At 47.3% G+C, this 288,358-nt stretch overlaps 1 protein-coding gene and 2 non-coding genes across 7 annotated transcripts; all 3 read left to right on the top strand.

The window, feature by feature from the left end:
* The first annotated feature begins 123,203 nt into the window (after positions 1–123,203).
* LOC134933421 (matrin-3-like) lies at positions 123,204–234,502 on the top strand. Of its 5 annotated transcripts, none has more exons than XM_063928619.1 (16): positions 123,204–123,356; positions 137,784–137,799; positions 146,139–146,988; positions 153,730–153,791; positions 162,507–162,533; positions 169,896–169,996; positions 171,013–171,062; positions 183,168–183,208; positions 183,567–183,720; positions 200,172–200,333; positions 200,454–200,585; positions 214,682–214,716; positions 222,026–222,083; positions 224,212–224,407; positions 225,259–225,371; positions 233,962–234,502. In XM_063928619.1, the coding sequence occupies exons 3-16, from the start codon at positions 146,185–146,187 to the stop codon at positions 234,013–234,015; spliced, it is 1,989 nt and encodes a 662-aa protein (XP_063784689.1). In that variant the 5' UTR covers positions 123,204–123,356; positions 137,784–137,799; positions 146,139–146,184; the 3' UTR covers positions 234,016–234,502. The 5 variants fall into 5 exon arrangements, with proteins under 5 accessions (XP_063784689.1, XP_063784690.1, XP_063784691.1 ...); XM_063928617.1 differs by having other exon boundaries at positions 123,205–123,356; positions 137,784–137,886; XM_063928618.1 differs by having other exon boundaries at positions 123,205–123,361; positions 137,784–137,886.
* Positions 179,069–179,189, top strand: LOC134938750 (U5 spliceosomal RNA). The gene has a single exon (XR_010181240.1). It is a non-coding gene; the product is annotated as a U5 spliceosomal RNA (small nuclear RNA).
* LOC134938749 (U5 spliceosomal RNA) lies at positions 206,693–206,813 on the top strand. The gene has a single exon (XR_010181239.1). It is a non-coding gene; the product is annotated as a U5 spliceosomal RNA (small nuclear RNA).
* Positions 234,503–288,358: the final 53,856 nt, after the last annotated feature.

The following is a 288,358-nucleotide window of genomic DNA, read 5'->3' as shown; positions in this document are numbered from 1 at the left end:
GTCAAACTAAAAGAAAGCTAAAAATCCGTTTAGCAGAGCACATCTATAATATTAAAAAAGGACTGCAAACTCATAGTGTGTCAAAACACTTTGCAGACAAACACAAGAAAGATCCCACACATCTATCATTTCTGGGGATACAACGAATAACCCCTAATTGGAGAGGAAGAGACATAGTGGAGAAACTCAAAAGAGCAGAAGCAAAATGGATTTTTATTTTACAAACTGTGGAACCCACCGGTCTCAATATAGATTTTGATCTAAATTCCTTTTTATAATTGTTTCACTAAAAATATATTTTTATAACAGACTATCCATTTTATATATTCACTTTTATTTTTATTTTTTGCAAACACCTGTGTTTAATGAGTAAGAGACAAGAATCCGCAAATTTTATTCAGTTGTTTTTAATTTAACGAGCCCTCTCCAATCAAGCCAATTAAGTAATAAAGCTATATAAAGGGAACCCATTGGGAAGTGCCTCCATCAGCCAGGATTAAGGACCAGCAAGTACGAAATGCGTTGGGTAAGAATAAACGAGTGAAGCCCTGACGTCATCCCGCCTGCGCCAAACGGGTGTGAAGACGGGAGTGCGTGCATCAGCATCGGGACCAGCCGGCAGGACGCGATCCACAAGAAAGAACCGAAGTCTAGACGTGACTAAAGGTAGGCAGCACTAGGGAAAGAGAGATAGATAGATTTCCCCACTGTAGCCGCAGTACGGACCGCAGTTACGGCATCTATAAAGGGACTCCCGCACAGGACTTTTTCACACCAGCACGAAAGTGCTGTAAACATTACTCACTAACCATTCTTTTTTTCACAGGTGTTTGCAATTTTATTTATTATTATTTGATACATTTTAAGCGCTCCTATTTTTCCGCTTTACTGTTAATAATTCTTAAAGGAGCAGCTCCACAAAACCCATAAAGCGCGGGTTATTCATTATACGGACATTCCTTCGTATCAGGTAAAGGCAAAAACTCTTTGTTTGGTGGTAGTCTCTCCTGGACACAGGAGTGGTAGTACCGGTGCTTCTGGCTCAGAGGGACAGGGGGTTCTGTTCAATGCTGTTCCTAGTTCTGAAACCGAATGGTTCCTCCCGGGCCATTCTCAACCTCAAGTCTTTGAACAAGTTTGTGAGGGTCTCCAAGTTTCGTATGGAAACTCTTCGCTCTATTCTGGCCTTGGAGCCAGGGGGACTATATGGTATCACTGGATATACAGGATGCTTACCTGCATATTCCTATTGCCATGTCACATCAGCAATACCTGCGGTTTGCTATTGGCAACCTCCATTACCAATTACGGGCCTCACCGTTTGGACTGACCACGACTCCACAAATCTTCACCAAGGTCATGGTGGTGATGACTGCTCTGCTCCGCCGTCAGGGTATAAGGATCCTACCGTATCTGGACGACTTGCTGATCCTGGCGAATTCCCCAGAAGTTCTCCTCAATCATCTGGATCTGACTGTCCAGTTTCTGCTAGCCCACGGGTGGCTCATCAACTGGAAGAAATCATCCCTGGTCCCTGCCCAAAGCATGGTGCACCTGGGGGAGCTGTTGAACACGCACAACCAGAGGTTGTTCTTGTCACAGGAGAAGGTCCTGACCCTTCAGGACAGGATACGTCGCTTCCTATCTCATCCGCGAGTGTCGATACACTCGGCGATGAAAGTACTAGACCTCATGGTGTCGGCTTTCGAAATGGTGGAGTACACTCAATTTCATTCCCACCCGCTGCAGAAACTGATTCTTGCCAAGTAGCACGGCCTGCCTCACCGGATCAGGTCTCAAATGATCTCCTTGTCTCCGGAGGTCCATCTGTTACTGAGCTGGTGGTTACTGGACCAATGTTTGAGCAGGGGTCGTCCCTTCTGGATCTCCAACTGGGTCCTCCTGACGACGGATGCCAGTCTGAGGGGTTGGGGCGCGGTGTTGGAGCAACACTCTCTTCAGGGTCTGTGGACCCGGGAGGAGTCTCTCCTCCCGATAAACATTCTGGAATTGCGGGCGGTGTTGAATGCTCTGAATCTGGCCCAGCATCTGATACAGAACAGGCCTGTCAAGGACAGTCAGACAACGCCACTATGGTGGCATACATAGATCATCAAGGCGGCACTCGAAGTGTCAAAAATTCTTTGATGGGCGGAACGCCATCTGCCAGCCTTATCAGCAGTGTTCATTCTGGGGGTCCTCAACTAAGAAGCGGACTTTCTCAGTCGTCAGGACGTACACGCTGGAGAGTGGAGCCTTCATCCAGAAAATTTCAACTCCTAGTGGACAAGTGGGGCCTACCAGACGTAGACCTGATGGCGTCTCGACACAATCACAAGGTTCCGGCCTTCGGAGCACGGACAAGGGATCCTCAAGCAGCGTTCGTGGATTCACTGGCAATTCTGTGGAACTTTCGACTGCTGTACGTGTTCCCTCCGGTGTCACTCCTGCCCAGGGTAATAAGGAAGTTCAAGCAAGAAGGAGGAATCCTACTTCTGAACGCTCCAGCGTGGCCCAGACGGCATTGGTTCTCAGACCTACAGGGTCTCTCGTTAGAGCGTCCTCTTCTGCTTCTGCAACGCCCAGACCTCCTCATTCAGGGCCCTTGTGTCTACCAGGATTTGGCCCGGTGTGGCTCTTCAAGCTTCAGTTCTGAGGGCCAAAGGATTTTCTGAGGAGGTCATTCAAACTATGTTGAAGGCCCGTACACCGGCTTCTGTTCAGAGTTATCATAGGGTCTGGAATTCTTACTTTGCGTGCTGCGCTTCTAACAATCATGATGTTTACAAGTTTAGTACAGCTAAACTTTTAGCTTTCCTGCAACAGTACCTGGACTTGGGCCTTCGTCTGGCCTCCCTGAAGGTTCATATTTCTTCCTTGTCTGTATGGTTTCAGATAAAAATTGCGACTCTGCCTGATGTTCATACATTTACTCAGGGTGTTTTACGGATTCAACCTCCCTATGTCCCACCTGTGGCTACTTGGGATTTGTCTGTGGTTCTGGAGCCCTTGCAAGAGTCTCCGTTTGAACCTCTTGAATCTGTGGACTTTAAGTGGCTTACTCTTAAGGTCTTGTTTCTGCTGGCTATTGCCTTTGCTAGACGTGTTTCAGACTTGGGTGCCTTATCCTGTAGGTCTCCCTTTCTGAAATTTCACCGTGACTGGGCGGTTCTTAGGACGCGCCCTTGTTATCTACCTATGGTGGTGTCTTTTTTCCACTTTAACCAAGAGATTGTGGTTCCGGCCTTTATCTCTCCTAATTTGTCCTCCAAAGAGCGGTCTTTGAATGTAGTATGGGCTCTCCGTATCTATGTGAAGAGGACAGCCTCCATTAGGAAGTCTGATTCTCTCTCTGTACTTTTTGGTTTTCACAAACGTGGCTGGCCTGCGATTAAGCAGACCCTGGCCAGATGGATTAGAATGGTGATTGCACAAGCTTATGTACAGGCTGATCTTCCAGCTCCTGCTACCATCAAAGCCCATTCTACTCGGTCTGTTGGACCTTCTTGGGCAGTCCGCCATGGTGTGACCCTTGAGCAATTGTGCAAGGCGGCTACGTGGTCCTCAGTGAACACGTTCATTAGGTTCTATGCCTTCAATACTTCCACCTCCCAGGATGCTTTATTGGATGCCAGGTTCTTGTGCCCACTACAGTGCATCCCCTCCCATGAGGAACTGCTTTAGGCTATCCCCGATGTTATTCCCTGTGGAATACAGTGTACCCTGCTGCAGAAAAGGAGATTTATGGTAAGAACTTACGTTTGTTAAATCTTTCTGCGAGGTACACTGTATTCCACAGGGCGCCCACCCTGATGCACTTAGCTTCTTTGGGTTGGTATGGCTACTAACTGTTGTCGTCTTTTACCTGCTACTGCATTGGACTGGTTAACAAAACTGCGCTCCAGTGCCTAGAGGCGGGGATATAGAGGAGGCGGCGCTATGCATCCTGGGAGCAGTTGAAGCTTTTAGCCTGTTGGTGCCTCGGATCAAGATCCTACTCTACACCCCGATGTTATTTCCTATGGAATCCAGTGTAGCTTGCAGAAAGATTTAACAAAGGTAAGTTCTTACCATAAATCTCCTTATATTAAACCCTGACAGCCTCGCTGGGGCCGGTTACCATTGGGTGCGCCGGAGTCTTCTCTTCTCTGTCTCCTCACATGCAATAGTGTGTGTGTGTGTGTGTGTGTGTGTGTGTGTGTGTGTGTGTGTGTGTGTGTGTATTATACCTGTTTTTCTAATCACTATGGTAAAACAGAAGTCTTGCAGTGTATGTAATGCCAGGTTCTCTCCTAGTACATCCAGCTCAATATCATGTGGGCAGTGTAGTCAGACATCTCAGCATGCTGATACTAATGTGGGGGAGAATAGAGCCCCCCTGATTGGGGGCTATAAAAACTATGATGTCTGATATGTCATCTCAGCTCACTGCAAATGCCAATAAGACTCAAGAACTGCAACAAGCAGTGGCTAGCCTTACTGCTAAGCGTCCCTCCCTTCAGGTGCACAAAAACGTACTCTACCTGAACATGATGCTGGGGATGATGTGGACCCCATAAGTGGGGATCCCACCCTGATTCAGGGTATTGATCCCCTAAGCTGTTGTGTTGAGAGTGTAACCATGAAACAGAGTTTTAGGGTCTATGCCAATAAGCAACCCTGGCTGAATGCTGAGGTGCGCTCTTTAGTCAGGGCTAGAGACAAGGCCTTTAGAACGAAGCATAGAGTGATGTATACAGCAGCTGAGGAAAGGAATCAGGCTAAAATTGATTTCTCCAGAAGAATGGAGGCCAAGGTTAGTCAAAGTAACAATACTAGAAGTATGTGGCAGAGTCTGCAGGAAATCACTGATTATAAACCAAAAAATATAGAGCAAAGGGTAGAGAATAGTTCCTTAGTAGAAGAGTTAAATACTTTTTACTCCAGATTTGACAAGAAAAATAATATCATTGTTGAAGCTGTGGAGACTAGACTAGGCGAGGTCCCCATATTGCTTGACGAACAAGAAGTCTTCAGATGTTTGCATGGTGTCACCAGTGCCAGATTAAGATCCACATGGGCCTGGAGCTGAAATTTATGAAAGGCCTATTTTATGCCGCAGCAGGGGATGCGAAAACTCTGAGGGAGTGTGACTAGTAATGTGGGGTGTGTGGTTGGTGTGAGGGTGTGGTCTGCACAGGGGATGTGTGACTAGCGCCTACATTGAAGAACCTCAATATCCCTCCCTTTTTTCGCTTATATCAATAGTGTAATGTGAGAATCTACAAATGAACAAAGGGAAACATCTCTTGTTAACATGACCATAATATGAATAATGGTGCTTAGTGATGACGTAAACAGGGGCGTATCTAGCCATTGGCCAGGATGGCACTCGCCAGGGGCGCCAGCTGAGGAGGGGCGCCGCCTGGTGGTGCCACCCGTGGCCAAGGGGCAGATTCACTATGCCCCTGTGTCGCCCACCTGCAGGGATGCCCGGCAAAGACCACAGAAGGCAGCAGCGGCAGACACCGTTCTTCTCCCCAGAGTCCGGCACCGCTCCGCAGTCTGCACTACAATCAAGTAACACTTTAAAACTACAGCTCCCAGCAGCCATTGCTGCTGTGTGAGCTCCCGGCAGCAATGGCTGCTGGGAGCTGTAGTTTTGCAGAGTTACTTGATTGTAGCATGGACTGCGGAGCGGTGCCGGACTCTGGGGAGAAGAACGGTGTCTGCCGCTGCTGCCTTCTGTAATTTTTGTCGGGCATCGGACAACGACAACACAGGTCAGCAGCAGCGTATTGGGATGACCCCCTCCCCTCCCGTTGACTTCAATGGCCGTGCTCCGCCCGACTTTGGCCGATTCCTATATCCGCGGCTTCGGCGATATGAGCTTCTGCGCATGCGCAGAACAGAAGCTCATTCAAACTTGAGCCGCGGCGGCAGTGAAACTAGTGTGTGCTGAGGCAAGTGAGCTATGAGATTGTGTCTGACTGCAATGCGCCCTCCCAAGTTCCCTTCCCCTTATCTATATTTTTCAGCTGCATGGTCAAGTGCTGTGATAGGAGGTCGGGGGTTGGATGCCTAGGAGAGCTACAGTATCAGGAAAGTTATTCCTGAATCAGTCAGCTTCCAGCCTTGGGCAGGTCACACAGACAGAGTGTGGGGGGTGTTAAAAGTTCAGTTTAAGGAGCTGTTCAGCTGCAGTTAGCAGAGATGGGCATTTAATAGCAGCAGCAGCATGTGGAATCCTCGCTCTCCTCACGGCCACACTACATACAACCTCTCTCCCCAATCTCTAGCAGTGACTCTCAGGTCTACCTCATCTCTAGCAGTGACTCTCAGGTCTACCTCATCTCTAGCAGTGACTCTCAGGTCTACCGTGTCCCCCTTTCACCCGGCGGCAGTGGCTTACACTTTGCCCCCCCAACTCCCACCTGGCGGCTGTGGCTTGCACTGTATCCTCCCCCTCCCACTTGGCAGATGCATGCGTGGAGGCAAGGGACACACATCATGGGAAGGTGAAATAGCTTGTGTGTCAACATCTGTTTGTGTGTCAGTGTCAGTTTCTGTATGTCAGTAAGTCAGGGTCTGTGTTAACATCTGTCAGTGTGTCAGCATCTACAAGTGTATCAGCATCTGTCTGTGTCAGCATCAGTGTGTCAGCATGTTTCTGTGTGTCAGTGTCAGCATCTGTCTGTGTGTCAGTGTCTGTCTGTGTGTCTGTGTCAGCATAAGTTAGCCAGCATCTGTCAGTGTGTCATTGTCTGTTTGCATGTCAGAGTCTGTGTGTCAACATCTGTGTCAGTGTGTAAGCATCAGCGTGTCAGCATCTTTCTGTGTGTCTTTGTCAGCATCAGTGTGTCAGCATCTACAAGTGTATCAGCATCTGTCTGTGTCAGCATCAGTGTGTCAGCATGTTTCTGTGTGTCAGTGTCAGCATCTGTCTGTGTGTCAGTGTGTCATTGTCTGTTTGCATGTCAGGGTCTGTGTGTCAACATCTGTGTCAGTGTGTAAGCATCAGCATGTCAGCATCTCTCTGTGTGTCTCTGTCAGCATCAGTGTGTTAGCATCTTTTTGTGTCTCAGTATGTCAGCTGTGTGCGTCAGCCCCCTAGACAGAGTACCCCCCCCCCCCCCGAATGCAAGAACATACACAGTCCACCCCATTTTATATTTATTTTTGTAGGCCAATGTGTTTTAATATTTTAAATGTGGGAGACAATTTTTTATTTATTTTTTCTGTGGGGGATAAGTTTTTATTATTCCTGTTTGGGGTCATATTGTTTTTTTTCCTGTGGGGGCCAATGTGTTTGATTGTTTTTTGTAGAAGCCAATGTGTGTGTTTGTTTTCTGTGGGTGCCAATATATGGGGGTTTGTTATGTGGGGGCCAATGTGTTTATTTTTTCTGTGGATGCCAATATGTTTTTTTTATGTTGGGGCCAATGTCTTTTTTTTTATTTCCTACGGGGGTCAGTATGTTCATTTTTTTTCATGTCGGTGGTCAATTTGTTTGTTTGTTTGTTTTCTTGTGAAAGCCAGTGTTTTTATTTAATTTTTTTCTGTGTTGTTTGATGTTTTCTTTTCTGTAGGACCAATGGTGTGTGTGTTTTTTTTTCTGTGGGGGTCAAATATTTTTTTTCTTTGGAGGCATAGCATAATGTGAATAACGGACATTATTGTGCGTTGTAATGTGAGTAAGGGACACTACTGTGTGGTGTAATATGAAATAAGGGTACAATTGTGTGGCCATGCACCTTCTTTGGCACACGCGACTTCCATATTTTAACTATGAGGGGGGGGGGGGCGCCAGTCCCTTACTTTGCCAGGGGTGCTCGGACCCCTAGATACACCCCTGGACGTAATTATGAAATCTCTCAGCGAAAGGGGTTACAGGTCGCTTAGTGATGTCATGAATGTGAAATCTTTCTATATGTTAAAAAAAACAACGACTTTACATTTTTCATAATAGCTATAATGAAAAGGTATATCAGGAATGGTGGATAGAGGGGGTGGGGTTGAAGAGAGAGTGTCGCCTGGACAGGGCAGAACAGGGGGAAGACCTAGGTGACCCAGCATATAGTAGTATGTGTGTGTGTGTATATAAGACACACAGATACATACACAAACATAGATAGATAAGAGATACAAACCCGAATTGCTCATCTCTAATACATAGCTAAGGTATAATGTATTGGGGGTTCCTGGGCAGTGACTGAAGGATGGAATCAGATGCACGGAGATGCACCCTCTTATGGAGATGTTATGGGAATGTCACTGAAGTGGTAGCGGAATCAGATGATTAATCGCTAATATTGGAGGCCGTAGTCTGATAGAGGTCTGCACCTAGCATGGGGCAGTTGCAGGTTGTAAAAGATGCACCAAGAGGAATTGCAATGTCTAAAGAAGCTGAAAGTGGACATGTCACTGATTGCGTATTTACACGCATGGCTTTACACCAGGGAAGGGCTTGTACCAATATTAGCATAAAGTCGCACATGCTACAGCAGCAAAAGATGCACACACGGACGTGCCTGAGTCCAACTTGGAAGCACTTTGTCTTTTATTGAGGGGGGTTGGCAATCTCCTTTTTGGAATATAGGATTGGTTTAAGTATTCTACTTAGGAAACTAAGAAGTTAATATATATAGAATATATAAGGCAAATATGGTTTCGTATTTTGGTACTCCCTTATTATATGTGAATTCACTTGGAAGAACTGAAATATCATACACCCATCATATTACTAAAGAAATCATATCTATTGCAACATATACTACATCTATCACGAAGATTTAATTGTATCTATCATTACACTTATCTACTATTATGAAAATTTACCCATGAAATACTTACCAATACCCATTATTAATACTTACCATACTTACCCATTATAGTTACCATCGAAACTTACCTATGAAATACTTATTTTTAATACTTACTATTAAATTCTTACTACTTGTTGAATTTTCATCCCCCCCTTTTTTTTTTTAACCTTGGGCTGCAGAGGTACATAAGTCTTTATACAATATAATTGATGTATAAATTAAAGGTCACATTGATGTGGAATTGTGTGTCACACAGTGTATATACAATTATGAACATAAATATATACAATACAACTGACGTATATATTGGAGATCACATTGATGTGTCACATAGTGCGTATACAACTCTGAACATTAATATTCATTCCTTGATATCTAGTAGGTACATGAAGGGCATTTAGGACAGTAGTTTTTATAATATAGATTTTAATGAATATCAGTATTGATTTTTGTCAGGTGGTATAGACCAAGAAGTTTAAATGTTGAACATCTACCTACATGGTCTTATCAACTATGGTCACCCTATTTGGACATTATTTTGTTCAATTTCAGAACCTTTATAATTGATATGACATTTAAAATACATTATCAAAAAATTATATGTATAAAAAATTATTACACCATATGAAAATCTTCATATAGGTTTGAACCCTCCACAGTATGATCATTGATCATTGATATGATATGATCATTGGAATCTTTTATAAAATACTCTTAGAGAACCTTCAAACGAACTTAGTAGAAAATCTCCATGAATTTCATGATTATCCTATCTGTATCCAATATGGGCACAAAATTCATAATATTGGATAAACAACTTAGTCACTACACACAGTTAATAATATATATATATGGCTTAAACGGGATAGTGGCAATGTTGGTCATGTAATATATGATAGCCAATAAGGATGAACTAATAATTGAGATTTATAATATCTAAGTGAGATATTTCGTATGGATTGCATAATATTTACCAATCACTAATGTAAATTTAAAAATATTTTTTTGTTTGTTTTGTTTTTTAATTGTTTTTCCTTTTTTTCTTATTCACCTGTCATCACAAAGGGACACACAACATGCACGATATCAATTTTTTCATTTTTTCAATTTATCATTGATGATAGGGTTATATATCCCTCTAAACACTTTTCACTATATTAGTTGGTAAGCATCACTTTCATACTCATATAATATATGAGTAGATAAAGACAACCTTTCTGTCAAACTGACAGGTGGCACACCCCCTTTCTCCTAGGCTCCACCCCCTTTAATATTAAATGATAGTGTTTGATATCGCTTTAATATAAAATGTAATATAAAATTTTATATTAAATTTATAGTGTTCGATATTAAACCGTATTAAAAATTGTCGCGTAACACCAGTCGCAGAGTGTCACGTAACACCAGTCGCAGAATGTCATGCAACGCAGCGCGTCAAATCAAGCGGATGAAAGATGCATATTACACAGTGTTAAAACCAGGTAGTTTTAGCGGCATTGATAAATATTATGGGTCGGTTAAAAATAAATTTAAAAGATCCGACGTAAGAAAGTGGTTACAAGAACAAGATGCCTACACGCTGCACAAGCCAGCAAGAAAAAACTATAAAAGGAACATGATTTGTGTATCGGGTATAAACCAACAGTGGCAATGCGATTTGGTCTCGCTGATAGATTTGTCAAAATACAACGATGGCGTTAAATACATATTAACAATCATCGATATATTCAGTAAGAGGGTGTGGGGTGAAAGTCTGACCGCTAAGAATGCAGCAACAGTTGCTAATGCTTTTGAAAAAATATTCCAGTGCGGTGATGTGCCGATGAAGCTACAAACCGATAATGGTAAAGAGTTTCTAAACAGAAACCTAAAAAAGGTGTTAGAAAAATACGGTATAAATCATTTCACGACCAATAACGATGTGAAAGCGGCTGTTATAGAGCGCTTCAATAGGACTTTAAAAACACGCATGTGGCGCTATTTCACGGCAAAGAATACCTACAGATATATAGACTTTTACAAGACTTCATACGCAGCTATAATAACACATACCATAGAACGATTAAGTGAGCTCCAAACGATGTGAATGACTCTAACGCATTGAGTGTCTTCAAAACGACCTACGGTGATTACTTTAGAAGTAAGAAAGCCCCCGTTTGTTTAGGAATCGGTGACCACGTCCGTATTTCTAAATATTAGGACATATTTCAGAAAGGTTACGAACAGAGCTTTTCTGAGGAGATTTTTGTTGTACATAGTGTGAACACTAAAGGGCTTAAACCGCTTTATAAGTTGGCAGATCTGTACGGTGAAGTTATAACAGGTAGTTTTTACCCCGAAGAGCTTCAAAGCATACCAAAAAACTATAACAGAGTTTACAAAGTGGAAAAGATTTTAAAAAATAAGACGGTCAGAGGCCGTAAATACGCGTTAGTCAAGTGGCGCGGGTACCCCGCAAAATTTAACAGTTGGGTCGCAGCATCGGTGATAAAAGACATATAAAGATCATCAGTATCTAAACAAGACGAGCGATGGATGACAAGGCGTTCTACATAACCTTACCCAGCAACGCATCGGCTGTTACCTTCCCGCAAAATAAGATTTCTAACTATACGACAAAGTTGGCTAAACCGATAGACTTAAATGGCGAATGGGAAGTGGCACTTACTAAGATACAATACCCGCATATGTGGAATACATTGGATTTACAAGATTGTAGACTGCAATTATCATGGGATGGAACGGCGGACCAGCCGGTGGCGAGAGTCGCGAGTTTGTGCATTAAACCCGGTTTTTATGAAACAATCGAGGCGTTACTGAACATAATCAACGCTGAAATTGTACAACTGAAACTGGACGTTGGATTAAGACTAACGTATGATCCATTTGCACGCGTTGTAACATGCGACAGTAAACTGTTGTATCAAATCCACGCCGGTTCTAAGCTGACATGGATACTGGGTTTACAGCCTAAAACTAATATTTCTAAACCATGCGCCGACATCAAAGGCGGCCAATATACGATGTACGTGTACACAGACATTATCGAACACCAACGGGTCGGGGATAGTTATGTGCCGCTACTTCGCACTGTTGAAATGAAGGGTTATAACAATGAGGTTGTCACAATACGATACGAGAAACCCGATTACGTACCATTGTGCAAAACACATTTTGACACGATAGCCATAGAGATAAAGAACGACCAAAACGAGAACATGGCATTTAAGTTTGGGAAAGCGATCGTGAAGCTACACTTCAGACGCCGCAAAACTGAATTTTATTAACTAAGCAGAATGGTCGCTGTTGAAAATTATGGCGATCTGGGCCTCTATGCGCAATATTATAAATCTCAAGCCGGTAATGGATTACCAGGTTTTCACGGCAGCGCATACATGTACGGCTGCGGTTTAGGCGGTATTTTTCGAAGTCTTTTCAGAAAAGCTGTTCCTCTTTTCCGGAGAGGTTTAGAGTTGGCTAAACCGCATATGAAGACAGCTGTTCGTAATATAGCGAAAGATGTTATCGGGCAAGCCACAACGGCCGTGGTGAATAAGATACACGAGGCGAACCAAGCAAAGCAAGACGGTTCAGGACTAATATATACAAGAAAAGGCGTGTCTAAAAGAAAACGGAGGCGTATGAAAACGCTTCCGCCTTGGGACATACCCTTTTTTAATAAAAAACAGAGACGACGCAACTCAAAGAAGAAGAGAAAGCCGAAGAGCGCCGTTGGTGATATTTTTTAAACATGTCTTTCATACACCACGAATCCGTTGAATGTGCAAAAACAGAGCTGGATCTTTTTGACGTGCCCCCGACACAAACTAGCATAGAGAAAAGTCTATACGTCGAAGTTCAACCTTTAGCGGCGTTATCCGACACAGCTCCGCTTGAATTTTATATAGCAGCCAGCGGTGAACACTACTACGATCTGAACAACACGCTGTTGTACGTGACATGCAAGATCGTACGAACCGATAACACGCCGATACCGCAAGGTGCGCGGGTCGCACTTATTAATTACCCAATAGCGACTTTATTCAACCAAGTGGATGTAACTTTGGGCGACAGGCTCATATCACAATCCAACAATCTTTACGCATACCGCGCGTACATTGAGACTATATTGAATTACAGCTCGGATGCATTGTCAACAAAACACACAACAGGATTATTTTACAAAGATGCGGATGGTGAATTTAACAACACGGCGCTGGACGGGCCGAATACGGGTTTCAAAAAACGAGCAGGAGCAACAGCGCAGAGTCGCACTGTTGAACTGCTAGGCCCGCTTCACTGCGACCTTTTCCATCAACATAAACTAATTTTAAACGCCGTTGATCTGAAGATTAAACTAACCAGAAACAAAGACGCATTCTGCTTAATGTCGTCTGAGGCGGATGCCTTTAAAATACAGATCACAGCTGCATCCCTGTTCGTGAAAAGAGTTCAGGTCTCACCGGCAGTGCGGATTGGGCACGCGCAGGCCCTGTTAAACGGTAATGCGAAATACGCGATTGACCGCGCTGGGATGAAAATCTACAGCGTACCAACAGGCAGTAGAGTATTTAATCTAGAAAATTTATTTTTAGGACAAGTGCCGAAAACAGTTATAGCCGGTTTTGTGGATAACAAATCATTTTCAGGAATCCATAACCGGAACCCCCTTTGCTTTGAACATAAAAATGTAAGTTTTGCGTCCCTTTATCTGGATGGAACGCCGCACCCCGCCAAGTCATTTCAACCCGACTTTGAAAGCGGTAATGCTGTAAGAGAGTATATGTCACTCATACAGATCACAAATAAGCAGAAATCTGACAATGGTATACTGATTGACCGCGAAGAGTACCTCAGGGGCTACACGCTATTTGCTTTTGACCTTTCACCAGAACAGGAGTGTGGAGAACACCTTTCCCTGATAAGAACAGGCAATCTACGTGCCGAATTCCGCTTTGCAGAAGCGTTGGACCGGACAGTCAATGTGATAATATACGCTCTATTTGATAACATCATCGAGATTAATCAAAGGCGCGATGTGCTGTACGATTATCTATAAATGAAATAAACTAACACTACGCTGCTGAAAAAATGAACACATTACAGATAAACTGTATTCTGTGCGCCGTGCAAAGCACATGGCATATTTTTAAAGGAACGTATCCGTGCGATATGTTACCGGTCAGTAAACTGTCGCAATATCCCTCCGCGTTTGTAATCAATACGCATAGCAGCGGGCTGCCGGGTGAGCACTGGTTGGCCGCTTATTTTAACGAACAGCGTGAATGTTACTTTTTTGATTCTTACGGGTTAGCCCCTGACAGCCCCCTATTCCCAAAAGCAATAATAAATTTTTTAAACTTGAATTCAAAAAGTGTTTATCACCAAAATAAGCAGTTGCAAAATTTTAACAGCACCGTTTGCGGTCAATATTGCATATACTTTATATTTTACATGTGTAAAAAATACAAATATGTGGATGTACTGGCCCGTTTTAGTGATGACACAAAACGTAATGATTGTTTTGTTTCAAATTTTGTAAGACGACTCCCAAGTAGCCATTGTCTGAGTCATTATGCATATAGATATATACAGAATTGTGTAACTTGTAACCAACGCTGTGCGTGAAGCGTTTTATGTACAACGCGTCATAACTATGGCACGTTGTACATAAACGTTTCACGCACAACGTTGTATTGTTTGTGTAACTTGTAATCAACATTCTGTTTGATACGTTTTATGTACAACGCATCATATCTATGATGTTTTTCTAATAAACAACGTTGTTTATTAAACTTTATATCGCGTGCTTGAAATTTCTTCCGTTTACAGCAATAGAAACAAAGAACAAAACGTTGTTTTATAAAGCATAAACATATTTTATTGATATATATATATATATATATAACACGGTAAAGAAGCATTTAAAACATTACATAAAATATTATTGACATAAGTTAAACATTGTGGCGCAAAATACCAACACAAAATACAGTGTATAAAAATATTATAAATTAGTTATATGTTATAGTTTCAGCCACTGTGAATCCTGAAATAGATTTACGGATCTTTTCCTAGGCAGTAAGTAACCGTGCGGTGTTGTTAAACCTGGGGGACTTAAAACATTTATTCGACCTTTGTTAAGGGTTTGTAACGACATGGGCGATGTCACAGCGCCATCAGAGCCATCCTGCTTCTCAGCTTTTAAGTGTTCTAAACACATTCTATTTGCCGCATTGGCTATGACGGTTGAGGGAATATTCAATTCAGACATTGCCCGCATAAATTCAGGCCACCCGTTCGGTATATTACGGATCGACACACCGTTACTTTGCGCGATGCTTCTTATTAAATCTAACATGTTGGAACCAGGCACAGTGACGCCTTTGTACAGAAACTCCCCTTTACTGTTCCAGTCTGTGATGTGTTTAGAGCGTGTCATTTTACTCAATAGTATTTCACAGTTTTTCTTATACCGGTCATTAACACCGCTCAAAAGCTCATGATAAACAGCATCGGGTGCAATAGGCTGTGTCGTATTATTTGATTCATCGACAGATTTTGCAACGGGTGATAAAAGAGCTAAAGTTGACATTTCACTATCAGCCTGTTTACTCAACACCAGGTATCTCTGCAACAACATTGTATATCGCTTTGCTTTTTCATATTCTGATAAATCATTATTCTGTAGTATTTTCACGATCTCTACATCTAGACCATGCGTTGCTGTTTTACGTATGTCGTCGCTGTTCGGTTTATTATGTAAACGGTCTATCTGATTCTGAGGTACCAGATACATTTTCTCAGCGTACTCCATCAGCGATTAGACAATAGTCCTGTAATTAGCGGTATAGCAAAACCAAGCAGCGAACCGATAAAACCACCCGACTGTTTAACCAACCTCTTCTTTTTTCCAATGGCACATTTCTTATTACAAAGTGATTTTATAAGCGCTCGCTTCTTTTTAAGGTAGTTCAACTGTCGTTGAGACAGCGGTATTTTACCTTTAAGCGTGTTGAGCGCTATCTCACAAATAGCCGTGACTAAATCGTTTGAAGCGTTGGATAAAATAGCATTTCTTTGGATTGGTGTTGCTTTAATTAACGTTTTTAAAAGCACCCAATTACGTCTTATCCGCCCCGACATGTTCACCGTTGTTAGAATGACAACAAATGACTAAAGGTTGTACGGTTATAGCTTTATAGAACCACACTTCTTAATGACAAAAGCGACAGGCGTGTCTGGTGGGAATAAGCCGCTTCGTAAACGATAATCGTCAAGAGCGTTGTTTCTTAAATCAACCAGTAAATAACCATAAGGGGCAGCCGTCGCGGATTCATAGGATTCGAGAAAAAAACGATGTTTCGATGGGTACATTTGTCTAGCCAGAATGCCCACCTGCATTTTATCCCTGGGGTTTTTGAACAGGACCATATATTTTGTGTTTAAATGTATAGTTCTGCTCTTTTTACCTTGACAAAATATGTTTTGGACAAGGTACAGGATACTGAGATTACGATGGTGTACATACTTTGTGAAAGCTTTCTCAACCTCAGAATTATTACTTGCCGCGTCCATCAAATCATCAATCGCTGTTAAATTAATCTTATCAGGGGGAAAAAGTTGATCATCGCTAAAAGACTCTGGTAAGCCCTCTATAAAACGCATACGGGGTAATCACACAGAAGTTGGTCGTATATAGGTTGCCAACAGGTGTAAAACCAAACAACATTATCAGGTACATGAGTCATATGTGTTGCAGCGTGTTGCAACAGCGTTTTCACAAAATAACTTTTACCCGAATTGGACGGACCCGCTAAAATACATGAGAAAGGGTGCTGAAATCTGGTGTCCATCTTAATAGCCGAACGGCAGTGTTGTGAAGTTGTCCGTAAGAGACCGTTTAGTATAAACACACCTTTGCGTCTTCTGAAAAGTACGCGTCTCTATCTGCCAGCACTTTTTCACACGTACTATACCGGGTTGACGGATCACAACCTTTTTCTGGTCATCGCCTTCGGGATTTAAAGGATAATCTAAGACCAGTTCTTTCAGGCTGTCAAAGTTAACGTGCTGCGCATTATCAACATTGAGCGTTATACCTTTAACTTTTAAACAGGTCTTTCCGTTGTTTAGTCGATAGCCGTATGACTTGGGACCGGCTGAGACAAATTCTGTTATATGGGTGCCTGTGGGTAGTTCGCTGGTCAACTCGCCTAAATAATCACCCAATGGCGGGCACCAGTCACCGGGTCTACTGACAAAAATTACAGAATCTGTGTCGTGATAAAGACATCTATCTTGTAATCTATACAGTAGTTTGTACAGTTCAACACGTGCATAAGCCGTTGTAAAGATGGCTATAGTTACATTTGAAATTGCGCCCCTGGTGTAATGATCTTTGGCATACTTCCAATTTACCATAACTGTATCATCGTCAACAAAGTCCAAAGCGGACACGTCATAGTACGGTAAGAACGCGTATTCAAAAAGTTTGTCGGGATCGGTCACTAGACACGTATTGGGCATGTTGCTACGTTGACCAAATTTACCCCATAAGGAATTTAAAAACAATTTTGAAATTTGTCTTTTAGCGGGATTGATTTCTATGTGATCGGGTCGTAAAGACACGCCTTCATTTTTTTGATAGGCATCTATATACTCTTGGCGTTTCTCGGCGTCTGTACACCATTCGGGATAACCAGAGGCCTCTTGTTTATCCCTGAGGTGCGTTTTAATGTAGCCTGAAAACAATTTGTCAGAGCTCTCATCAAAATGCCACACCTCATAGATTTTACACACCATGTACCCCATTTCTACAGCCAAGTTTAGTTCCACGGTACACCATGTACCGATGAGTGCACGTTTTTCTGAATCATGAACGCACGGCTCAGTCTGTCCAGACTCAGCGCATGTGCGACATAATGGAAACATTAACTTGCCACCCATTTTAACCGGCAGAACCGGAAAGAATAGGCCACGAGGCGGGTAAACTTTAACCCTGGCAAAACCGAAATACTTTGTGACATCACCAAAGTCCTTATAAATAATGCGTGGGTGCTGTATGTATAGGATACGTTTTGGTTTTGTTAACATATGGGTACAGGCTGGTGAAATCAAAATAGTGAATTTTTTCATCACAGCCTGTTTTGTGATACAGCTTTATGGCGTTTGTGCGCCCGCCATAAAGAGCATCACGCGGCTCCAAGGGTTCGGGTAATTCTTTACCCTTCAGAAAAGCCTGTAGATCCGCATCAGAATCTAGCATAGACTTCCATTCACAACCCCAGATTTCACATATCTGAAATCCACAACGTTTAAGGTAGTGCAACTTTACCTGTGTCTTGTGGTGTAATTGACCGTAGGTCGTTTTAGTCAGTTTGTTTTTATCATCGGCGTTGTAACAAGCACCACAGCCGTGATAAAAACAACCTTGGAATTCAAATGCAGTGGGTGTTCCGTTAATCACGGCGTAACCATCCTGGCTGTATTTACCAACTTTCTTCTCGCCCCCTTGTAAAGCGTGTCTTATACTCACACCTTCTTTGTGCTCTATGTACATTAACCACTGTATGGCTGGCGTTGAGTAACGCTTCTGAGTCTTGTGATAGTTATCACCGGTACAAGGGCCAGTGTCTTTTCCTGTAAAAATTTACAACGGTACATGGCCATGCATACGGAAGCCAACGTGACTAATTGAAAAGCTTCGATGTGACGTTTAACCACAACCTTTTTTTTTTTCTTTGTTATTAGAAATTCCTGTTCTGTCATGGCTATAACAGCCGATCTGAAAGCATCACAAGCTTTTTGTAATATTTTCACATCTTCTTTACAATATCGTACGAGCTCTTTTTGAAAGTTAAACGGTTTGTGTACATGCTGTTTATACCAGGCTGTAAACTCAGATAATTCATCAGGCATCATGTATTGTGGACCAAAATACTCTATTGACGGCATAGCGCCTATGTAATTTTGGTTATCAGCTGTGTTAAAAAAATGTGGGAAATAACCTTTGGTACCGTCAAACCCCATCGCCTTTGGTAACTTGCTAAGCCGCATGGGTAAAAAATTTAAAGAGTCGATAAATCTTATCTTCAAATCTTTTACCGTGATGCACATTATGTTGCCGCCTCTAGATAATAATTCCATCTTTAATTTCTCCTTAATCAGCTGGCGCAGCACAAAATACGCATCATAGCGCCCTGCATTATGGGCTATGAATGTGTAATGCTCAAATTTTGGTTTCATGAACGTCTTTACAAAATCTTCGATACACGCAACACCCTTAAACTCCCAGTCTTTCTCCCCCGTTAATGTTAAAGCGTAACAGTAGTTTGGTATGTGCACACCAGTCTCCTGCATACACTCAAAATCATAAAAGATGTATTTCTTTGTGGGGTCTTCCGGCTTGATGGTTTGTATATAGCACAAATGGTTCGAAAACCCATCAACGAACACCTTACAAATGGGGCACTTTAGGCCTCGGCAGTTATGATCTGTTCGCCTGTAGAGACAACACTTGTCACAATATACATGTTCAAGACAGGATATTTTGTGATCAAGAGCTAAAGCTTTGTGTAGCTCTAAACACTCGTTTGATCGACAAAATACCCTACACACCGAACACCTTAACGCAGTCACACCGTCGTCAATACAATCCGGCCTGTGACAAGCCTTACAAAAGAAAAGACAATCGTGATTATTTCTATGATGGTAAGCGCTATGACAACGAATGCAATAATACCGGGCACCAAGAAACGCTTTGATATCGAGTATCCCATAAAAGTGACAATCGTGATATAGCACAAACAGCGTGTCTTTGTAACGGCTGTCCGTACAGTAGTATTTCCAATCTCCTTGATTGTAATAGAGGAGATTGATCAAAACATTTAAATAATTTTCAAAAATTGCAACATCGCTAAAGCTGACCGCTTTATCAAGTGGCAGATTCAAAGCTTTATGTAGTTGGATCGCTCTCTCCTGTATTACATGATCATTGGCATTGTTACCTTTATCCAGAAGTTTACAGACGCTAGCGGCCAAACACAGGTTATTACCTATGCGTCTGAAGTCATAGAGATATCTCTTTCTTTTATTTATTATTAAACTTTGGGGCAAGCGGTGTAAACTTCTACCAGTCAAACCAGATCCTGACCTGTTCATAAAAATACTGATCACAAATCTTAAGCCTGTGGATAATAAGAATTTACTTACCGATAATTCTATTTCTCGTAGTCCGTAGTGGATGCTGGGGACTCCGTAAGGACCATGGGGAATAGCGGCTCCGCAGGAGACTGGGCACAAAAGTAAAAGCTTTAGGACTACCTGGTGTGCACTGGCTCCTCCCCCTATGACCCTCCTCCAAGCCTCAGTTAGGATACTGTGCCCGGACGAGCGTACACAATAAGGAAGGATTTGAATCCCGGGTAAGACTCATACCAGCCACACCAATCACACCGTATAACTTGTGATCTAAACCCAGTTAACAGCATGATAACAGAGGAGCCTCTAGAAAAGATGGCTCACTACAGCAATAACCCGATTTTTGGTAACAATAACTATGTACCAGTATTGCAGACAATCCGCACTTGGGATGGGCGCCCAGCATCCACTACGGACTACGAGAAATAGAATTATCGGTAAGTAAATTCTTATTTTCTCTGACGTCCTAGTGGATGCTGGGGACTCCGTAAGGACCATGGGGATTATACCAAAGCTCCCAAACGGGCGGGAGAGTGCGGATGACTCTGCAGCACCAAATGAGAGAACTCCAGGTCCTCCTCAGCCAGGGTATCAAATTTGTAGAATTTTACAAACGTATTTGCTCCTGACCAAGTAGCTGCTCGGCAAAGTTGTAAAGCCGAGACCCCTCGGGCAGCCGCCCAAGATGAGCCCACCTTCCTTGTGGAGTGGGCATTTACAGATTTTTGGCTATGGCAGGCCTGCCACAGAATGTGCAAGCTGAATTGTACTACAAATCCAACGAGCAATAGTCTGCTTAGAAGCAGGAGCACCCAGCTTGTTGGGTGCATACAGGATAAACAGCGAGTCAGATTTTCTGACTCCAGCCGTCCTGGAAACATATATTTTCAGGGCCCTGACAACGTCTAGCAACTTGGAGTCCTCCAAGTCCCTAGTAGCCGCAGGCACCACAATAGGTTGGTTCAGGTGAAACGCTGAAACCCCCTTAGGGAGAAACTGAGGACGAGTCCTCAATTCCACCCTGTCCGAATGGAAAATCAGATAAGGGCTTTACAGGATAAAGCCGCCAATTCTGACACGCGCCTGGCCCAGGCCCGGGCCAACAGCATGACCACTTTCCATGTGAGATATTTTAACTCCACAGATTTAAGTGGTTCAAACCAATGTGACTTTTGGAACCCCAAAACTACATTGAGATCCCAAGGTGCCACTGGAGGCACAAAAGGAGGCTGTATATACAGTACCCCTTTTACAAACGTCTGAACTTCAGGTACTGAAGCTAGTTCTTTTTGGAAGAAAATTGACAGGGCCGAAATTTGAAACTTAATGGACCCAAATTTCAGGCCCCTAGACACTCCTGCTTGCAGGAAATGTAGGAATCGACCCAGTTGAAATTCCTCCGTCGGGCCTTACTGGCCTCGCACCACGCAACATATTTTTGCCAAATGCGGTGATAATGTTTTGCTGTTACATCCTTCCTGGCTTTGATCAGGATAGGGATGACTTCATCCGGAATGCCTTTTTCCTTCAGGATCCGGCGTTCAACCGCCATGCCGTCAAACGCAGCCACGGTAAGTCTTGGAACAGACAGGGTCCTTGCTGGAGCAGGTCCCTTCTTAGAGGTAGAGGCCACGGATCCTCCGTGAGTATCTCTTGAAGTTTCGGTTACCAAGTCCTTCTTGGCCAATCCGGAGCCACGAATATAGTGCTTACTCCTCTCCATCTTATAATTCTCAGTACCTTGGGTATGAGAGGCAGAGGAGGGAACACATACACTGACCGGTACACCCACGGTGTTACCAGAGCGTCTACAGCTATTGCCTGAGGGTCCCTTGACCTGGCGCAATACCTGCCGAGTTTTTCCCAACGGTTTATAATCATGTGGAAGACTTCTGGGTGAAGTCCCCACTCTCCCGGGTGGAGGTCGTGTCTGCTGAGGAAGTCTGCTTCCCAGTTGTCCACTCCCGGAATGACTACTGCTGACAGTGCTATCACATGATTTTCCGCCCAGCGAAGAATCCTTGCAGCTTCTGCCATTGCCCTCCTGCTTCTTGTGCCACCCTGTCTGTTTACGTGGGTGACTGCCGTGATGTTGTCCGACTGGATCAACACCGGCTGACCTTGAAGCAGAGGTCTTGCTAAGCTTAGAGCATTGTAAATGGCCCTTAGCTTCAGGATATTTATGTGAAGTGATGTCTCCAGGCTTGACCATAAGCCCTGGAAATTCCTTCTCTGTGTGACTGCTCCCCAGCCGCGCAGGCTGGCATCCGTGGTCACCAGGACCCAGTCCTGAATGCCGAATCTGCGGCCCTCTAGAAGATGAGCACTCTGCAACCACCACAGGAGGGACACCCTTGTCCTTGGTGACAGGGTTATCCGCTGATGCATCTGAAGATGCGACCCGGACAATTTGTCCAGCAGGTCCCACTGGAAAGTTCTTGCGTGGAAACTGCCGAATGGGATCGCTTCGTAGGAAGCCACCATTTTTCCCAGAACCCTTTCATTGATGTACTGAGACTTGGCTCGGTTATAGGAGGTTCCCGACTAGCTCGGATAACTCCCTGACTTTCTCCTCCGGGAGAAACACCTTTTTCTGGACTGTGTCCAGGATCATCCCTAGGAACAGAAGACGAGTCGTCGGACTCAGCTGCGATTTTGGAATATTGAGAAACCAAACGTGTTGCCGCAACACTACCTGAGATAGTGCTACACCGACCTCCAACTGTTCCCTGGATCATACCCTTCAGGGGAACGTCCAAGTAAGGGATAACTAAAATTCCCTTCCTTCGAAGGAGTATCATCATTTCGGCCATTACCTTGGTAAAGACCCGGGGTGCCGTGGACCAGCCCTACGGCAGCGTCTGAAACTGATAGTGACAGTTCTGTACCACAAACCTGAGGTACCCTTGGTGAGAAGGGTAATTTTGGGCATGAAGGTAAGCATCCTTGATGTCACGAGACATCATGTAGTCCCCTTCTTCCAGGTTCACAATCACTGCTCTGAGTGACTCAATCTTGAATTTGAACCTCCGTATGTAAGTGTTCAAGATTTTAGATTTAGAATCGGTCTCACCGAGCCGTCCGGCTTCGGTACCACACAATGTGGAATAATACCCCATTCCCTGTTGCAGGAGGGGTACCTTGATTATCACCTGCTGGGAATACAGCTTGTGAATGGCTTCCAAAACTGCCTCCCTGTCAGAGGGAGACGTCGGTAAAGTCGACTTTAGGAAACGGCGAGGGGGAGACGTCTCGAATTCCAATTTGTACCCCTGAGATATCACCTGAAGGATCCAGGGGTCTACTTGCGAGTGAGCCCACTGCGCGCTGAAATTCATTGAGACGGGCCCCCACCGTGCCTGAGCTTGTAAAGCCCTAGCGTCATACTGAGGGCTTGGCAGAGGCGGGAGAGGGCTTCTGTTCCTGGGAACTGGCTGATTTCTGCAGCCTTTTTCCTCTCCTTCTGTCACGGGGCAGAAATGAGGAATCCTTTGCCCGCTTGCCAACGAAGGACTGCGCCTGATAATACGGCGTCTTCTTATTTTGAGAGGCGACCTGGGGTACAAACGTGGATTTCCCAGCTGTTGCCGTGGCCACCAGGTCTGAAAGACCGACCCCAAATGACTCCTCCCCTTTATAAGGCAATACTTCCAAATGCCGTTTGGAATCCGCATTACCTGACCACTGTCGTGTCCATAACCCTCTACTGGCAGAAATGGACAACGCACTTATACTTAATGCCAGTCGGCAAATATTCCGCTGTGCATCATGCATATATAGAAATGCATCTTTTAAATGCTCTATAGGCAATAATATACTGTCCCTATCTAGGATATCAATATTTTCAGTCAGGGAATCCGACCACGCCAACCCAGCACTGCACATCCAGGCTGAGGCGATTGCTGGTCGCAGTATAACACCAGTATGTGTGTAAATACATTTTAGGATACCCTCCTGCTTTCTATCAGCAGGATCCTTAAGGGCGGCCATCTCAGGAGAGGGTAGAGCCCTTGTTCTTACAAGCGTGTGAGCGCCTTATCCCCCCTAGGGGGTGTCTCCCAACGCACCCTAACCTCTGGCGGGAAAGGATATACTGCCAATAACTTTTTAGAAATTATCAATTGTTATCGGGGGAAACCCACGCATCATCACACACCTCATTTAATTTCTCAGATTCAGGAAAACTACAGGTAGTTTTTCCTCACCGAACATAATACCCCTTTTTGGTGGTACTCGTATTATCAGACATGTGTAAAACATTTTTCATTGCCTCAATCATGTAACGTGTGGCCCTACTGGAAATCACGTTTGTCTCTTCACCATCGACACAGGAGTCAGTATCCGTGTCGGCGTCTGTATCTGCCATCTGAGGTAACGGGCGCTTTAGAGCCCCTGACGGCCCATGAGACGTCTGGACAGGCACAAGCTGAGTAGCCGGCTGTCTCATGTCAACCACTGTCTTTATACAGAGCTGACACTGTCACGTAATTTTCAACAGTTCCTCCACTCAGGTGTCGACCCCCTAGGGGGTGACATCACTATTACAGACACTCTGCTCCGTCTCCACATCATTTTTCTCCTCATACATGTCGACACAAACGTACCGACACACAGCACACATACAGGGAATGCTCTGATAGAGGACAGGACCCCACTAGCCCTTTGGGGAGACAGAGGGAGAGTTTGCCAGCACACACCAGAGCGCTATATATATATATAGGGATAACCTTATATAAGTGTTTTTCCCCTTATAGCTGCTGTATTTTTAATACTGCGCCTAATTAGGGCCCCCTCTCTTTTTTAACCCTTTCTGTAGTGTAGTGACTGCAGGGGAGAGCCAGGGAGCTTCCCTCCAACGGAGCTGTGAGGGAAAATGGCGCCAGTGTGCTGAGGAGATAGGCTCCGCCCCCTTCTCGGCGGCCTTTCTCCCGCTTTTTTAAGGAAAACTGGCAGGTGTTAAATGCATCCATATAGCCCAGGAGCTATATGTGATGTATTTTTTGCCATCTAAGGTGTTTTTATTGCGTCTCAGGGCGCCCCCCCCAAGCGCCCTGCACCCTCAGTGACCGGAGTGTGAAGTGTGCTGAGAGCAATGGCGCACAGCTGCGGTGCTGTGCGCTACCTTATTGAAGACAGGACGTCTTCTGCCGCCGATTTCCCGGACCTCTTCAGTCTTCTGGCTCTGTAAGGGGGCCGGCGGCGCGGCTCTGGGACCCATCCATGGCTGGGCCTGTGATCGTCCCTCTGGAGCTAATGTCCAGTAGCCAAGAAGCCCAATCCACTCTGCACGCAGGTGAGTTCGCTTCTTCTCCCCTTAGTCCCTCGATGCAGTGAGCCTGTTGCCAGCAGGACTCACTGAAAATAAAAAACCTAACTTAAACTTTTACCCTAAGCAGCTCAGGAGAGCTACCTAGTATGCACCCTTCTCGTTCGGGCACAAAAATCTAACAGAGGCTTGGAGGAGGGTCATAGGGGGAGGAGCCAGTGCACACCAGGTAGTCCTAAAGCTTTTACTTTTGTGCCCAGTCTCCTGCGGAGCCGCTATTCCCCATGGTCCTTACGGAGTCCCCAGCATCCACTAGGACGTCAGAGAAAATAAGAATTCAGCGTTACTTTGAAGCGTGTTTGTAATCTGGTTAAAAAAACTGGCAGCGTCTAATGTTTCTTGCGGCTTACGATGCGAATAGATGGCGTTGTGTAACCCACCCCCCTCCAATCTAAGCTGAACGTGGTCGGCAGGATCCACGCCCGCAAGGACACCATCGAGCATGGCCTGTATAGCAGTATGAATGGCTCGAACCCCCTCTACAAATGATGTAACCCAGTCCAAATTAACAAACCGATAGTGATTGTGGTACTCAACGGCTCTGAAATACGGTCGTTGTCGTTCATAACAGTTAATTGCCTCCAAGTATACATGTTGCCGACCTTCGTCATTACCGGGTGACTCAACACTGCCTGCATCATCATATATGGGGCTTGCAATGCGCTCAATATTGTCAGTCTGTGATTCGTCATTCGGTAATGCTTGGGGTGGCGATTGATCTAAATCTACATACATCGCACTCTGCTTCCCGTCTACCACATGTACCCTGTGCCGCTTGCGCTTTCTCAATCTGGTTAATGTTGTTACAGCCTGTTTCACCTTTGCACGTCGGAATAACTGTGAGATCTTGTATGTTAAACAAGGTTTAATTCGTGTTTTTTTTTTACAGGCATATAAATTTAAAACACGTTTCAAACCATTGCCTAACATGCCTAGTCACGGCTCAGTTTCATTTATTTCTGCAAAATGATGTATGTTGGCTTTAATAAATTCTGTTGTCTTAACTGACCGATCTATGTATTTTGACATGACATTCATATACGTCTCAACAACTTCTTTAACAATGTCTTGTTTACATTTACTACCGTGGCTCACACCTTTAATGTGTTTTAACAAATATCCGGCTTTTACGCCCATGTTCTCAACATCTTCCCGTATCTTACCCAACAACGCGTAAAATTGTATTTCAGCGTCTTGGCCTAATTGTTCTGAATTTTGACATTCATCAACTATGTCGGGCGCTATCCCTCGCGCCGGTGCACAAGCATCAGCCGATGCGTGTACCATGGCTGTCGTTGTAAAAATATTGGGCATTGATGTTACACAATCAACCGTTGTAGTATTACCAGGTATTCCTGCAATGGCTGATAATACTTCATCAGAACTATTCTGCGGATCTTGTGTCGTTGACTCTACACAGTTTGTAATAAGCTCTTGCCCATTTATGTCATCAATATCTGATATCACAGGATTATCAGCTATGTGTCTTGTTTCTGTTTCAGAGCAATCCTGTGTATCGGGAATAGTGATGACATCGGATTGCGACAATTGCTTAACATTACTTCTTGAGTCAACATTTGATAACAAACCAATGCCTGCTATGTGCCTTGTTTCTGTTTCAGAACAAACTTGTGTATCTGGAATTGTGATTACAGCTGATTGCGGCAATTGCTTAACATTACTTCTTGAGAGACGCGATGCCCTCTTAACCTTTACAGTCTTTGTATTACCAGCGACATCCCGGTCTGCAGTGTTAAACGCTGTGTGTTTTGATGTTACAGCAACATCGTTACTTACGCTTGATACAGTTTGTAACGCGATCCTTCTCCGTTGCGGCTTATCATTTTCGGAATAGGACAATTTTCTTTTAAGATCTGTAAATGCTGAATTATGACTTCTCTCATTCGTTCTTGGTCGAGCCGGCCTTCGTTTGTTCGGGTTGATACAACCGTTATGCACCACCATAACCGATGACCTAGCAACATCCTTTAGGCTGTTATGTACAATTGACGGCGTTACGAATTGATGGTTCTCCGTTTCAGCGGCGGCTGTGCGTTTTGATGTTTTCCCGCTTGTACTAGGCCTGTGTATTTGCGCGACGGTATCACGGCCTGTTGGTATCGTAGGATCATATTGTCTTGCTACAGCATCATCTGTAATACATATATTATAAAATAAATATAAACGCTGATGCACGTAAATCAACATTTAAATCACAGCATAACAATATACCATATAACAGTGCTTGATTACACACCTGCTGTTGTGAAATGATGGTTCACCGTTTCAGCGGCGGTTGTGCGTTTTGATGTTTTCCCGCTTGTACTAGGCCTGTGTATTTGCGCGACTGTATCACGGCCTGTTGGTATCGTAGGATCATATCGCCTTGCTACCGCATCATCTGTAATACATATATTATAAAATAAATATAAACGCCGATGCACTTAAATCAGTATTTAAATCACAGCATAACAATATAACATATAACAGTGTTTGATTACACACCTGCTTTATATTCGAATGTTTTAGCCCGACCCCCTGTCGCGTGGGGGGAAAACGGTCGCTCATCAACAACATTGCTGGTCTGTATAGCGGCGTTGTGACAATATTCAGGTTTGTTCAATATGTCCCGTAGAATACCGTCAGCCGTCGCATCATCCATTTTTGTGGAATCTTTAGCCGGTGAAAAAATGAAAAAATAAATATTACATACGGTATAAAATTAGAATAACATGAAAAAGAGATGTATTATTGAGAATATAAAGTGTGTACAGTTGACAACAAATCAGCACAACTGTACAAGGTTTATTTTTAATTCTTTAGCCGTGGAAAAATAAATAAATAAATAAATAAAAATAATAATAAAAAATAAATAAATAAAAAATAAATAAAAATATCATGTTACTCACAGGCTGGAGCCAATTCCAAAATATTAGTAAAATCGGGTATAATTTATTTTTAATTCTTTAGCCGTGGAAAAATAAATAAATAAATAAATAAAAATAATAATAAAAAAATAAATAAAAATATCATGTTACTCACAGGCTAGAGCCAATTCCAAAATATTAGTAAAATCGGGTATAATGCTGAAATCTAAACCAAATGGGCTATCTTCAACCGAATCGAAATTCTCTATTAAATTGGGAGAAATAAAAATGAGAAAATAATAATTATTTAATTACTTATCAATGTATCCAGACTGTTGTATGTTCATACTATTTAAACTTTTAAAAATAAGTAAAAATGAACAAATTGTAGACCTTGACTATAATTTCATACTTATTAAACTTTAAATATAAATAAAATCGTGTCAATGGTATTTATAGACATAGCTTACCATGGGTCGTTTGATAACTTGGCAAATCATCATCATCAGAACCGGATCTACACATGAAATCATCTTTGCTGTTGATGTTCTGCATTGTCTGTCTCTGAACCAATAATGAAAATGAGATACAATTAATATCTGTCAAACGATTTACATGAAATACTGTGTCGGTGCATTCCCAAAATGAACCACTAGATGGCACTATTACCACATATAATGTCACATTAATTAAAAACCAAAAGAAATGCCTGGTGCACGTATGATCAACTAGCCTGCGCGTTTTATCATACACAAAATTAATTCATTTAATCAATACTAAGCGGCTCCCAATGGTACTTACTAACAATACTAAGCGGCTCCCAATGGTACTTACTAAATACCAATTGTAGATTAAAGTGCAAAAATGGAATATGAAATGTTAGGAAGCGCTTCCTAACATTTTATACAACTTGTTTGCACTTTACTCACATTAATTCACAGCTATATTTGTAAAATAAAAATGTCGGTGCATTCCCAAAATGAACCACTAGATGGCGCTATTACCACATATTTAAACAACCTTCAGTGAGTGACAATTATACTTATTTCACAGCCATATTTGTAAAATAAAAAAAAATAAAAATATAACATGCTAGATCCATAATGATAATAATAATAATAAATAATAATAATAACAATAATAACACTTACCATAATGTCTTCACGTGTGTATAGTGATGCAAGTTCGTTTGAAATTCCTTCTCAGTGCTCTGTCCCACCTCAGTGCTGTGTCCTATTCTTATAGCCATGGCTGTGAGCCATATGGCCCCCACCAACCTGTGGTATGCCGTCCCACATTTCCAAGATGCTGGGGCGGGGTTTTTAAACATATAATCTTTGGTTTATACATTAGTAAATGTAATCATGCTTTTCAGTTACAATAAAGATATAATCTGTTAGCGGTACCTTACATGTCATACTCAGCGCTTCAAAAACATACCAAATACTTATATATACATATATATATATACAGAAAAAACAATTCCTGAGTGCTCTAAAGTTCTTGTATAGATTGAATGGCTGTCCTTCCAAATTTAGAATAAAATTATTTAATAACAAAAATAATTCATAAAAACCCCATAAAATTATTTAATAACAAAATTAATTCATAAAAAGCATTATACAGAAGTACTTATGAACTAATGTACATGAAAACAAATTATTTATATTTAATAACAAAATTAATTCATAAAAAGCATTATACAGAAGTACTTATGAACTAATGTACATGAAAACAAATTATTTTATGATTCCATAAATACCCACTGGCTTACTGATTTGTAGCTAAAATTACTTTCAGGCTGTGTGTATAATGTGTACATGTAACATAAATGCAATAACAAAATCATAAAAAGCCCATAAAATTATTTAATAACAAAATTAATTCATAAAAAGCATTATACAGAAGTTCTTATGAACTAATGTACATGAATACAAATTATTTTATGATTCCATAAATATCCATGTGTGTATAATGTGTACATGTAACATAAATGCATTCTGTGCTTAGATTTAGGACTCATCACCATGATATCTCATTATGATATCTAATTAATCCAAAATACGGAAAAAAACGATTTGAGTCAACACATAAACCTGTAGGTGGCGCTAATGTTCTTCTACAGAGATAACAAGCTGCTTTAATAAACAGGTGTCATCATTACAAGCTTTGTATTCTGTAGTACTAAGACTTTTGAATTTGTTTTGTCATGGTAGTCCGTAGATCTGTGGATTTTTAAAATGTGCTGTCATCATTTATCACTCATGGCCATTAAAATCAATATGTTTTTAAATTAGTGCCATGTGTGATGCTTCCGTACATCTAAGAAAATGGACATGGTCAGATTGTAGTCCGTAGATCTGTGGATTTTTAAAATGTGTTGTCATCATTTATCACTCATGGCCATTAAAATCAATATGTTTTTAAATTAGTGCCATGTGTGATGCTTCCGTACATCTAAGAAAATGGACATGGTCATTAGTCATTATGCCTTTTAAAACTGCACCATGTGTACCAAGCGTGATGTTTAAATTGTTGGAATGTGTGAACTATAACAAAGTAATGCTTGAAAGTGTACAGACTAGTCAAAATAGTGAATTTTTTCATCACAAGCTGGTTGTTTGTGATCTTTATTGCGCATTCTGCGACTGGTGTTACGTGACACTCTGCGACTGGTGTTACGCGACAATTTTTAATACGGTTTAATATCGAACACTATAAATTTATATAAAATTTAATATAAAATGTTATATTAAAGCAATATAAAACACTATCATTTAATATTAAAGGGGGTGGAGCCTAGGAGCAAGGGGGTGTTACCACCTGTCAGTTTGACAGAAAGGTTGTCTTTATCTACTTATATGAGTAGGTATTAATCATTGTTCTTTATTTTTTTAGATTTTTTTCAAGTTTTGATTTGTTATTTTGCACGATCACTTATTTTAGCACCTACACTTTTCTTTTTTTAGCATTATTATAATGTTTATCCCATCTGGATTTAATATTCAGATTCCACTTATTTGTTCATGATTTTTTAGGCACTTTGTGACATAGATTTAATGTCATTATTGTATTTATTATATTTATTTGACTTAGGTTCTAATTATTTTGTATATATATATTTACATACTCCTTATATTAATTTAATTTTTTTTTATTTTTTTTTTACTGAATGCACTTTATATCACGGAAATACAGTTTTGATAAACTTCATACATCTATTAATAAACACATACCAATGAGAATATGAAATCCTTTTAATTGACACTTTACATTGTTCACATAAGAATTTATCAGTATTGAGCGGTACATTACAGAAATATAAATCAGTTATCAATAGGGATCCATGTATAAATGTGAACATGGTGACTGTTTTTTATTAGACATCAAAATAAACTATAATATATGGATACATGAAGTAAAGGGATATCAATTCATTACCAAACTCATCACATTACATTACAGCCCTTTCTCAGCGGTAGAATCAATACCGCGGCTATGTGATACAGCTGACAGCACTCATTAGCGCTCGCTCCAGCGGGACGAGCGAGCATGAATGGACAACTGTCGGACTGTTTGAAAGATACCTACCGAGTCAGCATACACACATCACTTAACTGCCTTCTCCTCCCTATAAAATTGTCAAGTCCGTCGGGAGCCGATTACTATAGTGCCCTGAGGAAGCTCTATTAGGAGTGAAATGCGCATAGGCTGTTGCTATGTGTCCCCTTATTATTATATAAAAAAATATTCCAATATGTTAATGATACATGAATGTATTTGAGACTTTAGAGATTCTATTAGGAGCCGAATATGCCCCAATTATAGAGAGACAATTGAATGCATGTTTTTCACAAGCATTAGCACTCTGTACATGTGTGGTGGATTACGATCCTTCAAAGCTTTTATATGAGAGATAGCTAGAGAATGTATTAAATCTAAATGAGAACTAAGGGGGTAATTCCAAGTTGATCGCAGCAGGAAATTTTTTAGCAGTTGGGCAAAACCATGTGCACTGCAGGTGGGGCAGATGTAACATGTGCAGAGAGAGTTAGATTTGGGTGGGGTGTGTTCAATCTACAATCTAAATTGCAGTGTAAAAATAAAGCAGCCAGTATTTACCCTGCACAGAAACAAAATAACCCACCCAAATCTAACTCTCTCTGCACATGTTATATCTGCCCCCCCCCCCCAGTGCACATGGTTTTACCCAACTGCTAAAATATTTCCTGCTGCGATCAACTTGGAATTACCCCCTAAGTGATTTCCATTTTGGTAATTTTTTGTGCAGCCACGCTATTAAAATAGGATTTTGATAACCTACCGGTAAATCCTTTTCTCCTACTCCGTAGAGGATGCTGGGGACGACATCAAGACCATGGGGTATAGACCGGATACGCAGGAGACATGGGCACTCTAAAGACTTTTAATTGGGTGTGAACTGGCCCCTCCCTCTATGCCCCTCCTCCAGACCTCAGTTGTAGGAACTGTGCTCAGGGAGACTGAGATTTCGAGGAAAGGAATTACTTAATTAGTGGTGAGATATCTACCAACTCACACCCTCAACCATGCGGCACACATGGCATTCGACATAACACACGCCAACAGGCATGAACTAATTGCAGCAACATGCTGAAACCAAGATAACACAACTTGTGTAACTGTAATAACTAAACTGCAGGTAAAGTACGCACTGGGACGGATCCAGCATCCGCTACGGACTAGGAGAAAAGGATTTACCGGTAGGTTATCAAAATCCTATTTTCTCATACGTCCTAGAGGATGCTGGGGACGACATCAAGACCATGGGGGTCTATACCAAAGCTCCAGTACGGACGGGAGAGTGCGGATGACCCTGCAGCACCGATTGACCAAACTTTAGGTCCTCATCGGCCAAGGTGTCAAACTTGTAGAATTTTGCAAATGTGTTTGACCCTGACCAAGTAGTTGCTCGGCAAAGTTGTAATGCCGAGACCCCCTGGGCAGCCGCCCAGGAGGATCCCACCTTCCTAGTAGAATGGGTCTTCACCAACATCGGTAACGGCAATCCAGTCGTAGAATGATTTTGCTGAATCGTACCTCTGATCCAGCGCGCAATAGTCTGCTTGGAAGCAAGACACCCAATCTTGTTGGGAGCATACAGGACAAAGAAAACCTCTGTTTTCCGTATTCGAGCTGTTCTAGCGACATAAATCTTCAAAGCTCTAACCACATCTAGAGCAGGGACGTGCAGTCAGGGGAGGCAGTGCCTCCCCTGTCATAATCATTAAAATAATATAAAGAAAATACTTATGACACATATTTTGTGTCATAAGTATATGCGTTAGGCTTTATATTATTTTAATGATTTCTAGTGTCTAAAATATTAGTTTAAAGAGATAAGGAGGCACCGCTGTCGGTGCCTCCCGCTATCAGTGCAAAAGGGCAGGAAGCGGGGAGGTGGGACTAAGAATTGGGCAGTAAAAGCCCATTAAAAAATGAAGCTGAAGCGGCACTTAGTGGAAGTGCCGCTTTGACAGGGGAGTGACAGGGGCGTGCTTTCAACCCATAGCACGCCTCTGTCGCCAAGACTGACCAGCAGCAGCGGCCGGAATCCACAGAGTAGGAGGGGAGCTGCAAGTCCCGGTCTCTGTCCCGCCGCTGTAACAAGTGTGAGGTGCGCCTTCCCCTTGTCCCGCCGCCGCTGTCGTACCTGAGTCCCGCCGCCGCCATCACTACTCTGCCCCTAAGACCTGCTTCTTCGTTACTGCCGCCGGCTGTCCGCTCCGGAGCGTCGCCAAGGAGAGTGTGTCTGGATTGTGCCCCCCCCCAAGGCGAGTACCACACACACACTCACTCTCTCTCTCTCTCTCCACTCGAGTCTGCTGATATAATGTGTAAAAAAAAAAATGCCGTAATGTGTAACCAAGGGGGACGCTGTCTGCTGCAATGTGTAAAAAAGGGGGACTGGCTGCCGCAATGTGTTAAAAGGGGGACGCTGTCTGCCGTAATGAGTAAAAGAGGGGGTCTGTCTGCCGTAATGTGTAAAAAGGGGACGCTGTCTGCAGTAATGTATAAAAAAGGGGACGCTGTCTGCCGTAATGTGTAACAGGGGGACGCTGTCTGCCGTAATGTGTAACAGGGGGACGCTGTCTGCCGTAATGTGTAAAAAAAGGTGGACGCTGTCTGCCGCAATGTGTAACAGGGGGACGCTGTCTGCCGTAATGAGTAAAAGAGGGGGTCTTTCTGCCGTAATGTGTAAAAAGGGGACGCTGTCTACCGTAATGTGAAAAAGATGGGGACTGTCTGCCGTAATGTGTAAAAAAGGGACGCTGTCTACCGTAATCTGTAAAAAAGGGGGACGCTGTCTGCCGTAATGTATAAAAGATGGGGACTGTCTGCCGTAATGTGTAAAAAGGGGGACACTGTCTGCCGTAATGTGTAAAACAGGGGATGCTGTCTGCCGTAATGTGTAAAAAAGGAGTACCTAATTCTGATCCCAATGCCTCAACTATTTCAACTCAAGGGCTACCTAAAACACATATTTGCAAAAAATAAATAAATGTTTAAATAAAAAAATAGAAGTAGGCAGGCACTGTCAGCCTACTTCCATGACATCACAAGTGGCGGTAAGGTTCATCGCCGGACTTTGCGAATCATTATGGCTGCAGTGCCTCAGCAGCCAATGACCTCACCGCACGCCACTGATCTAGAGACTTTGACTCAGCGAACGTGTCAGCAGCAACTGGCACCACAATAGGTTGGTTTATGTGAAAAGAGGAAACCACCTTTGGAAGAAAATGTTGACGAGTTCTCAACTCTGCCCTATCTTCATGGAGGATCAGGTAAGGGCTCTTGTGGGACAAGGCCCCCAATTCAGACACCCGCTTTGGGGATGCCAACGCCAAAAGCATCACCACTTTCCAAGTGAGAAACTTCAACTCTATTTCTTGTAGAGGCTCAAACCAACCCGATTGAAAGAACTGTAACACCACATTAAGGTCCCATGGTGCCACTGGAGGCACAAATGGAGGCTAGATGTGCAGAACCCCTTTCACGAACGCCTGAACTTCTGGAAAGGAGGCCAATTGTTTTTGAAAGAAAACTTAGAAGGCCGAAATCTGGATCTTGATTGACCCCAATCTAAGGCCCGCATCCACACCAGCCTGCAGAAAATGGAGAAAACGTCCCAACTCAAACTCTTCCGTAGGAGCCTTCTTGGATTCACACCAAGACACATATTTTCTCCAAATACGGTGGTAATGTTTAGACGTTACTCCTTTCCTGGCCTGAATAAGAGTGGGGATGACTTTCTTGGGAATACCCTTTCGGGCTAGGATCCGACACTCAACAGCCATGTCGTCAAACGTAGCCGCGGTAAGTCTTGATACACACACGGCCCCTGCTGTAGTAGGTCCTCTCGAGGAGGAAGAGGCCGAGGATCTTCTATGAGCAACTCCTGAAGATCTAGATGCCAAGCCCTAATTGGTCAGTCTGGGGCAATGGAGATTGCTCAAACTCTTGTTCTTATTATTATTTTGAGAGCTTTTGGAATCCGTGGAAGTGGAGGGAAAACATATACCGACCGAAACACCCACTGTGTCACCAGTGTATCTCTAAAGCTTCTTGTTTAGACGAGATGCCATCATGTCTACTTGAGGAACTCCCCAAAGACTTGTCACCTCTGCGAAGACTTATTGGTGGAGGTCCACTTCTCCTGGATGGAGATCGTGTCTGCTGAGGAAGTCTTCTTCCCAGTTGTCCACTCCCAGAATGAAAATTGCTGACAGAGCTCTAACATGTCTTTCTGCCCAGAGGAGAATCCTTGTCACCTCTGCCATTGCCGCTCTGCTTTTCGTTCCGCCTTGCCTGTTTATGTACGCGACTGCTGTTCAATTGTTCGACTGGATCTGCACGGGATCTTGAAGATGATATACCGCTTGTAGAAGGCCGTTGTAAATGGCTCTCAATTCCAGAACGTTTATGTGAAGGCAGGCTTCCTGACTTGACCATTTTCCTTGGAAGCTTTCCCCCTGTGTGACAGCTCTCCAGCCTCGGAGACTTGCATCTGTGGTTATTAGGACCCAGTCGTGAATCCCAAACCTGCGTCCCTCTAGTAGGCGAGAACTGTGTAGCCACTACAGGAGTGAAATCCTGGCATTGGGGCACAGGATTATATTCCGGTGTATGTGTAGGTGGCATCCGGACCACTTGTCCAACAGGTCCCACTGGAATACTCTGGCATGAAATCGGCCAAACTGTATGGCCTCGTAGGCCGCTACCATTTTTCCCAACAACCGAATGCATTGATGGATCAACACGTTTGTTGGTTTCAATATTTGTTTGACCATTTTCTGGATTTCCAGAGCCTTTTCCACTGGAAGAAATACTCTCCGTACTTCTGTGTCCAGAATCATCCCTAAAAAGGACAATCTTGTCGTCGGTTCGAACTGCGACTTTGGAAAATTCATGATCCAACCATGTTGTTGGAGTATTGACAGGGAGAGTGCGATGTTCTGCACCAACTGTTCCCTGGATCTCGCTTTTATCAGAAGATCGTCCAGATAAGGAATTATATTGACTCCTTTTTAACGAAGGAGGACCATCATCTCCGCCATCACTTTGGTAAATACCCTCGGTGCCGTGGAGAGTCCGAACGGCAACATCTGAAACTGGTAATGGCAATCCTGTACTGCGAATCTCAGATAAGCTTGGCGAGGAGGATAAATGGGAACATGCAAGTAAGCATCTTTTATATCTACTGACACCATGAAGTCCCCCTCTTCCAGACTGGAAATCACTACCTTCAGGGATCCCATCTTGAACTTGAACCTTTTCAGGTAGAGATTCAGATTTTCAGGTTTAAAATCGGTCTGACCGAGCTGTCCGGCTTCGGAACTACGAAGAGGCTTGAATAAATAAACCTTCTCCTTACTGTGCCAAGGGTACCAGGACAATGACCTGATCCTGACATAATTTTTGAATTGCCGTTGTTACTGCCTCTCTGGCAAGGTTGATTTTAAAAATCGGCATGAGTGGACGTCTTGAAACTCTAGTTTGTACCCATGGGGACACTATTTGTAAGACCCATTGGTTCAGGCCAGATTGAATCCAGATTTGGCTGAAAAGTTTCAGACGTGCTCCCACCCGAGGATACTCCTGCAAGGGAGCCCCAGCGTTATGCTGCAGATTTGGCAGAAGCAGGGGTGGACTTCTGCTGCTGCGATCCGGGAGACGCTGCGGATTTCTTTCCTTTTCCCCTTCCACTACCTGCAAAAAAAAAGGGGAGACCTTTGGCCTTTTTGTATTTGTTGGGCCGAAAGGACTGTATGTGAGAGTGATGTGTCTTTTTCGCCGGTGTAGGCGCATAAGGCAAGAATATCGACTTACCTGCGGTAGCCGCCGAGACTAACGCATCCAGCCCATCACCAAACAAGGCCTCACCTTTATACGGGAGAGCCTCCGTATTTTGTTTTGGAATCTACATCAGCATTCCACTGGCGAATCCACAACGCCCTCCGAGCCGATACTGCCATGGTAGCGGTTCTTGATCCCAAGAAACCAATATATTTCATGGATTCTAGTACGTACGCAGCAGCGTCTTTGATATGACCTAACGTTAGGAGTATCTCATCTCCATCTATTGTGTCAATGTCTAATGACAAGTTTTCTGACCACTTTTCAATAGCACTACTCACCCACTCACAGACAATGGTAGGCCTGAGTAGTGTCCCATTGGCCACATCAATAAATCACCTCACTCACTTGCGGTCTGTCGGCTCCTTAAGTGAAGCCATTCCAGGCGCAGGGAGAAAAACCTTTTCTCTTTTATGACAGGGCCCTGTCTAAAATGCGTGGTGACTCCCACCTTTTTTGGAAAAAGGTAAGCTGCCTGAATTCCTTTTGGGAATATGAAATTTATTTTCAGGTTAAATCAGACCTGAGGTGGAGGGAAAAATAAGATTTTAAACCTACCGGTAAATCTTTTTCTCCTAGTCCGTAAGGACCATGGGGGTATAGGCATGCTCCGTAGGAGACATGGGCACTACAAAGAACTTTAGAATGGGTGTGCACTGGCTACTCCCTCTATGCCCCTCCTCTAGACCTCAGTTAGAGAAACTGTGCCCAGAGGAGATGGACAATATAAGGAAAGGATTTTGTTAATCTAAGGGCAAGATTCATACCAGCCCACACCATCCACACCGTATAACCTGGAACATACGCAACCAGTTAACAGTATGAACAAAACAGCATCATCCAAAGACTGATCACAACTGTAACATAACCCTTATGTAAGCAACAACTATATACAAGCCTTGTAGATTTTGTCCGCACTGGGACGGGCACCCAGCATCCTCTACGGACTAGGAGAAAAAGATTTACCGGTAGGTTTAAAATCTTATTTTCTCTTACGTCCTAGAAGATGCTGGGGACTCCATAAGAACCATGGGGTTTATACCAAAGCTCCAGACCGGGCGGGAGAGTGCGGACGACTCTGCAGCACCGACTGAGCAAACGCAAGGTCCTCATCAGCCAGGGTATCAAACTTATAGAACTTTGCAAAAGTGTTTGAACCTGACCAGGTAGCTGCTCAACAAAGCTGTAAAGCCGAGACGCCTCGGGCAGCCGCCCAAGGAGAGGCCACCTTCCTAGTGGAATGGGCCTTTACTGAATTTGCTAACGGCAATCCCGCCGTAAAATGAGCCTGCTGAATCGTGTTACAGATCCAGCGAGCAATAGTCTGCTTCGAAGCAGGAGCGCCAACTTTGTTGGCTGCATACAGGACAAACAGTGCTTCTGTTTTCCTAACTCGAGCCGTCCTGGCTACATAGATTTTTAAGGCCCTGACTACATCTAGGGACTTGGAATCCTCCAAGTCACCCGTAGCCACAGGCACCACAATAGGTTGGTTCATATGAAATGAAGAAACCACCTTAGGCGAAAATTGAGGACGAGTTCTCAACTCTGCTCTATCCACATGGAAGGTCACATAGGGGCTCTTGTGAGACAAGGCCACCAATTTGGACACCCGCCTTGCAGATGCCAAGGCCAACAACATGACCACCTTCCAAGTGAGAAATTTCAATTCAATCATTTCACTGGTTTGAACCTCTTCAGACTTCAGGAACCGTAACACCACGTTAAGGTCCCAGGGTGCCACTGGGGGCACAAAAGGAGGCTGGATGTGCAGCACTCCCTTTGCAAAAGTCTGGACTTCTGGGAGAGAAGCCAATTCCTTCTGAAAGAAGATAGATAGGGCCGAAATCTGTACCTTAATGGAGCCTAATTTTAGGCCCATATCCACTCCTGTCTGTAGAAAGTGGAGAAAACGGCCCAGATGGAAATCTTCCGTAGGAGCATTCTTGGCTTCACACCAAGAAACATATTTCCTCCAGATACGGTAATAATGTTTTGCCGTCACCTCCTTCCTAGCCTTTATCAGAGTAGGGATGACCTCCTCCGGAATACCTTTCCCAGCTAGGATTCGGTGTTCAACCGCCATGCCGTCAAACGTAACCGCGGTAAGTCTTGGAACACACAGGGCCCCTGTTGTAACAGGTCCTCCCTGAGAGGAAGAGGCCATGGATCTTCTGTGAGCATCTCCTGAAGATCTGAATACCAGGCCCTTCGAGGCCAATCTGGAACAATGAGGATTGTTCTCACTCTTTTTTGTCTTATGATTCTCAATATTTTTGAGATGAGAGGAAGAGGGGGGAACACATAGACCGACTGAAACACCCAAGGTGTCACCAGGGCGTCCACCGCTACTGCCTGAGGGTCCCTTGACCTGGCACAGTACCTCCGAAGCTTCTTGTTGAGGCGTGACGCCATCATGACTATGTGAGGAATTCCCCAAAGACTTGTTATCTCTGTAAAAACATCTTGATGAAGTCCCCACTTTCCTGGATGGAGATCGTGTCTGCTGAGGAAGTCTGCTTGCAAGTTGTCCACTCCCGGAATGAAGACCGCTGACAGAGCGCTTGCGTGATTTTCCGCCCAGCGAAGAATCCTGGTGGCTTCCGCCATTGCTACTCTGCTCCTTGTCCCGCCTTGGCAGTTTACATGAGCCACGGCTGTGACGTTGTCTGATTGAATCAGCACCGGTAGGTCGCGAAGATTCTCCGCTTGTTGTAGGCCGTTGTATATGGCCCTCAATTCCAATACGTTAATGTGTAGACAAGCCTCCTGGCTTGACCATAGGCCCTGAAAACTTCTTCCCTGTGTGACTGCTCCCCAACCTTGGAGGCTCGCGTCCGTGGTCACCAGAACCCAGTCTTGAATCCGAACCTGCGACCCTCTAGAAGGTGAGCACTTTGCAGCTATCACAGGAGAGACACCCTGGCCCGAGGGGACAGGCTTATCTTCTGATGTATTAGTAGATGGGACCCTGACCACTTATCCAGGAGGTCCCACTGAAACGTCCTTGCATGAAACCTGCCGAAGGGGATGGCCTCGTAGGCTGCCACCGTTTTCCCCAGAACTCGAGTGCATTGATGAACCAACACTGGGGTATATTTACTAAGCTCCCGATTTTGACCGAGATGCCGTTTTTTCTTCAAAGTGTCATCTCGGTTAATCTCGGTCATTTACTAAACACTAATCACGGCAGTGATGAGGGCATTCGTAATTTTTTGCAAGTTCAGGTAAAAAATTACGAATGAATACACCATCGGTCAAAACGCGGCTGTTTAAGTATGAATCTCGGTCATTTACTAAGAAGTGCAAAGCCAAAAAAGAACAAACACTGCCGTGAAAAATTTCAACTCGTAAAAAAGTGCTAAAAAAAAACAGAACTTTTTTTTTAATTCGTGATTGGATAGGCATGCACGGATCCATGAGATCCGTGCATGTATATCAGTGGGAAGGGGTGGGAAAGTGCTTATTTTTTTAAAAAAAATTGCGTGGGGTCCCCCCTCCTAAGCATAACCAGCCTCGGGCTCTTTGAGCCGATCCTGGTTGCAGAAATATGGTGAAAAAAATGACAGGGGTTCCCCCATATTTAAGCAACCAGCATCGGGCTCTGCGCCTGGTCCTGGTCCCAAAAATACGGGGGACAAAAAGAGTAGGGGTCCCCCGTATTTTTAAAACCAGCACCGGGCTCCACTAGCTGGACAGATAATGCCACAGCCGGGGGTCACTTTTATACAGCGCCCTGCGGCCGTGGCATCAAAAATCCAACTAGTCACCCCTGGCCGGGGTACCCTGGGGGAGTGGGAACCCCTTCAATCAAGGGGTCCCCCCCCCCCAGCCACCCAAGGGCCAGGGGTGAAGCCCGAGGCTGTCCCCCCCCATCCAATGGGCTGCGGATGGGAGGGCTGATAGCCTTTGTTGTAAAATAAAAGATATTGTTTTTAGTAGCAGTACTACAAGTCCCAGCAAGCCTCCCCCGCATGCTGGTACTTGGAGAACCACAAGTACCAGCATGCGGCGGAAAAACGGGCCCGCTGGTACCTGTAGTGCTACCACTAAAAAAATACCCAAAAAAACACAAGACACACACACCGTGAAAGTATAATTTTATTACATACATACACACATACATACATACTTACCTTAAGTTCCCACGCAGGTCGGTCCTCTTCTCCAGTAGAATCCAAGGGGTACCTGTTGAATAAATTCTACTCACGAGATCCAGGGGTCCAGGCTCCTCGGCAAATCCAGGGATAATCCACGTACTTGAATAAAACAAAAAAACGGTTGCCCGACCACGAACTGAAAGGTGACCCATGTTTGCACATGGGTCACCTTTCCACGAATGCCAGAAACCCACTTTGCCTTCTGGCTAAGTGGGTTTCTTCAGCCAATCAGGGAGTGCCACGTTGTAGCACTCTCCTGATCAGCTGTGTGCTCCTGTCCTCACTGACAGGCGGCACACGGCAGTGTTACAATGTAGCGCCTATGCGCTACATTGTAACCAATGATGGGAACTTTCTGCCCTGCGGTTGACCTAAAGTGACGTCACCGCTGAGCAGAAAGTTCCCATCATTGGTTACAATGTAGCGCATAGGCGCTACATTGTAACACTGCCGCGTGCTGCCTGTCAGTGAGGACAGCAGCACACAGCTGATCAGGAGAGTGCTACAACGTGGCACTCCCTGATTGGCTGAAGAAACCCACTTAGCCAGAAGGCAAAGTGGGTTTCTGGCATTCGTGGGAAGGTGACCCATGTGCAAACATGGGTCACCTTTCAGTTCGTGGTCGGGCAACCGTTTTTTTGTTTTATTCAAGTACGTGGATTATCCCTGGATTTGCCGAGGAGCCTGGACCCCTGGATCTCGTGAGTAGAATTTATTCAACAGGTACCCCTTGGATTCTACTGGAGAAGAGGACCGACCTGCGTGGGAACATAAGGTAAGTATGTATGTATGTGTGTATGTATGTAATAAAATTATACTTTCACGGTGTGTGTGTCTTGTGTTTTTTTGGGTATTTTTTTAGTGGTAGTACTACAGGTACCAGCGGGCCCGTTTTTCCGCCGCATGCTGGTACTTGTGGTTCTCCAAGTACCAGCATGCGGGGGAGGCTTGCTGGGACTTGTAGTACTGCTACTAAAAACAATATCTTTTATTTTACAACAAAGGCTATCAGCCCTCCCATCCGCAGCCCATTGGATGGGGGGGGACAGCCTCGGGCTTCACCCCTGGCCCTTGGGTGGCTGGGGGGGGGGACCCCTTGATTGAAGGGGTTCCCACTCCCCCAGGGTACCCCGGCCAGGGGTGACTAGTTGGATTTTTGATGCCACGGCCGCAGGGCACTATATAAAAGTGACCCCCGGCTGTGGCATTATCTGTCCAGCTAGTGGAGCCCGGTGCTGGTTTTAAAAATACGGGGGACCCCTACTCTTTTTGTCCCCCGTATTTTTGGGACCAGGACCAGGCGCAGAGCCCGATGCTGGTTGCTTAAATATGGGGGAACCCCTGTCATTTTTTTCCCCATATTTCTGCAACCAGGATCGGCTCAAAGAGCCCGAGGCTGGTTATGCTTAGGAGGGGGGACCCCACGCATTTTTTTTGGGGATTTTACATTGTTTAATTAAAAAAAAAAAAAAAAAAGAACCCCAGCACGGATCACACAGATCCGGCCGAGATTGATTGTAAAAAAAAACGGCAGTGTTTTGCTAATCACTGCCGTAAAATTAGGTAAAAAAAAACGAATGACATCGACATCGGAAGAAAAGAAAAACACGAATACGACAGCTTAGTAAATCCATCGTAATAAATTCAAAAAGTTGCAGTTTTACACTGTCGATGTCATTCGTGATTGAACTTTGACCTATTTTCGGAAATTACGAATGTTAGTAAATGTACCCCACTCTTTTTGGTTTTAGCAAGTTTCTGACCATGTTCTGGATGTCCTGGGCTTTTTCCATCAGGAGAAAAACCCTCTTCTGTTCCGTGTCCAGAATCATGCCTAGGAATGACCGTCGAGTCGTTGGAATCAATTGTGACTTTGGCAGATTGAGAATCCAACCGTGCTGTTGTAGCACTCTCAGGGAGAGCGACACGCTCTTCTGTAATTGATCTCTCGATCTTGCTTTTATCAGGAGATCATCCAAGTATGGGATAATTGTGACTCCCTGCCTGCGCAGGAGCACCATCATCTCCGCCATCACCTTGGTGAAAATCCTCGGGGCCGTGGAAAGCCCAAACGGCAACGTCTGAAACTGGTAATGACAGTCCTGTACAGCGAATCTCAGGTACGCTTGATGAGGAGGATATATGGGGACATGAAGGTATGCATCCTTTATGTCGATTGATACCATAAAATCCCCCACTTCCAGACTGGAGATCACAGCCCGGAGCGATTCCATCTTGAATTTGAACTTTTTCAAGTACAGGTTTAGGGATTTTAGATTTAAAATGGATCTGACTGAACCATCCGGCTTAGGGACCACGAACAGGGTCGAATAGTACCCTTTTCCCTGTTGAACTAGGGGAACCTTGACAGTCACTTGCTGTTGATACAGCTTTTGAATTGCAGCTAACACTACTTCCCTCTCTGGGGGAGAAGCTGGTAAGGCCGACTTGAAAAATCGGCGAGGGGGCACTTCTTCGAATTCCAGTTTGTAGCCTTGGGATACAATATCCATCGCCCAAGGATCCACGTCTGACAGAACCCAGACCTGGCTGAAGAGTCAAAGACGTGCCCCCACCGGTGTGGACTCCCTCAGTGGAGCCCCAGCGTCATGCGGTGGATATAGCAGAAGCCGGGGAGGACTTCTGCTCCTGGGAACTTGCCGGAGCAGGTGCTCTCTTTCCTCTACCCTTACCTCGAGGAAAGATGAGCCCCGACCTCTTCTGGACTTATGCGACCGAAAGGACTGCATCTGATATTGCGGAGTTTTCTTTTGCTGCGGGGGAACAAAAGGCAAAAAGGTAGATTTACCCACGGTAGCTGTGGCAACCAGGCCCGCGAGACCTTCCCCAAATAAAACTTCACCTTTGTATAGTAAAACCGCCATATGCTTCTTCGAGTCGGCATCACCCATCCATCGCCATGGCGTTGGCTCTCAAACCCAGCAACCCAACGTCTCTTTGAACGTCCCTCATATATAAGACTGCGTCTTTAATGTGGCCTAAGGTCAATAAAATGGTATCCCTATCTAGGGTATCAAGGTCAGCTGACAAGGTATCTGTCCAAGCTGCAACTGCACTACACACCCATGCCGATGCTGTTGCCGGTCTGAGCAAAGCACCTGTATGCGCATAAATAGACTTTAAAGTAGTTTCCTGTCTGCGATCAGCAGGATCCTTGAGGGCTGCCGTGTCTGGAGACGGTAGCGCCACCTTCTTGGACAAGCGTGTTAAAGCCTTGTCCACCCTGGGTGAGGATTCCCAACGTACCCTCTCCTGTGCAGGGAAATGATCCGCCATAAGAATTCTCTTGGGAATCTGCAGTTTTTTATCTGGAGTTTCCCAAGCTTTTTCAAATAACTCGTTAAGTTCATGGGATGGGGGAAAGGTTACCTCAGGTTTCTTTTCCTTATACATACGCACCCTCGTGTCAGGGACCGAGGGGTCATCTGTGATATGCAAAACATCTTTTATTGCAACAATCATATAATGAATACTTTTTGCCACCCTTGGGTGTAACCTCGCTTCATCGTAGTCGACACTGGAGTCAGAGTCCGTGTCGGTATCAGTGTCTGCTAATTGGGATAGGGGAAGTTTTTGAGACCCAGAAGGGCCCGGTGACCCAGCCGAAGCCGTGGATTGACTTCCTGCTTTTTCCTGGACTCTGCTTTGTCCAATCTCTTATGTAATAAGGTTACATTTGCATTTAAAACATTCCACATGTCCATCCAATCATGAGTCGGCGTTGCCGACGGAGACACCACAATCATCTGCTCCACCTCCTCCTTAGATGAGCCTTCTGCTTCAGACATGCCTACACACACATACCGACACACCCACACACTCAGGGATATATCTATATGGAGACAGTTCCCCAATAAGGCCCTTTGGAGAGACAGAGAGAGAGTATGCCAGCACACACCCAGCGCCAACTGACACTGGAAAATAAACTCCCAGATAATAGCACTTTTATATTAATCAGTGTGTTAATACACCCACTACTGCTTACAAGTGCCCCCCCTCTTTTCAGCCCTGTGTCACAGTGTTCAGCAGGGGAGAGATCGGGGAGCCAGCTTCTCTGCAGATCTCTGTGGAGAAAATGGCACTGGTTAGTGCTGAGGGACCAAGCTCCGCTTCGGTCCCGCTCAAAGTAACTCAAAACTGGCGGGGGATTCAAAGAATTACCGCCTCCGCAGTGTCCAACCTTATACTGCCAGATAGAGAGGTTTTATTGCCTCCCAGGGCGCACCCCCTGCACCCATCAGTGCCCGCTAGTGTGTGTAGGAGCAATGGCGCGCAGCATTACCGCTGCGCGCTTACCTCAGTGAAGGTCTGAAGTCTTCTGCCGCCTTGAAGTCTTCTTTTCTTCTTATACTTACCCGGCTTCTATCTTCCGGCTCTGCGAGGAGGACGGCGGCACGGCTCTGGGACGAACAGCGAGGGGAGACCTGCGTTCCGACTCCCTCTGGAGCTAATGGTGTCCAGTAGCCTAAGAAGCAGAGCCTATCAGTTAAGTAGGTCTGCTTCTCTCTCCTCAGTCCCACGATGTAGGGAGCCTGTTGCCAGCAGTGCTCCCTGAAAATAAAAAACCTAACAAAATTCTTTATCAGAGAAACTCAGGAGAGCTCCCCTGTAATGCACCCAATCTCCTCTGGGCACAGGGTATAACGGAGGTCTAGAGGAGGGGCATAGAGGGAGGAGCCAGTGCACACCCATTCTAAAGTTCTTTGTAGTGCCCATGTCTCCTGCGGAGCCCGTCTATACCCCCATGGTCCTTGCGGAGTCCCCAGCATCCTCTAGGACGTAAGAGAAATTACATTACTTCTTTACAAAAGTAAACCCTCTCCTTGTGGTAAAAGAGGGGGGTTCGTAACTTCTAACACCTCCTTTATAGGTAAAACATGTTTTGAATGCTTTTTTTGCTAACTTAGGACTTATTCCCCTGGAATAACTAGTGTCGATACAGGAATCAGAGTCCGTGTCGGTATCAGTTTGTACTATTTGTGCAACTTTGTATGTGACCCAGAAAGGTCCCTGTGGCTGAAAGGAAGAACTATTAAAAATCACATCTTCAACAGATTATTTTCATTTTCTGTATGAGATTCAGTCCAACCTCTTACTGATATGATTCACACTATCATGTAACCTTTCACCCAGTCAGGATCTTGGTGTCATATTACACCTCTGTGTCCCTAACATGTCTCCACAGAGTTCCCTGCCACAGACTTGTCACACACGTCCAGAACCACACCACAGACACTCCGGGACTTACAGGGTGACAGATCCACAGTAAAATCTGTTAGAGGGACACAGATGGGATTTGCCAGTTCACAACCCAGCGCCAGTAATACAATGTCTGTGAACACAAAATGCCAACTGACATTCAGCGCTTTTATAATGTTAATTACACAATTATATAGCACCAAATTCACTGTGGCCCCCCCCTGTTTTGCAGCCTGATACTTGTTCAGTAGTGGAGGAGGACCAGCCTTGTCTCTGCAGCCTGAGGAGAGAGAGAAAATGGCGCTGAGCAGTGTGCTGGCTGACTGAGGAGGAAGCTCCACTCTTCAATGGTGTGTTTCTCCTCAGCTTTTATGAGGTAATTTGTTATACTGGTGGGGGTAGGACTGTGCCTCAGCAACTTATGCCCCTTATTTATGCCAGGTTTCATGCTGCCCAGGGCGCCCCCCCGCGCCCTGCAGTGCCTGTGTATGTGTGGGCAACATGGCGCGCTGCGCTCCCGCCAGCCGCGCGGTACCTTTAGCCGTCACTTTCTTGACTGAAGATCTGTCTTCTAACACTCACCTGTCTTCTGACTTCTGGCTCTGTGAGGGGGGTGACGGCGTGCTGTGGGAGTGAGCATCTAGGCACGGCTAGCGTTCAGTTCCCTTCAGGAGCTAATGGTGTCCTGTCAGCCAGAAGCAGAGCCATGAAACTCTTTAGGAAGTTGGTTCCTACTTCTGCCCCCTCAGTCCCACGAAGCAAGGAGTCTGATGCCAGCAGATCTCCCGGAAAATAAAAAAACTAACAAGTCTTTTCAGAGAAACTCAGTAGAGCTCCTCAGAGTGCATCCAGTCGACTTGGGCACATTTCTAAAACTGAGGTCTGGAGGAGGGGCATAGAGGGAGGAGCCAGTTCACATCCAATGAAAAGTCTTTAGAGTGCACATGTCTCCCGCGGATCCCGTCTTTACCCTATGGTCTTCACGTCGTCCCCAGCATCCTCTAGGACGTATGAGAAAAGAGAATTACGTAATCTCTATTCCAAACACTGTGTGTATGTCTTGCCACCTTTATGCCTAGCAATCATTTAGTGTGATTGTCTATGTGTTTTGTCAAAGTCGAAAAATATCATAATGCATATGTCTTGTACTAACCCCATGCACATGCCCGCTGCTCGTGCACACAGTCCGCCGTACGTGCACATATCCGCAAGTTGCGAAAGATCGATCCGGCGATCGTGCGCATGTGTATTTACGGCGGAGTTTGTGAGCGTGAAGCGTGTTATTAGAACATAGCATATTCAACCCAAATAGTGCATTTTGTAGATATAGTTCCCCTAGACCATGACAGCGAGTATTATTAGTTTAAACAGTTCCTGGACAGAGAGATTCGCCTTTGCATGATAGGAAGGGTCAGATAAAGGTTGGAAGGTGATGTCTAGTATCCAGCTGTAGGGTATTTTGAGGGTAACATTCCGGTGTTAGTTAGAGAAAGATCGCTTGCTCCTGCGTATAGTTATGTGCAAAAGTAGATTATGAACATTAACTGTATTTACTGTAAATTACATATGCGGTGGGAATCCAAAGGATACCACCCACAAGAGCAGTTGAGAATGACATCGTCCACCTTTTCAAATCCACCTATGACCTTTGCTGTAATGTGGAGACATATCTCTGTGTCCAATGAACAATGAGATTACAGTGACCATTGTATTGTGTATGCATGTTGTGTATAGAAGGACCATTGTTGCCTGGCCGGTCAGATGACTCTAAACGCTATCTGCATGACGAGCGGAGGACCGAGTTCGGGTTGCGCTTGCGAATATTCTCACGTACGTACATTCTCTGTAGCCATTATTCTCTAGTTATTCTGTTTAGATTTCCTTGTTCGTCTGTAGTGTATAACTTGTATCTGTTTACTCCTTTTCTCTGAATAATCCACTGCAGTGTTAGAGCCCAGTGGTTTACCACAAACCGGTGTTGTGTTTTCACTTTCCTGCAAAGAGCTTTATAGCATAGTAAGCGGTATAAGGTGTATAACCATTGTTAAGGTGTACGAACTGCGGGTACTTCGTATCGCCAGCGCTACTTAAGGTTCAAAGGTATATCATTGTTGCAGTACTTTACTGCCAAAGGTTTAAAGTATAAGCATATCATTACATTATATCACTAACAAGGTTTATAGGTTATCAACTGTGTGTGCGCTTGCTGTGTGTACTCCGTACACTCAGCGCAGCGTGTGTACGCCAAGTGCGTACCACGTGCAGGACTCTGTACGCAAATAGCGTACAAAGTGCGTAGCACGTGCACCTGGTCTAGCAGCCATAGCGGCTCAACGGTAACAGTGTACAAAGGGGTGTAGCTTTGCGGTCTAAGATAATAATTAACATTATCAATTGGGGGCATCGTCCAGTTCTTCCTCATACCCGCAGCCTAGCAGAGTTTTTGCAGACTTTATCTATCAGCAAAGGGCGGAGTATCCCCTGTAGCGTTTTCTTGGTCGGGGATATATGAGTGCTGATTAGATAAGCGTCTGCCCTGCATGGTTTGAAGGGATGCTGGAGGGATCCGTAAGGTAAGAACGCAAAAGCTACTTTTCTTTTTAAAATCTGTAAATTTTTGTTTTGGCGACAAATGCGCACGCATCACACGCACACACCTGTATTTTGTACTTTGCATATCTGCTCACACTGTTGCCATAATTAGTGATTACTAGGTTTATTTTGACCTGTACTGGAAAATTTGTTGCTATTTAGTTAACATATAGAGTTAATATTTAAGGGAGTAAGTGTAAAACGCACACACAGCCTGGCCTAGTTGTAAAGATTGATACAGTGGAAACTGTGTGTAGCGTTAAGTGAGCGATTATAGTTCAATATCGCTTACATTTATAGAAGTGTGGGATTTGTAGTACTGTGGACGTACGGCCTTTGTACACGTGTCTCGGACAGCGTTCGGGACTGTGTACGCAACATAAAGGCGTACACACGTGGCGTGTTTACGCAACGTACGTACAGATACGCCCACTAAATACAAATCACACAATAGCATTGTTTCAGTTTAGGCGATACGGTAGCCACGCGATAATAGCACAAATTTGTTCAGTTTCCAATATTTAGTTTAAAAGAATCTTCTCTTACTGTGACACCTCTGGGACTAGACTGTTTTATCTGAATGAAAGTTCATTTTCTGTACAGAAAAACCAAAAGGTATATATGATTGAACGAGTGTGAGTGTGCAAACAATGAAGGTTTTGGACCCAAGGGAATTCGGGATCCCGTAGGAGAGTACACCGGTGGAGTGAACACTTGGTGGCGTGAGATTGGCTTGCTCACGTTAACATTGACAAGAGTACAAAGGAGCAAGGTAGCAAGTTTACCACAGACCAGCAGGTCAGTAAAGCTCTGAATACTGCGGCATGAGAGGTCAGCAGAGAGATATCGCAGCCTCGGGGGTTGGCGAGATACCCATATAGGCCCGTTTTGAGGATACGCTCCGGCTGAGGTTTCGCAGCCTAAACAATCGATTCCGTTGGTCGTACGGCGGATAAGTAACAGTTACTTATACGCAGTGCGATTGTACCGCGCGTTAGTGTGTGCAATAGTTAGTTCAACTTGATACCCATTACGCCATTTGCGTACAATCGCGGGATCATAGACGCTAATTGTACACGCAGACGTGATTTGTGTAACAGTTTTTTTATTTTAAGGGAGTTTCGCTGGTCACTCAGGAAATCTCCAACAACTAATATTTACTGGTTAGGGTAAGTCACTCCCAGATATTTCCAGTAAATAGAGGTTACGCAGGGCCCTAGGTTGGGTACGACTAGCGCTGCGGACAGTGTGTAGGTGTACTGGCCAACGTGGGCGAGAGTGGGTGAGAGCACTCGTTGAACTTTCACCGTTGCCTTATATTGAGTATTTTGGTTTTTGCAGTAATAGCCAAGAGAGTAATACCTGCAAATATGGGGGCCAGTTGCTCAAGTAAGGGACGATCAACCAGGGTTCAGGTTGAAATTCCGCGGCCTAAAGGGTCAGCGAGGTACATAATGTGTGAGAAATATGGATCTCACACAGAGGTTTTATGCAATGAATGGGAACGTATGACTGTGGAAGATAGGGAATCGTTCCCTAAGGTAGGCAGTTTTAGTCCTGAGGTGTATCAAAATTTAAGGAAAAGGATATGTCTGATAAAATCCGGGAAACAAAGGATTAGACATTATGATTGTTTACATTTATGGCAACAGGAGGGTGATATACAATGGGGATTAGCTCAAACAGCTGGTTCCAACCCTAGCAGGAAACTGATTGCAACTGCACCACCACCACCGTACATTACAGGGGAGAAAGTGGCTACAGAGAATGGCATACTGGTATATGATAAGAGTAAAGTAGATAAATGTATTAATGCTAATGCTAACCCGTGCAAGTTGTATCCCATCTTAAACTTCCCTCAGGACTGCGACCAAGAAGATGAGCCCAGCACGATATCGGCACTCTCTCTAGCAGCCACCATACAAGATACTCAAGTGGGCACGGCCCAACCTGTAAGAGCAGTAGCAAAGGCCCCTAGTGGAGGGACAGGTGAGGTCGTTTCCACAGGTAGGTATGGTACTGTACATTATGCAGAAACAAAGGCACCTCACATTGTAGAGTCAACACAAAACGATGTAATTGAACTAAATCCTGTCAGGGTGATCGCAGTCCCCAATGGGAAGACTGACGCACAGGGAGTCACTCCCATCAGAAACATTGCTATACATTGTCCCTGGTCCCGGGCAGAATTGAGAACAATTATGTCTGAATTTCCCGATCCCAGGAAGGATCTAGTCGGATGCCAGAGGTTTATTAAAGAATTAGGTAACGCCACCGAACCTACAAACAAAGATTGGCGGACAGTGCTAAGGGCATGTTTACCCTCCAATATTGACCCTGTGAAATTCATTGCTGACTGTAAATTAGATGCAGAAGTACTTCTCACTGATGAATACAATCAGGAGAATGTAAAACAGATCAATCTGCAACTAGGAATATATTTCCCTACTGTTGTCAAATGGAATAAAATCTTTTCTATTAGACAAAAAGAAGGTGAAACTGCATCTGAATATTTCCATAGAGCACTGCAGGAAATGGCTAGATATACTGGGATCGAAGACATTAAGGATAATGTACATCATAGGGAGGTAGCTGTGTCCGTATTAATTGACGGGTTAAAGGAAGTGTTGAGAACCAGGGTACAAACCATTCAACCTAACTGGAGAGGTATCTCGGTGGCTGCCTTAAGAGAGTCCGCTATTGAGCACGATCGGAACATCATTAAACACAGGGAGTCACAGGGGGATAAGCTGATGACAGTAAGTATACAGGCCCTTACAACAAGGCCACATCAGCTGAAACCCCAGACCCCTGATGGTAAGTCGTATGTAGTAAAATGTTATAACTGCCATAAGGAAGGACATATTGCACGGAATTGCAGATCTAAAAGCACACATAAGATATATCGACCCCCTAGACCAGAACATGACCCACAAAATAACACACAGAATTGGGATCAGGGACCGCAGAGGAGAAGTTATGAACCGCATGCAGGGGAAGCAAAGAGATACCCACCAAAGAGAGACTGGCAGGTCTCTGAAAATTCTCAGTTACCCCCCTCACATATTGTAGCTGCCAGAGCGCTGTGGGGGGGGGGGGGGTCACCACACACAATAGGGGTGGGGCCACACCTGTAGTCTTCAACCAGTGAAATTAATTGCGAGCCTTGGAAGTGAACCTGAGGTCACAATTGATGTAGCTGGTAGATCACTACCTTTCCTTGTAGATGTGGGGGCGGCCAAATCAGTTTTAAATTCAACGGTAGGTATGAAAACCACGGGTAAAACAATCCCAGCAATGGGAGTAACAGGAATAGTACAACACTACCCTTTAAGTAAACCTGCAGAGATTACGATAGGGCCTTTGCAGACCAAGCACTCCTTTTTGCTAGCTGCATCGGCTCCGACTAATCTACTTGGGAGAGATTTACTGTGTAAAATGGGGTGTGTCATATATTGTACTCCTGAAGGTGTTTTCTTAGATATACCCGAGAATCACGTTCAGGAAGTGCAGGATATGTTAGACTCCCCATAAAGGTTAATGTCACACACTGCTGTTATAGACAGGTGTCCATCCAAGGTAGAGGAAATATCTCCCAGATACCGGAGTCCCTCTGGACCAAAGATGGACAAGACACTGGATTGATGGCAAATGTAGCTCCTGTAGTAGTTCAAGTAAAAGATGGTAGGATAGCTCCAAAAATCTCACAGTATCCTCTGAAGCCAGAGGTGGAGTTAGGAGTGTACCCAGTCATAGAGCGCTTGCTACAACAGCGCATCCTAGTTAGGACGTCCAGCACTGCCAATAGTCCCATCTTCCCTGTGAAAAAGAGTGGGGGGAGGGGTTACAGGCTAGTGCAGGATCTAAGGGGGATAAACAAAATAGTTGAGAGCCAATTCCCCGTAGTGCCAAATCCAGCTGTCATCCTTATGCAAATCCCTCCTACTGCGAAATTTTTCACTGTTATTGACCTCTGCTCCGCCTTCTTCTCGGTTCCTCTGCACCCTGACAGCCAATACTTGTTTGCATTTACATACAGAGGAGTACAGTACACCTGGACTCGCTTACCACAAGGTTTCATTGACAGCCCAAGTATTTTCTATCAGGCTTTGCATGATTGTTTACAATCCTTTCAACCTGAGAGCGGATCAGTATTAATACAGTATGTAGATGACTTACTGCTGTGTTCTGAGTCACTCGAATCGTCCTTGAGAGACACGAAACAGCTTCTGTTTCACTTTTCTGACACGGGACACAAGGTTTCAAAGGATAAGTTGCAGTTATGCCAGACCAAGGTAAAATATTTGGGACATTGCTTAACACAAGGACTGAGACACCTCACCGCTGATAGAATACAGGCGATTCGCGACATGACTCTGCCACAAACCCAGCAACAGATCCGCACTTTCCTAGGAATGTGTGGGTATTGCCGAAACTGGATCCCAGGGTTCTCCATACTAGCTTTACCTTTACAAGAGATGGTCTCGTCAAACAAACCAGATCGGATTTCGCACACAGATGAGTCCGAACTGGCATTTGAGAGACTCAAACAGTGCCTATCACAGGCGCCTGCATTAGGTATGCCAGATTATGGGAAAACCTTTGAATTGTACGGTACGGAGAGTGCTGGGTGTGCGGCAGGTGTTCTAACCCAGAGACATGGTGATGCCAGCAGGCCCGTAGCTTACTACAGTGCACAATTGGACACCGTAGCACGGTCTCTCCCCACATGCTTGCGAAGTGTTGCAGCGATAGCATTGCTAGTGAGTAAAAGCGAAGATGTAGTGTTAGGACACAACCTGACCATCCATACACCTCATGCAGTGTCAGCCTTACTGAATTCTGCCCAAACCAGACACGTCTCATCAGCACGGTTTACAAGGTGGGAATTAGCACTAATGGCCCCTGTAAACATCACCATAAGGAGATGCAGCCCACTAAATCCTGCAACGTATCTCACAGGTGTGCCTGGACAGACACAAAGGGTGGGGGATGAGAGTGATGGTGAAGGAGGATTTAGTATAGACACTGACACACATGATTGTATGGAATATTTGAACCAAACTTTCACTGCAAGGCCCAACATTAGTGACAACCCACTGGAAGGCGTAGATTTTACTTTTTACACTGACGGTAGTTGCCACAGACAGACGGACTCGGGAGACTTGTGTACTTGGATACGCAGTCATAGATGACAAAGGTACCATAGAAGCGGAACCCCTGGGCCCACCTCACTCAGCACAAGTTGCTGAGCTGGTCGCCCTAACCAGAGCGTGTGAATTGGCTAAGGGTAAGTCAGCCAATATCTACACGGATTCTAGGTATGCCTTTGGAGTAGTGCATGATTTCGGGGCCCTATGGCGCCTCAGAAATTTCATGACGGCAGCTGGAACACCCGTAGCGCATGCGACCCACATCAAAAGACTTCTAGCAGCGATACAGGAACCTGACAGAGTGGCTGTTATCAAGTGTAAAGCCCACACGTACAGCCAAGACCCATTGTCACTTGGTAACAGCCGGGCAGACGAAGCTGCTAAATCAGCAGCCAGCACCCCCATACAGACAGACATCACACAACTGATGGTATTCAATACCGTCAACACACAAAAATTAAGTGAAATGCAAAATTTGTGTTCCCCACAGGAAAAGGCAGTCTGGAGGTCAAAAGGGTATGGCCAGGAGTCCTCAGGACATATGGACAGGGTAAGCCAGTAGCTCCCAGAGCATACCTTCCAAGTTTAGCTGAGGCGGCACATGGTCTGACTCATCTGGGCAAAGAGGGTATGTGCAAGTTGGTAAGAGCCTACTGGTGCGCGCCAGGATTCTCTTCTCATGCGGGTAAGAGAGCAATGACATGCCTATCCTGCTTGAGGAAGAATATTGGAAAGTCAATACCAACAGAACCATCCCATATCCCGCCAACAGACGGCCCTTTTCAGGTAATACAAATTGATTTCATACAATTGCCACCCTGTAGAAATTTAAAGTATGTGTTGGTTTGTATTGATGTGTTTTCAAATTGGGTAGAAGCGTTCCCCGCTGCCACAAATACTGCTGTGTTTACTGCAAAGAAAATTGTGCAGGAATTTGTGTGCAGATATGGTATCCCTAGGATAATTGAAAGTGATAGGGGTACCCATTTTACAGGTGAAGTCTTTCAGGTAATGTGCAAATTAATGGGAATTAATAGTAAGCTGCATACTCCGTACTGCCCACAGGCGAGTGTGAAAGTGGAAAGAGTAAACAGCACTATTAAGAACAAGCTGAGCAAAGTGATGGCTGAAACTGGATTGTTGTGGCCAGAAGCTTTGCCACTTGTATTGTACAGCATCAGAACCACTCCCGGTCCCCTCTTAACCTATCACCCTTTGAGATTCTTTTTGGTCGACAACCCCCATGTAATGATTGACCCCCAGGATGATTTGAAATGCAATAATGAAGTGACTGTAAAGTATTTGGTTAAGATGAGCAAGCAGTTGAGGAATCAAAACAGCAATCTAAAACTGGTGATTCCTGACCTGCCAGACAGTAATTGTCATGACATTGAACCTGGGGATTATGTAATGATTCAAAATTTTCTACGCTCAGGTTGCCTTATTGACCGGTGGGAAGGACCGTACCAAGTCTTACTAACCAGCACGACAGCATTGAAGGTGGCCGAAAGAGAGACTTGGGTCCACTCGTTCCACTGTAAAAAGGTCGCTGACCCAGAGAAAGCCCGTGACAAAGAGCAGAGTGTAGAGGAAACCGTATCACTGGAGTGCGTGTTTTCGGGAAGGTTGAGAGGCAGGACTGTTGTCACGGCATCTGAGCACAGAGAACTACTAAACCAGAGGCGGTTGCCGCACCAGTTTTCTTTCCCTTCTATTATTTTCTTTACCTCCCATTACCACTCTTTCTTTCTCCTCCTGCAAATGGACTTACCCCAAGAGACTGCGTTCCGGGTTTTCCTGTTGACCCTGTTGTTGACCAGAGCAGTCTATTTTGGGGAGAGTACCAGAGAGGTCGAGAAAGGATCTGGAATGGGTTCTGATGACAAGGACGGATTAGTAGAATTCCAAGAGCAACACATTCACCGAGCAAAGGCGAGTATCAGAAAACGATCTGGTAGTCATAACACTAGGAGACATTGTGAAGGGTTATTGGCTGAAGAAAATTATATCTGTAGAAATTGTGAAAACATAGTTGAGGACGGGTGCATCCAGAGATGTCAGTCCAACCTTAATATCAACATAGACAGTCATCCATTGAGTGACTATCACTCATTAGTGGGTAAGGTTTTAAACCAAACGGAATGCTGGGTGTGCTCACAAGTACCTCAAGGTCAGAGCAAGTCAGGATTAGTACCGTACCCTTTAACACTAGATGAGGTACTTGAATTAAGGGGTGGGAGACCGGTGGACAAGAAATTTAATATTTCTAGGCCTCCTAGTTTGAAGCTCCACCAATATCATGTGGATAGGTCCTTAGTATGTTTCAACATTTCCAATCCCCGAAAGCCGGGAAATTGGGAAGTGACATGGAATAACCAAACCATGGCATTTTCACACAGAGCCGACAGAATGCCCGTAGACCCAGAACTTATACGCCAAATAGCCGACGGTGAGAGGTATTTTTGGTATAGGTATACTCTAGGAGGTAGGACCATGCGGGTTGGAGAAGTATCTCCACGGTACTGTGCGCATATCATACAGCCTGATACGTGTACCGAACAGATGAGAGAGTTAGGGATAGGATTTTTCACCTGGAAGGTTTGCAATATGGTAATGTCATATTCTGTCCCATATGTTCTCCCCGATGATGCATATTTCATATGCGGGAGGAAGGCGTATAAGTGGCTTGCCCCAAACTCAGAGGGATTGTGTTACATTGGAAGAGTGTTGCCAGAAGTAATGACCATTACCCATAATAAGATGAAAGACGTTCACTGCAATGCTCAAGCTCCTTACACTCACACTCATTATGAACACATCGTTAAGAGACACCTTATAGATAGGACAGAGCACCCAGCCTCTGATTTGATCCACGAATCCACCGGGATTCAATTCCTACTCACGTTAGATATCACCCATACCGCCAGAGGAATTATAAATTTTAGGTATATTCATGCGCTAGCGAACCTGATAGACAATATCACCGAGATGTATAATGACACCTTCAGGTATACTGGGAGGGAATTGCAAGCTTACAAAACGGAACTGATCCAGCACAGGATGGTTCTCAATTACATCACAGCGGTGACAGGCGGGTACTGTGTCACCCTAGCAACTCAGTATGGTGTGAAGTGCTGCACGTATATTACAAACAGCACTGATGACCCAACCGAGGTCATAGATCAAAAGATGGATGATATCTTGCAGTTAAAATGGGAGTTCCGAAGGAGACACGACCTTACCCTTACTGCTGTGAGTAATGAACTGACCGGCTGGGTTTCATGGTCGAACCCACGCAATTGGTTCTCAGGTTTAGGAGAATGGGCTCAAAATTTTATGAGAACGTAGGAAAGTTTCTCCTTTGTATCCTGGGAGTTGTCATAATGATTGGTTTGATATTTAGATGTATTCGGATTTTAATGCAGTGCAAGCGCAGTACCAAAGTGATGAGTTTGAGGAGCGGGGGCATTGTTACACAAACTGGTTTAATTTATGACCCATCAATTGAGACAATGTTGTGATAAAACATGATTCCACGGTCCGTTTCTTTCACCCGTTTCTCCTTTGTTTTTCTCCCAAGCAAAAATACATCCATTCGGAAGAAGACTACAGACTTTGATGGACATTTCTACAGACTTTGAAAGACACTTTAAAGACTTTTTATGGACACTTGAAAGACTTTGATTACCACCCACAGCAAGGATACACCCATCCGGACAAGACTTCAACCAACACCCAAGGATGATTGCACACATTATTATGTGAATGTATTTGTGACACATGTCTTATCTTCATCTCTACAACCTTCAGGTAGTGACACACATAGTCGACAGGTGATATAGATACATATATTAGCACTCACATGTTTTTTCCCCCGCATGTATCATCAACTAAATGTGCACCCCATTTGTTGGAATAAGAAGCCGAAAAGAGCTCGGTAGTGTTTGTTGGCCCACTTACAGACCCTTAATATGGGATAAGAAGGATTTAATGTATACTTCACAATACCTTGAAGCTTATCTAGAACATGAACGGCACGATGATACATGCCCCTCAGACATGAATTTCATACATACATGCTTTTACTATCCCACTAGGTCATACATTTCCCTCCTACTCCTCTTCTCTTACCACCCAATCAGTTATAGATATTGTAGTGTATATTTTTCTGTTTAAATGTTCAGATAGTGGCAGTTATTGTTGACTGCCAAAGGGTGGACTGTCAAACTAAAAAAAAATCATAATGCATATGTCTTGTACTAACCCCATGCACATGCCCGCTGCTCGTGCACACAGTCCGCCGTACGTGCACATATCTGCAAGTTGCATAAGATCGCTCCGGCGATCGTGCGCATAATATGTGTATTTACGGCGGAGTTTGTGAGCGTGTAGCGTGCTATTAGAACATAGCATATTTAACCCAAATAGTACATTTTGTAGATATAGTTCCCCTAGACCATGACAGCAAGTATTATTAGTTTAAACAGTTCCTGGACAGAGAGATTCGCTTTTGCATGATAGGAAGGGTCAGATAAAGGTTGGAAGGTGATGTCTAGTATCCAGCTGTAGGGTATTTTGAGGGTAACATTCCGGTGTTAGTTAGAGAAAGATTGCTTGCTCCTGCATATAGTTATGTGCAAAAGTAGATTATGAACATTAACTGTATTTACTGTAAATTACATATGCGGCGGGAATCCAAAGGATACCACCCACAAGAGCAGTTGAGAATGACATCGCCCACCTTTTCAAATCCACCTATGACCTTTGCTGTAATGTGGAGACATATCTCTGTGTCCAATGAACAATGAGATTACAGTGACCATTGTATTGTGTATGCATGTTGTGTATAGAAGGACCATTGTTGCCTGGCCGGTCAGATGACTCTAAACGCTATCTGCATGACGAGCGGAGGACCGAGTTCGGGTTGCGCTTGCGAATATTCTCACGTACGTACATTCTCTGTAGCCATTATTCTCTAGTTATTCTGTTTAGATTTCCTTGTTCGTCTGTAGTGTATAACTTGTATCTGTTTACCCCTTTTCTCTGAATAATCCACTGCGGTGTTAGAGCCCAGTGGTTTACCACAAACCGGTGTTGTGATTTCACTTTCCTGTAAAGGGCTTTATAGCATATTAAGCGCTATAAGGTGTATAACCATTGTTAAGGTGTACACAATGCGGGTACTTCGTATCGCCAGCACTACTTAAGGTTCAAAGGTATATCATTGTTGCAGTACTTTACTGCCAAAGGTTTAAAGTATAAGCATATCATTACATTATATCATTAACAAGGTTTATAGGTTATCAACTGTGTGTGCGCTCGCTGTGTGTACTCCGTACACTCAGCGCAGCGTGTGTACGCCAAGTGCGTACCACGTGCAGGACTCTGTACGCAAATAGCGTACAAAGTGCGTAGCACGTGCACGTGGTCTAGCAGCCATAGCGGCTCAACGGTAACAGTGTACAAAGGGGTGTAGCTTTGCGGTCTAAGATAATAATTGACATTATCAGTTTATAATTGCATACCTGTAATAGATAGTGCTGTATACATATACAAACCTTCCCTGTTTATTAATCTACATAAAGGGATATTGTTCTCTTGTAGCCACAATTAGTGTTACATGTGTACATACATTCAAGTACGGTCAGTGATCCTGACGGGCTCTTTATATGCCTTGTTTAAAATAGGATTTTAATACCTGCCGGTAAATCCTTTTCTCCTAGTCCGTAGAGGATGCTGGGGACTCCAAAAGGACCATGGGGTATAGACGGGATCCGCAGGAGACATGGGCACACTATAAGACTTTGAATGGGTGTGAACTGGCTCCTCCCTCTATGCCCCTCCTCCAGACCCCAGTCATAGGAACTGTGCCCAGGGAGACGGACATTTCGAGGAAAAGGATTTTTGTTACACAAGAGTGAGATACATACCAGCTCACACCACAAACACACCGTACAACTGGATTAGCAGGAATACCAGATAACAGTATGAACGAAAAACAGCAACAAGCTAAACATAACCGATACACAACCTTCGTGTAACCGAAAACAACCACTAACAATACAACTGTAAGTAACAGTCCGCACTGGGATGGGCGCCCAGCATCCTCTACGGACTAGGAGAAAAGTATTTACCGGTAGGTATTAAAATCCTATTTTCTCTTACGTCCTAGAGGATGCTGGGGACTCCAAAAGAACCATGGGGTCTATACCAAAGCTCCAGACCGGTCGGGAGAGTGCGGACGACTCTGCAGCACCGATTGAGCAAACATGAGGTCCTCATCAGCCAGGGTATCAAACTTGTAGAACTTAGCAAAAGTGTTTGAACCCGACCATGTAGCTGCTCGGCAAAGTTGAAGAGCCGAGACCCCACGGGCAGCCGCCCAAGATGAGCCCGCCTTCCTGGTAGAATGGGCCTTCACTGACTTCGGCAACGGCAGTCCAGCCGTAGAATGAGCGTGCCAATCGTATTACAAATCCAGCGTGCAATAGTCTGCTTGGAAGCAGGATTTCCAATCTTGTTGGAAGCATACAGGACAAACAGAGCCTCCGTTTTCCTAACAAGAGCCGTTCTGGCGACATAAATTTTCAAAGCTCTTACAACGTCAAGAGACTTTGGCACCGTCACGGCATCCGTAGCCACAGGCACAATAGGTTGATTTATGTGAAACGAAGAAACCACCTTCGTCAGAAATTGTTGCAGAGTCCTCAATTCCGCTCTATCCACATGGAAAATCAAATATGGGCTCTTGTGAGACAGAGCCGACAATTCCGACACCCGCCTAGCAGACGCCAAGGCCAAAAGCATGAACACTTTCCAAGTGAGAAATTTAAATTCCACCTTCCGCAAAGGTTCAAACCAGTGAGACATAAGAAATTGTAACACTAAGTCAAGATCCCACGGTGCCACAAACGGAGGATGGATATGCAGCACTCCCTTCACAAAAGTCTGAACTTCAGGAAGGGCGGCCAATTCTTTTTGAAAGAAAATAGATAAAGCCGAAATCTGCACTTTGATGGAACCCAATTTCAGGCCTGCATCCACGCCTGCCTGCAAAAAATGGAGGAAACGACCCAGCTGAAACTCCTCCATAGGAGCTTTCTTGGCTTCACACCACAACACATTATTTTCTCCAAATACGGTGATAATGCTTCGCCATGACCTCCTTTCTTGCCTTAAGGAGAGTGGGTATGACTTCCCCGGGAATACCCTTTCGAGCTAGGATTTGGCATTTAACCTCCACGCCGTCAAACGCAGCCACGGAAAGTCTTGAAATATGCACGGCCCCTGCAGTAACAGGTCCTCTCTGAGAGGAAGCTGCCAAGGATCTTCTATGAGCAATTCCTGAAGATCCGGATACCAGGCCCTCCGTGGCCAATCTGAAACGACGAGTACTGAATTCCATTATTATGTGGAATTTATATCTGGTTATGGTTATCATTCAGGGTGCTGGGGGAAACAAATGCTTTTTTTCTTGCTTAGAAATACCTCTCCCTTTCGAGCACCTGAATGATATCACTAAGCTAATTGAACATCTACCAATATATCTATATGTTTGTTGTGAGAGGCAGAGAGGTCCCTGCATTAGGAGGAGGTGCAGGCCCTGACATGCCACATGGAGCATTATGGGGTTGTTCCAAGGTAGGTAGCTCTTAGCTTAGACATATTGTAGTAAGGAGCCATTATCATGTGGCTCCATGCTGGTTAATCTTAGACCCAGATTGGGGTAATGGAGGTGTGAGGTGTGGTGCCTCTGGACTGGCTGAGCTGGATGGCCTTAGTGTGGCATACCTTTACATTCTATTAACACTTTTCACTTATTCATTTTTTTAACACTATTTCTCTATTTTAATTGCATTTCATTTTTGTATCACTTTCTCTATAGCTTTGGCTTCCTAAATACTAATTTATTTATTAACACGCTGGGCTTTCTGGCTTATGCTGGTGTTTTGGGGTGCCACACCCTGCACCTAGATATAGCGCTAGAGACCCCAAATATACAGAGATGCCTTGATGCAGCTTTGGGGCTTATTCACACATTTGTGCAAATATGTGTAACGAAGATCTCTGAATTCTATTATTATGTGGAATTTATATCAGGTTACGGTTATCATTCAGGGTGCTGGGGGACACAAATGCCTTTTTTTCTTACTGGAATAGAAACTGACAAGGCTGACTTGAAAAATCGGTGGGGGGGGGGCATCTCCTGAAACTCCAGTTTGTACCCTTGGGACACTATGTCTAAGATTGAAACCAGACCTGACTGAAGATTCGGAGACGGGTCTGAGGAGTGAACCCGTAGTGACATAAATGGCTTTTAATGTCGTTTCCTGCTTACGATCCGCAGGATCCTTGAGGGCAGCAGTGTCAGGAGACGGAAGTGCCACTTTCTTGGACAGCCAGGACAGAGCCTTGTCCACATTGGGAGATGACTTCCACTTTTCCCTGTCGTCAGAGGGGAAAGGATATGCCATAAAAATTATCTTGGGAATCGGCCACCTTTTGTCAGGTGACTCCCAAGCCTTTTCACAAAGAGTGTTCAGTTCATGAGAGGGGGAAAACTTCACCTCAGGCTTTTTCCCTTTAAATAATAAGATTTTACTCACCGGTAAATCTATTTCTCGTAGTCCGTAGTGGATGCTGGGGACTCCGTAAGGACCATGGGGGATAGCGGCTCCGCAGGAGACTGGGCACAGCTAAGAAAGATTTAGGACTACCTGGTGTGCACGGCTCCTCCCACTATGACCGTCCGCCAGACTTCAGTAAGGATACTGTGCCCGGAAGAGCTGACACAATAAGGAAGGATTTTGAATCCCGGGTAAGACTCATACCAGCCACACCAATCACACCGTATAACTCGTGATAATATACCCAGTTAACAGTATGAACACAACAGAGCCTCTCAAAAGATGGCTCAACAATAACCCTTGTAGTTAACAATAACTATATACAAGTATTGCAGACAGTCCGCACTTGGGACGGGCGCCCAGCATCCACTACGGACTACGAGAAATAGATTTACCGGTGAGTAAAATCTTATTTTCTCTGACGTCCTAGTGGATGCTGGGGACTCCGTAAGGACCATGGGGATTATACCAAAGCTCCCAAACGGGCGGGAAAGTGCGGATGACTCTGTAGCACCGAATGAGAGAACTCAAGGTCCTCCTCAGCCAGGGTATCAAATTTGTAGAATTTTTCAAACGTGTTTGCCCCTGACCAGGAAGCAGCTCGGCAAAGTTGTAAAGCCGAGACCCCTCGGGCAGTCGCCCAAGAAGAGCCCACTTTCCTCGTGGAGTGGGCTTTTACAGATTTAAGCTGCGGCAGGCCAGCCACAGAATGCGCAAGCTGAATTGTGCTACAAATCCAGCGAGCAATAGTCTGCTTTGAAGCAGGAGCACCCATCTTGTTTGGTGCATACAGGATAAATAGCGAGTCAGTCTTCCTGACTCCAGCCGTCCTGGAAACATAAATTTTCAAGGCCCTGACTACGTCCAGTAACTTGGAGTCCTCCAAGTCCCTAGTAGCCGCAGGCACCACGATAGGTTGGTTCAAGTGAAAAGCTGATATCACCTTAGGAAGAAACTGGGGACGAGTCCTCAATTCTGCCCTATCCATATGGAAAATCAAATAGGGGCTTTTACATGACAAAGCCGCCAATTCTGACACACGCCTTGCCGAAGCCAAGGCCAAAAGCATGACCACTTTCCACGTGAGATATTTTAAATCCACGGTTTTGAGTGGCTCAAAACAATGTGACTTTAGGAAACCCAACACCACGTTGAGGTCCCACGGTGCCACTGGAGGCACAAAAGGAGGCTGAATATGCAGCACTCCCTTGACAAATGTCTGAACTTCAGGCAGTGAAGCCAGTTATTTTTGGAAGAAAATCGACAGAGCCGAAATCTGGACCTTAATGGAACCCAGTTTTAGGCCCATAGTCACCCCTGACTGTAGGAAGTGCAGAAATCGACCTAGCTGGAATTCCTCCGTTGGGGCCTTCCTGGCCTCACACCATGCAACATATTTTCGCCATATGCGGTGATAATGTTGTACGGTTACATCTTTTCTAGCTTTAATAAGCGTAGGAATGACTTCCTCCGGAATACCCTTTTCTTTTAGGATCCGGTGTTCAACCGCCACGCCGTTAAACGCAGCCGCGGTAAGTCTTGGAACAGACAGGGCCCCTGCAGCAGCAGGTCCTGTCTGAGCGGCAGAGGCCATGGGTCCTCTGAGATAAATTCTTGAAGTTCCGGGTACCAAGACCTTCTTGGCCAATCTGGAACAATGAGAATAGTTCTTACTCCTCTTTTCTTTATTATCCTCAGTACCTTGGGTATGAGAGGAAGAGGAGGGAACACATAAACCGACCGGTACACCCACGGTGTCACTAGTGCGTCCACAGCTATCGCCTGAGGGTCTCTTGACCTGGCGCAATATTTTTCTAGCTTTTTGTTTAAGCGGGACGCCATCATGTCCACCTGTGGCTTTTCTCAATGGTTTACAATCAGTTGGAAGACTTCTGGATGAAGTCCCCACTCTCCCGGGTGGAGGTCGTGCCTGCTGAGGAAGTCTGCTTCCCAGTTGTCCACTCCCGGAATGAACACTGCTGACAGTGCTAACACGTGATTTTCCGCCCATCGGAGAATCCTTGTGGCTTCTGCCATCGCCGTCCTGCTTCTTGTGCCGCCCTGTCGATTTACATGGGCGACTGCCGTGATGTTGTCTGACTGGATCAGAACCGGCTGGTTTTGAAGCAGGGGCTTTGCTTGACTTAGGGCATTGTAAATGGCCCTCAGTTCCAGAACATTTATGTGTAGGGAAGTCTCATGACTTGACCAAAGTCCTTGGAAGTTTCTTCCCCGTGTGACTGCACCCCAGCCCCGAAGGCTGGCATCCGTGGTCACCAGGACCCAGTCCTGTATGCCGAATCTGCGGCCCTCTCTGAGATGAGCACTCTGCAGCCACCACAGCAGAGACACCCTGGTCCTTGGAGACAGGGTTATCAACCGATGCATTTGAAGATGCGATCCGGACCATTGGTCCAACAGGTCCCACTGAAAGGTTCTGGCATGGAACCTGCCAAATGAATCGCTTCGTAGGAAGCTACCATCTTTCCCAGGACTCGCGTGCAATGATGCACCGACACCTGTTTTGGTTTCAGGAGGCCTCTCACTAGAGATGACAGCTCCTTGGCTTTCTCCTCTGGGAGAAACACTTTTTTCTGGACTGTGTCCAGAATCATCCCCAGGAACAGTAGACGTGTCGCCGGAACCAGCTGAGACTTTGGAATATTCAGAATCCAACCGTGCTGGTGTAGCACCTCCTGAGATAATGCTACGCCGACCAACAACTGCTCTCTGGACCTCGCCCTTATCAGGAGATCGTCCAAGTATGGGATAATTAAAACTCCCTTTTTCCGAAGGAGTATCATCATTTCGGCCATTACCTTGGTAAATACCCTCGGTGCCGTGGACAGGCCGAACGGCAACGTCTGGAATTGGTAATGACAATCCTGTACCACAAATCTGAGGTACTCCTGGTGAGGATGGTAAATGGGGACATGCAGGTAAGCATCCTTGATGTCCAGAGATACCATGTAATCTCCCTCTTCCAGGCTTGCAATAACCGCCCTGAGCGATTCCATCTTGAACTTGAATTTTCTGAAATATGTGTTCAAGGATTTCAAATTTAAAATGGGTCTCACCGAACCGTCCGGTTTCGGTACCACAAACATTGTGGAATAGTAACCCCGTCCTTGTTGAAGTAGGGGCACCTTGACTATCACCTGCTGGGAATACAGCTTGTGAATTGCCTCTAACACAGCCTCCCTTTCTGAAGGAGTCGTTGGTAAGGCAGATTTGAGGAAACGGCGGGGGGGGGGGGATGTCTCAAATTCCAGCCTGTACCCCTTAGATACCACTTGAAGGATCCAGGGATCTACCTGTGAGCGAGCCCACTGATTGCTGAAGTTTTTGAGACGGCCCCCCACCGTACCTGGCTCCGCCTGCTGAGCCCCAGCGTCATGCGGCGGACTTAGCAGAAGAAGGGGGGGAGGTCTTTTGTTCCTGGGAAGTGGCTGTATGCTGCAGCTTTTTTCCCCTACCTCTGCCTCTGGGCAGAAAGGACGTGCCTCTACCCCGTCTGCTCTTTCTGGCACAAATGGACAGTGCACTTATTTTTGATGCCAGCCGGCAAATATCCCTCTGTGCATCTCTTATGTAAAAGACAGCGTCTTTAATATGCTCTACGTTTAGCAAAATAGTGTCCCTGTCTAGAGTGTCAATGTTTTCTGACAGGGAGTCTGACCATGCAGCTGCAGCACTGCACATCCATGCTGAGGCAATAGCTGGTCTCAGTATAATACCAGTGTGTGTATATATAGCTTTCTGGAGAGCCTCCTGCTTTCTGTCAGCAGGTTCCTTTAGGGCGGCCGTATCCTGGGACGGCAGTGCCACCTTTTTTGATAAGCTCGTAAGTGCTTTATCCACCCTAGGGGGTGTTTCCCAACGTGACCTATCCTCTGGCGGGAAAGGGTACGCCATTAGTATTTTTTTTGAAATTACCAATTTTTTATCGGGGGAAGCCCACGCTAGTTCACGCACTTCATTCAATTCTTCAGAAGGGGGAAAACTACTGGTAGTTTTTTCTCCCCAAACATAATACCCTTTTTTGTGGTACCTGGGGTCACCTCAGAAATGTGTAAAACATTTTTCATTGCCTCAATCATATAACGAGTGGCCCTATTGGACATTACATTAGTCTCTTCGTCGTCGACACTGGTATCAGTATCCGTGTCGACATCTGTGTCTGCCATCTGAGGTAGCGGGCATTTTAGAGCCCCTGATGACTTTTGAGACGTCTGGGCAGGCACGGGCTGAGAAGCCGGCTGCCCCGCATTTGGCATGTCGTCAAATTTTTTATGTAAGGAGTCGACACTTTCGCGTAATTCCTTCCACAAGTCCATCCACTCCGGTGTCTGCCCCGCAGGGGGAGACAACACATTTATAGGCACCTGCTCCTCCTCCACATAAGTCTCCTCATCAAACATGTCGACACAGCCGTACCGACACACCGCACACACACAGGGAATGCTCTGACAGAAGACAGGACCCCACCAAGCCCTTTGGGTTGACAGAGAGAGTATGCCAGCACACACCAGAGCGCTATATAAATCAGGGATTAACTAAATTATATACCCTTATAGCTGCTATATGTATATTGCGCCTAAATTTAGTGCCCCCCTCTCTTTTTTACCCTTTTCTGTAGTGTAGACTGCAGGGGAGAGCCAGGGAGCTTCCTTCCAGCGGAGCTGTGAGGGAGAAATGGCGCCAGTGTGCTGAGGGAGATAGCTCCGCCCCTTTTTCGGCTGACTTTTCTCCCGCTTTTTTATGGATTCTGACAGGGGTATTTATCACATATATAGCCTCTGGGGCTATATATTGTGATATATTTGCCAGCCAAGGTGTATTTATTGCTTCTCAGGGCACCCCCCCCCAGCGCCCTGCACCCTCAGTGACCGGAGTGTGAAGTGTGTATGAGGAGCAATGGCGCACAGCTGCAGTGCTGTGCGCTACCTTGGTGAAGACTGATGTCTTCTGCCGCCGATTTTCCGGATTCTTGCTTCTGGCTCTGTAAGGGGGCCGGCGGCGCGGCTCCGGGACCGAACATCAATGGCCGGTTCCATGCGGTCGATCCCTCTGGAGCTAATGGTGTCCAGTAGCCTAAGAAGCCCAAGCTACCACCAGTTAGGTAGGTTCGCTTCTTCTCACCTTAGTCCCTCGCTGCAGTGAGTCTGTTGCCAGCAGATCTCACTGTAAAATAAAAAACCTAAAATATACTTTCTCTCTAGGAGCTCAGGAGAGCCCCTAGTGTGCATCCAGCTCAGCCGGGCACAGGATTCTAACTGAAGTCTGGAGGGGGGTCATAGTGGGAGGAGCCAGTGCACACCAGGTAGTCCTAAATCTTTCTTAGCTGTGCCCAGTCTCCTGCGGAGCCGCTATCCCCCATGGTCCTTACGGAGTCCCCAGCATCCACTAGGACGTCAGAGAAAAACAAACCCTTGTATCTGGAACAGGAGGCACCTCAGAAATATGTCAAACATCTTTAATTGCCACAATCATGTACTGAATACTCTTAACCAATTTTGGATGTAAACTGGCCTCACTAAAGTCGACACTGGAATCAGAGTTCATGTCGGTATCCGTATCTGCCATCTGGGTAAATGAACGTTTCTGTACCTGAGACAAGGCGTCCTCCATGGATTTTCTCCACGTTTGTGTCTGAGAATCAGATTTCTCCAGCCTCTTAGACAATAACGCCACATTTGCATTCAATGTACTCAACATATTCACCCAATCAGCTGTCGGCGGTGCCGACAGAGTCACTGCCAAATGCTTCTCTGCACCCCCAGTAACTTCCTCCGGGGAGGAGCACTCAGCCTCAGACATGTCGACACACTGTACCGACACACACACACTGGCAATAGGGGACAGACCCACAGGGAAGCCTGTTAGAGAGAACACAGAGGGAGTATACCAGCTCACACCCCAGCACCCATATACTACTAAAAAATAATATATGATCACTGCGCTGTTTTATATACATATATGTAGCACCAATTGACTGTGCCCCCCGTTTTGCTCCCTGTACTTGTTAAGGAGAGTGGAGGTCCGGGCCAGCGTCTCTGCATGCTCTGTGAAGAGAGAAAATGGCGCTGGTAAGCTGTGCGGGCTAAGCCACGCACCCACCCGGCACGCTGTAGTCCCGCTCAAATGCAAAAAATTATACTGGCGGGGGTCTTATATTTAATGCCTAGGCACCGATAATATGCTCTTTGCCAGTTAAAAAACTCCGATAACCTGCTGCCCAGGGCGCCCCCCCTGCGCCCAGTGAGTGCTGTTGGTGTGTGGGAGCATGGAGCGTAGTGCAACTGCTGCGCTGTACCTCCGTTACTGAAGTCTTCTGTATACTCACCTGGCTTCTTTCTTCAGGCTCTGTGAGGGGGTTGACGGCGCGGCTCTGGGAACAAGCAGCTAGGCGCACCAAGTGATCGAACCCTCTGGAGCTAATGGTGTCCAGTAGCCTAAGAAGCAGAGCCCTTAACTCAGAAGAAGTAGGTTTGACTTCTCTCCCCTCACTCCCATGAAGCAGAGAGCCTGTAGCCAGCAGGTCTCTCTGAAAATAAAAAACCTAACAAAGTCTTTTCAGAGAAACTCAGGAGAGCTCCCCTAGTGAGTATCCAGTCTCTCTGGGCACAGAATCTAACTGTGGTCTGGAGGAGGGGCATAGAGGGAGGAGCCAGTTCACATCCATTCAAAGTCTTATAGGGGTATATGCAATTGCAGTCGAATTGCCGCAAATGTCGAAAAACGGGGCATTTTCGACACAAATTTTTTTTTTGACAATGCAATACAGTACTTTTCGACAAAAAAACCTGACGTTTCAGATTCGACTATTTGAAATTCGACAGTTGTCAAATTCAACATGTCTGCAATGGTAAAAATGCGGCTTTTCGACAAAAGTATATTCAATTGAAGAATGTCGATTTGACAACAGTGCTTTTCGACAGTAATTTCGTCAATTTCATTCCGCCTCACTTTGCTGGCGGAATCTGATAAAAAAATTAAAAACATGTTTTTTTGTGTTTTTTTTAAATTGCTAATAGCATATCTATTTATATTAGAAGGGATTATGTACTTGGTTTGTCTATTAGGAGACACAAGTATTATTTATATATTTTTTAAAAGAATATTTTTTTTTAACTGACTAAAATTAATAGAGAGAGCATGGTTTTCAGTGGGAAGTTGTGGGAATGGGTTAAAATAAAGAAAAAAAAATGCGTGGGGTCCCCCCTCCTAAGCATAACCAGCCTCGGGCTCTTTGAGCCGGTCCTGGTTGTAAAAATACGGGGGAAAAATTGACAGGGGATCCCCCGTATTTTTAGAACCAGCACCGGGCTCTGCGTCCGGTCCTGGTGCAAAAAAATAAGATTTTAAACCTGCCGGTAAATCTTTTTCTCGTAGTCCATAGAGGATGCTGGGGACTCCGTAAGGACCATGGGGATAGACGGGCTCCGCAGGAGACATGGGCACTTTAAGAAAGACTTTAGATCTGGTGTGCACTGGCTCCTCCCTCTATGCCCCTCCTCCAGACCTCAGTTAGAGAAACTGTGCCCAGTTAGAGAAACTGTGACATTACGAGAAAAGGATTTTTGTTAATCCAGGGCAAGACTCATACCAGCCACACCAATCACACCGTATAACTTGTGATATAAAATCCAGTTAACAGTATGAAAACGACATAGCATCAGTCCAAGACCGATGAGACTATAACATAACCCTTATTTAAGCAATAACTATATACAAGTCTTGCAGAAGTAGTCCGCACATGGGACGGGCGCCCAACATCCTCCACGGACTGCGAGAAAAAGATTTACCGGTAGGTTTAAAATCTTATTTTCTCTAACGTCCTAGAGGATGCTGGGGACTCCGTAAGGACCATGGGGATTATACCAAAGCTCCCAAATAGGGCGGGAGAGTGCGGATGACTCGTCAGCACCGATTGAGCAAACAGGAGGTCCTCCTCAGCCAGGATATCAAACTTATAGACCTTTGCAAAGGAGTTTGAACCCGACCAAGTAGTAGCTCGGCACAGCTGTAGTGCCGAAACCCCTCTGGCAGCCGCCCAAGAAGAGCCCACCTTCCTAGTGGAATGGACCTTGACCGATTTAGGTAACGGCAATCCCGCCGTAGAATGCGCCTGCTGAATCGTGTTACAGATCCAGCGAGCAATAGTCTACTTTGAAGCAGGGGCACCAATCTTGTTGGTTGCATACATGACAAACAGTGCTTCTGTTTTTCTGACTGTAGCCGATCTGGCCACGTAAATTTTCAAAGACCTGACCACATCAAGGGACTCGGGATCCTCCAAGTCACGCGTAGCCACAGGCACCACAATAGTTCATATGGAAGGATGAAACCACTTTTGGCAGGAATTGAGGACAGGTCCGCTATTCCGCTCTATCCATATGGAAAACCAGATAGGGGCTTTTATGTGATAAAGCCGCTAATTCCGACACTCGCCTAGTCGAAGCCAAGGCTAATAACATGACCACCTTCCAAGTGAGATTTTTCAACTCCACCGTTTTAAGTGGTTCAAACCAGTGTGACTTAATGAAACTTAACACCACGTTAAGGTCCCAAGGCGTCACCGGAGGTACAAAAGGAGGCTGAATATGCAGTACTCCCTTCACAAAAGTTTGTACTTCAGGGAGAGAGGCCAATTCCTTTTGAAAGAAAATGGATAAGGCCGAAATCTGAACCTTAACAGATCCTAATTTTAGGCCGAAGTTCACTCCAGTTTGTAGGAAGTGAAGGAAACGGCCCAGATGGAATTCTTCCGTAGGAGCATTCCTGGCCTCACACCAATACCCCTTTTCCACTTACGAGCACGGGTCGCAGCCGGGAGCCTGACACGGGAGCTGCCCCCAGCTGCGACCCGTGCATATGCCGGGTTGGTGACGCTTCTAGTGACGCGGCAGGGGCGGCGCAGGGAGATCACATGATCTCCCAGCGCCGCCCTTCCATACAGTGTAAATGGGAGCCGTGTCGCATCGACACGGCTCCCGTTTACACTACAACCCTACCCGGATCAGTCCCGTGTCCTACCCAGGTAAATAGCCGGGTAGGATTCACGGGTCACTTGATCCGGGTTTACCCTTTTCCACTTGCAAAAAACACGGGTAAATGCGCGCCCCCGTGCATTAACCCGTGTTTTTTGAGCTAGTGGAAAAGGGGTACAAGAAACATATTTTCGCCATATACGGTGATAATGTTTAGATGTCATGTCCTTCCTAGCCTTTATTAGTGTAGGAATGACCTCATCCGGAATACCCTTATCCGCTAGGATCCGGCGTTCAACCGCCATGCCGTCCAACGTAGCCGCGGTAAGTCTTGGAATAGACATGGCCCCTGTTGCAACAGGTCCTGTCTTAGGGGAAGAGGCCACGGATCTTCTGTGAGCATTTCCTGCAGATCCGGATACCAGGTCCTTCGTGGCCATTCTGGAACAAAGAGGATTGTTCTCACTCCTCTCCCTCCTACCATTCTCAACACCTTGGGTATGAGAAGAAGAGGGGGAAATACATAGACCGACTGGAACACCCACGGTGTCACTAGGGCATCTACAGCTACTGCCTGAGGGTCTCTTGACCTGGTGCAATACCTCTGTAGCTTCTTGTTCAGGCGGGACTTGCAATCTGTGCGAAGGCTTCCTAAAGAAGTCCTCTCTTGGATGCAGGTTGTGTTTGCTGAGGAAGTCTGCTTCTCAGTTGTCCACTCCTGGAATGAACTGCTGAAAATGCGCTTACATGATTTTCCGCCCAGCGGAGAATCCTGGTGGCTTCTGCCATTTCCACTCTGCTCTTTGTGCCGCCTTGGCGGTTTACATGAGCCACTGCGGTGATGTTGTCTGACTGGATCAGAACCGGTAGGTCACGAAACAATGTTTCCGCTTGCCGAAGGGCGTTGTATATGGCCCTCAGCTCCAGGATGTTGATTTGAATACAAGTTTTTTGACTTGACCCAAAGACCTTGGAAGTTTCTTCCCTGTGTGACTGCTCCCCCACCTCGGAGGCTCGCGTCCGTGGCTACCAGAATCCAGTCCTGGATGGCGAACCTGCGACCCTTCAGAAGGTGAGCACTCTGCAGCCACCATAGGAGAGACACCCTGGCCCTAGGGGACAGGGTGATTAACCGATGCCTCTGTAGATGTGATCCGGACCACTTGTCCCGTAGATCCCATTGGAAAGTCCTCGCATGGAACCTGCCGAAGGGAATGGCCCCGTAAGATGCCACCATCTTCCCAGGACCCGACTGCAGTGATGCACTGACACCTGTTATGGCTTTAATAGGTTTTTTACCAGAGTCATTAGTTCCTGGGCCTTCCCTATCGGAAGATAAACCTATTTCTGGTCCGTATTCAGAATCATACCCAAGAAGGCCAGACGAGTCATAGGAACCAACTGTGACTTCGGGATATTGAGAATCCAGCCGAGTTGCTGTGACACCTTCAGCGAAATTGACACGCTGTTCAACAACTGCTCTTTTGATCTCGCCTTTATTAGAAGATCGTCCAAGTATGGGATAATTGTGACTCTTTGCTTGCGTAGGAGCACCATCATTTCCGCCAATTACCCTGAAAATGGTAATGACAATACTGTACCGTAATTCTCAGGTACGCCTGATGGGGTGAATAAATGGGAACATGAAGGTATGCAGCCTTTATGTCTAGATACATTATAAAATCCCCCCCTTCGAGGCTGGCGATGATCGCTCTGAGCGATTCCACCTTGAATTCGAACCTTTTCAAGTATAGGTTCAGAGATTTTAATTTTAAAATAGGTCTGACCGAACCGTCCGGTATCGGGACTACAGCCAAGGTTGAGTAATATCCCCTCCCTTGTTGAAGGAGGGGAACCTTGAGCACCAATTGTTGGAGATACAATGTGTGAATTGTATTTAATATTATCTCCCTTTCTGGGGGAGAAGCCGGTAGGGCCGATAAGGAAACCGGCGAGGAGGCACCTCTTCGAATTCCAGCTTGTAACCCTGAGAAACAATTTCTATTGCCCAGGGATCCACCTGTGAGTGAACTCAGATGTGGCTGAAGAGTCGAAGACGTGCTCCCACTGGGGCGGACTCCCTTAGCGGAGCCCCAGCGTCATGCGGTGGATTTAGTAGAGGCCGGGGAGGACTTCAGTTCCTGGGAACTAGCTCTGGTAAGAAAGGACGCTCCTCGTACTTTCTTGTTTTTCTGCGACCTAAAAGGACTGCATTTGATAATGTCGTGCTTTCTTAGACTGTGAGGGAATATAAGGCAAAAGATCATATTTACCAGCTATAGCTGTGGAGACCAGGTCCGAGAGCCCTTCTCCACACAATTCCTCACCCTTGTAAGGTAAAACCTCCATATGCCTCCTTTAGTCGGCATCACCTGTCCAATGCATGTTCCACAGGACACGTCTAGCAGAAATCGACATAGCGTTGACTCTAGAACCCAGTAGACCAATGTGTCTTTGAGCATTTCTTATATATAAGACAGCATCTTTTATATCCAAGGGTCAATAACATGGTATCCTTATCTAGGGTTTCAATCTCCGCTGATAAGGTATCTGTCCACGCTGCTACAGCGCTATAAACCCATGCCGACACAATCGCCGGTCTGAGTAGTGTCCCAGAATGTGTGTAAATGGACTTCAAAGTACTTTTCTGCATGCTATCTGCAGGGGCATCCGTTCAGATGGTCGACCATGTTATGGTCGACAGTCATTAGGTCGACCACTATTGGTCAACATGGACACATGGTCGACACACGGAAATGGTCGACACATGAAAAGGTCGACATGAGTTTAACTTTTTTTTCTTTTGGGGAACTTTTCCATACTTTACGATCCACGTGGACTACGATTGGAACGGTAATCTGTGCCGAGCGAAGGCACCATGCCCGAAGCATGGTGATCGAAGCGGTGCACTAATTGGGGTTCCCAGTCACTTTACACAAAAAAGTAAAAAAAAACTCATGTCGACCTTTTCACGTGTCGACCATTTTCACGCGTCGACCATGTCAATGTCGACCAATATTGGTCGACCTAATGACTGTCGACCATAACATGGTCGACATAGCCAGATTAAGGGTGGGATGCAGGGCATACTGGACCCTGGGCCCCCCTCTGTCAGGGGGCCCCCTGGCCAGAGCACACTGACACCACTAGCTTTCCCTCTTATGCAGCAGTAGAACCAGTCAGTCAGAATGCAAGCAGGACAGTATGCAGTGCAGGCACAGACACAGGAGTATCAGGTGTCATGAGCTACCGACAGAGCTTCCCAACAAGAGGATAGGAGGGTGGAGAGAGCTGTAAGTGACACAGGGTGGGAGACCTATGTAATTTATCTAATGAGGGTCTAGAGAGAGAGAGAGACATACATACAGAGTCCTCCTGAGTCCTGTCCCAGTGTGCAAGTAGTACAGAGGCTGCTGCTGTTCTTGCATGTGACAAGATAAACATGCTCTCTACCTGGACTTACTGCTAAAGTTATGATTGCAATCACCTGTGTTGAAACACCTTTCTTATCACAGGTGTCTACAATCCTATATTACGAGGGAAGTCCGTGTACAGAGCACGTTGTCCCTCCAGGAATGGGACATATTGGGAGGTATGCTCAATCTTATATACAAACTCCCCCCCCCTTCTCTGGGCCCCCCTGTTTAAAGTGCCCCGGGCACCCCCAAGGATTAATCCGGCCCTGATGGTCGACCATTCATACCGGAACCATCTGCAGGATCCCTGAGGGTAGCTGTATCTTGGAATGTCAGCCCTACCTTTTGGGTAAACATGTCAACGCCTTGTCCACCCTAGGGGAGGATTCCCATCGTATCCTGGCCCTAGCAGGGAAAGGATACACCATGAGAATTCTTTTGGGAAACTGCAGTTTCTTGTCTGTAGATTCCCGCTCTTTTTCACAATTCATTTGTTCATGAGAGGGGGGAAATGTTATCTCAGCTTTCTTCCCCTTAAACATGTGTCCCCTCGTGTCAGAGCATCTTTTATTACAATAATCATATATTGAATACTTTTCTGCCAGTTTTGGCTGTAACTTTGCATCATCGTAGTCGACACTGGAGTCAGACTCCGTGTCGGTATCAGTGTCTATTATTTTAGATAGTGGGCGTTTTAAAACTCTGAAGGTCCCTGCGACATAGGGACAGACATGGGTAGATTCCCTGTCTGTTCTCTAATCTTTTGTGCAATAAATTCACCTTAGCATATCCAAACAGGTGTCGGCGTTGTCGACGGAGACACCACACACACACGTTTGCACCATCTCTTCCTTAGAAGAGCCTTTTACCTCAGACATGTTGACACACACGTACCGACACCACACACTCAGGGAATCCTCTTATCTGAAGACAGTTCCCCCACAAGGCCCTTTGGAGAGACAGAGAGTATGCCAGCACACACCCAGCGCCAATACCCCAGGAAAAAACACACAATGTGTTTACCCAGTAGCGCTGTAATACTATTATTTGCTGCCAATTATGTGCCACCTCCCTCTTCTCTGAAACCCCCTTTCACCGTGGATAAGCAGGGGAGAGTCCGGGGAGCTTCCTCTCAGCTGTGCTGTGGAGAAAATGGCGCTGGTGAGAGCTGAGGGAGAAGCCAGAAATGAGATTTATATTGCTGCCCAGGGCGCCCCCCCTGCGCCCTGCACCCTTACAGTGACTGCCGTGTGTGAGGTGTGTGGGAGCAATGGCGCACAGCTGCACTGCTGTGCGTTACCTCAGTGAAGATCATGAAGTCTTCTGCCGCCTCTGAAGTCTTCTTTTCTTCTCATACTCACCCGGCTTCTATCTTCCGGCTCTGTGAGGAGGACGGCGGCGCGGCTCCGGGACGAACTCCAGGGTGAGACCTGTGTTCTGACTACCTCTGGAGCTAATGGTGTCCAGTAGCCTAAGAAGCAGAGCCTTGAAACTCACAGAAGTAGGACTGCTTTTCTCCCCTCAGTCCCTCGATGCAGGGAGTCTGTTGCCAGCAGGCTTCCTGAAAATAAAAAACCTAACAAATATACTTTGTCAGAAAGCTCAGGAGAGCTCTCTGAAAAGCACCCAGTCTCCACTGGGCACAGTATCAAACTGAGGTCTGGAGGAGGGGCATAGAGGGAGGAGCCAGTGCACACCAGATCTAAAGTCTTTCTTAAAGTGCCCATGTCTCCTGCGGAGCCCGTCTATCCCCATGGTCCTTACGGAGTCCCCAGCATCCTCTAGGACAGAGGTTCTCAAACTTGGTCCTCGTGGGCCCACACAGTGCATGTTTTGCAGGTAACCCAGCAGGTGCACAGGTGTATTAATTACTCACTGACACATTTTAAAAGGTCCACAGGTGGAGCTAATTATTTCACTTGTGATTCTGTGAGGAGACCTGCAAAACATGCACTGTGTGGGCCCACGAGGACCAAGTTTGAGAACCTCTGCTCTAGGACGCTAGAGAAATACGGGGGACAAAAGACGTAGGGGTCCCCCGTATTTTTAACACCAGCACCGGGCTCCACTAGCTGGACAGAAAATGCCACAGCCGGGGGGACACTTTTATATCGGTCCCTGCGGCCGTGGCATTAAATCCCCAACTAGTCACCACTGGCATGTGGAGCTCAGACGCACACAGCCAATCAGGAGAGTGCCACAACGTGGCGCTCCCTGATTGGCTGAAGGGACCCTCTGTGACAGGAGTCACGGGGGTCTCAGCAGTCGGGAAAAGGGGTCCCATGTGTAAACATGGGACCCCTTTCAGTGCGTGGTCCGGGTAATGCGTTTTCTTTTTTTGCCAAGTACGTGGATTACAAAAAAGAACAGGACACAGCTACACTGGATTTTGGTGAGTATAATTTTATTTTCAGGTACACCGTGGATTCTACTTGGAGAAGTGGACCGAACCTCGTGTCAACATAGGTAAGTATGTGTGTGTCGGCATGTATGTAATCAAGTTATACAATGACGGTGTGCGTGTACTGTTTTTATTTGGGTATTTTTTTTGTAGCAGAACTACAGGTACCAGCGGGCCCGTTTCCCGCCCGCATGCTGGTACTTGTGGTTCTCCAAGTACCAGCTTGCGGGGGAGGCTTGCTGGGACTTGTAGTTCTGATACAAAAAACAATACTCTTATTTGACACAAGGCTATCAGCCCCCCATCCGCAGCCCTTGATTGTGGGGGTGGGAGACAGCATTGGGCTTCACCCCTGGCCCTTGGGTGGCTGGAGGGGGGGACACCTTGATTTAAGGGGTCCCCACTCCTCCAGGGTACCCCGGCCAGGGGTGACTAGTTGGGGATTTAATGCCACGGCCGCAGGGACCAGTATAAAAGTGTCCCCCGGCTGTGGCATTATCTCTCCAGCTAGTGCAGCCCGGTGCTGGTGTTAAAAATACGGGGGACCCCTATGCTTTTTGTCCCCCGTATTTTTTGCACCAAGACCGGAAGCAGACCCCGGTGCTAGTTGTAAAAAATAAGAATTTACTTACCGATAATTCTATTTCTCATAGTCCGTAGTGGATGCTGGGAACTCCGTAAGGACCATGGGGAATAGCGGCTCCGCAGGAGACTGGGCACAAAAAGTAAAAGCTTTAAACTAGCTGGTGTGCACTGGCTCCTCCCCCTATGACCCTCCTCCAAGCCTCAGTTAAGATACTGTGCCCGGACGAGCGTACATAATAAGGAAGGATCTTGAATCCCGGGTAAGACTCATACCAGCCACACCAATCACACCGTACAACTCGTGATCTGAACCCAGTTAACAGTATGATAACCGTAGGAGCCTCTGAAAAGATGGCTTCCAACAATAAACAACCCGATTTGTTTGTAACAATAACTATATACAAGTATTGCAGACAATCCGCACTTGGGATGGGCGCCCAGCATCCACTACGGACTATGAGAAATAGAATTATCGGTAAGTAAATTCTTATTTTCTCTGACGTCCTAGTGGATGCTGGGAACTCCGTAAGGACCATGGGGATTATACCAAAGCTCCCAAACGGGCGGGAGAGTGCGGATGACTCTGCAGCACCGAATGAGAGAACTCCAGGTCCTCCTCAGCCAGGGTATCAAATTTGTAGAATTTAGCAAACGTGTTTGCCCCTGACCAAGTAGCTGCTCGGCAAAGTTGTAAAGCCGAGACCCCTCGGGCAGCCGCCCAAGATGAGCCCACCTTCCTTGTGGAATGGGCTTTTACAGATTTTGGCTGTGGCAGGCCTGCCACAGAATGTACAAGTTGAATTGTACTACAAATCCAACGAGCAATCGTCTGCTTAGAAGCAGGAGCACCCAGCTTGTTGGGTGCATACAGTATAAACAGCGAGTCAGATTTTCTGACTCCAGCCGTCCTGGAAACATATATTTTCAGGGCCCTGACTACGTCCTCAATTCCGCCCTATCCGAATGAAATATCAGGTAAGGGCTTTTATAGGATAAAGCCGCCAATTCTGATACGCGCCTGGCTGAAGCCAGGGCCAACAGCATTACCACTTTCCATGTGAGATATTTCAAATCCACTGTGGCAAGTGCTTCAAACCAATGTGATTTTAGGAACCCTAAAACTACATTGAGATCCCAAGGTGCCACTGGAGGCACAAAAGGAGGCTGTATATGCAGTACCCCTTTGACAAACGTCTGAACTTCAGGCACTGAAGCCAGTTCTTTCTGGAAGAAGATCGACAGGGCCGAAATTTGAACCTTAATGGATCCTAATTTTAGGCCCATAGACAATCCTGCTTGCAGGAAATGTAGGAAACGACCCAGTTGAAATTCCTCCGTAGGGGCCTTCTTGGCCTCACACCACGCAACATATTTTCGCCAAATGCGATGATAATGTTTTGCAGTTACATCCTTCCTGGCCTTGATCAGGGTAGGGATGACTTCATCTGGAATGCCTTTTTCCTTCAGGATCCGGCGTTCAACCGCCATGCCGTCAAACGCAGCCGCGGTAAGTCTTGGAACAGACAAGGTCCCTGCTGGAGCAGGTCCTTCCTTAGAGGTAGAGGCCACGGGTCCTCCGTGAGCATCTCTTGCAGCTCCGGGTACCAAGTTCTTCTTGGCCAATCCGGAGCCACGAGTATCGTTCTTACTCCTCTCCTTCTTATGATTCTCAGTACTTTTGGTATGAGAGGAAGAGGAGGGAACACATATACCGACTGGAACACCCACGGAGTTACCAGAGCGTCCACCGCTATTGCCTGAGGGTCCCTTGACCTGGCGCAATATCTGTCCAGTTTCTTGTTGAGACGGGACGCCATCATGTCCACCTTTGGTTTTTCCCAACGGTTTACAATCACTTGGAAGACTTCTGGATGAAGTCCCCACTCCCCCGGGTGGAGGTCGTGTCTGCTGAGGAAGTCTGCTTCCCAGTTGTCCACTCCCGGAATGAACACTGCTGACAGTACTATCACATGATTTTCCGCCCAGCGGAGAATCCTTGCAGCTTCTGCCATTGCCCTCCTGCTTCTTGTGCCACCCTGTCTGTTTACGTGGGCGACAGCCGTGATGTTGTCCGACTGGATCAATACCGGTTGACCCTGAAGCAGAGGCCTTGCTTGACTTAGGGCATTGTAAATGGCCCTTAGCTCTAGGATATTTATGTGAAGAGACGTTTCCATGCTTGACCACAAGCCCTGGAAATTTCTTCCCTGTGTGACTGCTCCCCAGCCTCTCAGGCTGGCATCCGTGGTTACCAGCATCTAATCCTGAATGCCAAATCTGCGGCCCTCTAGAAGATGAGCCTTCTGTAACCACCACAGGAGAGATACCCTTGTCCTTGGAGATAGGGTTATCCGCTGATGCATCTGAAGATGCGATCCGGACCATTTGTCCAGCAGATCCCACTGAAAAGTTCTTGCATGGAATCTTCCGAATGGAATCGCTTCGTAAGAAGCCACCATTTTTCCCAGGACTCTCGTGCACTGATGCACTGACACTTGTCCTGGTTTTAGGAGGTTCCTGACTAGCTCGGATAACTCCCTGGCCTTCTCCTCCGGGAGAAACACCTTTTTCTGGACTGTGTCCAGAATCATCCCTAGGAACAGTAGACGTGTTGTTGGAATCAGCTGTGATTTTGGGATATTTAGAATCCACCCGTGCTGACGTAGCACTACCTGAGATAGTGCTACTCCGACCTCTAACTGTTCCCTGGACCTTGCCCTTATCAGGAGATCGTCCAAGTAAGGGATAATTAATACGCCTTTTCTTCGAAGAAGAATCATCATTTCGGCCATTACCTTGGTAAAGACCCGTGGTGCCGTGGACAATCCAAACGGCAGCGTCTGAAACTGATGACAGTTTTGTATCACAAAACTGAGGTACCCTTGGTGAGAAGGGTAGATTGGGACATGGAGATAAGCATCCTTGATGTCTAGAGATACCATATAGTCCCCTTCTTCCAGGTTCGCTATCACTGCTCTGAGTGACTCCATCTTGAATTTGAACCTTTTTATGTAAGTGTTCAAAGATTTTAGATTTAAAATTGGTCTCACCGAGCCGTCCGGCTTCGGTACCACAAACAGCGTGGAATAATACCCCTTTCCCTGTTGTAGGAGGGGTACCTTGATTATCACCTGCTGGGAATACAGCTTGTGAATAGCTTCCAATACTGCCTCCCTGTCGGAGGGAGACGTTGGTAGAGCAGACTTCAGGAACCGGCGAGGGGGAGACGTCTCGAATTCCAATTTGTACCCCTGTGATACTACCTGCAGGATCCAGGGGTCCACTTGCGAGTGAGCCCACTGCGCGCTGAAATTCTTGAGACGGCCCCCCACCGTGCCAGAGTCTGCTTGCAGAGCCCCAGCGTCATGCTGAGGACTTGGCAGAAGCGGGGGAGGGCTTCTGCTCCTGGGAAGAGGCTGCATGGTGCAGTCTTTTTCCCCTTCCTCTGCCCCGGGGCAGGAACGAGCGGCCTTTTTCCCTCTTGCCCTTATGGGGACGAAAGGACTGGGTTTGAAAAGACGGTGTCTTTTTCTGCTGAGAGGTGACCTGGGGTAAAAAGGTGGATTTTCCAGCCGTTGCTGTGGCCACCAGGTCCGATAGACCGACCCCAAATAACTCCTCCCCTTTATACGGCAATACTTCCATATGTCGTTTGGAATCCGCATCACCTGACCACTGTCGCGTCCATAACGTTCTTCTGGCAGAAATGAACATCGCACTTACTCTAGATGCCAGGGTGCAAATATCCCTCTGTGCATCTCGCATATATAGTAATGCATCCTTTAAATGCTCTATAGTTAATAATATACTGTCCCTATCCAGGGTATCAATATTTTCAGTCAGGGAATCCGACCAAGCCACTCCAGCGCTGCACATCCAGGCTGAGGCGATCGCTGGTCGCAGTATAACACCGGTATGTGTGTATATACCTTTTAAGATATTTTCCAGCCTTCTATCAGCTGGTTCCTTGAGAGCGGCCGTATCAGGAGACGGTAACGCCACTTGTTTTGATAAGCGTGTGAGCGCCTTATCTACCCTAGGGGGTGTTTCCCAACGTGCCCTAACCTCTGGCGGGAAAGGGTATAGTGCCAATAATTTATTAGAAATCAGCAGTTTTTTATCGGGGGAAACCCACGCTTTATCACACACCTCATTTAATTCATCTGACTCAGGAAAAACCACTGGTAGTTTTTTCACACCCCACATAATACCCTTTTTTGTGGTACTTGTAGTGTCAGAAATGTTCAATGCCTCCTTCATTGCCGTGATCATGTAACGTGTGGCCCTACTGGACATTACGTTTGTCTCGTCACCGTCGACACTGGATTCAGTATCCGTGTCAGGGTCTGTGTCGACCATCTGAGGTAACGGGCGTTTTAGCGCCCCTGACGGTGTCTGAGACGCCTGAACAGGCACTAATTGATTTGTCGGCTGTCTCATGTCGTTTTTTGCAAAGTGCTGACATTGTCACGTAATTCTTTAATTACTACCATCCAGTCAGGTGTCGACTCCCTAGGGGGTGACATCACTAACACAGGCAATTTCTCTGCTTCCACATCATTTTCCTCCTCATACATGTCGACACAATCGTACCGACACCCAGCACACACACACAGGGAATGCTCTGATAGAGGACAGGACCCCACTAGCCCTTTGGGGAGACAGAGGGAGAGTTTGCCAGCACACACCAGAGCGCTATATATATACAGGGATAACCTTATATAAGTGTTACTCCCTGTTATAGCTGCTGTATTTATATACTGTATTTATATATTAGCTGCCAATAGTGCCCCCCTCTCTGTTTTACCCTGTTTCTGTAGTGCAGGACTGCAGGGGAGTCAGGGAGCCGTCCTTCCAGCGGAGCTGTGAAAAAAAATGGCGCTTGTGTGCTGAGGAGAAAGGCTCCGCCCCCTTCACGGCGGCCTTTTCTCCCGCTTTTTTCAGGAAACTGGCAGGGGATAAATGCATCCATATAGCCCAGGAGCTATATGTGATGCATTTTTTTTTAGCCATATAAGGTTTTTATATCGTTTTTATTGCGTCTCAGGGCGCTCCCCCCCCAGCGCCCTGCACCCTCAGTGACCGGAGTGTGAAGTGTGCTGAGAGCAATGGCGCACAGCTGCAGTGCTGTGCGCTACCTTATTTGAAGACAGGAACGTCTTCTGCCGCCGCTTTCTCCGGACCTCTTCGCTCTTCTGGCTCTGTAAGGGGGCCGGCGGCGCGGCTCCGGGACCCATCCAGGCTGAACCTGTGATCGTCCCTCTGGAGCTAATGTCCAGTAGCCAAGAAGCCCAATCCACTCTGCAGTGCAGGTGAGTTCGCTTCTTCTCCCCTTAGTCCCACGATGCAGTGAGCCTGTTGCCAGCAGGACTCACTGAAAATAAAAAACCTATTTAAACTTTTACTTCTAAGCAGCTCAGGAGAGCCACCTAGCTTGCACCCTTCTCGTTCGGGCACAAAAATCTAACTGAGGCTTGGAGGAGGGTCATAGGGGGAGGAGCCAGTGCACACCAGCTAGTTTAAAGCTTTTACTTTTTGTGCCCAGTCTCCTGCGGAGCCGCTATTCCCCATGGTCCTTACGGAGTTCCCAGCATCCACTAGGACGTCAGAGAAATACGGGGGATCCCATGTCAATTTCCCCCCCGTATTTTTACAACCAGGACCGGCTCAAAGAGCCCGAGGCTGGTTATGCTTAGGAGGGGGGACCCCACGCATTTTTTTTTTTTTAAACACTTTTGTGCCGTGCAAAAAGTTGAATCCAGAACGCACATATCAGTCAATTGGTCCGTTTTTCGACAACGGGACTGTCGAATCCGTTTATTGAATATATCGAATTCCGGTCCCGGCGGCCAGTATTCGATTGTCGAATTGTGTCGAATTTAAAAACGGTCGAATTCCACCGCAATTGCATATACTCCATAGTGTGCCCATGTCTCCTGCGGATCCCGTCTATACCCCCATGGTCCTTTTGGAGTCCCCAGCATCCTCTAGGATGTAAGAGATGATAGAGTCAAATATCTACCTTTTAACTTAAGCTATATACTAATACCGTGTAGCCTTAATGGCCGCTAAACCAAAACCACGTGCTGCGTACTTTATGCGCAGTTTGCGTATAAAGAACCGTACGTGGTACGCACGTTGCGTACACACGCTGCGCTGAGTGTATGGAATACACGCAGCGAGCGTACACACAGTTGTTAACCTTTAAACCTTTTTCAATGAACACTGAAAGGGTATGCTTATACTTTAAACCTTAGTACTGTAATATTACCACAATGTAACGCTGATTAACCTTTGTTATATGAAAGCTGTTTGAACGATTGAGACGCTCAGAAACCCTCTATAATGTCTAGTGAAACACACACTACTTGCTAAGGTTCCAACACCTTTATAGACGATATTTTGTATGTAAAAAGGGGAAAAACAGTTACAGCTCATACACTACAGACCTAACATTAATACCTAAACAGAATAACTAAACAGAAATATAAACAATAGCGAACGATCGCAAATACAGGTAAACAGAAAGAGAACAAATGGCAAACACTTAAAGGATAACAAAAAGAGAACAATTGCATACAGAGTAACGAAATGGCCACAGAGAAACTTACACACGTGGGAATGACTCGCAGGCACTATCTGGAAACCAGCCCTCAGCTTTTCACCATGAAAACCCTTGTAGAGAGAAGTGAGTGCTGGTCTAGCTGGGTATGGTTCGTTTTATCGACAGTGTCTAGGTCTAGCTATGGGGGTCCTTATATACACAACATACAGTACACTACAATGGGCCCTACAATCTCACTGTTCATTGGACACAGGAATGTGTCTCTGCATTATAACAAAAGGTCATAGGTGGATTCGAACAGGTGGGCTGTGACTATTTCAAACTGCTCAGGTAGGAGGTATCCTCAGGATTCCCGCCGCATGGATAATGAAGTGCAAATATAGTAAATGTCCATAAACTTCTCAGACATAACTATACGCAGGAGCGATTAATCTCTTCCTAACCAACACCGGAATGTTTCTAATAAAATACTCTTCAGTTAGGTACTAGACACCACTGTTCAACCTTTGTCAGACCCTTCGTATCATGCAAAGCGGGATTCCCATGTACATGAACTATTTACACTAAACATACTTGCAGATGTTATTAAGGGGAATAATATCTACAAAACACGCTATATGGGTTAACTATGCTATAAACGAGTCGCCCGCTACAAGCTCATAAACTCTACCGTAAATACGCATATACCGCACGTAATCGCCGGAGCGAGTGTACGCAATTTGCGGACATGTGCACGTACGGCAGACTGAATGCACGAGCAGCGGGCATGTGCATTGGGGTTAGTATAAGGCATTGTGAACTACAATATTTTTCGACTTTGACAGAGATACATAATTTAATACCGCAGGGTATGAGAAACAACCACTGCTGATTCGTGCTGTATATTAAATGCTCACGTACACAGGCAATATTTAAATAAATGGTTTATATCTACCTTGCATACTTACAAGCCATTGTTGCATATTATTAGAAGTGTGGTAAACACATATACAGTGCTGCTGTGAGACACTGATTAGATACAATATAATTCAGTGTAATTTAACTATCAATCACTGTGGATCTACAAGATATAGGAAACATCAATTCATCCTTTCTATATATTAATTACTAACAAGATCCATAGATATTTAACGTTGCGGTGATTCACAGAGCAGATATAATCTAATACTGTGTAACAAGGCAGCCAATTATCTAGTATTGATATTACATACAGGATATTTATTCACGTACTTGCACATGATTTGACAAATTCTGTCTTAATCAGACACATCTCTTATTAGCTCTCTCTGTCATACTATCCTCTGAACTCAGTGCATGAGTCATATATTTAGAAAGTGTTTCATTTATTCTAAAATATAACACTAATACCCCTTTCACATCGCACAAATAACCCGGTATCGACACGGCATATTTGGCGTGTCGAAACGGGTCAGTGTGCGATGTGAAAGCACTTTCGGCGAATTAGCGGGTCGCCTGACCTGGTAATTCAACCCGGTATAAAAGAAGGATTATGCCTGGGTTGAATACTGGGTCAGGCAGTGAGAATGGTAGCTGCATCGATGCTACACGGCTCCCATTCACAGAATAGGGAGAGGCGGCGCAGGAGATGAGCTCATCTCCCAGCGCCGCCTCCACCCCCGCTGCTTTGGCAACCGACCCGGTATATTGCTGGGTCAGAAAGCCACCATAGCAGAGCAAATGCCGGCTCCCACCCGGTAAGGACACGTTTCTCTTACCGGGTGGGATCCGGCATTTGCGATCTGAAAGCGGTTAAGTATCATCTCGCTATATTTGCTGCCACTCATTGCAGTAGCTTGTGATTTAAAAAGCAAGATAACATATCTCCCTCTGTGGCATATGATATAAGCTCCAATAATACGGAAAATATAGATCTCTATTAAATCTAGCACTGTTACAGTGCATTATAAATATACATACGTTCATATACATTTAGAACAATTCCCAAGGGAATATACACTGCTCAAAAAAATAAAGGGAACACTAAAATAACACATCCTAGATCTGAATGAATGAAATTTTCTTATTAAATACTTTGTTCTTTACATAGTTGAATGTGCCGACAACAAAATCACACAAAAATGATCAATGGAAATCAAATTTATTAACCCATGGAGGGCTGGATTTGGAGTCACACTCAAAATTAAAGTGGAAAAACACACTACAGGCTGATCCAACTTTGATGTAATGTCCTTAAAACAAGTCAAAATGAGGCTCAGTAGTGTGTGTGGCCTCCACGTGCCTGTATGACCTCCCTACAACGCCTGGGCATGATCCTGATGAGGTGGCGGATGGTCTCCTGAGGAATCTCCTCCCAGACCTGGACTAAAGCATCCGCCAACTCCTGGACAGTCTGTGGTGCAACGTGGCATTGGTGGATGGAGCGAGACATGATGTCCCAGATGTGCCTCAATTGGATTCAGGTCTGGGGAACGTGCGGGCCAGTCCATAGCATCAATGCCTTCATCTTGCAGGAACTGCTGACACACTCCAGCCACATGAGGTCTAGCATTGTCTTGCATTAGGAGAAACCCAGGGCCAACCACACAAGCATATGGTCTCACAAGGGGTCTGAGGATCTCATCTCGGTACCTAATGGCAGTCAGGCTACCTCTGGTGAGCACATGGAGGGCTGTGCAGCCCCCCAAAGAAATGCCACCCCACACCATTACTGACCCACTGCCAAACCGGTCATGCTGGAGGATGTTGCAGGCAGCATAATGTTCTTCTTGGCGTCTCCAGACTCTGTCACGTGCTCAGTGAGAACCTGCTTTCATCTGTGAAGAGCACAGGGCGCCAGTGGCGAATTTGCCAATCTTGGTGTTCTCTGGCAAATGCCAAACACCCTGCATGGTGTTGGGCTGTAAGTACAACCCCCACCTGTGGACGTCGGGCCCTCATACCACCCTCATGGAGTCTGTTTCTGATCGTTTAAGTAGACACATGCACATTTGTGGCTTGCTGGAGGTCATTTTGCAGGGCTCTGGCAGTGCTCCTCCTTGCACAAAGGCGGAGGTAGCAGTCCTGCTGCTGGGTTGTTGCCCTCCTACGGCCTCCTCCACGTCTCCTGATGTACTGGCCTGTCTCCTGGTAGCGCCTCCAGGCTCTGGACACTACGCTGACAGACACAGCAAACCTTCTTGCCACAGCTCGCATTGATGTGCCATCCTGGATGAGCTGCACTACCTGAGCCACTTGTGTGGGTTGTAGGGAGGTCATACAGGCACGTGGAGGCCACACACACTACTGAGCCTCATTTTGACTTGTTTTAAGGACATTACATCAAAGTTGGATCAGCCTGTAGTGTGTTTTTCCACTTTAATTTTGAGTGTGACTCCAAATCCAGACCTCCGTGGGTTAATAAATTTGATTTTCATTGATAATTTTTGTGTGATTTTGTTGTCAGCACATTCAACTATGTAAAGAACAAAGTATTTAATATGAATACTTCATTCATTCAGATCTAGGATGTGTTATTTTAGTGTTCCCTTTATTCTTTTGAGCAGTGTATAAAGGACACAACACATTAGCATTGTTTTTAAATCTTTATTCACATTTGTTGTATTTCTGTTACATCTAATTTTTCTCCCTTTTTTTGGGGGGGGGGGGGGGGGTTAATATTTCGCTCTGTTATTGATAAAGGACATTTCTTAGTCCCATGAATAAAAATAATCTTCAGTATTAATTTAGGTAATGGGCATTTGAGCCTTTATTTGATACTACAATGTGGATATACATCTTTGAGAATAAATACATTGAAATTTGTTAAGTTGGGTTGAGTGCACCTTAAATTGTACCTGGTTTCTCCTTCCTTTCCCCTCTCTATAGGGATTTGATTCTATATGATTGGAAATTTGCCGCTATTTAACCTCAAATACTATGTATCCTTGATATCCAGGGATACCAGAAACTCTCCCTCCTCCTGACCTGAGATCACCTCTCTCAGAGACTCCATTTTGAATTTGAACTCCCTCAGATAAGGGTTTGACGATTTCAAGTTCAAAATTGGTCTGACCAAACCATCCGCTTTCGGTACCACAAAAAGGTTTGAATAACCACCCCTGGTTTGCATATGAGGCGGAACCGGGACAATGACCTGTGACTTTTCCTATTTTTGAATGGCTTCCTGTAGGATAGCCATGTCTGCCAGCAAAGCTGGCAAACCTGATCTGAAGAATTGGTGAGGAGGGAAGTTCTTGAAACTCCAGTCTGTACCCCAGGAACACAATATCCTGTGCCCAAGGATCCAGGCCGGAAGACACCCAGACATGGCTGAAACGCCTGAGCCTCACACCCACCAGGCTGTCTTCCAGGCTTCGCAGTCCACCGTCATGCTGAGGATTTTGAGTAACCAGAAGCAGTTCTCTGGTCCAGGGAGCATGTGGGAGCAGGCTTTTTGGATTTTGCACGACCATCTCTGAAGAAGGTGGTAGGAGGCTTGGACTGTTTTGTCTTAGCGGTCCAAAAGGACTGCGATGCAGTTGAAGAAAATGGCTTCTTCGTAGAAGCAGCCGTGGAAATCCATGCATCCAATGCTTCCCCAAATAGAGCCTGACCTGTGTAGGGTAGGTTCTCCATACTACTCCTGGTTTCCGCAGACCATTGGCGTAGCCAGAGTCCCCTGCCAGATGAGACCGGCATGGAAGAAATCCGTGCAGTCAGCGTACCCAGGTCCTTCATGGTGGAATCCTGTATGTTACGCAAAACCAGTTCAATGTCACTTCTATCCATAGAATCTAAGGGGATCCGGTCTGGAGATCGACACTGTCTAGGTCAACAATGTTTAGGTCGACAGGGTTTCTAGGTCGACATGAGTTTTTCATTTTTTTTTCTTTTTTGGAACTTTTTCATACTTAAAGATCCACGTGGACTACGATTGGAACAGTAATCAGTGCCGAGGGAAGTGGTAGCGGAGCGAGGCACCTTGCCCGAAGCACGGAGAGCAAAGCGAGCCATGCGAGGGGACACGGTGCACTAATTCGGCTTCCCGGCCACTGTACACAAAAAACGCCACCAAAAAACAAACAAACTCATGTCGACCTAGCACATGTCAACCTAGAAATCCTGTTGACCTATAGTGGTCGACTTAAACATTGTCGACCTAGACACTGTCGATCTAATGATCCACACCCTAATCTAAATCTTCAAGTAACGTGTCTGACCACTTTACTATAGCTTTAGAAATCCATGCACAGGCAATAGTGAGCCTTAACGCCACTCCTGAAGCAGTGTATATGAATTTGAGCGTAGTGTCAATTTTATGATCAGCCGGTTCTTTCAACGTGGTAGATCCAGGGACAGGTAAAACCACCCTTTTTGACAGTCTGGAAACAGATGCGTCAACTATGGGTGGGTTTTTCAATTTTTTTTCTATCCTCCTCAGGGAAGGGAAAAGTAACCAGAACCCTTTTTGGGATCTGGAATTTTTTCTCCGGGTTCTCCCAGGATTTTTCAAATAATAGGATTTTGGTACTTACCAGGTAAATCATTTTCTTTGAATCCATAGGGGGCACTAGAGTACTCTTGGGATATGGATGGCTTTAGCAGAACAGGCACTGAATATTTAAATTTAGTAACTCTCCTCCCCTCCATATTCCCAGAGTACCTCAGTGTTTTTTTACTGAGCCGAACAGGAGCGATAGAGAGGATGAACAATGGAGAATTACATATAACATTATAACATAATGGACATCTAAACAGTTGACACCATAACCGATAGAACTTGAAAATTTGAACAAATCGGTGAGAATGTGTTACCAGAAGATCCACTGAACTTACCACAAACCAGGTAAAACTGCTCTGGGTGGGCGTCCAGTGCCCCCTATGGATTCAAAGAAAAGGATTTACCTGGTAAGTACCAAAATCCTATTTTCTTTTTCATCCACTCGGGGTCACTGGAGTACTCTTGGGACGTACCAAAGCTTCCCCCGTGGGCGGGAGAGCTGTTTGGCACCTGTAACACTAGGCGGCCAAAGCTAGATGCTGATGCCGCAAACGTATCAAACTTGTAAAAGCGCACAAACGTGTGCACTGATGACCATGTAGCCGCACGGCAAAGCTTCGTCGTAGAAGCCCCACGACCAGCTGCCCATGAAGTTCCCACAGAATGTGTGGAATGAGCTGTTACTGATGTAGGCAGCTATAACCTAGTATGAAGGTAAGCCTGACATATGGTCAGTTTAATCCATCAGGATAAGGTCTGCTTAGAAGCTGCCCGACCCATCTCGGCAGCATCATATAGAACAAACAACGTATCCGTCTTACGAACTGTAGACGTTCGGGATACATAAACGCGTAGTGCATGTACCACATCCAAAGTTCCAGAATCTCCTGTTAACACAGGAACTACTATTGGTTGATTGATGTGAAAAGATGACACTACCTTTGGTAAGAAAGCGGGATTCGTCCGAAGTTCCGCTCTGTCATCATGAAACACCAAATACGGTGGCTTGCATGACAAGGCACCCAAATCTGAAACACGCCTTGCCGAAGCCAAGGCTAGGAGAAATTTTTTTCCAAGTGAGAAACTTAATATCCACTTGTTGTAAGGGTTCAAAATATGAAGACTGTAAAACATCTAAAACCAGATTCAAGTCCCATGGTGCTGTAGGTGAAATGAATGGAGGCTGTACTCTGAGGACACCTTGCAGAAAGGTGTGTACAGACGGCAATAGAGCCAAACGTCTTTGAAAGTAAATTGACAAAGCAGAGACCTGCACCTTTAGTGTAGATAAACGCAGTCCTCCATCTAACCCCGTCTGGAGAAATAACAAAAGACGGGATAACTTGAAAGATGATGTCGGAAACTTCCGAGCTTCACACCAACCTATATAGGGCACGCCAAATTCTGTAATAATGAGCTGCCGTAACTGGCTTCCTAGCACGTAACATGGTTGGTATAACCGATTCTGGAATGCCCTCTCTTCTTAAGAGTGCGGTCTCAACAGCCACCCCGTAAAACCCAGCCGCGCTAAATCGGGGTAAAGGAATGGACCCTGTTGTAATAGGTCCGGACGTAGCGGGAGTGGCCAAGGATAGTCTGCGAGTAGCCCGCGAAGATCCGAGAACCAAGCTCTCCGAGGCCAATGAGGCGCCACTAGTATGACTGTGGCGGACTCTCGTTTGATCCGTTTTAGCAACAGAGGGAGCAGCGGAAACGGTGGAAACAGATACACGAGACTGTACGGCCACGCGATTGTGAGAGCATCCTCCGCCACTGCCTTTAGATCTCGCGTTCTGAACACATACTGGGGCGTTTGATGATTGTGGCAAGATGCCATCAGATCCACTTGTGGGTAACCCCACCTCTGGACCAACATGTGAAACACTTTTGGATTTAATGCCCAATCTCCTGGATGAAAATCCCGACGGCTGAGATAATCCGCCTCCCAGTTGTCCACTCCCGGAATGAACACTGCCGACTATATCACTTGGTGATGCTCGGCCCAATTGAGGATTCAAGCTACTTCCCGCATGGCCATGCGGCTTCTTGTTCCTCCTTGTTTGTTGATGTATGCGACCGCCGTCGCGTTGTCTGACTGCACCTGGACAGTCTGAGACCGAAGCATGTGCATTGCTTGTCGTAGCGCATTGTAAATTGCCCGGAGTTCCAGGACATTTATAGACCGCAATCTTTCGAGATTCACCCAGAGACCCTGGAGATGACAATTTTGAACCACAGCTCCCAAACCTCTGAGACTCGCGTCCGTCATTAGATTTATCCAATTCCAGACTCCGAACCGTTTCCCTGCGGTTAGATTGTGTACTCTGAGCCACCAGAGTAGAGATACTCTGGCGCGTGGAGACAACCTCACCCTCTGGTGAATCTGCAGATGCGAGCCTGACCACTGTGCGAGTACATCCAGTTGAAAAGGACGGGAGTGAAATATTCCGAACTGAAGCGCTTCGAAAGCCGCCACCATTGTGCCTAACAGGTGAATGCACAAATGTACCGAGACTGTGCGTGGCTTGAGCACTAATTGTACCAGATGACGAATACTCCGTACTTTCTGTTCTGGTAGGAAAATTCTTTGATCTACCGTATCGAAAATCATTCCTAGGAATTGAAGTCGTTGAGACAGAATCAGATGTGATTTCTTGAAGTTGACAATCCAACCGTGCTGAACTAGTACATTGTACGTCAGCAACGCATGTTGTAGGAGCATCTGTTGAGACGGAGCTTTGATGAGCAGATCGCACAAGTACGGAACTATTATCACTCCCAGGGATCTGAGATGAGCTATCATCACAGACATCACTTTGGTGAATACCCGAGGCGCTGACGAGAGGCCAAACAGTAGAGCCTGAAACTGGTAATGGTTTTGCCGTATCGCAAAACACAAGAATCTCTGATGAGGTGGCCAAATCGGAATGTGTAAGTACGCATCCTTGAGATCCAGCGCAATCATGAATTCCTGTGGCTCTAAACCTGCAATTACTGACAGCAGAGACTCCATCTTGAATCTGTAGTGACGTACTGATTGAGCCCCTTTAAGTTCAATATTGGCCTGACCGAGCCATCCGGCTTTGGTACTACAAACAGACTGGAATAATAACCCTGACCTTGTTGGTGTACAGGGACCAGAATCAAAACTGCTGAATCCAGCAGAGACTGAATGGCAATTTGCAGAACCGCCCTCTTGTCGTCCGACACAGGCAGTCCTGTCTTGAAAAACCGCAGTGGCGGAAGACAGTCGAACTCTATTTTGTAACCTTTTAACACTAAATTGCGGATCCACCCATCTGTAGATGTCTGGAACCACGCCAAATGGAACGTCTGAAGGTGTGCTCCCACAATTGGAGATCCGAGATGGGCTGGGAGCCCGTCATGCCACTGGCTTGTCGGTGTCCTTAGCGTCCCGACGACTGGCGGGTGTGTTGAAAACCACATCCTCGACCTCATCTACCAGGCGTGGTTGTTCCTCTACCACGGTCTCGAAACGGCTGAGGTCTAAAGGATTTGAACGCCGGGCCAGAGTATTTCCGTCTAGGCACCATTGGAGGCAATGGAAGGAAAACAGACTTCCCTCCCGTTGCTTTGTCCAATTCAGGACCAAACAACTTCTCGCCACCATAAGGTAACGCCTCTATACCTCTCTTAACCTCTGCCTCCGCTTGCCAAGACCGCAGCCAGAGTGCTCGTCGTGCCGTAACTAGCGACGATGAAAGGCGAGAAGAGAGCTGACAGACGTCAGTAGAAGCTGTACATAGATACTCAGCAGCTTCACAGATTTGATCAGCGAGAAGTATAAGGTGATCATCATGTAGGCCAGACTTGAGTTCTGTTATCCATACAATTAGCGCTTTAGTTAACCAAATGCCAACCAACCCAGGTCTAAGCAACACTCCTGCTGCTATATACATGGACTTTAGCATAGCTTCTATTTTACGGTCTGAAGGGTCTTTAAGCGTAGTAGCAGTTGGTACTGGTATGGTTAATTTTTTTGTACGTTTTGACACAGACGAATCCACCATTGGCAGATTCTCCCATGTAGATGTCACAGACTCTGGAAACTGGTAACTAGACTTAAATCGGCGAGGTATAGAAAACAGTTTATCCGGATTCTTCCGTGTTTCTACTAACATCTTATTAAGAGATTCCGAAACAGGAAAACACATTGGAGATCTCTGTCGTTTAGTAAATACGACTTCATCATTTGTCAGAGGCTCCTCAGTCTCTGTAAACTTCAGAGACTGACGCACTGCCCTGATGAGATTATCAATGCCTGGGCTGTCAAAATCTTCACTATCTGACTGCTGGTCTAATTCACCCTCCTCACCCTCATCTTGCGCAGTGAGGTCTGGCATAGAATCGTCAGAATGCAACATAGCAGAAACTGGTAAATCATAAGACAAATTAAATTTATCCCTTCTACCCAAAGTGGACTTGGACCTTTGGCAAGGCTGAAACCTTCGGTAGTTCTGGCGGTCTCACCCGAGACTCAGATCTTGACGCTTCCCGCTCGTGTAGAGCGGCGGCCAATTCTGATTGCAACCCAGCCATTACATCTGCTAGCATTGCCCATGGAGGATCCGGGGATGAAACCGGCTTCAAGACCGAAGCGGAAATTGTATTTGTAACTGAATTCACAAAACATACTGTACATGTGGTATATCCATCCAGTAACACACTCTTACAGACATTGCAGTGAAACGGCTTTTTTGTTTTTGCTGTTGCCTTACTCATTATGCAGACAGACAATACAACAGACAAAGACAGACCACTTGCACGACTCAGTAAAATAGTACTAAGGTGTGTGTAATATATATATATCTGGCCAAGTGCAGTACACGTGGCCAGTCCTATGAAATGTGATTACAAATTCCCACTAACACCCCTCGCCTCCGGTGGAGTAGAGATGTCGGACAGGAACGTTCTGGAATCACAACAGGAAGAACAGGAAGCATGGTTAAAATGGCCCCCATGCCATGCTTACAGTATAATCACAGTACAGGTTATAAACTTGTGAAACAGATATATAACCTGGGATAGTGTAACAAAAGCCTAATTAGCCTATGCTTTCTATATCATCTATGCAGCCTAGCATACTGCTGCTGCTTTCCCCCCCGTGCAGCTGCGTGCTCCTGCTACTATATACATCGTGCTGTGAGCTTCTGCCCCCCACCCCTGTATGCTCCGTGTACTGGAACACCAGGAGCATGTAAAAGAGCCGGGGAACGGCCAGCGGGAACCGGGTAGCGGGACGGCCAGCGGGCGCCGGTGAACAGACAGCAGGAGCCGGGGAGCGTGCTCCCTCTATGCGGCTCTGAGCAGCGGCGGCGGGCGGCTTACTATGTGGCTCTGAGCAGCGGGAGGGGGCGGTGCAGCGGGCGGTTTACATTGTCTCAGAAACAGTGTCCCCACACAGCGGGGCGGCAGCGTAAGCTGACAGCCCCGTCCTCCAACATACCTGGACTCCTGTGGTGAGGCTACAACAGGGCTTCTCTGTAAGCACCGGCCAGCCTTTTCTGCAGGATGTCTGCTCTGGCTGTGAGGGTGCTCTTTTAGAGAGGACCGACATGCCACAGCTGCTTGTAGCAGCTTCCACTATCCCGGACCCTGGCCTTTTGGAAGGGGCAAAGGGATGTGGTAAAGTGAAAAAGGAAAAATCTGAAATAAAAATATATTAAAAATAAGTATGGACTGAGCCACACAAGCCTGTTGCTATGATGAGCACAGAAAAAACACTGAGGTACTCTGGGATATGGAGGGGTGGAATGTTCTAAATTTAAATATTCATTGCCCTGTTCCTGCGGAACCCGTCCATATCCCAAGAGTACTCCAGTGACCCCTAGTGGATGAAAAAGAAATACCTTTACTAGGTTCATATATAATTAGATGACAATTTAATAGTAACAATCATCTGTGCAATATACTAAAATAAAATTAGAATAAATAAGAACACAGAGCTGGATATCTAAAGTCCGATCTGGACCAGAGCCAGGATTTAAGTATATTCAGTGTCTCTGGTATTTGAAGCAACAATGTTATTCTTTGCAATAAAGGTAGCCAAGTGTTAAATAAGAATTTACTTACCGATAATTCTATTTCTCATAGTCCGTAGTGGATGCTGGGGACTCCGAAAGGACCATGGGGAATAGCGGCTCCGCAGGAGACTGGGCACAAAGTAAAAGCTTTAGGACTAGCTGGTGTGCACTGGCTCCTCCCCCTATGACCCTCCTCCAAGCCTCAGTTAGGATACTGTGCCCGGACAAGCGTACACAATAAGGAAGGATTTTGAATCCCGGGTAAGACTCATACCAGCCACACCAATCACACCGTACAACTTGTGATCTGAACCCAGTTAACAGCATGATAACAGAAGGAGCCTCTGAAAAGATGGCTCACAACAACAATAACCCGATTTTTGTAACAATAACTATGTACAAGTAATGCAGACAATCCGCACTTGGGATGGGCGCCCAGCATCCACTACGGACTATGAGAAATAGAATTATCGGTAAGTAAATTCTTATTTTTTCTAACGTCCTAGTGGATGCTGGGGACTCCGAAAGGACCATGGGGATTATACCAAAGCTCCCAAACGGGCGGGAGAGTGCGGATGACTCTGCAGCACCGAATGAGAGAACTCCAGGTCCTCCTCAGCCAGAGTATCAAATTTGTAGAATTTAGCAAACGTGTTTGCCCCTGACCAAGTAGCTGCTCGGCAAAGTTGTAAAGCCGAGACCCCTCGGGCAGCCGCCCAAGATGAGCCCACTTTCCGTGTGGAATGGGCTTTTACAGATTTTGGCTGTGGCAGGCCTGCCACAGAATGTGCAAGCTGAATTGTACTACAAATCCAACGAGCAATCGTCTGCTTAGAAGCAGGAGCACCCAGCTTGTTGGGTGCATACAGGATAAACAGCGAATCAGATTTTCTGACTCCAGCCGTCCTGGAAACATATATTTTCAGGGCCCTGACTACGTCCAGCAACTTGGAATCCTCCAAGTCCCTAGTAGCCGCAGGCACCACCATAGGCTGGTTTAAGTGAAATGCTGAAACCACCTTAGGGAGAAATTGAGGACGAGTCCTCAATTCTGCCCTGTCCGTATGAAAAATTAGGTAAGGGCTTTTATAGGATAAAGCCGCCAATTCTGAGACACGCCTGGCTGAAGCCAGGGCTAACAGCATTACCACTTTCCATGTGAGATATTTTAAGTCCACAGTGGTGAGTGGTTCAAACCAATGTGATTTTAGGAATCCCAAAACTACATTGAGATCCCAAGGTGCCACTGGAGGCACAAAAGGAGGCTGTATATGCAGTACTCCCTTAACAAACGTCTGAACTTCAGGAACAGAAGCCAGTTCTTTTTGGAAGAATATTGACAGGGCCGAAATTTGAACCTTAATGGACCCTAATTTGAGGCCCATAGACAGTCCTGTTTGCAGGAAATGCAGGAAACGACCCAGTTGAAATTCCTCTGTAGGGGCCTTCCTGGCCTCGCACCACGCAACATATTTACGCCAAATACGGTGATAATGTTGTATGGTTACATCCTTCCTGGCTTTGATCAGGGTAGGGATGACTTCATCCGGAATGCCTTTTTCCTTCAGGATCCGGCGTTCAACCGCCATGCCGTCAAACGCAGCCGCGGTAAGTCTTGGAACAGACATGGTCCCTGCTGGAGCAGGTCCTTTCTTAGAGGTAGAGGCCACGGGTCTTCCGTGAGCATCTCTGGGTACAAAGTCCTTCTTGGCCAATCCGGAGCCACGAGTATAGTCTTTACTCCTCTCCTTCTTATGATTCTCAGTACTTTTGGTATGAGAGGAAGAGGAGGGAACACATACACTGACTGGTACACCCACGGTGTTACCAGAGCGTCCACAGCTATTGCCTGAGGGTCCCTTGACCTGGCGCAATATCTGTCCAGTTTTTTGTTGAGGCGGGATGCCATCATGTCCACCTTTGGTTTTTCCCAACGGTTCACAATCATGTGGAAGACTTCTGGGTGAAGTCCCCACTCCCCCGGGTGAAGATCGTGTCTGCTGAGGAAGTCTGCTTCCCAGTTGTCCACTCCCGGAATGAACACTGCTGACAGTGCTATCACATGATTCTCCGCCCAGCGAAGAATCCTTGCCACTTCCATCATTGCCCTCCTGCTTCTTGTGCCACCCTGTCTGTTTACGTGGGCGACTGCCGTGATGTTGTCCGACTGGATCAACACCGGCTGACCCTGAAGCAGAGGTCTTGCCTGACTTAGGGCATTGTAAATGGCCCTTAGTTCCAGGATATTTATGTGAAGTGACGTTTCCATGCTTGACCACAAGCCCTGGAAATTTCTTCCCTGTGTGACTGCTCCCCAGCCTCTCAGGCTGGCATCCGTGGTCACCAGGACCCAATCCTGAATGCCGAATCTGCGGCCCTCTAGGAGATGAGCACTCTGTAACCACCACAGGAGAGACACCCTTGTCCTTGGAGACAGGGTTATCCGCTGATGCATTTGAAGATGCGATCCGGACCATTTGTCCAGCAGATCCCACTGAAAAGTTCTTGCGTGGAATCTGCCGAATGGAATCGCTTCGTAAGAAGCCACCATCTTTCCCAGGACCCTTGTGCATTGATGTACTGACACTTGGCCTGGTCTTAGGAGGTTCCTGACTAGGTCGGATAACTCCTTGGCTTTCTCCTCCGGGAGAAACACCTTTTTCTGTACTGTGTCCAGAATCATCCCTAGGAACAGCAGACGTGTCGTCGGAATCAGCTGCGATTTTGGAATATTTAGAATCCATCCGTGCTGTCGTAGTACTACTTGAGATAGTGCTACTCCGACCTCTAACTGTTCTCTGGACCTTGCCCTTATCAGGAGATCGTCCAAGTAAGGGATAATTAAGACACCTTTTCTTCGAAGAAGAATCATCATTTCGGCCATTACCTTGGTAAAGACCCGGGGTGCCGTGGACACTCCAAACGGCAGCGTCTGAAACTGATAGTGACAGTTCTGTACCACAAACCTGAGGTACCCTTGGTGAGAAGGGCAAATTGGGACATGGAGGTAAGCATCCTTGATGTCCAGAGACACCATATAGTCCCCTTCTTCCAGGTTCGCTATCACTGCTCTGAGTGACTCCATCTTGAACTTGAACCTTTTTATGTAAGTGTTCAAGGATTTCAGATTTAAAATGGGTCTCACCGAGCCGTCCGGCTTCGGTACCACAAACAGCGTGGAATAATACCCCTTTCCCTGTTGTAGGAGGGGTACCTTGATTATCACCTGCTGGGAATACAGCTTGTGAATGGCTTCCAATACCGCCTCCCTGTCGGGGGGAGACGTTGGTAAAGCAGACTTCAGGAACCGGCGAGGGGGAGACGTCTCGAATTCCAATTTGTACCCCTGAGATACTACCTGCAGGGGTCCACTTGCGAGTGAGCCCACTGCGCGCTGAAATTCTTGAGACGGGCCCCCACCGTGCCTGAGTCAGCTTGTAAGGCCCCAGCGTCATGCTGAGGACTTGGCAGAAGCGGGGGAGGGCTTCTGTTCGTGGGAAGAGGCTGTCTGCTGCAGTCTTTTTCCCCTTCCTCTGCCCCGGGGCAGATATGAGTGGCCTTTTGCCCGCTTGCCCTTATGGGGACGAAAGGACTGAGCCTGAAAAGACGGTATCTTTCTGCTGCGAGGTGACTTGGGGTAAAAAGGTGGATTTCCCAGCCGTTGCCGTGGCCACCAGGTCCGATAGACCGACCCCAAATAACTCCTCCCCTTTATACGGCAATACTTCCATATGCCGTTTGGAATCCGCATCCCCTGACCACTGTCGCGTCCATAATCCTCTTCTGGCAGAAATGGACATCGCATTTACTCTTGATGCCAGAGTGCAAATATCCCTCTGTGCATCTCGCATATATAGAAATGCATCCTTTAAATGCTCTATAGTCAATAATATATTGTCCCTGTCCAGGGTATCAATATTTTCAGTCAGGGAATCCGACCAAGCCACCCCAGCACTGCACATCCAGGCTGAGGCAATTGCTGGTCGCAGTATAATACCAGTATGTGTGTATATACTTTTAAGGATATTTTCCAGCTTCCTATCAGCTGGTTCCTTGAGGGCGGCCGTATCAGGGGACGGTAACGCCACTTGTTTTGATAAGCGTGTGAGCGCCTTATCTACGCTAGGGGGTGTTTCCCAACGCGCCCTAACCTCTGGCGGGAAAGGGTATAATGCCAATAATTTTTTAGAAATTAGCAGTTTTTTATCGGGGGAAACCCACGCTTCATCACACACCTCATTTAATTCATCTGATTCAGGAAAAACTACGGGTAGTTTTTTCACACCCCACATAATACCCTTTTTTGTGGTACTTGTAGTATCAAATGTTCAAAACCTCCTTCATTGCCGTGATCATGTAACGTGTGGCCCTACTGGAAAATACGTTTGTTTCCTCACCGTCGACACTGGAGTCAGTGTCCGTGTCAGTATCGACCTGAGGTAACGGGCGTTTTATAGCCCCTGACGGTGTTTGAGACGCCTGTACAGGTATTAACTGATTTGCCGGCTGTCTCATGTCGTCAACAGTCTTTTGTAAAGTGCCGACACTATCACGTAATTCTTTCCATAAGACCATCCAGTCAGGTGTCGACTCCCTAGGGGGTGACATCACTAACACAGGCAATTGCTCCGCCTCCACACCATTTTCCTCCTCATACTTGTCGACACAGCGTACCGACACAGCACACACACAGGGAATGCTCTGATAGAGGACAGGACCCCACTAGCCCTTTGGGGAGACAGAGGGAGAGTTTGCCAGCACACACCAGAGCGCTATATATATACAGGGATAACCTTATATAAGTGTTTTTCCCTAATATAGCTGCTGTATATATTAATATGCCAATTTAGTGCCCCCCCCTCTCTTGTTTTACCCTGTTTCTGTAGTGCAGGACTGCAGGGGAGAGTCAGGGAGCCTTCCTCCAACGGAGCTGTGAGGAAAAAATGGCGCTTGTGTGCTGAGGAGATAGGCTCCGCCCCCTTCTCGGCGGCCTTTCTCCCGCTTTTTTGTGGAAAACTGGCAGGGGTTAAATACATCCATATAGCCCAGGAGCTATATGTGATGTATTTTTAGCCATTTAAGGTATTTTCATTGCGTCCCAGGGCGCCCCCCCCCCCAGCGCCCTGCACCCTCAGTGACCGGAGTGTGAAGTGTGCTGAGAGCAATGGCGCACAGCTGCGGTGCTGTGCGCTACCTTATTGAAGACAGGACGTCTTCTGCCGCCGATTTTCCGGACCTCTTCAGTCTTCTGGCTCTGTAAGGGGGCCGGCGGCGCGGCTCCGGGACCCATCCATGGCTGGGCCTGTGATCGTCCCTCTGGAGCTAATGTCCAGTAGCCTAAGAAGCCCAATCCACTCTGCACGCAGGTGAGTTCGCTTCTTCTCCCCTTAGTCCCTCGATGCAGTGAGCCTGTTGCCAGCAGGTCTCACTGAAAATAAAAAAAACCTATTTAAACTTTTACTCTAAGCAGCTCAGGAGAGCCACCTAGATTGCACCCTTCTCGTTCGGGCACAAAATCCTAACTGAGGCTTGGAGGAGGGTCATAGGGGGAGGAGCCAGTGCACACCAGCTAGTCCTAAAGCTTTTACTTTGTGCCCAGTCTCCTGCGGAGCCGCTATTCCCCATGGTCCTTTCGGAGTCCCCAGCATCCACTAGGACGTTAGAGAAATATATATATATATATATATATAGACAGACACACCTTAGTAACAATTTTACTGAGTAGTGCAAGTTTGTCATCTTACTGTGTGTGCTTACAAATTGTAGCACTCCTTGCTATTTAATATATATATATATATATATATATATATATATATATATATATGGGCGAAGTGCAGTGCACGTGGCCAGACTGTATGAACCCTGATCCCAAATTCCCACTAACACCCCTGCGCCATCCGGTGGAGTAGTGTTGTAGGACAGGAATGTTCTGGAATCAGAAAGAACAGGAAGCATGGTTAAATATGGCCCCCATGCCATGCTTACAGTTAGAATCATAGTCTAGGTTATTTACACTGATAGCCTGTAACGAACTCCCTGTTTAAAAAGCTGAGCAGCCTATTACTTATTAACCCTTGCAGCCTTGCTATATGGTGCTGCTGTTATGGGCATTTACTCCCCCTCACCCCCCCTGCAGCTGCGCTGCTTGTGAGGTAGCTTCTCCGCCCTACTGCTCCCCTCTCGTCCAGCGGACGGGAGCGGGTGCAGGGACCGGAGAGCGGGTGCAGGGAGCGCTGTGCATAGCGCCGGGGAGCTGCAGTCCGGAAGAGCGGCCGGCGACGCTTAGTGACGTGCGGCCGCTCCGAGCGGTGTCCCCGTAGACGGCGGCAGTGTAGAGCGGCTGGATCAGGCGGCCTCGTAAGAGCGGCGGGAGCTTGTAATCAGCGGCGGAAACGGCCGGCAGTAAAGGAGCACTTACCCCACACAGCGGGGCGGCAGCGTGAGCTGACTGCCCTGACCCCCCCAGCATACCTTGCTCGTCCTGCCGTATGTAGTGAGGGGCTATGACGGAGCTTCTTCTGTCAGCTCCGTCCAGCCTTTCCAGCAGGTGTGAGCTGCGTGTGGCTGTGAAGGTGCTCTTTGTGAGGACCGACACGCCAGGCGCTGCTTCTGTGCAGCGGGCACTTTCCCGGACCCAAGTTTCTTGATAAACTGGGAAGGGATGTGCCTAAGTTGTAAAAATTAAAATATTCAAAGTAAGTGTGGGAGGTCCACACAAGCGTGTCACTGCTGCGAGCACAGAAAAAACACTGAGGTACTCTGGGAATACGGAGGGGAGGAGAGTTACTAAATTTAAATATTCAGTGCCTGTTCTGCTAAAGCCATCCATATCCCAAGAGTACTCCAGTGACCCCTAGTGGATGAAAAAGAAAGAGCATTTCATTCTTTAGACGAGGGAAGGTTAGCCAGGCTTTCTTATTGTCATCTGTGAAGTAAGCCTCCTCAACCTGCTCAGATGGTATGTCAGTAATGTTTAACACATCTCTAATGGCCTCAATCATGAGCTGCACCCCCTTTGCAAGGGATGCCGGCCCCCTCACCGTCTGCTGTATCAGAGTCGGTATCCGTGTCATCTTGCATAATCTGGGCAAGTGCACGTTTCTGTGGGAACATGCTAGGGGATTTTGCAGGAATAGGGACAGAACCTGACCAAACTGCCATAGTTTTTTTTTTTTAGAGTTTCAGTCTCAGTATGAGCTATCCTAGTAGAGATCGGAGATATAATTCCCTTAACAGAGGTCAACCACGCAGGCTCAGTAATAGGGATCTGAGACAAGACATTACATTCCTGTGTACATGGAATGGATTCCTCCTGAGAGGAATTGTCCTCTGCAGCATATGACACAGAGTCCTAGACATAGTAATGTGAGAATACAGACACCCACACACACAGGAAAAAGTATGCCACAGAGAAGCACAGAGCTTGGAGCCAGCACACACACAGCGCTTCCCTAGGTAGATGCAGTACAACTACCTAGCGTTGATTGTGTACCTTAATAGACTACACAGTAAATTTACAGCCTCTCCCCCCTTCTACAACCCCCTGGTACCACACAGGATAGCTGGAGTTGCGTGGAGGGACAGCTCTACCTGTCAGCATCTCTCTGCAGGCAGGAAAATGGCGCTGAACGCTGCTTGGTCCGCTCTGAGAAGCTCTGCCCCCTGAACATGGCGCTGCTTCCCGCACTTTGCTTCTTTATACTGGCCTGAAGTATGTTGCTGGCAGCGTAACCGAGGTCCATGACAGCCTTGGTGCCAGTGTAGGGTATAGGTGCTGGCTCAGGGCGCCCCTATGTACCGCTGAGCCTCCGGAGTGCAGTTAGTACTGCGCTCCCACCCTGTTGCCGCCATCTTCCCACCGGCTCCCCGCTTGCTGGGGGGGGGGGGGGGGGGGCGGTGACTAACTCGCCACAGGAATCTTCTGGCTGTTAGGGGATGGCGGCATGCTGCGGGCGTGTGCAGTCGCCTAGGGGTGGCTAACAATCATCATCCTCAGGAGCTAATGCCCTGTCAACGGAGATAGTGGCTCAAAACCCCTCAGGACGGACACTACTCCCCGCCCCCCCTAAGTCCCACAAAGCAGGGAGGCTGTTGCCAGCAGCCTCCCTGTGCCTAACTCTAAGAAAAACAATAAAACCAGAAAAACTCCTATGGAGCTCCCCTAGCTGTGACCGGCTCCTCCGGGCATATTTTCTAAACGAAGTCTGGTAGGAGGGGCATAGAGGAGCCAGCCTACAGTATTAAACTCTTAAAGTGCCAATGGCTCCTGATGGACTGTCTATACCCCATGGTACTAATATGGACCCCAGCATCCTATAGGACATAAATGAAATAATAAGAATTTACTCACCGGTAATTCTATTTCTCGTAGTCTGTAGTGGATGCTGGGTACTCCGTAAGGACCATGGGGAATAGACGGGCTCCGCAGGAGACTGGGCACTCTAAAGAAAAGATTAGGTACTATCTGGTGTGCACTGGCTCCTCCCTCTATGCCCCTCCTCCAGACCTCAGTTAGGGAAACTGTGCCCGGAAGAGCTGACATTACAAGGAAAGGATTTTAGAATCCAGGGTAAAACTCGTACCAGCCACACCAATCACACCGTACAACTTGTGATAACCTTACCCAGTTAACAGTATGAACAACAACTGAGCCTCACTCACGGGATGGCTCATAACAATAACCCTTATTTAGCAATAACTATATACACGTATTGCAGAGAGTCCGCACTTGGGACGGGCGCCCAGCATCCACTACGGACTACGAGAAAATAAGATTTTACTCACCGGTAAATCTATTTCTCGTAGTCCGTAGTGGATGCTGGGACTCCGTAAGGACCATGGGGATTATACCAAAGCTCCCAAACGGGCGGGAGAGTGCGGATGATTCTGCAGCACCGAATGAGCAAACACAAGGTCCTCCTCAGCCAGGGTATCAAACTTGTAGAACTTTGCAAAAGTGTTTGAACCCGACCAAGTAACCGCTCAGCAAAGCTGTAAAGCCGAGAACCCTCGGGCAGCCTCCAAAAAAGAAGAGCCCACCTTCCTTGTGGAATGGGCTTTTACTGATTTTGGATGCGGCAGTCCAGCCGCAGAATGCGCCAGCTGAATCGTGCTACAGATCCAGCGAGCAATAGTTTGCTTTGAAGCAGGAGCACCCAGCTTGTTGGGTGCATGCAGGAAAAACAGCGAGTCAGTTTTTCTGACTCCAGCCGTCCTGGCTACATAGATTTTCAAAGCCCTGACTACATCAAGTAACTTGGAGTCCTCCAAGTCCCGAGTAGCCGCAGGCACCACATTAGGTTGGTTCAAATGAAACGCTGATACCACCTTTGGGAGAAATTGGGGACGAGTCCTCAATTCTGCCCTGTCCATATGGAAGATCAGATATGGGCTTTTACATGACAAAGCCGCCAATTCTGACACACGCCTAGCTGAAGCTAAGGCCAACAGTATGACCACCTTCCACGTGAGATACTTCAGCTCCACGGTCTTAAGTGGCTCAAACCAGTGGGTTTTTAGGAAATCCAACACAACGTTAAGATCCCAAGGTGCCACTGGTGGCACAAAAGGGGGCTGAATATGCAGCACTCCCTTAACAAACGTCTGAACCTCAGGCAGTGAAGCCAGTTCTTTTTGAAAGAAAATGGATAGGGCCGAAATCTGGACCTTTATGGACCCCAATTTTAGGCCCATAGTCACCCCTGACTGTAGGAAGTGCAGAAATCGACCCAGCTGGAATTCCTCTGTTGGGGCCTTCCTGGCCTCACACCAAGCAACATATTTTCGCCATATACGGTGATAATGCTTTGCGGTCACATCCTTCCTAACTCTTATCAGCGTAGGAATCACTTCATCCGGAATGCCCTTTTCCGTTAGGATCCGGCGTTCAACCGCCATGCCGTCAAACGCAGCCACGGTAAGTCTTGGAACAGACAGGGCCCCTGCTGCAACAGGTCCTGTCTGAGAGGCAGATGCCATGGGTCCTCTGAGATCATTTCTTGTAGTTCCGGGTACCAAGTCCTTCTTGGCCAATCCGGAACGATGAGTATTGTTCTTACTCCTCTCTTTCTTACTATCCTCAGTATCTTGGGTATGAGAGGAAGAGGAGGAAACACAAACCGACTGGTACACCCACGGTGTCACTAGGGCGTCCACAGCTATCGCCTGAGGGTCCCTTGACCTGGCGCAATATCTTTTTAGCTTTTTGTTGAGGCGGGACGCCATCATGTCCACCTGTGGCAGTTCCCAGCGATTTGCAATCTGTGTGAAGACTTCTTGATGAAGAGCCCACTCTCCTGGGTTGAGATCGTGTCTGCTGAGGAAGTCTGCTTCCCAGTTGTCCACTCTCGGAATGAACACTGCTGACAGTGCTTGCACGTGATTCTCCGTCCAACGAAGAATCCTTGTGGCTTCCGCCATTGCCATCCTGCTTCTCGTGCCGCCCTGGCGGTTTACATGGGCGACCGCCGTGATGTTGTCTGACTGAATCAGCACTGGTTGGTTTTGAAGCAGGGGCTCTGCTTGACTCAGGGCGTTGTAAATGGCCCTTAGTTCCAGTATATTTATGTGTAGAGAAGTCTCCAGAGTTGACCACAGCCCTTGGAAGTTTCTTCCCTTAGTGACTGCCCCCCATCCTCGGAGGCTTGCATCCGTGGTCACCAGGACCCAGTCCTGTATGCCGAAACTGCGGCCCTCGAGAAGGCGAGCACTCTGCAGCCACCACAGAAGAGACACCCTGGCCCTTGGGGACAGGGTGATCAGCCGATGCATCTGAAGATGCGATCCGGACCACTTGTCCAACAGATCCCACTGAAAGATCCTTGCATGGAACCTGCCGAAGGGAATTGCTTCGTATGAAGCCACCATCTTTCCCAGGACTCGCGTGCAGTGATGCACCGACACCTGTTTTGGTTTCAGGAGGTCCCTGACCAGAGATGACAATTCCTGGGCCTTCTCCACCGGGAGAAACACCTTCTTCTGTTCTGTGTCCAGAATCATGCCCAGGAAAAACAGACGCGTCGTAGGAATCAGCTGCGACTTTGGGATATTCAGAATCCAGCCGTGCTGTTGCAACACTTCCTGAGAGAGTGCTACGCTGATCAACAACTGCTCTCTGGACCTCAACTTTATGAGGAGATCGTCCAAGTACGGGATAACTATAACTCCCTTCTTCTGAAGGAGTATCATCATTTCGGCCATTACCTTGGTAAATATCCTCGGTGCCGTGGACAGGCCAAACGGCAACGTCTGGAACTGGTAATGACAGTCCTGTACCACAAACCTGAGGTACTCCTGGTGAGGTGGATAAATGGGGACATGCAAGTAAGCATCCTTGATGTCCAGAGACACCATAAAATCCCCCTCTTCCAGGCTTGCAATAACTGCTCTGAGCGATTCCATTTTGAACTTGAATTTCTTTATATAAGTGTTCAAGGATTTTAAATTCAGAATGGGTCTCACCGAACCGTCCGGTTTCGGTACCACAAACATTGTGGAATAATAACCCCTTCCCTGTTGAAGGAGGGGGACCCTGATTATCACCTGCTGGAGGTACAGCTTGTGAATTGCCGTCATTACTACCTCCCTTTCCATGGGGGAAGCTGGCAAGGCTGATTTGAGGTAACGGCGGGGGGGAGTCGCTTCGAACTCCAGCTTGTATCCCTGAGATACAATTTGTACAGCCCAGAGATCCACCTGTGAGCGAACCCACTGGTTGCTGAAGTATCGGAGACGCGCCCCCACCGCGCCTTGCTCCGCCTGTGGAGCCCCAACGTCATGCGGTGGACTTAGTGGAAGCAGGGGAGGATTTTTGTTCCTGGGAACTGGCTGCATGGTGCAGCTTCTTTCCTCTACCCTTGCCTCTAGCCAGAAAGGATGCGCCTCTGACCCTCTTGCCTTTCTGAGAACGAAAGGACTGCATTTGATAATACGGTGCTTTCTTAGGCTGTGAGGAAACCTGAGGCAAGAAAGTCGACTTACCAGCTGTCGCTGTGGACACGAGGTCCGAGAGACCGTCCCCAAACAATTCCTCACCCTTATAAGGCAAAACCTCCATGTGTTTTTTAGAATCAGCATCTCCTGTCCATTGCCGAGTCCATAAGACCCTCCTGGCAGAAATGGACATTGCATTAATTCTAGAGCCCAGCAGGCAAATGTCCCTCTGGGCATCCCGCATATATAAGACGACGTCTTTTATATGGCCCAGGGTTAGCAAAACAGTATCCCTGTCGAGGGAATCAATGTCGTCTGACAGAGTATCTGTCCATGCTGCTACAGCACTACACATCCAGGCTGAAGCAATAGCAGGTCTCAGCAGAGTACCAGAGTGTGTATACACTGACTTCAGGATAGCTTCCTGCTTTCTATCAGCAGGCTCCTTTAGGGCGGCCGTATCCTGAGACGGCAGGGCCACCTTTTTAGATAAGCGTGTCAGCGCCTTGTCCACCCTAGGGGATGTTTCCCAACGTAACCTGTCCGTTGGCGGGAAAGGGTACACCATCAGTAACCTCTTAGAAATCACAAATTTCTTATCAGGGGAACTCCACGCTTCTTCACACAATTCATTTAATTCATCAGATGGGGGAAAAGTCACTGGCTGCTTTTTCTCCCCAAACATATAAACCCTCTTGGTAGTAACCGGGTTAACGTCAGAGATGTGTAATACATCTTTCATGGCAATAATCATGTATCGGATGGCCTTGGTCATTTTAGACTGTAAATGTGCCTCATCATCGTCTACACTGGAGTCGGACTCCGTGTCGACATCTGTGACAACCATCTGAGATAGAGGGCGTTTATGAGCCCCTGACGGCTTCTGAGTCGCCTGGGCAGGCGCGGGCTGAGACCCTGGCTGTCCCAAGGCTGCAGCGTCATCAAACCTTTTAAGGAGTTTACATTGTCGTTTAAGACCTTCCACATATCCATCCAATCCGGTGTCGGCCCCGACGGGGGCGACACCACACTTATCTGCCCTTGCTCCGCCTCCACGTAACCCTCATCAAACATGTCGACACAGCCGTACCGACACACCACACACACACACAGGGAATGCTCAGACTGAGGACAGGACACCACAAAGTCCTTTGGGGAGACAGAGAGTATGCCAGCACACACCACAGCGCTATATAACATAGGGATTTTCACTTATAATAAGTGATTTCCCAATAGCTGCCTTATATGTCTTATTTGCGCCTAAATTTATGTGCCCCCCCTCTCTTTTTCACCCTTCTTGTACCTGGATACTGCAGGGGAGAGCCTGGGGAGCTGCTTCCAGCGGAGCTGTGAAGGGAAAATGGCGCTGGTGTGCTGAGGAAGAAGGACCCGCCCCCTCAGTGGCGGGCTTCTGTCCCGCTTTCTGTGTAAAAATAATGGCGGGGTTTTTTACATATATACAGTGCCAGACTGTATATATGTATTTTTATTGCCAAAAGGTACTTCAATTGCTGCCCAGGGCGCCCCCCCCCCCCCCCCTCATGGCCTGCACCCTATAGTGACCGGAGTGTGTAAGTGTGCTGGGAGCAATGGCGCACCGCTACGGTGCTGTGCGCTACCTTAAATGAAGACAGGAGTCTTCTGCCGCCGATTTCATCGTCTTCAAACTTCTGTTCTTCTGGCTCTGCAAGGGGGACGGCGGCGCGGCTCCGGGAGCGGACGATCGAGGACAGGTGCCTGTGTTCGAACCCTCTGGAGCTAATGGTGTCCAGTGGCCTAAGAAGCACAAGCTAGCTGCAAGCAGGTAGGTTTGCTTCTCTCCCCTCTGTCCCACGTAGCAGTGAGTCTGTTGCCAGCAGAAGCTCACTGAAAATAAAAAACCAAATAAATACTTTCTTTACTAGCAAGCTCGGGAGAGCCCACTAGGAGCACCCAGCTCTGGCCGGGCACAGATTCTGAGGTCTGGAGGAGGGGCATAGAGGGAGGAGCCAGTGCACACCAGATAGTACCTAATCTTTTCTTTAGAGTGCCCAGTCTCCTGCGGAGCCCGTCTATTCCCCATGGTCCTTACGGAGTTCCCAGCATCCACTAGGACGTCAGAGAAAATAAGATTTTACTTACCGATAAATCTATTTCTCGGAGTCCGTAGTGGATGCTGGGGTTCCTGAAAGGACCATGGGGAATAGCGGCTCCGCAGGAGACAGGGCACAAAAAGTAAAGCTTTTCCAGATCAGGTGGTGTGCACTGGCTCCTCCCCCTATGACCCTCCTCCAGACTCCAGTTAGGTACTGTGCCCGGACGAGCGTACACAATAAGGGAGGATTTTGAATCCCGGGTAAGACTCATACCAGCCACACCAATCACACCGTACAACTTGTGATCTAAACCCAGTTAACAGTATGATAACAGCGGAGCCTCTGAAAGATGGCTTCCTTCAACAATAACCCGAATTAGTTAACAATAACTATGTACAATTATTGCAGATAATCCGCACTTGGGATGGGCGCCCAGCATCCACTACGGACTCCGAGAAATAGATTTATCGGTAAGTAAAATCTTATTTTCTCTATCGTCCTAGTGGATGCTGGGGTTCCTGAAAGGACCATGGGGATTATACCAAAGCTCCCAAACGGGCGGGAGAGTGCGGATGACTCTGCAGCACCGAATGAGAGAACTCCAGGTCCTCCTTAGCCAGAGTATCAAATTTGTAAAATTTTACAAACGTGTTCTCCCCTGACCACGTAGCTGCTCGGCAGAGTTGTAATGCCGAGACCCCTCGGGCAGCCGCCCAAGATGAGCCCACCTTCCTTGTGGAGTGGGCCTTTACAGATTTAGGCTGTGGCAGGCCTGCCACAGAATGTGCAAGTTGGATTGTGCTACAGATCCAACGAGCAATCGTCTGCTTAGACGCAGGAGCACCCATCTTGTTGGGTGCATACAATATAAACAACGAGTCAGATTTTCTGACTCCAGCTGTCCTTGCAATATATATTTTTAATGCTCTGACAACGTCCAGTAACTTGGAGTCCTCCAAGTCACTTGTAGCCGCAGGCACTACAATAGGCTGGTTCAGATGAAATGCTGACACCACCTTAGGGAGAAAATGCGGACGAGTCCGCAGTTCTGCCCTGTCCGAATGGAAAATCAGATATGGGCTTTTGTAAGATAAAGCTGCCAGTTCTGACACTCTCCTGGCCGAAGCCAGGGCTAGAAGCATGGTCACTTTCCATGTGAGATATTTCAAATCCACCTTTTTTAGTGGTTCAAACCAATGAGATTTTAGAAATTCCAAAACCACATTGAGATCCCACGGTGCCACTGGAGGCACCACAGGAGGCTGTATATGCAGCACTCCCTTAACAAAGGTCTGGACTTCAGGGACTGAAGCCAATTCTTTTTGGAAAAAAAATCGACAGGGCCGAAATTTGAACCTTAATAGATCCCAATTTGAGACCCATAGACAATCCTGATTGCAGGAAATGTAGGAATCGACCCAGTTGAAATTCCTCCGTCAGAGCACTCCGATCTTCGCACCACGCAACATATTTTCGCCAAATTCGGTGATAATGTTGCACGGTTACTTCCTTCCTTGCTTTAATCAAAGTAGGAATGACTTCTTCCGGCATGCCTTTTTCCTTTAGGATCCGGCGTTCAACCGCCATGCCGTCAAACGCAGCCGCGGTAAGTCTTGAAACAGACAGGGACCCTGCTGAAGCAAGTCCCTCCTTAGAGGTAGAGGCCACGGATCTTCCGTGATCATCTCTTGAAGTTCCGGGTACCAAGTCCTTCTTGGCCAATCCGGAACCACTAGTATCGTTCTCACGCCTCTTTGCCGTATAATTCTCAATACTTTTGGTATGAGAGGCAGAGGAGGAAACACATACACCGACTGGTACACCCAAGGCGTTACCAGCGCGTCCACAGCTATTGCCTGCGGATCTCTTGACCTGGCGCAATACCTGTCCAGTTTTTTGTTGAGGCGAGACGCCATCATGTCCACCATTGGTCTTTCCCAACGGGTTACCAGCATGTGGAAGACTTCTGGATGAAGTCCCCACTCTCCCGGGTGAAGATCGTGTCTGCTGAGGAAGTCTGCTTCCCAGTTGTCCACTCCCGGGATGAACACTGCTGACAGTGCTATCACATGATTCTCTGCCCAGCGAAGAATCCTTGCAGCTTCTGCCATTGCACTCCTGCTTCTTGTGCCGCCCTGTCTGTTCACATGGGCGACTGCCGTGATGTTGTCCGACTGGATCAACACCGGTTTTCCTTGAAGCAGAGGTTCTGCCTGGCTTAGAGCATTGTATATTGCTCTTAGTTCCAGAATGTTTATGTGAAGAGACGTTTCCAGGCTCGTCCATACTCCCTGGAAGTTTCTTCCTTGTGTGACTGCTCCCCAGCCTCTCAGGCTGGCGTCCGTGGTCACCAGGATCCAATCCTGTATGCCGAATCTGCGGCCCTCCAATAGATGAGGACTCTGCAACCACCACAGAAGAGACACCCTTGTCCTTGGAGACAGGGTTATCCGTAGGTGCATCTGAAGATGCGACCCTGACCATTTGTCCAACAGATCCCTTTGGAAAATTCTTGCGTGGAATCTGCCGAATGGAATTGCTTCGTAAGAAGCCACCATTTTTCCCAGGACTCTTGTGCATTGATGTACAGACACCTTTCCTGGTTTTAGGAGGCTCCTGACAAGCTCGGATAACTCCTTGGCTTTTTCCTCCGGGAGAAAAACCTTTTTCTGAACCGTGTCCAGAATCATCCCTAGGAACAGCAGACGAGTTGTCGGCATTAACTGGGATTTTGGAATATTCAGAATCCACCCGTGCTGTTTTAGCACTTCTTGAGACAGTGCTAATCCCATCTCTAGCTGTTCTCTGGACCTTGCCCTTATTAGGAGATCGTCCAAGTATGGGATAATTAATACGCCTTTTCTTCGAAGAAGAATCATCATCTCGGCCATTACCTTTGTAAAGACCCGAGGTGCCGTGGACAATCCGAACGGCAGCGTCTGAAACTGATAGTGACAGTTTTGTACAACGAACCTGAGGTACCCCTGGTGTGAGGGGTAAATTGGAACGTGGAGATACGCATCCTTGATGTCCAAGGATACCATAAAGTCCCCCTCTTCCAGGTTCGCTATCACTGCTCTGAGTGACTCCATCTTGAACTTGAACTTCTTTATGTACAGGTTCAAGGACTTCAGATTTAGAATAGGCCTTACCGAGCCATCCGGCTTCGGTACCACAAAAAGAGTGGAATAATATCCCTTCCCTTGTTGCAGAAGAGGTACCTTGACTATCACCTGCTGAGAGTACAGCTTGTGAATGGCTTCCAAAACCGTCTCCCTTTCGGAGGGGGACGTTGGTAAAGCAGACTTCAGGAAACGGCGAGGTGGATCTGTCTCTAATTCCAACCTGTACCCCTGAGATATTATCTGCAGGATCCAGGGATCTACTTGCGAGTGAGCCCACTGCGTGCTGTAATTTTTGAGACGACCCCCCACCGTCCCCGAGTCCGCTTGAGAAGCCCCAGCGTCATGCTGAGGCTTTTGTAGAAGCCGGGGAGGGCTTCTGATCCTGGGAAGGAGCTGCCTGTTGCTGTCTCTTCCCTCGACCTCTGCCTCGTGGCAGATATGAATAGCCCTTTGCTCTCTTATTTTTAAAGGAACGAAAGGGCTGCGGTTGAAAGGTCGGTGCCTTTTTCTGTTGGGGAGTGACTTGAGGTAGAAAGGTGGATTTCCCGGCTGTAGCCGTGGCCACCAAATCTGATAGACCGACTCCAAATAACTCCTCCCCTTTATACTGCAAAACTTCCATATGCCGTTTTGAATCCGCATCGCCTGTCCACTGTCGCGTCCATAAAGCTCTTCTGGCCGAAATGGACATAGCACTTACCCGTGATGCCAGTGTGCAGATATCCCTCTGTGCATCACGCATATAAAGAAATGCATCCTTTATTTGTTCTAACGACAGTAAAATATTGTCCCTGTCCAGGGTATCAATATTTTCAATCAGGGACTCTGACCAAACTACCCCAGCACTGCACATCCAGGCAGTCGCTATAGCTGGTCGTAGTATAACACCTGCATGTGTGTATATACTTTTTTGGATATTTTCCATCCTCCTATCTGATGGATCTTTAAGTGCGGCCGTCTCAGGAGAGGGTAACGCCACTTGTTTAGATAAGCGTGTTAGCGCCTTGTCCACCCTAGGAGGTGTTTCCCAGCGCTCCCTAACCTCTGGCGGGAAAGGGTATAATGCCAGTAATTTCTTTGAAATTATCAGCTTTTTATCAGGGGCAACCCACGCTTCATTACACACGTCATTTAGTTCTTCTGATTCAAGAAAAACTATAGGTAGTTTTTTCACACCCCACATAATACCCTGTTTAGTGGTACCTGTAGTATCAGCTAAATGTAACGCCTCCTTCATTGCCAAAATCATATAACGTGTGGCCCTACTGGAAAATACGGTTGATTCGTCACCGTCACCACTGGAGTCATCGCCTGTGTCTGGGTCTGTGTCGACCGACTGAGGCAAAGGGCGTTTCACAGCCCCTGACGGTGTTTGAGTCGCCTGGACAGGCACTAATTGATTGTCCGGCCGTCTCATGTCGTCAAACGACTGCTTTAGCGTGTTGACACTATCCCGTAGTTCCATAAATAAAGGCATCCATTCTGGTGTCGACTCCCTAGGGGGTGACATCCTCATATTTGGCAATTGCTCCGCCTCCACGCCAATATCGTCCTCATACATGTCGACACACGTACCGACACACAGCAGACACACAGGGAATGCTCCTAACGAAGACAGGACCCACTAGCCCTTTGGGGAGACAGAGGGAGAGTTTGCCAGCACACACCAAAAGCGCTATATATATATATATCAGGGATAGCCTTATAATAAGTGCTCCCTTATAGCTGCTTTGTTATATCAAAATATCGCCATAAATTTGCCCCCCCTCTCTGTTTTACCCTGTTTCTGTAGTGCAGTGCAGGGGAGAGACTTGGGAGCCGTCCTGACCAGCGGAGCTGTGAGAGGAAATGGCGCCGTGTGCTGAGGAGATAGGCCCCGCCCCTTTTCTGGCGGGCTCGTCTCCCGCTATTTAGAGAAATCAGGCAGGGGTTAAATATCTCCATATAGCCTGTGGGGGCTATATGTGAGGTATTTTTAGCCTTTATATAGGTTACATTTGCCTCCCAGGGCGCCCCCCTCCCAGCGCCCTGCACCCTCAGTGACTGCCGTGTGAAGTGTGCTGAGAGGAAAATGGCGCACAGCTGCAGTGCTGTGCGCTACCTTTAGAAGACTGCAGGAGTCTTCAGCCGCCGATTCTGGACCTCTTCTGACTTCAGCATCTGCAAGGGGGCCGGCGGCGCGGCTCCGGTGACTATCCAGGCTGTACCTGTGATCGTCCCTCTGGAGCTTGATGTCCAGTAGCCAAGAAGCCAATCCATCCTGCACGCAGGTGAGTTGACTCCTTCTCCCCTCAGTCCCTCGCTGCAGTGATCCTGTTGCCAGCAGGAATCACTGTAAAATAATAAGATTTTACTTACCGATAAATCTATTTCTCGGAGTCCGTAGTGGATGCTGGGGTTCCTGAAAGGACCATGGGGAATAGCGGCTCCGCAGGAGACAGGGCACAAAAAGTAAAGCTTTTTCCGATCAGGTGGTGTGCACTGGCTCCTCCCCCCATGACCCTCCTCCAGACTCCAGTTAGGTACTGTGCCCGGACGAGCGTACACAATAAGGGAGGATTTTGAATCCCGGGTAAGACTCATACCAGCCACACCAATCACACCGTACAACTTGTGATCTAAACCCAGTTAACAGTATGATAACAGCGGAGCCTCTGAAAGATGGCTTCCTTCAACAATAACCCGAATTAGTTAACAATAACTATGTACAATTTATGCAGATAATCCGCACTTGGGATGGGCGCCCAGCATCCACTACGGACTCCGAGAAATAGATTTATCGGTAAGTAAAATCTTATTTTCTCTATCGTCCTAGTGGATGCTGGGGTTCCTGAAAGGACCATGGGGATTATACCAAAGCTCCCAAACGGGCGGGAGAGTGCGGATGACTCTGCAGCACCGAATGAGAGAACTCCAGGTCCTCCTTAGCCAGAGTATCAAATTTGTAAAATTTTACAAACGTGTTCTCCCCTGACCACGTAGCTGCTCGGCAAAGTTGTAATGCCGAGACCCCTCGGGCAGCCGCCCAAGATGAGCCCACCTTCCTTGTGGAGTGGGCCTTTACAGATTTAGGCTGTGGCAGGCCTGCCACAGAATGTGCAAGTTGGATTGTGCTACAGATCCAACGAGCAATCGTCTGCTTAGACGCAGGAGCACCCATCTTGTTGGGTGCATACAATATAAACAACGAGTCAGATTTTCTGACTCCAGCTGTCCTTGCAATATATATTTTTAATGCTCTGACAACGTCCAGTAACTTGGAGTCCTCCAAGTCACTTGTAGCCGCAGGCACTACAATAGGTTGGTTCAGATGAAATGCTGATACCACCTTAGGGAGAAAATGCGGACGAGTCCGCAGTTCTGCCCTGTCCGAATGGAAAATCAGATATGGGCTTTTGTAAGATAAAGCTGCCAATTCTGACACTCTCCTGGCAGAAGCCAGGGCTAGAAGCATGGTCACTTTCCATGTGAGATATTTCAAATCCACCTTTTTTAGTGGTTCAAACCAATGAGATTTTAGGAAGTCCAAAACCACATTGAGATCCCACGGTGCCACTGGAGGCACCACAGGAGGCTGTATATGCAGCACTCCCTTAACAAAGGTCTGGACTTCAGGGACTGAAGCCAATTCTTTTTGAAAGAAAATCGACAGGGCCGAAATTTGAACCTTAATAGATCCCAATTTGAGACCCATTGACAATCCTGATTGCAGGAAATGTAGGAATCGACCCAGTTGAAATTCCTCCGTCGGAGCACTCCGATCTTCGCACCACGCAACATATTTTCGCCAAATTCGGTGATAATGTTGCACGGTTACTTCCTTCCTTGCTTTAATCAAAGTAGGAATGACTTCTTCCGGCATGCCTTTTTCCTTTAGGATCCGGCGTTCAACCGCCATGCCGTCAAACGCAGCCGCGGTAAGTCTTGAAACAGACAGGGACCCTGCTGAAGCAAGTCCCTCCTTAGAGGTAGAGGCCACGGATCTTCCGTGATCATCTCTTGAAGTTCCGGGTACCAAGTCCTTCTTGGCCAATCCGGAACCACTAGTATCGTTCTTACGCCTCTTTGCCGTATAATTCTCAATACTTTTGGTATGAGAGGCAGAGGAGGAAACACATACACCGACTGGTACACCCAAGGCGTTACCAGCGCGTCCACAGCTATTGCCTGCGGATCTCTTGACCTGGCGCAATACCTGTCCAGTTTTTTGTTGAGGCGAGACGCCATCATGTCCACCATTGGTCTTTCCCAACGGGTTACCAGCATGTGGAAGACTTCTGGATGAAGTCCCCACTCTCCCGGGTGAAGATCGTGTCTGCTGAGGAAGTCTGCTTCCCAGTTGTCCACTCCCGGGATGAACACTGCTGACAGTGCTATCACATGATTCTCTGCCCAGCGAAGAATCCTTGCAGCTTCTGCCATTGCACTCCTGCTTCTTGTGCCGCCCTGTCTGTTCACATGGGCGACTGCCGTGATGTTGTCCGACTGGATCAACACCGGTTTTCCCTGAAGCAGAGGTTCTGCCTGGCTTAGAGCATTGTATATTGCTCTTAGTTCCAGAATGTTTATGTGAAGAGACGTTTCCAGGCTCGTCCATACTCCCTGGAAGTTTCTTCCTTGTGTGACTGCTCCCCAGCCTCTCAGGCTGGCGTCCGTGGTCACCAGGATCCAATCCTGTATGCCGAATCTGCGGCCCTCCAATAGATGAGCACTCTGCAACCACCACAGAAGAGACACCCTTGTCCTTGGAGACAGGGTTATCCGCAGGTGCATCTGAAGATGCGACCCTGACCATTTGTCCAACAGATCCCTTTGGAAAATTCTTGCGTGGAATCTGCCGAATGGAATTGCTTCGTAAGAAGCCACCATTTTTCCCAGGACTCTTGTGCATTGATGTACAGACACCTTTCCTGGTTTTAGGAGGTTCCTGACAAGCTCGGATAACTCCTTGGCTTTTTCCTCCGGGAGAAAAACCTTTTTCTGAACCGTGTCCAGAATCATCCCTAGGAACAGCAGACGAGTTGTCGGCATTAACTGGGATTTTGGAATATTCAGAATCCACCCGTGCTGTTTTAGCACTTCTTGAGACAGTGCTAATCCCATCTCTAGCTGTTCTCTGGACCTCGCCCTTATTAGGAGATCGTCCAAGTATGGGATAATTAATACGCCTTTTCTTCGAAGAAGAATCATCATCTCGGCCATTACCTTTGTAAAGATCCGAGGTGCCGTGGACAATCCGAACGGCAGCGTCTGAAACTGATAGTGACAGTTTTGTACAACGAACCTGAGGTACCCCTGGTGTGAGGGGTAAATTGGAACGTGGAGATACGCATCCTTGATGTCCAAGGATACCATAAAGTCCCCCTCTTCCAGGTTCGCTATCACTGCTCTGAGTGACTCCATTTTGAACTTGAACTTCTTTATGTACAGGTTCAAGGACTTCAGATTTAGAATAGGCCTTACCGAGCCATCCGGCTTCGGTACCACAAAAAGAGTGGAATAATACCCCTTCCCTTGTTGCAGAAGAGGTACCTTGACTATCACCTGCTGAGAGTACAGCTTGTGAATGGCTTCCAACACCGTCTCCCTTTCGGAGGGGGACGTTGGTAAAGCAGACTTCAGGAAACGGCGAGGTGGATCTGTCTCTAATTCCAACCTGTATCCCTGAGATATTATCTGCAGGATCCAAGGATCTACTTGCGAGTGAGCCCACTGCGCGCTGTAATTTTTGAGACGACCCCCCACCGTCCCCGAGTCCGCTTGAGAAGCCCCAGCGTCATGCTGAGGCTTTTGTAGAAGCCGGGGAGGGCTTCTGATCCTGGGAAGGAGCTGCGTGTTGCTGTCTCTTCCCTCGACCTTTGCCTCGTGGCAGATATGAATAGCCCTTTGCTCTCTTATTTTTAAAGGAACGAAAGGGCTGCGGTTGAAAAGTCGGTGCCTTTTTCTGTTGGGGAGTGACTTGAGGTAGAAAGGTGGATTTCCCGGCTGTAGCCGTGGCCACCAAATCTGATAGACCGACTCCAAATAACTCCTCCCCTTTATACGGCAAAACTTCCATATGCCGTTTTGAATCCGCATCGCCTGTCCACTGTCGCGTCCATAAAGCTCTTCTGGCCGAAATGGACATAGCACTTACCCGTGATGCCAGTGTGCATATATCCCTCTGTGCATCACGCATATAAAGAAATGCATCCTTTATTTGTTCTAACGACAGTAAAATATTGTCCCTGTCCAGGGTATCAATATTTTCAATCAGGGACTCTGACCAAACTACCCCCGCACTGCCCATCCAGGCAGTCGCTACAGCTGGTCGTAGTATAACACCTGCATGTGTGTATATACTTTTTTGGATATTTTCCATCCTCCTATCTGATGGATCTTTAAGTGCGGCCGTCTCAGGAGAGGGTAACGCCACTTGTTTAGATAAGCGTGTTAGCGCCTTGTCCACCCTAGGAGGTGTTTCCCAGCGCTCCCTAACCTCTGGCGGGAAAGGGTATAATGCCAATAATTTCTTTGAAATTATCAGCTTTTTATCAGGGGCAACCCACGCTTCATTACACACGTCATTTAGTTCTTCTGATTCAGGAAAAACTATAGGTAGTTTTTTCATACCCCACATAATACCCTGTTTAGTGGTACCTGTAGTATCAGCTAAATGTAACGCCTCCTTCATTGCCAAAATCATATAACGTGTGGCCCTACTGGAAAATACGGTTGATTCGTCACCGTCACCACTGGAGTCATCGCCTGTGTCTGGGTCTGTGTCGACCGACTGAGGCAAAGGGCGTTTCACAGCCCCTGACGGTGTTTGAGTCGCCTGGACAGGCACTAATTGATTGTCCGGCCGTCTCATGTCGTCAAACGACTGCTTTAGCGTGTTGACACTATCCCGTAGTTCCATAAATAAAGGCATCCATTCTGGTGTCGACTCCCTAGGGGGTGACATCCTCATATTTGGCAATTGCTCCGCCTCCACACCAATATCGTCCTCATACATGTCGACACACACGTACCGACACACAGCAGACACACAGGGAATGCTCCTAATGAAGACAGGACCCACTAGCCCTTTGGGGAGACAGAGGGAGAGTTTGCCAGCACACACCAAAAGCGCTATATATATATATCAGGGATAGCCTTATAATAAGTGCTCCCTTATAGCTGCTTTGTTATATCAAAATATCGCCATAAATGTGCCCCCCCCCTCTCTGTTTTACCCTGTTTCTGTAGTGCAGTGCAGGGGAGACTTGGGAGCCGTCCTGACCAGCGGAGCTGTGAGAGGAAATGGCGCCGTGTGCTGAGGAGATAGGCCCCGCCCCTTTTCCGGCGGGCTCGTCTCCCGCTATTTAGACAAATTAGGCAGGGGTTAAATATCTCCATATAGCCTCTAGGGCTATATGTGAGGTATTTTTAGCCTTTATAGGTACTCATTTGCCTCCCAGGGCGCCCCCCTCCCAGCGCCCTGCACCCTCAGTGACTGCCGTGTGAAGTGTGCCGAGAGGAAAATGGCGCACAGCTGCAGTGCTGTGCGCTACCTTTAGAAGACTGCAGGAGTCTTCAGCCGCCGATTCTGGACCTCTTCTGACTTCAGCATCTGCAAGGGGGCCGGCGGCGCGGCTCCGGTGACCATCCAGGCTGTACCTGTGATCGTCCCTCTGGAGCTTGATGTCCAGTAGCCAAGAAGCCAATCCATCCTGCACGCAGGTGAGTTGACTCCTTCTCCCCTCAGTCCCTCGCTGCAGTGATCCTGTTGCCAGCAGGAATCACTGTAAAATAAAAAACCTAGCTAAACTTTTTCTAAGCAGCTCTTTAGGAGAGCCACCTAGATTGCACCCTTCTCGGCCGGGCACAAAAATCTAACTGGAGTCTGGAGGAGGGTCATGGGGGGAGGAGCCAGTGCACACCACCTGATCGGAAAAAGCTTTACTTTTTGTGCCCTGTCTCCTGCGGAGCCGCTATTCCCCATGGTCCTTTCAGGAACCCCAGCATCCACTAGGACGATAGAGAAAAAAAACCTAGCTAAACTTTTTCTAAGCAGCTCTTTAGGAGAGCCACCTAGATTGCACCCTTCTCGGCCGGGCACAAAAATCTAACTGGAGTCTGGAGGAGGGTCATAGGGGGAGGAGCCAGTGCACACCACCTGATCTGGAAAAGCTTTACTTTTTGTGCCCTGTCTCCTGCGGAGCCGCTATTCCCCATGGTCCTTTCAGGAACCCCAGCATCCACTAGGACGATAGAGAAAAAGGTAATAAGAGGTGTTCATGGAAAGCCGAGTGCCCCAAACTTTAAGGGGGCACTTTGAATTTTTGGGGGGATACCCAAAGGGGTTTTACCCCAAATGTCACAATGGGGGGAATAACCCCAAAGTTGTAACTCCCATGTGACTATCTCCAAGCTTGTAGACCATCACCCTGAACAGCAAATAGTTTCATGCTACCACTTTGAGTTGTTTTAACTCTCCAGCGTGTTACCCCACATGACCACCTGTGTACTCTAATTGTCCACAGCATCTACCAACTCCACAAAGCCCCCTGTGTGTCCCAAATGCCCCTACTGTTACTCCACATGGTACCCTGTTCACATTAATTGCCCCCAGCATCTTCCTGCTCTGTCACCCCCAATGCATGTTACCCCACATGGCCTTTTGTGTCCAAAATTCTTCCAGTGTTTGTCTGACCTCCCCCCACCTTGTTACACTCACAAAGCACCCGGTACACCCCAATTGCCCCCTCACAGCATGTTAACCCACATTACCTTCAAATGTATGTGTCCCAAATGTATCCAGTGTTTGAGATATCTGCCCCCTCAGCATCATGTGTGCCTCAAATGCCCCTGGTGTTTCCCTGCCCCATATGCCTCCAATGTGTCCCTAATGCCTTCACCGTGTGCATCAATTGCCCCCAGTGTTTACCTGCCCTGACAGCCTCACAGTCTGTTAACCTACTTTGCCTCCCATGTGACCCAAATGCCCCCAGCATTTGCTTGACCTGCCTCCCCACGTGGTATCCTGCTCTCACCAAAAGAACCCAGCGTCTCCTCGTTCTGCCACATGATGTTACCCCACATGGCCTCCTATGTGTCCCAACTGCTCCCCCTTTCCCCCAGCATGGCAGCAAGGTCGAAAACCAAGCTGTTGCTGGGCCCGGGAAAGGACTTGTGACATCACACTGATGCCAGCGTAATTGCGCGCGCGCTACAGTCGCGCGAGAAGTTGAAACCCGGGAGTTTCCAGTTCCACGCGATCACGTGTCTTCTGATCACATGGCCTGATGACGTCAACTGGCACGCTAACCTCGTAGTACTTTAGCTGAAGGCGGGGGTTTTTAGTTTTTTCCCTCTACGTCAGAGCAGACTGTGCGTGGTTGTTTCTACGCGGCGGAGGCTGCTGTTGCTGCGTGTGTGAGCGGGAACAGGTAAGGTGTGTGTTTCTGCGTTGGCGATCCCACCCCGGGGCCGCGGCCTCGGCCTCCTTTCTGCTGCGATCGCTGTAATGGAGGCCCCGGCGTACTACGGCCTGCTGCTGTCCCCGCTTCCTCTCACCTCCTCTGTGTCGTACACTGGTCCCCAGTGCGAGTGCTGGAAGGCGGAGTTGGGCCCTGTATAGATCTCCGGCATGTTAGCCTGTATCTTAAAGAAACTTCGCATAATTGAACATCGGGTATAGGGTGTGCGAGTAGCGGAGGTGCAGTCACATTTTTGCTCATATTTATAAGGGCGAGTATCTAGTTCCCTGCACACATTGTGATCGCAGTTATGGCCGACTTGCACGCTTCCCTGGCCCAGCCCGGTAGCGTCTAGTTTATCTTCGTGCAGAGGACTTTTCCCATAACCCCCTGGGTCCATGTCACAATCCATTTGGAATAGAAAAGTGTGGCGAGCGAAGTGAGCCCGCGAGGGTCCAATGCTGCATAGAAAAAACAAATACCCCAAACGATCGGAGAACGAAGAAAACATTTAGGAGCTGAAAGGGAGGAAGTTCTCTCCTGCCCACTCGTTTTGTCACGTCCAGGTCCTTTGCACGAAGGCAACATAGACGCAACCGGCCCAGCCCCGCCATGTGCGCCACGTTTCTGCACGGTTTGTCTATTGTGCATTAAGGGTCCATGTTTCAGAAGAGATGTTGATCCCTCTGCTTGGACTAGTTGCCCCTCTGTTCCATGCTGAGGGTAATCTTGTTCACATTTTGTTTCCTCCAGCACAAATATATTGTTTAGGTTCCATTTGAAATGTATACTGACATTTTGTAGGGCTGTTCATTAATGTGGATCAGGGCCGATGCTAGGGTGTTCGGCGCCCTCCCCCTGCAAACGATAAATTTGCATCCTCCCATATTCTACAAAGGGTCAGCGCGTGCCGGTAAAGGGTGTGTGGTCTCACAAGTAAGGGGCATGGCCACACAATAGTACCCCCATTTAAAATTACGCCAGATAGCCCAATCTTATTCATCTTATACATAATGCCCCCCCCAGTAGTAGTTGCGTCCTTATACATAATGCCCCCCCCAGTAGTAGTTGCGTCCTTATACATAATGCCCCCCCCAGTAGTAGTTGCGTCCTTATACATAATGCTCACCCCAGTAGTAGCATCCTTATACATTAATGCTCCCCCAAGTAGTAGTGGAAGTGGCATCCTTATACATAATGCCTCCCCCAGTAGTAGTTGCGTCCTTATACATAATTCTCACCCCAGTAGTAGTAGTAGTGGCAACCTTATATATAATGCCCCCCCATAGTAGTAACATCCTTATACATAATGGCCCCCCCAGTAGTAGTAGCATCCTTATACATAATGCCCCCCCCCCCCAGTAGTAGTAGCATCCTTATACATAATGCCCCCCCCCCCAGTAGTAGTAGCATCCTTATACATAGTGGCCCCCCCAGTAGTAGTAGCATCCTTATACATAGTGCCCCCCCCCCCCCCAGTAGTAGTGGCATCCTTATACATAGTGCCCCCCCCAGTAGTAGTGGCATCCTTATACATAGTGCCCCCCCCCCCCCCAGTAGTAGTAGCATCCTTATACATAATGCCCCCCCCAGTAGTAGTAGCATCCTTATACATAATGCCCCCCCCCCAGTAGTAGTAGCATCCTTATACATAATGCCCCCCCCAGTAGTAGTAGCATCCTTATACATAATGCCCCCCCCCCAGTAGTAGTAGCATCCTTATACATAATGCCCCCCCCCCCAGTAGTAGTAGCATCCTTATACATAATGCCCCCCCCCCCAGTAGTAGTAGCATCCTTATACATAATGCCCCCCCCCCAGTAGTAGTAGCATCCTTATACATAATGCCCCCCCCAGTAGTAGTAGCATCCTTATACATAATGCCCCCCCCCCAGTAGTAGTAGCATCCTTATACATAATGCCCCCCCCCCAGTAGTAGTAGCATCCTTATACATAGTGGCCCCCCCAGTAGTAGTAGCATCCTTATACATAGTGCCCCCCCCCCCCAGTAGTAGTGGCATCCTTATACATAGTGCCCCCCCCAGTAGTAGTGGCATCCTTATACATAGTGCCCCCCCCCCCAGTAGTAGTAGCATCCTTATACATAATGCCCCCCCCAGTAGTAGTAGCATCCTTATACATAATGCCCCCCCCCCCAGTAGTAGTAGCATCCTTATACATAATGCCCCCCCCAGTAGTAGTAGCATCCTTATACATAATGCCCCCCCCCAGTAGTAGTAGCATCCTTATACATAATGCCCCCCCCCCAGTAGTAGTAGCATCCTTATACATAATGCCCCCCCCCCCAGTAGTAGTAGCATCCTTATACATAATGCCCCCCCAGTAGTAGTAGCATCCTTATACATAATGCCCCCCCCAGTAGCAGTAGCATCCTTATACATAATGCCCCCCCCCCCAGTAGTAGTAGCATCCTTATACATAATGCCCCCCCCCCCCCCCCGTAGTAGTAGCATCCTTATACATAATGCCCCCCCCCCCCGTAGTAGTAGCATCCTTATACATAATGCCCCCCCCAGTAGTAGTAGCATCCTTATACGTAATGCCCCCCCCCCGTAGTAGAAGCGTCCTTATAAGTAATGCTCCCCCAGTAGTAGAAGCGTCCTTATAAGTAATGCTCCCCAGTAGTAGAAGCGTCCTGAAAAGTAATCCACCCCCCAGTAGTAGAAGCGTCCTTATACGTAATGCTCCCCCAGTAGTAGTGGCGTCCTTATACGTAATGCGCCCCCTCCCAGTAGTAGTAGTAGTAGCGTCCTTATACATAATGCCCCCCATCCCCAGTAGTAGTGTCCTTATACATAATGCGCCCCCCCCCCAGTAGTAGTAGCATCTCCAATGCCAGATCCCACCCGAGAATTGGAAACTGGTCCTTCCCGAGTGGGATCCAGCATTGGAGAGTTTGCGCTGTCTTTCTGACCAGGCAGTATGCTGGGTTGGTTGCCATAGTGCTAGGGGGTGGAGGTGTCGCTGGGAGATGAGCTTATCTCCGCGCCGCCTCTCCGTATGTTGTGAATGGTTAGCGGGTTGCATCGACTCGGCAACCCATTCACACTGCGCCTGACCCGGTATTCAACCCGGGAATAACCCTTCTTATTACCGGGTCCGGCGACCCGGGAATTCTCCAAGGCCTCTTTCACATTGCACACTGACCCGTCTCGATCCGGCGATACCGGGTTATTTTTGTGATGTGAAAGGGGTATTTATTTTGCTGCTGGTTTTAGTGTAGCGTGTTCAGTACTAGTTTGATCTGGTAATTAGGCCCTGCTGTAGCAGTGTTGTCTGTATGCTTATTTCCAAACCACCACGGTAATGCCATAAATGGTTATGGGATCTGGTCTCTAGGTCAACAGTGTTTAGGTCTACCACTATTGGTTGACATGTTCTAGGTCGACAGGTCAAAAGGTTGACATGAGTTTTTCACATTATTTCTCTTACGTCCTAGAGGATGCTGGGGACTCTGTAAGGACCATGGGGTATAGACGGGCTCCGCAGGAGACATGGGCACCTAAAAGAACTTTCTAGTATGGTGTGCACTGGCTCCTCCGTCTATGCCCCTCCTCCAGACCTCAGTTAGGTCTTGTGCCCAGAGGAGATAGGGTGCATTAGAGGGAGCTCTCCTGAGTTTTCTGTAAAAAGAATTTTGTTAGGTTTTTTATTTTCAGGGAGCTCTGCTGTCAACAGACTCCCTGCATCGTGGGACTGAGGGGAGAGAAGCAGACCCACTTAAGAGTTTAAGGGCTCTGTTTCTTAGGCTACCGGAACACAGGTCTCACACTGGGGTTCGTCCCGGAGCCGCGCCGCCATCCTCCTCACAGATGCCGGAAAAAAGAAGCCGGGTGAGTATGAAAGACATGAAGACGTCAGGCGGCAGAAGACTTCAGATCTTCATGAGGTAAGCGCGCAGCAGGAAGCTGTGCGCCATTGCCCCCACACTTACACACACACTGGGCACTGATGGGTGCAGGGCGCAGGGGGGGCGTCCTAGGCAGCAAAAAACCTCGTTTTGGGTATTAAAGCATGTAGTTAGGCTGCGGAGGCAGTAAACTACAGATCCCTGCCATTTTTTCAAATTTAGGAGCGGACCGAAGCCTGCCGCGTGAGGGGGCGGAGCTTGATTATTCTCCACAGAGGCTGCAGAGAATGCTGGCTCCCCGGACTCTCCCCTGCTGAGCATCAGAGGGCTGAAAAAGAGAGGGGGGCACATATTTGGCGCAGTGAGTGGGGGATTATAGATATAGATAGATATAAATCAATAAATAAATTCCGGTAGGTCGGCACTCCGTGTTATCAGTCAACTGCCCCGGTGCCCTCCTATGTAAATAATATAGCCACTGTGGTTCCTAGGGAGAAATGGCACTCTCCCAAACTGTAAAAGAACCAGGCGGCACTCAGGGGACTTAATGCAAAAAGTATCCAAATTTAGTGAAAAAAATCACATCTCAAAATGGCATAGCTTTGCCAACGTTTCAGCGCCGCGCAGGACGCTTTTGTCAAGGCTGTATGCTGTGCAAAGAAGCATACAGCCTTGACAAAAGCGTCCTGCGCGCTGCTGAAACGTTTGCAACGCAATGCCATTTTGAGATGTGATTTTTCTTTTTCATCCACTAGGGGTCACTGGAGTACTCTTGGGATATGGACGGTGTTAGCAAGGACTGGGCACTGAATATTCAAATTTCAGTAACTCTCCTCCCCTCCATACTCCCCGAATACCTCAGTGTTTTTTCGGTGCTCACATGGACAGGAAGCACAAGTGTGGAACTCCAGAGGGGGACATACATTTTTTTACTTTTAAACATTTTTGTTTTTCTTTTTTTACATTACAATCCCTTCCCAGCTTCCACAAAAGCTCTGGGTACGGGATTATAGAAGCTGCTGCGTGCAGCTCTTGGCGTGTCGGGCCTCACAAAGGAGCCCCCTCACAGCCACAAGCAGCTCAGCTAACAACAGCTGAGACTGCAGAAAGGACTGGACGGCGCTTGCTGGAAGAAGCCCCGTCAGAGCCCAAGTACATCAGCTACCTTCAGCTGAGGCTACCGAACGGAGCTTGCTGTAGAAGCCCCGTCAGAGCACAGGAACCCAGGTATTTATGACAGGGGCGGTCAGCTCACGCTGCCGCCCCGCTGTGGGACTGCTATGTGCGTCGCCCCAGGCATCCCGCTGCTCCGTCCCCGCCACCGCTGTTATCAGGCCCCACCGCCGCTCCCCTATTCCCGGCCGCCGCTCAGAGGGACGCGCTGGAAGGCCGCTGCAAGTGCCGTTCTCAGCGCTCCCTGCCTGTAATGCAATCAGACCGCAGACAGCGTTCAGGGCTGCCGCGGTCTGTCCCTGTAACGGCCGGAGGCTCCGTCGCTTAGGGGAAGGTAACTGCTCCATCAGACCGCGGACAGCGTTCACTGCTGCCGCGGTCTGTCTCAATAACGGCCGGCAGCTCAGCACTGCCAGCGCTCCCTGCACACACTGGTACAGAACTGCCATTACCAATTCCAGACGTTGCCGTTTGGTCTGTCCACGGCACCGAGGGTGTGTTCCAAGGTAATGGCCAAAATGATGATATTCCTTCGAAAGAAGGGAGTTATAATTATCCCGTACTTGGACGATCGCCTTATAAAGGTGAGGTCCAAGGAGCAGTCGTTGATCGGAGTAGCACTATCTCAGGAAGTGCTACAACAGCACGGCTGGATTCTGAATATCCCAAAGTCGCAGCTGGTTCCTACGACGCGTCTGCTGATATTGGGCATGTTTCTGGACACAGAACAGAAGAAGGTGTTTCTCCTCGGGTCAGAGACCTCCTAAAACCAAAACAGGTGTCGGTGCATCATTGCACGCTAGTCCTGGAAAAGGTGGTAGCTTCTTGCGAAGCAATTCCCTTCGGCAGGTTCCATGTAAGGAACTTTCAGTGGGACCTGTTAGACAAGTGAGGATCGCATCTTCAGATGCATCAGCTGATCACCCTGTCCCCGGGGCCAGGGTGTCTTTACTGTGGTGGCTGCAGAGTGCTCATCTTCTCGAGGGCCGCAGATTCGGCATTCAGGACTGGGTCCTGGTGACCGCGGATGCAAGCCTCCTAGGTTGGGGAGCAGTCACTCAGGGAAGAAATTTCCAAGGACAATGGTCGAGTCAGGAGACTTTCCTACATAAATATTTGGACCTAAGGGCCAGTTACAATGCCCTAAGGCAAGCAGAACCCGTGCTTCAAAACTAGCCGGTGCTGATTCAGTCAGACAACACCACGGCTGTCGCCCATGTAAACCGACAAGGCGGCACAAGAAGCAGGATGGCGTTGGCAGAAGCCACAAGGATTCTCCGATGGGCAAAGTATCACGTGCTAACACTGTCAGCAGTGTTCATTCCGGGTGTGGAAAACTAGGAAGCAGACTTCCTCAGCAGGCACGACCTCCACCCGGGAGAGTGGGGACTTCATCTAGAAGTTTTCACGCAGATGGTGAACTGTTGGGAACGGCCACAGGTGGACATGATGGCGTCCCGCCTCAACAAAAAGCTACAAAAGTATTGCGCCAGGTCAAGAGACCCTCAGGCGATAGCTGTGGACGCACTAGTGACACCGTGGGTGTACCAGTAGGTTTGTGTTCCCTCCTCTTCCTCTCATAACCAAGGTACTGAGGATAGTAAGAGAGGAGAAAGAACTATACTTAGTTCCGGATTGGCCAGGAAGAACTTGGTACCCAGAACTACAAGAAATGATCTCGGAGGACCCATGGCCTCTGTGTCTCAGACGGACCTGTTACTGCAGGGGCCCTGTCTGTTCCAAGACTTACCGCGGCTGCGTTTGAAGGCTTGGTGGTTGAACGCAGGATCCTAACAGAAAAGGGCGTTCCAGATTAAGTGATTCCTACGCTGTTAAAGACTAGGAAAGACGCTGCCTGAAGTTCAGACGACGTTAAGGGAGTACTGCATGTTCAGCCCCCTTTTGTGGCACCTTGGGATCTCAACGTAGTGTTGGTTTTCCTAAAATCACATTGTTTTGAGCCACTTCAGTACGTGGAGTTGAAGTATCTCACGTGGAACGTGGCTATATATATATCTATCTCTATCTATCTAGCTTCGGCTAGGCGTGTGTCAGAATTGGCGGCTTTGTCATGTGAAAGCCCTTATCTGATCTTCCATAGGGACAGGGCAGAATTGAGGATTCGTACCCAACTTCTCCCTAAGGTGATATCAGCGTTTCATTGAACCAACCTATTGTGGTGCCTGCGGCTACTCAGGACTTGGAGGCCTCCAAGTTGCTAGATGTAGTCCGGGCCCTGAAAATTTATGTTTCCAGGACGGCTAGAGTCAAAAAATACTGACTCGCTGTTATCCTGCATGCACCCAACAAGCTGGGTGCTACTGCTTCTAAGCAGACTATTGCTCGCTGGATCTGTGGCGCGATTCAACTTGCACATTCTGCGGCTGGACTGCCGCATCCTAAATCAGTAAAAGCCCATTCCACGAGGAAGGGGGCTTTTCTTGGGCACCTGCCCAAGGGGTCTCGGCATTACAACTTTGCCGAGCTGCTACCTGGTCGGGGTCAAACACGTTTGCAAAATGATAAGTTTGATACCCTGGCTGAGGAGGACCTTGAGTTTGCTCATGCGGTGCTGCAGAGTCATCCGCACTCTCGCCTGTTTGGGAGCTTTGGTATAATCCCCATGGTCCTTACGGAGTTCCCAGCATCCACTAGGACGTCAGAGAAAATAAGAATTTACTCACCGGTAATTCTATTTCTCGTAGTCCGTAGTGGATGCTGGGCGCCCGTCCCAAGTGCGGACTTTCTGCAATACGCGTATATAGTTATTGCTTAATAAGGGTTATTGTTATGAGCCATCCGTTGAGTGAGGCTCAGTTGTTGTTCATACTGTTAACTGGGTAAGGTTATCACAATTGGTGTGGCTGGTATGAGTCTTACCCGGGATTCCAAATCCTTTCCTTGTGTCAGCTCTTCCGGGCACAGTTTCCCTAACTGAGGTCTGGAGGAGGGGCATAGAGGGAGGAGCCAGTGCACACCAGATAGTACCTAATCTTCTTTTAGAGTGCCCAGTCTCCTGCGGAGCCCGTCTATTCCCCATGGTTCTTACGGAGTACCCAGCATCCACTACGGACTACGAGAAATAGAATTACCGGTGAGTAAATTCTTATTTTCACTGTCATGACTAGCTGCCACATCGGTGCCCTCTTGTTTGGTAGATTTGTATGCTTTATGCGCTTTTTTTTTTTTTTTTTTTTTTTTTTTTTTACGCTGGATTATTTATTCGTTGATGTATCCAGGGTTAACCATTCAGATTAGAAGAGCTTAGTGTGATGAGATGTGAGTGATATTTCTGCATTCTACTGTGCAGTTGAGTGTTAGCAGTAACACATCCACAGGATGGTTTATGACATTTTTTCTTGTGTCCTAGAGGATGCTGGGGACTCCGTAAGGACCATGGGGGTATAGACGGGCTCCGCAGGAGACATGGGCACTTTAAGACCTTTTAATGGGCGTGAGCTGGCTCCTCCCTCTGTGCCCCTCCTCCAGACCTCAGTTAGATCCTGTGCCCAGAGGAGACTGGTTGCACACTAGGGGAGCTCAACTGAGTTTCTCTAGAAAAGACTCTTAAGTTTTTTATTTTCAGGGAGCACTGCTGGCAACAGGTTCCCTGCTTTGGGGGACTGAGGAGACAGCAGACCCACTTTCCTGGACTGATGGGCTCTGCTTCTTAGGGTACTGGACACCATTAGCTCCAGAGGGTCGGAACACAGGTGTCATCCTTGCTGTTCGTCCCGGAGCCGCGCCGCCGTCCTCACAGCGCCGGAAGATAGAAGCCGGGTAAGCATAGGAAACAAGAAGAATTCAGATCTTCATGAGGTACCGCGCAGCGGTCGCGCTGCACGCCATTGCTCCCACACACTCAAGGCACAGCAAGGGCGCAGGGGGGGGCGCCCTGGGCAGCAATTATGGCCTCAGACTGGCACAGATATATAGACACTGCGGAGGATATATATATATATATATATATATATATATATATATATATATATATATATATATATATATATATATATATATATATATATTCATATATATATATTCTATCTATCTATCCAGCCAATACAAACAAATAGCGGGACCGAAGCCTGCCATCGAGGGGGCGGAACTTGATCCCTCAGCACTAACCAGCGCCATTTTCTCCACAGCTTGCTGCAGAGAAGCTGCTCCCGGACTCTTCCCCTGCTGTACAAGTAACGGGGCAAAAACGAGGGAAGGGTGGGGGCACATTGATTTGGTGTTAAATTTGTTATAAAAAGCGCTTACAGGTCTGGGACTTTGTTTCAGAACGAAGTGGTGCTGGGTGTGTGCTGGCATACTCTCTCTCTGTCTCTCCAAAGGGCCTTATTGTGGGTCTGTCCCCATATCCATATATCCCAGTGTGTGTGGGAGTCTCAGTACGTGTGTCGACATGTCTGAAGCGGAAGGCTCGTCTAGGGAGGAAGCAGAGCAGATGGTGGTAGTGTCTCCGTCGGCACAGCCGATGGCGGATTGGGTGGACATGTGGAATGTTTTGAATGCTAGTGTGGCTTTATTACCTAAGAGATTGGACAGGGCAGAGTACAAAGACCAATCGGGGAGTCAATCCATGGCTCTTACGGTGTCACAAGACCCTTCAGGGTCCCATAAACATCCCTTTACCCAGATAGCAGTCACCGACACGGATTCTGACTCCAGTGTCAACTATGATGATGCACGGTTACACCCAAGGGTGGCCAAGAGTGTTCAATACATGATTATTGCAATAAAAGATGTATTCCATATCACAGAGGACCCCTCTGGCCCTGACACAAGGGTCTGCATGTTTAAGGAAAAGAAACCTGAGGTAACGTTTCCCCCATCTCATGAGCTGAATGCTTTATTTGAAAAAGCTTGGGAAACTCCAGACAAGAGACTGCAGGTTCCCAAGAGAATTATGGCGTAGACTTTCCCCTCAAAGGACAGGTTACAGTGGGAATCCTCACCCACGGTGGACAAGACCTTGACGCGCCTGTCCAAGAAGGTGGCCCTACCGTCCCTAGACACAGCGACCCGAAAGGATCCTGCAGATCGCAGGCAAGAAACTACCTTAAAAGCAATTTATGCTACTACGGGAGCCCTGCTCAGACCGGCAGTAGTGTCTGCATGGGTGGGTAGCGCAATTGCAGCTTGGGCAGATAACTTGTCACCTGACATGGACACCCTAGATAAAGATAGTATTATAGTGACCTTAGGTCACATCAAGGACGCAGCGTTCTATATGAGGGAGGCTGCGAGAGATATTGGTCTTTTGGGTTCAAGAGCCAATGCCATGGCAATTCCTGCTAGAAGGTCCCTATGGACCCGTCAATGGACTGGTGATGCTGATTCAAAGAGACATATGGAGGCTTTACCTTTCACGGGTGAAGTTTTATTTGGGGAGGGCCACGCGGACCTAGTTTCCACAGCTACCGCGGGTAAGTCTTTTTTGCCTTGCGTTCCCCCACAGCAAAAGAAAACGCCTCAAAATCAGATGCAGTCCTTTTCGGTCTCATAAGTTCAGAAAGGGGCGTGGCTCATCCTTCCTCGGTAGAGGGAAAAGAACACCAGCTACGGCTAGTTCCCAGGAGCAAAAGTCCTCCCCGGCCTCTACCAAATCCACCACATGACGCTGGGGTTCCGCTGCGGGAGTCCGCACCACTAGGGGCACGTCTTCAACTCTTCAGCCAGGTCTGGGTTTGGTCAGACTTGGATCCTTGGGTGGTCAAAATTGTATCCCAAGGCTACAAACTGGAGTTTGAAGATGTGCCTCCTCACCTATTTTTCAAATCGGCCTTGCCAGCTTCTCCCCCAGAGAGAGCAATAGTTTCAGCTGCCATACAAAAGCTGTCAACAGAAAGTGATTATCAAGGTTCCCCTATTGCAACAGGGGAAGGAGTTTTATTCAACCCTATTTGTGGTCACGAAGCCGGATGGCTGTCAGACCAATTCTGAATCTAAAATCCCTAAACCTATATTTGAAGAGGTTCAAATTCAAGATAGAATCTCTCCGGGCAGTGATCTCCAGCCTGGAAGGGGGGGATTTTATGGTGTCACTAGACATAAAGGATTCATATCTTCATGTCCCCATATAGCCTCATCGGGCGTACCTGAGATTCGCTGTACAGGATTGTCATTACCAGTTTCAGACGTTGCCGTTTGGTCTTTCCACGGCCCCGAGAATTTTCACCAAGGTAATGGCGGAAATGATGGTGCTCCTGCGCAAGCAGGGGGTCACAATTATCCCATACTTGGACTATCTCTGGATTAAAAGCAAGATCAAGAGAACATTTTCTAAAAAGCGTGTCTCTTTCTCTCCCTGAGAGTACTACAACCCAGCAGGATTTTAAATCTGCCAAAGTCGCAGTTGGTTCCGACAACTCGGCTGTCGTTTTTGGGCATGATTCTGGACACGGAGAAACAGTGTTTTTCTTCCAATGGAAAAGGCCCAGGAACTCAAGAACATGGCCCAGGACCTGCTGAAACCAAAGAGTGTCAGTTCATCAATGCACTCGAGTATTGGGAAAGATGGTGGCGGCCTATGAGGCCGTTCCGTTTGGCAGGTTCCATGGGACCTTCTGGACAAGTGGTCAGGGTCCCATCTCCAGATGCATCGGAGGATACGCCTGTCTCCCAGGGCCAGGGTCTCTCTCCTGTGGTGGCTCCGGAGTGCTCACCTTCTAGAGGGTCGCAGGTTCAGAATTCAAGATTGGGTTCTCGTGACCACGGACGCGAGCCTCAGAGGATGGGGAGCGGTCACCCAAGGAGGCTTGTCTACACATCAATGTGCTGGAATTAAGGGCCATATACAACGGCCTGAAGCAGGCGGAGAATCTTCTTCGCAACCTACCCGTTCTGATACAGTCAGACAACATCACAGCCGTGGCACATGTAAACCACCAGGGCGGGACAAGGAGCAGAGCAGCAATGGCGGAAGCCACCAGGTTCTTCGCTGGGCAGAAAATCATGTAAGCGCTCTATCGGCAGTTTTCATTCTGGGAGTAGACAACTGGGAAGCAGACCTCCTCAGCAGGCACGATCTCCATCCAGGGGAGTGGGGACTACATCAAGAAGTCTTTGCAGAGGTAACAAGTTGTTGGGGACTCCCTCAAATAGACATGATGGTGTCACACCTCAACAGGAAACTTCGGACGTATTGTTCCAGGTCGAGGGACCCTCAGGCGGTGGCAGTGGACGCCCTAGTGACACCGTGGCTGTTTCAGTCGGTCTATGTGTTCCCTCTACTTCCACTCATCTCAAATATTGAGACTCGTAAGACGAACGAGTGCAGACAATACTCATTGTCCCAGATTGGCCTCGAAGGGCCTGGTATCCAGATCTTCTGGAAATTATCACAGAAAATCCTTGGCCTCTTCCTCTCAGAGAGGACCTGTTACAACAGGGGCCGTGTGTGTTCCAAGACTTACTGCGGTTATGTTTGACGGCATGGCGGTTGAACGCCAGATCCTAGCTAGGAAAGGTATTCCGGGGGAAGTCATCCCTATTCTATTAAAAGCTAGGAAGGAGGTAACGGCGAAGCACTCACCGTATCTGGAGGAAATATGTGTCTTGGTGTGAAACCAAGAATGCTCCTACGGAAGATTTTCAGCTGGGTCGTTTTCTGCATTTTCTACAAACAGGAGTGGATATGGGCCTAAAGTTAGGCTCCATTAAGGTGCAGATTTCGGCCTTATCTATATTCTTTCAGAAGGAATTGGCTTCTCTCCCAGAAGTCCAGACTTTTGTAAAAGGAGTGCTGCACATCCAACCTCCTTTTGTGCCCCCAGTGGGATCTTAACGTGGTGTTACAGTTCCTTAAATCGCACTGGTTTGAACCTCTTCAAACAGTTGAATTGAATTTTCTCACTTGGAAAGTGGTCATGTTGTTGGCCTTGGTGTCTGCAAGGCGGGTGTCCGAATTGGTGGCTTTGTCTCACAAGAGCCCCTATCTGATTTTCCATGTGGGTCCAGCAGAGTTGAGGACTCATCCTCAATTTCTGCCTAAGGTGGTTTCGTCTTTTCACATGAACCAACCTATTGTGGTACCTGTGGCTACGGATGCCTTGGAGGATTCCAAGTCCCTTGATGTAGTCAGGACCTTGAAAACTTTTATAGCCAGAATGGCTCGGGTTAGGAAAACAGAGGCACGGTTTGTCCTGTATGCAGCCAACAAGGTTGGCGCTCCTGCTTCTAAGCAGGCTATTGCTCGCTGGATCTGTAACACGATTCATCAGGCTCATTCTACGGCTGGATTGCCGTTACCAAAATCAGTAAAGGCCCATTCCACTGGGAAGGTGGGCTCTTCTTGGGCGGCTGCCCGAGGCGTCTCGGCTTTGCCGAGCAGCTATGTGGTCGGGTTCAAACACTTTTGCTAAATTTTACAAGTCTGATACCCTGGCTAATGAGGACCTCATGTTTGCTCAATCGGTGCTGCAGAGTCATCCGCACTCTCCCGCCCGGTCTGGAGCTTTGGTATAAACCCCATGGTTCTTACGGAGTCCCCAGCATCCTCTAGGACAGTGGTTCTCAAACTCTGTCCTCAGGATCCCACACAGTGCATGTTTTGCAGGTAACCCAGCAGGTGCACAGGTGTATTAATTACTCACATATTTTAAAAGGTCTACAGGTGGAGTTTATTATGTCACTTGTGATTCTGTGAGGAGACCTGCAAAACATGCACCGTGTGAAGTCCTGAGGACCGAGTTTGAGAACCTGTGCTCGAGGACGTAAGAGAATAAGATTTTAAACCTACTGGTAAATCTTTTTCTCCTAGTCCGTAGAGGATGCTGGGCGCCCGTCCCAGTGCGGACTAAATCTGCAAGGCTTGTATATAGTTGTTGCTTACATAAGGGTTATGTTACAGTTGAGATCAGTCTCTGACTGATACTGTTTGTTCATACTGTTAATTGGTTTAGTATATACCATGTTGTACGGTGTGGGCTGGTATGTATCTCGCCCTTAGATTAACAAAATTCCTTTCCTCGTAGTGCCTGTCTCCTCTGGGCACAGCTCTATAACTGAGGTCTGGATGAGGGGCATTGAGGGAGGAGCCAGCTCACGCCCATTAAAAGGTCTTAAAGTGCCAATGTCTCCTGCGGAGCCCGTCTATACCCCCATGGTCCTTAAGGAGTCCCCAGCATCCTCTACGGACTAGGAGAAACAGATTTACCGGTAGGCTTAAAATCTTATTGAATTCTATAATTACGAGAGCAGATGACTTTGTATGGGCTGGTGGAAACCGATCCCCTTGAATATTACATATACCCTTAGAGACTGTATATTCTAATGGCTTGTTTTGTTAGAGAATGCTATTTGACTTGCATATATCTTGTGCAAATTCTGTTTTATCTTTTCAGGTACTTGAACGAACAGGTAATTGGACGTTTCTCATTCAGATCCTTTGTTTCCAGCCTCACGTGCTCCTTATTAGTTTTGGATTCAGACACAATCTTCTCTTCGGTAACTTTTCACTCACTCTATAAAACATGCTTTGCTGTGTCCATTAGATAACTGGTCCATTTGGGCAGCTCCCAGATTATCGCTGGTTTTTATTTTTCTCCCATCATCCACATGGGAACACTGGAGCATTGCACTGTGCATTTGGAGTGATGGAGGACACTGGCACTTTAAGAATTGACAAGCATGAAATGGCTCCTGTACTGCCATACCCCAGTATGCCTAGTGAGCTCCGTTTGGTTAAAGTGCCCTTCAGAGCCGGGTGTCTTTCTTTCAGGCTGCTGTTCATCCTGTTCATTTTGATTTTTACATTATTCTTTTCCTGGGGCAGACTATGTGCTACCGGAGTACGTCTGCTATGTGGGTGACCTCCGGGGGACCTGCCATAGGGTTGTCTGGGTGTTTCGAGCGCACTGTCAGCTGATGCTGCCCCATGCACCGGAGGTCAAGTAGCAGTAAGTAGGATCCACTTTTGGACGAATCACCAAAGCCGTGGTTAACCTCTGTCCAGGGGGTGGGACCAGCAACTGCTGCTACAGCCTGCCTCACCACTTTGGAGAACAAGTTACAGCAGCCCAGTCCTCTCTCTGAGCACGCAACTGCATGCAGGTAGAAGCTGCCAATAGTACTCGCCTCAGCGGGAGCCGCCATTTTACACTGCTGCAGCAGGACTACCTGCAGTGCAGAAGCCGGCTAAGGAGGCCAACTACAAACTGTAGCCACCTTTTGTAGTGCCCTACTGGTTCTGGACTCGGGCTTGTATATGCATTCCACAGCGATTAATTGCGATGTATTAAGGGTGGCTGCATGTGTGCTCTTTCGGTGTTTGGCAGTAGTATTACACCTGGCAAAACTCTGTATAACATAGTTCTGTTTGGTAGTGGCAATCAGTCCCTGCCAACCATCTTTATATATCTGTACGCATCTGAGTTACTGTATAAAAACTGCTGCTGGGTGACTGCAACTAGACCATTGAGGTCTTGGGTGCACTGACCACCACGGCCCTGCTGGTGTGAACATTTTATGGCCATTTAATTTGCCTCCTCAGTTCTCTGAGACATTTTGTGTGTCACACAGCAGCATGCAGTAGCAACCATTCCAAAGTCTGTACAGCCAGATACTGTATCCAGGCAGAGGAGAACTATGTAGGTAGCGCATCACTGTTGCCTAGGACTGTCTGTTTCACGGGTCTGCCTGTGAATATATGGTTATACATGACCATGAGAATGTCTCTGCTGCAATTGCAGCCTGGCATCTGCTATGTCAGGGTTGCTCTCCTTCTTTATTTGGCATTGTTGTGTCTATTCCTGTGCGGATGGTACACCCTCTGTCTATAATATGCTTAGAACCCTCTCTTTGGGGCTCTGCTAGAATGGGTGAGAAGTTTAAAGGATCCCTCATTTTCCCTCTAGGTCAGGAAGAATGAATCTAGAAGGGGGATGTGGTTAAATTACCGGTTGTCTGGATCCTGGCAGTCAGGATGCCAATGCTGGAATCCCGACAGCCAGGAGAATGCCAGCGATATCCTGGTCCACGCCACCATCCGAGGGGGAATATAGTGTGGCGAGTGGACACTGCGCTGGCTGTCAGGTTCCCGGCGTCTGTCTCCTGACCGCTGGGTTGCCATACTGATTCCATCTAGAAGAGCTACTCATACCCTAATGTTGATCTGTTATTCTACCTTGTTTCACTAAGAATTAATCTTCCTTTAAGTATGGCTGGCACCAAAAGATTAGTCGCCATTTTTCCTTTAGATGCTTCCATGCTAAACAGCTATCTGTGCTGCCTCTGGGTCACCAGGTCCATTTTATCAAGTTTGTACCCATCAGAGTGGCAGCACAGCCTTAAGATAGAAAAAAGGGTAAGGGAGAGTGTCTTTGTTGCACGCAAGTATAATTAAAATATAACATTTATTACATTAATTTAAAACGTGTCCAACCACAAAATGAAGACAAAATTTTTTAGATTTGGTAATTCATAAAGTGCAAGACTCCACTGCCAATACCCAGCATAATACTCCAGTGTCCCCCTGTGGCAGGGATGGGGAACCTTCGGCCCAACAGCTGTTGAACTACACATCCCAGCATGCCCTGCAACAGATTTAGCATGGCCAAATAGCAAAACTGTAGCAAGGCATGCTGGTATGTGTAGTTCAACAGCTGGATGGCCAAAGGTTCCCCACCCCTGCCCTATGGATTCTGATAAATGGATTTCTCTATCGTCCTAGTGGATGCTGGGGTTCCTGAAAGGACCATGGGGAATAGCGGCTCCGCAGGAGACAGGGCACAAAAAGTAAAGCTTTAGGATCAGGTGGTGTGCACTGGCTCCTCCCCCCATGACCCTCCTCCAAGCCAGTTAGATTTTTGTGCCCGGCCGAGAAGGGTGCAATCTAGGTGGCTCTCCTAAAGAGCTGCTTAGGAAAGTTTAGCTTAGGTTTTTTATTTTACAGTGAGTCCTGCTGGCAACAGGATCACTGCAACGAGGGACTTAGGGGAGAAGAAGTGAACTCACCTGCGTGCAGGATGGATTGGCTTCTTGGCTACTGGACATCAGCTCCAGAGGGACGATCACAGGTACAGCCTGGATGGTCACCGGAGCCTTGCCGCCGGCCCCCTTGCAGATGCTGAAGTAAGAAGAGGTCCAGAATCGGCGGCAGAAGACTCCTCAGTCTTCTAAAGGTAGCGCACAGCACTGCAGCTGTGCGCCATTTTCCTCTCAGCACACTTCACACGGCAGTCACTGAGGGTGCAGGGCGCTGGGAGGGGGGCGCCCTGGGAGGCAAATGAATACCTATTTTGGCTAAAAATACCTCACATATAGCCTCCGGAGGCTATATGGAGATATTTAACCCCTGCCAGAATCCGTTAAGAGCGGGAGACGAGGCCGCCGAAAAAGGGGCGGGGCCTATCTCCTCAGCACACAGCGCCATTTTCCCTCACAGAAAGGCTGGAGGGAAGGCTCCCAGGCTCTCCCCTGCACTGCACTACAGAAACAGGGTTAAAACAGAGAGGGGGGGCACTAATTTGGCGATATGCATATATATATATATATATATATATATATATATATTAAGATGCTATAAGGGAAAACACTTATATAAGGTTGTCCCTATATAATTATAGCGTTTTTGGTGTGTGCTGGCAAACTCTCCCTCTGTCTCTCCAAAGGGCTAGTGGGTCCTGTCCTCTATCAGAGCATTCCCTGTGTGTGTGCTGTGTGTCGGTACGTGTGTGTCGACAGGTAGGAGGACGATGTTGGTGAGGAGGCGGAGCAATTGCCTGTAATGGTGATGTCACTCTCTAGGGAGTCGACACCGGAATGGATGGCTTATTTAGGAAATTACGTGATAATGTCAACACGCTGCAAAGTCGGTTGACGACATGAGACGGCCGACAAACAATTAGTACGGTCCAGACGTCTCAAAAACACCGTCAAGGGTTTTAAAACGCCCGTTTACTTTAGTCGGTCGACACAGACACAGACAGGGACACTGAATCCAGTGTCGACGGTGAATAAACAAACGTATTCCTTATTAGGGCCACACGTTAAAGGCAATGAAGGAGGTGTTACGTATTTCTGATACTACAAGTACCACAAAAGAGGGTATTATGTGGGATGTGAAAAAACTACCATAGTTTTTCCTGAATCAGATAAATTAAATAAAGTGTGTGATGATGCGTGGGTTCCCCCCGATAGAAAATTATGGGCGGTATACCCTTTCCCGCCAGAAGTTAGGGCGCGTTGGGAAACACCCCTTAAGGTGGATAAGGCGCTCACACGCTTATCAAAACAAGTGGCGGTACCGTCTATAGATAGGGCCGTCCTCAAGGACCAGCTGACAAGGCTGGAAAATATAATAAAAAGTATATACACACATACTGGTGTTATACTGCGGCCAGCGATCGCCTCAGCCTGGATGTGCAGAGCTAGGGTGGCTTGGTCGGATTCCCTGACTAAAAATATTGATACCCTTGACAGGGACAGTATTTTATTGACTATAGAGCATTTCTATATATGCGAGATGCACAGAGGGATATTTGCACTCTGGCATCATGAATAAACGCGATGTCCATAACTGCCAGAAGATGTTATGGACACGACAGTGGTCAGGTGATGCAGATTCCAAACGGCACAGTATGGCCGTATAAAGGAAGAGGACTTGTTTGGGGTCGGTCCATCGGACCTGGTGGTCACGGCAACTGCTGGAAAATCCACCGTTTTTTACCCTAAGTCACATCTCTGCAGAAAAAGACACCGTCTTTTCAGCCTCAGTCCTCTCGTCCCTATAAGATCATATCTGCCCAGGGATAGAGGAAAGGGAAGAAGACTGCAGCAGGCAGCCCATTCCCAGGAACAGAAGCGTTCCACCGCGTCTGACAAGTTCTCAGCATGGCGCTGAGACCGTACAGGACCCCTGGATCCTACAAGTAGTATCCCGGGGGTACAGATGGGAATGTCGAGACGTTTCCCCTTCGCAGGCTCCTGAAGTCTGCTTTACCAAGTCTCCCTCCGACAAGGAGGTAGTATGGAAAAAAAAAAAATTCACAAGCTGTATTCCCAGCAGGTGATAATTAAATTACCCCTCCTACTACAGAAAAGGGGTATTATTCCACACTATATTGTGGTACTGAAGCCAGAAGGCTAGGTGAGACTTATTCTAAAAAATTTTTTTTGAACACTTACAAAGGTTCAAATTAAGATGAAGTCACTCAGAGCAGTGATAACGAACCAGGAAGAAGGGGACTATATAGTGTCCCGGGACATCAGGGATGCTTACCTCTATGTCCCAAATTTGCCCTTCTCACTAAGGGTACCTCAGGTTCGTGGTGCAGAACTGTCACTATCAGTTTCAGACGCTGCCGTTTGGATTGTCCACGGCACCCCGGGGTCTTTACCAAGGTAATGGCCGAATTGATGATTCTTCTTCGAAGAAAAGGCGTCTTAATTATCCCTTACTTGGACGATCTCCTGATAGGGGCATAGTCCAGGGAACAGTTGGAGGTCGGAGTAGCACTATCTCGGATACTGCTACAATCGGCACGGGTGGATTCTAAATATTCCAAAATCGCAGCTGATCCCGACGACACGTCTGCTGTGCCTAGGGATGATTCTGGACACAGTCCAGAAAAAGGTGTTTCTCCCGGAAGAGAAAGCCAGGGAGTTATCCGAGCAAGTCAGGAACCTCCTAAAAACAGTGCATCATTGCACAAGGGTCCTGGTAAAAATGGTGGCTTCCTACGAAGCAATTCCATTCGGCAGATTTCACGTAAGAACTTTTCAGTGGGATCTGCTGGACAAATGGTCCGGATCGCATCTTCAGATGCATCAGCGGATAACCCAATATCCAAGGACAAGGGTGTCTCTCCTGTGGTGGTTATAGAGTGCTCATCTTCTAGAGGGCCGCAGATTCGGCATTCAGGATTGGATGCTGGTAACCACGGAGCCCAGCCTGAGAGGCTGGGGAGCAGTCACACAAGGGAAAAATTTCCAGGGAGTGTGATCAAGTATGGAGACTTTTCTCCACATAAATATACTGGAGCTAAGGGTAAATTTATAATGCTCTAAGCTTAGCAAGACCTCTGCTTCAAGGTCAGCCGGTATTGATCCAGTGGGAAAAACATCACGGCAGTCGCCCACGTAAACAGACAGGGCGACACAAGAAGCAGGAGGGCAATGGCAGAAACTGCAAGGACTTTTCGCTGGGCGGAAAATCATGTGATAACACTGTCAGCAGTTTTTCATCCCGGGAATGGAAACTGGGAAGCAGACTTCCTCAGCACGACCTCCACCCGGGAGAGTGGAAACTTCATTGAGAAGTTTTTTCCACATGATTGTAAACCGTTGGGAAATACCAAAGGTGGACATGATGGCGTCCCGTCTGAACAAAAAACGGGACAGGTATTGCGCCAGGTCAAGAGACCCTCAGGCAATAGATGTGGACGTTCTGGTAACACCGTGGGTGTACCAGTCGGTGTATGTGTTCCCTCCTCTGCTTCTCATACCTAAGGTGCTGAGAATTATAAGACGTAGAGGAGTAAGAACTATACTCATGGCTCCGGATTGGCCAAGAAGGACTTGGTACCCGGAACTTCAAGAGATGCTTACAGAGGTCTTATGGCCTCTGCCGCTAAGAAGGGACTTGCTTCAGCAAGTACCATGTCTGTTCCAAGACTTACCGCAGCTGCGTTTGTCGGCATGGCGATGGAAAGCCGGATCCTAAGGGAAAAAAGGCATTCCGGAAGAGGTCATTCCTACCCTGGTCAAAGCCAGAAAGGAGGTGACCGCACAACATTATCACCACGTGTGGCGAAAATATGTTGCGTGGTGTGAGGCCAGGAAGGCCCCACAAAGAAATTTCAACTCGGTCATTTCCTGCAAACAAGAGTGTCTATGGGCCTCAAATTGGGGTCCATTAAGGTTCAAATTCGGCCCTGTAAATTTTCTTCCAGAAAGAATTGGCTTCAGTTCCTGAAGTCCAGAAGTTTGTCAAGGGAGTATTGCATATACAAACCCCTTTTTGTGCCTCCAGTGGCACTGTGGGATCTCAACGTAGTTCTGGGATTCCTCAAATCACATTGGTTTAAAACCAGTCAAATATGTGGATTTGAAGCATCTCACATAAAAAGTGACCATGCTCTTGGCCCTGGCCTGGACCAGGCGAGTGTCAAATTGGTGGTTTTTTCTCAAAAAAGCCCATATCTGTTTGTCCATTCGGACAGGGCAGAGCTGCGGACTCGTCCCCAGTTCTCTCCCTAAGGTGGTGTCAGTGTTTCACCTGAACCAGCTTATTGTGGTGCCTTGCACCTACTAGGGACTTGGAGGACTCCAAGTTGCTAGAAGTTGTCAGGGCCCTGAAAATATGTTCCAGGACAGCTGGAGTCAGAAAATCTGACTCGCTGTTTATACTGTATGCACCCAACAAGTTGGGTGCGCCTGCTTCTAAGCAGTCGATTGCTCGTTGGATTTGTAACACAATTCAACTTGCACATTCTGAGGCAGGCCTGCCACAGTCTAAATCGGTTAAGGCCCATTCCACAAGGAAGGTGGGCTCATCTTGGGCGGCTGCCCGAGAGGTCTCGGCATTACAACTCTGCCGAGCAGCTACGTGGTCAGGGGAGAACACGTTTGTAAAATTCTACAAATTTGATATCCTGGCAAAAGAGGACCTGGAGTTCTCTCATTCGGGGCTGCAGAGTCATCCGCACTCTCCCGCCCGTTTGGGAGCTTTGGTATAATCCCCATGGTCCTTTCAGGAACCCCAGCATCCACTAGGACGATAGAGAAAATAAGAATTTACTTACCGATAATTCTATTTCTCGGAGTCCGTAGTGGATGCTGGGCGCCCATCCCAAGTGCGGATTATCTGCAATACTTGTACATAGTTACAAAAATCGGGTTATTATTGTTGTGAGCCATCTTTTCAGAGGCTCCGCTGTTATCATACTGTTAACTGGGTTTAGATCACAAGTTGTACGGTGTGATTGGTGTGGCTGGTATGAGTCTTACCCGGGATTCAAAATTCCTCCCTTATTGTGTATGCTCGTCCGGGCACAGTACCTAACTGGCTTGGAGGAGGGTCATGGGGGGAGGAGCCAGTGCACACCACCTGATCCTAAAGCTTTACTTTTTGTGCCCTGTCTCCTGCGGAGCCGCTATTCCCCATGGTCCTTTCAGGAACCCCAGCATCCACTACGGACTCCGAGAAATAGAATTATCGGTAAGTAAATTCTTATTTTTACTGGTAAGTACAGAAATGCTATTTTCACCTTCTATGAATTACCTGATGATGGGCACCTCTTATAAATGCTAAAAGTTGTGTAAATTTGAAATGCACACTACCTCTTAGAAAAGTAAAACGAAAAAAGAAAAAAAAAATTGGTTATAAGCAAGAAATTCCAGTTTCATGTTAAATGTCATGTTTAGTATTTCAGTATATCTTATCTTTGCCTTCCATCTTCCACTCTCATCTAGTCAGCAACTCTTCAGTTACTAGAAAGTTTCGGGAACTGGTGTGTGTTTTTAGTAATTGTTAACCCTTTTTTTTTTTTTTTTTTTTTTTTTTTTTTTTGTTACAATGTTATCCCAACTTGTTTGACTAAAATCATTTGTTTTTCTACAGAATTGTTTGGTGTCTTTCTGATTTAAAGAATCTCTCACACCATCTTTAAAGTTGCCACAAGTGTGTATATACTTGTTGTGGGACATTCTCATTTTTTTATTTGCCTTGTGTTTTTTGTTTTGTTTTTCCGAACCAGACACAAGTCGTTTTCGCATCCATCCTTAAGCCGAGATTTAAGAGAGATGACTTCCCATCACAGACATGACTCTTCAGGAATGGGTCTTCTCTCAGCCAATCCGTCCTTAAACCTACCGTCCAGTCTTGGACGGATGAGCCAAGGTTCAGGTCGCCGTTCCGCCTTTAAGTTTAGTCATCAAGGCTCTCGTGGCATGCGGCCTTCCAACTCTTCTCGAGGCTTGCCGCCTATATTTGGCCATGGTAACAGACCTGCTCCCCCTTCATCTTCTCAGCCCAGGGTCGACACTGATGAGACCAGTAAGGTTTTGGCCAGCTTTGGTTTTTCCCCCAGGGATTTGGATGAATGGGGTCTCTACCCTGTGGAAAAGATCACTCCTAAAAATTTGCCGCAGATCATTCTGGATCTTAAGAGGAGGAGGTCAGAAAATATGGCGCTACAAAATTTGAGAGAGGGGCCTTCTCGCGAGCCATTGAGAGTTTCTAGTGATGACACAAGACCCTTCAGAAGAGATCATTTTAATGATCGCTCATCAGGTCTTGACACTGTGGTAGACTACGGCCGTGGGAGCCGTTCTGAAGATCATGATTATCGCGATAGACTCGCGTTTGAGGGCCGGTTAAGAGAACGGGAGAGGCTTAGAGAAGAGCGTTTCCGACCTGATGCGTCTTATCATAAGGTTGATAATGTCTATAAACGCATGGGCTTCAGCCGGTCGCAAGAAAGATCTATGTATGGAAAGACCAGAGGAATGCCTTCAAATAGAAATATTGATGATTTCCATGGAGTGCCACCCAAAGGCTTTCCTTATCTCTGTTCTCTCTGTGATAAAAAAATTACTTCGCAGCAGGTGAGTTATTCCTAGCTCCATTATCTGTTTGAATTCTCAAGTCTCATGATGTTTGTATTTCACAAAACACTTAAAGTGGTTATTTCTGCCTTTTTAAGAAAATCAAATTACTAATTTTCTGCAGTCAAGCTTGGTGTGTACAAAAAATGTATACTTTTTCACATGCTTGCGATCATCTGCCAGGTAACAGTTCTTTGTCACAAACCTCTATCCCCAGACTGTTCCCTTTTTGACATAAGCAATTTTGAAGCCTTCACGCTATACTGACTTTACCATGGTTGATTTCCTTTATTGGGCAGTGTGATTTCATTTTGGAATGTGTTTTAGCCTAGCAAAGTGCACGGTTTGACCTATGGCAGAAGCACAAGACTTATTACCTGAAATAGTTTCTCAAAGGAAATCTGCCATGAATAGGTTTGGAGGCCTGGACTATTGGCCCCTGGCTTACTTGTTGGAAAGTGTACTCATGAGTGACACGTATTACAGGTTGAGTATCCCATATCCAAATATTCCGAAATACGGAATTTCTGCAGCAGGGTACACTGGTATTCCACAGGGAATAACATTGGGGTGTAGAGTTGGGTCTTGATCCGAGGCACCAACAGGCTAAAGCTTTGACTGTTCCCAGGATGTCTTGCAGCACCTCCTCTATAACCCCGTGCGCAGGAGCTCTGTTTGTAAGTTGGTGCCTGCAGTTCAGGCTGCTAACAGGGAGGGCTGCGCTAGGCAGCCCTGAAAAGAGCTTTTCTAGAAGAGAGAAGACTTCAAGGGCTGCAGCACAGGCACTTCATAGTGCTATGTGTTATTCTGACAAAGCGTGCTGTGGCTCCCTCACCTCCCCGCAGTGGCGCCCAGGTTGCCGGATACTTACACGAAGGGCTCTGGCTTCATCCAGGCACACCCACCGCTGCTCTCCAGGATCGCGTGGCCGCAGATGCAGTTAGGAGGTAAGAGGGTCCCCCAGGGGGGGACCTGCCGAAATCGCAATCTGGCGCGGCTTCCAGAGACTGACCGCGCCGCTGGTGTGGACACTGTTGCCAGGCAGGGACCCCACTATATCCACCAGGGCATGGGGCGCAGGTTGAATTTACTAAAATCCGTTTCAAATAGGCCCCCGCAGTACCCGGTGGTGAAGTCCAGCAGAGGGGATAAGACTCTGACCTGTAACCCCTCCCCCAGGTGCCATATACTGCAAACGTTCCCACCTTGGAGCTGCATCTCTCTCCATGTCAGCGTTTGGGCACCATTACACACAGCTACGCTGATCTGGGACATGCTGGGCTAGTCTCCTCTGTAAAGCAGCTTGCCTTGACAGCGCTGTGCATTTACAGGACACTTAAGTGTTCTACATGTCGTTTAGACGGTTAAGAACAAGTGCATAAATACAGGGATATTTAGTACAAGTACCGTGTGATATACATCCAGTGTTTACAGTGCATTATCATCTGTATACATACATAGCTTTACATTGTATTGCTAGTCCAGTGCAGTCTTATGGTTTTTGATCTCTGCATTGTACATGTGACTGTGTGCGCCAATAGCTGCTGTGTGGTTCTTATTCTGTGTATCTCGCGCATATTTGATATACTACATTGGTATTTTTCTCTGTTAGTTGCCATAAACCACTTAATTCTACTGTTTGTGTATTGCATCTGCAGTCACACTACATGGGGTTTCTGTCGGGTATTGTCTGACTATATTGTACTGTTACGCCCTATGGCTACGTTCCTATGTCTGCTAAACAGGGCAAGAAATCTGTGGCAGAGACTGTCTTGCAGTGCTGACGCCTAGGATTTATCTGTGGACAATTCTCCAGCTGAGGGTTCAAGTGCCGGGGGTTACATACCCCTCAGTCAGCCTGTTGCACCGGTGGCACACCAAGACACACCTTGGTCTGCTTTTACCAATCTGCTGACTACGTGATTAGCAACACTTACGCCCCCTGTGAGACTTCTTGTGCCATTACAGACACATACTGTCCCTGCTGTTAATCCGCCATGGGCAGATACTCCGTCAACTCCGTTACAGCAACTAAATCGGTCTTTGGTTAAAAACCTAACCCTCGCCCCCCGAAGACCAAACAGTCATCTAAGCAGGCTATTACCTCCTCACAATCCACGCATGTTACAGATACATCATCAGATGAGGATGGTGTGGTTGCTGACCCCACAGATACTGATGCAGAGAATTCTGATGGGGAATCTGTTTTGCAGGTGGATGTTCCTGACCTTTTGGATGCCATCCGGCTGATTCTTCAGATTGAGGATGACACCGTACCTCCCAGATACGTCTAAGAAACCTGATAAATTCAAACGTCAGTAGGTCACTAAGTTTTACCACATTCTAAACTTTTGGTTGACATACGTCAGGAATCCTGGGAGTCTCCAGGAAAGATTCGCCCTTTCTAAAAATTTGCTAGCTCGTTATCCCCTCGCTGCAGAGATTAGTAAAAATTGGGAGACATCGCCACCGGTGGACTCGCGTCGTCTGCTCTGCCTGTCACTACCTTTACCCCTCTGATGGAACTGACTTATAAGCGTGTGGAGGGTTGTTTGAAGTCTATTTATACTCTCGCAGGTGCTGTACATAGACCCACTATAGCGGCTTCTTGGGCAGCAAAGGCTATTGAAGCCTGGGTTCAAGAAGTCGAAGCGGAGCTACCTTCTAACTTTTCTAATAATGCTAGACCGTATCTTTCCTATATTATCATAGCCTCTCATTATATTCATGAGGCGGCCTCTGATGCTGGCGGCCGAAGCGTCTACTACGTCCATTGTGGCTCACCGTATTCTGTGGTTGCGGTCCTGGCCTGTGGATCTGGACTCTAAAAAGACCTTGGCAGTCATCCCTTTTAAGGGAGACATCCTTTTTGGGGAAGATTTTAACAAGATTGTTGTTGACTTAGCGTCTGCTAAAACTGCATGTCTGCTAAGTACTAATCCTTTCGAACTCCAGGAAAGGCCAAAGGACAGGTGTACCCAAACAAGACACGCACTTTCAAAGCCTCTAAAACAAAACCTAAATGCGCTTGGGCAGCCCGTCAGCCCACTTCCAAATCCGAAAAGGCTGCTGCATGACGGGGCGGCCCTCCCCTTGGGGGATCCCAGGATGGTAGGCCGACTTCTACAGTTCGCCTAGGTATGGTTTCAGACGCCTGGGTAAGGAAAGTCGTCACTCACGGATACGCTATCTTTCAGGAACCGTCCCCCTCACCGGTTTTGTTTAACAAACGTCCCTTCGGAATCGGTAAAAGCAAAAACTCTTCAATTGGTGGTAGTCTCCTCTGGACACAGGAGTGATAGTGCCAGTGCCTCTGGATCAGAGAGGCAGGGGGTTACTATTCATTGTTCCTAGTTTCGAAACCGAATGGTTCCTCCCGACCCTCAAGTCTTTGAACAAATTTGTGAAGGTTTCCAAGTTCTGTATGGGAACTCTTCGTTCTATCGTTCTGGCTTTGGAGCCCATGGACTATATGGTATCCCTGGACATACTGGATGCTTGCTTACATATCCCTATTGCCATCTTGTATCAGCAATACCTGAAGTTTGCTATTGGCAACCTACATTATCAATTCCAGGCCATGCCTTTTAGCCTTACCACAGCTCCACAAATCTTCACCAAGGTCATGGCTGTTATGACAGCCCTACTCCGCCGTCAAGGTATCGGGATCCTCCCTTATCTGGAAGACTTGTTGATCCTGGCGAACTCCCCAGAGGTTTTCCTCCATCAACTGAAACTGATGGTCCAATTCCTGCAAGGCCACGGGTGGCTAGTCAACTGGAAGAAGTCCTCCCTGGTCCCTGCTCAGAGCATGGTGCGCCTGGGGGCATTGTTGGACACTCACAACCAACTGTTTTTGTCCCAGGAGAAGGTCCTGATGCTTCCTTTCTCGACCACGAGTGTCGATATACTCTGCAATGTAAGTACTAGGCCTCATGGTGTCTGCTTTCGACATGGAGTATACTCAGTTTCACTCACCCTCTGCAGAAACTAATCCTTGCCAAGTGGGATGGCCTGCATCACCGTATCGGGTCTCGCATTATCTCCTTGACTCCGGAGGTTCACCTGTCGCTGACATGGTGGCTACAGGACCAACGATTGAGCAGGGGCCGTCCCTTCTGGATCTCCAACTGGGTCCTGATGATGGACGACAGTCTGCGGGGCTGGGGTGCGGTGTTGGAGCAACACTCTCTTCAGGATTGGACCCGGGAGGAACCTTTTCTCCCAATAAACATTCTGGAGTTGCGGGCAGTGTTAAATGCTCTGAAGCTTGCCCTACCTCTGGTAAAGAACAGGCCTGTTCAAGTACAGTCTGACAACGCCACCACTGTGGCTTACATAAATCATCAGGGTTGCACGCGAAGCCGCATGGCAATGATGGAAGTGTCTAAGATTCTTCAGTGGGCGGAATGCCATCTTCTAGCCATACTGGCAGTGTTCATTCCTGGGGTCCTCAACTGGGAAGCGGACTTCCTCAGTCGTCAGGACGTACACGCCAGAGAGTGGAGCCTTCATCCAGAAGTATTTCAACTCCTAGTGGACAAGTGGGGCCTACAGGATGCAGACCTAATGGCGTCTCGACACAATCACAAGGTTACGGTCTTAAGAGCAAGGACAAGGGATAATCAAGCAGCGTTCGTGGACACACTGGCAATTCCATGGAACTTTTGGCTACAGTACATGTTCCCTCCGGTGTTATTCCTGCCCAGGGTAATAAAAAAGTTCAAGGAAAAAGGTGGAATCCTACTTCTACTCGCTCCAGCGTGGCCCAGGCGGCATTGGTTCTCAGACCTTCAGGGTCTCGATAGAGAGTCCTCTTCTGCTTCCACAACGCCCAGACCTCCTCGTTCAGGGCCCCTGAACTGGCTTCGACGACGTGGCTCTTGAAGCTTCCGTCCTGAGGGCCATAGGTTTTTCTGTGGCGCTTATTCAAACAATGTTGAAAGCCCGTAAACCGGCTTCTGTTCTGATTTATTATAGAGTCTGTAATTCTTACTTCACCTGGTGTGTGGCTAAGAATTATGATGCTTATAAGTTCAGTACTGCCAAACTTTTGGCGTTCCTGCAACAGGGCCTGGACTTAGCCTTCGTCAACCCTCAAGGTTCATATTTCATCCTTGTCGATATGGTTTCAGAGAATTGCGTCTCTGCCTGACATTCATACTTTAACTCGGGGTGTGCTACGTATTCAACCTCCCTATACTCCTCCGGTGGCTCCTTGGGATTTGTTGGTGGTTCTGGATGCCCTGCAAGAGGCTCCGTTTGAACCTCTTGAGTCTGTGGACCTTAAATGGCTTACGCTTAAGGTCTTATTTTTGCTGTCTATTGCCTCTGCTGGACTGTTTTCAGACTTGGGTGCCTTGTCATGTCTGTCACCCTTTCTGATTTTTCACAGTGACTGTGCGGTTCTTAGAACTCACCCTGGTTATTTACCTAAGGTGGTGTCGTTTTACCACTTCAACCAAGAGTGTGGTTCAGTCCTTCATCTCTCCTGATTTGTCCTCCAAAGAGCGGTCTTTGGATGTGGTATGGGCTCTCTGTATATATGTGAAGAGAACCGCCTCCCTTGGGAGATCTGATTCTTAGTTCTTTTTGGTTTTCACAAACGTGGCTGGCCTGCTAATAAGCAGACCTTGGCCAGATGGATTAGAATGGTGACTGCACAAGTTTATGTACAGGCTGGTCTTCCAGCTCCTGCTACTATCAAGGCCCATTCTACTTGGTCTGTTGGACCTTCTTGGGCGGCCCGCCATGGTGGGACCCTAGAACAATTGTGCAAGGTGGCTACGTGGTCCTCCGTGAACACGTTCATAAGATTCTAGGTCTTCAATACTTCCGCCTACCAGGATGCTTCCTTTGGACGTCTGGTTCTTGTGCCCGCTACAGTGCGTCCCCTCCCATAGGAATTGCTTTAGGATATCCGCGATGTTGTTCCCTGTGGAATACCAGTGTACCCCGCTGCAGAAAAGGAGATTTATGGTAAGAACTTACCTTTGTTAAATCTTTCTGCAAGGTACACAGGATTCCACAGGGCGCCTGCCCTGACGCACTTAGCTTCTTTGGGTTGGTATGGCATTAGTCGCTGACACCTTCTCCTGTCGTGAGAATCTGATGTCTGTGGCTACTAACTGTTGTCTCTTTTTGCCTGCTACTGCAGTGGACTGGTTAAATAAACTGAGCTCCTGTGCACGGGAGCAGGGTAATAGAGGCGGTGCAAGGCATCCTGGAACAGTCAAAGCTTTAGCCTGTTGGTGCCTCTGATCAACATCCAACTCTACACCCCGATGTTATTCACTGTGGAATCCAGTGTACTTCGCAGAAAGATTTAGCAAAGGGAAGTTCTTACCATAGATCTCGTTATTTTAAGTGAGTGTGAAATCTTTGTTTTCTGATGGCTCAATGTACACAAACTGTTTAATACAAAAGTTATTAAAAATATTGTATTAAATGACCTTCAGGTTGTGTATATGAAACAAATTGTGTGATTGTACACTTTATTGCACAAAGTTATTAAAAAAATATTGTCTAAAATGACCTTAAAGCTGTGTGTATATGAAACATAAATGCATTCTTTGCTTAGAGTTGGTTCCCATCGCCATGATATCTCATTATGGTATGCCATTATTCCAAAATATGGAAAAATCCGATATCCAAAATACTACTTGTCCCAAGCTTTTTGGATAAGGGATTCTCAACCTGTAGTTCAGTAATCTGTGATGCTGATTTTTGCTGTTCTTGCAGATTTGGAATGACCATGTTCAGGGTCGGGCACATTGTAACCAACAACTCCAGCTGATTGAAATGTATGTCAAGTATTTTTGTTTTTCTTTAATATATCTCATTTTAAAATGTATTAAGTGTGTTTTTATGTGAATGCAAGCACTCCCAAGTTGTGGGGGTGGGGGGGATTTTCCATGCAGTGTGCTGCAGCTATGGCCTGCTGGGTATACTGCAACAGAAGTGTAGAGAACTGCTGCTCCCTGAGTAGCTGCAGTCTGGAAGTATGGAATGCTTCTCGACTCCCAAAGTGATGGGGAAACGTGTACAACCATTAACTTGTGGTTCTGTGAGGAGACCTGGAAAAACGTTAAGTAATTAGCTCTGTTTGTGGATCTTTTAAAATGTGTCTGTGAGTAATGACTACACCTGTGCACCTGCTAGGTGAGCTGGAAAACGTGAACTGTTGGTAGGTCTCGAGCCAGGGTTTGCTACCACTGAACTATATTCTCATCCTTAGACCTTTAGTGCATGATTTGCAATTCAGCACAGACATTGCATCCACTGTTACAGTAGTGACAACAAAAACTTGTGGTAAGGGACCAGAATACACAGCAACAAGAAAGTGTGCAACCAACTTCTGTGCCATCCCTATGTTCCCCCTAAAAGATCATAAGTAAATTAGGAATGCAATAAGCAAGAGTAAATCTATGGATAAACTGTAATAAGGAATTTGTTTAAAAAACCAATGTAATGTCCATGTAGGAATGATGGGTAATTAGTCCTGTGTTGCAGTTGTTTGCTCTATTTGCCTTTGGGAGATACCGGATGTTTAACCACCATTCAGCAGAGGACTACCCACGCATTTTTTTTTTTTTATTTTATTTTTTTTTTTTTTTAAAGAATCGCTTAGGAGGATTGGATACGAGAAAGCTACTCCCACCAGTGATCGATTCATATCATCTGCAACACAGGACTACATCAGTCCTACATGGACAATACATTGGTTTTACAAACAATTTTTTTCTTATTTGATCCATACATTTACTCTTGCTTATTGTTTTCCCGATTTACTTATGATCTTTTAAGGGGAACATAGGGATGGCACAGAAGTTTGTTGTACACTTTCTTGTTGCTGTGTATTCTTGTCCCTTACAGTAGTGACAACAAAAACGTCTAATAGTTGACGCAATGTCTGTGCTGAATTGCAAATCATGCCCTAAAGGTCTAAGGATGAGAATATAGTTCAGTGGTAGCAAACCCTGGTTCTCGAGAGCTACCAATAGTTCACGTTTTTCAGCTCACTTAGCAGGTGCACAGGTGTAGTCATTACTCACAGACACATTTTAAAAGGTCCACAAACGGAGCTAATTACTTAACGTTTTTCCAGGTCTCCTCACAGAACCACAAGTTAATGGTTGTACTCGTTTCCCCATCACTTTGGGAGTCGAGAAGCATTCCATACTTCCAGACTGCAGCTACTCAGGGAGCAGCAGATTACAGTTTATCCATAGATTTACTCTTGCTTATTGCATTCCTAATTTACTTATGATCTTTTAGGGGGAACATAGGGATGGCACAGAAGTTGGTTGCACACTTTCTTGTTGCTGTGTATTCTGGTCCCTTACCACAAGTTTTTATTGTCACTACTGTAACAGTGGATGCGATGTCTGTGCTGAATTGCAAATCATGCACTAAAGGTCTAAGGATGAGAATATAGTTCAGTGGTAGCCTGCGTGTGGCCAAATAAAGCTATTGTGTTATCGATCCAGATGTCACAGACAGTAGGCAAGCTAGTAGTCATGGTAGCTGTGTATAAACCTGGTACCATTCTAGTACGGTGATGGGTGGGTGCCGGTGTGTACGCTGATTCTTCTCTGGCATGCTGTACTCGAACACCATCTTCCTTTCTATATAATCTCTCACTGACCAAATGTATTTCTCTGATGTCCTAGTGGATGCTGGGAACTCCGTAAGGACCATGGGGAATAGCGGCTCCGCAGGAGACTGGGCACAACTAAAGAAAGCTTTAGGACTATCTGGTGTGCACTGGCTCCTCCCTCTATGACCCTCCTCCAGACCTCCATTAGACTTTTGTGCCCGGCCGAGCTGGATGCACACTAGGGGCTCTCCTGAGCTCTTAGAAAAGAAAGTTTTATATTTAGGTTTTTTATTTTCAGTGAGATCTGCTGGCAACAGACTCACTGCTACGAGGGACTTAGGGGAGAGAAGCGGACCTACCTGCTTGCAGCTAGCTTGGGCTTCTTAGGCTACTGGACACCATTAGCTCCAAAGGGATCGAACACAGGCCCAGCCTCGGTCGCCCGGTCCCGGAGCCGCGCCGCCGTCCCCCTTGCAAACCAAGAAGAAGTTCCCGAAAATCGGCGGCAGAAGACTTCGGTCTTCATTAAGGTAGCGCACAGCACTGCAGCTGTGCGCCATTGCTCCCCATGCACACCACACACTCCGGTCACTGATGGGTGCAGGGCGCTGGGGGGGGGTTCCCTGGGGCTGCAATAAGAGTACCTTACTGGCAAAATAACACATAATATAGTAATTAAGACTATATATATATATATATATATATATATATATATATATATATATATATATATATATATATATATATATATATATATATATATATATATATATACATATATATATATATTGACACATATATATATATATATATATATACACATACATACAGAATCTGAGGGCGCTAGTGACTTATTGCAGACAATCAATATAGTTTAAAATTTATTCTTAAAATACAATGTATGTCTCTACTTCATCTTTTCAAATAACATTGTTATCATACAGGATGGATACAACATCAACAGATTTCGATATACACCAATCAAGTTTTGGCTCAATTACAGTACCCAATTCGAATATATAACAATCAGGTTTTAATCAGATGTAGAACCCAACGCGTTTCGTCCCTTAGGACTTCTTCAGGGGTATTAGATCAACATAAGTCTGAAACTAATAACTCCAGACGGTATCCATAATAGCGAGATCAAAAAAACGCCTAATGGACTCATAGATTGAAACCAGAGAGACAATTCCTTTGACTATTATTTATAAAAACAGTCAAATATTGGTGAAGTAGCTCTATAAAATTAAAACAGACCCATATAATAGGTGTTTTGTACACCACTGGATAGATAAAAGATTTTAGTTGGCCTCAAATCATGTGGTTTGAGTGCTTCAATACTGCCACCTCTCACAAAGTCCAGTGATTGTTATATATTCGAATTGGGTACTGTAATTGAGCCAAAACTTGATTGGTGTATATCGAAATCTGTTGATGTTGTATCCATCCTGTATGATAACAATGTTATTTGAAAAGATGAAGTAGAGACATACATTGTATTTTAAGAATAAATTTTAAACTATATTGATTGTCTGCAATAAGTCACTAGCGCCCTCAGATTCTGTATGTATTTATCATTTGTGAATCCTTGCTGACGAGGGATTCTTCTAGAGGTGCTGCTTTTTCATATCCCGAGCGCAACTTGATACCATTCTTGTGTGTGCATATATATATATATATATATATATATATATATATATATATATATATATATATATATATATATATATATATATATATATATATATATATATATATATATATATATATATATATATATATATATATATATATATATAAGCAGATGGAGCACTCACCAGTCTTTTCATAGATTTGAATATCAGAACGAAATTTTATTTCTCCAGACAGCACAACGTGACTGTTTACTACAGTCCAATATCATTGTAGAAAGCCCTAACGTTTTCGGCCATATCCAGACCGTCATCAGGGGACACAAAGAGCATCAGAGAGCTGTCACATCATCATAAGAACATCAGCAGCCGGCTATATATTATAAAATCCCCTGCCATATATTCCATAAAAAAGCGTGAGAAGCCCGCGGGGCTATCTCCCTCAGCACACTGGCGCCATTTCCTCTCACAGCTCCGCTGGAAGGACGCTCCCAAGGCTCTCCCCTGCAGTTTCCAGACTTCATAGGGTAAAAAAGAGAGGGGGGGGCACTAAATTTAGGCGCAGTATCTGTATATTAATAGCAGCTATAAGGGAAAAATCACTATGTATAGTGTGAATCCCTACATTATATATAGCGCTCTGGTGTGTGCTGGCATACTCTCTCTCTGTCTCCCCAAAGGACTTTGTGGGGTCCTGTCCTCAGTCAGAGCATTCCCTGGGTGTGTGCGGGGTGTCGGTACGGCTGTGTCGACATGTTTGAGGAGGCTTATGTGGAGGCGGAGCAGGTGCCGATAAATGTGATGTCAACCCCTGCGGGGTTGACACCTGAGTGGATGGATATGTGGAAGGAATTATGCGACAGTGTCAACTCCTTACATAAAAGGTTTGACGACATAGCAGATGTGGGACAGCCGGCTTCTCAGCCCGTGCCTGCCCAGACGTCTCAAAAGCCATCAGGGGCTCAAAAACGCCCGCTACCTCAGATGGCAGACACAGATGTCGACACGGATACTGACTCCAGTGTCGACGATGATGAGACTAGTGTACATTCCAATAGAGCCACCCGTTACATGATTACGGCAATGAAAAATGTGTTGCATATTTCTGATATTACCCCAGGTACCACAAAAAAGGGTATTATGTTTGGGGAGAAAAAACTACCAGTGGTTTTTCCCCCTTCTAATGAATTAAATGAAGTGTGTGAAGAAGCGTGGGCTTCCCCCGATAAACTGGTAATTTCTAAAAAGTTACTAATGGCGTACCCTTTCCCGCCAGAGGACAGGTCACGTTGGGAGACATCCCCTAGGGTGGATAAAGCGCTCACACGTCTGTCAAAGAAGGCACTACCGTCTCCGGACACGGCCGCCTTAAAGGAACCTGCAGATAGAAAGCAGGAGGCTATCCTGAAGTCTGTATATCCACACTCAGGCATTCTACTGAGACCAGCTATTGCTTCAGCATGGATGTGCAGTGCTGCAGCTGCGTGGTCAGATTCCCTGTCAGAAAACATTGATACCTTAGACAGGGACACTATATTGCTAACCATAGAGCACATTAAAGACGCAGTCTTATACATGAGAGATGCACAGAGGGATATTTGCTGGCTGGCATCTAAAATAAATGCAATGTCCATCTCTGCCAGGAGAGGATTGTGGACTCTGCAGTGGACAGGTGATGCTAATTCTAAAAGGCACATGGAAGTTTTGCCTTACAAGGGTGAGGAGTTGTTTGGGGATGGTCTCTCAGACCTCGTTTCCACAGCTACAGCTGGGAAATCAGCATTTTTACCCCATGTTCCCTCACAGCCAAAGAAAGCACCGTATTATCAGGTACAGTCCTTTCGGCCCCAGAAAGGTAAGCGGGTTAAGGGCGCGTCCTTTCTGCCCAGAGGCAGAGGTAGGGGGAAAAAGCTGCAGCATACAGCCAGTTCCCAGGAACAAAAGTCCTCCCCCGCTTCCTCTAAGTCCACCGCATAACGCTGGGGCTCCACGGGCGGAGCCAGGTACGGTGGGGGCCCGTCTCAAGAACTTCAGCGACTAGTGGGCTCGCTCACGGGTGTGCTGGAGGCAATTCACAAGCTGTATTCGCAGCAGGTGATAGTCAAGGTACCCCTCCAACAGGGACATGGTTAATATTCCACAATGTTTGTGGTACCGAAACCGGACGGTTCGGTGAGACCCATCTTAAATTTGAAATCCTTGAACACTTATATATGAAGGTTCAAGTTCAAAATGGAATCGCTCAGGGCGGTTTTTGCAAGCCTGGACGAAGGGGATTTCATGGTATCACTGGACATCAAGGATGCTTACCTGCATGTCCCCATTTACCCCCCTCACCAGGAGTACCTCAGATTTGTGGTACAGGACTGTCACTACCAATTCCAGACATTGCCGTTTGGTCTGTCCACGGCACCGAGGGTATTTACCAAGGTAATGGCAGAGATGATGATACTCCTTCGAAAAAAAGGAGTTATAATTATCCCGTACTTGGACGATCTCCTTAAAGGCGAGGTCCAGGGAACTTTTACTGATCGGAGTAGCACTAGCTCGGGCAGTGCTACAACAGCACGGCTGGATCCTGAACATTCCGAAGTCGCAGTTGGTTCCTACAACGCGTCTACTGTTCCTGGGGATGGTTCTCGACACAGAACAGAAAGTTTCTCCCGGAGGAGAAGGCTAAAGAGTTGTCATCTCTAGTCAGAGACCTCCTAAAACCAAAACAGGTGTCTGTGCACCACTCCACGCGAGTCCTGAGAAAGATGGTGGCTTCTTACGAAGCAATTCCATTCGGAAGGTTCCATGCAAGGATCTTTCAGTGGGATCTGTTGGACAAGTGGTCCGGATCGCATCTTCAGATGAATCGGCTGATAACCCCGTCTCCGAGGGCCAGGGTGTCGCTGCTGTGGTGGCTGCAAAGTGCTCATCTTCTAGAGGGCCGCAGATTCGGCATACAGGACTGGGTCCTGGTGACCACGGATGCCAGCCTTCGAGGTTGGGGGGCAGTCACGCAGGGAAGAAATTTACAAGGACAATGGTCAAGTCAGGAGATTTCCCTACACATAAATATTCTGGAACTAAAGGCCATTTACAATGCCCTAAGTCAGGCAAGACCCCTGCTTCAACACCAGCCGGTGCTGATCCAGTCAGACAACATCACGGCGATCGCCCATGTAAACCGACAGGGCGGCACAAGAAGCAGGATGGCGATGGCAGAAGCCACAAGGATTCTCCGATGGGCGGAAAATCATGTGTTAGCACTGTCAGCAGTGTTCATTCCCGGAGTGGACAACTGGGAAGCAGACACGACCTCCACCCGGGAGAGTGGGGACTTCATCCAGAAGTCTTCCAAATGATTGTACAACATTGGGAAAGGCCACAGGTGGACATGATGGCGTCCCGCCTCAACAAAAAGCTAAAAAGATATTGCGCCAGGTCAAGGGACCCTCAGGCGATAGCTATGGACGCTCTGGTAACACCGTGGGTGTACCAGTCGGTGTATGTGTTCCCTCCTCTGCCTCTCATACCCAAGGTACTGAGAATAATAAGGAGAGGAGTAAGAACTATACTCATTGCTCCGGATTGGCCAAGAAGAGCTTGGTACCCAGAACTTCAAGAAATTATCTCAGAGGACCCATGGCCTCTGCCGCTCAGACAGGACCTGCTGCAGCAGGGGCCCTGTCTGTTCCAAGACTTACCGCGGCTGCGTTTGACGGCATGGCGGTTGAACGCCGGATCCTGAAGGAAAAGGGCATTCCGGAGGAAGTTATCCCTACGCTAATTAAAGCTAGGAAAGAAGTGACCGCAAACCATTATCACCGCATATGGCGGAAATATGTTGCATGGTGTGAGGCCAGGAAGGCCCCAACGGAGGAATTTCAGCTAGGTCGATTTCTGCACTTCCTACAGTCAGGGGTGACTATATGGGCCTGAAATTGGGTTCCATTAAGGTCCAGATTTCGGCTCTTATCGATTTTCTTCCAAAAAGAACTGGCTTCACTACCTGAAGTTCAGACATTTGTTAAGGGAGTGCTGCATATTCAGCCCCCTTTTGTGCCCCCAGTGGCACCTTGGGATCTCAACGTGGTGTTGGATTTCCTAAAGTCGCATTCGTTTGAACCACTTAAAACCGTGGAACTAAAATATCTCACGTGGAAAGTGGTCATGCTGTTGGCCTTGGCTTCGGCCAGGTGTGTGTCAGAATTGGCGGCTTTGTCATGTAAAAGCCCTTATCTGATTTTCCATATGGATAGGGCGGAATTGAGGACTCGTCCCCAATTTCTCCCAAAGGTGGTTTCAGCGTTTCATTTGAACCAGCCTATTGTGGTGCCTGCGGCTACTCGTGACTTGGAGGACTCCAAGTTGCTGGACGTAGTCCGGGCCCTAAAAATCTGTTTCCAGGACAGCTGGAGTCGGAAAGACTGACTCGCTATTTATCCTGCATGCGCCCAACAAGTTGGGTGCGCCTGCTTCAAAGCAGACTATTGCTCGCTGGATCTGTAGCACGATTCAATTTGTACATTCTGCGGCTGGACTGCCGCATCCTAAATCTGTAAAAGCCCATTCCACGAGGAAGGTGGGCTCTTCTTGGGCGGCTGCCCGAGGGGTCTCGGCTTTACAACTTTGCCGAGCTGCTACTTGGTCGGGTTCAAACACTTTTGCTAAATTCTACAAGTTTGATACCCTGGCTGAGGAGGACCTAGAGTTCGCTCATTCGGTGCTGCAGAGTCATACGCACTCTCCCGCCTGTTTGGGAGCTTTGGTATAATCCCCATGGTCCTTACGAAGTTCCCAGCATCCACTAGGACATCAGAGAAAATAAGATTTTACTCACCGGTAAATCTATTTCTCGTAGTCCGTAGTGGATGCTGGGCGCCCGTCCCAAGTGCGGATTGTCTGCAATACTTGTATATAGTTATTGTTTAACTAAAGGGTTATTGTTGAGCCATCTGTTGAGAGGCTCAGTTATATTTCATACTGTTAACTGGGTATAGTATCACGAGTTATACGGTGTGGCTGGTATGAGTCTTACTCGGGATTCAAAATCCTTTCCTTATTGTGTCAGCTCTTCCGGGCACAGTATCCTAACTGAGGTCTGGAGGAGGGTCATAGAGGGAGGAGCCAGTGCACACCAGATAGTCCTAAAGCTTTCTTTAGTTGTGCCCAGTCTCCTGCGGAGCCGCTATTCCCCATGGTCCTTACGGAGTTCCCAGCATCCACTACGGACTACGAGAAATAGATTTACTGGTGAGTAAAATCTTATTTTTTTATTTTATTTTTTTCCGGTTTAGATATCCAGAATGGACTGGACATGGACTGTAAGTATAAACATGGCAATTCATCAAACCTCTAATTCCCTGAGAGCAGACATGTACCATTTTAATTACGATCTGCCTTTAACAATCATCATTTTTAAAGTGCTATAGAGAGATATATCTATCTTACTGTTGTGCATGTACCAAGGAATAGCGCCCACCTCTTAACTACTGCAGTAAATCTGCGGGTCCCGGTTGAAGACTCCCACTGATGGCGTCACCATCCGTCGCCTGTTGCAAGTTACCTAAACACACATCCCACAGTATTTTTAGTAAGGCGAGCAGCAAAGACCAAAAAGGGCATATTTAAAAAAAATAGTAATCCTAAACAAGTTGTAAGCTCGTCAGAGGCAGAGACATTAACCAATAAAGACGGGGATTCAATTAAATGGTGGTTTTTTTCGCCTAGGCAAAAAATGGCACTTTTTGCTGTTTTTCAGGGCTAATGGGGAATTCACCCTATTCAATAGCATGGCCATTTTCTCTAACGTCCTAGTGGATGCTGGGGACTCCGTCAGGACCATGGGGATTAGCGGCTCCGCAGGAGACAGGGCACAAAAGCAAGCTTTTAGGATCACATGGTGTGTACTGGCTCCTCCCCCTATGACCCTCCTCCAAGCCTCAGTTAGGTTTTTGTGCCCGTCCGAGCAGGGTGCAATCTAGGTGGCTCTCTTAAAGAGTTGCTTAGAAAAAGTTTTTAGGTTCTTTATTTTCAGTGAGTCCTGCTGGCAACAGGCTCACTGCATCGAGGGACTTAGGGGAGAGAAGTGAACTCACCTGCGTGCAGGATGGATTGGCTTCTTAGGCTACTGGACACCATTAGCTCCAGAGGGAGTCGGAACACAGGTCTCGCCCTGGGGTTCGTCCCGGAGCCGCGCCGCCGACCCCCCTTGCAGATGCTGAAGATTGAAGAGGTCCGGAACCAGGCGGCAGAAGACTTTCAGTCTTCATCAGGTAGCGCACAGCACTGCAGCTGTGCGCCATTGTCAGCACACTTCACACAGCGGTCACGGAGGGTGCAGGGCGCGGGGGGGGGCGCCCTGGGCAGCAATGTATAATACCTGTATGGCGAAAAATACATCACATATAGCCCTTGAGGCTATATGGATGTATTTAACCCCTGCCAGATATCACAAACTCCGGAGAAGAAGCCCGCCGAAAAGGGGGCGGGGCCTATTCTCCTCAGCACACAGCGCCATTTTCCCTCACAGAAATGCTGGTGGGAAGGCTCCCATGCTCTCCCCTGCACTGCACTACAGAAACAGGGTTAAAACAGAGAGGGGGGGCACTGATTTGGCGATATGAATATATATTAAATGCTATAAGGGAGGAACACTTATATAAAGGTTGTCCCTGTATAATTATAGCATTTTGGTGTGTGCTGGCAAACTCTCCCTCTGTCTCCCCAAAGGGCTAGTGGGTCCTGTCCTCTATCAGAGCATTCCCTATGTGTGTGCTGTATGTCGGTACGTGTGTGTCGCCATGTATGAGGAAAATGTTGGTGAGGAGGCGGAGCAAATTGCCTGTAATGGTGACGTCACTCTCTAGGGAGTCGACACCGGAATGGATGGCTTATTTATGGAATTACGTGATAATGTCAACACGCTGCAAGCCGGTTGACGACATGAGACGGCCGGCGATCAAATTAGTACCTGTCCAGGCGTCTCAAACACCGTCAGGGGCTGTAAAACGCCCATTTACCTCAGTCGGTCGACACAGACCCGGACACGGACACTGATTTCAGGGTCGACGGTGAAGAAACAAACGTATTTTCCTTTAGGGCCACACGTTAAGGGCAATGAAGGAGGTGTTACATATTTCTGATAATACCCTTTTTTGTGGTACTTGTAGTATGTGGGATGTGAAAAAACTACCTGTAGTTTTTCCTGAATCAGATAAATTAAATGAAGTGTGTGATGATGCGTGGGTTTCCCCCGATAGAAAATTATTGGCGGTATACCCTTTCCCACCATAAGTTAGGGCGCGTTGGGAAACACCCCTTAGGGTGGATAAGGCGCTCACATGCTTATCAGAACAAGTGGCGGTACCTTCTACAGATAGGGCCGTACTTAAGGAGCCAGCTGATAGGAGGCTGGAAAATATCCTAAAAAGTATACACACACATGCTGGTGTTATACTGCGACCAGCGATCGCCTCAGCCTGGATGTGCAGAGCTGAGGTGGCTTGGTCGGATTCCCTGACTAAAAATATTGATACCCTTGACAGGGACAGTATTTTATTGACTATAGAGCATTTAAAGGATGCATTTCTATATATGCGAGATGCGCAGAGGGATATTTGCACTCTGGCATCAAGAGTAAATGCGATGTCCATATCTGCAAGAAGATGTTTATGGACACGACAGTGGTCAGGTGATGCAGATTCCAAACGGCACAAAGATGTATTGCCGTATAAAGGGGAGGAGTTATTTGGGGTCGGTCCATGGGACCTGGTGGCCACGGCAACTGCTGGAAAATCCACCGTTTTTTTTACCCTAAGTCACATCTCTGCAGAAAAAGACACCGTCTTTTCAGCCTCAGTCCTTTCGTCCCTATAAGAGTCATATCTGCCCAGGGATAGAGGAAAGGGAAGAAGACTGCAGCAGGCAGCCCATTCCCAGGAACAGAAGCCCTCCAACGCTTCTACCAAGTTCTCAGCATGACGCTGGGACCGTACAGGACCCCTGGATCCTACAAGTAGTATCCAAGGGGTACAGATTGGAATGTCGGGACGTTTCCCCCTCGCAGGTTCCTGTAGTCTGCTGTACCAATGTCTCCCTCCGACAGGGAGGCAGTATTGAAAACAATTCACAAGCTGTATTCCCAGCAGGTGATAATAAAATTACCCCTCCTACAACAAGGAAAGGGGTATTATTCCACACTATATGGTGGTACTGAAGCCAGAAGGCTAGGTGAGACCTATTCTAAATCTGAAATATTTGAACACTGACAAAGGTTCAAATCCAGATGGAGTCACTCAGAGCAGTGATAGCGAACCGGGAGTCCGGGGACATCAGGGATGCTTACCTCCATGTCCCAAAAATTTGCCTTTCTCACCGAGGGTACCTCAGGTTCGTGGTACAGAACTGTCACTATCAGTTTCAGACTATGCCGTTGGATTGTCCAAGGCACCCCGGGTCCTTACCAAGGTAATGACCGAAATGAGGATTAGTCTTCAAAGAAAATGGACGACCTCCTGATAAGAACAAGGTCCAGAGAACAGTTGGAGGTCGGAGTAGCACTATCTCAAGTAGTTCTACGACAACACGGGTGGATTCTAAATATTCCAAAACCGCAGTTGTTCCGACGACACGTCTGCTGGTCCTAGGGATGATTCTGGACACAGTCCAGAAAAAGGTGTTTCTCCCAGAGGAGAAAGCCAGGGAGTTATCCGAGCTAATCGGGATCCTCCTAAAACCAGGAAAAGTGTCAGTGCATCATTGCACAAGAGTCCTGGTAAAAATGGTGGCTTATTACGAAGCGATTCCATTCGGCAGATTTCACGCAAGAACTCTTCAGTGGGATCTGCTGGACAAATGGTCCGGATCGCATCTTCAGATGCATCAGCGGATAACCCTATATCCAAGGACAAGGGTGTCTCTCCTGTGGTGGTTACAGAGTGCTCAACTTCTAGAGGGCCGCAGATTCGGCATTCAGGATTGGATGCTGGTGACCACGGAGGCCAGCCTGAGAGGCTGGGGAGCAGTCACACAGGGAAAAAATTTCCAGGGAGTGTGATCAAGTCTGGAGAATTCTCTCCACATAAATATACTGGAGCTAAGAGCAAATTTATAATGCTCTAAGCTTAGCAAGACCTCTGCTTCAAGGTCAGCCGGTATTGATCCAGCGGGATAACATCACGGCAGTCGCCCACGTAAACAGAAAGGGCGGCACAAGAAGCAGGAGGGCAGTGGCAAAACTGCAAGGATTTTTCGCTAGGCGGAAAATCATGTGATAGCACTGTCAGCAGTGTTCATTCCGGGAGTGGACGACTGGGAAGCAGACTTCCTCAGCAGGCACGACCTCCACCCGGGAGAGTGGGAACTTCATAGGGAAGTTTTCCGCATGATTGTGAACCGTTGGGAAAGACCAAAGGTGGACATGATGGCGTCCTGCCCGAACAAAAAACTGGACAGGTATTGCGCCAGGTCACGAGACCTTCAGGCGATAGCTGTGGATGTCCTGGTAACACCGTGGGTGTAACAGTCTGTGTATGGGTTCCCTCCTCTGCTTCTCATAACAAAGGTATTGAGAATTATAAGACGTAGAGGAGTAAGAACTATACTCGTGGCTCCGGATTGGCCAAGAGGGACTTGGTACCCGGAACTTCAAGAGATGCTCACAGAGGACTAATGGCCTCGGGAGCTAAGAAGGGACTTGCTTCAGCAAGTACCATGTCTGTTCTAAGACTTACCGCGGCTGCGTTTGACGGCATGGCGGTTGAACGCCGGATCCTAAGGGAAAAAGGCATTCCGGAAGAGGTCATACCTACCCTGGTCAAAGCCAGGAAGGAGGTGACCGCACAACGTTATCACCACATGTGGTGAAAATATGTTGCGTGGGTGAGGCCAGGAAGGCCCCACGAAGAAATTTCAACTAGGTCGATTTCTGCACTTCCTGAAAACAGGAGTGTCTATGAGCCTCAAATTGGGGTCCATTAAGGTTCAAGTTTCGGCCCTGTAGATTTTCTTCCAGAAAGAATTGGCTTCAGTTCCTGAAGTCCAGACATTTGGCAAGGGAGTATTGCATATACAGCCCCTTTTGTGCCTCCAGTGGCACCGTGGGATCTCAACGTAGTGTTGGGATTCCTCAAATCATATTGGTTTGAACCGCTGAAATCTGTGGATTTGAAATATCTCACATGGAAAGTGACCATGCTGTTGGCCCTGGCCTCGGCCAGGCGATTGTCAGAATTGGCGGCTTTGTCTTACAAAAGCCCATATTTGATTTTCCATTCGGACAGGGCAGAACTGCGGACTCGTCCCCAGTTTCTTCCTAAGGTGGTGTCAGCGTTTCACCTGAAACAACCTATTGTGGTGCCTGCGGCTACTAGGGACTTGGAGGACTCCAAGTTGCTAGACGTTGTCAGGGCCCTGAAAATATATATATATATTTATAATTCCAGGACGGCTGGAGTCAGAAAGTCTGACTTGCTGTTTATATTGTATGCACCCAAAAAAGCTGGGTGCTCCTGCTTCTAAGCAGACTATTGCTCGTTGGATTTGTAGTAAAATTCAACTTGCACATTCTGTGGCAGGCCTGCCACAGCCAAAATCTGTAAATGCCCATTCCACAAGGAAGGTGGGCTCATCTTGGGCGGCTGCCCGAGGGGTCTCGGCTTTACAACTTTGCCGAGCAGCTACGTGGTCAGGGGGAAACACGTTTGTAAAATTCTACAAATTTGATACCCTGGCTGAGGAGGACCTGGAGTTCTCTCATTCGGTGCTGCAGAGTCATCCGCACTCTCCCGCCCGTTTGGGAGCTTTGGTATAATCCCCATGGTCCTGACGGAGTCCCCAGCATCCACTAGGACGTTAGAGAAAATAAGAATTTACTTACCGATAATTCTATTTCTCATAGTCCGTAGTGGATGCTGGGCGCCCATCCCAAGTGCGGATTGTCTGCATTACTTGTACATAGTTATTGTTACAAAAATCGGGTTATTATTGTTGTGAGCCATCTTTTTTAGAGGCTACTTCATTGTTATCATACTGTTAACTGGGTTCAGATCACAAGTTGTACGGTGTGATTGGTGTGGCTGGTATGAGTCTTACCCGGGATTCAAGATCCTTCCTTATTGTGTACGCTTGTCCGGGCACAGTACCTAACTGAGGCTTGAAGGAGGGTCATAGGGGGAGGAGCCAGTACACACCATGTGATCCTAAAAGCTTGCTTTTGTGCCCTGTCTCCTGCGGAGCCGCTAATCCCCATGGTCCTGACGGAGTCCCCAGCATCCACTACGGACTATGAGAAATAGAATTATCGGTAAGTAAATTCTTATTTTTTTAGCCTAGGCAAAAAATTCAACAGTAGAGGAAAACGTGGATCGGCAAATCCACATGTTTTCTAACATGCGCCGACGAAAACGGGGGCCGTTCTTGCAGTTTTTAAGGCATTTTTCGCCATTACCTTTTCACTTGGGGGAAGAAAAGGTCTTAAAACTGGCGAAAGACCCACATTTGAGTAGGCAGGGGGGCAAAATCAATAGCTCTGAGATTACCGGAGCAAATTGAATACCCCCCCTGTATTAAAGTACTGAAAAGTCATATCACAGTAAGTCATGCAAATGTTCATATATAAATACAATGTTATCGCATACAGGATGCAATCGCAAACAGTCTCAGCATGGACAGTATTTGGTTATACAAAAAAATCAGTATAATAGAGGCCACAGTTCTGCCGCTGAGATTCTTTGTGTCCATACGTCTTCCACTGTAGATAGAACCTATTCTGTCTTTGAGGGCACACCAATAAACGTCACCACCTCCTCCAGGCAATGGTCATGCTTTCTGCCAGAAACCATGGCTACCTTTTGCCGTCATGTCACGTGTACGACCCGTGGTTCCAATTGGCTCAGGAATAGGTCCCTGGAAGACTAGGAGCTCTGTGGCCGACACTTCTCTTACAAACAGATGACTCGCAGGTCCAGTACAGGTCTTAAAAAAAGTCACCTTTTTGTAAGGAGCTGTCTTGTTAAATTTGGACTGAGTAATTTAGAAAACTACAGACCAGACAAATTGATCCTGGCATAGAATAAGAATCTGTTATTTTTCTGAGTGTCACTAAAAGACCTCCCCAAAGGAAAAAATCACTAACTATCCCTTTTAAAAGGCATTTCTATAAAGAGCCAACAAAGAGAAATAAAAACACCCCTGAAGAGTCATGTGACGAAACAGATTGGTGATGTTACATTCTTGTGGGTGAATTGAGCAACTGAAACCTTGTTTTATCATAAAGTACAGCAAATTTAAGTACTTCAGTCAGAAATGAATGACGTGATTTTTATTGTACCTTTTTAACATAGTTTTTAATGAAATCATGTACTGGAATGCATAATGTTTAATCATTATCATAGGAGATATATGAACATCAAATAATAAACAGGGAGATTTCCTATTGGTATTATTAATTGGGCGCTACCTTAAGATCCGTTTAGTGTAAGCGGCCCAGAATCAAGTTGTAAATCTATTTATATTAAAGGATAACGTATATAGGGTTCTTAGTGCATAACAGATAGATATAGATAGATAGATATATCTATATCTATATCTATATCTATATCTATCTATGTGTGTGTGTGTGTTAGTAATAGTATGTCTGTTTAGATTGTCTCTTGCTCATTGCACAATACAATGTTTGTTTGCAGGGGCGGTTCCCATACACCGCAGCAGCCGAAAAATGCGGCAGCAGGGATGCATATGGGAGGTGGTCCCAAACGTCGAAGCGGAGGTCACGTGGGTTACTTAGGTGTGTGTAGTTTCATTATTACTAGATCTCCGGTGCAATAACAGTCTGTTCCTAACTCTAAATGGCATTTTTTTTTTAAAATAATTTTTGTATTCTCTATCAATTATACCAACAAAGTTATTGATTTTCTCAGGTAGCAAGGCTGGAGGACACGGACCATGAGATTGGAGGTTGGCACTTAAATGGTAGCTTTCAATTCTAAGCTCCTCCCACTGGAACACCATCATGCCAGTGGTTTAGGTGCCTATGGAGTAGGGCACATTTGGGGGGGCTGCTCTGCTGCCATTGTTATAGATTAATTTCCATTTTGCCTCTTTTTTTTTTTTTTTTTTGTAAGTTTTTCTTTGTAGCTAGGTGTCTTTGTGCTGCTTGTAGCAGCGCACAGTCTGAGGGCTGTAGGAGCTGTCTTCAGTTTACAGCAGGGGGTCGGGGTCTATCCACAGCACTCTGGTCTCAGTTGAGACCGCTTGGGCCCGGCGATGGTATGTGCTCTTGCACTTTTTAGGGGATGCTGGGCTGTCCTGGATGGCGACGCCATCTAGTCAGGTTTTTCTTATTTGTAAAGTAGTACTGGCATGCTGGGGTTGCAGGGGGGAGGAGGTTAGAATTTAAAGCTACAGCTAAAGTGCCAACCCCAACCTGCAATCCCTATGGTTCAGTGTCCCCCATTCTGCTTAAGAGACACTGTTTAGACGGTAAGTGACCAAAAATCCTCCCTCTTGGGTTATTCCCCAAAATCTTTCCAAACACCCCCCCCCCCCCTTCCTCTTATATGGGAACTGTCCCATTTTATGTTCTTGTCTGTTCTGGTTGGATCTATAGACACCTTGGCCTATCAGAATAGAGGTCTCCATAGGCCGCAAGCTTATTTGTCTGTTCATCCCACTTCAATTATTGTGCTCATAATGAATTCCAGTAACCAACTTTATTCTGTGTTTTATCTGTGTGGAGCAGAAGTCACTTTTTCTGACTCTTGTAATGCGTGCGTTATATCTTTCATGTTTTTCTTTTTAAAGGTGCAGGAACTGGAGTTAAGCCTGGACCAACTCGCATACAAAAGGGAAAGGTAAGTCTATCCTTAGGTTAGTGTATGAGTGTTTCAGCGCTTACCCCACAATTTAATTGACTACTAAGGGGGCTATTCTATTAGCCGTGCTAATTTAGCGCAGAAAAAACATTTTTTTTTTCAACCATTTTTGCCCAATGGCTTTATCAGATTATCCAATTAGAGCCACGTGAGAATTTAGTCTATTGTGTGAAAATTTAGGGTTACTATACAAGTAGACCCTTTCAGAGGTGTTTGGTTTATTTAAAAAAAAAAAAGTATTCCTGATTGTAGTCTAAATACTTGAATACGTAGAATATGTCAGTAAATTTCTATGACTAAGTTACAAATGTTCTGTGTGAGCCTTTCTTTTATCAATCTGGGTGACGCTACGCTGTTGTGGGTTAGTGTGTGTGATGGGAGTTTGGCACAGAACCTAACTCCCCCCCCCCCCCCCCCTCTAACCCCTCCCATCTCTAGCCTACTACCAGATTACTTCAGTTTTAGTTTCTTTTTCATCCACTTGGGGTTACTGGAGTACTCTTGGGATATGGACGGGGTGTAGCTGGTATAGGCACATTTAAATTAGTAACTCTCCACCTCCTTCCATACTCCCATAGACACTTCAGTGCTGGGGTTAGTGGGTTTACTGGCCTTTCAGCCATGTTAATTGATTTTCTTTTTCATCCACTAGGGGCACTGGAGTACTCTTGGGATATGGGCGGCGTAGCAGAACAAAGGCACTGAATATTTAAATTTAGAACTCTCCACCCCTCCATATCCCTAGAGTACCTCAGTGTACGAACCCAGTGTTTTTTCTGTGCTCAAAGCACTAACATCGGCTTGTGGGATTCCCACACTTGGATGGAAGATTTTATTAATTTCTCTATCGTCCTAGTGGATGCTGGGGTTCCTGAAAGGACCATGGGGAGGGGAATAGCGGCTCCGCAGGAGACGGGGCACAAAAAGTAAAGCTTTTTCCGATCAGGTGGTGTGCACTGGCTCCTCCCCCTATGACCCTCCTCCAGACTCCAGTTAGATTTTTGTGCCCGGCCGAGAAGGGTGCAATCTAGGTGGCTCTCCTAAAGAGCTGCTTAGAGAAAGTTTAGCTAGGTTTTTTATTTTACAGTGATTCCTGCTGGCAACAGGATCACTGCAGCGAGGGACTGAGGGGAGAAGGAGTCAACTCACCTGCGTGCAGGATGGATTGGTTTCTTGGCTACTGGACATCAAGCTCCAGAGGGACGATCACAGGTACAGCCTGGATGGTCACCGGAGCCACGCCGCCGGCCCCCTTGCAGATGCTGAAATCAGAAGAGGTCCAGAATCGGCGGCTGAAGACTCCTGCAGTCTTCTAAAGGTAGCGCACAGCACTGCAGCTGTGCGCCATTTTCCTCTCGGCACACTTCACACGGCAGTCACTGAGGGTGCAGGGCGCTGGGAGGGGGGCGCCCTGGGAGGCAAATGAGTACCTATAAAGGCTAAAAATACCTCACATATAGCCCTAGAGGCTATATGGAGATATTTAACCCCTGCCTAATTTTTCTAAATAGCGGGAGACGAGCCGCCGGAAAAGGGGCGGGGCCTATCTCCTCAGCACACGGCGCCATTTCCTCTCACAGCTCCGCTGGTCAGGACGGCTCCCAAGTCTCTCCCCTGCACTGCACTACAGAAACAGGGTAAAACAGAGAGGGGGGGGCACATTTATGGCGATATTTTGATATAACAAAGCAGCTATAAGGGAGCACTTATTATAAGGCTATCCCTGATATATATATATATATAGCGCTTTTGGTGTGTGCTGGCAAACTCTCCCTCTGTCTCCCCAAAGGGCTAGTGGGTCCTGTCTTCGTTAGGAGCATTCCCTGTGTGTCTGCTGTGTGTCGGTACGTGTGTGTCGACATGTATGAGGACGATATTGGTGTGGAGGCGGAGCAATTGCCAAATATGAGGATGTCACCCCCTAGGGAGTCGACACCAGAATGGATGCCTTTATTTATGGAACTACGGGATAGTGTCAACACGCTAAAGCAGTCGTTTGACGACATGAGACGGCCGGACAATCAATTAGTGCCTGTCCAGGCGACTCAAACACCGCCAGGGGCTGTGAAACGCCCTTTGCCTCAGTCGGTCGACACAGACCCAGACACAGGCGATGACTCCAGTGGTGACGGTGACGAATCAACCGTATTTTCCAGTAGGGCCACACGTTATATGATTTTGGCAATGAAGGAGGCGTTACATTTAGCTGATACTACAGGTACCACTAAACAGGGTATTATGTGGGGTATGAAAAAACTACCTATAGTTTTTCCTGAATCAGAAGAACTAAATGACGTGTGTAATGAAGCGTGGGTTGCCCCTGATAAAAAGCTGATAATTTCAAAGAAATTATTGGCATTATACCCTTTCCCGCCAGAGGTTAGGGAGCGCTGGGAAACACCTCCTAGGGTGGACAAGGCGCTAACACGCTTATCTAAACAAGTGGCGTTACCCTCTCCTGAGACGGCCGCACTTAAAGATCCATCAGATAGGAGGATGGAAAATATCCAAAAAAGTATATACACACATGCAGGTGTTATACTACGACCAGCTGTAGCGACTGCCTGGATGGGCAGTGCGGGGGTAGTTTGGTCAGAATCCCTGATTGAAAATATTGATACCCTGGACAGGGACAATATTTTACTGTCGTTAGAACAAATAAAGGATGCATTTCTTTATATGCGTGATGCACAGAGGGATATATGCACACTGGCATCACGGGTAAGTGCTATGTCCATTTCGGCCAGAAGAGCTTTATGGACGCGACAGTGGACAGGCGATGCGGATTCAAAACGGCATATGGAAGTTTTGCCGTATAAAGGGGAGGAGTTATTTGGAGTCGGTCTATCAGATTTGGTGGCCACGGCTACAGCCGGGAAATCCACCTTTCTACCTCAAGTCACTCCCCAACAGAAAAAGGCACCGACTTTTCAACCGCAGCCCTTTCGTTCCTTTAAAAATAAGAGAGCAAAGGGCTATTCATATCTGCCACGAGGCAAAGGTCGAGGGAAGAGACAGCAACACGCAGCTCCTTCCCAGGATCAGAAGCCCTCCCCGGCTTCTACAAAAGCCTCAGCATGACGCTGGGGCTTCTCAAGCGGACTCGGGGACGGTGGGGGGTCGTCTCAAAAATTACAGCGCGCAGTGGGCTCACTCGCAAGTAGATCCCTGGATCCTGCAGATAATATCTCAGGGATACAGGTTGGAATTAGAGACAGATCCACCTCGCCGTTTCCTGAAGTCTGCTTTACCAACGTCCCCCTCCGAAAGGGAGACGGTTTTGGAAGCCATTCACAAGCTGTACTCTCAGCAGGTGATAGTCAAGGTACCTCTTCTGCAACAAGGGAAGGGGTATTATTCCACTCTTTTTGTGGTACCGAAGCCGGATGGCTCGGTAAGGCCTATTCTAAATCTGAAGTCCTTGAACCTGTACATAAAGAAGTTCAAGTTAAAAATGGAGTCACTCAGAGCAGTGATAGCGAACCTGGAAGAGGGGGACTTTATGGTATCCTTGGACATCAAGGATGCGTATCTCCACGTTCCAATTTACCCCTCACACCAGGGGTACCTCAGGTTCGTTGTACAAAACTGTCACTATCAGTTTCAGACGCTGCCGTTCGGATTGTCCACGGCACCTCGGATCTTTACAAAGGTAATGGCCGAGATGATGATTCTTCTTCGAAGAAAAGGCGTATTAATTATCCCATACTTGGACGATCTCCTAATAAGGGCGAGGTCCAGAGAACAGCTAGAGATGGGATTAGCACTGTCTCAAGAAGTGCTAAAACAGCACGGGTGGATTCTGAATATTCCAAAATCCCAGTTAATGCCGACAACTCGTCTGCTGTTCCTAGGGATGATTCTGGACACGGTTCAGAAAAAGGTTTTTCTCCCGGAGGAAAAAGCCAAGGAGTTATCCGAGCTTGTCAGGAACCTCCTAAAACCAGGAAAGGTGTCTGTACATCAATGCACAAGAGTCCTGGGAAAAATGGTGGCTTCTTACGAAGCAATTCCATTCGGCAGATTCCACGCAAGAATTTTCCAAAGGGATCTGTTGAACAAATGGTCAGGGTCGCATCTTCAGATGCACCTGCGGATAACCCTGTCTCCAAGGACAAGGGTGTCTCTTCTGTGGTGGTTGCAGAGTGCTCATCTATTGGAGGGCCGCAGATTCGGCATACAGGATTGGATCCTGGTGACCACGGACGCCAGCCTGAGAGGCTGGGGAGCAGTCACACAAGGAAGAAACTTCCAGGGAGTATGGACGAGCCTGGAAACGTCTCTTCACATAAACATTCTGGAACTAAGAGCAATATACAATGCTCTAAGCCAGGCAGAACCTCTGCTTCAGGGAAAACCGGTGTTGATCCAGTCGGACAACATCACGGCAGTCGCCCATGTGAACAGACAGGGCGGCACAAGAAGCAGGAGTGCAATGGCAGAAGCTGCAAGGATTCTTCGCTGGGCAGAGAATCATGTGATAGCACTGTCAGCAGTGTTCATCCCGGGAGTGGACAACTGGGAAGCAGACTTCCTCAGCAGACACGATCTTCACCCGGGAGAGTGGGGACTTCATCCAGAAGTCTTCCACATGCTGGTAACCCGTTGGGAAAGACCAATGGTGGACATGATGGCGTCTCGCCTCAACAAAAAACTGGACAGGTATTGCGCCAGGTCAAGAGATCCGCAGGCAATAGCTGTGGACGCGCTGGTAACGCCTTGGGTGTACCAGTCGGTGTATGTGTTTCCTCCTCTGCCTCTCATACCAAAAGTATTGAGAATTATACGGCAAAGAGGCGTAAGAACGATACTAGTGGTTCCGGATTGGCCAAGAAGGACTTGGTACCCGGAACTTCAAGAGATGATCACGGAAGATCCGTGGCCTCTACCTCTAAGGAGGGACTTGCTTCAGCAGGGTCCCTGTCTGTTTCAAGACTTACCGCGGCTGCGTTTGACGGCATGGCGGTTGAACGCCGGATCCTAAAGGAAAAAGGCATGCCGGAAGAAGTCATTCCTACTTTGATTAAAGCAAGGAAGGAAGTAACCGTGCAACATTATCACCGAATTTGGCGAAAATATGTTGCGTGGTGCGAAGATCGGAGTGCTCCGACGGAGGAATTTCAACTGGGTCGATTCCTACATTTCCTGCAATCAGGATTGTCAATGGGTCTCAAATTGGGATCTATTAAGGTTCAAATTTCGGCCCTGTCGATTTTCTTTCAAAAAGAATTGGCTTCAGTCCCTGAAGTCCAGACCTTTGTTAAGGGAGTGCTGCATATACAGCCTCCTGTGGTGCCTCCAGTGGCACCGTGGGATCTCAATGTGGTTTTGGACTTCCTAAAATCTCATTGGTTTGAACCACTAAAAAAGGTGGATTTGAAATATCTCACATGGAAAGTGACCATGCTTCTAGCCCTGGCTTCTGCCAGGAGAGTGTCAGAATTGGCAGCTTTATCTTACAAAAGCCCATATCTGATTTTCCATTCGGACAGGGCAGAACTGCGGACTCGTCCGCATTTTCTCCCTAAGGTGGTGTCAGCATTTCATCTGAACCAGCCTATTGTAGTGCCTGCGGCTACAAGTGACTTGGAGGACTCCAAGTTACTGGACGTTGTCAGAGCATTAAAAATATATATTGCAAGGACAGCTGGAGTCAGAAAATCTGACTCGTTGTTTATATTGTATGCACCCAACAAGATGGGTGCTCCTGCGTCTAAGCAGACGATTGCTCGTTGGATCTGTAGCACAATCCAACTTGCACATTCTGTGGCAGGCCTGCCACAGCCTAAATCTGTAAAGGCCCACTCCACAAGGAAGGTGGGCTCATCTTGGGCGGCTGCCCGAGGGGTCTCGGCATTACAACTTTGCCGAGCAGCTACGTGGTCAGGGGAGAACACGTTTGTAAAATTTTACAAATTTGATACTCTGGCTAAGGAGGACCTGGAGTTCTCTCATTCGGTGCTGCAGAGTCATCCGCACTCTCCCGCCCGTTTGGGAGCTTTGGTATAATCCCCATGGTCCTTTCAGGAACCCCAGCATCCACTAGGACGATAGAGAAAATAAGATTTTACTTACCGATAAATCTATTTCTCGGAGTCCGTAGTGGATGCTGGGCGCCCATCCCAAGTGCGGATTATCTGCATAAATTGTACATAGTTATTGTTAACTAATTCGGGTTATTGTTGAAGGAAGCCATCTTTCAGAGGCTCCGCTGTTATCATACTGTTAACTGGGTTTAGATCACAAGTTGTACGGTGTGATTGGTGTGGCTGGTATGAGTCTTACCCGGGATTCAAAATCCTCCCTTATTGTGTACGCTCGTCCGGGCACAGTACCTAACTGGAGTCTGGAGGAGGGTCATAGGGGGAGGAGCCAGTGCACACCACCTGATCGGAAAAAGCTTTACTTTTTGTGCCCTGTCTCCTGCGGAGCCGCTATTCCCCTCCCCATGGTCCTTTCAGGAACCCCAGCATCCACTACGGACTCCGAGAAATAGATTTATCGGTAAGTAAAATCTTATTTTTTCATTTTGACTTTTTTTAATTTTTAATTTTACACTTAGCACATCCCTTCCCAGTTTCTGGAAAAACATGGGTCCGGGATGGTGCCGCTGCAAGGCAGCGCATGGCGTGTCGGTCCTCACAAAGAGCACCCTCACAGCCACAGGCAGCCCACTGTCTCCTGCAACAGCTGGACGGAGCTTACAGAAAGAAGCCCCGTCACAGCCAGGAAGAAATGATCAAAGAGCTGGACGGAGCTTACATAAAGAAGCCCCGTCACAGCCAGCAACAAGTTATCAAAGACGAGCTGGACGGAGCTTACAGAAGAAGCCCCGTCACAGCCAGGAACAAGCTGGACGGAGCTTACAGAAAGAAGCCCCGTCGCAGCCAGGAACAAGATGACTTGAAAGCTGGACGGAGCTTACACAGAGAAGCCCCGTCGCAGCCTTGAATAGGAGGAAGGTAAGCTGGGGAACGGGGCGGTCAGCGCAGGCTGCCGCCCCGCTAGGTGGGTCACAGTGAATGCCGCTTCCACGCACCGCCCGCCACAGCGCCCAGCCGCTACGTCTGAGACTCGCTCCAGACGGCAGCGCTACGTCCGCCCGTCCCAGCCGCTCCGTCCGGCCGACAACATCCACCCGCAGACGCTCACTAACAGCGTTAACAGGGTGACAACCGGGCCACTGCTCCGTCCGACCGCCCAGCACCGCAGATGCCAGCCTCCCTGCAAGCCTCCCTGCAAGTCTTCCCGGCTGTTCCTGAGAAGACACAGTGTTACAGGGGGGAAGGGGGGCGGTGGAATCGGGCGACTCACTGCTGAAAGGGTATGTAAAATACATATATAAACAGCAGTTATATATGCAGCCAGAGGTGACAGTAAATAATGCAGACATGTATTATAACCTGTCCTGTGATATCAGAATATTAATGATTATCATGTATAATAGGCTATTGAGCCTATATATATTAATATCTGTGATGATCACTGTATAATAGGCTATTGAGCCTATATTAATGTATGTGATTATCACTGTATAATAGGCTATTGAGCCTATATATTAATATCTGTAATTATCAAATAGGCTATTGAGCCTATATTAATGCTGTATAATAGCCTATTGAGCATATATATATTAATGTCTGTAATTATCATAGGCTATTGAGCATATATATATATATATATATATATATATATATATATATATATATATATATATATATATATTCATAGAGCATGTGTTGTACCCATACTGTGATTATACTGTATAAGAGGCTATATTAACACTGAACAATTGTAACTTGTTCAGGTGATTATCACAGTCAGCATGGCAAAGGGGCCATTTTAACATGCTTCCTGTTGTTTTTCCAGTTTGTAATTCTGGAACATTCCTGCCCTACATCTCTAAGCCACCAGAGGCGCAGGGGTGTTAGTGGGAATTTGGTTCGGGTTTCACATGCCCATGTGAATTGCTTTTCACATAAAGAATACTCTGGTTTCTCTTCAGATCGAATAAATCTTTCGCTTTTTACTACAGATTTCCGTTGAGAGAAACAACCATGAGTTTCATATAAATATGCTTTTCAGCAATAAAATATATATATGATAATAACTTCAATAAGTCGTGCAAGTGTCTGTCCGTTGACTATTGTGGTGTCTGTCTGCATAGCGAGTAAGGCTCTAGCGCAGACTAAAAATTGCATTGGCGGTAACGGAGTCTCGGAAGTTACTCCACCAGCACTAACGAAGGACAGTCTTTCCAAAGGGCCAATTTCCCTTTGGGTACCAGGGTGTTTATTTAACTGGTCTTATAATTTAATGCACGATTCTATGTCAAATCTCACACCGATAACTACGAGTGAGAAGGGTACATTAGTCCAGCACTCAGATAGTGCGGCCCAGTGAGTCAATGTCTACGTTTTTACAGAGACTAAGTAGACTCTAACCACTATTTAATCGTTTCCAAAATGACGCGATCCGCCATTGGTAAATGCGTCTGTGTCAAACATTATAAAGACCCAAGATACATTTGGGTCACTAGACTATGTATGGAAACAATAAACTGTTAAAAGAAGCTGCAGAGTATATCTGTAAAGCTTCTGCTAACGCCGGTTACTTCGATTCTCACTTTTCATCGTCGCTAGTTTAAGCGCGACAAGGCCAGAGCTTGTTTGGTCCTAAATTTGATATTCAGCCATTACCGCATCCAGTATCAAAACGGAAATACTTGTGCCGGCGTTTAATCCCTTTAGACTTCAGTTTTTTCAAGGCGGTGGTACAAAACAGTCACGCCTTGTAACGACAGGACGCTACAGTCAGCAAGCCAGTGGCTTGATGACCTCCTTAGGCCATCTCCATTTTCCAATGTGGAAGCGCGTCTTTACACGTTACATTTGCGGGGTTTCCAGACATCAACTCATGGATGTCTCAGCTATTTACAGATTAAAGGACAAGACTGCCTCTGTCGAACGGTTTGGCAGGTTGCCATTTAGTCTCTGCTAGTTTTCAGCTGTCTTTATAACCAGGCAGTAGTACACCAACAGAGTCAGGGTTACTTATTCCCCTCTGTTTGGGGTAACAAAACCAGACAGCTCCGTCGCAGTCTCAATCAGCAAGTCACTTAATGCAGTTTGAAAATGGATTTTCTGCGGTTAGTATTTGCATATTGGAGCCACAAAATTGCATAATTGCACTTGATCTTCACAATGCGTATTTACCCATTCCGGTTTGGTCATCACAGGTTCTAGCGTTTGCAAAACGCCACAACCATTAACCATTTCAGGTCTACCATTTGGCTTCTTGTCAACGCCTCGGGTATTTACCAAAGTGATGTTGGTGATGATGGCTCATCTCAGAGACCTGCCAGTGACAATCGTTCCATACTTAGACTATCTGCTCATAAGAACTCTGTCTCAACAAAGTTCCTTTAACTTGCGCTACTAATGTATACTGCGGTGGCAGATCAAGTTAAAAAATAATCGCATCTAATTCCGTCTAAACGACGTCAATTCCTAGGTAAGATTATAAATACGGTAAATAGAAGACATTTACCTACTACACCAGCAAGAACAAATGTACATCTAGTAATTAGTGCAAAACACGCACACTAGCGGTACATTGCTGTATTCGCCTGTTAAGAATAATGATGTGTTTCAAAGCGATTTAGTTCGCCGGCCTTCACTCGCGTTTCCCACAGAGGGGCGAGGGTGTATATAATCTGGACGAGAGTCTCAGAGGTTCAGGAGTTGTAGTTAAAAAAGATCAGCGACAGAGGTTCTGAAACGGATCACGACAGATTGCTGTCGATAAATGTCCTGGAACTCCGTGCATTTTACAATGCACTACATGCTTCGCTTTCAGTCTGACCAACAGTCAGACAACGCAACGGGAGTTGCATACACAACAACCAGGGAGAACCAAGAAGCCGCATGGCAATGCGGCAGGTAACTCGAATCCTCAATTGCCCAGAACACCATTATGTGATAATGTCAACGGGGTTCATTCCGTGAGTGGACATCTGTTAGACAGATGATCTCACCCGTCAGGATTTAGATCCTGAAAACTGGACATTAAATCCAGAGGTGTTTCATATGTGAGTCCACAGAAGGGGGTTACCCTCAGGTATACATGATGGCATCTCGCCACAATTACAAAAGCTCAGTATGTGTACAAAACAGATCACAAGGGCAGTGGCAGTGGAGTCTCTCACATTCGTGTGGTCATTCAGCATCGTGTATCTGGCTCCACCATTTTCCGCTGCTCTCTCCGTTGCCAAAACGGATCATAAGACAGTTCGTCACAGTCATACTAGTGATCTCATGGGTTTCGGAGAGCTTGCTTCTCGAATCTCCAAGGAATACTTGCACACGATCTTGGCCCGCTCATAATACGTCCAGCCTGTTACAACAGGGAACGTTCTTTTACCCATAGTTACCTATGTACCTATTACCTATGTACCGCAGCTGCGGTTGACGGGGTGAGGGTTCAGACCGCCCTCTTAAGAAAAGAAATAGGGCATTACAGTATTAGACCAACCATGTTACGAGCTAGTAAGCCGCTTAAGGCAGCTCATTATTACAAAATTTGGTGTGCTTACATAGGTGGTAAAGCTCGGAAGTTTCCGACATCATCCTTCAAGTTACCCGTTTTCTGTTAAACGGGGTGGGATGGAAAACTGCGTTTATCTGCACGGAGGGTGCAGGTATCTGTGTGGTCAACTTATTTTCAAAGACGTTTGACTCGATTGCGTCTGTACACGCCTTTCTACAAGGTGTCATCAAAGTGCAGCCTCCATTTATCCCACCTACAGCGCCAGGTGACTTGAGGTTGGGTTCAGATTTCTTACAGTTTTCATATTTTGAACCCTTACAATAAATGGGGATTAAGTTTCTCACTTGGGAAAACATTTTTCTTCTAGCCTTAGCTTCGGCAAGGGTTTTGTTTTCATATTTGGGTGCCTTGTATTCCAAGCCACCGTATTTGAGTTTTCTCATGACAAAGCAGATCTTCGGACGAATTCCGCTTTCTTATTCTTCACATCAATAAACCAATAGTGGTTCCTGTGTTGACAGCACATTCTAGAATTCTGAATGTGGTACACGCATTACGCGTTTATATATGTTCCGAACGTCTACAGTACGTGATACGGATACGTTGTTTGTTCTCTATAATGCTGCCAACTGGGGTTAGCCAGTTTCTCAGCAGACATTATCCAGTGGGATAATAATGACTACAAGTCAGGCTTACTTTAAGGCTAAGTTACAATCGCCTACGTCAGTAATAGCTCATCCCACAGGTTCTGTGGGAATGTCAGACCCAGCGGGTCGTGGAGCGTCTACGACGCGGCTACATAGCCTTCAGTGCACCACGTTTGTGCACGTTTACACGTTATGAATGGTTGCGGCATCAGCATCTAGCTTTGGCTGCCTACTGTTACAAGTGTCAAACAGCTCTCCCGCCCACGAGGGAAGCTTTGGTACGTCCCAAGAGTACTCCAGTGACCCCTAGTGGATGAAAAAGAAAATAGGATTTTGGTACTTACCAGGTAAATCCTTTTCTTTGAATCCATAGGGGGCACTGGACGCCCACCCAGAGCAGTTTTACCTGGGTTGTTTTAAGCTCAGAGGAGCTTAGGGTAACACGTTTTACCTGGTTTGTATTAAGCTTAAAGGAGCTTATGGTAACACATTTTAACCGATTGGTTCAAACTATAAAGGTCTATCGGTTATGCTGTCAACTGTTTAGTTGACACTAACGTTATGGGTCAACTTTGTTGTTGTCCGTTATGTTATAGGAATTCTCCATTGTCAACCTCTCTATAGTAGTTCGCTCAGTAAAAACACTGGGTTCGTACACTGAGGTACTCTAGGGATATGGAGGGGTGGAGAGTTCTAAATTTAAATATTCAGTGCCTTTGTTCTGCTACGCCGCCCATATCCCAAGAGTACTCCAGTGCCCCCTATGGATTCAAAGAAAAGGATTTACCTGGTAAGTACCAAAATCCTATTTTTTCCATCCTATTTCCCTTAATTCTTCTGTAACAATTTTATATATAGGGTGTCTAAAGGATTTATTTTTGTTTCGTAGTTTCCAGACCATCTGAAGCAGCTACGGAAAGAGTATAACAGGTAAGCCTTTGAGATGTTGAGTGAAGCATATGTTCCCTGATTCTAGATTGCTTTTAGATAAGTCCCTGACTTCTACGTTTTGTCCACTCCTGGCTTAATCCATTGCTATTGTACAATCACCAGATGAGAATTAGAGACCTGTTTCTTGCTGCTTTAGCTGGTAAACACTTATTCAGCTGATCACCCTCTGTGATCTATTTAGGATGCATATAATAGGAGACTTTCGGGAAAGAGGTCTATTCAAGAAATTGACCCAGGCAGTTCTGTAGCTTGGTGGATAGGAACATTTTTACATTTGGGTCCCCTATAAATCCACGATAACCCTAAATTTGAGGTGTTTTGTGTTCCTTCCCAATAGAAAGCGACTTCGCTCACCAGACAGCAAGAATGTTGCTAAACAGAAGCAGAGGAAGTTGGAGAGCAGCCAGGAAGGTGAAAACAGCGAAGGAGAAAATAAATCTTCTCAAATGGTCACCACAGAGGAGGCTGAAGTAACAGACAACATAAAGAAGGTACAGACATTACTCCTTTCCTGTCATACTTGTGAGGCCACAATGTGTTATATAGATTTCTCCTTCATCCACTAGGGGACACTGGAGCGCTCAGTATTACAGGTGGAAGAGACGGAGCAGGATGCCTTACGCCCTTCAATGTTTGAAGGGCGTAAGGCGTCCTGCTCAGTCTCTTCCACCTGTAATACCGAGCGCTCCAGTGTTCCCTGTGGAATCGGAGAAAGGGATTTATCAGTAAGTCCCAAAATCCTGATGTATAGAGAGAATAAACATTATTTTTTCAAAACTGCATCAATTCTAGGTATACTTGCACACCGTTTTTGAAGGAACTCTGCAGGGAGGTTGTACCAAGCATATTGGAGAACTAACCACAGATCTTCTGTGGATGTAGGCTTGCTCAAACCCTTTTGTCTCCATGTAATACCAGACAGCCTTGATGTTAAGAACAGGGCTCTGTGGGGGCCATATCAATTCCAGGACTCCATGTTCTTTACGCTGAAAGTTGTTAATGAAATTGGCTGTATGGTTAGGGCTGTTGTCCTGCTGCAGAACAAATTTGGTGCCAATCAGATGCCTTCCTAATGGTATTGCATGATGGATAAGTACCTGCCTGTGTTTCTCAGCATTGAGGACAACATTAATCCTGAGCAAATCCCTAACTCCATTTGCTAAAATGCAGCCCCAAACTTGCAAGGAACCTCTACCATGTTTGGCTGTTGCCAGCAGACATTGGAAGTGCGTTTGCGCTCTGATATACGCACGCCTTGGGAGTGCATTCAACCACCCAGGACATGCGTGTTTCAGAGCATGACCGAGAGTGTTATATCTCTTCTAATATGGTCCTTGTTGTGACGAATTAGTTCTGTGTGGAGATGATACGGAGTAAGGGGGGGGAAATAGTTCACAATAGGCTGTTTAGTTTGTTTTATACAGTTAAATATTTATTCATTAAAAATAACAGCGTAAGTGCCTTGTTATGGAACCCCTAGCTGCGAGGATACGTTCCAATGCTGACATTGCTGGTGTGCGAATAGGCCCAACTGAGCATAAAATTGCGTTCTATGCGGACGATGTCCTGATATCCCTGGGACAACCGGACTAATCTCTGCAACCTCTTGGCCGAAATAGACCTCTCTTCCAAATTTTCCGGTTATAAAATCAACCCTGACAAAACTGAAGTACTTGATTTTCTATGTTCCTGGCCTGACCAAATTGGCCCTCGAAGCTTCCTTCCTGTTTAGTTGGCGTAGACGCAAACTTAAATGCCAATGGGTTAAATAGATACCTAGGTATCACAAACTGTCCAGTGCGGTCAGCGTCGCAGAATAGATGGACTGTGCAGGCAAGTCAATTTTGACTATCTTTATAGAAGAGAGAGTCAAAATTGACACTTAGCCAAAATCATGCATAGTCAGTATCGCAAGCACATACTGAGTGTGCTTGCAATACTAGCTATGTGCTGACCTAGCCCCTGTCGCATAGTGACAATTGGGCATAGCCCGAATCTGTGTATGGGCATTAGAGTCGCCCGATTAGTGCAGTGTCCCTTGCTTCGGGCAAGGTGCCTCGCTCTGCTGCCACTGCACAGGTTACTGTTCCCAATTGTAGTCCACATGGATCGTAAAGTATGAAAAAGTACACACAAAAAAAAAAATTGTGAAACTCGTGTCGACCTGGTGACCATGTCAGCCTAGAAACCATGTCGACCAATAGTGGTCGACCTAATGACGACCTAGAGACCGGATACCGGTTGACGGGTACAAAAGGTTGTCATGCAAATGGCCAACACAATTGTCTTGTATGTTAAACCCCATGTGAGCCAAATTAATGGAAACTTGTATCCTTGCGGGCTTTCTTCGGGCAAATTACAGTTCTCAATCTTAGTCCATGTGGATGGTAAATGATGAACAAAAAATCCAAGTCTATGTTGACCTTTTAACCCCATCGACCATATTAGGTTGTCAATAGGTCGACACAACAATCAGAACCCATAGGGGACAGGGAACCTGGGCTGCTGGAAAGAGAAACTGAAGCTCCAGCTCAGCCACCTATACCCAGTGTCAAGCCTATGGGTTCCAAGAAAAGGAACAGACAATTTAAATCTCCTTTCTCTTACGTCCTAGAGGATGCTGGGGTCCATGTTACTACCATGGGGTATAGACTGGACCACTAGGAGCCATTGGCACTTTAAGAGTTTGAGAGTGTGGGCTGGCTCCTCCCTCTATGCCCCTCCTACCAGACTCCGTTTAGAAAATGTGCCTTGGAGAAGCCAGTAACAGCTAGGGGAGCTCTACCGAGCTTCTGTAGCAATTTTTTAATTTTTTTTAAAGTTTATTATTTTACGGGGAGGCTGCTGGCAACAGCCTCGCCGCATCGGGGGACTAATATGGGGGGGGGGGGGGGGGGGGGGGGGAGTTGTGGTGGTTTGGGTGGATGAAGTAGTGCCCGCCCTGCTGGGTCTGAGCCACTATCCCTGCTGACAGGACACTGAGCTCCTGAGGGAAAAGGATGTTCCCTGCCACGGGGGATCGCTCACCGCGGCATCATGCCGCCTCCACCCGCTTACAGAGCCAGAAGATCGGTGGCGAGTTGGTCACCGGCCCCCTAGCAAGCGGGGAGCCGGTGTGAAGATGGCGGAAACAGGGTATGCCGAGGCTCAGCGGTACATATTGCGGTGGTGTGAGAGGTGCCCTGAGCCAGCGCCTACACTGACCTATAAAGCCTGTCGGGGGTCCTAAGATCGCTGCCAACATGAATCCTCAGGCCAGTATAGTCTTCTGAAGAGCGGGAAGATGGTGCCATTACGGGGGCGGAGCTTCTCAGAGTGGACCCAGCAGCGTTCAGCGCCATTTTCCTGCCTATAGACACGCTGTAAGTGAAGAGCTGTTCCTCCTGAACAACTCCAGCTATCTGACAGTACCAGGGGGTTGTAGAAGGGAGAGGAAGCAGTGTAAAGACTGTGTAACCTATTAAGGTGCACTGTCAGCGCTGGTTGGGGTCTCCCTATACCTTGTAAGCGCTGTGTGTGGGATGGCTGTCTCTCTGCCATTCTTGGCGGGAAACTGTCTGCCCTTACCCTGTGTGTGTGGGGATTGCAAGCAGCCATGTCTAGAGACACTATCATATGCTGCAGAGGATATATCTTCTCGGGAAGATTCCATGTAATCAGGATTGCACTGTTGTAGTGCAGATCCCAGCTAGGGAACCCCCGGAGTGGGTAGCCTCTGTTAAGGGGGTTATTCTCAGATTTCTGAGAGGGTTGCGCAGACTGAGAATGCAACTCAGGTTTTACAGTCCTCTACGGTTCTGTTCTTTCGGGCCCCCTGCGGTACACTCTCAAAAACGTGCTCTTGCCCAAATTACGCAGGATGACATGGATACTGATTCTGACACGGCAGATGGGGATGTGTTGAGGGGGGGGTGGCATCACTTGCTAAGGGGGAGCAGTTAATGATGGAGGCCATGAGAGATGTTTAATATTGCTGACACAACTCCTGAGCAGGTTGAGGAGGCTTACTTCATAGATGAGAGAGCCTAGCTAACCTTCCCTGCATCTAAAAGAATTAAATTCTGTAGTTGAAAAATCCTGGGAAACCCCGAAGAAAAAATTCCAGATCCCAAAAAGGGTTCTGGTGGCTTTTCCCTTCCATGAGGAAGATAGGAAAAAATGGGAGACCCCGACTATAGTTGACACATCTGTCTTCAGGCTGTCAAAGAAGGTGGTCTTACCTGTCCCGGGATCTACCGCGTTGAAAGAACCGGCAGATCGCAAGGTTGCACTACGCTCAGGTCCATTTACACTGCTTCAGGGGCGATAATGCGGCCTACTACTGCCTGTGCATGGATTTCTAAAGTTATTGCAAAGTGGTCAGGCACACTATTGGTAGACTTGGCTACGATGGATAAAGGTGATGTTGAATTTTTTTTACACAGCATACAGGATTCTGTAGGATTTATGGTGGAATCCATGAAGGACCTGGGTTCCATGGCTGCGGGGATCTCCTCCATGTCGTCTCTGCTTGCAGGGGTCTCTGGCTGCACCTATGGTCTGCTGATGCGGGATCCAGGAGAAGTGTGGAGAACCTACCCTACACAGGTCAGGCTCTTTTTGAAGAGGCACTGGGTGCGTGGATTTCCATGGCAACAGCGGGTAAGTCTTTTCCTTTTCTTCCCTCAGCTGCACCAGCTACTAAGAAACCTTTCTCCCAATACGTCAGTCCTTTCGGCCCGCTAGGACTAGAAAGAACAGCTCTCTAACGCCTTCTTTAGAGGTGGTCGTGCTATATCCAAAAAACCTGCACCTGCAGGTTCCCAGGACCAGAAGTCTGCTTCTGGTGCCTCAAAATCCTCAGCATGACGGTGGCCCGCACAGTCTGGAGGTAGGTCAGGTGGGAACAAGACTCCAGCATTTCAGCCACGTCTGGGTGTCGTCCGGCCTGGATTCCTGGGTGCAAGATATCGTGTCCCAAGGTTACAGGCTGGAGTTTACAACACTTCCGCCTCACCGATTCTTCAAATCAGGCTTGCCAGCATTGCCGGCAGACAAGGCTATTCTATAGGAAACTATCCGAAAATTGGAGCGGTCAGCAGTCATTGTTCCAGTTCCACCTCATCAGCAAAACAAGGGTCACTATTCAAACCTTTCTCCTTCATCCACTAGGGGCCACTGGAGTGTAGTTACAATGGGGAGATAGTAGGTGGTATTGGTAGCTGGCACTTTAAAAATTCTCACACTGTGGCTAGCTCCTCCCCTACTATCTCCCCTCCAAGCCAGTCTTAGTTAAGTGCCCGAGGTAGCTGGTTCACTTGGGTTTAGCTGAAGAATTTTCTTCTTTTTTCTTTATTATTTTATTTTTCTTACACACTCACAGACTGGCAGCTCTGCCACTGCCAGTCTGCACCGTGGGAGCTGCCGGCGGGGTCCCATCGCAGCTGCGTGCGGCTAGGGATGGGCCCCGGCTGAGGGAGACACTGAGCTCTCCTGAGTTGGCGGACACCGCTGCGTGCGGCGCGTGTCGCGGCCACTCCATCCAGCAGAAGATTCCGGCAGCATGGCAGCGGTGAGTATCAAAAATGGTCGGACACCGCTGCGTGCGGCTTGTGTCGGGACCACCCCACCACAGAAGATTCCGGCTGGACGCCGCTGCGTGCGGCGTGTGTCGGGGCCGATCCACCAAGAACACAGTGGTGAGTGAAGTATACTTTATTTGTGGTGGCTATGTATGTTTTTAGAGCAATGCACTGTTTATTGTTGTACAACCCACTCCAGAAGGGCTCTCTGGGGCTGTAATGTACTTTATTGTATCCTTACCTGTCCTCCTCATGGAGAAACAGACAGGATGATTGGGGGAGGCTGAGTATGTGTTTATACAACCCTGACTGAAAAACGGGTGTGTGTCATTCTGATAACCCTCCGCTCCCCCAGCTCCCCGCACCCCCCGCACAGATCCCCACTCAGCGCGACTCACAGAGCCGGCACAGGGATCCCGCTCGAGCGCAAAGCAATGTTTAAATTTGGCGCCTTGTACGGAGGGGGCGGAGCTAAGTCCCGCTCTGTAGAGCGGGCTCAGCGCTCCCTGCTCCCCGGCGGCGACTCGCGCTCTGTTCAGCGCAACACTCCCCGGCGGCGGCTAGCAGATACAGGGCTCTACTAGCGCTGTATAGCGGGCTCAGCGCTCCCCGCTCCCCGGCGGTGACTCGCGCTCTGTTCAGCGCAACACTCCCCGGCGGCGGCTAGCAGATACAGGGCTCTACTAGCGCTGTATAGCGGGCTCAGCGCTCCCCGGCGGTGACTCGCAGGCCCAGCGGAGGGTACAGCTCGCTTCCCGCTTAGTTTTGCAATAAGGCGCCATAGCCGGGGGGCGGAGCTAACTCCCGCTCTGTACAGCGGGCTCAGCATTCTCCGCTCCCCGGCCACTGTTATAGTGTAATAGGCATTTATGTGAGTTTAATGCACATGGTGCTGAGGAGAATGTGATATAGTCAGAGTGGCTCAGCACTAATCCAGTTATCCACTATATAGATTTTATCGCATAGCCCAGAGGAGTTTCACTCTGGCGGCCATTTCCTCCCTGCACAGACCTGGCTTCATATTTGCAGTGTCTCCTATAGCCCAGTGGGCTAATCTTGCATACTCAGAGACAAATACAAATAAAGTCCCAGGTATATTAACAGTTAACCCGCTTTACTCAGTGGGCTCCCAGGTCTCCCCATCGCTAGGCAACAGCTCTGGGATTTGTAACTTTTCGATACTTCAGGCTGCTGAAATATAGATACATTCCTCCTGCAGTAGAGTCCTCTACCCAGCATTTCCTTACTTGCAAATCAGGGAACCTGCTCTATTACAGTAGCTGGGACTCAGCTCAATAATAATTAAAAGAATCTACTGTGCAGTATTTATTTACCTACGGTGTGTGTGTATATATACATATATAGTTATGTTTGTGCATGTGTATATATATATATAGATATATATATTTAAGTGCGTGTAGGTATGTATATAGATAAATCCATAAAATACCAGATATAGGGGATAAAACAAAACTTCTGCAATGTTTTCTAATAACATCTTGCACATAACATTTTCCCCCATCTTTCTCACAGGCTGGTCACCATTTTGAAAAGCCAGCGGAACCTCCGAGAAACATCTGGTGCACCTTAATTAGCGGTACACTAAATACAGGGCGGGGTGTTGCCTTCCCTTTATTATTCCTTGGTGTCACTAGTTACTAATGCTATTTGTAATTGTGGAATGCGTGTAAGGCATCAGACAAATAGCGCTGCGGCTCAGTACGCTAGTAGCGGCTATCTGAACAGGGGTTTGAATCCAAACAAAACTTTAAGGAGAACTCCTATAGCCTAGGGCTAAGACTCCTGTCCCACAGCGCAGCGTTGCTGGTTCAGGTCTCCGCTGCTCCAGAAAGTTTATTTTAATCGTATCGGTCACTACACATTATAGTGCAGACCTTACGTAGGGCTCTGTTTATTTAACCCACCTTTTCTCCTTTCGTTTGTCTCTCCTGGGATAGTCGAAGAATTCCCTCTTAGGTGTGAAGTATGCGGCAGAGCCATCTGCTTCGCCCTCCACGCACCTGCACACCCCTGTTTGATCAATGATGCAGGTAATGTCACTATTAACCAGACAATAGCTCATCAGGTAAGCCCTTGGACTTTGGTTTCCAAGGTCACAGGATCAAATCACAGCGGGACCAAACACACCTTTCCAAAAAGAAACTTTGCTAACATTCCATGCATTACTGATGTCTGTTTTCTGTGGATCTGAACCAGTGTCTCAGAATATACAGGTACATAATACAGCAGTTCATCTGATACTGCAGGTAAAGGAGGAGGACACGTCAAGTCCATCAGGGTTCCACGCCATTGACGAAAATGACAGCGACTGGTTCAGTTTCGGATGAGCTGGGCAGGCTCCGGTAGGCGGCCGACAGACACCCGAATACACAATATCAGGTATCAAACAAGGTTTGTTTTCCTATCTTTTCCCCGCAGATGGCAGGAGATGGTATCAGAACCTCTCTAGGGTATACACCTCGGTGTATCGCCGGTCCATCAAGCCGCCGTTTTCCTGAGGCAACCTTGCTCAGGGATCCATCGACATATGCGGCAGCATGGTTCTACCGTGTCCGGAGCAGGTAGGTTGGGGAACAATTGTCCTCTAGGTTACAGGATGCTTCGCATCAGGATCAATTGATACTTTGATACAGGTCAGAATCACGATTCTGCTTTATGTTCCTTGGAGGTCTCCATGTCTACAGACTCGGACCCTGCATCTTCGCTTGGGCTGTCTTAACCCGACGACCTCTGGGGCTGCGACAGTGACAAGTAAACATGAAATCCTACGGGGCAGATGGTTCTGGGGAAGGAACTTTCTGCAGGATTTCTTGAACCAATGGAGGTAGGTCCACTTTGATTTCTCCTACTACTGCCCCAGCTCCAAGACAGACCTTTACTGGTCTTCCCTTTAGATTTTTTCGTGCCCTTTCAGGTTTTTGACTCCACACGGGTGATATCTTCGTCGCCAGGGGTTCTCAGGGTAAAAAGGCTGAAGCAGAGGTTCAACATCCTCAGTCCAGTCTGATTTTATGTCATCCTATACACCCATTACACCTGCAGGGTCCCAGGGTAGGCGCAGGTCGATGGGAGAAGGCTTGGGCGGTTACAACCGTCTCAGGAGTCCCTCGGCATGGGTCGGCTGATTTACGATGACAAGAGAGTCATACTGCAGGCTGCGCTCCATAGGTTTCTAACCGCAAAGGGTGTTGATCCCTGTTTTTCACATATCATTTGAATTAGGACAGTTCTCAGGCCTTTGTTTTCTTTTCACGTTCCGAAGCCAAGTGGCTCGGACAGGCCTATTCTGGCCTTACAATCCTTTTAGTCTGTGATTGCTAGTTTAAACAAGAAAGGGAGTTTTACGTGTCCCTTGTCTTCAGAGATGCCTGTTTACTGATTTCCGTTGGACAGGCTTTTTCTCAGATTCCCCCTTAACAGGATTCTCATTTTCACTGTAAGTCCTTTACTCCTCTCTCTTCCGCTCCCACAGAGTTTAGGAAGATAACAGAATAACTCTTTTTCAAGGGCAGTGGGTGACGTTGGTTCCCTAATGGGACAATTTACTGCTACTATCCCACTCTGTACATTAGGTGGCTTCTGAATATCCGGAGGATCCACGAGCTTCTGATTCGACACAGATCCAATTTATGCTCCGCATAGACGTTTCTCAACAGGGTCCGTCAGAGGTTTTTTCATTCCTCGGCACCAGAGACTCTATTTCTTCAGTCAAGTTGCGACGTAATGAGTGGTCGCCTCCATTCCTCTCGGAGCGGGGGACAACAATCTTGTTTCCAGATCAAGCCACCAGGTCAGACTCCTGGGTGAGGGAACATGCCCCGGAGTTTTGTCAGCTGGTCCGCTGTGGGCGGAGATTTCGGATCGACCTCAGGGCGTTCTGACTGACTCTTTAACCCTTTATTACTCTCGGACGGCAGTAGCCGTGGAGGCCCTCAGGGCTCCGGGGAGTTTTCTGGTTATTCTATCCTGCCTCCTTTTCTATTTCTACTTCAGGTTCAGTAACACAGGAGGGGATTATGCGTGCTAGTCCTCTCGGTGGCGCTGGTTGGGCCACGCATGACTTGAAGATACAGATACGCCTGTTGTCAGTAGAGGAGCCTTGGCTCCTACCTCGACTGGACTGTCTACTTCAACAGGCTCCTTTTTTCTCCTTGTTCAATTTTACACTGGTTTCGGTTACCCGTGTGACTGTTCACGAGACCTCAGAAGGGAGGAGTTCCCTAGTTCGGTTAGGCCTACTGGGCTCCGATTTCAGAAGTCTATTACCTCTTCTCGCTTTTGCCACTTTGGGAAAACTTTATGGAACATAATGAAGATAAAAGGGGTTTTTCCCCCTTCTTCCAGTTACCATTCATCTTTGGTTTCTCTGGGAGGTTTTTTGCTCCGCTGCGCTTCAAACCACAGTGACCGGAATTTTAGGTCTCTGCCTTTTTCGCTTTTCTTCCAAATGAGATTAGCCTAGCGGCCGTAAGTTCGGCCTCTTGTTCAGGGAGTACTCTATTGGCAACTCCCCGGGCTCGGCTTCGGCCTCAGCGGTCGTTTCTTCCAGAGGGGAGGTCCATTTTTCATATAAATCTGACACTAGTGGTTTTCAATCCTCTCTGAATGTTGTCAGGGCTCGTCAACTCTCTCTACAGAGGTCTCAGGCTATTCGATGAAGTGTTTTTTCTTCTTTGCTCTGGACGATGCTCCCGTACTAAATAGCCGGGGTCCCAGCATATGCTGGACAGTTGGATACATCTGATCATCAGACAGTCTTCTTGGCGGTTACTAGGGAGCCTCCGTTTTCCATTTCAGCGCGCTTTACGCGCATTGTAAGACCTTCGTGGGCAGCCGCCCGCGGGGTCTCCATGAATATTTTGTCGGGCGGCTACTTGGTCAAACCGACATTCGTTTTGTCAAATTCTACAAGTTTGACACTTTTACGGCCTCTGCATCACTGTTTGGCCGAGCAGTTTTTACAGGACTCTCAGCGCTTTCCCACCCGTTTTTGGGAGCTCTGGGACGTCCCCATTGTAACTACACTCCAGTGGCCCCTAGTGGATGAAGGAGAAATCAGGATTTTGGTACTTACCGATAAATCCCTTTCTCCGATTCCACAGGGGCCACTGGACGCCCGCCCAGCGCTGTTTCTCCTGATTTTTGTTTGATTAACGATTGCAGATCACCATATGACTGCTTGTTGGGTTCAGGCTAGCCTGGTTTTTTGTCAGGTTCTGTTCCAGGTTTAGTTTGTGTTCGCCTGGTTTACAGGGCGTCGTTAACCTCCTCTACCTTACGGTTTGTTTATTACAGCTCTCCTCGGGCACAGTTTAACGTAGACTGGCTTGGAGGGGAGATAGTAGGGGAGGAGCTAGCCACAGTGTGAGAATTTTTAAAGTGCCAGCTACCAATACCACCTACTATCTCCCCATTGTAACTACACTCCAGTGGCCCCTGTGGAATCGGAGAAAGGGATTTATCGGTAAGTACCAAAATCCTGATTTTTGTGGTACTGAAGCTGGATGGTTCAGTCAGACCAATTTTGAACTTGAAATCGTTTAAACCCTTATCTAAGGGAGTCCAAATTCAAAATGGATTCTCTGAGGGCGGTGATCTTAGGTTTGCCGGAGGGGGAGTTCCTGGTGTACCTGGACATCAAGGATGCGTACCTCCACATTCCCATTTGGTTGCCGCATCAGGCTTCTCAGATTTGCATTGTTAGAAGATCACTATCAATTTTAAGCACTGCCATTCGGGGTCTCCACGGCACCAAGGGTCTTCACCAAGGTGATGGCAGAGATGCTGGGTCTCTGCAAGCCGGGGGTGAACATATTTCCATACCTGGACGATCTGCTTATCAAGGCATCATCCAGGGGCAAGTGGTTAAGGTCCATTGCTCTCACGACACATCTTCTCAGGGAGCACTGTTTGATCCTGAACATTCCTCAGTCTCATCTGGAGCCGACAAGGAGATTCTTTCCTAGGGACGATCCTCGACACGGAGGTGCAGAGGGTGTTTCTCCCGGTGGTGAAAGCATTGGTGATAGTCAATGGTCCGGGATGCCTTGAAGCCTGCCCGGGTATCTGTTCATCAGTGCGTCCGCCTTCTGGGGCAGATGGTTGCCTCCTACGAGGCTCTGCAGTACGGAAGGTTTCATGCTCTGTCCTTTCAGCTGGATCTCCTGGACCAGTGGTCGGAATCCTCACCTACACATGCACCAGATGATACATCTGTTGGCGAAAGCGAGGATTTCACTCTGGTGGCTGCAACTGCCGTACCTTCTGAAGGGCCGCAGGTTCGGGTTTCGGGGCTGGATCCTTCTAACCACGGATGCAAGTCTCAGAGGTTTGGGAATAGTCACTCAAGGGGAAACCTTCCAAAAGGTGGTAAAGTCTGGAATCCCTTCTTCCAATTAATATGCTGGAGCTAAGAGCAGTGTACAACGGTCTTCTTCAAGCAGCGCACCTTCTGCAGGATCAGGCTGTTAAGGTGCAGTCTGACAACGTGACAACAGTGGCCTACATAAACCGACCAGATGGAACGAAGAGCAGGGCTGCAATGTCAGAGGTGATAATAATCCTTTGTGCAGAAAGGCACGCAGTGGTGTTGTCGTCGGCAATCTTCATTCCGGGAGGGGACAATTTGGAAACGGACTTCCTCAGCAGTCACTATCTCCACCCGGAGGTGTTGGGGTAGGTAACCAGTTAATGGGGTGTACCTCATAGACATGATGGCCTCCCGCCTCAACAGGAAGCTACGGAGGTACTGTTCCAGGTCAAGCGACCCACAGGCAGTGGCGGTGGACGCACTGGTGACACCGTGGGTGTTCGTCAGTGTATGTGTTCCCTCCACTTCCTCTCATTCCAAGAATCCTAAAGCTTGTAAAAAGAAAGGGTTCAGGCATTCCTCGTTGCTCCGGACTGGCCAAGGAGGGCTTGGTACGCGGATCTGCTGGATCTACTATTGGAAGATCCAAGGCCTCTACCTCTTCGGGAGGATCTTCTGTAACACAGGCGGTTAGCTTTTAAAGACTTACCGCAGCTACGTTTGACGGCATGGCGGTTGAGCCCCATATTTTTGCTCGGAAGGGTATTCCGAGCGCGGTTATTCCTACTCTTAAGGCTAGGAAGGGAGTAACGTCTAAACATTACCATCGAATTTGGAAAAAGTTTGTGTCTTGGTGTGAATCCAAGAAGTGTCCTGCGGTGGAGTTTCAACTTTGGACGGTTTCTCCTATTCATGCAGGCGGGTGTGGATATGGGCCTGAGATTGGGATCCCTCACATCATCCATTTTATTCCAGAAGCAATTGGCTACCCTTCCTGAAGTTCAGACCTTTTTGAAAAGGGGTTCTGCACATCCAGCCTCCATTTGTGGCGCCGACTGCACCCTGGGATCTTGACTTGGTGTTGCATTTTCCTGCAATAGGATTGGTTTGAGCCTTTACAGTGATCGCAAAATACGCGCTATAGCGCGTTTTTACGCGCTACAGGAAGAGACGTACCCGGTTTTAAAAAATGAGCGGGTCCCATAGGACGCGCTGTGTATCACTGCACCAATAGGAGACTCTGTCTTCCCATCCAATCACCGCCGCGCCTCCTCATCCAATCGCCGCCGCATCTCTCTATCCGCATGCACCCAGAAGGCCCCGCCCCCTACACCGCGCACACACATCACACCGGGGGCAAGATGCTCCGCTGAAGCTGGTCTTCTATAAGTCCTCTTGTGGCGGTGCGGCCCGCCTCCCCCCCCCCCCCCGATCACCCGCTGGAGCCTCAAGGGAGCCGGACCGAGTGAGGACGCCCCCCCCCGCCGATCACCCGCTGGAGCTTCACGGAGCCGGACAGAGTGAGGACGCCCCCCCCCCGCCGATCACCCGCTGGAGCTTCACGGAGCCGGACAGAGTGAGGACGCCCCCGCCGATCACCCGCTGGAGCTTCACGGGAGCCGGACAGACAGTGAGGACGGCTCTGCGGCGCGCTACACACTGTGCTGCGGGGATGTTGAACGCCGGTGACCGGGGACTGTGCTTGCTGTGCGGAGGGGTGAGCTGGACTTACGGTGGCGGCAGGGGGGCTGTTCATATCGGTGGGATGGCGGAGATGGGGGCTGCATGGCGCCTGCAAACAGGTGTTAAACGCAACATTTTTGTGGTATGGAGTGGGGGTGAGGCGAGAGGGTGACAGTGCTGCTGGTCTCTGCAGCATACAGGACCCTTGATACAACCACTGGATTCGAGTCATGCTGCCTGTAATTTATGTGCTGACTGATCAACTTCAGTGACACTCACTGTGCTGTCTGCCTTTGTTGGTTACTGCTGGTTGCTGTTGGTTACTGCTGGTTGCCGCTGGTTACTGTAAAGGCAGCCAGCACAGTGAGTGTCACTGAAGTTGATCAGTCAGCACATAAATTACAGGCAGCATGACTCAAATCCAGTGGTTGTACCAAGTGTCCGAAGTCGTCATCAGGATGTTGGCATTTAGTATACCGACACCAGCATCCCGATCGCAGCAAAGCCGACAAGAGTGACGAGTGCAGAGGGTACCCTAACCTCCCATCCCTAACCCTCCGTTTCCCGCAGCCTAAACCCAACCCACCCCCTTAGTGCCTAACACCTATACCCCCCCCCCCCCCCCCCCCTCTGCAGCCTAACCCTCCCCAACACCATATCCTAAACCCCCCCCCCCCCCCCTTCCCACTTGCACGCTAAACCAGTGGCGGCAGTGCATACTTCCCTTCAGGATCCTGACTGTCAGGATATCGTTGCCGGGATCCTGATCACCTCTGGATGCCAGTGTTGGTATTGTGGCTGCTGTCAGGATTCCGGCATCGGTATTACGGCTGCTGGGATCCCGACAGCCAGGATCCTGAATGCATACTTCCGATATGATAACAGCCCAGCAGCATTGTCACCCTCCCTCCCCCACAACACTTTTGTAGTGTCTAAATCCAGTCTGGGGCTCTATTATAGCGGCACCATAAAGCCATTACATATAGAAAATGTATTATTTAATAATGTTGTCCTGTTTTTTAATCATATAATTGTTAAGTGCTCTACCTGGCGCAATGTGAATAACGTGCTCTGCCTGGCGCAATGTGAATAATGTGCTCTGCCTGGCGCAATGTGAATAACGTGCTATACCTGGCGCAATACGTATAACGTGCTCTACCTGGTGCAATGTGTGGCGCAATGTGTATAACGTGCTCTACCTGGTGCAATGTGTGGCGCAATGTGTATAACGTGCTCTACCTGGTGCAATGTGTGGCGCAATGTGTATAACGTGCTCTACCTGGTGCAATGTGTGGCGCAATGTGTATAACGTGCTCTACCTGGTGCAATGTGAATAACGTGCTCTCCTTGGCTCAGTGTGTATAGGAGGTTCTACCTGGTGCAATGTGTATAAGCGGCACTACTGTGTGGAATAATGTGAATTGGTACTATTATGTGACCACGCCCCTTCCCCACGAAGCTACGCCCCTAAAAAATTCCAGCGCGCCTTCGGCGCGCACTGTCACAGTTTTCAGTCTCAGTGCGGGAGAACCAATTCTCTTTCTGCCACAAGGTCACCAAAATGTCTAATTACATCTAAAGTGCGGGGTGTCCTGTATGCTACACAGCCCAGCAGCATCGTCACCCCATCCTCCCCCTTGCACCCCTTTTGTAGTGTCCAAATCAAGTTTGTGTTTTTATGTTTGAATCATTAATAAGACTAATTAAAACCTTCATTCCGATGGGACCCAGAAAAGGACAAGTAGGACCCCAATTTTTAAAAGTGAGGGGTCCCTGGGACCCACTTTTTTTTGGTCTCAGCGCGATCACTGCTTTACAAGAGGCTGAGGTCAAGTTTCTCACGTGGAAGGCTGTCACTTTGTTGGCCTTGGCTTCTGCACGACGTGTTTCGGAGTTGGGGGCTTTGTCCTGTAAGAGTCCCTATTTGGTCTTCCATGAAGATAGAGTGGACCTCAGGATGGAGTCGACAGGTCCTTCCAAAGGTTGTCGGCTTTTCATATCAACCAACCTGTTGTGGTGCCAGTGGCTACAGACTCCTCAATTGCTTCAAAGTCTCTGGATGTTGTGAGGGCTTTGAAGATCTATGTAAAGAGAACTGCTCGTCACAGAAAATCGGACTTTGTCCTGTGTGATCCTAAGAAAATTGGGTGTCATGCTTCTAAGCAGACTATTTCTCGCTGTATCAGGTACACTATCCAGCATGCATATTCTACGGCAGGATTGCAGTGTCCAAAATCTGTTAAGGCCCACTCTACTCGTAAGGTGGGTTCTTCCTGGCCGGCTGCCCGGGGTGTCTCTGCTTTGCCAAGTGGCTACTTGGTCTGGGTCGAACACGTTTGCTAAGTGTTTTTTTTTTTTTTTTTTTTTTTTTTTTCCCAAGTTCGATACTTTGGCCTCTGAGGACCAAGTTTAATCAAGCAGTTCTGCAGGAGCACGAGCGCTCCCTCCCGTTCTGGGAGTTTTTGATATCCCCATAGTACTAATATGTACCCCAGCATCCTCTAGGATGTAAGAGAAAGAAAATAGTATTTAATTACCTACCAGTAAATCCTTTTCTCGTAGTCCGTAGAGTATGATGGGCGCCCGTCCAGCACTCCTCGGGCACAGTTTCTAAACGGAGTCTGGTAGGAAGGGCATAGAGGGAGGAGCCAGCCCACACTCTTCTCTTAAAATGCCAGTGGCTCCTAGTGGACCCATCTATGCCCCATGGTACTAATATGGACCCCAGCGTCCTCTACGGACTACGAGAAAAGGATTTACCGGTAGGTAATTAAAATCCTATTTTATCTTTGCTCCTTTGACTGCAAATAAAAGCAAGCAAGGTTCTCCTGTCTGGGTTACCAGTGTAGTATTAGGGGTGTATTCAATACCTGCCGGAAGGAATAAGACAGGTCAGTATTCAATTCCGGTTTGGCCCATTCCCGACAATGTCAGTCAGACTTAAAAAAAAAGATTGCCATTGTCCAAAACGGGGCTAAAACCTGTCCGGTTTGACGGTGCTTCCGACAATACACGTGGATCGGCGTCCCCGCATGTATTGCAACAACTCTGATTTCCCGACTTGTCTGAAGAAACGGGGGCAGATTGAATAGGTCTGTTCCCCTTCCGACCTAAAACAGTCAGACAAGACGGCAGTTTCCGACTTTAATTGAATACCCCCTTAGCGTTCAAAATTCAGAACCATGTGGCTAATTGAATCTCCCCCTATAACTATGTTCCTTGCTTAATCTGACAATCATAATCTATAGGACAGATCTGAGAATATAGGAGTTTCATGCTGTCTTTTCCTGTATAAATTTTTTTTTTTTTTTTTTTTTTTTTCCCTTTTATTTGCTACTAATTTATTTTTTTTGTCCCAACTATTCAGAAAACAGATGGGAAGGTTAACTACAAACCTAAACCAGGGTTTGGTCGTATTCTGCATCTCAGCAACTTGCCCAAATCTGGCTATACTGACGCTGCATTCATAAAGCTGGCCAAACCATATGGAAAAGTGATAACGTATATGTTAAAGAGAGTGAAGCACCAGGTAAATACACCTATATGTGAGAAGTTAGCCAAGAGGTGTTTTATTTTTATTTATTTTTTAGTGTTTTCTTTGGCTTGTGAGTCATACATGTGAATTGAGTTTTCATCTGTTTGCTTGTAGGGTTATATTGAAATGGTGAAGCCGGAATACGCTAATGCCATGGTACAAAGCTGTGCTGAGAAACCTTTATGGTTTCACGGAAAGAGATTGAAAGTAGAGATCTGTAAACAATATGAGAAGCTTGTTCTAAGAGTAAGTAATCCGATTTCCTACAGATGGCACTTCTGCACCCAGGTCCCTCTTGCTGTCTTGTTTTTGGGATTTGTTCCCAGTTGGAAGGCACTGTGGAGCAAATGGTAATTTCTAAAATGCCCAATATGTGCATGATGCGTTCATTCCTATCTGCAGTTGCTAGACTATACGACACCAGTCACCAAGCTCTGTGCCCAAGATCTTTTATGGGTCCACTGCACAGGAAATGCAACGGTCAACCTAAAATGTGTCTTCCTTCATCTGGGGGACCCTTCATTAAACATGGGGTTTAGAGTGGAAGTAGGCGTCAGTACTCAAGAGTATGCTAATTATCAATATATGAACTCCTCCCCTGTAACACCCAAGTTTCTGCAGCAAGGTACTGTATTCCACAGGGAATAACATCAGAGTGTAGAGTAGGATCTTGTTCTGAGGCACCAATAGGCTAAAAGCTTTAACTGTTACCAAGATGCTCAGCGCCGCCTCCTCTGTAACCCTGCCTCCGTGCACAGGAACTCTGTTTGTAAGTCGGCGCCTGCAGTGCAGGCAACTAACAGGCAGGGATGCTCCAGCAGCCCTGAAAAGAGCTTTTTTTTTTTTTTTTTTTTTTTTTTTAAAGAAGATAGGAGACTTCAAGGACTGCAGCAGAGGCACTCTTAGTGCTAGATGTCACTCTGACATCTCCTGCTGCAGCTCCATCACCTTCCCCAGCAGCGCTGTATACTCCCGTGTCACTGGTTGCCGGGTACTTACAGCAGAGGCTCCGGTTCTTCAGGTCAAGCGCGCGCACACGCCGCAGCTCTCCAGGATTACGTGGCCGCATCTAGAGAAGAGTTAAGAGGGTCCCCCAGGCGGTACCCACTGGAAATCGCGATCCGCTGTGGCCATTAGGAGACTGTCCACGCGTGCTGGTGTGGACACTGTGTTGGTACAGGGACTCCATTAGAACGCAAGGGCACAGGTCAGATTAGGCTATAATCTGTTTTATTAAAGCCCGCAGTACCCTGTGGTGAAGTCCAGCAAGGTGATAGCCCCTCCCCCAGCCCCTGACGCCATTTAGAGTAAATGTTCCCGCTCTGGAGCTGCATCCGTCTCCCTCACTACCTGTCAGCATTTGGGTGTCATTATACACAGCTGCGCTGATTTTGGGACTGCTGGGCGATGCTTCCTCTGTAAAGCCGCCTGCATCATCGGCACTGTGCATTTACAGGACACTTAAGTATTCTACATGTCATTTAGACAGGAATATAGGGATAGCAGTAGGAGTGATTTACACTGAGCAGAGATCACCCAGCAGCTATATGCACACAGTCACATATACAATGCAGAAATTATGACAAAGAATAAAACTGCACTGGACTAGCAATACTAAGTAACTGGACTACTAAGTAAAGTTATGTATATAAACAGATATCAATGCACAGTAAAAATTGGATGTATATCACAGGGTACTTGTACTAAATAACCCTGAAGTATGCACTTGTTCTGTACCCTGAGGGGGGCTAAATGTGTCGGGGTTATTAGTTGATGATAGGATTTTGGTACTTTCCAGATAAATCCTTTTCTTTGAATCCACAGGGGTCACTGGAGTACCCATGGGATATGGACGGGTGTAGCTGGGATAGGCAATTTAAATATTTAAATTAGTAACTCCAGCCCTTCCATACTCCCATAGAGACTTCAATATTTTTACTGAGCTGAACAGTGTTCACTCTAGAATCCGGGCCGGACAGGGCGCCGGTTCTAGAGGGGCACTAGTGCACGGCGAAAAGGGGGCGGGTCATCACAGGTAATAAAAGCGGCCTGGCAGCGTCACTGTTGGGGGCGTGCGGGTACTGGGCTTCCCCCAAGCGCTCTCAGCGTGAATGGATGCCGCGCGGCATCTGGTAAACGCTGTGAGGGCAGGAAGCGGGCGGCAGTTTTAGCAGGACGCCGCAGGAAGGGCAGGGCGGGTTTTGCTCTTAAAAAATCGGACAGGGCGCAGCGCCCTGCTAAAACTGCCTAGCATGAACACTAGCTGAACAGGAGCGAGAGAGGATGAACAGTAGAGAATTACATGTAACATATAACATAACGGACAACAATAAAGTTGACACATAACGTAACTGACAACTAAACAGTTGGCACAATAATATCACCGTAACATATTAACAAGTCGGTGAGAATGTGTTACCATAAGATCCACTGAACTTACCACAAGACAGGTAAACTGCTCTGGGTGGGTGTCCAGTGCCCCCTGTGGATTCAAAGAAAAGGATTTATCTGGTAAGTACCAAAATCCTATTTTCTTTTTCATCGACTAGGGGTCACTGGAGTACTCTTGGGACATACCAAAGTTTCCCCCTTGGGCTGGAGAGTGGTTTGGCACCTGTAACACTAGACGGCCAAAGCTAGATGCTGATGCTGTAAACGTATCAAACTTGTAAAAGCACACAAACGTGTGCACTGATGACCGTCTAGCAGCCCGTCAAAGTTGCGTCGTAGTAGCTCCACGACCTGCTGCCCATGAAGTTCCCACAGAACGTGTGGTCCGCTTAATCCATCTGATCAAGGTCTGCTTGGAAACTGGCCAAGCCATCTTGACTGCATCATAGAGAACAAACAATGTATCCGTTTCATGTACGGTTGATGTAGCTGGAGTTCCTGCACTTCCAGATAATACCGGAACTACAATTGGTTGGTTGATGTGAAAAGATGATACCAACTTTGGTAGGATGATGGAATTCGTCCGAAGTTCCGCTTTATCACCATGAAACACAAAATACGGCTGCTTACATGACAAGGCACCCAATTCTGAAACAAGCCTTGCTAAGGCTAGTAGAATTTTCCAAGCGAGAAACTTATCAACTTGTTGTAAGGGTTTAAAACGTGAATACTGTAAAATAAATAAATATAAACTCTAAAACCAGATTCAAGTCCCCTGGCGCTGTAGGTGGTATAAATGGAAGTTGTACTCTGAGGACACCTTGCAGGAAAGTGTGAACTGTTGGCAAATGGGCCCACCACCTTTGAAAGTAAATTGACAAGGCAGAGACCTGCACCTTTAGTGTAGATAAACGTAGTCCTCCATCTAACCTAGTCTGTAGAAATAGCAAAAGACGGGATAATTTGAAAGATTATGCCGGAAACTTCCCATTTTCACACCACCCTATGTAGGCACGCCAAATCCTGTGATAATGAGCTGCTGTAACCGGCTTCCTAGCATGTAACATGGTTGGTATAACGGATTCTGGAATGCCCTCTCGTCTTAAGAGGGCGGTTTGAACATCCACTCCGTCAAACGCAGCTGCGCTAAACCGTGGTAAAGGAACAGACCCAGTTGTAGCAGGTCCGGATGTAGCGAGAGCGGCTAAGGATAGTGTGCGAGTAGCCCGTGGAGATCAGAGAACCACGCTTTGGCAAACGAGGAAGCAGCGGAAACTGTGGAAACAGATACATGAGGCTGTACGGCCACGTGATCGTGAGAGCATCCACTGTCACTGTCTTTGGATCTCTTGTTCTGGACACATACTGGGATGTTTGATTTTGGCGAGATGCCATTAGATCGACCTGTGGGCAACCCTACCGCTGGACCAACATCGGGGAAAACATCTGGATTTAATGCCCATTCTCCTGGATGAAAATCCTAATTGCTGAGAGAATCTGCCTCCCAGTTGTCCACTCCCGGAATGAACACTGCCGACAATATCGCCTGGTGATGCACGGCCCAATTGAGGATTCGTGCAACCTCCCACATGGCCATTCAACTTTGAGTTCCTCCTTTCTTGATGTATGGGATTTCCGTCGCATTGTCTGACTGAACCTGAACAGCCTGAGACCAGAACATGTGCACTGCTTGTCGCAGCGTGTTGTAAATTACCTTGCGTTCCAGCACATTTATTGACTTACCTTTCTTGGTCTGACCAGAGACTCTGAAGCTGACCATTTTGGACCACTGCTCCCCAACCTCAGACTCGCATCTGTCGTTAGAATTATCCAATTCCAGACGCTGAACCTTTTCCCTGTTGTGAGATTGTGTACTTGGAGCCACCAGAGTAGTGATACTCTGGCCCTTGGAGACAACCGCACTACCTGATGAATTTGTAGATGCGAGCCTGACCACATCCAGTTGAAAAGGACGTGAGTGAAATCTTCCGAACTGCAGTGCTTCGAAAGACTCCATCTTTCCTAACAGTCGAATGCACAAATGCACAGAGACTGTCCAAGGATTGCGCACTAACTGTACCAGATGACTAATACTTTGTGCGTTGTGTTCTGGCAGGTAAATCCGTTAATCCACTGTGTCGTCAATCATTCCTAGGACTTGAATAGGTATATGTAATTGCGGTCTAATTCCGGCTGGAATTCGACCGTTTTTAAATTCGACAGTCGAATCCCGGCCGCTGGGACCGGAATTCGACCTATTCAATAAAAAAAACGATTCGACAGTCCCGCTGTTGAAAAACGGACCAATTGACTGATATATGCGTCCTGGATTCGACTTTTTGGATGGCACAAAAGTGTTAAAAAACCCCCCAAAAAAGTGTGGGATCCCCCTTCCTAAGCATAACCAGCCTTGGGCTCTTTGAGCCGGTCCTGGTTGTAAAAATACGGGGGGGAAATTGACAGGGGATTGGCACCGGGCTCTGCGTCCGGTCCTGGTGCAAAAAATACGGGGGACAAAGCGTAGGGGTCCCCCGTATTTCTTTTTCATCCACTAGGGGTCACTGGAGTACTCTTGGGATATGGACGGCGTAGCAGAACAAAGGCACTGAATATTTAAATTTAGAACTCTCCACCCCTCCATATCCCAGAGTACCTCAGTGTACGAACCCAGTGTTTTTTCTGTGCTCAAAGCACTAACATCGGCTTGTGGGATTCCCACACTTGGATGGAAGATTTTATTAATTTTTCATTTTGACTTTTTTTAATTTTTAATTTTACACTTAGCACATCCCTTCCCAGTTTCTGGAAAAACATGGGTCCGGGATGGTGCCGCTGCAAGGCAGCGCATGGCGTGTCGGTCCTCGCAAAGAGCACCCTCACAGCCACAGGCAGCCCACTGTCTCCTGCAACAGCTGGACGGAGCTTACATAAAGAAGCCCCGTCACAGCCAGCAAGAAGTTATCAAAAGGAACAAGCTGGACGGAGCTTACAGAAGAAGCCCCGTCGCAGCCAGGAACAAGATGACTTGAAAGCTGGACGGAGCTTACACATAGAAGCCCCGTCGCAGCCTTGAATAGGAGAAAGGTAAGCTGGGGAACGGGGCGGTCAGCGCAGGCTGCCGCCCCGCTAGGTGGGTCACAGTGAATGCCGCTTCCACGCACCGCCCGCCACAGCGCCTAGCCGCTACGTCTGAGACTCGCTCCAGACGGCAGCGCTACGTCCGCCCGTCCCAGCCGCTCCGTCCGGCCGCCCAGCACATCCACCCGCAGACTCTCACTAACAGCGTTAACAGGGTGACAACCGGGCCGCTGCTCCGTCCGGCCGCCCAGCACCGCAGATGCCAGCCTCCCTGCAAGCCTCCCTGCAAGTCTTCCCGGCTGTTCCTGAGAAGACAGTGTTACAGGGGGGAAGGGGGGCGGTGGAATCGGGCGGCTCACTGCGGAAAGGGTATGTAAAATACATATATAAACAGCAGTTATATATCCAGCTAGATGTGACAGTAAATAATGCAGACATGTATTATAACCTGTCCTGTGATATCAGAATTATCAAATAGGCTATTGAGCCTATATTAATGCTGTATAATAGGCTATTGAGCATATATTAATGTCTGTAATTATCATAGGCTATTGAGCCTATATATATATATATATATATATATATATATATATATATATATATATATATATATTTATTTTCATAGAGCATGTGTTGTTGTGTTGTACCCATACTGTGATTATACTGTATAAGAGGCTATATTAACACTGAACAATTGTAACTTGTTCAGGTGATTATCACAGTCAGCATGGCAAAGGGGCCATTTTAACATGCTTCCTGTTTTTCCAGTTTGTAATTCTGGAACATTCCTGCCCTACATCTCTAAGCCACCAGAGGCGCAGGGGTGTTAGTGGGAATTTGGTTTGGGTTTCACATGCCCATGTGAATTGCTTTTCACATAAAGAATACTCTGGTTTCTCTTCAGATCGAATAAATCTTTCGCTTTTTACTACAGATTTCCGTTGAGAGAAACAACCATGAGTTTCATATAAATATGCTTTTCAGCAATAAAATATATATATGATAATAACTTCAATAAGTCGTGCAAGTGTCTGTCCGTTGACTATTGTGGTGTCTGTCTGCATAGCGAGTAAGGCTCTAGCGCAGACTAAAAATAATTTTAAAGATCCTATGTTAAGCATTGGCAATTCAAATTAAAAGAGCGGTAATCGGAGTCTCGGAAGTTACTCCACCAGCACTAACGAAGGACAGTCTTTCCAAAGGGCCAATTTCCCTTTGGGTACCAGGGTGTTTATTTAACTGGTCTTATAATTTAATGCACGATTCTATGTCAAATCTCACACCGATAACTACGAGTGAGAAGGGTACATTAGTCCAGCACTCAGATAGTGCGGGGTTTTTGACAACCATACATTGCTAAATCCCAGTGAGTCAATGTCTCCATTTTTACAGAGACTGAGTAGACTCTAACCACTATTTAAGACGCGATCCGCCATTGGTAAATGCGTCTGTGTCAAACATTATAAAGACCCAAGATACATTTGGGTCACTAGACTATGTATGGAAACAATGAACTGTTAAAAGAAGCTGCAGAGTATATCTGTAAAGCTTCTGCTAACGCCGGTTACTTCGATTCTCACTTTTCATCGTCGCTAGTTTAAGCGCGACAGGCCAGAGCTTGTTTGGTCCTAAATTTGATATTCAGCCATTACCGCATCCAGTATCAAAACGGAGATACTTGTGCCGGCGTTTAATCCCTTTAGACTTCAGTTTTTTCAAGGCGGTGGTACAAAACAGTCACGCCTTGTAACGACAGGACGCTACAGTCAGCAAGCCAGTGGCTTGACTACCTCTTAGGCCATCTCCATGTTCCAATTGTGGAAGCGCGTCTTTACACGTTACATTTGCGTTTCCAGACATCAACTCATGGATGTCTCAGCTATTTACAGATTAAAGGACAAGACTGCCTCTGTCGAACGGTTTGGCAGGTTGCCATTTAGTCTCTGCTGGTTTTCAGCTGTCTTTATAACCAGGCAGTAGTACACCAACAGAGTCAGGGTTACTTATTCCCCTCTGTTTGGGGTAACAAAACCAGACCGCTCCGTCGCAGTCTCAATCAGCAAGTCACTTACTGCAGTTTGAAAATGGATTTTCTGCGGTTAGTATTTGCATATTGGAGCCACATAATTGCACTTGATCTTCACAATGCGTATTTACCCATTCCGGTTTGGTCATCACAGGTTCTAGCGTTTGCAAAACGCCACAACCATTAACCATTTCAGGTCTACCGTTTGGCTTCTTGTCAACGCCTCGGGTATTTACCAAAGTGATGTTGGTGATGATAGCTCATCTCAGAGTCCTGACAGTGACAATCGTTCCATACTTAGACGATCTGCTCATAAGAACTCTGTCTCAACAGAGTTCCTCTAACTTGCGCTACTAATGTATACTGCGGTGGCAGGTCAAGTTAAAAAACAATCGCATCGAATTCCGTCTGAACGACGTCAATTCCTAGGTAAGATTATAAATACGGTAAATCAAAGACATTTACCTACTACACCAGCAAGAACAAATGTACATCTAGTAATTAGTGCAAAAGCCACGCACACTAGCGGTACATTGGTGTATTCGCCTGTTAAGAATAATGTGTTTTTCAAAGCGCTTTAGTTCGCCGCCCTTCACTCGCGTTTCCCACAGAGGGGCGAGGGTGTATATACTCTGGACGAGAGTCTCAGAAGTTCAGGAGTTGTAGTTAAAAACACGACAGATTGCTGTCGATAAATGTCCTGGAACTCCGTGCAATTTACAATGCACTACATGCTTCGCTTTCAGTCTGACCAAGGGCAGTCAGACAACGCAACGGGAGTTGCATACACAACAACCAGGGAGAACCAAGATGCCGCATGGCAATGCGGCAGGTAACTCGAATCCTCAATTGCCCAGAACACCATTATGTGATGTCAACGGGGTTCATTCCGCGAGTGGACATCTGTTAGACAGATGATCTCACCCGTCAGGATTTATATCCTGAAAACTGGACATTAAATCCAGAGGTGTTTCATATGTGAGCCCACAGAAGGGGTTACCCTCAGGTATACATGATGGCATCTCGCCACAATTACAAAAGCTCAGTATGTGTACAAAACGACAGATCACAAGGGCGGTGGAGTCTCTCACATTCGTGTGGTCATTCAGCATCGTGTATCTGGCTCCACCATTTTCCGCTGCTCTCTCCGTTGCCAAAACGGATCATAAGACAGTTCGTCACAGTCATACTAGTGATATCTCATGGGTTTCGGAGAGCTTGCTTCTCGAATCTCCAAGGAATACTTGCACACGATCTTGGCCAGCTCATAATACGTCCAACCTGTTACAACAGGGAACGTTCTTTTACCCATAGGTAATAGGTACATAGGTAACTATGTACCGCAGCTGCGGTTGACGGGGTGGGGGTTCAGACCGCCCTCTTAAGAAAAGAAATAGGGCATTACAGTATCGGTTATACCAACCATGTTACGAGCTAGTAAGCCGCTTAAGGCAGCTCATTATTACAAAATTTGGTGTGCTTATATAGGTGGTAAAGCTCGGAAGTTTCCGACATCTTTCAAGTTACCCGTATTCTGTTATTTTACAAACGGGGTGGGATGGAGTACTGCGTTTATCTGCACTGAGGGTGCATGTATCTGTGTGGTCAACTTATTTTCAAAGACGTTTGACTCTATTGCGTCGATACACACTTTTCTACAAGGTGTCATCAAAGTGCAGCCTCCATTTATCCCACCTACAGCGCCAGGCGACTTGAGGTTGGGTTCAGATTTCTTACAGTTTTCATATTTTGAACCCTTACAACAAATGGGGATTAAGTTTCTCACTTGGGAAAACATTTTTCTTCTAGCCTTGGCTTCGGCAAGGGTTTTGTTTTCATATTTGGGTGCCTTGTATTCCAAGCCACCGTATTTGAGTTTTCTCATGACAAAGCAGATCTTCGGACGAATTCCGCTTTCTTATTCTTCACATCAATAAACCAATAGTGGTTCCTGTGTTGACAGCACATTCTAGAATTCTGAATGTGGTACACGCATTACGCGTCTATATGTCCCGAACGTCTACAGTACGTAATACGGATATGTTGTTTGTTCTCTATGATGCTGCCAACTGGGGTTAGCCAGTTTCTCAGCAGACATTATCCAGTTGGATAATAATGACTACAGGTCAGGCTTACTTTAAGGCTAGGTTACAGTCGCCTACGTCAGTAATAGCTCATCCCACAGGTTCTGTGGGAATGTCAGACCCAGCGGGTCGTGGAGCGTCTACAACGCGGCTACATAGCCTTCAGTGCACCACGTTTGTGCACGTTTACACGTTATGAATGGTTGCGGCATCAGCATCTAGCTTTGGCTGCCTACTGTTACAAGTGTCAAACAGCTCTCCCGCCCACGAGGGAAGCTTTGGTACGTCCCAAGAGTACTCCAGTGACCCCTAGTGGATGAAAAAGAAAATAGGATTTTGGTACTTACCAGGTAAATCCTTTTCTTTGAATCCATAGGGGGCACTGGACACCCACCCAGAGCAGTTTTACCTGGGTTGTGTTAAGCTCACAGGAGCTTAGGGTAACACATTTTACCTGGTTTGTATTAAGCTCAAAGGAGCTTATGGTAACACATTTTCACCGATTGGTTCAAACTATAAAGGTCTATCGGTTATGCTGTCAAATGTTTAGTTGACATTAACGTTATGGGTCAACTTTGTTGTTGTCCGTTATGTTATAGGAATTCTCCATTGTCAACCTCTCTATAGTAGTTCGCTCAGTAAAAACACTGGGTTCGTACACTGAGGTACTCTGGGATGTGGAGGGGTGGAGAGTTCTAAATTTAAATATTCAGTGCCTTTGTTCTGCTACGCCGTCCATATCCCAAGAGTACTCCAGTGCCCCCTATGGTTTCAAAGAAAAGGATTTACCTGGTAAGTACCAAAATCCTATTTTTTAACACCTGCACCGGGCTCCATTAGCTGGAGAGAATGCCACAGCCGGGGGACACTTTTTTTTTTTTTTTTTTTTTTTTTTTTTTTTATACTGGTCCCTGCGGCTGTAGCATTGAATCCCCAACTAGTCACCTCTGGCCGGGGTACCCTGGAGGAGTGGGGACCCCTTAAATCATGGGGGGCTGATAACCTTGTGTCAAATAAGAGTATTGTTTTTTGTAGCAGAACTAAAAGTCCCAGCAAGCCTCCCCCGCAAGCTGGTACTTGGAGAACCACAAGTACCAGCATGCGGGGGGAAACGGGCCCGCTGGTACCTGTAGTTCTACTGCAAAAATAATACCCAAATAAACTACACGCACACCGGGATTGTATAACTTTATTACATGTATGCCGACACACACATACTTACCTATGTTGACACGAGGTTCGGTCCACTTCTCCAAGTAGAATCCACGGTGTACCTGAAAATAAAATTATACTCTCCAAAATCCAGTGTAGCTGTGTCCTGTTCTTTTTTGTAATCCACGTACTTGGCAAAAAAAGAAAACTCATTACCCGGACCACGCACAAAGGGGTCCCATGTTTACACATGGGACCCCTTTCCCCGACTGCTGAGACCCCCCGTGACTCCTGTCAGAGGGTCCCTTCAGCCAATCAGGGAGCACCACGTCGTGGCACTATCCTGATTGGCTGTGCGCGTCTGAGCTGTCAGACGGCACATTGCACAGCCGCTCCATTATTTTCAATGGTGGGAACTTTGCGGTCAGCAGTGCGGTCACTCGCGGTCAGCGGCTGACCGCGAGTAACCTCACTGCTGACCGCAAAGTTCCCACCATTGAAGATAATGGAGCGGTATGTGCTATGCGCGTCTGACAGCTCAGGAGAGTGCCACGACGTGGTGCTCCCTGATTGGCTGAAGGGACCCTCTGTGACAGGAGTCACGGGGGGTCTCGGCAGTCGGGGAAAGGGGTCCCATGTGTAAACATGGGACCCCTTTCAGTGCGTGGTCCGGGTAATGCGGTTTGTTTTGCCAAGTACGTGGATAACAAAAAAGACGAGATGCTACACTGGATTTTGGCGAGTGTAATTTTATTTTCAGGTACCCCATGGATTCTACTTGGAGAAGTGGACAGAGGTCGGCGTGTGAACATAGGTAAGTATGTGTGTCGGCATGTATGTAATAAAGTTTTACTATCACGTGTACTGTTTAATTTGGGTATTTTTTTTGCGGTAGAACTACAGGTACCAGCGGGCCTGTTTCCCCCCCAGCATGCTGGTACTTGTGGTTCTCCAAGTACCAGCTTGCGGGGGAGGCTTGCTGGGACTTGTAGTTCTGCTGCAAAAACAATATTCTTTTATTTGACACAAGGCTATCAGCCCCCCATCTGCAGCCCTTGGATGGGGGGTGGACAGCCTCGGGCTTTACCCCTGGCCCTTGGGTGGCTGGAGGGGGGGGGACCCCTTGATTTAAGGGGTCCCACTCCTCCTCCAGGGTACCCCGGCCAGGGATGACTAGTTGGGGATTTAATGCCACGGCCGCAGGGACCAGTATAGTGTCCCCCGGCTGTGGCATCTCTCCAGCTAGTGGAGCCCGGTGCTGGTGTTAAAAATACGGGGGACCCCTATGTCTTTTGTCCCCCGCATTTTTTGCGCCAGGGCCGGACGCAGAGCCCAGTGCTGGTTGTAAAAATACGGGGGATCCCCTGTCCATTTTCTCCCCCGTATTTTTACAACCAGGACCGGCTCAAAGAGCCCAAGGCTGGTTATGCTTAGGAGGGGGGACCCCACGCATATTTTTTTTTTCTTGATTTTAACCCATTCCCACTGAAAACCATGCTCTTCTCTATTTTATTCCGTTAAAAAAAAATATATATTCTCTTAAAAAATATATAAATAATACTTGTCTCCTAATAGACAAACCAAGTACATAATCCCTTCTAATATAAATAGATATGCTATTAGCAATTAAAAAAACAAACAAAAAAAAAGTGTTTAAATTTTTTTTATTAGATTCCGCCAGCAAAGTGAGGCGGAATGAAATTGACAAAATTACTGTCGAAAAGCACTGTTGTCGAATCGACATTCTTCAATTGAAAATACTTTTGTCGAAAAGCCGCATTTTTACCATTGCAGACATGTCGAGTTTGACAACTGTCGAATTTCAAAAAGTTGAATCTGAAACGTCCGTTTTTTGTTTAAAAGTACTGTATTGCATTGTCGAAAAAAAATTTGCCCCATTTTCCGACATTTGCGGCAATTTGACCGCAATTGCATATACCCCGAAGTCTTTGCGACAGAATCAGGCTTGATTTCTTGAGGTTGACAATACAACCGTGCTGAACTAGTAAATTGTATGTTAGTAAGGCATGTTGCAGGAGTATGTGTTGAGACAGAGCTTAGATGAGCAGATCGTTTAAGTACAGAACTATTATCACTCCCAGGGAACTGAGATGAGCTATCATGACAGACATCCCTTTGTGAATACCCGAGGTGCTGACGAGAAACCAAACTGTAGCGCCTGAATGCTGCAAGTCTTAAGTAGGCCTGATGCGTATAAGTACGCATTCTTGAGATCCCTCGAAATTCTGAATTCCTGTGGATCTAAACCTGCAGTCACTGCAGGGATTCCATCTTGAATCTGTAGTAAGCAACGTACTGATTGAGCTCCTTTAGGGAGATCATGGGTTGCAATTCAGTTGGATAATGTGAAGTCGCAAAGTTACGTGGGTGAGTTTCCAATGTTTGACACAGGATATTTTTACAAATGTTTAATTACATTTATTTTTTTAATATAGTAAAATCTTTTTGGATAAGTCTTAAAATGAGTTATTTGACCTAATTCCATAAAAAGACAGTTTCTGAGCTTTAAAAAAAAAATTAAAATTAGCCAGTTAAGCAGTTAAAGGCAGGTAAGCAATGTAACAAAACAGTGAGGAAGCAAAGTCAGATGCTTTGTTGCATAGGGAGAGGAATCTGTAGCACCATAAAGTAGTAGTAATGCCACTGGATAGGTCATTGGTACGGCTTCCTCTAGAATACGGTGTTCAGTTCTGGAGGCCATATCTCCAGAAGGATGTTAATACATTCGAGACTGTACAAAGAAGATGCACTAAAATGGTGCATGATCTACATCACAAAACTTACCAGGACATACTAAAAGATCTTAACATGTATAGTTTGGACAGAAAAGGAAAGGGGAACATGATAGACTTTCACATATACCAAGGTTTTTAATGAGCTACAGGAGGGGAACATTCTTCTCTTCCTGTGAAGAATTTGAACACGTGGACATGCACCGAGACTGGAGGCAGGTAGTTTCAAATGAAACTTGAGGAAAATTCTTTACAGAAAGTTTAGTGATTTAGTTGGAACCACCTCCCATCAGAGGTGGTTGAGACTAAGACAGTAGAGCAATTTAAACATGCTTGGGATAGACCGAAGACTATCCTTACAAAGAAATAAGGATCAAATGGGGTTGAGGTTACTAAAGGGTAAAAAATAGGGGCAGACTGGATAGGCTAAAAAAAGGCCATTCAGTTTTCTACCTACAAGATTGCAGCTGTATGGTCAAAAGTACAATAAATAAATAAAAAATCTTACAAAAAAGTAAAACTAATAAGTAGAAGTGAGAATTATAGAAAGATTAGACTTAACACAGAATGTAATTTTGCCATGTCAGATTTTTGGCCTTTATCCTCTGTTTTATCTTTTTTTTTTTTTTTTTTTTTTGTTTGCTCGTTGTGGGGTGTGTTGTGTGGTTTTTTTCTTGTGGTTTTTGTTTTGTTTGGGGGAAGCAGGGTGCTGGGGTTAGTGGATTTACCGGCCTTTCAGCCATTTCAAATTCCCTCTAGTCCGATTTTCTCTGTTCCACTTTTACATAATTCTTCTGTAACAATTCTATATTTGTGGTCTAAAGGATTTCTTTTTATTTTGTTCCATGGTTACCATAGAAGAATCTGCAGCAGCTACGGAAAGAATATAACAGGTAAGCCTTTCAGATGTTGAGTGAAGCATATTTCCCTGATTCTATAAGATTCTAGATTGGTTTTAGATAAGTCCTGACTTCTACATTACTCAAGTCTTAGAGCAGGCATTCTCAACCACGGTCCTCAAGGCACACCAACAGTGCAGGTTTTAAGGATATCCAGGCTGCAGCACAGATGGTTAAATAACTGAGCTACTAATTAAGTCACCTGTGCTGAAGCCTGGATATCACTAAAACCTGCACTGTTAGTGTGCCTTGAGGACCGTGGTTGAGAATGCCTGTCCTAAAGTATGCTGGGCTCCATATTAGTACCATGGGGTATAGACTGGTCCAACAGGAACCATTGGCACTTTAAGAGTTAAACAGTGTGGGCTGGCTCCTCTCTCTATGCCCCTGCTACCAGACTCTGAAAATGTGCCTGGGGGAGCCGGTCACAGCTAGGGGAGCTCTACAGAGCTTCCTTTAGAAAAAGTTTTATTTTAGTTTGGTTTTTTTTTACAGGGAGGCTGCTGGCAACAGCCTCTCTGCATCGTGAGACTGAGGGAGGGGGGGGGGGGGGGTAGTGTCTGCCCTGCGGGGTCTGAGCCACAATCTCCGCTGACAGTACACTGAGCTCCTGAGGGGAAAGATTGCTCCCCGCTGCAGGGGATCGCTAACCCCGGCAGCATGCCTCCACCCACTTGCAGAGCCAGAAGATCGGTGGCGACTGAGCCATCCGCCCCAAGCGGGGAGCCGATGTGATGATGGTGGCAACAGGGTAGTACTGCGCTCCGGAGCTCAGCGGTACATGGTGTGGTGCTGTGGGGGTGCCCTGAACCAGCACCTACATCCTACACTGACCTAAAGCCTGTCTGGGTCCCTGGATCTCAGCCAGCAATAAATCCTCAGGCCAGTATTATCTTTGAAGAGCGGAAGACCGTGCCATTAAGGGGGCGGAGCTTCTCAGAGCAGACTCGGCAGCGTTCAGCGCCATTTTCCTGCCTGCAACCACGCTGCCTGTGAAGAGCAGTCCCTCCGGAGCAACTCAAGCTATCTGTACGGTACCAGGGGGTTGTAGAAGGGGGGAGGCTATGTTTAGACTGTGTAACCTATTAAGGTGCACAGTCGGCGCTGGTTGGGGTCTCTGTATACCTTGAAAGCGCTGTGTGTCGGTTGGCTCCAATCTCTCTGCCATTCTTGGGGGGGAAACTGTTTGCCCTTACCCTTTGTGTATGTGGGGTTTGCAAGCAACCATGTCTAGAGACTCTATAATTTGCTGCAGCTGATATCTTCTCAAGAAGATCCCATTCCATGTAATCAGGATTGCACTGTTGTAGCACAGATCCCAGCTAGGGAACCAGAGTGGTTGGCCTCTCTTGGGGGTTATTTCTCAGATTTCAGAGAGGGTAGCACAGACTGAGAATGCAACTCTGGTATTACAGTCCTCTATGGCAGTAAGGTCTGGTTCTGTTCCCTCGAGCCCCCCTGCGGTACACCCTCAAACGTGCTCTTGCCCAAATTACGCAGAATGACACGGATACTGATTCTGACACTGCAAACGGTGAGGGGGACAGCATCACTTGTTAAGGGGTGCAATTGAAGATTGAGGCCATGAGGGATGTGTTAAATATTGCTGACGCAACTCCTGAGCAGGTTGAGGAGGCTTACTTAACAGACAATAAGAAAGCCTCGCTAGCCTTCCCTGCATCTAAAGAATTGAATGCTATATTTGAAAAATCCTGGGAAAACCTGGAGTAAAAGTTTCCCTCAGCTGCACCGGCTACAAAGAAACCTTTTTTTTTTTCTCCTAACACGTCGGTCCTCTCGGCCCGCTAGGACTAGAAAGAACAAGCCCTCTCACATCTTTCTTTTTCATCCACTAGTGGTCACTGAAGTACAAAGAAAAGGATTTATCTGGTAAGTACCAAAATCCTATTTTAGAGGAGGTCGTGCTAAATCCTTAAAAAACAAAACAAAAACCTGAACCTGCAGTTTACCAGGACCAGAAGTCGTCGTCTTGTGCCTCAAAGTCCTCAGCGTGACAGTTCACCGCACAGTCTGGAGGTCAGTCAGGTGGGAGCCAGACTCCGGCAGTTCAGCCATGTCTGGATGTCGTCCGGCCTGGGTCCCTGGTTGCAGGATAGTGTCCTGGGGGTACAGGATGGAGTTTCAAATTCTTCCACCTCACCGATTCTTCAAGTCATGCTTGCCAGCTTTGCCGGCAGACAGCTATCCTACTGGAAGCTATCTGAAAATTGTTAATGTCAGATGTCATTGTTCTAGTTCCACCTCATCAGCAAAACATGGGTTTCTATTCGAACTTTTTTTGTGGTACCGAAGCCGGATGGTTCGGTCAGGCCAATTTTGAACTTGAAATCGTTAAACCCTTATCTAAGGGAGTTCAAATTAAAAATGGAGTTTCTGAGGGCGGTGATCTCAGGTCTGGCGGAGGGGGAGTTCCTGGTGTCCCTGGACATCAAGGATGCGTACCTTCACATTCCCATTTGGTCGCTGCATCAGGCTTATCTCAGATTTGCATTGTTAGAAGATCACGATCAGTTTCAATCACTGCCATTCGGTCTTTCCACGGCACCAAGGGTCTTCACCAAGGTGGACCTTCCAATGTCTCATCTAGAGCCGACACGGAGGCAGTCTTTCCTGGGGATGATCCTCGGCACGGAAGTGCAGAGGGTGGTTCTCCCGGTTGACAAAGCATTGGTGATGGTCCGGGATGTCTTGAAGCCTACCCGGTTATCTGTTCATCAGTAAAGGCAGATGGTTGCCTCCTACGAGGCTCTGCAGTACGGAAGGTTTCATGCTCGGTCCTTGCAGCTGGAAATCCTGGACCAGTGGTCGGGATCTCACCTACACGTGTCGCCGAAAGCGAGTATTTCACTCCTCTGTTGGCTGCAACTGCCGCACCTTCTGGAGAGCCGCAGGTTCGGGGTTTAGGACTGGATCCTTCTAACCTCGGATACAAGTCTCCGAGGTTGTGGAGCAGTCACTCGAGGGGAAACCTTCCAAGGAAGGTGGTCGAGTCAGGAATCCCTTCTTCCAATGAACATCCTGAAGCGAAGAGCCGTGTACAACTGTTTTCTTCAAGCAGCGCACCTTCTGCAGGATCGGGCTGTTCAGGTGCAGTCGGACAACGCGACCACGGTGGCCTACAAAAACCGGCAATGGGAAACGAAGAGCAGGGCTGTAATGTCAGAGGTGACAAGAATCCTCCTCTATGCAGAAAGGCACGCAGTGGCAATGTCTGCAATCTTCATTCCTGGAGTAGACAACTAGGAAATGGACTTCCTCAGATGACGCTCTCCATCCAGGAGATGTTTGAGGAGGTAACCGGTTGGTGGGGCGTTCCTCACATAGACATGATGGCCTCCCGCTTCAACAGGAAGCTTAGGAGGTGCTGTTCCTGGTCGAGAGACCCACAAGCAGTGGCTGTGGACGCGCTGGTGACACTGAGTGTTCCAGTCGGTGTATGTGTTCCCTCCACTTCCCCTCATTCCAAGAGTTCTACAGCTTGTAAAAAGTGCAAGGGTTCTGGCAATCCTCATTGCTCCGGACTGGCCAAGGAGGGCTTGGTACGCGGATCTGCTTGATCTTCTACTGGAAGATCCAATGCCTCTACCTCTTCGGGAGGATCTTCTACTACAGGGGCCGTTCGCTTATCAAGACTTACCACGGCTACGTTTGACGGCATGGCGGTAGAGCGCCAGATCTTGGCTCGGAAGGGTATTCCGAGTGCGGTTATACCTACACTGATACAGGCTAGGAAGGGAGTAACGTCTAAACATTACCATCGAATTTGGAAAGAGTATGTGTCTTGGTGTGCATCCCAGCCCTGAGATCGGGTAGGTGGGAGCGAGATTAAAAGATTTCAGTCGCATCTGGAATCCTCATGCCTAGACTCATTCTTCAAATCAGGCTTACCTGCTTCGCTGACAGAAAGTACAATCCTGCAGGAAGCCATTCAAAAATTGGTACAAACAAATGTCACTGTTCCAGTTCCACCTCTCATAAAAAAAAAAAAAAAAAATACACTGGTTAGTACTCAAACCTGTTTGTGGTACCAAAACCGGATGGTTCGGTAAGGCCAATATTGAACCTAAAGTCAAATTCAAATTAAAGTCAAATTCAAGATGGAGTCCGAGAGCGGTGATCTCCTCAGGTCTGGAGGAGGGGGAATTCCTAGTATCCCTGGATATCAAGGTTGCGTACCTCCACATTCCGAACTGGCTGTATCACCAGGCCTATCTAAGGTTTGCACTACAGGACTGTCGCTATCCGTTCCAGACATTGCCATTTGGCCTCTCCACAGCACTGAGGGTGTTCACCAAGGTTATGGCAGAGATGATGCTCCTCCTTCGCATGCAGGGAGTGAACATAACTCCATATCTGGAGGATCTACTGATAAAGGCATCCTCCAGGGAGTGGCTGTTGCAGAGTATTGCTCTCTCAACTCCTCCAGGGTCATGATGGGGTCCTGAACCTTCCAAAATCGCGTTTGGAGCCGACAAGGAAACTGCCTTTCCTGAAGATACTCTACAAGGAAGTACAGAGGGTGTTTCTACCAGTGGAGAAAGCATTGGTGATCCAGTCAATGGTCCGGGATGTCCTGAAGCCAGCCCAGGTTTCGGTTCATCCTTGCATTCACCTTCTTGGAGAGATGGTAGCCTCCTACGAGGCTCTGCAGTACAGAAGATTCCATACGAGATTCTTCCAGCTGGATCTCCTGGACAAGTGGTCCGGATCACCTTTTCACATGCATTAGCGGATACGCCGGTCACCGAAAGCCAGAATTTCACTCCTTCGGTGGCTGCAGACTTCTCACCTACTCGAGGGCCGCAGGTTCGGGATTCAGAATTGGATCCTTCTAACCACGGATGCAAGTCTCGGAGGTTGGGGAGCAGTCACCCAGGAGGAAAAAATCTTCTAAGGAAACTGTCCTCCCAATAAACATTCTGGAATTGAGGGCCATATACAATGGCCTTCTACAAGCGGCACATCTTGTGCAAGATAAAGCCATTCAGGTTCAGTCAGACAATGACAGTCGTGTCCTACATATACCGGCAGGGTGGAACGAAGAGCAGAGCTGCAATGTCAGAGGTAACAAGAATCCTCCTCTGGGCAGAAAGACACGTGCTGGTGCTGTCGGCGATCTTCATTCCGGGAGTGGACAACTGGGAAACGGACTTCCTCAGCAGACACGATCTCCATCCAGGAGAATGAGTCCTCCACCTGGAGGTGTTCGCAGAGGTCACAAGCTGATGGGGTGTATCTCAGAAATGATGGCCTCTCTCCTCAAAAAGAAGCTTCGGAGGTACTGTTCCAGGTCAAGAGACCCACAAGCAGTGGTGGTGGATGCCCTGATAACTCCGTGGGTGTTCCAGTCAGTGTATGTGTTCCCTCCACTTCCACTCATCCCAAGGATTCTCAAACTAATATAAAGAACACGAGTTCAGGTGATCCTCATTGCTCCGGACTGGCCAAGAAGGGCTTGGTATGCGGATCTTCTGGAATTACTGCTGGAAGATCCGAGGCCTCGTCCTCTTCGGAAGGACCTTCTACAACAGGGGCAGTTCGCCTATCAAGACTTACCATGGCTACGTTTGACAGCATGGAGGTTGAACGCCAGATATTGGCTCAGAATGGCATTCTGAACAAGGTAATTCCTACTCTGATCCAAGCTAGGAAGGGAGTATCGTCTAAGCATTACCATCCGATTTAGAAAAAGTTATGTGTCTTGGTGTGAATCCAAGACGTTTCCTACAGTGGAGTTTCAACTAGGACATTCTCCTCTTTCTGCAAGCAGGTGTGGATGTGGGCCTACGCTTGGGCTCCATAAAGGTCCAGATTTCAGCCTTGTCCATTTTCTTCCAGATACAATTGGCTGCTCTCCCTGAGGTTCAGTGTTTCTTGAAAGAGGTTCTGCACATCCAAACACCCCAAAGTGCTGTAGGAGGCACAAAGGATCTTAATGTGGTGCTGCAGTTACTGCAATCGGATTGGTTCGAACCTTTTACAGGAGGTGGACGTAAAGTTTCTTACTTGGAAGGCAGTCACACTGTTGGCATTAGTGTCTGCAAGACGTGTTAGAATTGGGGGCATTGTTGCACAAGAGCCCCTACGCGATTTTCCATGAGGATAGAGCTGAGCTCAGAACACGTCAGCAATTTCTTCCAAAAGTTGTCTGCTTTTCATATCAACAAACCTATTGTGGTGCCAGTTGCAACTGACACCTCGCCTACTTCAAAGTTCTTGGATGTTTTGAGGGCTTTGAAAATATTTCAAGAGAAATGCTGGTCACAAAGCTGGAAGCACTATTTGTCCTTTATGATCCCAACAAAATTTGGGTGTCCTGCTACTAAGCAGACAGTTACTCGCTGGATCAGGCTTACTATCCAGCATGCGTATTCTTCGGCAGGATTGGTGGTTCCAAGATCTGTACAGGCCCACTCTACTCGTAAAGTGGGTTCTCTCTGGACGACTGCCCGTTGTGTCTCGGCCCTTCAGCTTTGCCGAGCATTCACTTGGTCAGGGTCGAGCACGTTTGCAAAGTTCAACAAGTTCGATACTTTGACCAAACTTAAGGTCCTCAGAGGCCAATCAGTTCTACAGGACCCTCGGCACTCTCCCTCCCGTACTTAGAGCTTTGGTACATCCCTATGGTACTAAATGGAACCCCAGCATCCTCTAGGACGTATGAGAAAACAGGATTTATATACATATCGGTAAATCCTTTTCTCGTAGTTCGTAGAGGATGCTGGGTGCCCGCCCAGTGCCTCGCATTCCTGTGTTACTTGGTTAAGTATTGGTTCAGTTGCTGAATCGTTTCAAGTTGGTTAGCTTGGCTTTCCTTTTGTGTGTGAGCTGGTGTAATTCTCACCACTTACAAGATGGATAAAAAAAACGGAAATATATGAAGCGCCTGTGTCCGTATTGAACAAAATTATTATTCTTTTAAATAACCACAATTGAGCCCTCGTTCGCTTAACTCAAGGGGCTGTATACACACCTACAGCTAGACAATAAATAGACAAGAAAAAGACAAGCGCTCATGGGTTCATATTCTCACCACTGTATGTATTTTTTCCTATGGAAGTATGTCCGTCTCCTCGGGCAGAGTTTATGGACTGAGTCTGGTAGGAGGGGCATAGAGGGAGGTGCCAGCCAACACTATTAAACTCTTAATGTGCCAGTGGCTCATAGTGGACCCGTCTATTACCCTATGGTACTAAATGGAACCCCAGCATCCTCAACGGACTACAAGAAAATGATTTACTGGTAGGTATATAAATCCTGTTTTTGTGTTCTTCCCCAATAGAATGCAACCTCACTCACCAGACGGCAAGAATGGTGCTAAACAGAAGCCGAGGAAGAAGGTACAGAAATTACTCCTTTCCTGTCATACATGTGAGGGAGGTCACAATGTGTTATATAGATATAGAGAGAATAACCAAAAATGATTTTTTTCAAAACTGCATCAAGTTTTCTAGGTACACTTGCACATCGTTTTTGAGGGAACTTTGCAGGGAGGTTGTACCAAGCATCGTGGAGAACTAACCACAGATCTTCTGTGGCTGTGGTCTTGCTCAAACCCTTCTGTCTCCATGTAATCCCAGACAGACTCGATGTTAAGAATAGGGCTCTGTGGGGGCATATCAACTTCCAGGACTCCGTGTTCTTTACGCTGAAAGTTTATCAAATTGGCCGTATGGTTAGGGTCGTTGTCCTGCTGCAGAAGAAATTTGGTGCCAATCAGATGCTTCCCTAATGGTATTGCATGAAGGATAAGTACCTGCCTGTATTTCTCAGCATTGAGGACATTAATCCTGAGCAAATCCCCCAACTCCATTTGCTAAAATGCAGCCCCAAACTTGCAAGGAACCTCTACCATGTTTTGCTGTTGCCAGCAGACAATATTGGACGTGCGTTCGCGCTCTGATATACGCATGCCTTGGAGTGCATTCAACCACCCAGGACGTGCGTATTTCAGAGCATGACTGAATGTTATATTTATCTTATAAAATGGTCCTTGTTGTGATGAAATAGTTCCATGTGGAGATGATACAGAATAAGGGGGGGAAAAATAGTTCTCAATAGGCTATTTAGTTTGTTTTTGTACAGTTAAATATTTATTCATTAAAAATAAGTGTACGTGCCTTGTTATGGAACCCCTAGCTACGAGGATACGTGCCAATGCTGACATTGCTGGTGTGCGAATAGGCCCAACTGAGCACAAAATTGCACTCTATGCAGACGATGTCCTGATATCCCCGGGACAACCGGCCCAATCTCTGCAACCTCTTGGCCGAAATAGACCTCTCTTCCAAATTTTCCGGTTATAAAATCAACCCTGACAAAACTGAAGTACTTGATTTCTATGTTCCTGGCCTAACCAAATTGGCTCTCGAAGCGTCCTTCCCTTTTAATTGGCATTAACGCAAACTTAAATGCCAGTGGGTTAAATAGATACCTAGGTATCATCACCAACTCTTTAAAGCTAACTTCCCCTGTGTTCTAGACCAGGCCAAATCAAACCTGCTGTCGTGGTCTTCTTTATTTATATAATGGATGGGACGAATGAATTTGGTGAAGATGAACATGCTCCCTAGACTCCTTGATCTTTTCCAAACACTCCCATTCTTCATCCCCTCTTATGTATTCAAATTTTCTCCGGCAGGGTCTACAGGTTATCCACAGGATATATAAGTATGTGTGTCACTTTAAAAAAAAAAAAAAAAAATTATTCCTTTAGAAAGGGGGATTTTGAGATTATGCGCAATAAAACCTTCAAGTGCAGGAGAGGTAATCCACAACCACTCAAAAGACAGATAAAAAAATAATAAAGCACTAAGTGATATAGCGTGCTCAAAGATAACATGCATCCAATTAGCCATTATAGTTACAATCAAATGATAACATAAAGGATTCACCCTTTGTTTTGGCTTGAGTCTATAAGTTGTTAAACAGTATCAACTTGGTATATTCCAGACTCCAAAGGATCTGATCTGAAAAATAAGTTTCTCTTGTTCCACACTGTGTTATGGATCAGAGAAACACAAATTAAACAAATATAGTATAGTAATCCTTTTGGAACCAAGTAGGTATAATTTCTAATTGCACTTATAAAGTACAGGAAATGATGGGCATATGTTGTAACATCCCAATAGGCATAAGCTGCTCCCAAATGTTGTCTTCCTCCAGATATTTGTATCTTAGCCAAACACAGACCTAGGAGGATATAGACCTCTAATCTCTGAACACTCCTTATTGACTCACGCCAAAACAAAGGGTGAATCCTTTAGCATTTGATTGTAACTATATTGGCTAATTGGATGCATGTTATCTTTGAGCGCGCTTTATAACTTTGTGCTTCATTTTTTTTCTTTTCTTTACACCCTGTTTAGGCCTAATTTATTTTATACCTAATGCATTTTATTTGACGCTTTTTGACACCTGTGATCCAAATGTGTACTTCTCTCTAATATATGCCTGTTTTGTTTTAAGATGGCCAACCACCATCCTGGAGATATTGAGGACTTTGTTACTGTTGATGACTGTGGCGATGAAGAGGCAGAGCAAGAAAACGAAGCTGTCGCACAACAGGAATCGGAAAGCGCCGACTCTCCTATGACTCCAGAAAGTGCAGCTGAAACAGAGTGCCCCAAAGATCTTGGTCCCTTTAAACCCAATAATCCTGTTGGTAAGCGTTTATTTTCTGACTGCTCAGAGGATAGTGGCAAGTGCAGGAGGCCTCCACATAAGTGTATACCCGCACACCCCACAGTCAGCCTCAAACTAATATATACAGTGTGCACTCCCTACATCTCAGCTAGCTCCTGTGGAAGAGGCAGCCTCTTTTTAAATCCAAGAAGGCCAATGTGAAACCGCATTACCCAGAGAGCAGCCTTACTTTGATTCAAAAAGGGGCTGCCTCTTCCATGGGAGCTGGCTGATATGTGGAGGAGACTAGCAGTGACCACCGTGCTCCTCTATGGGGAGGGCTTAGCTTGCATGTGGTTAGTGTATCGCAGCATAGAGTTGAACGGAACGTAAACTTGGAGGCTGGTGGTCATGTGGAGTTAAGATTTTTAACCTGTAAATTGTATTGAGATCAGAGAATTCCAGGATAGCCATGTATAAAATTCATGATCTGTTCACGTTTTGGAGCATATTCTGTTTGTAATGAAGTTATCCAAGCTAAAGTGTACATGTGGTCTGCACGTTATGGAAGCAGCCATTCTGTGAGAGTTTGGGGCAGATTGAATTAAGCCTGGAGAAGTGATAAGTGGAGGGTGACTTGACAGTAAAGAGCGGATTGGCTGGTGCTTTCTTCTTCCACTTATCACTTCTCTAGACTTAATTCATCTGCCCCTTGGTCTCTAACCAGTGATGCTGGCATGAACATGGAAGCATCTACAATGTTTGGTTAATTTGGTTTAATGATTTCTTATATGTAGTGGCTGATCCATACATTGCCAAATTTTAGGCTGCAGAAAAAATGAAATTTTTTTTTATTTATTTTTTTATTTCACTTCACAATTTTCTTTTCAGGAGTGGACTATGTGGTTCCCGCCTTCTATTGCACGCTCTGTTCCTTCTACACGTGTGAAGATGTGACAAAAGTTACACATTGCAGCAAGTTGTCGCACTATAACAAACTGAAGGTGAGTTGAATAATTTATATAGCGCTCTTTATCCATGTATGGACTGAAGGCGCTTAGCAGAAAGTGAGAACATAGTTTAGAATACGGCTGGCCTAAATAGTGATAGTTATGCTAAACATTAACCTTGCCTCGTTACAGCACACACAAGTGTTATAATCTAATTCTTAAAGTTTTGTATACATATGGGATTGTTGCATTCTGTAAAAGAATATTGGTTGTTAGCAAAGACTATCAGCAGCTCTATATAAAGGCAATATCTTCAATCCCGAATCTACCCCAAACACCAGCAAATCAAAGGAACAAATTCTGGCTAAATGCTCATCTGATCGATCCCTGAGTTGTCCATTTATTCAACAGTACGACAGTACATTTTGAGGGATGATAAAGATTTTCTTGCTGTACTTTACGTAGTTGCTGTGCTGCAGCCGGTCAGCTCACAAAACTCCCCCCTCAGTACGTTCGTTTTCTCCAATAATCCTCTTTCCTAACATCCAGGGGCAGATGTATTAAGCCTGGAGAGGTGATAAAGCAGTGATAAGTGCAAGGTGATAATGCACCAGTTAATCTGCTTCAATATGTAAATTGACAGTCAGGAGCTGATTGGCTGGTGCATCACTGCTTTTTCACTTCTCCAGGCTTAATTCCTCTGCTTCTCTCCCCTAACATTAGCCTGAAGGGGACATCGGGGGGCTCCGCTAGGGGGGTCCCCCAGTTCACTGTGCGGCTGGGAGGCATACGGGACCCTTCCTGGAGGGGACCCGCTATAGCCCCCTGTGTACACTGGCAGCGGTTAGTGTAACCTTGCATTTCTCGAATGTCCTAGTGGATGCTGGGGACTCCATAAGGACCATGGGTATAGACGGGCTCCGCAGGAGACATGGGCACTTTAAGAAAGAATTTAGGTTCTGGTGTGCACTGGCTCCTCCCTCTATGCCCCTCCTCCAGACCTCAGTTTGATACTGTGCCCAGACGAGCTGGGTGCTTTTCAGTGAGCTCTCCTGAGTTTGCTGAGAGAAAGTATTTTGTTAGGTTTTTTATTTTCAGGGAGCTCTGCTGGCAACAGACTCCCTGCATCGTGGGACTGAGGAGAGAAGCAGCCCTACTCTCTGACGCTAGGTCCTGCTTCTTAGGCTACTGGACACCATTAGCTCCAGAGGGATCGTACGCATGATCTCACCCTCGCCGTCCGATACCAGAGCTGCGCCGCCGTCCCCCTTGCAGAGCCGAATGACAGAAGTTGGGTGAGTATGAGAAGCAAAGAAGACTTCACAGGCGGCAGAAGACTCCGTTCTTCACTGAGGTGATGCACAGCACTGCAGCTGTGCGCCATTGCTCCCACACACCTCACATACTCCGGTCACTGTAAGGGTGCAGGGGGGGGGGGGGGGGCTGGGCAGCATTTGGGACCTCTTTTGGCAAAAGTTAAACACATATACAGCTGGGCACTGTATGTATGTATGTATGAGCCCCCGCCAAAAATTGCATATTTAAGCGGGACAAAAGCCCGCTGCCGAGGGGGCGTAGCTTCTTCCTCAGCACTCACCAGCGCCATTTTTTCTCCACAGCTCCGCTAAGAGGAAGCTCCCCAGGCTCTCCCCTTCAGATACACGGTAGAAGAGGGTAAAAAGAGGGGGGGGGACACGCACATAATTAGGCGCAAACAACAATATATAAACATCAGCTACTGGGTTAACATTAAGTTACTGTGTTATTCCTGGGTTTATAGCGTTGGGGTGTGTGCTGGCATACTCTCTCTCTCCTAAGGGCCTTGTGGGGGAACTGTCTTCAAAAAGGGCATTCCCTGTGTGTGGTGTTGGCATGTCTGATGAGGAAGGCTATGTGAAAGCAGAGCGGGAGCAAGTGAATGTGGTGTCTCTGCCGACGGCGCCGACACCTGATTGGATGGCTATGTGGAAGGTTTTAAATGATAATGTTAATTCCTTGCATAAAAGGTTAGAAAAAGCTGAAGCCTCAGGACAGTCGGGGTCCCAACCCGTGCCTGATCCTGTGTCGCAGAGGCCGTCGGGGTCTCAAGTGCCCACTATCCCAAATTGTTGACACTAATACCGACATGGATTCTGACTCCAGTGTCGATTACAATGATGCAAAGTTACAGCCAAAATTGGCTAAATCCATCCGTTATATGATTATAGCAATTAAGGATGTGTTGCACATCACAGAGGAAATCCCAGTCCCTGACAAGAGGGTACATATGTATGGGGAAAAGAAGCCGGAGGTAACCTTTACCCCCTCACACGAGCTAAATGAGTTATGTGAAAAGGCTTGGGAATCTCCAGATGGAAAACTGCAGATTTCCAAAACGATCCTTATAGCGTATCCTTTCCCGCCAACGGACAGGTTACGCTGGGAATCCTCCCCTAAGGTGGACAAAGCTTTAACACGCTTATCCAAGAAGGTAGCCCTGCCGTCACAGGATACGGGTACCCTCAAAGATGCTGCTGGTCGCAAACAGGAGGTTACCCTGAAGTCCATTTATACACATTCAGGTGTGTAGTGCTGTAGCGGCATGGACGGATACCGTGTCTGAGGAAATTGATAACTTACCCTGGATTAACAAAATCCTTTCCTTGTAATGTCCATCTCCTCTGGGCACAGTTTCTCTAACAGGTCTGGAGGAGGGGCATAGAGGGAGGAGCCAGTGCACACCCAGAACTAAATTCTTAAAGTACCCATGTCTCCCGCGGAGCCCGTCTATCCCCATGGTCCTTACGGAGTCCCCAGCATCCTCTACGGACTACGAGAAAATTTTTTACCAGTAGGTTTAAAGTCTTATTTTCTCTGACGTCCTAGTGGATGCTGGGTACTCCGTAAGGACCATGGGGAATAGCGGGCTCCGCAGGAGACTGGGCACTCTAAAAGAAAGATTAGGTACTATCTGGTGTGCACTGGCTCCTCCCTCTATGCCTCCTCCTCCAGACCTCAGTTAGAATCTGTGCCCGGCCCGAGCTGGTTGCACACTAGGGGCTCTCCTGAGCTCCTAGTAAAGAAAGTATTTGTTAGGTTTTTTATTTTCAGTGAGATCTGCTGGCAACAGACTCACTGCTACGAGGGACTTAGGGGAGAAGAAGCGAACCTACCTGCTTGCAGCTAGCTTGGGCTTCTTAGGCTACTGGACACCATTCGCTCCAGAGGGATCGAACACAGGCCCAGCCTCGGTCGTCTGGTCCCGGAGCTGCGCCGCCGCCCCCCTTACAGAGCCAGAAGCACATCCTGGAAATCGGCGGCTGAAGACTTCGGTCTTCATTAAGGTAGCGCACAGCACTGCAGCTGTGCACCATCGCTCCCTATGCACACCACATACTCCGGTCACTGATGGGTGCAGGGCGTGGGGGGGGGGGGGGGGCGCCCTGGGCTGCAATTAGAGTACCTTACATTGGCAAATGGCACATAATATAGCCTAATAAGCTATATATGTGCAAAAATCCCCTGCCATAATATAAATATAAGAGCGGGAGAAGTCTGCCAGCACACTGGCGCCATTTTTTCTCTTCACAGCTCCGCTGGAAGACAGCTCCCCATGCTCTCCCCTGCAGTTTCCAGGCTTAAAGGGTAAAAAAGAGAGGGGGGGCACTAAATTTAGGCGCAAACTGTATATGAAAAGCAGCTATAGGGAAAATCACTTTCTGTTAGTGTAAATCCTTGATTAAATAGCGCTGTGGTGTGTGCTGGCATACTCTCTCTCTGTCTCCCCAAAGGACTTTGTGGGGTCCTGTCCTCAGTCAGAGCATTCCCTGTGTGTGTGCGGTGTGTCTGTATGGCTGTGTCGACATGTTTGATGAGGAGGCTTATGTGGAGGCTGAGCAGGTGCTGATGAATGTGATGTCACCCCCTGCGGGGCCGACACCAGAGTGGGTGGATATGTGGAAGGTATTAACCGACGGTGTCAACTCCATACATAAAAGGCTGGATGACGTAACAGCCGTGGGACAGCCGGCTTCTCAGCCCGCGCCTGCCCAGGCGTCTCAAAGGCCATCAGGGGCTCAAACGCCTGCTACCTCAGATGGCAAACACAGATGTCGACACGGAGTCTGACTCCAGTGTCGACGAGGATGAGACACATGCACAATCCACTAGGGGCATCCGTTGCATGATTACGGCAATTTCTGACATTAACCCAATTACGGCAATTACACATTTCTGACATTAACCCAAGTACCACTAAAAAGGGTATTATGTTTGGGGAGAAAAAGCAGCCAGTGTTTTTTCCCCCATCAGATGAGTTGAATGAAGTGTGTGAAGAAGCGTGGGCTTCCCCCGATAAGATACTGGTAATTTCTAAAAAGTTACTGCTGGCGTACCCTTTCCCGTCAGAGGATAGGTCACGTTGGGAGATATCCCCTAGGGTGGATAAGGCAATCACACGTTTGTCAAAAAAGGTGGCACTGCCGTCTCAGGATACGGCCGCCTTGAAGGAGTCTGCTGATAGAAAGCAGGAGGCGATCCTGAAGTCTGTATATACACACTCAGGTACTATACTGAGACCCGCAATTGCCTCAGCATGGATGTGTAGTGCTGCTGCAGCGTGGTCTGATACCCTGTCAGATAATATTGATACCCTCGACAGGGATACTATTTTACTAACCATAGAGCATATTAAAGACGTCGTCTTATATATGAGAGATGCACAGGGGGATATTTGCCGGCTGGCATCCAGAATTAATGCAATGTCCATTTCTGCCAGGAGGGTATTATGGACCCGGCAGTGGACAGGTGATGCTGATTCTAAAAGGCACATGGAGGTTCTGCCTTATAAGGGTGAGGAATTGTTTGGGGATGGTCTCTCGGCAACAGCTGGGAAGTCGACATTTTTACCTCAGGTTCCCTCACAGCTTAAGAAAGCACCGTATTATCGGGTACAGTCCTTTCGGCCTCAGAAAAGCAAGCGGGTCAAAGGCGCTTCCTTTCTGTCCAGAGGCAAGGGAAGAGGGAAAAAGCTGAACCAGACAGCCAGTTCCCAGGAACAAAAATCTTCCCCCGCTTCCTCTAAGTCCACCGCATGACGCTGGGGCTCCACAGGCGGAGCCAGGTGCGGTGGGGGCGCGTCTCCGGAACTTCAGCGACCAGTGGGCTCGCTCACAGGTGGATTCCTGGGTTCTGCAAGTGGTATCTCAGGGATACAAGCTGGAGTTCGAGGCGACTCCCCCACGCCATTACCTCAAATCAGCCTTGCCTGCTGCCCTCTGAGAAAGGGAGGTAGTACTGGTGGCAATTCACAAGCTGTATCTTCAGCAGGTGATAATCAAGGTACCCCTCCTTCAACAGGGACGGGGTTACTATTCCACAATGTTTGTGGTACCGAAACCAGACTGTTCGGTGAGACCCATTCTAAATTTAAAATCCTTGAACATTTATATAAAAGAGTTCAAGTTGGAATCGCTCAGGGCGGTTATTGCAAGCCTGGAAGAGGGGGATTTTATGGTGTCATTGGACATCAAGGATGCTTACCTGCATGTCCCCATTTATCCACCCCACAAGGAGTACCTCAGGTTTGTGGTACAGGACTGTCATTACCAATTCCAGACGTTGCCGTTTGGTCTGTCCACGGCACCGCGGGTATTTACCAAGGTAATGGCCGAAATGATGATGCTCCTCTGAAAGAAGGGAGTCATTATTATTCCGTACTTGGACGATCTCCTTATAAAGGCGAGGTCCAAAGAGCAGTTGCTAGTCAGCATAGCACTATCTCAGGAAGTGCTCCATCAGCACGGCTGGATTCTGAATATCCCAAAGTTGCAGCTGATTCCTGCGACGTGTCTGCTGTTCTTGGGCATGATTCTGGACACAGAACAGAAGATGATCTTTCTCCCGGAGGAGAAGGCCCAGGAATTATCTCTGGTCAGGGACCTCCTGAAACCAAAGCAGGTGTCTGTGCATCACTGCACGCGAGTCCTGGGAAAGATGGTAGCTTCTTACGAAGCAATTCCCTTCGGCAGATTCCATGCACGGATCTTCCAGTGGGATCTGTTGGACAAGTGGTCCGAATCGCATCTCCAGATGCATCGGTTAATCACCCTGTCCCCGAGGGCCAGGGTGTCTCTGCTGTGGTGGCTGCAGAGTGCTCAGCTGCTCGAAGGCCGCAGATTCGGCATACAGGACTGGGTCCTGGTGACCACGGATGAAAGCCTCCGAGGTTCGGGGGCAGTCACCCAGGGAAGAAACTTCCAAGGACTATGGTCGAGTCAGGAAACTTCCCTACACATAAATATTCTGGAACTAAGGGCCATTTACAACGCCCTGAGTCAAGCAGAACCCCTGCTTCAAAACCAACCGGTTCTGATTCAGTAAGACAACATCACAGCGGTCGCCCATGTAAACCGCCAGGGCGGCACAAGAAGCAGGGTGGCAATGGCAGAAGCCACAAGGATTCTTTGATGGGCGGAGAATCACGTGGTAGCACTGTCAGCAGTGTTCATTCCGGGAGTGGACAACTGGGAAGCAGACTTCCTCAGCAGGCACGACCTCCACCCGGGAGAGTGGGGACTTCATCCAGAAGTCTTCCTGCTGATTGTAAACCATTGGGAACGGCCACAGGTGGACATGATGGCGTCCCGCCTCAACAAAAAGCTAAAAAGATATTGCGCCAGGTCAAGGGACCCTCAGGCGATAGCTGTGGACGCTCTAGTGACACCGTGGGTGTACCAGTCGGTTTGTGTTCCCTCCTCTTCCTCTCATACCCAAGGTACTGAGGATAATAAGAAGGAAAGGAGTAAGAACTATACTCATTGTTCTGGATTGGCCAAGAAGAGCTTGGTACCCAGAACTTCAAGAAATGATCTCAGAGGACCCATGGCCTCTGCCGCTAAGACAGGACCTTCTGCAGCAGGGTCCCTGTCTGTTCCAAGACTTACCGCGGCTGCGTTTGACGGCATGGCGGTTGAACACCGGATCCTAAAGGAAAAGGGCATTCCGGAGGAAGTCATTCCTACGCTGATTAAAGCTAGGAAGGATGTGACCGCAAAACATTATCACCGCATATGGCGGAAATATGTTGCTTGGTGTGAGGCCAGGAAGGCCCCAACGGAGGAATTTCAGCTGGGTCGATTTCTGCACTTCCTACAGTCAGGGGTGACTATGGGCCTCAAATTGGGTTCCATTAAGGTCCAGATTTCGGCTCTGTCGATTTTCTTCCAAAAAGAACTGGCTTCACTGCCTGAAGTTCAGACATTTGTTAAAGGAGTGCTGCATATTCAGCCCCCTTTTGTGCCTCCAGTGGCACCTTGAGATCTCAACGTGGTGTTGGATTTCCTAAAGTCGCATTGGTTTGAGCCACTTAAAACCGTGGAGCTAAGATATCTCACGTGGAAAGTGGTCATGCTGTTGGCCTTGGCTTCGGCCAGGCGTGTGTCAGAATTGGCAGCTTTGTCATGTAAAAGCCCTTATCTGATTTTCCATATGGATAGGGCGGAATTGAGGACTCGTCCCCAATTTCTTCCTAAGGTGGTATCAGCATTTCATTTGAACCAACCTATTGTGGTGCCTGCGGCTACTCGGGACTTGGAGGATTCCAAGTTGCCGGACGTAGTCAGGGCCCTGAAAATCTATGTTTCCAGGACGGCTAGAGTCAGGAAAACTGACTCGCTATTTATCCTGTATGCACCCAACAAGCTGGGTGCTCCTACTTCAAAGCAGACTATTGCTCGCTGGATCTGTAGCACGATTCAACTTGCACATTCTGCGGCTGGACTGCCGCATCCTAAATCTGTAAAAGCCCATTCCACGAGGAAGGTGGGCCCTTCTTGGGCGGCTGCCCGAGGGGTCTCGGCTTTACAACTTTGCCGAGCTGCTACTTGGTCGGGTTCAAACACATTTGCAAAATTCTACAAGTTTGATACCCTGGCTGAGGAGGACCTTGAGTTTGCTCATTCGGTGCTGCAGAGTCATCCGCACTCTCCCGCCCGGTTGGGAGCTTTGGTATAATCCCCATGGTCCTTACGGATTACCCAGCATCCACTAGGACGTCAGAGAAAATAAGAATTTACTCACCGGTAATTCTATTTCTCGTAGTCCGTAGTGGATGCTGGGAGCCCGTCCCAAGTGCGGACTCTCTGCAATACATGTATATAGTTATTGCTTAACTAAAGGGTTATTGTTATGAGCCATCCGTTAAATGAGGCTCAGTTGTTGTTCATACTGTTAACTGGATATGGTTATCACAAGTTGTACAGTGTGATTGGTGTGGCTGGTATGAGTCTTACCCTGGATTCCAAATCCTTTCCTAGTAATGTCAGCTCTTCCGGGCACAGTTTCCCTAACTGAGGTCTGGAGGAGGGGCATAGAGGGAGGAGCCAGTGCACACCAGATAGTACCTAATCTTTCTTTTAGAGTGCCCAGTCTCCTGCGGAGCCCGCTATTCCCCATGGTCCTTACGGAGTACCTAGCATCCACTACAGACTACGAGAAATAGAATTACCGGCGAGTAAATTCTTATTTTTTATTTTATTTTTATCTCGCTCATCTGGTGATTTATTCTCAGTTATTCTTTCCACAAAAGTGCGGTTTCATTGTTTGGATTTATAAATGTGTTGGTTTTTTGTTTTTTTATTAATTGTCCATTATTTCTGCTCCACAGAAAGCGATGAACAAGATGTCAAAGGTTCCAGAGAAGCAAAACGAACCTGTTTAAAGAATGTTTTTGTTTTATCTTTTTATTTTGCAGCATACGAGACTACTAAATGTTACTAGTTTATTGCAGTTAAAGTATAAAGTATGTTTTTATTCTTTTTTGTTTTGTTATAAAAAAACAATTGAACAGTTTTAATGTTTTCAAATAAATTCTACAAGTTCCTCATTTGTTACATTAAAGCCAAGGTCTGATTCTCAAACGTACCAATCATCTTCTCCTGTGATGTTCAACTTTTGTTTCTGCTTCAAGTACACTGGGGTATAGATGTGTGATGAGTGGAGCCTGGAACTTAAAATTTCTTTAGAATTTAAGTTGGTTTTTCCTCCTCTACAGAAACCAAGAGCTTTGGTACTGCACTTTTAAAACCAAGAGCATATAATGGCGGAATGGACATTCACTTTTGTAGTTGGTATATTTTAATTACTATAATTTAAAAAGTCAAAATTGCAATATAAAGAACATGTATGCAATAAAACAAATTCTTGCATAGTGGCCACTTGTAACTTTCTTACATAGGCAACATTAGTATCCAATAATTCCTTTTCTCTGACGTCCTAAGTGGATGCTGGGACTCCGTAAGGACCATGGGGAATAGCGGCTCCGCAGGAGACTGGGCCCAACTAAAGAAAGCTTTAGGACTACCTGGTGTGCACTGGCTCCTCCCACTATGACCCTCCTCCAGACCTCAGTTAGAATCTTGTGCCCGGCTGAGCTGGATGCACACTAGGGGCTCTCCTGAGCTCCTAGAAAGAAAGTATATTTTAGGTTTTTTATTTTACATTGAGATCTGCTGGCAACAGACTCACTGCAGCGAGGGACTAAGGGGAGAAGAAGCGAACCTACCTAACTGGTGGTAGCTTGGGCTTCTTAGGCTACTGGACACCATTAGCTCCAGAGGGATCGACCACAGGACCCGACCTCGATGTTCGGTCCCGGAGCCGCGCCGCCGGCCCCCTTACAGAGCCAGAAGCAAGAAGTGTTCCGGAAAATCGGCGGCAGAAGACTTCTGTCTTCAACAAGGTAGCGCACAGCACTGCAGCTGTGCGCCATTGCTCCTCATGCACACCTCACACTCCGGTCACTGATGGGTGCAGGGCGCTGGGGGGTGGTGCCGTGAGGGCAATATAATACACCTTGGCTGGCAAATTATCACAATATATAGTCCCAGGGCTATATATGTGATAAATTACCCCTGCCAGAATCCATAAAAAAAGCGGGAGAAAAGTCCAGCTGAAAATGGGGCGGGGCTATCTCCCTCAGCACACTGGTGCCATTTTTCCTTCACAGTGCAGCTGGAAGACAGCTCCCCAGGCTCTCCCCTGTAGTTTTCAGGCTCAAAGGGTTAAAAAGAGAGGGGGGGCACTAAATTTAGGCACAATGTGTACACAAGCAGCTATTGGGGGGAAAATCACTCGGTTATAGTGTTAATCCCTGCATTATATAGCGCTCTGGTGTGTGCTGGCATACTCTCTGTCTCCCCAAAGGACTTTGTGGGGTCCTGTCCTCAGTCAGAGCATTCCCTGTGTGTGCGGTGTGTCGGTACGGCTGTGTCGACATGTTGGATGAGGAAGGTTACGTGGAGGCGGAGCAGAGGCCGATAAATGGGATGTCGCTAGAGATGAGTGCCGGAAATTTTTCGGGTTTTGGTTCCGCGGCCGTGTTTTGGGTTCGACCGCGTTTTGGCAAAACCTAACCGAATTTTTTTTTGTCGGATTCGGGTGTGTTTTGGATTCGGGTGTTTTTTTCCAAAAAACCTAAAAAACAGCTTAAATCATAGAATTTGGGGGTCATTTTGATCCCAAAGTATTATTAACCTCAAAAACCATAATTTCCACTCATTTTCAGTCTATTCTGAATACCTCACACCTCACCATATTTTTAGTCCTAAAATTTGCACCGAGGTCGCTGGATGACTAAGCTAAGCGACCCTAATGGCCGACACAAACACCTGGCCCATCTAGGAGTGGCACTGCAGTGTCACGCAGGATGTCCCTTCCAAAAAACCCTCCCCAAACAGCACATGACGCAAAGAAAAAAAGAGGCGCAATGAGGTAGCTGTGTGAGTAAGATAAGCGACCCTGGTGGCCGACACAAACACCGGGCCCATCTAGGAGTGTCACTGCAGTGTCACGCAGGATGTCCCTTCCAAAAAACCCTCCCCAAACCACATGACGCAAAGAAAAAAAGAGGCGCAATGAGGTAGCTGTGTGAGTAAGATAAGCGACCCTAGTGGCCGACACAAACACCGGGCCCATCTAGGAGTGGCACTGCAGTGTCACGCAGGATGGCCCTTCCAAAAAACACTCCCCAAACAGCACATGACGCAAAGAAAAAAGAGGTGCAAGATGGAATTGTCCTTGGGCCCTCGCACCCACCCTTATGTTGTATAAACAGGACATGCACACTTTAACCAACCCATCATTTCAGTGACAGGGTCTGCCACACGACTGTGACTGATATGACGGGTTGGTTTGGACCCCCACCAAAAAAGAAGCAATTAATCTCTCCTTGCACAAACTGGCTCTACAGAGGCAAGATGTCCACCTCATCATCATCCTCCGATATATCACCGTGTACATCCCCCTCCTCACAGATTATCAATTAGTCCCCACTGGAATCCACCATCTCAGCTCCCTGTGTACTTTGTGGAGGCAATTGCTGCTGGTCAATGTCTCCGCGGAGGAATTGATTATAATTCATTTTAATGAACATCATCTTCTCCACATTTTCTGGATGTAACCTCGTACGCCGATTGCTGACAAGGTGAGCGGCGGCACTAAACACTCTTTCGGAGTACACACTTGTGGGAGGGCAACTTAGGTAGAATAAAGCCAGTTTGTGCAAGGGCCTCCAAATTGCCTCTTTTTCCTGCCAGTATAAGTACGGACTGTGTGACGTGCCTACTTGGATGCGGTCACTCATATAATCCTCCACCATTCTTTCAATGTTGAGAGAATCATATGCAGTGACAGTAGACGACATGTCCGTAATCGTTGTCAGGTCCTTCAGTCCGGACCAGATGTCAGCAGTCGCTCCAGACTGCCCTGCATCACCGCCAGCGGGTGGGCTCGGAATTCTGAGCCTTTTCCTCGCACCCCCAGTTGCGGGAGAATGTGAAGGAGGAGATGTTGACAGGTCGCGTTCCGCTTGACTTGACAATTTTCTCACCAGCAGGTCTTTCAACCCCAGCAGACTTGTGTCTGCCGGAAAGAGAGATCCAAGGTAGGCTTTAAATCTAGGATCGAGCACGGTGGCCAAAATGTAGTGCTCTGATTTCAACAGATTGACCACCCGTGAATCCTTGTTAAGCGAATTAAGGGCTCCATCCACAAGTCCCACATGCCTAGCGGAATCGCTCCGTGTTAGCTCCTCCTTCAATGTCTCCAGCTTCTTCTGCAAAAGCCTGATGAGGGGAATGACCTGACTCAGGCTGGCAGTGTCTGAACTGACTTCACGTGTGGCAAGTTCAAAGGGCATCAGAACCTTGCACAACGTTGAAATCATTCTCCACTGCGCTTGAGACAGGTGCATTCCACCTCCTATATCGTGCTCAATTGTATAGGCTTGAATGGCCTTTTGCTGCTCCTCCAACCTCTGAAGCATATAGAGGGTTGAATTCCACCTCGTTACCACTTCTTGCTTCAGATGATGGCAGGGCAGGTTCAGTAGTTTTTGGTGGTGCTCCAGTCTTCTGTACGTGGTGCCTGTACGCCGAAAGTGTCCCGCAATTCTTCTGGCCACCGACAGCATCTCTTGCACGCCCCTGTCGTTTTTTAAAAAATTCTGCACCACCAAATTCAAGGTATGTGCAAAACATGGGACGTGCTGGAATTTGCCCATATTTAATGCACACACAATATTGCTGGCGTTGTCCGATGCCACAAATCCACAGGAGAGTCCAATTGGGGTAAGCCATTCCGCGATGATCTTCCTCAGTTGCCGTAAGAGGTTTTCAGCTGTGTGTGTATTCTGGAAACCGGTGATACAAAGCGTAGCCTGCCTAGGAAAGAGTTGGCGTTTGCGAGATGCTGCTACTGGTGCCGCCGCTGCTGTTCTTGCGGCGGGAGTCCATACATCTACCCAGTGGGCTGTCACAGTCATATAGTCCTGACCCTGCCCTGCTCCACTTGTCCACATGTCCGTGGTTAAGTGGACATTGGGTACAGCTGCATTTTTTAGGACACTGGTGACTCTTTTTCTGAGGTCTGTGTACATTTTCGGTATCGCCTGCCTAGAGAAATGGAACCTAGATGGTATTTGGTACCGGGGACACAGTACCTCCAACAAGTCTCTAGTTGGCTCTGCAGTAATGATGGATACCGGAACCACGTTTCTCACCACCCAGGATGCCAAGGCCTCAGTTATCCGCTTTGCAGTAGAATGACTGCTGTGATATTTCATCTTCCTCGCAAAGGACTGTTGAACAGTCAATTGCTTACTGGAAGTAGTACAAGTGGGCTTACGACTTCCCCTCTGGGATGACCATCGACTCCCAGCAGCAACAACAGCAGCGCCAGCAGCAGTAGGCGTTACACGCAAGGATGCATCGGAGGAATCCCAGGCAGGAGAGGACTCGTCAGAATTGCCAGTGACATGGCCTGCAGGACTATTGGCATTCCTGGGGAAGGAGGAAATTGACACTGAGGGAGTTGGTGGGGTGGTTTGCGTGAGCTTGGTTACAAGAGGAAGGGATTTACTGGTCAGTGGACTGCTTCCGCTGTCGCCTAAAGTTTTTGAACTTGTCACTGACTTATTATGAATGCGCTGCAGGTGACGTATAAGGGAGGATGTTCCGAGGTGGTTAACGTCCTTACCCCTACTTATTACAGCTTGACAAAGGCAACACATGGCTTGACACCTGTTGTCTGCATTTCTGTTGAAATACTTCCACACCGAAGAGCTGATTTTTTTGGTATTTTCACCAGGCATGTCAGTGGCCATGTTCCTCTCACGGACAACAGGTGTCTCCCCGGGTGCCTGACTTAAACAAACCACCTCACCATCAGAATCCTCCTGGTCAATTTCCTCCCCAGCGCCAGCAACACCCATATCCTCCTCATCCTGGTGTACTTCAACACTGACCTCTTCAATCTGACTATCAGGAACTGGACTGCGGGTGCTCCTTCCAGCACTTGCAGGGGGCGTGCAAATGGTGGAAGGCGCATGCTCTTCACGTCCAGTGTTGGGAAGGTCAGGCATCGCAACCGACACAATTGGACTCTCCTTGTGGATTTGGGATTTCGAAGAACGCACAGTTCTTTGCGGTGCTTTTGCCAGCTTGAGTCTTTTCAGTTTTCTAGCGAGAGGCTGAGTGCTTCCATCCTCATGTGAAGCTGAACTACTAGCCATGAACATAGGCCAGGGCCTCAGCCGTTCCTTGCCACTCCGTGTGGTAAATGGCATATTGGCAAGTTTACGCTTCTCCGACGACAATTTTATTTTAGGTTTTGGAGTCCTTTTTTTACTGATATTTGGTGTTTTGGATTTGACATGCTCTGTACTATGACATTGGGCATCGGCCTTGGCAGACGACGTTGCTGGCATTTCATCGTCTCGGCCATGACTAGTGGCAGCAGCTTCAGCACGAGGTGGAAGTGGATCTTGATCTTTCCCTAATTTTGGAACCTCAACATTTTTGTTCTCCATATTTTAATAGGCACAACTAAAAGGCACCTCAGGTAAACAATGGAGATGGATGGATACTAGTATACAATTATGGATGGACTGCCGAGTGCCGACACAGAGGTAGCTACAGCCGTGAACTACCGTACTGTGTCTGCTGCTAATATAGACTGGTTGATAATGAGATGTAGTATGTATAAAGAAGAAAGAAAAAAAAAACCACGGGTAGGTGGTATACAATTATGGATGGACTGCCGAGTGCCGACACAGAGATAGCTACAGCCGTGGACTACCGTACTGTGTCTGCTGCTAATATAGACTGGATGATAATGAGATGTAGTATGTATAAAGAAGAAAGAAAAAAAAAACCACGGGTAGGTGGTATACAATTATGGATGGACTGCCGAGTGCCGACACAGAGGTAGCTACAGCCGTGGACTACCGTACTGTGTCTGCTGCTAATATAGACTGGTTGATAATGAGATGTAGTATGTATAAAGAAGAAAGAAAAAAAAAACCACGGGTAGGTGGTATACAATTATGGATGGACTGCCGAGTGCCGACACAGAGGTAGCTACAGCCGTGAACTACCGTACTGTGTCTGCTGCTAGTATAGACTGGATGATAAATAATGATATAAAAAATATATATATATCACTACTGCAGCCGGACAGGTATATATTATATAATGACGGACCTGCTGGACACTGTCTGTCAGCAGAATGAGTTTTTTATAGAATAAAAAAACACCACACAAGTCACACGACGAGTGTTTAACTTTTTCAGGCAGACAATCACAATATACTGGTGGTCAGTGTGGTCAGGTCACTGGTCAGTCACACTGGCAGTGGCACTCTGGCAGCAAAAGTGTGCACTGTTTAATATGTACTCCTGGCTCCTGCTATAACCTATAACTGCTCCCCAGTCTCCCCCACAATTAAGCTGTGTGAGCACAGTCAGATATTATACATAGATGATGCAGCACACTGGGCTGAGCACAGATATGGTATGTGACTGAGTCACTGTGTATCATTTTTTTCAGGCAAAGAACGGATTATATTAAATAATAATAAAACTGCACTGGTGGTCTCACTGGTCAGTCACTAGTATAACTAACTACTATCAGCAAAATTCTGCACTCTCTGAGTACTCCTCCTAAGCTCCAGTAAATGAAGTGTCTCACTCTCCTATCTATTTCTAAACGGAGAGGACGCCAGCCACGTCCTCTCCCTATCAATCTCAATGCACGTGTGAAAATGGCGGCGACGCGCGACTCCTTATATAGAATCCGAGTCTCGCGATAGAATCCGAGCCTCGCGATAGAATCCGACAGCGTGATGATGACGTTCGGGCGCGCTCGGGTTAACCGAGCAAGGCGGGAAGATCCGAGTCGCTCGGCCCCGTGTAAAAAAACCTGAAGTTCGGATTCCGAGGAACCGAACCCGCTCATCTCTAGATGTCGCCCCCTGTGGGGCCGACATCAGAGTGGATGGATAGGTGGAAGGTATTAACCGACAGTGTCAACTCCTTACATAAAAGGCTGGATGAAGTAACAGCTGTGGGACAGCCGGCTTCTCAGCCCGTGCCTGCCCAGGCGTCTCAAAGGCCATCAGGGGCTCAAAAAAATACGCCCGTTACCTCAGATGGCAGACACAGATGTCGGCACGGAGTCTGACTCCAGTGTCGACGAGGTTGAGACATATACACAATCCACTAGGAACATCCGTTGCATTATCTCTGCAATGAAAAATGTGTTACACATTTCTGATATGAACCCATGTACCACATAAAAGGGGTTTTATGTTTGGGGAGAAAAAGCAGCCAGTGTTTTGTTCCCCCATCAGATGAGTGAATGAAGTGTGTAAAGAGCGTGGGTTCCCCCGATAAGAAAATGGTAATTTCTAAAAAGTTACTGCTGGCGTACCCTTTCCCGCCAGATGATAGGTCACGTTGGGAGATATCCCCTAGGGTGGATAAGGCGCTCACACCTGCTGCCTGCTGATAAAAAGCAGGAGGCTATCCTGAAGTCTGTATATACACACTCAGGTACTATACTGAGACCTGCATTTGCCTCAGCATAAATAGTGCTGCTGCAGCAGCAGCGTGGTCTGATACTCTGTCAGATAATATTAATACCCTAAACAGGGATAATATTTTGCTAACATAGAGCATATTAAAGATGTCGTCTTATATATGAAGGATGCACAGAGGGATATTTGCCGGCTGGCATCCAGAATTAATGCAATGTCCATTCTGCCAGGAGGGTATTAGAGACCCGGCAGTGGACAGGTGATGCTGCCTTTAAAAGGCACAGGGAGATTCTGCCTTATAAGGGTGAGGAATTGTTTGGGGATGGTCTCTGGGACCTCGTAGCCACAGCAACAGCTGGGAAGAAAATTTTTTACCTCACGTTTCCTCACAGCCTAAGAAAGCACCGTATTTTCAGGTACAGTCCTTTCGGCTTCAGAAAAGCAAGCGGGTCAAAGGCGCTTCCTTTCTGCACAGAGACAAGGGAAGAAGGAAAAAGCTGCACCAGACAGCCAGTTCCCAGGATCAAAAATCTTCCCCCGCTTCCTCTGAGTCCACCGCATGATGCTGGGGCTCCACAGGTGGAGACAGGTGCGGTGGGGGCACGTCTCGGGAACTTCAGGGACCAGTGGGCTTGCCCACAGGTGGATTCCTAGGTTCTGCAAGTAGTATCACAGGGATACAGGCTGGAGTTCGAAGCGACTCACCCTCGCCTCACATCAGCCTTGCCTGCTGCCCTCGGAGAAAGGGAGGTAGTACTGGCGGCAATTCACAAGCTGTACTTCCAGCAGGTGAAATCAAGGTACCCCTCCTTCAACAAGGCCGGGGTTACTATTCCAAAATGTTGTGGAACCGAAACCAGACTGTTCGGTGAGACACATTCTAAAATTGAAATCCTTGAACACGTATACGAAGGTTCAAGTTCAAAATGGAATCGCTCGGCGATTATTGCAAGCCTGGAGAATTTCATGGTATCACTGGACATCAAAGATGCTTACCTGCATGTCCCTATTTACCCTCTTCACCAGGAGTACCTCAAAATTGTGGTACAGGATTGTCATTACCAATTCCAGACGTTGCCGTTGGTCTGTCCCCGGCACCGAGGGTATTTACCAAGGTAATGGCCGAAATAATTATCCCGTACTTAGACTATCTCCTTATAAAGGCGAGGTCCAGGGAGCAGTTGTTCGTCGGAGTAGCACTATCTCGGGAAGTGCTACAACAGCACGGCTGGATTCTGAATATTCCAAAGTCGCAGCTGGTTCCTACAACGCGTCTACTGTTCCTGGGTATGGTTCTGGACACAGAACAGGATAAAAAGGGTTTCTCCCGGAGGAGAAGTCCAAGGAGTTGTCTCTAGACAAAGACCTCGTAATACAAATACAGGTGTCGGTGCATCAATGCACGCGAGCCCTGGGAAAGATGGTAGCTTCCTACGAAGAAATTCCATTCGCCAGGTCCCATGCAAGGATCTTCCAGTGGGATCTGTTGGACAAGTGGTCCGGGTCGCATCTTCAGATGCATCGGCGGATAACCCTGTCTCCAAGGGCCAGGGTGTCGCTGTTGTGGTGGCTGCAGAGTGCTCATCTTCTAGGGGGCCGCAGATTCGGCATACAGGACTGGGTCCTGGTGACCACGGATGCCAGCCTTCGAGGTTGGGGGGCAGTCACACAGGGAAGAAACTTTCAAGGACTATGGAAAAGTCAGGAGACTTCCCTACACATAAATATTCTGGAACTAAGGGCCATTTACAATGCCCTAAGTCAGGCTAGACCCCTGCTTCAACACCGGCCGGTGCTGATCCAGTCAGACAACATCACGGCGGTCGCTCATGTAAATCGACAGGGCGGCACAAGAAGCAGGATGGACAAGGATTCTCCGATGGGCGGAAAATCATGTGTTAGCACTGTCAGCAGTGTTCATTCCCGGAGTGGACAACTGGGAAGCAGACTTTCTCAGCAGACACGACCTCCACCCGGGAGAGTGGGGACTTCATCCAGAAGTCTTCCAAATGATTGTACACCGTTGGGAAAGGCCACAGGTGGACATGATGGCGTCCCGCCTCAACAAAAAGCTACAAAGATATTGCGCCAGGTCAAGGGACCCTCAGGCGATAGCTGTGGATGCTCTGGTAACATCGTGGGTGTACCAGTCGGTGTATGTGTTCCCTTCTCTGCCTCTCTTACCCAGGGTAATGAGAGGAGTAAGAACTATACTCATTGTTCCGGATTGGCCAAGAAGAGCTTGGTACCCAGAACTCCAAGAGATGATCTCAGAGGACCCATGGCCTCTGCCGCTCAGATGGGACCTGCTGCAGCAGGGGGCCTGTCTGTTCAAGACGTACCGCGGCTGCGTTTGATGGCATGGCGGTTGAACGCCAGATCCTGAAGGACAAGGGCATTCCGGAGGAAGTTATCCCTACGCTAATTAAAGCTAGGAAAGAAGTGAACGCAAACCATTATCACCGCATATGGCGGAAATATGTTGCGTGCTGTGAGGCCAGGAAGGCCCCAAAGGAGGAATTTCAGCTAGGTCGATTTCTGCACTTCCTACAGTCAGGGGTGACTATGGGACTAAAATTGGGTTCCATTAAGGTCCAGATTTCGGCTCTATCGATTTTCTTCCAAAATAGAACTGGCTTCACTGCCTGAAGTTCAGACTTTTGTTAAGGGAGTGCTGCATAGTCAGCCCCCGTTTGTGCCTCCAGTGGCACCTCAATGTGGTGCTGGATTTCCTGAAGTTGCATTGGGTTGAGCCACTTCAATCTGTGGAGCTACAATACCTCACGTGGAAAGTGGTCATGCTGTTGGGCAGGCGTGTATCAGAATTGGCGGCTTTGTCATGCAAAAGCCCTTATCTGATTTTTTTATATGGATAAGGCGGAATTGAGGACTCGTTCCCAATTCCTTCCTAAGGTGGTATCAGTTTTTCATGTGAACCAACCTATTGTGGTGCCTGCGGCTACTTGGGACTTGGAGGAGTCCAAGTTACTGGACGTAGTCAGGGCCCTGAAAAGTATGTTTCCAGGACGGCTGCAGTCAGGAAAACTGACTCGCTATTTATCCTGTATGCACCCAACAAGCTGGGTGCTCCTGCTTCTAAGCAGACTATTGCTCGCTGGATCTGTAGCACGATTCAACTTGCACATTCTGCGGCTGGACTGCCGCACCCTAAATCTGTAAAAGCCCGTTCCACGAGGAAAGTTGGCTCTTCTTGGGCGGCTGCCCGAGGGGTCTCGGCTTTACAAATTTGCCGAGCTGTTACTTGGTCGGGTTCAAACACTTTTGCAAGAGTCTACCAGTTTGATACCCTGGCTGAGGAGGACCTAGAGTTTGCTCATTCGGTGCTGCAGAGTCATCCGCACTCTCCCGCCCGTTTGGGAGCTTTGGTATAATCCCCATGGTCCTTACGGAGTCCCAGCATCCACTTAGGACGTCAGAGAAAATAAGATTTTACTCACCGGTAAATCTATTTCTTGTAGTCCGTAGTGGATGCTGGGTGCCCATCTCAAGTGCGGCTTGTCTGCAATACTTGTTTATAGTTATTGCCTAACTAAAGGGTTATTGTTGAGCCATCTGTTGAGAGGCTCAGTTCTATTTCATACTGTTAACTGGGTATAGTATCACGAGTTATACGGTGTGATTGGTGTGGCTGGTATGATTCTTACCCGGGATTCAAAATCCTTCCTTATTGTGTCAGCTCTTCTGGGCACAGTATCCTAACTGAGGTCTGGAGGAAGGTCATAGTGGGAGGAGCCAGTGCACACCAGGTAGTCCTAAAGCTTTCTTTAGTTGTGCCCAGTCTCCTGCGGAGCCGCTATTCCCCATGGTCCTTACGGAGTCCCAGCATCCACTACGGACTACGAGAAATAGATTTACCGGTGAGTAAAATCTTATTTTTAATTGTAGCTCCTCTGTTTAATGTATCCAAAAACGGTTGCTTATAGAGATGTGCTTCCTCTAATATTAAAGAATGCCAGCCTCAAGTGTCCTACTAAAATCCATTGTCTGCATGGTCATGGGATAAATATTAAGGGAGTTTACCGATGGCTTCCGGCTATGCAGTGCCGCTCCACGCTGCTTTTTTTCTTTCTTTTTTATTAGCGGTAATGCCATTTGTGGTTCTGCGTAGTGCTGTCCTACGGCAATAGAATGCGCTCTGTGGCTATGCGACTCCTATTCTGGACGCTCTGTATTGGCGCTACTGCTGCATGCCCTGTGATTGCTTCTTACCAGCTGGCAGAAACGTTTGGCAATCGGGTATATTACAGTGCTTTAGGGTCAATTGCCTTCTGGTTCCAAAGATATAAATGAATGACAAGCTGGTACTTAACGCATTTCACTCTACATGGGGAGTTTTCAGAGTCTTCCCCTTCTATACCTCATTGAACTGTCTCTGCTCTCCATCTCCATTCAGTTCATCTTAACTGAGGAAGAGAGACCAGGAGAAGGAGGATCGAATAGTAAAAATGGACCAAGGACTGAAACAGGACAATAACGACTAACATGCAGTCCTAACAAACGAGGAATAATGGTAAGCAAAGATCCGTGCGGGCCGCAGTGCCCCCTATGGTAGCGGAGAAAGGGATTTATCAATAAGTACCAGTGTCCACTGGTATTGGTGAGGATGTGGACAAAGCTTCCCTCCTGAAAAAAGCCTGCATCAGAGGCCGCAATAAAATAAAAATGGTAAAACTTTACAAACCAGATATGGACTGTGGACCAACTATCCGTATGATAAATACCTCTGCGAACAGCCCAAGAGCTACCAACGGAGCATGGGCCATGCACCGTGATAGAAACCGGGAGAGGCCAAGCACAGGCACCGTAAGCCTGAGGAACAGCCAGACAGATCCACAATAGTGAGGGTCTGCTTGTAAGCAAGCCAACCTTGTTGGGTAGCATCATGTAGCACAGAGTATCTGATTTGTGCAGGGCCACTGCACAAGCAACATAGATCCAGGGCCCCCAAACCACTTCAAATGATGGGGAAGAAGCATAATCAGCAGACAAACACATCGTTATTACTGTTATGTGGAAAACAAATACCACGTTGTGTCGGCTTTATGTGAAGTAAAGCGTATGAGACTGTCCGAGCAACATGTCAAGATACCAAGCTCTGCCACTCTACAAGCCAGAGCCAAAAGCAGAACAGTCTTCCAGGGCTCAAACACAGCTGATTGGAGGAAAGCTAACACTAGGTTAAAAGAAGTTTCTCTGATGTCCTAGTGGATGCTGGGAACTCCGTAAGGACCATGGGGAATAGATGGGCTCTGCAGGAGACTGGGCACTCTAAAAGAAAGATTAGGTACTATCTGGTGTGCACTGGCTCCTCCCTCTATGCCCCTCCTCCAGACCTCGGTTAGAATCTGTGCCCGGCCAGAGCTGGGTGCTCCTAGTGGGCTCTCCTGAGCTTGCTAGAAAAGAAAGTATTTGGTAGGTTTTTTATTTTCAGTGAGATCTGCTGGCAACAGACTCACTGCTACGTGGGATTGAGGGGAGAGAAGCAAACCTACCTGCTTGCAGCTAGCTTGTGCTTCTTAGGCTACTGGACACCATTAGCTCCAGAGGGTTCGAACACAGGGCTTGACCTCGATCGTCCGGAGCCGCGCCGCCGTCCCCCTTGCAGAGCCAGAAGACAGAAGAGAAGCGATGAAATCGGCAGCAGAAGACTCCTGTCTTCATTAAGGTAGCGCACAGCACCGCAACTGTGCGCCATTGCTCCCACAGCACACCACACACTCCGGTCACTGTAGGGTGCAGGGCGCTTGGGGGGGGGGCGCCCTGGGCAGCAATTATAATACCTTTCTCTGATGTCCTAGTGGATGCTGGGAACTCCGTAAGGACCATGGGGAATAGCGGGCTCCGAAGGAGACTGGGCACATCTAAGAGAATTAGGACTACCTGGTGTGCACTGGCTCCTCCCTCCACGCCCCTCCTCCAGACCCCAGTTAGAATTCTGTGCCCGGCCGAGCTGGTTGCACACTAGGGGCTCTCCTGAGCTCCTAGAAAAGAAAGTATATATTTAGGTTTTTTATTTTCAGTGAGATCTGCTGGCAACAGACTCACTGCTACGAGGGACTTAGGGGAGAAAAGCGAACCTACCTGCTTGCAGCTAGCTTGGGCTTCTAGGCTACTGGACACCATTAGCTCCAGAGGGATCGAACACAGGCCCAGCCTCGGTCGTCCGGAGCCGCGCCGCCGTCCCCCTTGCAGAGCCAGAAGCAAGAAGAACGTCCAGGAAATCGGCGGCTGAAGACTCCGGTCTTCATTAAGGTAGCGCACAGCACTGCAGCTGTGCGCCATTGCTCCCCATGCACACCACACACTCCGGTCACTGATGGGTGCAGGGCGCTGGGGGGGCGGGGGGGGGGGGGCGCGCCCTGGGCTGCAATAAGATGACCTTATATTGGCAAAAACACATAATATAGTCAGTAGGACTATATATGTATAAAATCCCCTGCCAAAAATATCTTAAAAAAAGCGGGAGAAGTCCGCCGAGAAGGGGGCGGGGCTATCTCCCTCAGCACACTGGCGCCATTTCCTCTCACAGCTCCGCTGGAAGGACGCTCCCAAAGCTCTCCCCTGCAGTTTCCAGGCTCAATAGGGTAAAAAGAGAGGGGGGGGCACTAAATTTAGGCGCAAACTGTGTATTTATAGCAGCTATAGGGGAAAAATCACTGTGTGTAGTGTGAATCCCTGCATTATATAGCGCTCTGGTGTGTGCTGGCATACTCTCTCTCTGTCTCCCCAAAGGACTTTGTGGGGTCCTGTCCTCAGTCAGAGCATTCCCTGTGTGTGTGCGGTGTGTCGGTACGGCTGTGTCGACATGTTTGATGAGGAGGCTTATGTGGAGGCGGAGCAGGTGCCGATGTCACCCCCTGCGGGGTCGACACCTGAATGGATGGATATGTGGAAGGAATTACGCGACAGTGTCAACTCCTTACATAAAAGGTTTGACGACATAGCAGATGTGGGACAGCCGGCTTCTCAGCCCGTGCCTGCCCAGGTGTCTCAAAAGCCATCAGGGGCTCAAAAACGCCCGCTACCTCCGATGGCAGACTAGTTGTCGACACGGATACTGACTCCAGTGTCGACGACGATGAGACTAGTGTACATTCCAATAGAACCACCCGTTACATGATTACGGCAATGAAAAATGTGTTGCACATTTCTGTCATTACCCCAGGTACCACAAAAAAGGGTATTATGTTTGGGGAGAAAAAGCTACCAGTGGTTTTTCCCCCATCTGATGAGTTAAATGAGGTGTGTGAAGAAGCGTGGGCTTCCCCCGATAAGAAACTGGTGGTTTCTAAAAGGTTACTAATGGTGTACCCTTTCCCGCCAGAGGACAGGTTACGTTGGGAGACATCCCCTAGGGTGGATAAAGCGCTCACACGCCTGTCAAAGAAGGTGGCACTACCGTCTCCGGACACGGCCGCCCTAAAGGAGCCTGCTGATAGGAAGCAGGAGGCTATCCTGAAGTCTGTATATACACACTCAGGTATTATACTGAGACCGGCTATTGCTTCAGCATGGATGTGCAGTGCTGCAGCTGGGTGGTCAGATTCCCTGTCTGAAAATATTGATTACCCTAGACAGGGACACTATATTGCTAACCATAGAGCATATTAAAGACGCAGTCTTATACATGAGAGATGCACAGAAGGATATTTGCCGGCTGGCATCTAGAATAAATGCAATGTCCATTTCTGCCAGGAGAGTATTGTGGACTCGGCAGTGGACAGGTGATACAGATTCTAAAAGGCACATGGAGGTTTTGCCTTACAAGGGTGAGGAATTGTTTGGGGACGGTCTCTCGGACCTAGTTTCCACAGCGACAGCTGGGAAGTCGACATTTTTACCCCATATTCCCTCACAGCCAAAGAAAGCACCGTATTATCAGGTACAGCCCTTTCGGCCCCAGAAAGGCAAGCAGGTTAGAGGCGCGTCCTTTCTGCCCAGAGGTAGAGGGAAAAAGCTGCAACGTACAGCCAGTTCCCAAGAACAAAAGTCCTCTCCCGCTTCCTCTAAGTCCACCGCATGACGCTGGGGCTCCACAGGCGGAGCCAGGTGCGGTGGGGGCCCGTCTCAGGAACTTCAGCGACCAGTGGGCTCGCTCACGGGTGGATCCCTGGATTCTACAAGTGGTATCTCAGGGGTACAAGCTGGAATTCGAGACGTCTCCCCCTCGCCGTTTCCTCAAATCTGCCTTTCCAACAACTCCCCCAGACAGGGAGGCAGTGCTGGAGGCGATTCACAAGCTGTATTCTCAGCAGGTGATAATCAAGGTACCCCTCCTTCAACAAGGACGGGGTTACTATTCCACAATGTTTGTGGTACCGAAACCGGACGGTTCGGTGAGACCCATTTTAAATTTGAAATCCTTGAACACTTATATAAGAAGGTTCAAGTTCAAAATGGAATCGCTCAGGGCGGTTATTGCAAGCCTGGACGAAGAGGATTACATGGTATCACTGGACATCAAGGATGCTTACCTACATGTCCCCATTTACCCTCCTCACCAGGTGTACCTCAGATTTGTGGTACAGGACTGTCATTACCAATTCCAGACGTTGCCGTTTGGTCTGTCCACGGCACCGAGGGTATTTACCAAGGTAATGGCCGAAATGATGATACTCCTTCGGAAAAAGGGAGTTTTAATTATTCCGTACTTGGACGATCTCCTTATAAAGGCGAGGTCCAGGGAGCAGTTGTTGGTCGGAGTAGCACTATCTCGGGAAGTGCTACAACAGCACGGCTGGATTCTGAATATTCCAAAGTCGCAGCTGGTTCCTACGACGCGTCTACTGTTCCTGGGGATGGTTCTGGACACAGACCAGAAAAAAAGTGTTTCTCCCGGAGGAGAAAGCCAAGGAGCTGTCATCTCTAGTCAGAGACCTCCTAAAACCGAAACAGGTGTCGGTGCATCACTGCACGCGAGTCCTGGGAAAGATGGTGGCTTCTTACGAAGCAATTCCATTCGGCAGGTTCCATGCAAGGATCTTTCAGTGGGATCTGTAGGACAAGTGGTCCGGATCGCATCTTCAGATGCATCGTCTGATAACCCTGTCTCCAAGGTCCAGGGTGTCTCTGCTGTGGTGGCTGCAGAGTGCTCATCTTCTAGAGGGCCGCAGATTTGGCATACAGGACTGGGTCCTGGTGACCACGGATGCCAGCCTTCGAGGCTGGGGGGCAGTCACACAGGGAAGAAACTTCCAAGGACTATGGTCAAGCCAGGAGACTTCACTACACATAAATATTCTGGAACTAGGGGCCATTTACAATGCCCTAAGTCAGGCAAGACCCCTGCTTCAAAACCAGCCGGTACTGATCCAGTCAGACAACATCACGGCGGTCGCCCATGTAAACCGACAGGGCGGCACAAGAAGCAGGATGGCGATGGCAGAAACCACAAGGATTCTCCGATGGGCGGAGAATCACGTGTTAGCACTGTCAGCAGTGTTTATTCCGGGAGTGGACAACTGGGAAGCAGACTTCCTCAGCAGACACGACCTCCACCCGGGAGAGTGGGGACTTCATCCAGAAGTCTTCAAAATGATTGTAAACCGTTGGTAAAGGCCACGGGTGGACATGATGGCGTCCCGCCTCAACAAAAAGCTAAAAAGATATTGCGCCAGGTCAAGATATTGTGCCTCCAGTGGCACCTTGGGATCTCAACGTGGCTTAAAACCGTGGAGCTAAAATATCTCACGTGGAAAGTGGTCATGCTTTTGGCCTTGGCTTCGGCCAGGCGTGTGTCAGAATTGGCGGCTTTGTCTTGTAAAAGCCCTTATCTGATTTTCCATATGGATAGGGCGGAATTGAGGACTCGTCCCCAATTTCTTCCTAAGGTGGTATCAGCGTTTCATTTGAACCAACCTATTGTGGTGCCTGCGGCTACTCGGGACTTGGAGGATTCCAAGTTGCTAGATGTAGTCAGGGCCCTGAAAATCTATGTTTCCAGGACGGCTAGAGTCAGGAAGACTGACTCGCTATTTATCCTGTATGCACCCAACAAGCTGGGTGCTCCTGCTTCAAAGCAGACTATTGCTCGCTGGATCTGTAGCACGATTCAGCTTGCACATTCTGCGGCTGGACTGCCGCATCCTAAATCAGTGAAAGCCCATTCCACGAGGAAGGTGGGCTCTTCTAGGGCGGCTGCCCGAGGGGTCTCGGCTTTACAACTTTGCCGAGCTGCTACTTGGTCGGGTTCAAACACATTTGCAAAATTCTACAAGTTTGATACCCTGGCTGAGGAGGACCTGGAGTTTGCTTATTCGGTGCTGCCGAGTCATCCGCACTCTCCCGCCCGTTTGGGAGCTTTGGTATAATCCCCATGGTCCTTACGGAGTTCTCAGCATCCACTAGGACGTCAGAGAAAATAAGAATTTACTCACCGGTAATTCTATTTCTCGTAGTCCGTACTGGATGCTGGGCGCCCATCACAAGTGCGGATTGTCTGCAATACTTGTATATAGTTATTGCTTAACTAAAGGGTTATTGTTTGGAGCCATCTGTTGAGAGGCTCAGTTGTTATTCATAATGTTAACTGGGTATAGTATCACGAGTTGTACGGTGTGGCTGGTATGAGTCTTACCCGGGATTCCAAATCCTTTCCTTATTGTGTCAGCTCTTCCGGGCACAGTTTCCTGGCTGGGGTCTGGAGGAGGGGCGTGGAGGGAGGAGCCAGTGCACACCAGGTAGTCCTAATTCTTTCTTAGATGTGCCCAGTCTCCTTCGGAGCCCGCTATTCCCCATGGTCCTTACGGAGTTCCCAGCATCCACTACGGACTACGAGAAATAGAATTACCGGTGAGTAAATTCTTATTTTTGGCACTTAAAATACACAATACAGTCTGACAACTGTATATGTGTAAAAACCCCCGCCATTAAGTTACATAAAATGCGGGACAGAAGCCCGCCGCTGAGGGGGTGGGGCCTTCTTCCTCAGCACACCAGCGCCATTTTCCCTTCACAGCTCCACTGGAAGCAGCTCCCCAGGCTCTCCCCTGCAGTATCCTGATACAAGAAGGATAAAAAAGAGAGGGTTGTCACATAAATTTAGGTGCATATAATATATTTAAACAGCTATTGGGTAAATCACTTTTTATAGTGTAAATCCCTGTGTTATATAGCGCTGTGGTGTGTGCTGGCATACTCTCTGTCTCCCCAAAGGACTTTGTGGGGTCCTGTCCTCAGAGCATTCCCTGTGTGTGTGCGGTGTGTCGGTACGGCTGTGTCGACATGTTTGATGAGGAGAGTTATGTGGAGGCGGAGCAGGGGCAGATAAGTGTGGTGTCGCCCCCGACGGGGCCGACACCTGATTGGATGGATATGTGGAAGGTCTTAACCGACAGTGTCAACTCCTTACATAAAAGGTTCGATGACGCAGCAGCCTTGGGACAGCCGGGGTCTCAGCCCGTGCCTGCCCAGGCGACTCAGGGGCTCATAAACACCCGCTAGTTCAGATGGCTGACACAGATGTCGACACGGAGTCTGACTCCAGTGTAGATGAGCATGAGACAAATGTACAGTCTACAAAGGCCATCCGATGCATGATTACTGCAATGAAAGATGTATTGCACATTTCTCACGTTAACCCGGTTACCACCAAGAGGGGTATTATGTTTGGGGAGAAAAAGCAGCCAGTGACTTTTCCCCCATCTGATGAATTGTGTAAAGAAGCGTGGAGTTCCCCTGATAAGAAACTAGTGATTTCTAAGAGGTTACTGATGGCGTACCCTTTCCCGCCAACGGATAGGTTACTTTGGGAAACATCCCCAAGGGTGGACAAGGCGCTCACGCGCTTATCTAAAAGGGTGGCACTGCTGTCTCAGGATACGGCTGCCCTAAAGGAGCCTGCGGATAGAAAGCAGGAAGCTATCCTGAAATCTGTGTATACACACTCTGGTACTATACTGAGACCTGCAATTGCTTCAGCCTGGATGTGTAGTGCTGCAGCAGCATGGACTGATACCCTGTCAGACAACATTGATTCCCTCGACAGGGATACTATTTTGCTAACCCTTGAACGTATAAAAGACGTTGTCTTATATATGCGGGATGCCCAGAGGGACATTTGCCTGCTGGCATCTAGAATTAATGCAATGTCCATTTCTGCCAGGAGAGTATTATGGACTCGGCAGTGGACAGGTGATGCTGATTCTAAAAAACACATGGAGGTTTTGCCTTATAAGGGTGAGGAATTGTTTGGGGACGGTCTCTCGGACCTCGTATCCACAGCAACAGCTGGGAAGTCGACTTTTTTACCTCAGGTTCCCTCACAGCCTAAGAAAGCACCGTATTATCAAATACAGTCCTTTCGGCCTCAGAAAGGCAAGCGGGTCAGAGGCGCATCCTTTCTGGCCAGAGGCAAGGGTAGAGGAAAGAAGCTGCACCAGGCAGCCAGTTCCCCGGAACAAAAATCCTCCCCTGCTTCCACTAAGTCCACCGCATGACGTTGGGGCTCCACAGGCAGAGCCAGGTGCGGTGGGAGCGCGTCTCTGAAACTTCAGCAACCAGTGGGTTCGCTCACGGGTGGATCTCTGGGCTGTACAAATTGTATCTCAGGGATACAAGCTGGAGTTCGAGGCAACTCCCCCTCGCCGTTACCTCAAATCAGCCTTGCCAGCTGCTCCCAGGGAAAGGGAGGTAGTACTGGTGGCAATTCACAAGCTGTACCTCCAGCAGGTGATAATCAAGGTCCCCCTCCTTCAACAGGGAAGGGGTTACTATTCCACAATGTTTGTGGTACCGAAACCGGACGGTTCGGTGAGACCCATTCTGAATTTAAAATCCTTGAACACTTATATAAAGAAATTCAAGTTCAAAATGGAATCGCTCAGGGCGGTTATTGCAAGCCTGGAAGAGGGGGATTTTATGGTGTCGCTGGACATCAAGGATGCTTACTTGCATGTCCCCATTTGCCCACCTCACCAGGAGTACCTCAGGTTTGTGCTTCGGAAGAAGCGAGTTATAATTATCCCGTACTTGGACGATCTCCTTATAAAGGCGAGGTCTAGAGAGCAGTTGTTGGTCAGCGTAGCACTCTCTCAGGAAGTGTTGCAACAGCACGGCTGGATTCTGAATATCCCAAAGTCGCAGCTGATTCCTACGACGCATCTGTTTTTCCTGGGCATGATTCTGGACACAGAACAGAAGAAGGTGTTTCTCCCGGTGGAGAAGGCCCAGGAATTGTCATCTCTGGTCAGGGACCTTCTGAAACCAAAACAGGTGTCGGTGCATCACTGCACGCGAGTCCTGGGAAAGATGGTGGCTTCTTACGAAGCAATTCCCTTCGGCAGGTTCCATGCAAGGATCTTTCAGTGGGATCTGTTGGACAAATGGTCCGGATCGCATCTTCATATGCATCGGTTGATCACCCTGTCCCCAAGGGCCAGGGTGTCTCTGCTGTGGTGGCTGCTGAGTGCTCATCTTCTCGAGGGCCGCAGGTTCGGCATACAGGACTGGGTCCTGGTGACCACGGATGCAAGCCTCCGAGGATGGGGGGAAGTCACTCAGGGAAGAAACTTCCAAGGGCTGTGGTCAACTCTGGAGACTTCACTACACATAAATATTCTGGAACTAAGGGCCATTTACAACGCCCTGAGTCAAGCAGAGCCCCTGCTTCAAATGCAACCAGTACTGATTCAGTCAGACAACATCATGGCGGTCGCCCATGTAAACCGCCAGGGCGGCACAAGAAGCAGGATGGCAATGGCAGAAGCCACAAGGATTCTTCGATGGGCGGAGAATCACGTGCTAGCACTGTCAGCAGTGTTCATTCCGGGAGTGGACAACTGGGAAGCAGACTTCCTCAGCAGGCACGACCTCCACCCGGGAGAGTGGGGACTTCATCAAGAAGTCTTCACACAGATTGTAAATCGTTGGGAACTGCCACAGGTGGACATGATGGTGTCCCGCCTCAACAAAAAGCTAAAAAAATATTGCGCCAGGTCAAGGGACCCTCAGGCGATAGCTGTGGACGCACTAGTGACACCGTGGGTGTACCAGTCGGTTTATGTGTTCCCTCCTCTTCCTCTCATACCCAAGGTACTGAGGATAGTAAAAAAGAGAGGAGTAAGAACTATACTCATCGTTCCGGATTGGCCAAGAAGAACTACAAGAAATGATCTCAGAGGACCCATGGCCTCTGCCTCTCAGACAGGACCTGTTACAGCAGGGGCCCTGTCTGTTCCAAGACTTACCGCGGCTGCGTTTGATGGCATGGCGGTTGAACGCCGGATCCTAACGGAAAAGGGCATTCCAGATGAAGTGATTCCTCCGCTGATAAAAGCTAGGAAGGATGTGACAGCAAAGCATTATCACCGCATATGGCGGAAATATGTTGCTTGGTGTGAGGCCAGGAAGGCCCCAACAGAGGAATTCCAGCTGGGTTGATTTCTGCACTTCCTACAGTCAGGGGTGACTATGGGCCTAAAATTGGGGTCCATAAAGGTCCAGATTTCGGCCCTATCTATTTTCTTTCAAAAAGAACTGGCTTCACTGCCTGAAGTTCAGACGTTTGTTAAGGGAGTGCTGCATGTTCAGCCCCCTTTTGTGCCTCCAGTGGCACCTTGGGATCTTAACGTTGTGTTGGATTTCCTGAAATCTCACTGGTTTGAGCCACTTAAGACCGTGGAGCTAAAGTATCTCACGTGGAAGGTGGTCATGCTGTTGGCCTTAGCTTCAGCTAGGCGTGTGTCAGAATTGGCGGCTTTGTCATGTAAAAGCCCATATCTGATCTTCCATATGGACAGAGCAGAATTGAGGACTCGTCCCCAATTTCTCCCAAAGGTGGTATCAGCGTTTCATTTGAACCAACCTATTGTGGTGCCTGCGGCTACTCGGGACTTGGAGGATTCCAAGTTGCTGGACGTAGTCCGGGCTTTGAAAATTTATGTTTCCAGGACGGCTGGAGTCAGGAAAACTGACTCGCTATTTATCCTGCATGCACCCAACAAGCTGGGTGCTCCTGCTTCAAAGCAAACTATTGCTCGCTGGATCTGTAGCACGATTCAGCTGGCACATTCTGCGGCTGGACTGCCGCATCCTAAATCAGTAAAAGCCCATTCCACAAGGAAGGTGGGCTCTTCTTGGGCGGCTGCCCGAGGGGTCTCAGCTTTACAGCTTTGCCGAGCTGCTACTTGGTCGGGTTCAAACACATTTGCTAAATTCTACAAGTTTGATACCCTGGCTGAGGAGGACCTTGAGTTTGCTCATTCGGTGCTGCAGAGTCATCCGCACTCTCCCACCCGTTTGGGAGCTTTGGTATAATCCCCATGGTCCTTACGGAGTTCCCAGCATCCACTAGGACGTCAGAGAAAATAAGAATTTACTCACCGGTAATTCTATTTCTCGTAGTCCGTAGTGGATGCTGGGAGCCCGTCCCAAGTGCGGACTCTCTGCAATACATGTATATAGTTATTGCTTCACTAAAGGGTTATTGTTATGAGCCATCCGTTAAATGAGGCTCAGTTGTTGTTCATACTGTTAACTGGGTATGGTTATCACAAGTTGTACAGTGTGATTGGTGTGGCTGGTATGAGTCTTACCCTGGATTCCAAATCCTTTCCTTGTTGTGTCAGCTCTTCCGGGCACAGTTTCCCTAACTGAGGTCTGGAGGAGGGGCATAGAGGGAGGAGCCAGTGCACACCAGATAGTACCTAATCTTTCTTTTAGAGTGCCCAGTCTCCTGCGGAGCACGTGTATTCCCCATGGTCCTTACGGAGTTCCCAGCATCCACTACGGACTACGAGAAATAGAATTACCGGTGAGTAAATTCTTATTTTCTCTGACGTCCTATTGGATGCTGGGAACTCCGTAAGGACCATGGGGAATAGCGGGCTCCGCAGGAGACTGGGCACTCTAAAGAAAGATAAGGTACTATCTGGTGTGCACTGGCTCCTCCCTCTATGCCCCTCCTCCAGACCTCAGTTAGAATCTGTGCCCGGCCAGAGCTGGGTGCTCCTAGAGGGTTCTCCTGAGCCTGCTAGTAAAAGAAAGTATTTGGTAGGTTTTTTTTTTCAGTGAGCTTCTGCTGGCAACAGATTCACTGCTACGTGGGACTGAGGGGAGAGAAGCAAACCTACCTGCCTGCAGCTAAGTTGCGCTTCTTAGGCTACTGGACACCATTAGCTCCAGAGGGTTCGAACACAGGCACCTGTCCTCGATCGTCCGTTCCCGGAGCCGCGCCGCCGTCCCCCTCGCAGAGCCAGAAGAACAGAAGCTTGAAGACGGCGAAATCGGCGGCAGAAGACTCCTGTCTTCATTTAATGTAGCGCACAGCACCGCAGCTGTGCGCCATTGCTCCCAGCACACTTACACACTCCGGTCACTGTAGGGTGCAGGGCGCTGGGGGGGGGGCACCCCGGGCAACAATTGAAGTACCTTTTGGCATAAAAATACATATATACAGTCAGGCACTGTATATATGTAAAAAACCCCGCCATTTTTTTACACAGAAAGCGGGACAGAAGCCCGCCGCTGAGGGGGTGGGGCCTTCTTCCTCAGCACACCAGCGCCATTTTCTCTTCACAGCTCCGCTGGAAGGAAGCTCCCCAGGCTCTCCCCTGCAGTATCCTGGTACACAAAGGGTGAAAAGAGGGGGGCGGGCACATAAATTTAGGCGCAAAATTTGTATATACAGCAGCTACTGGGTAAACACTGAGTTGTAGTGTAATCCCTGGGTTATATAGCGCTGGGGTGTGTGCTGGCATACTCTATCTCTGTCTCTCCAAAGGGCCTTGTGGGGGAACTGTCTTCAAATAGAGCATAGGGGATGAGCTGCACTACCTGAGCCACTTGTGTGGGTTGTAGGGAAGTCATACAGGCACGTGGAGGCCACACACACTACTGAACCTCATTTTGACTTGTTTTAAGGACATTACATCAAAGTTGGATCAGCCTGTAGTGTGTTTTTCCACTTTAATTTTGAGGGTGACTCCAAATCCAGACCTTCATGGGTTAATAAATTTGATTTCCATCTATAATTTTTGTGTGATTTTGTTGTCAGCACATGCAACTATGTAAAGAACAAAGTATTTAATAAGAATATTTAATTCATTCAGATCTAGGATGTGTTATTTTAGTGTTCCCTTTATTTTTTTGAGCAGTGTATATATTAAAGATGCTGTCTTAATTGATAGATATATAATTATATAACATGCCCAAAGAGACATGAGTATACTGGGTCCTAGAGTCAAAGCTATGTCGATTTCTGCTTGACGTGTCCTGTAGTAATATGCAATGGACTTTTTTGAGCAGTGTATATATTAAAGATGCTGTCTTAATTGATAGATATATAATTATATAACATGCCCAAAGAGACATGAGTATACTGGGTCCTAGAGTCAAAGCTATGTCGATTTCTGCTTGACGTGTCCTGTAGTAATATGCAATGGACAGATGATGCCGACTTAAGAGGCATATGTAAGGCTGAGGATTGTGTGGAGAAGGGTTCTCGGGCCTGGTCTCCACAGCTATAGCTGGTAATTCTGATAATTTGCCTTATATTCCTGCACAGCCTAGGAAAGCACGACATTATCAAATGCAGCCTTTCGAATAGAGAAACAAGAAAGTCTGAGGTGCGTACTTTCTTGTCAGAGGCGGGGGCAGAGGAAAGAAGCTGCACAACACAGCTAGTTCCCAGGAACAGAAGTCCTCCTCGGCCTCTACAAAAATCCACCGCATGTCGCTGGGGTTCCACAGGCGGAGCTAGGCCCGGTGGGGACACGCCTTCGTAAGTTCAGCCACAAGTGGGTTCACTCCCTGTTAGATCCCTGGGCAATAGATATTGTGTCTCAGGGATACAAGCTGGACTGTGAGAAGATGTCCCCTCACCGACGGCCCTGCCGGCTTCCCCCCAAGAGAGGGAACCAGTGTTAACTGCAATTCACAAATTGTATCTTCAACATGTGGTGGTCAAGGTTCCCCTCCTTCAACATGAGGGGGTTATTATTCGACCATGTTGTAGTCCCGAAACCAGACGGTTCGGTCAGACCCATATTGAATTAAAATCCCTGAACATATACCTGAAAAGGTTCAAGTTCAAGATGGAATCGCTAAGAACGGTCATTGCAAGCCTGAAAGGGGGAGACTTGATCGTGAATCGGGACATAAGGGATGCATACCTTCATGTCCCCATTTATCCACCTCATCAGGCGTACCTCAGAATTGAGATACGGGATTGTCATTACCAATTTCAGACGTTGCCGTTTGGTCTCTCCACGGCCTGGAGAATATCACCACGGTAATGGCGGAAATGATGGTGCTCTTGCGGATGCAGGGTGTCACTATTATCACGGACGATCTCCTCATAAAAACAAGATCACGAGAGCAGCTGCTGAACAGCGTATCACTTTCTCTGGAAGTGTAACGGCAACACGGCTGGATGCTATATATTCCAAAGTCGCAGTTGGTTCTTACAGCTCATCTGCCTCTCCTAGGCATGATCCTAGACACAGATCAGAAAAGGGTTTATCTCCCGATAGAGAGAGCTCAGGAGCTCGTGACACTGATCAGGAATCTGTTAAAACCAAAACAGGTTTCAGTGCATCACTGCACTCTAGTCCTGGGAAGGATGGTGGCATCATACGAGGCCATTCCCTGCTGCAGGTTCCATATGAGGACCTTCCAATGGGACTTACTGGACAAGTGGTCCGGATCACATCTTCAGATGCATCGGTTAATCACCCTATCCCCCAGGGCCAGGGTGTCTCTCCTGTGGTGGCTGCAGAGTGCTCACCTTCTCGAGGGCCTCAGATTCGGCATTCAGGACTGGGTCCTGGTGACCACGGATGCAAGCCTCCGAGGGTGGGGGGCAGTCACACAGGAAAGAAATTTCCAAGGTCTGTGGTCAAGTCAGGAGACTTGCCTTCACATCAATATCCTGGAACTAAGGGCCATATACAACGCCATAAGTCAAGCAGAGATCCTGCTTCGCGACCAACCGGTTCTGATCCAGTCAGACCGCAGTGGCTCATGTAAACCGCCACGGCGGCACAAGGAGCAGGGTGGCGATGGTGGAAGCCACCAGAATTCTTCACTGGGTGGAGAATCAAGTAAGCGCACTGTCAGCAGTGTTCATTCCGGGAGTGGACAACTGGGAAGCAGACCTCCTCAGCAGGCACGATCTTCCACCCGGGAGAGTGGGGACTTCATCGGGAAGTCTTCACGCAGATTGCAAATTGATGGGAACTGCCACAGGTGGGCATGATGGCGTCCCACCTCAGCAAAAAGCTAAAAAGATTTTACGCCAGGTCAAGGGAACCTCAGGCGATAGCTGTGGACGCACTGGTAACACCGTGGGTGTTCCAGTCGGTCTATGTATGTCCTCCTCTTTTTCTTACAATTCTCAGCACCTTGGGTAGGAGAGGAAGAGGAGTGAGTACAATATTCATTGTCCGGATTGGCCAAGAAGGACTCGGTACCCGGAACTGCAAGAAATGCTCTCAGAGGACCCATGGCCTCTGCCTCTCAGACAGGACCTGTTGCAACAGGGGCCCTGTCTGTTCCAAGACTTACCGCGGCTGCATTTGACGGCATGGCGGTTGAACGCCGGATCCTAGCGGAAAAGGGCATTCCGGATGAAGTTATTCCTACGCTGATAAAGGCCAGGAAAGACGTGACAGCAAAACATTTTCACTGTATATGGCGAAAATAGGTTGCTTGGTGTGAGGCCAGGAAGGCCCCTACAGAGGAATTCCAGCTGGGTCGATTCCTGCACTTCCTACAGTCAGGAGTGACTATGGACCTAAAATTAGGATCCATAAAGGTCAAGATTTCGGCCCTATCCATTTTCTTTCAAAAGGAACTGGCTTCACTTCCTGAAGTTCAGACGTTTGTTAACGGAGTGCTGCATATTCAGCCTCCTTTTGTGCCACCAGTGGCATCTTGGGATCTTAACGTTGTGTTGGATTTCCTGAAATCCCACTGGTTTGAGCCACTTAAGACCGTGGAACTAAAGTATCTCACGTGGACGGTGGTCATGTTGTTGGCCTTAGCATCGGCTAGGCGTGTGTCAGAATTGGCGGCTTTGTCATGTAAAAGCCCATATCTGATCTTCCATATGGACAGGGCAGAATTGAGGACTCGTCCCCAATTTCTCCCAAAGGTGGTATCATCGTTTCATTTGAACCAACCTAATGTGGTGCCTGCAGCTACTCGGGACTTGGAGGACTCCAAGTTACTTGATGTAGTCAGGGCTTTGAAAATCTATGTAGCCTGGACGGCTGGAGTCAGAAAAACTGACTCGCTGTTTATCCTGCATGCACCCAACAAGCTGGGTGCTCCTGCTTCAAAGCAATCTATTGCTCGCTGGATCTGTAGCACGATTCAGCTGGCGCATTATGCGGCTGGACTGCCGCATCCAAAATCAGTAAAAGCCCATTCCACAAGGAAGGTGGGCTCTTCTTGGGCGGCTGCCCGAGGGGTCTCGGCATTACAGCTTTGCCGAGCTGCTACTTGGTCAGGTTCAAACACCTTTGCAAAGTTCTACAAGTTTGATACCCTGGCTGAGGAGGACCTTGTGTTTGCTCATTCGGTGCTGCAGAGTCATCCGCACTCTCCCGCCCGTTTGGGAGCTTTGGTATAATCCCCATGGTCCTTACGGAGTTCCCAGCATCCACTTGGACGTCAAAGAAAATAAGAATTTACTCACCGGTAATTCTATTTCTCGTAGTCCGTAGTGGATGCTGGGCGCCCGTCCCAAGTGCGGACTTTCTGCAATACGCGTATATAGTTATTGCTTAATAAGGGTTATTGTTATGAGCCATCCGTTGAGTGAGGCTCAGTTGTTGTTCATACTGTTAACTGGGTAAGGTTATCACAAGTTGTACGGTGTGATTGGTGTGGCTGGTATGAGTCTTACCCTGGATTCCAAAAATCCTTTCCTTGTAATGTCAGCTCTTCCGGGCACAGTTTCCCTAACTGAGGTCTGGAGGAGGGGCATAGAGGGAGGAGCCAGTGCACACCAGATAGTACCTAATCTTTCTTTAGAGTGCCCAATCTCCTGCGGAGCCCGCTATTCCCCATGGTCCTTACGGAGTTCCCAGCATCCACTACGGACTACGAGAAATAGAATTATCGGTGAGTAAATTCTTATTTTCCCTGTCTTGGTAATGTCGGCTCTACGCTGGATGGGGGAATGGCATCTTTGTAAAATACCCCCTTTCCTTGCTAATCAAGGGTGGTTGGAGTGTACTTACTGCTGCCCGCCTACCAATGTGTGGTGAACGCACAGGGTCTGATAGCCTTGTGGCCAGGGACCTGGACATTGGCCTCAGTAAGCCATGGCAGGTACCTCCGGATCCTTACGCGGAGCAGGCAGCTTGCAGTCTTCAGATGAAGATTCAGTAACTATGCTTAAAAAAAAAGTAAAAAGCACTGGAGACAGCCTAAAAAGCACCCTGCTCCCTTGGGCACAAATCTAAACGGGGTGTAACATAATTAAAATCCAAAGTGATTCCATCCACCCGCAGTGGGATATAGAGGGGGAGGAGCCAACTTAAATTCTAAAGAAAATTAAAGTGCCAGACTCCACTCATCGCCCGTCTATACCCCAGTGTAATTCTGCTGCCGCCTAGTGGCTGAAGGAGAAAGTTGTTCTCCCCTCCAGGGTAGTGAAGCCAGAGGAACATTGCCAGATACTGCCTCTTCTGGTGTATCCAGACATGTAGGGGTATATTTACTAAAGTGCGGGTTTATAGAAGTGGAGATGTTGCTCTTAACAACCAATCAGAATCTGGTTGCTATGGGCAACATCACTTCTAAAAACCTGCGCTTCAGTAAATATGCCACCTAGAATAAAGATGTCCACAGGATTAAATATGAAACGAAGACCCAGTTAGTGCCGGCTTCTGGCAAAAGGGTGAAACACAAAATTCTGCATAGATCTTAATGAGTATTAAAGGGGTTTGGTCATTTTTATAGTCCACTGAAGTATTATTCTTCTCTGTAACCCTGCATACAGCTTTATCAAGCAGCAATTTAGGTCGTGGGTCTTCAACCTGTGGCTCTCCAGCTGCTGTGAAACTACACATCCCAGCATTCCCTGCCACAGTTTTGCTATTATATCATGCTGGGATGTGTAGTTCCACGCCGCAGGTTGAGGACCCATGGTTTAGGTCAGGGATGGGGAACATTTGGCCCTCCAGCTGTTTAACGACACATCTCTGTATGCCCTGCAACAATTTTAGCATGGCCAAATTGCAAAACTGTAGCAAGGCATGCTGGTATGTGTAGTTCAACATCAGCTGGAGCGCTGACTGTTCCTCATCCCTGGTTTAGGTTAGAGGTGGCAAACATTACCACAGTGGCTGCTGTGTCTAAGAGTTCCAGAGTGGGTAGAGAAAAATTTGAAATTGCATTATTGAATAGCAACCAATCCATTTGAATTTCGGACGCACCATCAGATTTGCATCATCCGCGTGTTAGGTGCAGAATCTCCATCAGAGTGTGCCCTCCAATGTACTTGATTGCGTCTGAGTTCTTGCCACTCCTGTGACTCCCCCCTGATACTCTAATACAGAGGTTCTCAAACTCGGTCCTCAGGACCCCACACAGTGCATGTTTTGCAGGTAACCCAGCAGGTGCACAGGTGTATTAATTACTCACTGACACATTGTAAAAGGTCCGCAGGTGGAGCTAATTATTTCACTTGTGATTTTGTGAGGAGACCTGCAAAACATGCACTGTGTGGGGTCCTGAGGACCGAGTTTGAGAACCTGTGCTCTAATACAATAATTCCCAACTTTTGAAAACAGTGTCAGGACTCAAAAGGGGGCGTTATCTCAGGCCTGTGCTGCTTCATGCGCCTTTCTCATGTGCAGGGCATGCCCAGCGCATCTGCACCTGCTTGGCAGCCCCCAATCTCTTCCTGCACTGATTGGATTATGTGCCATGCAGTCAGTGCAGCTCATTCGGTCCTGCGCAGACACGGTGGGCCGCAGATGCAGTGCAACATTGCAGATGTGACTTTTTACACTTAAGTGTAGTCTCAATAAAATAAATCCTAATTTATTTTAACATCAGCATTGAGTGTGACTCAGAATCTGCCCCTATGAGAAACTTCTTGTCCCTAGTAACAATTATATATAAACTGGTATGTGCTGTGATGAGGTGAAGTCACCATCGATATCAGTCACATGGCCATGATTAGTCTCATAGTGTGACTGAGGGAGGGGAGGCGGGGCGCCACGGACACCAGCACGTCTGTTGTTAAACATGGGGGCGTGCTGCTGTGTGGAACTTCCATCAAAGTAGGCGGGGCTAACATAGTAGGCACATTTAGGCTAACCTGTAGGCCTGGCATGTCCAAACTGCGGCCCTCCAGCTGTTGAGAAACTACACATCCCAGAATGCCCTGACACAGCTTTAGCATTCTCTGACAGCAAAACTGTGTCAGGGCATGCTGGGATATGTAGTTTCACAACAGCTGGAGGGCCACAGTTTGGACATGCCTGCTGTAGGCGCAGCTATTATAGGGTGGGTGTGGCTATTCTAAAGAGCAGTTGGGGCTAGTGCGGGGTGGGCGTGGCACAGCTAATGAGTAGCGCTGTAAAGTACGATGTGAAGGGAGAGAAGTAACAAGCAGGTGGTCGGGGCTAGCAGCGCAGCTATGGGGCGGAGACTGGGTAGAGGCAAGGGCCCGTCTTCCGAGTTGATCACTTGCTAGCTACTTTTAGCAGCCGTGCAACTGCATTGTCGACGGCCATGGAGTGTATTTTTGCTTTGCAAGTGTGCGAGCGCCTCTGCAGCAGAGCGCTACCATGCAGAAATTATGTACCATAAAACTGCACTGGATTAGCAATACAAAGTAATACTCAGTATGGCTGTATGTGTTAACAATAGATATTTCTTTTTCATCCACTAGGGGTCACTGGAGTACTCTTGGGATATGGACGGCTTCCGCAGGAACAGGGCACTGAATATTTAAATTTAGAACTCTTCACCCCTCCATATCCCAGAGTACCTCAGTGTTTTTTCTGTGCTCACAGCACTAACAAGGCTTGTGTGGGGCTCCCACACTTTCTTTGAATATTTTTTGATTGTAATTTTTCATTTTTACTTTTTTTTTACACCTTAAGCACATCACTTCCCAGTTTATAGTAAAAACGTGGGTCCGGGATAGTGCCGCTGCGCGAAGGCAGCGCATGGCATGTCGGTCCTCACAAAGAGTACCCTCGCAGCCCACTGACCGCTGCAAGAGCTGGACGGAGCTTACAGAAAGAAGCCCCGTCGCAGCCCTCCCTACAGGAGACAAGGTATGCTGGGGGGACGGGACGGTCAGCGTACGCTGCCGCCCCGCTGTGTGGGGTCCGTGTTCATCACCGCCGTCTGCGCTGTACGGGGCTCAGCGTCTGCTCACAGGCCCGCCGCAGCACAGTCGCTCACACTAGCGCCGCTACACACTGCTCCGGCCCGCCGCACCCACATGCCGGCCACACTTTCCAACACGGCCGCTCTCCATATAACGCGTTCCCCGCCTCCCTTCAATGACTCCGGGGTCCCGCTTCCCGGCAACCACTCCCCGCTGAGACGCAGCGCTACACGGCGCACAGGGGGAGGGGGGAAAAGTCTGATCACAGGCAGCGCTGCTGCAAGGGAGAAAAATAGACTGCATGACAGGCTGCCATATTATATATGCTGCATAGGTTATATTAATAGGCTATTAAGCCTATATTAAATCCACAGTCAGGTACAGGTTATAAAGTCATGTGTTGTAACCTGCACTGTGATTATAATTGTAAGCATGGCATGGGGGGCCATTTTAACCATGCTTCCTGTTTGTGATTCCAGAACGTTCCTGTCCTACATCTCTACTCCACCGGAGGCGCAGGGGTATTAGTGGGAATTTTGGATCAGGTTTCATATAGTGCTGGCCACGTGCACTGCACTTCGGCCATATATATATTACACACCTTAAGTAACAATTTTACTGAGTCGTGCAAGTGTCTGTCTTTGTATATTGTATTGTCTGTCTGCATAATGAGTAAGGCACCAGCAAAGACTAAAAAGAAGTTTCACTGCAATGTCTGTACATGGATCTACCACATGTACAGTATGTTTTGTCGGTTTCCACTCCGGAAGCCGGTTTCATCCCCGGCCACTCCATGATCTATGTTAGCAAATGTAATGGCTGGGTTGAAATCAGAATTGGCCGCCGCTCGACACGAGTGGGAAGCGGCAAGGTCTGAGTCTCGGGTGAGACCGCCATAACTACCGAAGGGCTCTCAGCCTTTGCAAAGGTCCAAGTCCACTTTGGGTACAAGGAATACATTTAATTTGTCTTATAATTTACCAGTTTCTGCTATGTTGCAGTCTGAAGATTCTATGCCAGACCTCACTGCGCAAAATAAGGGCGAGGAGGGCGAATTAGACCAGCAGTCAGATAGTGCAGATTTTGACAGCCCAGGCTTTGATAATCTCATCAGGCCAGTGCGTCAGTCTCTGAAGTTTACAGAGACTAAGGAGCCTCCGACATATGATAAAGTCGTATTTACTAAACGACAGAGATCTCCAATGGGTTTCCTGTTACGGAATCTCTTAATAAGATGTTAGTAGAAACACGGAAGAACCGGATAACTGGTTCTATACCTTGCCGATTTAAGTCTAGTTACCCGTTTCCACAGCCAGTGACATCTACATGGGAGAATCCGCCATTGGTGGATTTGTCTGTGTCAAAACTTATAAAGACCCTTCAGACCGTAAAATAGAAGGGCATTTGGGTAACTAAGGCGCTAATGTTATGGATAACAACTCAAGTCTGCCCTACATGACGATCACCTTATACTTCTCGCTAATCAAATCTGAGAAGCTGCTAAGTATCTATGTACAGCTTCTCCTGCCGGCTGTCAGCTCACTTCTCGCCTTTCATCGTCGCTAGTTACAGCAGGACGAGCACTCTGGCTGCGTTCTTGGCAAGCGGAGTCAGAGGTCAAAAGAATACGGTGGCGAGAAGTTGTTTGGTCCTAAATTGGACAAATGGATTTCTGAGGCTCGGGGGGAAAGTCTGTTTTCCTACCATTGCCTCCAACGGTACCTAGACGGAAATACTCTAGGCCGGCGTTCAAATCCTTTAGACCTCAGCCCTTTCAAGGCCGTGGTAGAGGAACAGCCACGCCTGGTAGTCGAGGACGTGGTTTCCAACAAACCAACACCAGTCGTCAGGACGCTAAGGTCACCGACAATCCAGTGTCATGACGGGCTCCCAGCCCATCTCGGATTTCCAATTGTGGGAGCACGCCTTAAGACGTTCCATTTGGCGGGGTTCCAGATATCCACAGATGGGTGGATCCGCAATTTAGTGTTAAAAGAAAGTACAGATTTATTCGTCATCTGGTACAATTAGCTGTCTCCCGCCACTGCGGTTTTTCAAGACAGGACTGTCTCTGTCGGACTACAAGAGGGCGGTTCGGCAAATTGCCATTCAGTCTCTGCTGGATTCAGCAGTTTTTATTCCGGTCCCTGTACACCAACAAGGTCAGGGTTATTATTCCAGTCTGTTTGGGGGACCAAAGCCGGATGGCTCCGTCAGGCCAATATTGAACTCAATCAGTACGTCACTTACTACAGATTAAAGATGGAATCTCTGCGGTCAGTAATTGCAGGTTTACAGCCACAGGAATTCATGATTGCGCTAGATCTCAAGGATGCGTACTTACACATTCCGATTTGGCCACCTCATCAGAGGTTCTTGCGTTTTGCAATACGGCAGAACCATTACCAGTTTCAGGCTCTACCGGTTGGCCTCTCGTCAGCGCCTCAGGTATTCACCAAAGTGATGTCTGTGATGATAGCTCATCTCAGATCCCTGAAAGTGATAATAGTTCCGTACTTGGACAATCTGCTCATCAAAGCTCCGTCTCAACAGATGTTCCTCCAACATGCGTTGCTAACGTACATTGGTGGTTATTCCGAGTTGTTCGCTCTGTATTTTTTTCTCGCAACGGAGCGATTAGTCGCTAATGCGCATGCGCAATGTCCGCAGTGCGACTGCGCCAAGTAAATTTGCTATGCAGTTAGGTATTTTACTCAAGGCATTACGAGGTTTTTTCTTCGTTCTGGTGATCGTAATGTGATTGACAGGAAGTGGGTGTTTCTGGGCGGGAACAGGCCGTTTTATGGGTGTGTGCGAAAAAACGCTACCGTTTCTGGGAAAAACACGGGAGTGGCTGAAGAAACGGAGGAGTGTCTGGGCGAACGCTGGGTGTGTTTGTGACGTCAAACCAGAAACGACAAGCCCTGAACTGATCGCAGATGCCGAGTAAGTGTGGAGCTACTCAGAAACTGCTAAGAAGTGTCTATTCGCAATTCTGCTAATCTTTCGTTCGCAATTTTGATAAACTAAGATTCACTCCCAGTAGGCGGCGGCTTAGCATGTGCAAAGCTGCTAAAAGCAGCTTGCAAACGAACAACTCGGAATGAGGGCCTTTGTACTAGTTCACCACGGTTGGATTGTCAACTTCAAGAAATCACATCTAATTTCGTCTCAACGACTTAAATTCCTAGTTATGATTCTCGATACGGTAAATCAAAGAATTTACCTACCAGAACAGAAAGTACAGATTATTCGTCATCTGGTACAATTACTGCTCAAGCCACGCACAGTCTCGGTACATTTGTGCATTCGCCTCTTAGGCACAATGGTGGCGGTTGTCGAAGCGCTTCAGTTCGGAAGATTTCACTCACGTTCTTTTCAACTGGATGTGCTCGCACAGTGGTCGGGCTCGCATCTGCAGATTCACCACAGGGTGAGAGTGTCGCTACGGGCCAGGGTATCTCTACTCTGGTGGCTCAAAGTACACAATCTAACCGCAGGGAAACGGTTCGGCGCCTGGAATTGGATAATTCTAACGACGGACACAAGTCTCAGAGGTTGGGGAGCTGTAGTTCAAAATTGTCAGCTCCAGGGTCTCCGGGCGGATCACAAAAGATTGCTGTCTATAAATGTCCTGGAACTCCGGGCAATTTACAATGCGCTACGACAAGCAGTACATATGCTTCGGTCTCAGACTGTCCAGGTGCAGTCACACAACACGACGGCAGTCGCGTACAACAGCAAACAAGGAGGAACAAGATGCCGCTTGGCAATGTGGGAAGTAGCTTGAATCCTCAATTGGGCCGAGCATCACCAAGTGATATTGTCGGCAGTGTTCATTCCGGGAGTGGACAACTGGAATCTCAACCGTAGGGATTTTCATCCAGGAGAATGGGTATTAAATCCAGAAGTTTTTCACATGTTGGTCCAGAGGTGGGGTTATCCTCAAGTGGACCTGATGGCATCTCGCCACAATCACCAAACGCCCCAGTATGTGTTCAGAACGCGAGATCCAAAGGCAGTGGCGGTGGATGTTCTCACAATCGTGTGTCCGTACAGCCTCGTATGTCTGTTTCCACCGTTTCCGCTGCTCCCTTTGTTGCTAAAACGGATCAAGAGAGAGTCCGCCACAGTCATACTAGTGGCGCCTCATTGGCCTCGGAGAGCTTGGTTCTCGGATCTCCGCAGACTACTCGCAGACGATCCTTGGCCGCTACGTCCGGACCTATTACAACAAAGTCCGTTTCTTTACCTCGATTTAGCGCGGCTGCATTTGACGGGGTAGCTGTTGAGACCGCCCTCCAGGGTGGGCATTCCAGAATTGGTTATACCAACCATGTTACAAGCTAGGAAGCCAGTTACGGCAGCTCTTTATTACAGAATTCGGCGTGCCTATATAGGTTGGTGTGAAGCTCGGAAGTTTCCGACATCATCTTTCAAGTTATCCCGTCTTTTTGTTATTTCTACAGACGGGATTAGATGGAGGACTGCGTTTATACTACACTAAAGGTGCAGGTATCTGCTTTGTCAATTTACTTTCAAAGACGATTGGCTCTATTGCCATCTGTACACACCTTTCTGCAAGGTGTCCTCAGAGTACAGCCTCCATTCATTCCACCTACAGCGGCATGGGACTTGAATCTGGTTTTAGATTTCTTACAGTCTTCATATTTTGAACCCTTACAACAAGTGGATATTAAGTATCTCACTTGAAAAACTATTTTTCTCCTAGCCTTAGCTTCGGCAAGGCGTGTTTCAGATTTGGGTTCCTTGTCATGCAAGCCACTGTATATGGTGTTTCATGATGACAGAGCGGAACTTCGAACGAATCCCGCTTTCTTACCAAAGGTACTGTCATCTTTTCACATCAATCAACCTATAGTAGTTCCTGTGTTAACAGGAGATTCTGGAACTTTATATGTGGTACGCGCACTACGCGTTCGTTTATGTATTCCGAACGTCTACAGTTCGTAAGATGGATACGTTGTTTGTTTTCTATGATGCTGCCAAGATGGGTTGGCCAGCTTCTAAGCAGACCTTATCCAGATAGATTAAACTGACCATACGTCAGGCTTACCTTCATGCTAGGTTACAGCCGCCTACATCAGTAACAGCTCATTCCACACGTTCTGTGGGAACTTCATGGGCAGCTGGTCGTGGAGCTTCTACGACGCAGTTTTGCCGTGCGGCTACATGGTCATCGGTGCACACGTTTGTGCGCTTTTACAAGTTTGATACGTTTGCGGCATCAGCATCTAGCTTTGGCCACATAGTGTTACAGGTGCCAAACAGCTCTCCCGCCCATGGGGGAAGCTTTGGTACGTCCCAAGAGTACTCCAGTGACCCGTAGTGGATGAAAAAGAAAATAGGATTTTGGTACCAGGTAAATCCTTTTTCTTTGAATCCATAGGGGGCACTGGACGCCCACCCAGAGCAGTTTTACCTGGTTTGTGGTAAGTTCAGGGGATCTTATGGTAACATTCTCACCGACTGGTTCAAAGTTTCAGGTTCTATCGGCAGGGCCGAAACTAGGAGTTTTGTCACAAGGGGCGAGGCATTAACTTGGCGCCCCCCCTCCCGAGTCAGTGTTTATTTATATATATATATATATATATATATATATATATATATAATGAAAAAGAATGGATTAGTGCGCTTATCCAAAATATACAAAGTTCCTTACTGACAAAATATAGTCTGAAGTCACAGATGAATATGGTCGAATGACCAGTCCAGTATATAAGTTTTTTACAACTTATGTTCGATTAAATAGTCAAATAGTCCACACTTTCCCCATTTTAACGGGTGGCTGCTCAGTTCTTCAAATAGTGCCACTAGGTATACGTAGCCCAAAGGAAAATCTGAAAGTAGAGGAAGAAACAGCAGAGCGCCTATAGTGTAGTATCCCTTAAATAACTTTTTGTCACACGCAAGAATAATATTGCGTACCGGATTACGGCTTGACTCAATGCCTATTGGTCCCCTGGTCTTCTAGTCCACGTCTCTGTCGGAATCTTAGTTGTCTTCAGCCACTGCTCCTGCTAGTGACCAATCACGATCAGGGTTGTCTCCGCCCCCTTTCACACAGCTGGGCAATAGTACTGTTTGCTCTGGCACTGGATGCTCCTCTTCTATATCACACAGCACTCCCCCGCTCTATCACTTAGCTAGGAGGCTGCGGATAACTGTCACTGACTCTTGGATCTCTTCACCCACTACCAGGAGACAGCTCTCCCCTGCTCTATTAATCAGCTAGGAGGCTGATGTCCTGTTGAGTGGGCAGATGTTGGGGGCCAGTGGCAGAACCAGCGCTGGTGCTGGTATTGTGACCCGGTTACATAACTACATCCAATACATATATAGTGACATGTATACATACACTGACACATGAGCACACATACAGATATGTAGTCACACGCAAGCACACATTCATACACACATATATAGTAGCCACACACACATATAGTGACCCTTCCCTGAGTCATACTCACTATTTAGGCTGTGCTGCTGCTCTCTTCCTCTCCTCTTTCCCATGCTGCTGGCTGGCTGTCAGAAGGTAACATAGACACCACCTGGCTGGCATGGCACTGTGTAAAGTGCCGTTTAGCCCCGCCCCCTTTTCGGACCCCAGGATACTTCTTATGAGTGCAGCAATGCACAGTCTGCAATGACTAAATGCACTGGCGGGGTGGGAGGGAGGGGGGTAACTTATCCCCTGATCTTAGTCTTTAATCCTGCTCTGCCGGCCCGCCGGGCACTCCTTCACACGCTGCAAAGATGAAACTAAAAGTAAACTACAGCTCCCGGCAGCATGGGCTGCTGGGAGATGTAGTTTATTTTCAGTTTAATCTCAGCGATGCGGTGCTCGGCTTCTTCATAGGCGGCGCAGCAGTGTCTTCTAAGCGAACGCTGCCGTATAGGAAGGTGGCATTAGGGGGGATTAAAGTGCCAGTCTCGGCGCCCTCTCCAAGACGGCGCCCAGGTCACATGCCCCCCTAGCCCCCCCTTAGTTACGGCCATGCTATCAGTTATGGTGTTGACTGTTTAGTTGTCAGTAACGTTATGTGACAACTTTATTGTTGTCCGTTATGTTATATGTAATTCTCCATTGTCAACCTCTCTATAGTTCCTGTTCGGCTCAGTAAAAAACACTGAGGTACTCTGGGTTATGGAGGGGTGGAGAGTTCTAAATTTAAATATTCAGTGCCCTGTTCCTGCGGAAGCCATCCATATCCCAAGAGTACTCCAGTGCCCCCTATGGATTCAAAGAAAAGGATTTACCTGATAAGTACCAAAATCCTATTATCAAAGCAAAGTAAACACTGGACATATATCACAGGGTGTGTGTACCACACAACCCTGAATCTATGCACTCTTTCTTAACTAACACTGTCCCAGTGACAGGTAGAATACTTAAGTGTCCTGTATGAAGCACAGCACTGGCAATCGGGCAGTTCTACAGAGGAGGATTTGCCCCAGCAGTCCTAGAAACAGCTCAGCTCAACCTATGATGGCCGCTGGTCAGGAGTGAGGGAGAGATATGCAGCTCCAGGGCGGGAACAGTGCTAAAATGGGGGCTTGGGGGAGGGGCCTCAGGTCTATCCTCCCCCTGCTGGCATCCCCACCGGGTACTGTGGGCGGTGAAAATGAGGTTAATATGAATAAAATAAACCCTGACCTGTACCCATGAGCGTCCCTGGTGGCTAGTGGAGCAGCTGCCCAGAAGCCCCTTACCTCCCCCTTGTCTGCTGCCCCACGATCCGGGAGGTTGGCGTGTGTGTGTCTGACCTTTTAGAAGTAACCGGAGCCTCCGCTGCAGTGACCCGGCAACCAGGACATGGGAATATACAGCACCGCTGGGGGTGACGGAGCTGCACACAGGGAAGTCTGTGAGACTTTGCCTGCTGCAGCCGTGGTAGTCTGTACAAGAATTTACTTTAAAATGAAGCTCTGAAAAGGCTGCCTGAGGCAGCCCCCTATTAAGTGCCTGCTTACTGCATATCACCAACTTACAAACTGAGCTCCCTGTGCATGAAGGCGGGGTTATAGTGGAGGCGGCGCTGAACAGTCAAAAGCTTTTTGAGAACAGTCAAAAGCTTTGAGCCTGTTGGTGCCTCGGATCAAGATCCTACTCTACACCCCCGATGTGGAGCCCAGTGTACCTCGCAGAAAGATTTAACAACGGTAAGTTCTTACCATAAATCTCGTTTTTGTGCAAAACAAGGCTAGCCCTGCAGTTACTTATCCTGTGCGATGAATCCAGCGACGTAGGTCCCGGAATTGACGTCCGACACCCACCCTGTAAACGCCTGAACATGCCTGCGTTTTCCCAAACACTCCCAGAAAACGGTCAGTTGACACCCATAAACTTCCTGTCAATCTACTTGCGATCGGCTGAATGGAATCTCTGCTAGATCCATCGTTCAGCAACGATGCGCTTTGTACCCATACAACGCGGCTGCGCATTGCGGTGCATATGCATGCGCAGTTTTGCTGTTTTTTACCTGATCGCTGTGCTGCGAAAATCTGCAGCGAGCGATCAACTCGGAATGACCCCCAAAGTGGGCTCAGGTCACCCTGTTCTGCTGCCGCTGTCAGTACAGGAGACCAAGGACTATCCTCCAAGATGCAGCCTCCGCCTTGAAAAGTGAGTCTGAGGTGCCCGGGTGCTGTGATGGGGGCAGTGATGGGGGAGTAGAGGTACCTGGGCCAGGCACTGGGTGTCATCATCACTGTGCCATCCCTGCCAGAGAGGGACCTGGCTGGCGCTGCACTGTGACTGTCCTATATCGAAGCTCATCAATACCTGCTGTGTGACTATACTGTCATCCTGGACTCCTCATGGTGATAGAACAGGTCTGTCTGTCTATCTACATATGTGTGTGTATGTAAGTATATATATATATATATATATATATACTGCTCAAAAACATAAAGGGAACACTTAAACAACACAATGTAACTCCAAGTCAATCACACTTCTGTGAAATCAAACTGTCCACTTAGGAAGCAACACTGATTGACAATCAATTTCACATGCTGTTGTGCAAATGGAATAGACATCAGGTGGAAATTATAGGCAATTAGCAAGACACCCCCAATAAAGGAGTTGTTCTGCAGGTGGTGACCACAGACCACTTCTCAGCTCCTATGCTTTCTGGCTGATGTTTTGGTCACTTTTGAAAGCTGGCGGTGCTTTCACTCTAGTGGTAGCATGAGACGGAGTCTACAACCCACACAAGTGGCTCAGGTAGTGCAGCTCATCCAGGATGGCACATCAATGCGAGCTGTGGCAAGGTTTGCTGTGTCTGTCAGCGTAGTGTCCAGAGCATGGAGGCGCTACCAGCAGACAGGCCAGTACATCAGGAGACGTGGAGGAGGCCGTAGGAGGGCAACAACCCAGCAGCAGGACCGCTACCTCCGCCTTTGTGCCAGGAGGAGCACTGCCAGAGCCCTGCAAAATGACCTCCAGCAAGCCACAAATGTGCATGTGTCTACTCAAACGATTAGAAACAGACTCCATGAGGGCGTCCACAGGTGGGGGTTGTGCTTACAGCCCAACACCGTGCAGGACGTTTGGCATTTGCCAGAGAACACCAAGATTAGCAAATTCGCCACTGGCGCCCTGTGCTCTTCACAGATGAAAGCAGGTTCTCACTGAGCACGTGACAGAGTCTGGAGACGCCAAGGAGAACGTTCTGTTGCCTGCAACATCCTCCAGCATGACCGGTTTGGCAGTGGGTCAGTAATGGTGTGGGGTGGCATTTCTTTGGGGGGCCGCACAGCCCTCCATGTGCTCGCCAGAGGTAGCCTGACTGCCATTAGGTACCGAGATGAGATCCTCAGAACCCTTGTGAGACCATATGCTGGTGCGGTTGGCCCTGGGTTCCTCCTAATGCAAGACAATGCTAGACCTCATGTGGCTGGAGTGTGTCAGCAGTTCCTGCAAGATGAAGGCATTGATGCTATGGACTGGCCTGCCCGTTCCCCAGACCTGAATCCAATTGAGCACATCTGGGACATCATGTTTTGCTCCATCCACCAAAGCCACGTTGCACCACAGACTGTCCAGGAGTTGGCGGATGCTTTAGTCCAGGTCCTGGAGGAGATCCCTCAGCAGACCATCCGCCACCTCATCAGGAGCATGCCCAGGCGTTGTAGGGAGGTCATACAGGCACGTGGAGGCCACACATACTACTGAGCCTCATTTTGACTTGTTTTAAGGACATTACATCAAAGTGGGATCAGCCTGTAGTGTGTTTTTCCACTTTAATTTTGAGTGTGACTCCAAATCCAGACCTCCATGGGTTAATAAATTTTCATTGATAATTTTTGTGTGATTTTGTTGTCAGCACATTCAACTATGTAAAGAACAAAGTATTTAATAAGAATATTTCATTCATTCAGATCTAGGATGTGTTATTTTAGTGTTCCCTTTTTGAGCAGTGTATATATTATATATACAGTATATTTTGTTTCCATTACTACTGGCGCCTATACAGTATGTATTCACAGTAGGTGTAGAAAGCATTTGTGACTCTAGCCATTAAGGGGAAGTGGTCCTCGTGTGTATATATACAATTGTACACATTGGCCCTCATTCCGAGTTGTTCGCTCGCTGGCTGCTTTTAGCAGCATTGCACACGCTAAGTCGCCGCCCTCTGGGAGTGTATCTTAGCTTAGCAGAATTGCGAACGAAAGATTCGCAAAATTGCGAATAGAAATTTCTTAGCAGTTTCTGAGTAGCTCGACACTTACTCTGCCACTGCGATCAGTTCAGTCAGTTTCTGGTTTGACGTCACAAACACACACCCAGCATTCGCCCAGGCACTCCTCCGTTTCTCCAGCCACTCCCGCGTTTTTCCCAGAAACGGCAACGTTTTTTCACACACACTCATAAAACGTCCAGTTTCCGCCCAGAAACACCCACTTCCTGTCAATCACACTCCGATCACCAGAACGAAGAAAAATCCTCGTAATGTCGTGAGTAAAATACCTAACTTTTGAGTAAAATAACTAAGCGCATGCGCTCTGCGAACATTGCGCATGCGCAGTAAGCGACTAATTGCAAAATTCGCCAACGAGCGAACAACTCGGAATGAGGGCCATTGAACGTGTTCGCACAACCACCAGAGAATTGCAGCATGAAAATACTGAACAAGAGAAAGATACACAGTGATAAAAAGAAAGAGCAGTTGTATGTTGCAGAACCATACGAGGCTGAAGTTAGCTTCTTATCCGGCTCCAGCTTCTTATTTAGAAAATATTATATTAAAATAAATTAAATAAGGATAGATCACTAAGTTAACGTTGCATAAACTTAAAAAATTGTCTCTTACACCAATTTACATTACATATTGCATTAAACAAAAATGATTTGGGCATGAAAATGTGTGGTAAAGCGGGCACAGTCACCAGATTTCATCATTTTGAATAAGAAGCTATAGTTCTGCAAGGGTTAAACAGCATTGGTCAACAGATTTGACACTTGAAACCCACACAGGGTGGTCACTTATATATCAACCACTTGCAATTTTCCTTGACCAACAAGTATTTGAGTATGAAAACGGTGGTAAAGCGGGCACAGACACCAGATTTCATCATTTTGAATAAGAAGCTGTAGTTCTGCAAGGGTTAAAGTGTTTGTCTTCAAAACTGACGCTTTGGGTTACATTTTCAAACCGCTGGTGTTGGGGGTTTGAGTGATTTTCTGCTCGTTTTGTAACTAATCAAACCACACATGTCGATAAACCTAATAGCCAACTGATGATGGCCACTGTCAGTGTCTGCTGACACTGCAGTCATGCTGTGTGCATCATTAAACGCGGAGGTCGCACCATCGTAACTTTCACCAGCCCTATGCTAGGTCACGGTGCAGATCATACATCTTAGTATGGCCTACATTGTGAGCAATTCATTGTCTCTCTATGTAGCCACTATCAGCAGCACGCACGTGTCACTCCAATATCATGCCCACACTATGTTGTACCTGTGATTAGTTAAGTTCATGTAACCACCCAGGAACACCCAACACATTTCAAATACACTTCCTTGTGCATGCGTCTGAATCTGTGCTGCGGCTCTCTATGAACGGAACACATTTGCGGTACAAGTCAAACCAGACGAAAACATTGCACACAAAGAAAACACACATTGTCCCGCACAGGAAAATCAACACACAGTGGGGGGAATTCAATTTTCTTGAGCATAGTGATAATTAATGAGAAATTCAATTGATTTGGGGGCCCATTAGTTATTGTGCTTGTCTCCCTCAAAAGCACTGAATTTAGCTGCGTTCCGTATATCAGCTAATCCTGTCAAATCCATCATAGAGCACCAGAACCCAAACTGTGCCTGATTCAGGTTGGATTGCAAATTCTGCTAAGTAGCAGAATTTGCAATACATGAGATCGCATGCCGGGGACCGGCCATCACAGAGCAAGGACGCCCAGCATGCTGACCGCCGCTCCCTCCCTTTATCAAGCAGAAATTGCGATCGCACATCAATTTCTGCTTGATAGCCAAAATTAGGGTAGCCTACTGCGGGCGCAGGGAGGCCCGTCACCAACCTTCCGATCACGGCAGCTGTGTGTGACGTCACCCAGCTGCCGCAATCACGCCACGTCCCCGTTTTGATGATGCTGCCCAGCAACAATTAAATTATTATGTTGAGTGTCCATTAATTAATGCAGTCCAGAACCGTAACTAGGGTCGGTCGTGCCGCTGCACAGAGCGTAGATGTCCTCTGGGCGGAAGTAGCTGCTGCAATCTCCCAAGTGCCTGCTGAGATGTATATTACTAATAGGCATTTCAGCAGCAAGTGCTCATCTCTTTCTCTGTGAAATGCACCGTCCCGGCAGAGCTGAGTGAGCTCCGCCTCCCCCGTTCTGCAGTATGAAGGATGACATGTCAGACTGTGGCTGGTTGCAACAACAAAGTTAATTAGCACAGCAGCTCCTGGTGGCGTGGCCGCAAGCTCAGGGAGCAGGTAAAAGGGTCCCCAAGGCGGGACCCGCCGAAATTGCGATCCAGCGCGGTCTTTGGAGACGGAATGCGCCGCTGGCGTGGACACTGTTACTGGACAGGGGACCCCACTATATCCACCAGGGCAAGGGCACAGGTCGGATTTACTAAAATCCATTTAGTATAGGCCCCGTGGTACCCGGTGGTGAAGTCAAGCAGAGGGGATAAGGCTCTGACCTGTAGCCCCTCTCCCAGCCCCAGGCACCATTTACTGCAAATGTTCCCGCCCTGGAGCTGCATCTCTCTTTCTCCCTCACTCCCTGTCAGTGTTTGGGCGCCATTACACACAGCTGCGCTGATCTGGGACTGCTGGGCTTGTCTCCTCTGTAAAGCCGCCTGCCTCGCAAGCGCCGTGCATTTACAGGACTCTTAAGTATTCTACATGTTGTTTAGACAGTGTTAGTTAAGAACAAGTTCATAACTACAGGGATATTTAGTAAAAGTATCCTGTGATATACATCCAGTACTTACTGTGCATTGTTATATCTGTATACATACATAGCTTTCATTAGTATTGCTAGTCCAGTGCAGTTTTATTGTTGTTTGTGATAATCTCTGCATTGTACATGTAAACGCGTGTGCCAATAGCTGCTGTGTGGTTCTTATTCCGTGTATCTCACACATATTGCTATCCCTATATTCTGTACCCTGATGGGGCTAGGTGCATCAGGGTCCTATATATATAGTGTTTCACAGGATATACTACATTGGTATTTTTCTCTGTGTTTCTCAGTCACCATATACCACTTAAATCTTCTGTTTGTGTGCTGCATCTGCAGTCACACTCCACAGGGGGTTACTGTCAGGTACTGTGTCTGGCTATATTGTCCTGTTACACCCTAGGGCTACGTTTCTATATAATGTCTTCTACACAGGGCAGGAAATCCATGACGGAGCCTGCGTCTTGCAGTGCTGACGCCGAGGATTTATCTGAGGAAAATTCTCCCGCTGAGGGTCCAAGTACCGGGGGTTATATACTCCTCAGTCAGACTGTTGCACCGTTGGCACAACAAGAACCACCTTGGTCAGCAGACTACGCTAGTAACGAGGCTTACGCGCCCTGTGGGATCTCCTGTGCCTTTACAGCCACATATTGTCCCTGCAGTTAATCCGCCATGGGCAGATATTTTGTCAACTCAGTTACAGCAATTAAATCGGTCTTTGGTTAAACAAAAACCTAACCCTCGCCCGCCTAAGACCAAACTGTCATCTAAGCGGGCTATTACCTCCTCACAATCCACGTATGTTACGGACACTTCATCAGATGAAGATGGTGTATACACTGACCCTACAGATACTGATGCTTCTGATGGGGAATCTGTTTCACAGGTGGATGTTCCTGACTTTTGGAGGCTATCAGGCTGATTCTTCAGATTGAGGATGAATCCGTACCTTCAGATACGTCTCAGAAACGTGATAAATTCAAACTTCAGAAGGTCACTAAATTAGCTTTATCACATTCTGACCTTTTAGTTGACATACATCAGGACTCCTGGGAGTCTTCAGGAAAGAAATTTGCCCTTTCTAAAAAGATGCTAGCTCGTTATCCCTTCGCTGCAGAGATGAGTAAGAATTGGGAAACACCGCCACCGGAGGACTCGCATGTCACACGTCTGGTGGTGTCATCTACTCTGCCTGTCACTACCGTCACCTCTCTGAAGGAACTGACGGATAAGCGTGCAGAGGGTTGCTTGAAGTCTATTTACACTCTCGCAGGTGCTGTGCATAGACACACTATAGTGATTTCTTGGGCTGCAAAGGCTATTGAAGCCTGGGTTCAAGAAGTCGAAGCAGAGCTACATTCTAATTTTTCTGATAATGCCAGACAGTGTCTTTCTTATAGTATCACAGCCTCTCATTATATTCAGGAGGCGGCCTCTGATGCCGGTGTCCTGGCGGCCATAGCGTCTACTACTTCTATTCTGGCTCGCCGGATTCTGTGGTTGCGGTCCTGGTCTGTGGATCTTGACTCTAAAAAGACCTTGGAGGTTATCCCTTTTAAGGGAGACATCCTTTTTGGGGAAGATTTGAACAAGATTGTTGCTGACTTAGCGTCTGCTAAAACTGCATGTCTGCCGAGTACTAATCCTTCGGCTCCGAAGGTTAAAAGTACCACCTTTCGTTCCTTTCGACCTCCAAGTAAAGCCACAGGTCAGGCGTACCCAAAACAGGTGCGCACTTCCAAAACCTCTAAGCCCAAACCTAAACGTTCCTGTCAGCCTGTTTCCAAACCAGAAAAGCCTGCTGCATGATGGGGATGGCCTCCCCTTGGGGGATCCCAGGGTGGGAGACCGACTTCTACAGTTCACCCAGGTATGGTTAAAGACCACTTCAGACGCCTGGGTAAGGGATACCCCATCTCTTTCAGGAACCGTTCCCCTTGCCAGTTTTTCTTGACAAACATCCCTTCGGAACCGGTAAAAGCAAAATCTCTCCAATTGGTGGTACAATCCCTTCTGGACACAGGAGTGATAGTGCCGATGCCTCTGGCTTAGAGAGGCAGGGGGTACTATTCAACGTTGCTCCTAGTTCTGAAACCGAATGGATCCTCCTGACCCATTCTCAACCTTTGAACAAATTTGTGAAGGTTTCCAAGTTCCGTATGGAAACTCTTCGTTCTATCATTCTGGCCTTGGAGCCCATGGACTATATGGTATCCCTGGACATACAGGATGCTTACCTACATATCCCTATTGCCATCTCACATCAGCAATACCTGTGGTTTGCTATTGGCAACCTACATTATCAATTCCAGGCCTTGCCTTTTGGCCTGACCACGGCTCCGCAAATCTTCACCAAAGTCATGGCGGTTATGATGGCCCTACTCCGCCGTCAGGGTATCAGGATCCTCCCGTCTCTGGACGATTTGTTGATCCTGGCGAACTCCCCAGAAGTTCTCCTTCGTCATCTGGATCTGACTGTCCAATTCTTGCAAGCCCACGGCTGGCTCACCACCTGGAAGAAGTCATCCCTGGTCCCTGCTCCGAGCATTGTGCACCTAGGGGAATTGTTGGACACACTCAACCAACGGTTGTTCTTGTCTCCAGAGAAGGTCCTGAAGCTTCAGGACAGGATAAGATGCTTCCTTTCTTGTCCACGAGTGTCACATGATATCCTTGCCTCCGGAGGTTCGTCTGTCACTGACATGGTGGCTACAGGACCAGCAATTGGATCTCCAACTGGGTGTTTCTGACGACGGATGCTAGTCTGCGGGGTTGGGGCGTGGTGTTGGAGCAACACTCTCTTCAGGGTCAGTGGACCCGGGAGGCATCTCTTCTCCCGATAAATATTTTGGAGTTGCGGGCAGTGTTCAATGCTCTGAAACTTGCCCTGCTTCTGGTACAGAACAGGCCTGTTCAAGTACAGTCGGACAACGCCAACATGGTAGCGTACATAAATCATCAAGGCGGCACGCGAAGCCGCATGGCAATGATGGAAGTGTCAAAGATTCTTCAATGGGCGGAATGCTATCTGCCAGCCATATCGGCAGTGTTCATTCCGGGGATCCTCAACTGGGAAGCGGACTTCTTCAGTCGTCAGGACATACATGCCGGAGAGTGAAGCTTTCATCCAGAAGTATTTCAACTCCTAGTGGACAAGTAGGGCCTACCAGATGTAGACCTGATGGTGTTTCGACACAATCACAAGGTTCCGGGCTTCGGAGCAAGAACAAGGGATCCTTAAGCAGCGTTCGTGGACGCACTGGCAATTCCATGGAACTTTCTGCTACCATACGTGTTCCCTATGGTGTCACTCGGGTGCTGGGGTACGGCACATCGCGGACCGGGTAGATAGATTGTTGGGAGGGGCTGTGAAAGACCCTGCGGTCTTGGTGCACGTTGGCACCAATGACAAAGTTAGCGGAAGGTGGGATGTCCTTAAGAAAGACTATAAGGACTTAGGAAAGAAACTGAAGGCAAGGACATCTAAGGTAATATTCTCGGAATTATTACTCGTGCCACGCGCTAGTCCAGGGAGGCAGAGGGAGATTAGGGAGGTAAATGTGTGGCTTAGGGATTGGTGCAGGAAAGAGGGGTTTGTGTTCCTGGAACACTGGGCGGACTTCTCAGTCAGGCGCCATCTCTTTTGTTGTGACGGATTGCACCTGACTGAGGAGGGGGCAGCGGTGCTAGGGGGAAGGCTGGTTAGAAGGTTGGAGGAGATTTTAAACTAGGAGCCTGGGGGGAGGGTTTAGCTATAATCTACAGGTCATGTAGTGAGAATAGTGGGGATGGCGGTAGTAAACGAAATGGGGGAGAAGTTGGGGGGAGGGTAAGAGCAGGCGGTAAGGTTACTAACATGGGTACTAAAAGAGATTTTACCAAAGCACTAACCAATGACGATTACAGGTCATCATTGCTACATAAGGTGAAAGATATCCCTAACGCAAGGGAAAATACTTATCTTAGTTGTATGTATGTAAACGTCAGAAGCATTACTGGTAAAAAGGGTGAACTAGAAATACTTGCAGCAAGCAAACAGTATGATATTATAGGCATTACTGAAACTTGGTGGGATGAATCTCATGATTGGACAGTCAATCTAGAGGGCTATACACTGTTTAGAAGAGACAGACTAAATAAAAGGGGTGGAGGGGTGTGCCTTTACGTAAAGCCGTTTTTAAAACCTGATATACGGGAAGATATTCAGGAGGGGACTGTAGACACTGTTGAGACATTATGGGTAGAAATTGCATGCGGTGAAAAAGGAATAAAAAAGTTAGTATTGGGTGTATGCTATAGGCCGCCTGGTATCAACTCATCTGATGAGGAATTGTTACTAAAGCAAATTGAAAGAGCAGCAGGAGTAGGAGACATAGTAGTGATGGAAGATTTTAACTATCCAGAGATAAACTGGAAAAACGATTCATGTGATACTGCTAGGGGCAATATGTTTTTAAACACACTTAATGATAACTACTTAGTCCAACTAATTGAGGAACCAACTAGGTACAATGCAATCTTAGACCTGGTATTAATAAACAATGGGGATTTGGTATCAGGTATTATAGTAGGGGAACCAATAGGAAACAGCGACCACAATATGGTCACATTCAATATCAGTTTCCATAAACAGCCCTATACTGGCTCAACTAGGACTCTAAACTTTAGCAAAGCAAATTTTGAAAAGATGAGGGTATTTTCACAGGGATATTGTATGGGAAGGTTTGTTTTTAGGAAAAAATACTATGGAGAAATGGGAGGTACTAAAATTCCTGCTAGCTAAAAATACACTCAAATTTATTCCTATGAGCAGCAAAAAAATGAATAAAAATCATAAACCGATGTGGCTTATCAAAAAGATTAAGGAACTTATGGGCAAGAAAAGGCGAGCATTTAAAAAATACAAATCTGATGGGGAAGCAGAGTCATTTCAGCACTATAAGGAATGTAACAAAATTTGCAAAAAGGAAATAAGAGAGGCTAAAGTAGAAACTGAAAAACTAGTAGCAAAGGAAAGCAAAGCGAATCCCAAAAAATTCTTTAAATACATTAATAGCAAGAGATTAAAGAAGGAGAGTATAGGCCCTTTAAAAGACAAGTTGGGAGTCTTAAGCAAAAATGATAATGACATAGCGGACACACTAAATGAGTTTTTTTCAACAGTATTCACTAGAGAGGACCCAATTCAGGGACTGACACACAATCTCAATAATGAGAATATCCCACTGATAGGTACTTATTTAAGCGAGGAAGTAGTCTGTGACCGATTAAACCATTTAAAGATTAATAAATCACCAGGGCCCGATGGTATTCACCCAAGGGTTCTAATGGAGCTTCACTCTGAACTGGCAAAACCTCTACCTTTGATCTTTAAGGATTCAGTTATATCAGGTATGGTTCCCAAAGACTGGCGTATAGCGGAAGTAGTGCCTATATTCAAAAAGGGAAGTAAAGCTGAACCAGGTAATTATAGACCAGTTAGTCTTACATCTATAGTGGGGAAAGTATTGGAAGGTATTCTAAGAGATAGTATTCAGAAGTTCCTTGAAGTCGATAAGGTCATTAAAAGGAATCAACATGGGTTTATGAAGGACAGATCCTGTCAAACCAACTTACTTGGCTTTTATGAAACAGTAAGCGCAAACCTAGATCAGGGTAAAGACGTGGATGTAGTCTTTTTAGACTTTGCCAAAGCGTTCGATACTGTACCACACATGAGACTTATCTACAAGCTACAGGAATCAGTGCTAGGAAGCACAATATGCACTTGGGTCAAAAACTGGTTAGATAATAGGGAGCAGCGCGTTGTGGTTAATGGATCTTTTTCAACTTGGACTGAAGTGCTAAGTGGTGTGCCGCAAGGCTCAGTATTAGGACCGCTATTGTTCAATATTTTCATTAACGACCTGACAGAAGGTCTAGAGAGCATGGTGTCAATTTTTGCAGATGATACCAAATTGTGTAAGGCTATAAATACAGAGGAGGATGCCGAGTCTCTTCAGAACGACTTAGTTAAATTAGAAGCATGGGCAGCCAAATGGAGAATGCGCTTCAATACAGACAAGTGTAAGGTAATGCCCTGTGGTAACAAGAACAAAAATTACACCTACCTACTAAATGGGGTAAAATTAGGGGATTCTGTACTGGAAAAGGACTTAGGTGTCCTCATAGATAGCAAACTAAGCAGTAGTACCCAAAGTAGGACTGCAGCAAAGAAGGCTAATAAGATATTAGCATGCATAAAACGGGGTATTGATGCTAGGGACGAGAGTATTATACTCCCGTTATATAAATCACTAGTGAGGCCACACCTTGAATACTGTGTACAATTATGGGCACCGTACTACAAAAAGGATATCCTGGAGCTAGAAAAGGTTCAGAGGAGGGCGACCAAACTAATTAAGGGCATGGAGACGATGGAATACAAGGAAAGGCTTGAAAGACTAGGCATGTTTACATTGGAAAAGCGGAGACTAAGAGGGGATATGATCAACATCTACAAATATATAAGGGGACAATACACAGAGCTTGCGCGGGACCTGTTTTTGGTTAGATCAACACAGAGGACTCGTGGACACTCGCTCAGGTTAGAGGAGAGGAGATTCCGCACAATACGACGTAAAGGCTTTTTCACGGTAAGGACAATACGTGTTTGGAATTCCCTGCCTGAGGGAGTTATAATGGCGGAATCTGTCAACACCTTTAAGAATAGGTTAGATAAATTCCTAATGGATAAGGATATCCAGGGGTATGGTGCATAGTCATGCATTAGTTACTATAAATAGGGATAAAATGCAACGGCTGACAGCAGCATCAGTCAGAAATTTTAGTAAAATCATCATGCATAGGAGACCACAAATAGGTTGAACTCGATGGACAATTGTCTTTTTTCAACCTCAGATACTATGTTACTATGTTACTCCTGCCGAGGGTAATAAGGAAGTTCAAGCAAGAAGGAGGAATCCTACTTCTAATCGCTCCAGCGTGGCCCAGACCTACAGGGTCTCTCGTTAGAGTGTCCTCTTCTACTTCCACAACGCCCAGACCTCCTAGTTCAGGGACCCTGTGTTTACCAGTATTTGGCCCTTCTGGCTTTGACGATGCGGCTCTTGAAGCTTCCGTCCTGAGGGTCAAAGGTTTTTCTGAGGCGGTCATTCAAACAATGTTGAAAGCCCGTAAACCAGCTTCAGCTCGGATTTATTATAGAGTCTGGAATTCTTACTTCACCTGGTGTGCGGCTAAGAATTATGATGCATACAAGGTCAGTACTGCCAAACTTTTGGCGTTCCTGCAACAGGGCCTGGACTTAGGCCTTCGTATGGCCTCCCTCAAGGTTCATATTTCAGCCTTGTCGATATGGTTTGAGAGAAAAATTGCGTCTCTGCCTGACGACATACTTTCACTCAGGGTGTTCTCCCTATGTCCCTCCGGTGGCTCCTTGGGAGTTGTCTGTTGCTCTAAATGCCCTGCAAGAGGCTCCATTTGAACCTTTTGAGTCTGTGGACCTTAAATGGCTTACGCTTAGGGTCTTGTTTTGCTGTCTATTGCCCCTGCTGGATGGGTTTCAGACTTAGGTGCCTTGTCATGTCGGTCACCCTTTCTGATTTTTCACTGTGACCGTGCGGTTCTTAGAACTCGCCCTGGTTACTTACCTAAAGTGTCATCTTTCCACCTTAACCAATAGATTGTGGTTCCGGCCTTTATCTCTCCTGATTTGTCCTTCAAAGAGCGGTCTTTGGATGTGGTACGGGCTCTCCGTATCTATGTGAAGAGAACCGCCTCCCTTAGGAAATCGGATTTTCTCTTGGTTCTTTTTGGTTTTCATAAACGTGGCTGGCCTGCTAATAAGCAAACCATATCCAGGTGGATTAGAATGGTGATTGCACAAGTTTATGTACAGGCTGGTTTTCCAGCTCCTGCTACTATCAAGGCCCATTCTACTCGGTCTATTGGACCTTCTTGGGCGACCCGCCGTGACGCGTCCCTCGAACAATTGTGCAAGGCGTCTACGTGGTCCTCAGTGAACACGTTCATTAGGTTCTACGTCGGGTTCTTGTGCCCGCTAGTGCGACCCCTCCCATGAGGAACTGCTTTAGGACATCCCCGATGTTATTCCCTGTGGAATACCAGTGTACCCTGCTGCAGAAAAGGAGATTTATGGTAAGAACTTACCTTTGTTAAATCTCTTTCTGTGAGGTACACTGGATTCCACAGGGCACCCACCCTGACACACTTAGCTTCTTTGGGTTTGTATGGCATTAACCACTGGTCCCTTCTCCTGTCATTTGAATGTGGGTCTGTGCGGCTACTAACTGTTATCGTCTCTTTTACCTGCTACTGCATTCGACTGGTTAACAAAACTGAACTCCTGTGCACGGAGGCGAGGTTATAGAGGAGGAAGTGCAAGGCATCCTGGGAACAGTCAAAGCTTTAGCCTGTTGGCACCTCAGATCAAGATCCAACTCTACACCCCCGATATTATTCCCTGTGGAATCCAGTGTACCTCGCAGAAAGAGATTAAACAAAGGTAAGTTCTTACCATAAATCTTTTATTTATATAGCGCTCTTTCTCCAATAGGACTCAAGGCTCTTTACAGACATCAAAAACAATGCACATGATACAGAGGATTTGAATAATATGGGAATAGATCAGCCACACAGACACAAAAGAGAATCTTAAGCACACAGAAAGCATAATGCATGATTGGAGTAGGCATTTTGGGTAATAACTTCCAAGGGTTGTGTATTCCACCCTCACAAGGTACCAGGTGCGTCAGCCATCATGGGCGCACAGCGTAGGATTACCCAGGGTGGAATAGTCAACCCCTAGAAGAGATGACACAAAATGGGGGTGATTTCAGAGTCCTAAAGTTACTGTACATTGTACAGTAATTAAACCAAAATTA

Source organism: Pseudophryne corroboree, chromosome 6 (genome assembly GCF_028390025.1).
Source record: "Pseudophryne corroboree isolate aPseCor3 chromosome 6, aPseCor3.hap2, whole genome shotgun sequence".
In the NCBI taxonomy this organism is placed as follows: domain Eukaryota; kingdom Metazoa; phylum Chordata; class Amphibia; order Anura; family Myobatrachidae; genus Pseudophryne; species Pseudophryne corroboree.
This window is presented reverse-complemented; position numbering and strand designations above follow the sequence as displayed.

Excerpts from the sequence above, each read along its gene's own strand:
- LOC134933421 (XM_063928620.1), top strand. The coding sequence starts at position 146,185 with ATGACTTCCCATCACAGACATGACTCTTCAGGAATGGGTCTTCTCTCA. Across the intron at positions 183,209-183,566 it reads CTACGGAAAGAGTATAACAG|AAAGCGACTTCGCTCACCAG; the intron begins GTAAGCCTTTGA and ends CCTTCCCAATAG. Across the intron at positions 222,084-224,211 it reads AACAGAAGCCGAGGAAGAAG|ATGGCCAACCACCATCCTGG; the intron begins GTACAGAAATTA and ends TTTTGTTTTAAG.